Source organism: Vipera berus, assembly GCF_964194415.1.
Source record: "Vipera berus genome assembly, chromosome: Z".
In the NCBI taxonomy this organism is placed as follows: Eukaryota; Metazoa; Chordata; class Lepidosauria; order Squamata; family Viperidae; genus Vipera; species Vipera berus.
In genome coordinates, this window is record NC_138205.1 from 29,423,235 (window position 1) to 29,705,395 (window position 282,161).

A 282,161-nucleotide genomic window follows, 5' to 3' on the forward strand; every position below is an offset into this window, starting at 1 on the left:
ATGGGGTCAGCTCAGAAAACCTATCACAGATAATATGTCGCCTTTCCCATACGATTTTGTCCATTCTTTACACCCCACAGGCTACAAAGTATAATCTTATTTTATCCTATCTTTCCACATCTGATAACTTGAGTCTACAGAGACTTATGTTACAATAAATCTATTAAATAAATAAGTCTAAAGATACCGGGAGATTCTCTTCGTTAACATCACAATGTTAGAATGATTGGCTTATCATCAGTTGCTGCTCTGAATGACCACTTTGTTCAGATCATTCAAGTTTACTGAATATGGTCACAATCCTACCTCATGCCTGTAGTTTATTCATTTTTTTTCTTCTTATTCTGCCTATTTGCTTTCTAGGGTGGGAGAAGTATAGTTGTACTTCGTTCTCACATGAGTCATTTATTTATTTAAGGAGTAAAATACGGAAAAGCACAGCCTGACAGAAAAAAAAAGAAGATAGTGATTGTACAAAGAAACAAACCCAACTTTTGATATGCTATGGTAATTAAAATAAAATAAACATTTATTTAGTAAAAAAAAAGCTAATTGATGGAGGGGCGGAAGAAAAGAAAAGGCCCATGTGATAACTTTTTGTCTCGGTGTAAAATTATTTTAATCAGGCTTTTCATCAAAACTGGGTCATCTGGAAATCCACTATTTCATGTCACTTTTAAAACAGTGATTTTTCATAAAAGGTTCCGACAAATGGATTAGTTTGAAAGGTTTGACAGCCACAGCAAGATGAGAAATAGGAAAGTGGAAGAAGGTGTGTGTGTGTGGGGGGGGGGGGTTCTGCAAGGTTTTGAACATTAGTTAATATGATAGCCAGTTTAGTCTAGGAGTGTGGTTAAGGCACCAGAAGCCAAGGGACTGAGTTCTAATCCTGTCTTAGGCCAGAAAAGTAGCTGGGCAACTTTGGGCCAATCATTCTCTCTCAGCCTCACGACGTTGTTGTGGGGAAAATAGGAGAAGGAAGTAATATTGTGTGTGTTCATTGCCTTGAGTTATTTATAAAAATAATAAAGGCAGGAAGTAAATAAATACAATCATCTTTCTGCTCTCTTTGAAACCAGTATGAGATAATTAACTCTGCCAATTCCTTCTGTAATTATAAGCTTCGTTTGAACCAAAACTGAGGGTTTGTTTTCAAGTAAAACAAGGGATTACTTGGACTCATCTCAAAAATATTTTATTTTATCCCATCTAATGGCTGTCACCAGAATCACGCATACCAAATTTCCTGGTATAAGACTGAGATAACTGCAGCGCTGGCCGCAGTATTTCAAAGATTTTGGAAAGCCCAGAAATAGCATATTAATTCGAATGCTTCCCTGTCAGCACAGAGTATCCTACATCAATGTGTTTTATGCACTTCCATTACGAATATTTGGAGAAATCATGGAAAAAATAATCAAGTAGTGGATTGGCAAGCACTTAGAAAGGAACATGATAATGCTAGAAGCCAGCATGGATTTTTCAAAATAGATCATGCCAGACAAATGTTTTTATTTAGTTTTTTAAAAAAGTTGACTAGATCAGTAAACCAAAGGAATGGTATAGATATTGTACACTTAGACTTCAGCAAGGCATATAATGATGATGACCACAACTTCCTTCTTGATAAAATAGAACAATATGGGAAGGATGGTTCCACTATCAGATGAATTCATAGTTGGTTGAGCAATCATACCCAATAAACAAATCTATATCTACATGATGGAAGCTATGTAGTGGGGTATCCCACGGTCCTATCTTGCGTTCAGGGCTCTTCAATATTTTCATACATGACCTACACAAGAGTATAGAAGGGATGAGAATTGCTAACACTTCAAAAGACAGTTGCAGTTTTCAAAATCCCATGCTATGGAAGGGAAAGAGTGCAAAGAACAGCTACAGAGAGGGTTAGAGGCCTGGAGGCTCTGAAGAATGGTAAAAAGAATTGGGTATTGTTTAGCATAAAAAAAACTAAGGGGATACTTGATAGCAGTTTTTCAATACTTGACTTTTACAAGGAAGAGGATGTGGATTTATTAACCACAGTACTCAAGGATTGATCAAGAAACAATGTATGGAAGATAAACCAAGGGAAATTCAAACATAAAATAAGAAAGTGTTTTTTTAGTTGTGAAGTCTACAAAGTGGTGAGAATCATTTGCCTCCAGGAGTTACGGGTTTTCCAACACTGGAGGGTTTAAGCAAAGATTGGGTAGCTATTTGTCCAAGCCACTGCCCAAATTGCTCTAAGCCATGGCTTGCATTCCCTTCCAATCTTAGGATTCTTGTTCTGTCACAAGTAGAATGGTTCAGTAAATAAAAAAGTTGAATTTTTTTTTGGGGGGGGCTTCTATTTTAATGGATTAGTTTGATTGCTTCAGATGAAAATATTGATCTGGTTATTTTGAACACTGAACACTGCTTTGGATAGGGATTCCTCTTTTGAAATCCATGTGGCCTCAAGCCTGTTGGCTTTTAGCAAGGCAGTTGACTTTTTAATTGATTTTTCTTAACTCTTTGGTAGATAACCCAGAATTACTGGCAAGCGGGCAGGCTGAAATTAATTACATAAGCAAATAAGCAAATGTGTGCCATTGCCTCCCTCTAAAAGGGTCCTGACAGTATGGTACTGTCCTGTTATGTTGGGGTGGAAAGCTTTTGCCTTTTTTCAAATAAACATTTTTCCAGGAAGAAAATATTAATAGGGATATGGCGACATCCCTAGAAGGGGTGGAAGCAGTTTTCCCATCTGGGGGCCTTCAGTGGGTCTGCTAAGTCTGTTGGAGACATATCATACCTGTTACAGTTCTCATTTTGAAAGAAATCAGCCCATTGTCTCTTGGTGATTTCCTACTGAATTTCAGCAGCAGGAAGAAACGTGGCAGACCCTGGGGGTTGCAGAAAAAATGATGGTAAGACCATGTGTGGCCTGCTGACAGTTGATTGCTCAACTTGGTCTAAAAGATAAAGGCAAACTACAAACATTTTCAATATTTATAAAGGAAAACATTATATTCTAAATTGCTATATTCTTGCTTTTGATAGCCTGTTTCCTGGGTTCAGATACCTGGCTAACAAATTAAGACATTATCCGCAATTCACAGTTATACATTTAACACTAGTCAAGTTTTATTTATTTGTGTTGTGGCAGTAAAAGCACTAAACTTTAACTGACCTTGTTAAGTATCCAATGTGTTAACAACTTGACTTACAACCATAATGGATAGGAGGCATTACTGTCATAGATGATTACTTGTATAGTTAGCCCAGAAGAAACTGATTAACTTTATGCAAAACGGTAATTATTTGCATAAAAGGCTTGAACTAAAGCCAAATTGTTTGAGTACTATACTTTATTAAGAGAAGGAACAGAGCTTCCCTGTTTGAAATTCTGGGGTATTTCTTTCCCATTTATTTGGGCAAGGCATATACATTACATTGTGCTAATAAACTGCCTCTGCATTTCATTACAAAGCTGAAGGGGGAAACCCAGTGGCTACAGAATATAATTGGCAATATAGAATAGTTAGAGACTATGGGTTTTGTACGATCTCTAGTGGACAGTCTTAAAATTGCATAGAGGAAATCCCCATTTTCCTGACAAGGCTGGAGTTTCCCTGATTGCAAATGGGAAGTTCCAGGCCAGCAGATTTAAAGGCAGCATTGGGCAAATATAATGTTCTGGACCACTCTTACTTAACCTGGTGTCCTCCATAGGTCTTAGACTCCAACTGAGGATCTGGAAATTATTTATTTGCTTAGATTTAAAGATTACCTGACTACAATACATACTTTTAAAAAATATAAAACAATGTAAAGCAGAAGAGACTACACACGTCTGGACAAAACCTATGGGTAAGGCTCCCAACTAACCTCCACAAGACCTAGGAGAACAGTCTAGTTTCAAAGACTTCAGGAATAATATCAAGCTGACAGCCACCAAGATTTTGGGGGTGGGGTGCAGATACTATTCCAGAGCACAAGAATCATGACTGGGTCTGAATAAATGGCATTGTTTGACAGGACCCAAAGCACACTAACATAGATTCATATAATGGATACCAGTCTGGTGCCTAGCTCTAAAGACATTTCAATAAACAACCAATTTTGTAACATTAAAACCTTTTTGGGGAAACTAATTCAGAATCTCCTTTATGTACTCTGCCCTTCCTTCAGAGAACCAGAGAACTATGTAGGATTTTCCCTTCTTTTATGGTATCATCACAATGAACCTGGCTGTAAACCTGGCTAAGAGATCATATCTGACCCAAAGACACTCACTAAATATTTATTAGAATTTATGTAGCCCATAATGTCCAAGAAATGTTGTTAAACTAATCCATACTGAGGGCACATTTGGGCCACAACATAAAATACACACAGATATTCAAGAATGCTAGCTCCCAGTTTCCCTTGGTTCACAAAAACCAAAAATTCACTTTGTATGTGGCATTAAATATACAATATGGAATGACTTGTTTTGGCAAAGGTATGTTTGGTGAATTCAACCCTTTGATGTAATAAAACACTGCTAATAACAAGGATAGACAATTGTGTTTTAACTAGGGACCGCATTTTTTCCTTTAGTCCTCGCTAAGCAACTACAATTGGGATTGGTAACATGATTGCTAGGTGGGAACTCACATGATCACGAGCATAATGACCTTTAGTCATTAAGTGATATAATCACTAAGGGAAAAGTCATGTGAACGTCACTTACAATTTTATTTCCACCTTCCATACTGTACAATACGAACTGCTTGTCACAAGCAAAAATGCCCAATGGTTGCAAAGCACATGAATAGCAATCCTATGACTGCAACCGTCATTAAATGTGGGGATTGGTCACAAAAGGTTTTTTTTTTGGCATTTTCATAACTTTGAATAGCTGCTGTACGAGAGTCAATAAGATTGGAAACCTTTGATTGTTTTGGCGTTACATAGGGTTGCAAAGGGTATGGAGGACAAACTGGAGGGTTAAGGCGTGTTTCATGAGTACATATTATCTTAAATTTATTAAAAAAACCAAATTACTCACATAGTTAAAATCCTAATTTTGCTGTCACTAGAATGTTTCAGTGATTCACTCTTGCTTTAGCACACAGCGTGTGATATGGAATCAGCCATGGTGGGGCACTTGTGGGTGCCTACTCGCACGCACGCATGCACACACACCCCCTTTATGAGTGATGAGTGACCTCAATCAAGTATTCTTAAGAACTCTGCTTGCTTTCTCTTCTGACAGAATCCTGGCTTCTTCTTTTTCATCAGCCCGCCAGCATTATAACATTTAACTTACAAGGGAACACTTCTCACACAGGGGTATCAGGAGACCAGCCAGATGCTTCATTTTCATGACCAGTTTATTTCTTCTGGGTATTTGCCCCATACACCAGGTATTATATATGGCAACCCTTTCTTTTTTCACTGTAAAACTCTTCCCTCCTTAAGGAGAAAGAAACAATCCTAGGTTGTCTTGCCACAGTTTGTTAAAGGAATCACTGCAGTTGTTAAAAGTTAAATGATGCAGGGCACAGCTATTTGCTGTTCACAAACAGGAGGGAGTACGGTCTTTGGAAGAAAGTTTTTTTTACAACTTCTCCCCTCTTCCCACTCAGAAAGGTGGTGACTGACCTTCCCCCCCCCCTCCACCAAATCTGAAGCAATGGAAGAAAGATGACGACTATACGGGAAGGAGGAGAAAACGAAAGTGCTTAGAAGCTCACTTGACTCAATTCTTTTGGCAGGATCCCAGTCCAGCCATTGTAAGGCTTATGCTGAATCCAAAGACTCGCTATGGGGAAGCGTGTCTGCTGGTGCTGCTGGGAGAGGTCAACCTCTTACCCAGTCCATTCAAAATGTCTATTCATGTACGTCCCAGATCTCAGACAGAAGTGGCGGAAGCTTCTTATCTTGAAGGCGCAAAGCAAAGACCTGCTCTGAGTGCACACTGCTCAAAGTCCTCAGGCTCACCAGCTTCATCAGCATGCGGGGGAACATCAGGTGGTCCTGTGGAAGGAAAGGGAGGCAAAAAGAGGTCTTGTGAAAGGTGTGATGCCTTTGATCAAATTGTGTCATTTGAGATTCCAGGGCTATGTGGTCCAGAGCTCTTAAAAAACCTGCCTTTAAATGTCAGTGTTTGAGAGGAAAACTGGGTTAAATACACAGGGAATAATCATATAAACTACTTTTCATTTTTATACACAGGTAGTCCTTGAATTGTGATGGCAGTTGGTACTAGGACTGCTGTCACTAAGTGATGTGGTTGTAAAGCAAAAATTTACGTGACCACACTGCTCAATGATGGCAATCCAGACAGTCCCAGTTGCTGTTATAACCTGAAGACACACAGGACATTAAGCAGGAAGCAGCGGCAGTCCAAGGTGAGGAGTTTGGGGGGGCCACAGAGGGAGAGGAGATCCAGTGTGGTTGGGCATGAGTTGGGAAGTCCTGCGGAGCGGCGTAAACAGAAGAAAGATAAGGGGAAGAAGGGCATGGTGTGTGCGAGTGAAGGGAGGAAGGAGGGTGCAGTGCCTGTGAGCAAAAGGGAGGAAGACGAGGACAGAGCGCATGCAAGTGGAGGAGAATGCAGTGGGTGAGAGAGAAGAAACGCAGGGGGAAGACTCACCCAAGCCACTGTGAACCTCCCTGCTTGGTTCCCCGTTGATCTTACTTGTGGGAAACCGGCGGGGAAGATCGCAAAATGGAAATCCTATGACTTCAGGACCCCTGCAGCTGTCCTAAATGCAACTTGGTTGCCAGGCACCCAAATTTTGTTTACATGACTGCAGGGGCAGTACAACAGTAGAACTTCTAGGAACTATTTTAAATCCCTTCGATTTTAAATCCCTTCATTCAGTGCCATGGTTCAGGGCCACAGTAACTTTGAAAGGTTGCTGAGCGAATGAACTCTAGGCGAGATAGGCAACCAACAAGTCTAAGAAATAAATAAATACACATTAAATGAGGAATGACTTACAACCATTCATTTAGTGGCCAAAGTTACAACAGCATTGAAAAAAAGTGACTCATGACCATTTTCCACACTTAAAACTACTGCAGCATCCCCATGGTCACGTGATCAAAAAAATTGGGGTGCTTGGCCACTGACATAAGATGGCTGCAGTGTCCTTGGGTCACACAATCACCTTTTGCGACCTTCTGACAAGCAAAGTCAATGGGAAAGATTTGCTTAACAGTCGTGATAATAAAAACTTAACAACTGCAGTGATTCATTTAACAACTGTGCCAGGAAAAGTGGTGAAATTGGGATAAAATTCACTTAAGAACTATACTGCTTAGCAATGGAAATTCTGAGCTCGATTTTGGTTGTAAGTCAAGGAGTACCTGTACTTGTAAGTTGAAAGCGTTTCTACATGAAAATAGTTCATGTGTTTGACCATGGCCTGTGAAAGAAACATGATTTACTAAGATATAACTTAAAGGAAAAAAGGAACCGGAAGAATTGGGAAGGGGAACGGAGAAATGGGCTTACTCAGGCTCTTAACACTCAGTATCTAGTGAAAGCAGGACAGAATTGCACAATTCAAAAATGTTTCAGGAACAAGACTTGTCTCCACACCCTAACATTCCCAGTCCAGCCATTGGAAGCTCTTAGTAACGCTAGGGGCAATATTTCTGAAGGTTGCTATTTTTGTTGCAGGGTGATGACATCCCTGGATAAAGCAGGAACAAAGCCATTTTTCCATTTGATCAGAATAAGGGTTGAACAAGTTTTTAGTTTCAGATCTAAAATAAATCTATCAGAGATTTAGCACATTTTTTTATTTTATTTTAAACTGGCATGGAAGAAAACCATACCAAAAATTCTGACACTTTGCCACTGATTGTTTGCATTGCAATATTGACAAAATCTTGGCAAAAAAAAAAGAACTTCAAGGCTGAAAAAGACTTGCTTCCACCTCTAAACCCAGCATGTTCAATACATTTTGTGTTGTTGTTATGCTTTAATGTAGTAGTGGGTCTAATCTAGTATGCTATGCGGTCCCAGCCAATTTTGAAGAAATACGCTTAGAACTGTGGTGGTTACTTGCACTCTTAATGTTAAAGGCTAATTTGAAGCAAACTTCCTTGGGATTCAGAAAATGTATCCTTATGGTTTTGTGTCTTCACTTCAAGGACTGTTCCATTCTGCAGTTCCTGCCAGAACAGAAAACTAGCCCTCTCTCCCTTGCAAACAAAGAATTGTCACTTGCTCTGTCAAATTGAGGTGAAAAGGAAAATGCCTATGTCATACAACCCTCTAGACACTGAGTTAAACTCCTATCCTCCATGCTCAGCATAAAAACAGTCAGTGGAGATGAGGAGATAAGAGTCCAGAAGATGGAATAGGCTACTAATTTCCCAATCCTGTCCTAAGATTTACTAGGGAAACCCAGAATAATGTTTGCTTAAGGCAGCTATGGTCTTTCCAGTCTAATAAAATCATGAGTTTTGCCTTGGGCCTTAGACCAGGAGGAATGTATACTTTTTATCACTTTTCCTCCATCCATCCAATGATGATAATCTATCCCCTTTGCTGCTTTATGATTTTGTCCCTCAGCATTCACTGCTGCTCTTCTCCCCAACCCAGGTACCTGTGGGCGATTGAGGTGGATGTAAGAACTGAGGGCCTCAATGTAGGGCTGCTGCAATGCCTCTACCAGTCCATGGTCCTGCACATTGGGCCTGTCAGCAGAGAAGATGTTGATCGCAATGAGGAGGGCATATTCGGCATCATCCAGCTGCAACTCTCGCATGGCCCGGGAAAACTCAAATATAGGATTGATGAATTCAACTTGAAGACCTGGTTTTTGGGGTGAGGGGGATTGGTGAGGGAGAGCAACAAAACATTAGGAAAAATAGACATCATCTAACTTTCCATGCTACCTCAATTTGACTACCGGTACATTGCAGGGGTTCAAGCTTATGAGTGCTTGAAAGCATAAATGCATAAGAGAAATTAATACTTAGGATTGAAAAATCTCAGCGGGCTGTAGATAGACCTGAAGGTTGAAAAGACTCCCCAGAAGTTGGCAATGGTAAACCACCCTATAGATGCATCCATAAAATGATGAGCTAATTCAGTATAAGAGTAACTATTTTAAAAAAAAACAGAAAATAACACTGTACATTCATTAGACAGTGGTATACCCTGAACATAGTTAATGGCACAAAATAATCTGAAAATCTGGTAGGCAAAATGCCTATCAAACAACAACAACAAACAAACACCAGGCAGAAGCAAGAGAAATAGGTTGATACAGATTTCCTAAAGAAATTCAGGGATCAGCCACAGCTACAAAAAATGTTTTCTCCTTAACTAGCCCATCTTGACCAGCACTGAGGTACAATTCTTCAACTGAATTCAGGATGCTGATTGGTAGTAATAAATAATCTAGACTGGAGGAATTTAAACTATCAACATTTTCAACTAGGCTTGGAAATCAACATACAGTACAACCAAGGTAGCAAATGCAGACTGGAAAGTAACTTTGGCTATAGGCAGAAAGAAAATCTGTGAAAAACAAACACTTTTAAGTTCCTCCAATACAAGTTCCTCCAAGCTTTCTTCCAATGCAGAAAAAATCTCTGTATTATGTGACATGTAAACAACTGTTCCTTAGCAGATGAAGGAAGATAGAAACTAGAGAGCGTGAACCACTGCACAATAAAGATCCCAGAATCAAGGCCAGACGTGCAGAAGATACAAAAGACAATCCAAGCTGTTTTCAGATCATTTAAGATTCACCTCATAGGTTCACCTCTGCAAAAGCATGATGCAAATTCTCATTAAACACGAAAGCCTAGTAATCTTTATGACACCCTTTTCACTTGAGATGTGAAAGAGAAAATAGGGATAAATCACCCAAAACTATATCACTGGTCCTCCAAGATTTATCCCTTTGGAAATATATTAGTATTCCCAAACATATCTTTTGAAAAATAAAATCTTCCTCCACCTGGGTAGGAACTTTAAACAAAACACATTTTGGAAAAATGCAAATTATATATTTCTAGAGAAAATAGTAATTCTGCTTACTATTCCAAAATATATAGATTTGTGCCAGCAGGAAGCTTCTCTGGAATGGCATGGGAACCAGCATTCACAAATGCTGGATTCTCAATTCTCCATTTTCTATATAATGGGAGTCATAATGTGCTACGTTTTTCAAGAATCGAAATGCCAGAAAAGTAACTGCTAAGATTTTGCTCTCTTTGTGTATATGGAAATGGAGTCTCTAAGCCGAGATAACCATTGTGAACAATTTAATACATGAAACTAAAGCTTCTCTTTGTGAAGTTTTACCAAATGTGAGGTTTATGTATGAAGCATGTGTATTTATACTGTCAAGGGAACCTTCTCAACTCTGGTTCTCCTCGTATGTGTTTACATCACATGTCCATCACTCCCAGCCAACTGATTCTTCTTGGGTTGGCCAGGAAATTTTTGGGAGTAACCTCCACCATTCCATACACACTTTTGATTTCCCCCCCCCCCCGTCTGCAGATTTCTTCCCCGTACCACCCCATCATGATTCACTTTTCACTCACCTGCACGGTGAAAGTCATCCTTGCTGTATGTAAAATCTTTAAGAAATGTAATGCACTGAGTCTCATCATTATAGCGCCGGGCTGTCTCCAGTAACATGATCTAAGAAGACAAGCGTCAAAGAACAGCTATTGTTGTTCTTAAGAAACTACCTAACATTCATGGTATGTTTAAGTAGATAACTTTATATGCCATACACTTATTAATTCTCTGGAAAGCTAAGCTCTCTTTCCTTTTCTCTGCTTTTAAAAAAATATATACTTTTCCATTCTGAGGCTCAAAAAAGCAGAAGCAACACACAATACAGTACATATTGCAATACTAAAAATAGTGTAACAGCAAGTATAAAAAATAAATACCCACTCTATGTTCTTGGTGAACATTTTTTTTTAATCCCATTTATATCCTGCTCTTCTCCGAAGACTCAGGGTGGCTTACAATTTAAGCACAAACCAATGTGCTTAGCAATAGCCTTCATTCTATGTATATGTATCCTTTGTGGTTGAAACAACACTATTTTATTTTTATTTTATTTTAATCCCATTTATATCCCGCCCTTCTCCGAAGACTCAGGGCGGCTTACAATTTAAGCACAAACCAATGTGCTTAGCAATAGCCTTCATTCTATGTATATGCCTGCTTATTTGGGCTTTCCCCCCCCCCCAAGCGGCATTATTACAAAGTCAGCTTATTGCCCCCAACAATCTGGGTCCTCATTTTACCTACCTCGGAAGGATGGAAGGCTTAAAACACAGCCTAATTTTCACAGACAACAGTCTATGTCACCTAGACTACAGAACTTCAGAGCCTCATGTTTTAAAATTCTATTTTAAAAACTCTGAATAGAGAAATTATTGCTGTTTTGCTTTAGGTTCTGGAGCTAATGTCTGTGTAATTTGTTTTGGTGCAGCATATATTGTAATAATAGGACTGTTTATACTGTAGTAAAGGAACTCATTTGCCCAGCTGATCTAATACTGTGTCTATCAATGTTACTCAGTGTTGCCATCTTGAAGATGTGTGGACTTCAACTCCCAGGATTTTCCAGCCAGCATTCTGGGAGTTGAAGTCCACACATCTTCAAGCTACCAAGGTTGAAAACGCTGCTCTGTATCAATGGCAACAGATTGCAAAAATCCCTTTGGTGGAAAATCTTTTTCATTGTTTGTCATCTGGTCCTCTTTTACTGGAACTATTACTGATCCATCTTCTTTGTGCTATTCCAGATTTCACTACAGTGTGTAGTATCTTTGGCTACACAGAAAAAGAAACATCCCTTGGCTCACCTCAATGGTAGAAGCCTTCAGCAGTGCGATTTGGTCTTCCCGCGAGAGCTGCAGGAAGCCGGGTACTTGCTTGGCAAAGTCCACAATCTCTTGCACTGAGATGATGGCTAATTCTGTAAAATGGGCAAAGCGCTGCTGGCGGGCTTCCCGGCTGTTGGGGTCACTGCTCATTGGCCAGGGCTGGGAAGTGATGGGAAAAATAAGAGATAAGGGAGGAAATAAAAAGGGAATGAGGTTGGTCCAGAGCACTTTATAGCTTATCCAGAATAACAGAGTTGGAAAGGACCTTGGAGGTCTTCTAGTCCAACCCCTTGCTCAGGAAAACCCTATACCATTTCAGACAAATAGTTGTCCGATCTCTTCTTATAATCATGGAAGTCACAGTGCAACCATTAGGACAAGAAAGCTGCTCTAGAAAGCCATTAAGATCATTACTTGTCTTTGCCGTAGTCCCTAGCCTTGGAACTGGCCAGGTGTTGTGATTCAGGGTCAGCCTGTGGGTTCGGCAGTTGGGTCGGACAATTCAGAGGAGGAGGAGGGGGGTGTTGGAGACCTTGCTGATGATGGCCTTGGGGCTCCGCAGAGCCCTCAGCCAGGCCCCTCCCATCTGGTCACGACGCAGACCCAACTGTGTGAGCCTGACAGCGTGGATGAAGATGACCCACAGCTGGCCCTGTTCAAGGACGCCCGACGCAGGAGGCAGTCAATCAGGAGTAAACAGAGGAAGGCAATGGGGCACCTCGGAAGGAGGCAGAGAGAAGCCACGCCCTGAACTGTTTAAAAGGGGAATGTATGGGAGGGCTGGTTTGCTGAAGGCAACCGTTTGAATAGCTCCTGTTTCATGGTTCGTGTTTGCTCTCTTTGCTCTGTTTGCTCTGTTTATGTTTTTATGTTAATAAATTTGGCAGGCTTAGTTCCAGCCTCTTGCCTTCTTGTAAAAGGGGTTGTCCCTGCCTTTTCTGCAGGGCCGGTAGTAGGCTGGTACAGAACACCAGGATTTTAAACCAATTTAGGTCTCTCTCTCACACACACACACTTACCGTGACTTTGGGCTGATCGCTAAAGCTCCTCTTGTTGCACTGCTGTTGGGCCGCCACCAACTGCTGGATCATGCCTTCCTGCTGTGGGGTAAGAGGAACTGGCTCAGGCTGGGATAAAGCAGGATCACAGAGCAATGGAGGCCCTCGAAGTTCTTCATCTCCATCTCTCTCCTCAGCTGGAACCCCATCACCCTCGTGTTTAGAGATCTTCTTCTTGCGGATTTGCTCTTCTGAAAGGACACCTGAAGACGGAGAGGGAGTCTGGCATGAAATGAGAAGATCTCAAAAGTTCAACAGAGAATTTCAGATGCACTTAACATTCTGAAGAACCATCTTTCTCAACTATGGGATGCACGGCCCAGAAAGATTTATTTTCTGCCTGATTACTGTTTACCCTCAGACTACAATCCAAATCCATCTTATTGACTCAAAACTTTGCACTTTCAGCTTTTATGTTTGTAATCTGACAGTTTCTTGCTGACAAAAATAAGGATGGTTCAGTCTATCAAACGTGGGCAGTGTTTTTCACTCTTGACTGTTAGACTTACTCTTCAGCACCATCTGGCAGGCCACAGATTCATTTCTGCAGCAATGTTTCTCAACTTGAGCAAATTTAACATGCATAGATTTTAATTCCCAGAGTTTCCTAGCCAGGTTAGTTGGGGAATTCTGGGAGATGAAGTCCACACATATTAAAATTCTTCAGGTTGAGAAATATTGTCCTAAAGCATTCAATCTTTAAAAGGTCAATGAAGCATTTAGAATTCTGGGAGAAAATTTTGCATATGCAAAATATCTCCTTCTAGCCATCCCTCCAACATTTTTATTCCATTAGGATGATCCGTGCTAGTCTGCTACTTCTGTTTTTTCCCCTGACAGTTCAATCCCTTCTAAGCTGAAGCCACCCATCATTTATTTTTTTTAAGAATTGCCACTAGGACCACAGGAGCCCAGTGTCACTCTTGGAAATCATGATGGTGGAAGCAGTGGCTTTGCTCTGCATCTCAACAGGTTGTAGTGGCTAATATTCCACGACTCACATTCTTCCCGCATGCCTGCTTGTCGGCATTTTTTCAACCGGCATTCCTGGCACTTCCGGCGCATGTACATGTCCATGTGACACTGCCCGCTGCCTTTGCAGGTGTACTGAGCTCCTTTGATGAGGCTGCGCCGGAAGAAGCCCTTACAGCCCTCACAACTTAGGACATTATAGTGAAAACCTGAGGCCTTGTCCCCGCACACGCTGCAGACTTCATCCCCCAACATCTTGGGGGCAGGTCCCTTTTTGCGTTTGCGGGCTGGCTCCTCAGCTGCAGAGGAAGAGAGAGAAAACCATGTTTGGTTTGATATCTAATTAGACAAGAAGATTTAACCACTCTTCCTCTCCTTTTTCAAGTGGTAGCTAGCTACAAAATCAGACTCCTCATGTAAACCGGAGCTGTGATCCTGGATCTCCTTCCATTTATTCAATTGCTTGGTACCAAACTAGACAATCTTCAAAAACACTTGTTCAGTTCTCCTAGGCTTTTTATTATGTTGAAAGTGCTTTGATGGTTTTTAGTGGTCTGTGGCTTCCATATTCCTGTAAAAATATGTGGTTATTATCTGCTTCTTTCAGTTCCCGAAAGTCTTGAGTGCAATCTCATATGAACTATAATTTTTAATAAGGCAATAATGGGCAAACTATAATAACTGAACTAATTAACCAATTTAATTAAGTATTAATCAATTTTCATTTTTGACGAAACCAATTATTTTTGAGAGTGATGCCTCAACTTGAAAAAAATTTGTCCTTTTGGTCACCCATACCAATATAATTGGCTAGTCAATTCTACTGGATAGAAGAATAATCAGTTGGGACAGGCTGAATAAGTACTTTATCCCTACAATAATTTACAGGAGTCTGGCTTATTCTTTATACAAACTAGTCCTTTTCTTCAAATTCCCATACTGAAAAGCAACATGCAAACATTTAAAACATAATAACCCATGGACTTTTGCTCCAAATCCTTACAACACCTGTTCAGGTAGTCCTTGATTTATGATTGGTCACTTGGGAATTGTTTGAAGTTATGACGGACCTTCTCTCCACAACCCCATGACTGTACTTCAGATGCTCAGCAACATTTACAGCTTTTTACAGCATCTTGCAGTCATGCAACAACATTTTATGCTTTTGTAAAAATTCTCATTTAATTCCAGTTTTCAGCAAAACCAGGCCCATAGTAAAGCATTGCTTTGCTTAATGGCAGTCACTTAAGGGTTGCTGCAAAAAAAGTTGTCTTGTGGGTATCCTGATTTATGACTATCATAAGTTAAAACTGTGATGGGCATGCTCACTACACTAGTAACTTGGGACTACCTGTAATTTCCTTAATAATATTCCCCTTTCTAATATACTTCTTCTGCTCACCAGTGCTGTGCGTAGAACTTTCGCCATCATCTGTGCAAATTACTTCAATTTTCACTGTGTTCTGGGACTCTGTCTTTGCCACTGACCATTCTTTTTTGACCTGTGAAGTTGGCTCTGTTTCTTTGAAGAAGAAGGAGGTACAAGAAGGAGGTGGAAGAAGTAGGAGGTAGGAAGAAGAGGAAGGAAGAGGAGGAGGAGGAGAAGAAGAAGAGGAAGAAGAAGAGGAAGAAGAAGTTGATTAAACTCTGAAAAGCTTATCCTACTTGTTCAGCAGTGGGCCATCTGGTGGATTTTATTAAGCTTACCTTGTGATAACTGAGGTTCATCGGTGCCTGTTTTGGCCATCTCAGGGCATGAGCCACGGCAGCATTATATAGCTAGCTTTGGAATCAGACAACAAAACAGTCCCTTGGAGCTCAGCTTCTTAAGTCCTCTTTCATTTCCTTGGGAAGGACAAAAGGCCTACCATTCTCCGTCTTGTCCTGGGAGAAGTACTTTACCTCAAAAGTTGTGTTCCCCTGCCTGATAGAAAAAAGTGTCCGTATGCACCCAAGTGCACCCTCAAATAACCAATTCTGCAAATAACATAGGGAAACTATTGTCACATGGATTGAAAGTAGCTACTTTCTGAAACAGAATTAAAAGAAGATAAGCCAGATTTACTGAGGACAGATCAACAGCTCTTATCCATGACCTCCATGGAATATCCATATTTGGAGAAGCACATCATTGGATTCTAGTTGCTGGGGGCAATAGCAGAAATGAGTTATTTCTTCATACTCTGCTTGTGATAAGGCCATTTTAGAAATATGTTACTAGTTTGCCTTTGCCCTGTTATAGCACAAGTCTTCTTCTATAGTCTATACCAATGATGAGGCAACTGTACTTTCAACTAAATTTCAAAGACCTCAGCAAGTAAGCAAATCACAAACATGGAATGTTTGCCTTTCCCACTGGATTAGATATGATATAGAGATGGGGGAGAGGGCTGGTGAATATCAACAGAAAAAGGGAAGAGAAAAAGGAAAGAGAAATAAAGCTTTCACTTACATATAACTCTGGCTACACTTCTTATTAAGATGGATAAAGTTCACAAGATATAACTATTAATAGATTTTTCCCCCCATGAAGATACAAAAGCGAAGAAGGTCCCTATCTTCATCCTATCTTAACAGCTCCTCGCATCTTTTATTTTTGCACCTTCCTATGTCAACCCCCCCCCCCTTTCATCATTTATCCACTGGAAAAGGCTGCTTCTTTTCCTCCCCTGACCTTCTTTTCCAAAACTGTTACTGACCCTCATATAGTTATTTGCTCTACACCAAACATGCCATGAGAACTTTATGCAAGTTGTCCTTTAACTCTGTCTCACCTTTCCTGCCCCCCCCCAATATGGAAAGATATTCAGTAAATATACAACCACATAACAGGGTTTACAGAGGGGGCACAGCAGCAGTTATTAGGAAGGAGGTATAGGTGACCAAATTACTGTCTGAAGGTAAAATATAGCCTGAAACAGAAATAGAAAGAAGATATCAGCAAATTCCTTCATTGTACACCATAATATAAGATTATGTGAAGGGTATAAGGCAATTCAACTCACTAATACTTAGTTTTCAGAATGTTGGTACGGGTTTCTTCCTATATGTTCAGGAGTGTTAAAATAAAGAGTGAGTAATCTGTGGTTCAAAGCCACATACAGAGTCCAAAACAGTTTTTTTTTGCAACCTCAGATCTTCTCAATTATATTACTGATTTTTTTCTGCTCTTTCCTGAGATGTGAAACCCATAAAAAACGTTTCAATGAAGTCTAAAATAAGTTAAACAACATTTTTGAACAGCTAAAAATAACAACAATCCTCTCACTCCAAAGTCCTCCCTGCAAAAAGCCAGAAAAAGATTCCAGGGGTAGCTTAGATATTCAAAATTCTAGGTAGCTATGACAAAGAAATTTGAGGAAACAAGTTCACTCAGAAATATTGTAAAAATCTTTGTACATCTAATTAATGTATTTATTATATTCTTTTGTTACCCTAGCTTTCTAACAAACACTAATGTAATCATGCATCAACCAAATAAACCTTTAAAAACTTATTTACAATTCCTATTATAAATGCTCTTTTAAAAACTTAACTCATCAGGGATTCCTTCTTTAAATCCAAAGGCAATTTAAGCAGAGATATTCATAGCTATGATGCCCAGCATTATTTTAACATACAATAGTCTCTATATGAAGTCTGATGTTTGTGTAAAAGAGAGGTGAAATTAAAATCTGAGATCTCCGGATTTCTAATTTAGTCTATTTCGTAAGGTTTTTTCCCCCTCTCCAATAAATTCGCAAAGCAACCTTCTGGGGAGACCTGGCATTCCTCCAAACTAACGATCTGCCACTTATTGGAAACTGACGTCTCCTCCCATTTGTTAGTTGCTTTAGCAAACGGTTTAAAGCACTTGATTTTTACACCTCTTCACTAGATCCTGATCCTCTCCTAAAGCAGGGCCAGGATTTCACTTTCCCTATTGGGAAAGTTCCCTGCTCCCCGCCCCCTCAACGAGTCGGAGGAATAATCTGGGGATCCTCCCTGCTCAAAAGCCCCAATCCTTTCAACACCGCTCCAGTCTAGCTCAGAAAACCTTCCCTGGCCTCTCAGGATTTACCGCCGAGAAAACCAACACGGGATGACGGAGTTAACGGGATGCAAGCGGCTGAGATCTCTACTCGTCCGCTTAACTGGGGTATGCGGGGGAGTGCAGCTTTACTTCCCAGATTTGGCCGAAAACCTGCGACGTGGAGAACTTGGAGCCCAGCCACTATAATTCCCATCCTCGCTCGGTGGATACCGCGCGGCTTCCCTCTCCCACGTACCATACTTCGAGACCCCTCTTTACCTTCCGCTCTCACGGAGTCCCACCACTTGCCTAAACCAGTGAAAACACTTTTTTCGCATAGAGAAGCAAGGCGCTTCCGGGAACCCTGAGAGCAGGCGTCACTTCCTTTTCAACGTGGGAAACCACCCCTTCTCTGGAGGGCGCGTTGTTTTCTTCCTCTGGTCTTCTTTTTCCATCGCACTGGTTGCGCAACACTGAGGAGAGTGGGTGGACTCGGGAACCAGGGAAGCTCTTTGTGCTTCCAGAAAAAAAAGGATTTGTGCGATTCGGACTCCATTTAACCATATCACAAGGTGCTGATTTGGCAGCCTCATTTATATCCACTTTGCTGAGTGGCAAGTGCGTGGATTACACACGCGTTTCTTGAAGCAGCCTTAATGATGATTCGCTCTTCAGCCATGGATTTTTTTTTTTTGCGGTCTCGAGATTGCTTTTCTTCTTCACACAAGAATAATGCATTAATTAAACTTCTGTCTTCCTAAGAAGCAAACCTTGAACTCTCTATAGAAGCTAAAGATTCTAAAACCAAGTCAGATTAAATTTTTGGATTTTTATTCACATGGATTATATTATACAGTTATGCAATTACAGTTATTTGGGCTTAGATCAAAATTACATCAGCAGCAATCATAGACATCAACATAATTTTATATATTTTATATATATATATATATATATATATATATATATATATATATATATATATATATATATATATATATATATATATATATATATATATACACATATATATATATACATATACATATACATATATATATATATATATATATAGAGAGAGAGAGAGAGAGAGAGAGAGAGAGAGAGTCTGATCTGTCCTGGAGTGCCAATCTTGTGCACATTTATAAGTGCTATAACACAGATGTTGCGACTTTTATGGTGTCAAACTGCTGGCAGATAATTTACACATCATCTGATATTCATCAGGAAACATTTTAACAAAGGGCAGATGCTTCCTTTATCTCAAATCAGAATAAAATTCACAGTTTAAAAGAATATGTTCAAGAGATAAAATTTCACTTGTCCAGCTGGGCATAAACTTTGTAATATGGGTGTTTTATTAAATATTCATTTTTAATTGTTGGGACTAATGTAATGTATAACAGAAGTAAAAGGAACTTATGCAGCAATTGCTAATGTATACAGGTAGCCCTTGACATACAACAGTTTAGTGACCGTTAAAGTTACAACAGCACCGAAAAATGTAATTTTTTCACAGTTACAGCCTTTGCAGTATCCCCATGATCATGTGATCAAAATTCAGATGTTTGGCAACTGATTCATATTTGTGACCATTGCTGTGTCCCAGGGTCACATGATCATCTTTTTGTGACCTGACAAGTAGAGTTAATGGGGAAACAACTGGATTACTAACTTATCAACTGCAGTGATTCGCTAACAACTGTGGCAAGAAAGTTTGTAAAATGGGGCAAAATTCAACAAATGTCTCACTTAACAACATAAATTTTGGGCTCAATTGTAGTTTTAAGTTGAGTATGTGCAGTTTAAAATGTAATATACAACCCAGTAGACTTAAGTGGGACAAGATTTTCCCTGATGTCTATAAAGATTCTCAATCTTTCAAGGACAACCATGACTTACACTTAAGCTTTTCAAAAGGCAACTGAACCTTGTTTTTCCTTGAAAACATTTCGCTTGTCATCCAAAAAGTTTCTCAGTGGAATGATTTTCCTCCAAAACCTGAGGGTATTCCAGCACTGGAGATTTTTAAGAATAGATTGGACAACCATTTTTTTTTGAGTTTCCTGCTTGATCAGGGGTGGGTTAGAAGATCTCCCTTCCAACTCTCTTATTCTTTTGAAAAGTACCTTTGGGGTTTTCATTGATGTTAGATGAAATGTAGCTTTTCTTTGTGCATTTTATTGGAGGGAAGTGTTTAGAATGGGAGAATTAATGTAAAATAGTGTACACTACGGCTCTCAAAAATCAATTGTCTTTCTTTTCCTCATTCTAAAATGAGTAACTTCTGATTAGGATTGCCCAAAGCAAGAAGGTCAAGGAAAGATTTATTCATAGTCTCCTCTGTTGCTTTAGAGTTGTTCCCTTTACTGCTAAAATTGCTTTCTTATTACCATATATCCCAAAACTGTACTATAGCCACTAAAAGCTATAAAATATTATTAAACATTGGACTATCTTTAGGGCTGCCCTTAATATTTTGAGGAAGTCAAGGTCTGCCTGAAAATAAATCTGCATCTTAAATGGGAGTGGAGACAAGTCTGGGAATTATTTTATACATGTTACCTGTTCTAGATCTATTTTAGGGCCTTGACTATTGTAATGTATTGGCCATAACTGTTTTAAATCACTTGCTTAATGTCTGATCTCTTGCTTAATGTCTGACCTAGATTCCTGTGTTATGCTTTTACTGAAAGCCAGACTTGCTGTCTCCAGGCTGATAATTAGGTTTTGGGTGGGAAACTGTTACTTTAAACCTATTGGTCGCCGCCTAGAGGCTAACTGTATAAATAGCTGTGCAGCAACCATTACGCTGCTTCTGTTCTGAGTTAATAAACTTGTTTGCTGTTTCAACACTTCATCTCACTTAATGCCTAAAGAACCGAAGATATAACAACTATAGTTTTCATTTGTTTCCTATGTTAGAATGCCAGGAAACTGTCTCCAGCACTCGTCCATATTTTTTGTTTTTGATCATTTTCTTTTCTCTGGAATTGATTTTAATTTTACTGAATACTTCCTGAATTGAGGTTCACAGAACTGGATACAATACTCATAGTAGGATTCAACTTTGCATCACTAGCCAACTACAAAAATGTATGTCTACCTGTTTAGCCAAATTTGGTCTGTTCCCATTTTGCTCAGTGACAACTAACTGTACTGTCATCGGCGAGATATTTTGTCAAAAACATTCTGGTAATCCAAGAATACAAGGTCAACAGGTTAATTCCCTTACTGATTCCTTCCAAGATATGTATTTCTATAGACCTGGTTAATAGACTTTACTTCTATATCGTAGATAAAGTTTAAATTGCATGTAATTACCAATATTCCCTTCCACTTGCCCATCCTTTTCTCTAAACCTCAAGTTACATCTTATATCATCTCAGTCAAAGTTGCTGTGGTATCACACTGTTCAGATAATATCCATCACTTTCTCAGTCACCTTGAATATGAAGCTATCATTATTGAAAATGAAGGGTTCTGTAACTGGAACAAAAAGAAATTGTTTAGCCTAACTATTGCTATATTGCTTCTGTAATTAGCATTTTCATCAGGGACAAATTTCATGCAAGTGTGAGAAACATGTACATGGATGTACTGAAGGAGGGAATAAGGGAGTGTACAAAAATGACTGATGTCTTCCTTATGATGTAATGGCTCTGTTGTCTGATTTTCATTGGCTAACAAAGTTTATAAAGCAACTTTCTAAGGTGTGGCACTTCTGGATGTAACTCTGCCAGCGTTCCAGATTGTTTGCCACCCAGCTGTTTTATTGCATCAATTAAAGCATTGTTTCCTCCATTTGAGTTGCCTGATTCGACTTTTAATGGTATCTCAAATTTAAGTTAAAGGCCAGGGACCTTACAAAAATTAAATATATATATTATTTACAACACTGAAAGCTTATTTGGCATTTCATCTCAGGCTATATCTAGATAAACATAAAATGGAATGTGTTAATGGCTACAACTTTAAAAGGTATCAAAGGGCATTGGACAAATACAAACCTAAAGACCTGCAAAGCCCTGAAGACCTGGCTTTGTGCAGCCATTGGTGTGCAGAGAAGCCCTTTCCTGTTTATACTGAATGATAATTATTGCTTTTACAATTTTCTCAGCTGCTATGCATTTTATATTCTTGTATATATTATCACTATCACTTTTTAATGTTGCTAGCCATTCAGGGTCATATATTTTAGATTGGCAGTCATAAAAATCTATGAAATAAATAATTGCATAAAATAGTTCCAGGATCAGAAGAAGTTTTTTTCTATGACTAACCCTGCACTAGCAAGCATGAGCTTGTGGCACTTTGTGGAAGTGGAATCTAAAGTGTGGTTCTTACGGGGAGAATCGTATGTTGCTCAATCCTATGTGGCTAATTGACTAACATCATTCAGAAAAGTATAATTCATCTTTTTAAAAAATCAGTATTCTATACAGGAGAAATATTTCTTCTTCCCGTCTTTTGAAAACAGGCTGATGGGTGAGAGAGCTGTAAGATTATATCTTCCATGATGTAGCAGAACAGTGTTTCTCAGCCATGGCAGATTGAAGATGTGTGTACAGTAGTGGCCAAAATTGTGGAAACCTTTTGGGAAAAGTGTATATTTGAGGTTTGATGGCTAATAACACAACTTTATTTTGGAGTGGTACCATAAAATTATATATCGATTGAAAGATAATTTAATCAAGAATGTAATGCGAAAATGTTTGTTCATTTATATGTATTCTGTGAAAAGTTATAGCCAAATAACCAAAAAAAGGAAGCACAACTTGCTTAGGTTGATATCAGGTAGCCTTCCTTCATCTGATTGTAGCCAATGAGCATGAGTGTTTAGACAGCCAATCAGGTGTCATCTTGTTTTGGCAATGAGCCAATCAGATCACAATAGGATTCAGTTATTGATGTCATGTATTGAAGCTGAGAGGAGGACATCTGTCAGTGTGTTATGTGATTGCTATCAAGTTGGTTGGGGTTTTTTGTTCTTTCATTTAGTGAGCTTGTAAAACATAATAAAATTAAAGTAATGGTGCAAAGAATTGACTGGTTGCCCAGATAGCGATGTAAAATAGTATTATTAAGTGAACAAGGCTACAGTTATAAAAAAATTAGAAGAAAAATTGGTGGAGACTCAACCAAAGGTGGCATTTCTAAGTTTTTGAAGAGGTATAAGCAGACTCAGGAGGGACGCGGTGGCTCAGTGGGTTAGGACGCTGAGCTTGTTGATCCGAAGGTCGGCAGTTTGGCGGATCGAATCCCGAGTGCCGCGTAGCAGAGTGAGCGCCTGTTACTCGTCCCAGCTTCTGCCCACCTAGCAGTTTGAAAGCACGTAAAAATGCAAGTAGAAAAATAGGGACCACTACGGTGGGAAGGTAACAGCGTTCCGTGCGCCTTTGGCGTCTAGTCATGCCGGCCACATGACCACGGAGACGTCCTCGGACAAGCGCTGGCTCTTCGGCTTTGAAACAGAGATGAGCACCGGCCCCTAGAGTTGGAAACGACTAGCACACATGTGCGGGGGAACCTTTACCTTTACCTTTAAGGAGACTCAGTCACTACAAACCCACACTGGTAAAGGCAGGAAAAGGTGCACAACAGCAAGTGATAATAGAAGAATTAAGAGACTGTGCTTAAGTGGCAGAAGAAAATCATCTGGGTGTAAACAAGATGAAATGGCACAATGCAATGTGAAGTTGAGTGCAAGGACTGTTCTGCGCAGACTACAGGAATTTGGCCTAAAATCTAGAATTCCATGAAAAAAGCCACTTTTCTCTCTCAAAGGTTGAAAAGACTAAACTGGACTAAAACCCATGTTACCTGGACAGAGGAACAATGGGACAGTGTTATTTGGAGTGATGAGACCAAGATCTCCCTGTTTGTTAGTGATGGCATAAAATACGTTAAGGAGAAGAATCGGAGAAGATTTGCATCCTGATTGCATTACATGTACCATGAAACACCCAGTCAGTGTTATGATCTGGGGTTGTATGACATCAAAAGGTGTGGGCAGAATTTGTGTGATTAATGGGAATATAAATGGCCAAAACTACATTAATGAAATACTTGAGCCCAAACTGAAGCCTTCCTCACATGTTCTTTTCCAAGACAATGAAGCATTTATATTTCAACAGGATTCAGCTCCATGTCATGTTGCTGCTGTGTGCAAAAGGTGGTTTCAAGATAATCATATTCCACTGCTGGAACGGCCTGGGAATAGCCCAGACTTTAACCCAATTGAAAATCTATGGAGCCGACTAAAGGAACTTGTTAGTCAGAAGCAACCCAGTAATAAAACCCAGTTAATAGAAGCAATCATTCAATCTTGGTTTCACATTATAACAGCTGCAGAACTAAAGGACTTGGTTCAGTCCACGGAAAGACGTTGTAAGGCCATAATTCATGCTAAAGGTTACCCAACTAAGTATTAAGTGACATGGTAATAATTTTTGTATATCTCATTTTTTCTATGTGTTTCACTTTTCTTCTTTATAACTGCTATTCTAATAGCAAATTCTTCATAAAAGTTATTACATTACATTCTTGATTAAATTATCTTTCCATTGATATATAATTTTATGGTACTACTCCAAAAAAAGTGGTATTATTAGCCATCAAACCTCAAATGTACACTTTTCCCAAAAGGTTTCCACAATTTTGGCCACTACTGTACTTCAACTCCCAAAATTGATATCCTTCAGATTGCAAAAAGCCAGAAAAACCAGGGACCAGATTCAAAATAAACCTTAGCTGGGCATGAAATTCCCTGGATGGCCTTGTTAGTAAGGTTGTATGCCCTATCTCAAATGAATCTCTTAACAAAAACAACAACAAAAGATTAGGGCACAGCCAAAGATTCACTTTCTTCCTTATAGAAAAAAGGTTGAAAATTAATATAACATATTAAGATGTCTAAAATACCCTTCAATTACATATTTCATACTTCCAAACTCAATTAACAGAAGACATCTTTTCTCTTGTGCCATATCAGCCTTTTCATTTAATCAGCAAGTCCCATCTATAGACATCTTCAATACAATTTATTATTTTATCTTTAAATAAAATGATTTTTTTAAAAAATTTCCCTGATTGCTTCTAGCTGATTCTAGCTTTGACCATTGAATAGCAGCTCAGTTGCTAAGGGGCAATCGGTGGGTGATGGTGGGGGGACTAATCCCAGGGATACAGCGCAGATGGTTTGCATATATCCTTGGCTGCAGCCGTGTACGAGGGTTGCAGACTCCAGGCTCTCAGTCTAGCGACCTCTTTTCACGGAAGACCAAGGAATGAAAGTTTGTAGAAACTGCAATTTAGCGGCAGAGAACTATGGGCGCATGCGCAGACCGGTAGAGCAAACTTGAAGAGGAACTTTTCTGAAGGAGGTGGAGAGCATTTCGGGCTGAGTAGATAGACATTTTTTCTGCGCTAGTGGATGTGGGTTAAATCTATTCTCCTGGGAAGAGTGATGATTTGGGGATGGTAGTCAATCCTGAAATGGAGTTCTTTATCCCAAAGTAGGGAGGGGAGGGGCAAAGGGTGGGAGAAGAGATTCGGGCCGGGAGAGGCAATGAATGAGCCGCGGGAGAAGAAGCTAGAAATGCAGGTTTCACCCTGTCTGCTCTTCCCTAGAAATCCCGCCCGACTCATTTCGGTTTGCCTCTTAATCTAGAGGTTGCGTTTAAAGTTGAATTTCAGTTTCAGACTGAAACTGAGAAGTTAGGGATCTGAAAGTCAGAATCGAAAGATCTGATAGAAACCACCAGTTCCGGGTATTGTAAGTGTGATTTTATTGCTGCCGTTTCGAAAGAATAGGAATTACAATGACAGAGTTGAATTGTAAAGGAGGTTTTAAGAAATAGATGAAGGAGGCAAAAGAACAGATGTATTGGCTAGAGCAGTGTTTCTCAACCTTGGCAATTTTAAGATACAGGGATGTGGATGGACTTAACTCCCAGCATTCCCCAGCTAGTAGCTGGTTGGGGAATTCTGAGTGTTGAAGCCCACATATCTTAAAGTTGCCAAGATTGAGAAACACTGGATTAGATGGTTGGACTGGAGAGGCCTATGTCCAGATCTCCCATTTGCTGTAAAGATAAAATCTAACAAAATTATGTAGCCCAAAATTATGTTTCCTGCTTTGGAAAAAATACAGGAAATAAATAAAAATCCTAAAAGAAGAATATCACGTGGAGCTAGGAAGGGTTCCCCCCACTACCAACTCTTATTAAAAGTGATGTAAATGTTGTTAACAGTATGTGTGTTTGTTTTTGTTTTGCCCAGCAATTATAGCATGATTCGATTCTGGATCCCACAGGATGGAAGAATAGATATGCCTGACTTCAGGCAGGCAGCTGAATAAGATTCTTGCAAATTCAGGAGAGAAAGGGAATATGACTGGTGTGTGAAGGACTGTCCAGGGAAAGAGTGAGAAAGCAGGTGCAAGGGATGATGAAAAAAGGCAGCCGGCAAAACAAAAGGCTAAAACAAAAGTATTTTCTGTGGGTTTATTTCCTTTTTTCTTTCGGAGGTGATGGTAGTTTCGAAGAAGAAAGGAGTCTTGCCTGCTTTGAAGTGCCAGCCCAGCCTTGCATAGTTCTAAGCTCATGGCTGGCAGTCCGGTGCCCCCTAGGAGGAAAGTGGTTGAAGAGACACGGCTGGTGTTGGAAGCATTCTTGCAAGGAGCATTAAATAGCGGAGAGGATGGGGCCCCGGGTCATGTGGGCCGTGGCTACCACAACCCCCAAAGTTACATGTCCAGGTAATGGCTTTGCAGTTGAAGATTCGGCTTACTTGCAAAGGAAGGAAATAAATAGAGCGGGATCTTTCAACCTTGGCAGCTTGAAAATGTGTGGCCTTAATATTATATGGCTAAAGGTTTCTCCCTACCTCAAATATTTAATCTACCTAGCTTCATTTTTTAAAATAATTTCCCCAACCTTTTATTATATGTGTTGTTCTGCTGCTCCTCAGAAACAATTTTAGCACTTTCAGTTTCGTGGAGTCAATTAGCTTGGCTGCTCTGAGATACCTCTTACAGAATGAGTGAAGAAATAGGTGCAAATGAAAAATGACAAAAATCAGCCAAGGAGGTTGGGGAACAGAACAACAGATCATGGTTCTCATTTTCAGTGTGCTTTCTTCTGTCCACAGGTCCCCTGTGGAATATTTTCCGGAGTGTCCTGCCTGCAGCCCTGTCCATGAGGGAAGTAACTGTGCGGAAGGGAAAAAACATAACTTCCGCACTAGCATTAAGCACCTGTTGCAGAAGCGGTCCAGTTCTCGAGGACCCTCAGACAAGCTGCCCTCCCCTGGAGACTCCTTAAAGAAATCTAAGCCAGGACCTGAGGGGACCCATCGCAAGCGCCATTTCTCCTTCAAGGGCCTCTTGAAGAAGAAGACTGCGGCCGTTTCAGCAGAGATAACTGACCCCAATGCTCTCCCCAGGCGGCCTGACTCTTTGCCTCTCGTCACCTGCTATTGTAAAAAGCAGGCAGCTGAACCAGAAGAGGCTCAAACAACAGGCAGTACGAAGCTTTGCTACTTACTCTGTTTTCTCCTTGTTTCTTTATTGTGATGCTCAGTGCTTTTTTTGTAAAAGAAAAAGGTGCCGGAACTCACACGTCATACAACCCGCCTTGCCTACCCTACAAGGTTCCATCCAAAAAAGGTGCTGGAACTTCGTTCTGAGTGTTCTATGAGAAAAAAAGCCCTGGTGATGCTCAAGTCTCGCTTGGAAGGATGGATGGGAATATATCTTTACTTCTTGGAGGAAGAATTAGATAAAGTTATGTTTTATCTTTCCAATGTTCATTTTGAACAAAGATTTGAATCTGAGTGTCTCCAAGATGATTGCTATGGTCATTATACCACATTGAGCTATATGTGCTTACTTTTTAATATATTTTCAACTTTCTTGAAGCAATGGGAACTTCCTGACGCCAGGCTGGATGCAGCCCTCAGGGTCTTATTAGCCCCACTCAGGCCAAGGTAGAAGTCCCTCCCACTTTTCATAACCTATTTGAAGACCAGTTCAGATCATTCTCTGCATATACTCAGTTTTTACATTTTTTTTCACAGAATGACGGACAAAAAAAGCAGTTTTAAGCCTTTGGATTGGCTTAAGAATAGTAATTCCTCCACCAACCCTAACATTTGAAGTGTTGTCCCCATGCCCCAGTGCCCATGCCCCAGCTAGAAAAATTAAGAAATACAGGTAGTCCTTGACTTACAAGCATTTGTTTAATGATGGTTTAAAATTACAGCAGTAGTGAAAAAAGTGACCAGTTTTTACACTTATGACATCCCCACAGACGTATGCTCAAACTTTGGGTGCCTGGCAATCCGCATGTATTTACAATGGTTGCAGCATCCTAGGTCCTGGGATTGTCATTTTCAACCTTCTTAGGGAGCTTCTGACAAGCAAAGTCAAGGGGGGAAGTCAGGTTTGCTAAACGACCACATTATTCACTTAACAATTTTAGCGATTTGCTTAACAGTGGCAAAAAGATTGTAAAACGAAGCACGACTAACTTAACTGCCTTGCTTAGTAACAGAGACTGTGAAGATCAATTGTGGTTATAAGGCAAGGATTACCTCTAAATAAAGTGTATAACCTCTTAGTATTCTAAAAATCTTTAAAATCCTTGTTCTATAGCAAGATTGGATAGGTGCTAAATACAGTTATTCCATGAAATCTTGAGCTACAAGTAATTCTGTCTGTAGACTAAGAACAAAAACAAGTTTGATTTACTCCCTAAATTAGGGCACTGATGGACAACATGCAAGATTTTTGTGAAAGGATCAAATTCTTGGATTGAGGAAGTTATATCTAGGCAATCTTGTTCCTCAATTTCAAGTATATCCTTTCTACCTCTACCTCCTACTGGTTTCCTGGTGAAGCTCATACTTGGCAATACTAGTAGTAATTTATTAGGCAAATCTGAAGTCATTCAAAAATTCTGAGTATTTCCTAAATGTTGAATTTCCCCTTGACAATATTCATTTAACTTTTTTTTAACCACTAGACCCCCAAATGATAAGCTATAATGTAAAAATAACATTCCTACTCCAATATTAAGATATTCATTCTTACAATCACTTCCCATCTTAAATATATTTTTATAATATGATATCCTGCACTTAGGACAGATTGATCCTTTGTTGAAATAAACATTTATTTTAGATTTAGAACTCAGGCCCATTCAAGAGCTCAAGATAATAAATAAGCACATCTTCCTCCTATATTTCCCCCCAACAATAGTCTTATGAATTAGCTTGGGCTGAGAGAGAATGATTGGTCCAAAGTCATCCAGGCAGCTTCTGTAGTTAAGGTGAACTTTAACTGAATCTTTCTGTTGCAGTGTTTTTACCCAACACCTGTTTATATAATCAAAAAGATAGGAAGACCTTCCTTTTCCATGCTACTCTAGTTCAGGAATTTAATTCTTAAGTTATTGTAACAAGTAAATTCAAAACTGCTTGAAACACATTGCCTCTGTAGCACCCAACATGGTATCATCTTCAATATGTATTTGTTGTGACATTTGTTTAGTCACATATCTCATTGTCACTTGCATTTGCCTTTCTTCCAATTCTTTACGTTTTCCTCAAAATCTCTTGCTTTCTGCACAGAATTTTATTTTACTTTATTTTATTTTTAATCCCATTTATATCCCGCCCTTCTCCGAAGACTCAGGGCGGCTTACAATTTAAAGCACAAAATGTGCTTAGCAATATTAGCAATATCAAATTTTAGCAATATCAAAATCTCTTGATATTTAAAAGTGAAAATCACCTCTTCTAGGTTATCCCCTCTAAATGGAATTTTCTATTTTAAGTTCATTAGAAAAAAATACTATTTTCTCTTACATAATTCTAATTCTAATTGAAATGACTTTAAGTACAATTATTTCTGTATTATCAATTTTCAACGTAGGGTTACAATACTGTTACAAAACTGCCTATCTAGTCTTCTTCCTGATAGCATACAGAGTTTCCCAAGTGTTATACAGTTATTTGAAAAATAATCAAGTTACCTTAGCGGATGGCAATACTTAGCTGGTTTGGTTGATCTCAAAAAGCCAAGTAGGAGCTTAGTTCTTGATAGTAGCCTATCAGGACATTTCAAGTAAAATGGGAAGTAAAAAACATCCCAGAAGAAAGCAATGTAAAAATACTTCCATATTGCTTTATCAAAACTATACAGACTTATTCAGGTATTACTATGAATTGGACTGGATTTGATGGAATCTGTACTTTTATCATGTTAGTAGAGTACTGTATTCACCTTTTAATGTTTTACTGTTCATCTTATTTCTGTAACTTCCTTGATACAGGATTTGATTTTTTTTGCACCTTGCTTGAATAACTTTGCATTCTTTATTCCAGATGGTGAAGCTGAGGGTGCTGAGTTTTATACTTTGGTGGCTCAGAAACTAGATTACTTGGTGAAACACCAACAATGGATCAGCCCTACAGCTGCAAAAAGCTCAGTTTCTCCCAAAGATCCAAATATTACAATTCCCACAGACAGAATCTCTGGCAATTCAGGTACTGCATTTTTTTTCTTGTGTGTTTAAGCTGCCTCATCCAAAAATTCTGGGTTTATAACAGTGATAACACAGAAATCCCTTCTTGATTTCTGAATCAGGTATCTTAGCTTTTCTGTACTATATTGTAACCTTACTGTTTTGTTGAGACTTTAACTTTCCAAAATTCCAGCCAGCTTTTTTTTTACCTGGACAGAGGTAGAATGATTCTTCTTTCTTTCTTTCTTTCTTTCTTTCTTTCTTTCTTTCTTTCTTTCTTTCTTTCTTTCTTTCTTTCTTTCTTTCTTTCTTTCTTTCTTTCTTTCTTTCTTTCTTTCTTTCTTTCTTTCTTTCTTTCTTTCTTTCTTTCTTCTTTTTCCATACATACAATAGTAATTTTACAACAAACATGAGTTTACATGCTATTACATATTTAATCCTGAAGTTGAAACTCAAATACTTTGGCCACCTAATGAGAAGGAAGGACTCACTGGAGAAGAGCCTAATGCTGGGAAAGATTGAGGGCAATAGAAGAATGGGACGACAGAGAATGAGGTGGCTGGATGGAGTCCCTGAAGCAGTAGGCATGAGCCTAAATGGACTCCAGAAGATGGTAGAGGACAGGAAGGCCTGGAGGAACATTGTCCATAGGGTCGCGATGGGTCGGACACGACTTCGCAGCTTATAACAACAACACATTTAATTCCTAATCCTTTTTTCTTTCCTCCAGCCAATGGTAAAATAAATTCCAGGTTTGATAATAGTCCGTTTCTTCTTTTTCTTTCAGTCTCATAGTCAATCTGTCCATCTCTGCGCATTCTACTATTTTTTTAATTATTTCTTCATCTGATGGTATTCTTCATTTTTCCACTGTTGTGCAAATATAATTCTTACTCCTGTTGTGACATGCAAAGTCAAGTATAAGCTTTGTTTATTAATCTTTTCTGTCATTATACCTAATAGAAAAAGTTCAGGTTTAAAATCAACATGTTCTCCTAACATCTGTTCTAGCCAAGTATTTATCTTTTTCCAATAATTCTTTATCACATGTCCACCAAACATGATAATACTTGCCTGACTTATGTTTACATTTCCAACATTTTTCTGACATATTTTTAAACTTTTTTGCTAATCTTGCTGGTAGCAAGTGCCATTTATAAAACATTTTGTATAAGTTTTCTTTATAGGAAGTCGACATTGTCAATTTATAGTTTCTTTCCCATAACTTTTGCCATTTTTCTAATTCTATATTATAACCAAAATTTTACGCCCATTTTATCATTGTTTCTTTAACATGTTCACTTTCCATTTCTAAAGCTAATAAAAAATTATACATTTTCTTAATTAGTTTTTCATCTGAAGTAAACAATTTCTTATCAAACACAGATTGTTTCTTATAAAATCCATACATTTTAACATCTCTATCATATCTAGTTTGCATTTGTAAATATGTTCACCATGTTCAGTTGACACCCTGATTTTCCATTTCTTGTTTAGATTTTAAATTTAGATTTATTAAATATCTCTATATGTCCAGATTTTTTTAAAGTCCACTAAATTTGGGTGTACAAAGGCTTCAATTGTTGACAACCACCTTGGAATTTTTAAATATATTTTCCTTTTTATTTTTTCTCATGTTGTTAACAGTGCATTTCTTATATAATGATTTTGGAAATATTTATGAACTCTATTTTTCCCATACCATAAAAAAGCGTGCCACCCCAGTTGTAAATCATGCCCCTCCAGATATAACAACCTTTTGTTTATAAGAATTATCCATTATTTTACCCATGTTAATACAGATGCTTGATAGTATAGAACCCACTCTGGTAGGCCAAATCCTCCATTTTCCTTGGCATCTTGTAACAATTTCTGCTTAATTCTAGCTTTCTTTCCTTGCCAAATAAATTTCAAAATTAGTGAGTTCAAATCTTCAAAAAATCCCAGCCAGCTTTTGGCCAACATACGGAAGGCACCAGATTAGAGAAGTATGTTTTAGAGGAAGTACATGGTGGATCATATAGAAGGAAGGGTGACTCTGAATTTAAAATAATCTCTCCACCTGAAAAATGAAGCTTAGATGAAACAATTCATCTCCTTTTATAACAATCTTACAAATTTAAACAGATTCCTCCATTTTAAATTAAACTATTAATTTAATTTAATTCATCTAAATTATTTTGGGAAAAGTAGTCTTCCTTTCAAGAATAGGCAGCCACAGGAGGATAGGGATCAAATGATGACAAGTGCATCTTGGTATTATCACAAAATGATATGAATAAAATATTTCCATCAGATCTTAAGATGCATCTGACATTATAAAATCATACTGGTATTTCTGTGATGACTTTACAACACACATGCCATCATGTGGCTTAAAACTGATGACTGTTCTTTCAGGGAAATATTGTTTATATTTTGGAATCATAATAACATGTTTTACTCAGTTGCCTTGGAAAAAGTGCCAGAACAACTGGATGAGAAACAGAAAGAACAAATCCTTCAGAAATTGGTTGCCCTTCTGGAAGAGCAGGCTGCTGTCTTCAGTAAAAAGGTACATATGCAACAAAGAATTACCGCATGAAGTACTAACATTCAAACTGCAGAACCAGGCGCTGGGTGTTTCGTGGCTGCTCTGCGGAATTTACCCTATGTAAGGTTGCTTTGCCAAAGATATTCTTCCAGGTTTTTTTTTCCTGAATATGTTTTATAAATCTTGGATTTTTTTCCAAGTCTTCAAATAAGCTCTGTTGTCTATGATATTTCTGTTTTGACTGCATTTATTTTTATTATTTATTTATAAAATTTATAGCCTGCCCGTCTTATCTCAAAATAACTGGGCAGTTTTTTGGGATATAAGGTTCCGTACTAAAGTTTTGTGTTAACAAGTGTATACAAACTTGCACAGCTGAATCTCCTCACTTGCCGTTCTGTTTTGTGATCTATTGAACTTACTTTTAATTAGGTATGTGGAGTACTGCAGCTTAGGGCATTTTTTGGTAATATTTAGGCATTGGTTTCTTTTGGGGCTGTGTCTAAGGAGATTTTCAGTCACCCAGGTCATAGTTATCCCAAAGATGCTTTTTCACAAGGCAACTGGACTTTCGTGTTTTTCTTTGAAGATGTTTCGCTTCTCATCCAAGAAGCTTCTTCAGCTCTGACTGGATGGTGGGAAATGGAAAGATTTATACTCTTGCAGACAGCTGCTCATTTGCATGCTTTTAGCCAGTTGTTAAAAGCTACCTGGAAGCTTATTTCTGTCTTCAGGATCACCTGAGTAGTGCAAATGGGTGTGGAGCCTTCTTGAAACTGTTGAGAGGACTGTGTTGTAGACTGGAGATAGATGATGTTGGATCTCTCCCCTTCTCTTGAGAGAGGGCTGTTCAATTTTGACATAGATGGCATCTTTGACCCCTCTTTCAAACCAGCAGTCCTCTCTGTCCAGAATGTGGCCTTTATAAAGTTGTTGTTTTGTTTCCCCAATGTACAGAAATTTGTCCACCCCAAGGATTAAACACCCAGACACAAATTGAGCAATGTGGTATATGCAGTACAATGCAGTGAGCCATGTGCAGATCTGTACATTGGGGAAACAAAACAACAACTTCATAAACATATGGCACAACATAGGAGAACAAACGCATCAGGACAAGAGTCAGCAGTCCATCTACATTTAAAAGATAAAGACCACTCTTTCTTTTACTATATTTTATTAATTTTTTATAATAACAATCTTTAGTGCTTAGTGAACAATGTGTTTTCTGGATTCATATATTTAAAAACAATAATAATTAATTTCTATAGTTGATTAATATGTTAGTTGATAATATATTTCCTTGATCCTCTCTTCTTCCAGCAATATTCTCATTTTGTCTACATTAAAGAAATATAATTCTTACGGTAATAATTTCAATACATATAGAGTTGGGTATAAACATTTTTCTAGTATTTATACATATGATAATAACATCAACATATAACATTTTTTCTAATCAGCTTAAGTTTCAATTGTATTTATAGAAGTCATCTTATTAAATCAGGTGTGTCAAACTGCCAGCCCATGGGCCGGATGCATCATAGCAAAACCACGTCCACCCCATTGCTAGCAATAGCAAAAAAAGCTGTGATATGTCGTGACATGTTATGTGATGTCACTTTAACACCTGTATTAAATCATTATATGTCCTGTTTTCAAGATTCTTATTTAAGCTTCATTTCCCCTCAGTATTGAAACCACTCTTATCAGTCATAATTTTCTCAGAATTCATTACTTTTAAATATCCAAACTTTTCATTCAAATACACCATCTCACCCCTTCATGGATTACTGCCTTGTCGTGGCGAAGGGGCTTGCGTAATTCAATGAAGCTATGAGCTATGCCGTGCAGGGCCACCCAAGATGGAAAGGTCATAGCAGAGAGTTCTGACAAAACGTGATCCACTGGAGAAGGAAATGGCAACCCACTCCAGTATCTTTGCCATGAAAACCCTATGGACAGTACCAAAAGGCAAAACAATATGACGCTGGAAGATGAGCCCCTCAGGTCGGAAGGCGTCCAATATGCTACTGGGGAAGAGCAGAGGGCTAGTACTAGTAGCGCCAGAAAGAATGAAGTGACTGGGCCAAAGCCGAAAGGACTCTCAGCTGTGGATGTGTCTGGTGGTGAAAGGAAAGTCCAATGCTGTAAAGATTTTTTCTCCATAGGAACCTGGAATGTAAGATCTATGAATCAAGGAAAGCTGGACGTGGTCAAACGAGAAGACAAGACTGAACATCGACATCTTAGGTATCAGCGAATTAAAATGGACAGGAATGGGTGAATTTAATTCAGATGACCATCAGGTATACTACTGCGGGCAAGAATCCCTCAGAAGAAATGGAGTAGCCTTCATAGTCAATAAAAGAGTAGGAAAAGTAATACTGGGATACAATCCTCAAAATGACAGAATGATCTCAGTTCGAATCCAAGGCAAACCATTCAATTTCACAGTAGTCCAAGTTTATGCCCCAACCACCAGTGCTGAAGAGGATGAAATTGACCGGTTCTATGAAGCCCTACAGCACCTTATAGAACTAACACCCAAAAATGATGTCCTTATCATCATGGGGGATTGGAATGCTAAAGCAGGAAGCCAAAAGATAACTGGAATAACAGGCAAGTTTGGCCTTGGAGTACAAAATGAAGCAGGGCACAGGCTGATAGAATTTTGTCAAGAGAATACGATGGTCATAACAAACACTCTTTTCCAGCATCCCAAGAGACGGCTCTACACATGGACATCACCAGACGGTCAACACAGAAATCAGATTGACTATATGCTCTGCAGCCAAAGATGGAGAAGCTCTGTGGCTCAGACCATGAGCTTCTCATTGCAAAGTTTAGGCTTAAACTGAAGAAAGTAGGGAAAAGCACTAGGCCACTCAGGTATGAATTAAATCATATCCCTGTTGAATATACAGTAGAGGTGACAAATAGATTTAAGGAATTAGATCTGATAGACAGAGTGCCTGAAGAACTATGGACAGAGGTTTGCAACATTGTACAAGAGGTAGCAACTAAAACCATTCCAAAGAAAAAGAAATGCAAGAAAGCAAAATGGCTGTCTGAGGAAGCTTTGTAAATAGCTGAGGAAAGGAGGGAAGCGAAAGGCAAGGGAGAAAAAGAAAGATACGCCCAATTAAATGCAGAATTCCAGAGAATAGCTAGAAGAGATAAGAATGCCTTCTTAAATGAACAGTGCAAAGAAATAGAAGAAAACAATAGAATAGGGAGGACCAGAGATCTTTTCAAGAAAATTGGAGAGATGAAGGGAACATTTCATTTAAAAATGGGCATGATAAAGGACCAAAATGGCAGGGACCTAACAGATACAGAAGAGATTAAGAAGAGATGGCAAAATTACACAGAAGAACTATACAAGAATGAGCTTAACATCCCTGATAATCACAATGAGGTGGTCACTGACCTCGAGCCAGACATCCTAGAATGTGAAGTGAAGTTGGCCTTAGAAAAACTGAGCAACAACAAAGCTAGTGGAGGTGACAGTATTCCAGCTGAGCTATTCAAAATCTTAAAAGATGATGCAGTAAAAGTGCTACACTCAATTTGCCAGCAAATTTGGAAAACTCAACAGTGGCCACAGGATTGGAAAAGATCAGTTTACATTCCAATTCCAAAGAAAGGCAGTGCCAAAGAATGTTCAAACTATCGCACCATTGCACTCATTTCTCATGCTAGTAAAGTCATGCTTAAAATCCTACAAGCTAGACTCCAGCAGTATGTGGATCGAGAACTACCAGAAGTACAGGCAGGATTTCAAAGAGGCAGAGGAACTAGAGATCAAATTGCCAACATACGCTGGATCATGGAGAAAGCTAGAGAGTTCCAGAAAAACATCTACTTTTGCTTCATTGACTATGCTAAAGCCTTTGATTGTATGGATCATAACAAACTGTGGCAAGTTCTTCTTGAGAAACCTATATGTGGGCCAAGAAGCAACAGTGGGAACTGGACAAAGAACCACTGATTGGTTCAAAATTGGGAAAAGAGTCCAGCAAGGCTGTATACTGTCACCCTGCCTATTTAACTTATATGCAGAGCACATCATGAGAAAGGCAGGGCTAGATGAATCAAAAGTTGGAATTAAGATTGCCAGAAGAAATATCAACAACCTAAGATATGCAGATGATACCACTCTAATGGCAGAAAGTGAAGAAGAACTAAAGAGCCTCGTGTTGCGGGTGAAGAAGGAGAGTGCAAAACTTGGGTTGAAACTTAATATTAAGAAAACCAAGATCATGGCATCCGGCCCTCTTAATTCCTAGCAAGTAGATGGGGAAGAAATGGAGGGGCTCCAAGATCACTGGGCTCCAAGATCACTGCAGATGGGGACTGTAGCCAAGAAATTAAAAGACGCTCCTTGGGAGGAAAGCCATGGCAAATCTAGACAGCACACTAAAAAGCAGAGACATCACCCTGTCAACAAAAGTGTGTATAGTCAAGGCTATGGTCTTCCCAGTTGCAATGTATGGCAGTGAAAGCTGGACCATAAGAAAGGCTGAGCGCAAAAGAATTGAGGCCTTTGAACTATGGTGCTGGAGAAGACTCCTGCGAGTCCCTTGGACTGCAAGGCGATCAAACCGGTCAGTCCTAGAGGAGATCAACACTGACTGCTCTTTAGAAGGCCAGATCCTGAAGCTAAAACTCAAATACTTTGGCCACCTAATGAGAAGGAAGGACTCACTGGAGAAGAGCCTAATGCTGGGAAAGATTGAGGGCAAGAGAAGAAGGGGACGACAGAGAATGAGGTGGCTGGATGGAGTCACTGAAGCAGTAGGCGTGAGCTTAAATGGTAGAGGACAGGAAGGCCTGGAGGAACGTTGTCCATAGGGTCTCAATGGGTCGGACACGACTTCGCAGCTAACAACAACATCATCTCAATATTTTTACACTTTATATATTATAAAAATATTATATATTTATCCCTCTTACTATAGGGCCCCTTTATGTCCAAGCTTTGGCTATTCTTTTGACCGTGTTCAAATAAGTATTTAATCATACAATACACCATGTGTACAATCTTACTATAGGGCCTCCTTATATCCAAGCTTTATATTTTTAACAGTATTCAAACAGGTGTTTAGTCATATAGTATTCAATCTGGTAAATTGAATCACATCTCTTAAATCTAATTCTAATCTTTTGCCGGGTCACTTTCCACATCAGTAGGAACTGTTTAGCTTGCCAGGTTGTATTTTTGTAGATACTGTTGGGGATAAAAAAAGACAAAGTAGAATATTCCTTTTTTGTCTCACACGCTTTAATGATTCTCCTGACAGCTTTTTATTCCTTTTTATTAAATCTTCTTTTTTTGTCCTCATGTTTGTTTTGAAGTCCTGGAAAATAAAACAACTTTTTAAATTCCTTTGTTATAGCAAAATTTTGCGGATTTTCTTTCATATATTTTCTCCTGGAATATATTTGCTTTGTCATGAGTCATTCTTCCTGCAGATCTCTGATGTGCCACGCTGGGGTCTTCAGGAGGAGGTGTTAGATGTGGTTTTCTGTCACTTTTAGATAAATATACAACATCCATTTTGTCTCCCTCCTTTAAGAAGTCTCTCACCGGTGCCATAGTCTCTTTAATTAGCTTTATCAAACCAGCCAAACTTAAATTCCAAACAACCAAATCTTGTGTAGTTCTTATCTTTATATATAGTTGTTGTAATCCAATACGTTCTAATTATCAAAACACCACTGAAAACAGTGTTTTGTAACAGTTCTTTTTTTCAGGGATCCTATAGTTATCAGCTGGCCAAGTTTTCAGTCCAAAGTAGTAACTGTGAGAGGGATCTCAGAGTCTTAGTAGACAATCACTTCAATATGAGCCAGCAGTGTGCTGCAGCTGCCAAAAAAGCCAACACAGTGCTAGGCTGCATTAACAGAGGGATAGAATCAAGATCAAGTGAAGTACTAATACCACTTTACAATGCTTTGGTAAGGCCACACCTGGAATACTGCATCCAGTTTTGGTCACCACGATGTAAAAAAGATGTCGAGACTCTAGAAAGGGTACAGAGAAGAGCAACAAAGATGATTAGGGGGCTGGAGGCTAAAACATATAGGGAACGGTTGCTGGAATTGGGTATGTGTAGTTTAATGAAGAGAAGGGTGAGGGGTGACATGATAGCAGTGTTCCAATATCTCAGGGGCTACCACAAAGAAGAGGGAGTCAAGCTATTCTCCAAAGCACCTGAAAGCAGGACAAGAAGCAACGGATGGAAACTAGTCAAGGAGAGAAGCAACCTAGAACTAAGGAGAAACTTCCTGACAGTTAGAACAATTAACCAGTGGAACAACCTGCCTCCAGAGGTGGTGAATGCTCCAACACTGGAGGTTTTTTTTTTAATTTAACCATCTGAAAGCTAATCTTCTAACTTCTCCTTTAGAAGATTAGACAAAGGCCAAGGTTTTTCTTTCTCTGCAAACAGTTCTTAAACTTAAAAATGCAGTTCCGTGTGGTTATAATCCCAGAAGGTCAGCAGTTTCTAAACAAATATAGTTTCGCTCTATATTGGTTAGCCAAGGGGTAGGCAACCTTGGTTCTTTTATGACTCATGGACTTCAAACTCCCAGAATTCCTGAGCCATGCTGGCTCAAGAATTCTGGGAGTTGAAGTCCACGAATCACAAAAAAGCCAAGGTTGCGTACCTCTGGGATAGCCCAATGCTTAGTTCCCAACTGTTTTTTGCTGTTTCTGGGTGTCTTGCCAAATTCTGAGTCAATGCAACTGTAGTTTTTTCCAGTCCTCTACTAGGTGTCAGTAGCCGTTCATTTTACAACTTTCAAAGCAAAGAGTTATTTTTATTTTTATTATATAATTTCATTAATACTTTTTCAGGTATGGAATTTTAAGAGTTTTCCTAGTTTTCAAATTTGTGCAGACTGTAGTATTTTTAACCGCATTTTAATATATTTTTGTTCCCCATAAGAGTTTAATTTGCTGCTTCTGCCTATGGGAGGGTGGGGGTGTAGTTCCTCTCTTCTCACTTTGGAAGGATTTCTGCTTTTTGGGGATCTTCCAGGAAATCAGATAACAAGATAGGAGAGAGAAGATCGAATTCCTCATCCAGTTTCAATCACGGTGTTCACGGTTGGTGCCTTTGGACTTCGGCTGCTGTCGTGTTAGAGGGCTTCCCCTGGATCGAGCGGGACGACCGCTGTCGTTCCATGATCATTGGGGTGCCCCTCTTTCTTTGTTGCCTCTCTGGTGCAACTTTAGACCCATTTAATTATTAATAATAATAATTTTATTTGTATACCGCCCTTCTCCCGAAGGACTCAGGGTGGTGAACAGGGCAATACATGTTAAAAAGACAGAATACAAAAATTAAAAAAGATTAAACAAGTGCCCAGAACTCTAGGGTCCCCTGGCAGGGTGAAACTAGCAGTGGGGTGCAGACCTCCACAATCCCTCGGCCGTGCACTACAGCGCAAAATTGGAAGTCTCAAAGGCTACTCTTCCGAAGACAGCAAAGTCCACATTCTGGACAGAGGGCCGCTGGTTTGAAAGAGGGGTCAAAGTAGCCATCTATGTCAAAACTGAACAGCCCTCTCAACAGAGGGGGAGGGATCTGACATCATTTATCTCCAGTCTACAACACAATCCTTTCAACAGTTCCAAGAAGGCTCTACACCCATTTGCACTACTCAGGTGATCCTGAAGACACAGATAAGCCTCCAGGTAGCTTTAACAATTCGCTAAAAAAATGCAAATGAACACTGTCTGCAAGAGTATAAATCTTTCCATTTCCCACCATCCAGTCAGAGCTGAAGAAGCTTCCTGGATGAAAAACAAGAAAACCCAGTTGTCTTGTGAAAAAGGTTAAATAAAACCTTTGTGAAAAAGCATCTTTGGGATTTTGGGGCTGTGCAGTTATTCAGATTTGATTTGGAAGAGGTGTTTCAGAGTGAGAATCTGTTTGCAACTCACTGGAACAATTGTAGAAACAGATACAAAGACTTTATTGAGTCTCAGACTTCATGCATTTCTACGTGTTCCAAAGCATTATTTTTTCTGAATCAAATTTGTAAAATCACAAACCCCTAATAGTTATTTAGGGATGATCCATTCTGAAAAGAGTACAGTTTACCATGGTTGCACTAAACAGATCACTTTTTCCTACCACTGTCTATCTGAATGTTAATCTGCTTTTCAAGACTACTGTTTTCTCAAGATGGGAAAATAAAAAATAAAAATGCAATCAATTCAAGTCAGTTATAAAATGTATAGAAAGAAATTAAGAATAAGAGAATTAACAGAACATTACATGTAAAACTTTAAAAAGATAAATAGCATTTGTGATAATAAAAAAGTACCTATCATAAAAATCTTTCCATTAAAATAGTTTACTTCTTAGTCCAGAATGTCAGAGTACAGGACGACTTTGGTAATGTGTTGCCTTAGGGTAGGGGTGAGTTTGATTTAATCTCTTTCTCAATCACCTGGAGGATCTGGTATTTATAAATAAAGTTTTACAGTATTTAATAAAATAATGTATGAACGGATAACACGAGTATAAATGGCTTCAATTTAAAGAAACAAGATATGTTTATTTATAGATTGATTCTTTTCCATAATATTTATCAGTGCTTCTCTTCTTATATTGCAAAGTTCTCCTTTTAACTTTTTCCCCTCTTTGCTTTTGTTAAATGAGTTTTCTGCTGTCCGGCTGCCCACCCCTTACTGCTTCTCTCTTGTAGTTCATATAGCTCCCTGCCCTATTTGCTTAATAAAGAAATGCCCAGTTAATTTTACTTGCCTTACACTCAAGCAACAATATACCATATTATCACACCCCCAAAATTTAATATTCCTAATAATAACCAGCAAATAGGGCACTTAAACTGAAGTTCCACATTGTATAGGGTTTGTATTTTTGCAAGAGACTATGTTTTATTTAACCTTTTCTCATCATTTTTAATAGTTGCATTATTTTGCACAAAGGACCATAGAGGCATGATTCAATATTGGTTTTTTAGACCTTTTCTGGAGCTAATGTGAATCCAGAGTTGCAGATCCCTTAGGAATACTCCAGTGTTCAAAGCGTTTAGGTAAAAAGTTACTAGAACTGAATTACATATGTAAATATATATATATATTTGTTGTGGCATTGATCAACTAGGTAATTGTGGAATCTTATGTTTTCTTCATTTCACATACACAATAAAAGTCTATCTTCATATAAATAAAGATTTCCCAAACATAGGTTGCTTAATTTGGGGATGAGAAATTCATCCCAAAATGTGTATATGCTACTTGAATTTTGTAACATTATAAAAGCAAAATATAATTGAAAATAGTAGGATTTATTGTATGCATGCTATTCAAATTCTTTATTTTCCTTTCCACTGATATGCTGGTTTTTTATTTGTGAAACCGTATTTTCCTACTCTCCAAGAAAGAAAAGAAAAAATCAAAGGAAAAAAATGGCATTTTACTCCTGGACTAGATTGGACTTTTTAAATGATGACTCTTTGTTAAGTACATATTGTTTAACGAGTATGCTCTTGAGCAGGGCTTTTCAACGTTTTCACCCATTGTACCACTTCTAGGATATGGCAACATCCGAGTACCATCAGTCGCCTAGCAAGGTGTCAAAACCTTGATGACCCCACCCCAAAAAAGAAAAAAGTGAAGTACAGGTAGTCCTCAACTTACAACAGTTCGCTTAGTGACTGTTTGAAGTTACAATGGCACTGAAAAAAGTGCCCGCCAAGCCACAGCCAAGCAAGACACACCTGTCTGCCTGCCCAGCGGCATTCCTCCTCCTGTCCGAGGTTTTCATCGTTGTGAGCATTTCTGTTGAGGATTGGCAGTGGGGGTGGGGTGGGGGGTGTTTGGTTTTTATTCCCCCCCCCCATCTGCTGGGTGTTCGCAGCAGGTTTTGGTCACTTCATATGACCCTGGGACACTGACCATCATAAATATGAATCAGTTGCCAAGCATCTGAATGTAAATCACAAGACTCTGGAGATGCTGCAACATTCCAACTGATTGGCGCTTCCTCTGGGCTCAGCAGAAGTGCTGGGATCAGCGCCGAGCTCCAGCTGGAGACTGGTGCTGATCCTGGTGCTTCCGCTGAGCCCTGACAGCCCTGAAGAAGCGCTGATCCTGGTGCTCCCACTAAGCCCTGACACCCCTGCAGCTCCAGCCATCTCTCGTTCAGGCTTGTGCGGTGCTGCCACCAGTTCAGCTCATTCCCCTCCCCCGCTACCATTTTTCTAGGATGGTTGCGTACCACCTGCCAGGTGCCAATGTACCACAGGTGGTACCTGTACTTCTGGTTGAAAAGCCCTGCTCTTGAGTTCCAGAAAGTTTCTGAGGAATAGCTTCCAAATGAAAGAAGAATAGTAGTAGAATGTTCCTAAGAAAGTTGTCTTATCCCACCCAGGCACCTCAAACAGATAGCTGTCCAGCCTTTATTTTTTTCACCTCTACCAAAGGAAATGCAAAGTCATAAGTCTCTATTGCCAATAAGAAAATGATCCTATGTTTGTCTGTTCTTGTTCTGTACCAGCCTGCTACCGGCCCTGCAGAAAAGGCAGGGACAACCCCTTTGCAACCGGCAAGAGGCTGGAATTACGCCTGCCAAATTTATAGCTACAAAAACAAACAAGACACGAACCAAGAAACAGGAGCTTTAAGAAACATGAACCATCCGAGCGGTTGCCTTCAGCAAACCAGCCCTCCCAGACATTCCCCTTATATAGAGTTCAGGGCGTGGCTTCTCTCTGCCTCCTTCCGAGAAGCCCCATTGCCTTCCTAATTGACTGCCTCCTGCGTCCGGCGTCCTTGAACAGGGCCAGCTGTGGGTCATCTTCATCCACACTGTCAGGCTCACACAGCTGGGTCTCCGTGGTGACCAAGTGGGAGGGGCCTGGCTGAGGGCTATTATCAGCAAGATCTTCAACCCCCTCAGCAAGGTCTTCAACACCCCCCTCCTCCTCTGAGTTGTCCGACCCAACTGCCGAACCCACAGGCTGACCCTGAATCACAACAGTTCTTTTGCCATTGACACTCATTCTGTTCCTATCAGCAAAAGAAAATAAGTGTACTTCATCTTTGATGCAACAACTTTTCACATATTTGAATGCTGCTATTAGATTTTCTCTCAGCCTTCCAACTCAAAAGTTCATTATTGGGGGGCACAGTGAATCATTTCTGCTCAATTGCAGTTGTCCCTTTAAAAGGTTCTTCTAATATTTGAACTCTTGATGTTCATCTCATTTTCTTTCATTGACAGATTGAAGCTGACCCACTGCTACGTAACACTATCTTCCGCCTCTCCTACCGCAGCTTTACTCACCTGGCTGAAGCCTTCACATCACGTACCCCACCTGGGGTTTCTAGCCCTCAGCTAGCCAAGCTAGCCCTTACCATGGAACTCACAAGGAAAGTGGCTGGCATCAACAGCCATGCAGTACATACCATCATGGGCTATAGTTTGCAATATATGGATATGTTCATACCTTGGTTGCAGCAGCAAGGTGGCTGGGTATGTGGAGAAACATGTGTTTTACATGCTAGGCCAGATCACATTAAAAAGGAAGCTGAAAAATGAAACCAAAAAATACTGATATTTTGCTTGAAATATAATTAAAATGACTTGAGGTTCTAGTTAAATACTTTGGGGGAAAACAGTCATCTTTTCTGCAAATTGTCTGCTTTTGTGGGTTACAAAATTGGAATAAGACACCTATTTAGTTGAAGAGTTATACATTGTCTACAAGCTGCAACTAAGGGCTCACAGAGTACCATAAGAGCATCTTAGTTCTATGCTAGAAGAGAATCTGTATTACATGTATAATACAGGAACTTGTGTTCTCTATCCCTGTATTATCAAGTACAATTGTGTTTCTGGATAGCAGCTGACTATATTTTCCTACAAAAAAGGAGAAAAGTTTCATTATTATATTTATGTAATTATGAAGGGATGTTTTCTTGTGGCTGGGGGACTACATTTTAATATTTCTGGTCTCCCAAGGGGATAACAGTGGTGTAATTACATCACTGCAAATATACTGGGCCATTTTTTTGTCTTCTAAAACCAGAGGGTTTCCCACACTATATGTCACAATTCTGTCGTCAGAGTTGGAGCATGACACAATGGAAAAGGGAGGGAAAGAGGAAAGCAAGCAAGCAGGGCTTAATGATGAAATGGAAATGGCTATTCTTTATAATAACGGGTGTTTTTTTTCTTTATAGGAGAACATTATAGCCCAGGAGGAGATATTTGACTTGCAACTTGACTAAACAAACCCTTGTGCACCAGTGGCAATGCTGTTATGATGAATGATGTTTGCAGAAGACTGAGTGCTGGGTTGAAGTGCTAGCACTTAAAGGCCTCTGTGACTTTCCACCTAGGCTAAATCTAAAGGGATTTTTTTTAGTAGCCATGATTGGAACTAATTTTGAAATATTTAGCAGAAACCAACTTTAATCTGTGCTCGGAGCAAACTGCAAAATTTGATCACAGTATGCCAAATTGTGTTGTCAAGTGTTCCTGCACAAGTGTGTAGTAGTTACTTCCTCTAAAACCTGCCAGTTGTCAAAAATATTTCTGAAAGGGCATTCTTCAGAGATACCTGCCACCAAAGGCAAGAAAAGTCATGCCCTTGGTGAGAACCTCTGTTCAGGTAAGCCCTGAGGAAGACTTGATTTTTTCCCCCACCCAAGATGAACTTTTCTTTCCTCAGATTTTATACTTGAGATTAAATAGATAAACTGAAATCTTATTTTATTCCTGTTTTCCAATGGATAGATGAAATTTTCAGCTGCAATATTGTCAATATTTATTGTCTTTCCCTTTGCTTTGTTCTGAATTTTTTGTTCTGAATTGCTCTGAGAAATGTTGGGGGTTTTGAACAAGAATTCTTGATTTGCAGGATATTAATTTCAGTGGGAGTATGATTTGTGTAAATATGGGGAGAAAAGAAATATCAAACTCAGGGATATGGGAGTGTGTTTGTTTAACAGCAATAGCTTCCCTGAAGCACTGATTTTTTTTTAAAAAAATAAAAATTTAAAAGATTCTTGTATTTTGGTGTCAAATACTTTTCCTAGCATCTGTTACTTTTATTTGGGCAAGCCTATTCTTTTGATTTGATGACACAAAACCAATTCTCCTTTGGCTGTGCTAATGTTCAACTGAAGTTTGGAAGTCCAAGCATAGCTTTAGTGCACCATATTGCAGAAGAAAAGTTAAACTGGTATTATCTAATGATTTAAAACTCGGGAGATCTTCGAATATAAATGTATATTTATTCAAAACACCGTGATATGTTTTCCTGAAAGACGCCTGAAGGAGTCCCCCCGATGATTGCGACTTGCTCCGTTCCTCATCTGATCCAAAACGAGATACGGGGCAATTCCATTTTTTCATTTTTCCCCCCCTTCAGTACAAGCAGATCATAAGGCGCTTAGAGCAACGTCATTGCCAGGGGCCCCGAGGACAAGCAGGAGGCGGATTGAACGCAATCGTGCCTGCAAAGGACCAGTGAAAGCGTTCAGAGTGCTTCCATAGAGAGCCGAGCTAGGGCGGTCGAAAAGCCACCCGAGAAGACCAAAGTGATCATAGAAACTCGACTGCAAATTCATCAAGGCACTTCCTGTTTCCGTCTTTTGCTGCCGGGCCTCCAGTGGTTTGGAGAAGGCGGAGCGGGCTGGAGCTTAGAAACGGCGCGAGAGGAGGGTTGCAGGAATAGCAGCATGGCAACGGCCGCGGTGAGCAACAGCCTCGTTTTCATTCTAGGAAGAGACACCATTAACTCTCTTTCCCCACACGAATACACTCCGGGTCTTTGGTCATCACTGAGCTTCTGATGGGGGACCGAGGCCGGAGTAACACCCGTGGGATGCATTAATGTTCCTCCTCATTCACTCCCTTCTAGAAAACACTAGGCTTCTCCTGCCTGCTCTGCTTCACATGCACTGGATTACAGCTCCCATCATTCACTCCCAGTCCACGTGAAACAGTAGTTCAGCTCGTTGGGAAGACAGCACTTTGGGGACTGGGATATATTTCCATATCGTGTGAATTGCATTTATATATAACTTTCCTCCGAGAAGTTTACTAGTTCTGTTTCACCACTTGCTAGTTTGTCCTTTAACTTCGCAAACTAGACTGGGATTTCTGAAATAATACAGCAAGCTTTTTACCGGTTTGCTGACTTCTGTTAATCTGATTTCGTTTTGAGTTCACAAAATGTTAACCAGGTTGTTGAGACTTAGCAATAGTCTTTGCACAATATGTATAGCTTGACTAAGGTTATCCTTATGAATTTTTTCAAGAGTTTAACAATGGTTTAATGTATAGATTCTGAAGAGACATTAATTCAATTACTTGTTTAAGCATGTTGTGTGAATGTAACCTATTGCCTTTTAGGATGGACTTCAACTCCCAGAATTCTCTGGTCTACATACTGGCTGAGGAATTCTGAAAATCCACTCATTTTAAAGTCGTCAAGTTTGAGAAATACTGTTCTAGACTATATATCTACTGCACATTCTCACAACTTCTCTCTTATCCCCTTTCCTGAGTCAGTTATATCACTGCTGCTAGGAGAAAGTTGAGACAGTGTTAACTTGTCTCCCAATGATTCTGATTAGTATTTCTACTTCTCTGTTATCAGAATGAAAAAGTATCCCCCAGCAACATCCAAAACAGTTGTTAGGTGGCTATCTGAGAATTCTTTTTGCCCCAGCAATTATGGGTCCTGTTAAACAACTGATACACAGTCTGACAATTTTGGGGGAGAAATTGGAATGCTATATAGTATATTGCCAGTTTGATGTAATGGTTAAGGCACAAGGCTAGAAATTGAAGGACTATAAGTTTTAGTCTTGCCTTATGTGCAAAATCAGCTAGGTGCTCTTGGCCAGTCACACTCTTTCAGCCCTAGGAAGCAGGCAATGGCAAACCCACTTTTGTAATCTTGTCAAGAAAACTTGCAGGGACTTGTTCAGGTATTTGCCAGGAGTCAAAAAGTGACTTGGGGAAAAAATGTCATGTACCTTGCCAAATCACATTTTGAACTATTTAGGAGTATTAATCTAGATTATCTCTGATATTAAACCACCACAATATTCTAAGCACATTGTTGTTTGCTCTGGCTGTCATGTTTACAAAGTCTTCAGCTTGTGTCCTTTCATTCAGTGACCATTTAAACTTATGGTAGTGCTGGAAAAAATAATGGATGTAGATCAGTCCTCAAAGTTCTGGCCATTGAAGTACCCCTATGGTCATGTGATGACAGTCCAGGCACCTGTGTGCTCTCCTTGTGGCAGGAACATTGCAGGGATCTGGAGTCACTGATCACAGTGCCATCTTCCCTTTGGGCTTTCCGCAAGTAAAGTCAGTGGGGAAGTCAGCAGGAAAGGACAGAAATCATTTCTCGCTTTTTCTCCCTCTCAAAGCACTTTCCTTCCCTTGTACAGCCTCTCCCAGCCCTCCCTTGGCCGCCTACAACTCAAATGGAACCTGCAGTGGGCCTTCCCTGCCTTCTGTGACTTGTGTACAGCCTGCACTAGCCCTCCCCAGCCTCCCCACTCACACTCCTTACCGGGAACTCATACCTCTTTCTGCTTAGTGATTTTGTATCTTGGGGTTAGGCGGTATCACTGAGCAATGCAGTCACATGATGTCACACTTAGAACCACATTGCTTAGCAACACCAATTGCCATCATAACCCAAGGACTACCTATATGTGTGTTCACTCAAATACAACATTTATACAAATGTATGCTATCATTCATATAGCTACTGTACTGTATTTAGTTTTCCAGTCTGACCTCATTCACAGTACAATACTGCTTCAACTTGTCTATCTATCTCTTTGCCCATCTTTTCTTTTTCCTCTTTTCTTTCCATGTTCCCATTACATTTTACTTTGTTCCATCCATTTTGTTTCATTCCATATATATTGATTTTTTTAAATCAAGTGGTTGATTAAGAGTCATGTGTATATATGTATATGTGTGTGTGTGTGTATTTATATGTGTGTGTGTATGTATGTATTTATGTATGTATGTTAGACACAAACAACCACATCCAGACATGTATACTTTAAGGCAGACAGGTCAAACTCATGACGTCATGTGACGTCACGCGACGTATCGGAACTTTTTCCCATTGCCGGCAATGGGATGGGCGCGGTTTCTCTGTGACGCTCCGGCCCGTGGGCCGGCAGTTTGATACCCCTGCTTTAAGCTAATTGTATAATTGTGTTTGGAGTGATGTGATAACAAGAGAGTTCACATTTGGAATTTCAATACTGTAGCTCATTTTGCATTTTGTGGTTTGGATGCTACTCAGTTAACAGTATACATTACTTTATATGAGGTGTTTCCAAATGAGATATCTGTTTTGAAAAAAATATAGAAAGCGATCTGTTCTATGTCTACTTAGCTGAAAAATTCAGACCAAAATGTCTTACTTATTTGAGATTTAGGACAGAAAGTTTTCGATATATGAACATCATCTCTCTTTTCTCAGGCTACGAAAGTTCCTGAAATTCGTGATGTTACCAGGATTGAACGTATTGGTATGTTTTCATTGCTGCCTCTTCCTAGGATGATTTCCAATTTTACCCCTATGGGGTAGTTTATTATTAAATCAATAATTATGGGACAAATTTAATAAATCAATGTGGAAATGGCTGCCAAATCAAAAGCTACTGTAGAGTTAGATAGCTTTGTAATTTTGATTCTCATGGTATACAGCAAGACAGTTAATGCTGAGTGTCAGGACAGATTCTTTTATTTGTGACTTTCAAATAAAATGGATAAAAAAATTATCTCCTTTATTTTGAGTGAGGAAAATTAAACATTTAAAATAGATCTTTAAATAGGCTTAATCTACTATCTGCAGACATCATCTTCCTACAAATTAAAAAAAATACAGCTTTAAAAAAAACCTTCCAAAACCGTCTCCACCTACCTACTTGAGATTGCCTCAATAACTTTGCAACTGTGGAAATTGCCTTCCAAAAAAAACAAATGTTAAGTAAAGCCTCCAGTCAGAAAACTGTCTACTTCCAGTGTAAAATGTCACCAACCTCTCTTCAAATAATCTGTCATGTTCACAGGAGCCCATTCCCACATTCGAGGACTTGGCTTGGATGATACCTTGGAACCTAGACAGGTACTTGAAAAAAACAATTTTCAGAAAGTTTTGGGATTGATTGAAGTTGGGAGAAGAAGCAGTTTGTTCAAATGAGAGAGTAGAAGAATTTGTGCAATAATTGAGGAGAGAAATTTAGTGTTTAAATTTAAACTGAGAGAGAAGAAAAATTATTAGTCAAATTATTCAGTTAATTGGCTTCATCTATGCTGATGGGTTTTTCAGATAAATGAATTTCATTATAAATAAATTCTCTTTTAAAGATAAAAATATGTGAAACATATTTATTCAGTTAAGAAAAAAGTTATTTAAACTGTTGTATTATACGTATGCTATGATAGTCGCGGGTGGGGGTGAACTTGGTGTCATAACTTCGAATCTGAATTATCTTTTAGGGGGCCTGTCATAACTTCCAATGGTCACTAAGTGACTGGTCATAAGTCAAAAACAACCAATACTGTGATCTCTGTGTGAAGTTTTTTACACATACACACACAGACACATGGGAGTGAGGTTTATTTTGCTTTGTTATCAAGATAAAGACTGGTCAGCTTTGGATTATTTTTCTCTGGTCATTTTTATTTACAAGCACAATGTAAGTAACCTCACTACTATTTATTACTTGAATGTTTTCCAGGAAATTATTCATCTTAACAATCTCTTACTGTCATAGAAAATAAACAGTATAGATAAAGTTCTTGATTGTAATTTTGCAGTTTAAATACAATCAATATAGGGCTAAATCTGTAACCCATTACATGCACCATTTGAATAATGTTAAATTGTGCATTTTAGGAGAGATTAACAGGTTAAGTGTTATAGTATGGGAATGCAAATGTGAGAAATACGCTTTGTGAGGATTGTAATAAAGGAAAGATAATATTTCCAATGTGTCCATTTTTCTTTCCCCCCTCCTTTTCCTGTTAGGTATCCCAAGGCATGGTAGGACAGTTGGCCGCTCGTCGAGCTGCTGGAGTGATTTTGGAGATGATAAAGGAAGGCAAAATTGCTGGTCGAGCTGTCTTGATTGCTGGCCAGCCAGGCACAGGAAAAACAGCCATTGCCATGGGTAAGGGCAGATTCTAGAAACCAGCAGTGAGTTGCTGATATCTTGAATGGTGATGGGTCTATCAATATGGAGGTTCCTCATTCTCAATTTCTTTTCTTGAATAATTCTGTCTGCATTCTCATTATGTAGTAACTGCGCTATTGTCTCTTCTAGGCATGGCCCAGGCACTGGGTCTTGACACTCCTTTTACAGCGATTTCTGGAAGTGAAATTTTCTCTTTGGAGATGAGCAAAACTGAGGCACTAACTCAGGCCTTTCGCCGTTCCATTGGTGTTCGCATCAAGTAAGAAGTTGCCACAAATTTGTATTCTCTGAGAGCGGATTAGGGTCAAGGGTTCCAACAGAAAGGACATTTCTTAAGACCAGAGAATTAAATAACACGAGGAAATCAACAGCCAGGTTTCTTACTATGAGGGCAATTCGGAAATAAACCCCCATTTGGTTATCAATGACAGAAACTCACAGATACAGAACTTTTATTATACACATTAGAAAACTACATTACATTACTTTTCAACATAATCGCCATTCAAATTGAGGCACTTGTCATAACATCTTATAAGGTTTGAAATTCTGTAGTAGTCGCTCGGCGCCAAGTTTGGGCTATGGGAAGGGGGATCAAAAACATCCCAATGGAACTTCTTCAAAAGCTCTTGGGTACGTCTAAGCCAGGGGTCAGCAACCTGAAACAGTGAAAGAGCCACTCGGAACCGGTTCCCTCACAAAAGGAAAAACTGGGAGCCGCAAAAAATGTGTGCACATGCGCGCATGCGCAGAACAGGGTTGGACTGAAGAGTGGAGCCAAGGCGAGATATGCACCTACCCTGCATATTTGAATTGATTGGTTGAACTTTTTTAGTCCCACTTTTTTTTTTTTTGGACTGCACATGGCAGAGGACTGGGAGCCGCAGGAGACGGCTGAAAGAGCCGCATGCGGCTCCGGAGCCGCGGGTTGCAGACCTGTGGTCTAAGCAATGTGTGGGCAAGCAATGTCATGAACCAACGCCAGGCTGGAAGTGGTGCCATAGAAAATCCCGCCCAATGTGAAGATGCCAAAGGAGCAACGCTAGGGAAGTTCATGGAATGTGGTTCGACCATCAATTCTATGAAACGTTACAAAAACTCAGATGAGCCATTCATAACAAGTATCGGGGCATGCTGGCTTCCGGTGTGGTGTTGGTTCACAATAATGCTCGCTGACACACTGCTAGAGGCACCCAAGAACTTTTGAAGCAGTTTGTTGGGATGTTTTTAATCAAACCCCCCCCCCATAGCCCAGATTTAGCACTGAGCAACTACTACAAAGGAATTTCAAACCTTGTAAGATGTTATGACAAATGCCTCTATTTGAATGGTAATTATGTCAAAAAATAATGTAATGTTGTAGTTTTCTAACGTATATAATAAAAGTTCTGTATCTGCAAGTGTACAGAAATGTTTATACACTGATTTTACCTTGTTAACTGCAAATATTTTTTGTGTTGCTTTCAGTGGCATTTTGGTAATTACTGTGACACAATAAAACTAGAGTTATGGCTTTAGCTATTTAAATGGGAATTAGAAACAAATTAATAAAAAATTTCTTGATTGACTTTGAAATTATATTTCCACTTATGCAAAGGGAGTCTTTCTGTAGTGAGACGTGCTACTTTTTCTAATGACCATTTTAATGCCTTTTTACAGGGAAGAAACAGAGATAATTGAAGGTGAGGTTGTGGAGATTCAAATAGATCGTCCAGCAACTGGAACTGTAAGTTGATGCTAGAATAGAGCAATAGGGGAAAGATGGAGTTGACTTGTCCAATTGCCTAGTACTGGTTGTACTTATAGAGGTGTCTTTGTTAAGGCCACACTCACTGGAGACTGTTGATTGCTCCCTTCCTGTTGCAGGGCGCCAAAGTTGGGAAGCTGACCTTGAAAACTACAGAGATGGAGACGATCTATGATTTGGGCACTAAGATGATAGAGTCACTTACCAAGGAGAAAGTACAAGCTGGGTGAGCTCTGGGCAAATAAGAGGAAAACAGTTGCAAGAGATAGCGACAGACACATGAAAATCAAGGGCTTGTACTAGATAAGCAGTGGCAAAGAATTTTTTTATTTGTCTAGTTTCTAGAGAGTGACTTTGTCAAAATCACTCAGTGAATTCATGGTCAAGTACAGACTTGAATGTCAGTCTTTCTGATCTGATGCTTTTAACTCTTCTCTGTCTGGTTTTCCCAGTGGACATTGGGATGAGTTGTGATTGCTATCATTGTGATTAATGGAGATCATACAATGAGAAGTGTGTATGTGGTAAAGCAAAAAGGATAGCAGACAGAGAACAGAAAATAAGTTCATCCTTAAAAAATATATTCATTCTTTCACTGGTGACTAGAAAAGAGAAATTAACTGGTACTTCTGATGTCATGGGAGACATTGAGTTTCTTAATGAAATGCCTTTCATTCATTGTGGAATGGCAGGCCCAATCCAAAGTTACCTCTGTTTGTTTCTACAGGGATGTCATTACTATAGACAAAGCTACAGGAAAGATTACCAAACTAGGACGTTCTTTCACACGGGCCCGGGATTATGATGCAATGGGCTCTCAGGTATTGTCATGAGGCAGAAGGTAAATTTGGGGGAAGCTATAAAGAGACCCAAGGATCACTGTAGAGAGGGGAGGCAGGGATTGGTACAGCTTTTACAGGCACTATAGACTGGCCAAGATGTGGAGGGTTAGCTTTGACGGCAGAAGGTCTCTAGGCCCTGCTAAAGAATCCTGGGAAGCAGGAATCAGAAAATTCTTGGGAGAGTAGATAGTGGTGGGCTTAGTTAGATGCTATAACAGCTTTACATGTATCCATTTTTCAGATGCTTTCTGTCTGAACTCAGAATTAAAGGGTTGGGTTGGGAAGCAGTTAGAGAGGATTCAAGTTTAACTATATCTCTTTGATTTAGACAAAGTTTGTGCAATGCCCTGATGGAGAGCTGCAAAAACGCAAGGAAGTCGTGCATACAGTCTCACTACATGAAATTGATGTCATCAATAGCCGCACCCAAGGATTTCTGGCGCTCTTTTCTGGTAGGAAGGTGGAGTGGGAGAAAATGGAGATTCTGTATCAAAACTCTGGTGTTTGGTATTTTCAGTCAAGGAAGAAGTCATAGTTATTACACTGGATTCAAGATGCTAAGATACATAGGACAGTGATGGTGAACCTTTTAGAGACCGAGTGCCCAAACTGCAACCCAAAACCCACTTATGTATCATTGGGTGCCGGGTGGGCGTGGTCCATTGGGTGAGTGTGGCTGCGGTGGTAATGGCAGACTGGGTGGGACTAAAAAGTTCAATCAATCAATTCCAACTTTGTGAGATCTTTTTTTTCCCCCCACAAGAAGTTGAAATTGATTGATTGATTTGAACCCCCTTTTTTTTGCACATAGCGGCGGAGGCCCAAAGTGAAAAGGTTTTATAAAACCCAGCTGAAGGCCTAGGACTGGGGCGACAGCGCATGTGCCCACAGAGGGAGCTCTGCGTGCCACCTGTGGCACGCGTGCCACAGGTTCGCCACCACAGCCATAGGATATCAGATACATATGATATATGATATAATTTATGTATATACAACATACATAAATATATTTTCTCTAAGTGTCTTAATGTAGCTTTTCAGTTTATGCCAGTTAGATCACAAATCCTATTATTTTATGGTGGCTGGAGATTGTAGAAGTTGGCAAAAAATGATCAATAAGTTTAATACAGGACAGCAGTTCCTTTACAATTTTTATGTCCTATAATCTAACACAAATAATAGCATTCCAGTATAATGTAAATTTTGAATGCAACAACCAGGGGGGGAAAAGTTCCATATCTTATAATTCTTCTAACTTTAAGCCTGTGGAATTTATGGAATATTTATTGTTATTAATAAAAATGTAAAAATTATGTTTTTGGCAGTTTATGTGCAGATGATATAGGATACATAAAGATTGTGATATTTATGTAATGGTAATTAACAGTCAGGGTTCGATAAGCCAGATAGGTTGTGTATTTTAACAAGTATTGAAATTATATCTGATAGATATATGGGAAATGTAAATATGGGATAACAGTGGGTATAATCTTCATCATTTACTCTTTTTCTTTTTTTATTTACCTAAAAGTATTTTGGATAATATTTTGAGAAATTGTAATTATTGAACCCTTTAAGTGAGAAAATATCTCCCAAGCCATAAAACAGAAAATGGCTTTTAGGGTGGGGAGTGGGAGAGTAATCTTGCATTTCTAAAAAATTGCTTTTTAACATTATTATCATAATAATGTTAATAAATTTTAGTAAGGAAAGAAGTAAGAAACAAAGGGTAAATGATTCTTATATATTCTCTCCTTTCTACTCTTTGAATTAAAGTGAGGTATTTTTAGATTCCATCTACATATTGAGCTGAAAAGTATGGGTAACAGTGACTCATGTTTCCTCTCACTTCTGATCCTACATTTTCAGGTGACACAGGAGAAATAAAGTCAGAGGTGCGGGAGCAGATAAATGCAAAGGTAGCAGAGTGGCGAGAAGAAGGCAAAGCTGAGGTGATCCCTGGGGTGAGTTGTACATTTTAGAATGTGGATTAAATCTCCCTCATTTTGTAGTCCTTATCAACCATTTATTCAGCAACCAAACTTAAGCTGTTGAAAAAATAAGTTTATAACTAATTTATGACCATTTATGACCTTTGTAGTGTCCCTCAGTCACTTGATCATGATTATAATCAGTACGCATTGTGCTTGACCTGTTTTTTTTTAGGGGGATATTTCCATTAACATGTAGAGCAGAGAGATTGGAAAAAAGGGGAGTTCAAGAGAGTAAGCCATTTGTACACATTAAAAGCAGTGCAGTTGCACCAGCGGCAAGTAAGGGAAAAGGAAATATTACCTACAGAAGTCACTTGCTTCCCACCCACAGAACAGAAATATTGGAGAAGAAAGGATTTCAAGAGAATAAGCTGCTTACACAATAAGAAAGATAACTAGTTCCTTGAGCAGTCAGAAGGGCAGAGGAGTGGTTAATAGACAAACAAAAGCCAAAGGTGTGAAACTGAATACCCTTTTCTCTTTTTTAGACAGAACGCACAGTGACAGTCATGTAACTCCCCAATTAGTAACCACTTCATTTAGCAGAGGAGTTGCCAATCCTACTTAGAGTGAGGACTATTTATATTTTATTTCTGACTTGAAAGTTCTGGAAGGATAAACCTCCCATATATTTCCTCCCTATTCTATAGGTTCTCTTCATTGACGAAGTCCATATGCTGGATATTGAGTGTTTCTCCTTTCTTAATCGAGCCCTGGAGAGTGACATGGCACCTGTCCTCATCATGGCCACCAATCGTGGCATCACTCGGTTGGTATCAGGCCGAAAGATTTCACTGTGGAGAAATGCATTAAAAATCAACTTCTACAGTATCCAGATTCTGTAGCAGTCCTGTTCTTCTTTGCCCTGCATAACTGATTGCCTTTGATAGGTTCGTTAGGGCTCTGAAATGATTGTAATGCTTATATGGATCATCACTCCCTTTTAACGAGATTAAAATTGAAATGCAATGAGAGTTTGTTCTGTGCACTGAAGGAAGACAATGAGATATTGATAGACAAAGATACAGTTGAAAGAAAGATTACACATGTAATCTTTGCCAAGTGGAGAGTTGTTATAAAGTATTAAGAGACGCTGGATGTTTTTAGTAAAGTCAGCTAAGATTGCACAGAAACTATTGTTCTCAAGTATTGACTTTTAATGGGATAATATCAAACAAAGGTGAATGTGATAACAAATGCAGATTTATTTATATTCATTCAGAAAGGAAAACCTGTTGTCCAAAGATGACCCCTTAGCATTAGATCTATATGCTATTCTTTCTACTGGCTTATTAATCCTGTGGAACCCCCCTTGTTAATTTCTTTTCCTTGCAATGCAGAATTCGTGGCACCAACTATCAAAGCCCTCATGGCATTCCTATTGACCTACTGGATCGTATGCTGATTATTTCAACCTCTCCATACAGTGATAAGGAGACCAAGCAAATATTGAAAATCCGGTGAGTACATTGTAAGAGTTTCTGCCCTGAAACAATGCTCCTACATATTTCCTGTATCACAATTGCCCCCTTCCCAACTACAACCCTTACAACCGTATATATTTTTCTACTTGAGATGAGGTGTTCTGTATGCTGATTATTGTCAGACTTCTCTTTCAGCTGTGAAGAGGAAGATGTTGAGATGAACGAAGATGCCTATACAGTACTAACCCGCATTGGTTTGGAGACTTCCCTCCGCTATGCCATCCAGCTCATCACAGCAGCCAATTTGGTGTGTCGCAAAAGAAAGGTAAGCTCAGACCCTGGTATGGTGTTTCAATGTCTTCTGGAAAGAGAGCCATATCACAATGGACCATGCTATTGCTCAAGATCTTTAGATGGCCAAGGCTATCCTACTGTTCTTTTCAATCCCCTCTGCGGTAAAAAATCTATAAACGGATCAGGAACTATGGATAGAGTTATATCACTATTTATGGACAGCTTTAAAATTTTCCCAGTATGTTGATAAAATTAAAAATTTATTAATGAAAAAGAACTGAGAGACATAAAGCAATGACAATTTGAAAATTTGTAGTGTAATTATAATTTTGAGATCTTGAGAGTTATATATTGAGTCCAAAAAATTCTGGATTTCCAGCTTGTTCCTTTTACTCAGAGACACAGACATGTGGAAGGAAATTGCATATCCATTTGTATTTGTATTGTTAACTCAGTGAACTAAAATCTCCACTTTTTCCACACACTTTTTATATTCTACAAAACTGAAAATCTTATAGGCTTTGGTTTGAATGCCAAAAGAATCAGTGTTGAAAAATATTTGTGATATCGTCTTGATTGCAGTGGCTCCTAAAGTCAAGATTCCCATGAATTTCTTATTTCCCACGTTGGTTATTTCCATGTTGGTAGTTTTCTCACACCTCCCAGTATTATGGTGCATTATTGCTTCATCCACTTCACATGAAAACAGTGTTGTTTTGGCAACCCTTGTTCATAACATGTCTTCTTCATAGTCATCACTGGGGAAACTTATTTTTTGAAAGGAACCTTTCTCCTTACTCAACACAAATACTGTACATGACATAAAACTATCATCAATTATTCCGTATCTTCACAATAGTTACTGTATACTTATTCTGACAGTGGAAAGTGCGGTCATGAGCAGAAGAGTTTTCCTACTTTAATGGTGGAGTTAGTGAGGGTCCTTTTCATGGGTTGTTGCCTGTGCACCAGAAATACTCACTCTTTCCTTTTATGTCCTCAGGGCACAGAGGTTCAGGTTGATGACATCAAGCGTGTATATTCTCTGTTCCTGGATGAGTCACGCTCCACTCAATACATGAAAGAATATCAAGATGCTTTTATGTTTAATGAACTCAGTGAGTAAAAGTATGAGTGAAGAATGATGAGAGCTCTCCCGTCTTCCCTAAAACCATCTTCCCCTGTAGCAGCCATTTTCCCTAATGGCAACATTTGTACACTGCTATAACGCTTGAGTTAAAAAAAAAAGCAACATGCCAAATTATGAACTATCTAAGTACATTTTGGCAATATGTTATATGAACTCAAATCATTCTATTGAAGTTAAGACTTGATCATTAAGTATATAAATTAATTGCAAACAATTTTTTTATTGAAGTTTTAAAATACATTTTAAAAAACATCCTCCCCCCCACTTCCCCTCCCCCCCTGACTTCCCAGAGCTGAATACAGGGTAGTTACCAACCTAAGCTAAAATATGCTAACTAACAAAAAACACATTAAGTTCTAACTCCTCTTAAACATAACTAAATAACCAAATAATAATGAGTAACTAATAATACATCATATAATACTAATACTTATTCATATGCTAAATGAAACTTTTTAGTCCCATATTATTAATTGCAAACAATTGAGCTAACTTAAGCCAGGCCACCAAACGTTTGGACTCCACATCCCGTTGTTTTTTCTTTTACAGTAAAATGAATGATTTGAGCATGTACCAAGCTTTCCCATAGCAAAAGACCACATTATGGTTTGACTGCCAGGAAGTATGAAAGCTGCTAAACAGAATATGAAATGGGAATATAGAACAAGATGATCCAGGGTGCAGGCTGACAAGTATGGGCACACTTGATGCTAATGCCCTTTATTTGGTCCTTGGTCTCGACTGCTGTAGGCTTCCTAATAATTTGTAAAAAGAATTCTGTGATTATGTGGGAACATGAGGAATGTCATGGAGTTGAAATTTTAAGAACAGGTCCTCTTAAAACAACTATTTGTTGAGGATGATCTGATTATCCCCCAAATCAACTTAGTAGGGTTTCTCCATCTTGAAGATGTTTTGTTTTTATTTTTCAGGAGGGGAGACCATGGATACATCATGATAAGGCTTAAATACCCAGATCAGACGGAGTGTGAATTGATATTCCTTTTCTGGTTATTAGTTTTTTTATACAAATTAAACTGGATTTCCTGAATTTCTGCTTGTTTCGAATAGGAAAGGCAACAAAAATCACAGTTTTTATTATTTCAATAATTGTTTCCTGTGCAGTAGTGGAAATCCATTACAGCATTGCTTATTGCTCTGTAAATATGGTTCTTTTCTCAAATAGATTTGTCTGTTAAATTCTGCAAGCTTTTTTTCTGTGACCCAACATTCAGACTCTCATTAAAAGGATTATATATAATATTTTTATATATGAATGAATGAACCTTTATTGTCAAAGTACAACCATGTATACATTGAGATTAGCTGAGCCTCCCTTCGTGCTCCCACCCCCAACTCACAGTGAGAACAAACCCTCCATCTTATTACACCATGTGAACTAATTGCACCACACACCGGCCTCGCAAGTCAGTTCTGCATAAAGTTTATAAGAATTATTTCCCGTTCAAAAGCCTAACAGCCCACGGATAAAAGCTGTTTTTCAGCCTGTTGGTGCGGCTGGCTATACTCCTATATCTCCTATTAGCATTGTCTCTTCCTTTTTCCTCCCCAACCCATAAAATAGCCCATAATGTTGAGTGGAGAGGCTTATAAGAAAAGACAAAAGCATTTTGACTTTCAAAACTTTATTTCAGATACCTTCTGGGAAAAAGTCATTATAGGAATGCTTCTGCCCCTTTTAGAGTTTCAGGCCAATTACAAAGTTTGACCGCAGAGAGAGGCACTCCATACATGTGCCTTCTCTGGCAAAGGCAGGACAACAAGACAACCGTGTCCAATATTATGTTGCTGGTTTGATGTCAACCTTCTGAAAACTGCCGGTAAAGTGATTCTAATTTGGAGTCTGTAAACTGAGGCACAAAATTAATCTTGAGAATTTCAGAGAAACCCTCCTCAAGGGATGGCTCCACATACTTGCTCCTGTTTAAAAGAAAAATAATCATTAAGTAGTCCCCAGGGTTGGGAACATTTGCAGAGTTTTGTTTAGCCATGCTGTTGGATTTTTATTTTTTATTTATTTTGCAAGGATGGAAAGTGCCTAAGAAAGCAAAAAGTCAATAGTGATAACCCATGACCTATTAGGCCATTCTTCTTTCTAGATGTAATATAGGTTTGCCCTATATTACATTTCCCCTCCTTTCACGAGAGGTCCAGTGACGTCTATCCCTGCAGGTGGGAGGTGGAACAAAGGGGGGAGACACACATTCCAGTGTGTTTCAAAGGACCCCCTCCTTCCAGAGAGAAAGGTTTACCTATCAACTGCTGGTGGAAGGCAACACCCCCCGCGAAGCTATCTCTCCAACAAACACCAAAGTTGCTTCCTTGTCCTTCCTCACCAGCCCTCACCATTAGAGAGAATTTACTTTTTGGCCTCAGTGCAAAGCAGCCAAAGGCTGATTGACCATATGGACCAGAAGGAGGCAGGAAGAAGGGTGGGGGTATGTCCTTCACATCTCCTTGCACCACGCAACCTGTGTATTCATGGGAAGTATAATTGGAAGGCATGGCACTGAAGGGACTCACAACTTCCTCAAATTTCATTATCATGGGGATCATGGATTCTGGCATCCTGTATATTGGCCCATTAGAATTAGCTTAGTTGAATAATTGTTGCCCTATACTTTCCAGCTTCACCCAATTGAAGCTTACAGATGTGAGAGTTTTATTTCTTTATAGAGAAGTAAAGAAAAGGAGTTTTATTCTCAGATAACTCCTTGATTATTGTTGGCGGGGGGGGGCAATATGATGATTCTGTAAACTGCTTAGAGAGCTGTAAAGCACTGTGAAGCAGTATATAAGTGCTATAGCTATTATATTTGGCAGGGAAAGCCTGTTGGTAACTTAACATCTCGAGAACCGCTAATTAGCCTTTTGAATTCAGCTTTTGGAAATACGTGTTACAGTAGCTAATTCTTCTAAATCTCCAACAAAAGTAGCTTTAGCTACTCTGAGAATAGATGCCCAGGAAGGAATAGTTTTCCATTCCTGTTCCCCCTCTTTTCAGAAACTTACTTATAGGTATTCAATACAATGTTATTCACAGGCACATGTTCTTTTTCTGTCATCTCTCGGAACTAAAAAAGTAAAAAGTAGGGCATTTAGTCAGCAGAACATATTAGATAGTACTTACATTTTAAAAGGAATACAGTATAGGGAGTCCTTGACTTAGGACCACAAATGAGCCCAAATTTTGTGTTACTAAATGAGAATGTTATTAAGTGAATTTTGCCCCATTTTACAACCTTTCTTGCCACAGTTAAGTAAGTCACTACAGTTAAGTTAGTTGTTAAGTGAATCTGGCTTCCCCATTGACTTTTCTTGTCAGAAGGTTGCAAAACCTGAACATATGACCCCAGGATACTTGCAACGCTCATAAACCAATTGCCAAGCATCCAAATTATGTCACATGACCATGGGGATGTTGCAATAATTTGAAGTGTGAAAAACTGTCATAAGTCACATTTTTCTGTAACCCAGGGGTGTCAAACTCAATTTCATTGAGGGCCCTATCAGCATTGCGGTTGCCCTCGGGGCTGGGAGGGTGTGGCCTGGGTGGGCGTGCCCTACTGGGTGGGTGTGGCTAGAGTGCGTATGGCCTACTGGGTGGGCATGGCCAGCTCTACATCGTTGGCATCAAGGGTGCCTATGGGGGCCTGGGCAGGAGTGGGACAGATCTGAGGGTTTCTGGCAGAAGGAGGGTCTCTGGGCCAGGGCCAAGGCAGTGGGGGCCGTTCCCTCACTGTTTCCAGGATGGCTTCGCGGGCCGCATGTAACCACGTTGCGGGCCGGATCCGGCCCCCGGGCCTTGTGTTTGACATGCCTGCTGTAAACTAACAGTTACTAGGGCTACCTGTTGTCCTCAACTTCCAATTGCAATTGGTACTGGAATCTTCATTGCTAAGTGAGGCACTTGAAAAATGCCATCACATTGTTTAGTGATGCAATCCCAGTTGCCACCATTAACTAAGGCAACTTCCTGCCTGGCTTTTCATAACCAGAAGTTGTGAATGCTTTAAGAAGAGACCGGACAACCATTTGTCTGAAATGGTACAGGGTTTCCTGCTTGAGCAGGGGATTGGACTAGAAGACCTCCAAGGTCCCTTCCAACTCATCATCATCATCATAATTATTATTATCCCAAGTCATTGGGGAAACTGCAAGTCCTAGGTAGCTCATATGTAGTTAGGCAGGTAAGTGGCTGCTCTGGGTGGGGGAGGGTGCAAGAGAGATGACAAGGGTCAAGGAGGGAGCAAGGGGATGTGCAAGGGAAGTGAGGTGAGGCTGGGAGAAGGTGTAAGGGAAATGCAACAAGGGTTAGGGTGTGCAGGAAGTACAGCGAGCGTTTAAGGGCATAGCATGGATTGGGGAGGGTATGAGAAGCAGGGAGGGTGTGCAAGTGGCCAGCGTTATGGAGTGTAGAGAGGCTGGGGGGTTCCGCAGTTAGGGGAGACTATGCAATCTGCAACCTTCCCAATTGGCTTCTCCAGACTTTTTGGGGAAGTCAGCAGGGAAAGTTGCAAATGACAATCATCATGGAGCCCTGAAACTGGTCGTAAATACAAGTCAGTTGCCAAGTGCCCAAAATCTCATGATCACAAGGATGCCTAGAATTCTGAGAATCGGTTGTAACCACTATTTGTTCAGCACCATTATAACTTTGGTCACTGAATATTATAAATGAGGAGTCCTTGGTGCTCTCTGAGCTTATTTTCCTGCAGATGTTTAACTTCCTAAACTAGGTAACATAATGAATGCTAGTTTTAAATGTTATCTAGTAACCTAGTTAGTGCTAATCTAATGCTACCTACTTTGGGTAAAGAAACGTCTGCAAGAAAACATGAAAGCTCAGAGCACCAAGGACCCCTCATGTCAACCCTGAGCTACAAATGTTCTTTATTGGAATATTATAAATCAAGGACTACTTATTCATTTAGAGAGGGACAGTAGAACATCACTTATCTACAGGGAACACGTACTGATTTGGCTTACGGGATAAAGAATTTTTAGGAAGGGCTTTGTCAGGTCTCATAAGATTCCAGAATCAAATATTTCACCTTCAAAGACAGAATACCTGCACTAGAAAAAACTGCAAGCTACCAACACTACATTCATCTTTAGGCAGAAATGTGAATTATGGCAAAAAAAATTCTAGGGTTGTAAAACTGTTCAGATACAATGTAGAAAAGATGCATTGGTCTATCTCAGGGGTAGGCAACCTCGGCTCTTTTATGACTCATGGACTTCAACTCCCAGAATTCCTGAGCTGAGCCATGCTGGCTCAGGAATTCTGGGAGTTGAAGTCCATGAGTCATAAAAGAACCGAGGTAGCCTACCCCTGGTCTATCTATATCTGTCAGTGGCTCTTGAAGCACCTTCTTCAAACCTGAATAGGGGCACACTTCTAATCTACTTACAAACTGGTGTATTTTGGGAGATTCCACAATTTATACCTAGCTTGCTACTGCTCTGTGTCAAAGGTTCTAGAATGTACTGTAGATTCCTGGTTGGATTATAAGAGAAAAGGAGGGAATCCTGCAAGTCCTCAAAAGAGGAGTGGAGAAGGGGGCTGAATTCAAAGAAATTTGTTTCCCAATTGAAGAAGGTATATCATGGTATAAGGCAGCAATTTTTAAAATGGGTGGACTTTTTAAAATTCTGCCTTTACTATTTTAATAATTTAAGATTGTGAACATGCCTAATACTCCTTCCTTTCCCTAAAGGTAAAGGTAAAGGTTCCCCCGCACATGCGTGCTAGTCATTTCCAACTCTAGGGGCTGGTGCTCATCTCCGTTTCAAACCCAAAGAGCCAGCGCTTGTCCGAGGACGTCTCCGTGGTCATGTGGCCGGCATGACTAGACGCCAAAGGCGCATGGAACGCTGTTACCTTCCCACCGTAGTGGTCCCTATTATTCTACTTGCATTTTTTACGTGCTTTCGAACTGCTAGGTTGGCAGAAGCTGGGACGAGTAACAGGCGCTCACTCTGCTATGCGGCACTCGGGATTTGACCTGCCAAACTGCCGATCTACTGATCAACAAGCTCAGTGTCCTAACCCCTTTAACAGCAACTCTGGGTGGTGAGTTGAATTCAGACAGAGTAACTGGCCTAAAGGAGGACTAGAACTTAGTTTGTTAATTTCTAGCTTGGTGCCTCAACCACTAGGCTGAGCTGGTTCTCTGGGAGTTGGTCCACCCATCTTAAAATTGCTGAGTTTGAGAAACAGTGATCCAAAGTACTTACTTTGTTGTTATGCTTGGCTTGTTCCAATGAGGCAGTAAAAAGAAAGCAGCGGCAGGGAACTTTGGCCTTCTTAGCACATTCAGTGTACCTAGATAAGGGAGCAGCATTTTAATTTCTCAACTTGTCCAATTATTTTCCAGCTTTGGGCTTGCAGCTTAAAGATCTGCTAAAGGGCGGAACCTTTACCTGTGTCTTGATTCCAGGTCAGGATTGGTATTATCCACTACTGCACTCTTTCCTGCTTGCAGTGATGTTTCACACAATGTCACACATTTCTTCCATGAACCAAGTGTGTCCTGAAGGGGAGAAAGACAGGATATAAAGGAAGGAAGCAATAAAACATGGTGCGAGGAGTTTTAATCTCCCATTGCTTACCTGGTTGATGTATGCATATCCAGCTGAGACCAAATGTCTCTTCAAAAAAGTTGATTTGCCAGCTGGAGTAAAGAAAAATAAAGGGGAGAGGGAGTATAAACAGTAGAATAGAGCAGATTTCTAAAAGTCTAGAGAATTCAAGAAACATTGGCAATACATGCCTTAATATGGGCACACATTTCTTTAAAATGGCATCCATGTTCCTTGCAACATTCACAACTGGCAGTCAAAAGACATGATAAAAAATCCTTACTTTCACAATACGTGCACAAATGTAACCAGTTTCAACTGGGAAACTTATCATACCTAGACCAAGCCAAATGCTAGAGAATTCCTGGAAGCCTGGCACTCTGACAAATTGGCCATCAATAGACATAAACATCTATATGCCATTCAAAACAGACAATCAACAAGCGAAAAAGGGAATCAAGAGACCAGAATACCTCCTCACCAGCAGACAACACTCATATGAACAAAAATTAACACCAAGATTAACATCAGACCAACAATCAAGAAGCAAACATCATCCCAATCAAGAACTGCCAAACAAGTTAACAGTAAACAGCCCAACCACCAGGATCACTCCCATTCACACTTGACAGGGCAGGCCACTAGATTATAAAAGGAGAGTAAAGGCCACTCCCTATTAGCACTGATGATGTTACCTAGCCCAGATAATGTCTGCCAGAAAACAATCAAGCTCAGAGAACACCAAGGACCCCTCACTTCAACCCTGAGCTACAAATATTTTCTTATCTGGTAGGGCTGTGTAACATTCCTGATTCCCACTAGAAAAAAAAGATTCACGCTAGATGTAAGGCTCATCGTGGAATTTCCTTACAAATTTTCCAGTAACTTTAAGGACTTGCTAATAGTATGCATCTCAGATCTGTTCCAATCACTATTTCTCTTTTGAAACAGGATTACTGCATTTCTTTATTTCTAAACACCGAAAATTTATTTTTCAGAATATTCCTCTTCTACAGTACAAACCTCTTCTGTGGAGCAGATTATCTCATGTTCCTGGCTAATCATGGGGGGGGGGGAGAAGCTTAAAGAAGTTTCTTTACACAACACATTAACTCATGATTAAATGAACTATGGTTTATTGAATTCCAGGCTTCATAGTCCACTCTAACTAGCCAACTACTTGTTAAACAAATGTACACAAAGCCCATCAAATGGTTGTGACTGAAACTAGTTCTGGGCTCACCACTTGACCATATGAAAATCTAGCAGATGACAAGACCAGAAGTTCAGAGAAATTGAAGTTTTCATGTTCTGCAGGCTCCTGAGGTGCAAAGATGATCACTCACCAGCAGGGAAGCCAACAGCCACAACCAACTCCGAGGAAGATGAGATCAGGCAAGCATTGGGGGGATCATACAGTTGAGCTTTAGGATCCACCGCCCGCTAGATTAGGGTGTAAAGAGAAAAGCAGTGTTTTAATACTAAAATATTAACTTGAAACCCGGATTTGCCCTGCAAATCTTGATTGTGCCTAATTTTTTTTTTACCTGTACTCCTAGTTTTGAAGTTTGTTAGATTTTACTGGGCCCAGTATCGTTAATGTCAAAACCCACATATTTTTCAAGAAGCAGAGTATTAATATAATGCGAACGTAAAAGAACGTAGTTTAAAATAATGCCTAGTTTGTGAAACAGAACAGCATTTCTCTTGTCGTTTTCAATGACATTGTTTTAACCTGATGCAACTTCTAGATCAGGGGTTTTACTTTTTATGATAAAACAATAAATAATATAAAAAGAGAGATACAAACAAATAAATAAATGCTGGAAGAGAAGCGAGTTTAAAAGAGACAGAAAAGTGACTCACAGGGTCAAAGTCGGGAAGTGCAAATGGTGCCTGTTTCCAACCCAGGAAATATTCTTCAGGAGTGTGGAAGGGAAGCCCAGCATTCAAAGCAAACTGTGTGAATAAGCAGGATAGCTTTTAATGTGGAGAAAGCAGTTTTCTGGCTTCCTGAAGATATGTGTGCTCAAATCCAAGTACATCCAGTTTGCCTCTGATCCGGTTCATTTTGCATCACTTGTTTCTAGGTTTGCTGAAAATCTGAACCTGGGACCGGACCTGAGATAATGCATATAATCCCTCACCTTCAAAGATTTCACTACTGATAACATTATCTTCCTTTTTTACAAACTAAGAGATAGCAGCTTGTTTTAACTGGCCGCCAAATTTCTTACTAAAGCTATTCTTTTTAGTTTTAGAAGTTTGTTAATTTTTGACACAGAAAATAATTGCTGTAGCTCTTAAAGCAGTGCTGGGAGATCTTGGCATAATGCTGAATCCCAAATTGAGCAGCTCCAGAGTCATAGGATTCCTGCTCATACATGAAAGTGAGTAAATTGGAAGGAATAATGCAGATGTGAAAGACTACCAACACATAGTTGTATATTCTCTGCTGGTGCTATTCTAGCAGCTTTTCTGCACTTGTTCCCAGCAATAAACCCCTGCAAATTCCTCTTTTTCACTGCTTAGACTGCCAAACCCTTCCTAGACCTCTAATCATCTTTGTTTGCCCCTAGAAATTTAATGTTACAGCCCTGTTTAGCTTAATTATGACTTCTATGTTGTTGTTGTTGTTGTTAGTTGCGAAGTCGTGTCCGACCCATCACGACCCTATGGACAATGTTCCTCCAGGCCTTCCTGTCCTCTACCAATGACTTCTATAATTTAGCGTAAATATTTTGAACTTTAGCAATTCATACATTCAAACAAAGCAGTGATCATATATATAATTCTGGCTCAGTTTTCCTATTTATTATAGGATATATTAGATATTTAAAGAGGGGGAAATAAAATGAGAGAGGTAAAAATATCTTTTCCAATTTTACTGGAAAAGTATTAAAAACTGCCTAAGAAGCTTTAGAAAAAGGGGCTAGCATTTTTTGATTTTTTTAAAAGTTGGGTTTATTTTATCTCAGGGGAAAAAATAAATGTATAAACTCTGAATCTGACTGAAAACAGAAAGGTAAACCTACTGTCACACTGAATCCTGCACACATAGCCCTTGTGTCAAACTATCATATCATTGACAACTAAAGGCTACAGAGACCTATCAATCATCCTGAAAGCTGGATTAAAAACAAAAGAAGCAGTAGGGATACGTGTGCTGTCAAACTGATTATATTTTCATCCCAAAAGTTCAAAATGATTAATCCACAGATAAGAAAGACTGTAAGATGCACGAAGGAGTAGGTTTTCCCTCTTACCAGACGGTCACTGCAAGAAAAATCTTTCTTCTTTTGCCCAGGGGCCCAGTTTGCTGGACGTCCAGCAGCATCTATGGAAGGGAAGAACACATCCATTAGCATGAGATGGGAAACTGATCCCTTTTGTTGTTGTTAGTTGCGAAGCCGTGTCCGACCCATCGCGACCCTATGGACAATGTTCCTCCAGGCCTTCCTGTCCTCTACTGATCCCTAGGATATCAATAATAACTTTAAAAACTGGGCTTTGACTTTGAAGGCCTAGAAATATCATTGGCTAGGACAACAAAAGTAGATTCTGGGAGTGAGTCAAATCTACTCTTCTATGTTATATCAAATGGCTTTCCTGGTGGCAGAACTCACCCTGATGGCACATGGTTAGAAGGTAGTATTGCTAGCTAACTCTGCCCACAGCCATGAGTTCAATCCTGACGGGCTCAAGGTTGACTAAGTCTTCTATCCTTCTGAGGTTGGTAAAATGAGGAGCCAAGTTATTGGGGGCAATATTCTAACATTGTAAACCACCCAGAGAGTGCTGTAAAGCACTATGGGGCGTTATATGTCTATGTGCTATTCCTATTGCTTCCTTTGTGCTTGACTCACCTCCTACATAGACACTTTCTTGCAAAGACACTTCTAAGCCACCATTTGCCTTGAAAGAAAGGGGAGAGAGAGAAAAAGGGAAAATCCAGACATGGAATAGCAGACTATGCTTTTGCTCTTCCCAGCCCTCTTCATACACACACCCTCTTTTAGTACCTTTTTGCACAAATAATCCCACATGCCAAGGATAGGTTTGCGGTACATTCCTGAATTGGTTGCCACAAAGACCTGCAGAGAAAAGAAGGTAATAAAAATGAATACTCCAATTGGTCCTGGATCCCATCCTTCTCTCAGAAGCTGATTCTTACTTTTAGCAATTACTATTTAGATCCCAGTCCATGACTTGGATTGAATCTTATGATAATTATTCCTTTAATTAATAATATAATTAATTAATAATTGCTAGTCTACTCCCAACTGATCAATTCCTCACAGGTGACATAGGTGAATGAGAAGTTGGAACATTTCTGCAAGATTACCCATCTGGGATACCTGATTCATCTTTTATCACCTCAAAATGACAGTGTAGCTGTAGCAATTGTAAGAGACTACAAGCGGGCAAGCAGCAAACAGATACAGCTTTAGAAGAGAACAAGCAAAGCAGCCATTCATTTTAACTGAGGGTCAATGGCTATCATTATTTCCTTCCTCCCTCCATTGCAACCAAAATATAGGCTGTATAAGAACATAACTTGGAGAGATAAGAAACCTTCCCTGATTTTATTTTACATAAAAACCTACTTTCTACTTGAAAATATTTGTGGTATAGTTTTCCTTTAAATCCTAATGGATGCACAAGACTATAAAATAAAATAAAAACTATACTATTAAAGATTTTTAATGGAAGAAAAGCACATGACTAGTATGAATAACATGCAAAATAAAACATACAAAAGTTAGCTGAATAAGGGTTACTTATTACCTTTAAACTTTCTCTGAAATAGAATAGAGTTCCCTAACTTACACTCCCATGTCAAATATTTGGAATGATGGAGTTGCAAATTCAACCCATCTAAAAAGGACAGCAAATGAGACAATATAATGGAAATGTTATAATTTGTTGCTTGAATTCCTAAGTAGAGAGAACAAAGCAAACCTCTTTTCCTGGAAATCGCTACAATCCAGAAAAACTTACCGTATTTTCCGTCGTATAAGACAACTTTTTAACCCATGAAAATCTTCTCAAAAGTCAGGGGTCGTCTTATACGCCGGGTGCTGAAACTTTAGGGACAGAGCTGGCTGGAAAACCTGGAGCGGATCTCCCATTTAGTCTGCGCAGGGAAAGCGGGACCAATTGGAGAAGAAGCTGCAGTCTGTGATTTTTTACAGGCTGGGGTCTGGGCGTCTTTCCTTCTAAAGTTGAAGAGCAGCTGTAATTTATCCCAACTTGAAAGGCAGGTGGGGAATGCAGCCAGAGCAGCTGCTTAGCTCTAAGGACACATTTAACTCAGGAACTGGGCAGGCTGGCTGGAAAACCTGGAGCGGATCTCCCATTTGGTCTTTTTTTTTTAATCCCATTTATATCCCACCCTTCTCTGAAGACTCAGGGCGGCTTACAATTTAAAGCACAAATCATTTTCTTAGCAATAGCCTTCATTCTATGTATATGCCTGCTTATTAGGGCTTCCAACCCCCCCCCCCCACAAGCAGCATTATTACAAAGTCAGCTTATTGCCCCCAACAATCTGGGTCCTCATTTTACCTACCTCGGAAGGATGGAAGGCTGAGTCAAAGTTGAGCCTGGTGGGATGCGAACCTGCACTAATTGCAGGCAGCTGGTGTTACTTAAGGCTCTGCGCAGGGAAAGCTTTAGAGTGAATTAGGAAAAGTGAAAAAGTGAATTAGGAAAATAGGGAATGGTTGCTGGAATTGGGTATGTGTAGTTTAACGAAGAGAAGGGTGAGGGGTGACATGATAGCAGTGATCCAATATCTCAGGGGCTGCCACAAAGAAGAGGGAGCCAAGCTATTCTCCAAAGCACCTGAAAGCAGGACAAGAAGCAATGGATGGAAACTAGTCAAGGAGAGAAGCAACCTAGAACTAAGAAGAAACTTCCTGAAAGTTAGAACAATTAACCAGTGGAACAACCTGCCTCCAGAAGTGGTGAATGCTCCAACACTGGAAGTTTTTAAGAAGAGACTGGACAGCCATTTGTCTGAAATGGTATAGGGTTTCCTGCCTTAGCAGGGGGTTGGACTAGATGACCTCCAAGGTCCCTTCCAACTTCTTCTTCTTCTTCTTCTTCTTCTTCTTCTTCTTCTTCTTCTTCTTCTTCTTCTTCTTCTTCTTATTATTATTATTATTATTATTATTATTATTATTATTATTATTATTATTATTATTATTATGTTTAATCCACTTGCACTGTTTTATGTTTACATGTTTGATGACAAACAGCCTTATGTTTATGTGACAGTTTTCCTACTAAGTACCTGCATGTCATAAGCATTTGAATTAAAATTACCATATTAAAATCAAATCTGATGTTTTTTAATTTTTATTTGGTGTGTGTTGGAAGAGGGGTAGTCTTATACGGCGAGTATAGCCCAAACCCTATAATTTAACAGGAAATGTAGGGGGTCGTCTTATACGCCCAGTCGTCTTATACGCTGGAAAATACGGTAATGCTTTCCTATCGTTGTCCTTCTGGGTCCAAATCTTGAAGTTTTACCAAAACCATATTCTCTCTTCCACATTTTCTATATTCTATGTACCATGATATGCAACATAACAATTATTTAACTGCTGTTAGCTGCCCAAAGTTGTCGTGATGAGATGAGCAGCCATAAAAATGGAAAAATATTTCATAAGACTAACTGGACTTTACCACAGACATCCAAAGCCACCTCTGATCAACCTGCTTACTTTGCCGAGCAACCTGGGTGAGATACTGTCCCTCCTACCAACTCACCTGCAACAAGACACCCAATTGCTCAATCACTGCTTCTACTTTAGCTTTGAAAACTTCAGGCCTAAGGCGCCCACGGCCAATGCCCAGTTGATTGGTGAAGATCACAAGCTGCCCATGAGATGGAAAAGAAGAGATTACTTACAGTGAGAAGAGGGTAACACAGAAAATGGATTTGAGACAAGAAGGATCATACCTTGTATCCTTCACTCTGAAGTTGTTTCAACTTGTGAGGTACTTCAGGGTACAGGATCCTGCAAATCAGGGGAAAAGTTATATGCTTGTGCTATTACCATCACTAGAAATATGTAATCCTTAATGCAGAAATGGCACTCCAAATTCTACTTTTAGTCCTTTACTCTGCAAAATTGCTAAATATTTCTTACACAGTATTTGATCTTTCCTAATGCAAGCATAACTAATCCCCATTCTTCTTTTTCAATTTTGTTTTTAATATTCTATCTGACTTGAAGGAACTCCAGGTGATGTAATTCCCTTCTTCCTTCATTTACACCAATGAAAATGCTGGCATGTTAGGTCAAGGCTAGAGAATGAGATAGGCTTAAGTCTTCCAATGGCTTCAAAGCTACCTGAGGGCTTCATGCCAATTTTCCGTGGCAGGACAATAGTGACTTCAGAGGCCTGATGATATTTACATGGCTGCCTCTTTAATAAATATATTCTCTGGTGACCAGTCATCACGACAATCAAACTAAAGTATTAAAAACACAAAATAAATGCAAATTAAAACTTTCCTTCTAATAAAGACAGTTCAATTAACAACATAGATAAAGAATCCGGATTTCCTTTACAACAGCCTTCCCAATGTAAAGGACTGTAATTTCATTTTGTAGTTCAAAAAATTTGGAGGGAATCAGTTTGGAAAGAGTGACTTATACCCTTTCCCCTTCCCTTATTCGAAGGAGCTCAAGGTATAGCAACCTGCTGCCCTTCTTCGTCAGCCGTCATCTCCACAGCAGTCTTGCAATGTTAAGTCGAGAAAGATTCCACAGGTTTCAAAGAAAATAGTTTCAAATCTAGCACTCTCCACCTAAATGAATTTCCACACCAACTAACTGGCTGTCTAGAAATCTGTTCCCCCTTCTACATCCCTTAGCTCTGTACTTACCTCCAGTCATCAGGATTTATAGGAAACACTTTTCCAGATTGCGTTGTGATAAGGGTTCCATCCAGATCAAACCCTGCCACCTGGGTGAAAACCATCCATTAAGCCTCACATCAAGACTGACCAACCATCCAAAATCAGCACCACTTTGCCTGATTTTTTTATTCATATATTTCTTTATTACATTTATCCCATCTTTCATTCAGGTGCCCATGGCAGCGCATATAATGTTCATCTCTTCCATTTTCTACATGACAGCTCTTATGAGATAGGTTGTGCTGAGAGAGAGGGAGAAAGAGCAACTGGCCTAAAGTCACCCAGTGGTTCCCTAGATTTTTCAGGCATTTCTGCAGACAAAAAGGAAAATGTCCAGACCTTACAAAAACAGGACATTGCCTGCCATAATCCTGGTGACTGCCTGTAATTATGATTGTATAGTAATAATTAAAATTGGAGCTTCCTCCAACAGAAATATATATATATATATATATATATATATATATATATATATATATATATATATATATATATATATATATATATATATATATATATATATATATATATATATATATATATATATATATATATATATATATATATATATATATATATATATATATATATATGTCCAGACCTTACAAAAACAGGACATTGCCTGCCATAATCCTGGTGACTGCCTGTAATTATGATTGTATAGTAATAATTAAAATTGGAGCTTCCTCCAACAGAAATATATATATATATATATATATATATATATATATATATATATATATATATATATATATATATATATATATATATATATATATATATGGAGATCAACCCTGACTGCTCTTTAGAAGGCCAGATCCTGAAGCTAAAACTCAAATACTTTGGCCACCTAATGAGAAGGAAGGACTCACTGGAGAAGAGCCTAATGCTGGGAAAGATCGAGGGCAATAGAAGAAGGGGACGACAGAGAATGAGGTGGCTGGATGGAGTCACTGAAGCAGTAGGCATGAGCTTAAATGGACTCCAGAAGATGGTAGAGGACAGGAAGGCCTGGAGGAACGTTGTCCATAGGGTCGCGATGGGTCGGACACAACTTCGCAACTAACAACAACAACATATGTGGAACTTGCAACTAAATATTATATGGGGTCTTTGGTGCTTGCTGAGCTCAGCTGTTTTCTTCTACATATTTCATTACCCAAAAGTAGGTAACATCATCAATGCTAGCGAGAATCCCAAAGTTCAACTCGTGAGGTACAAGTATTCTTATCTATTTGTAAATACTTTGTTAACTCCTTAATCTATGTGTTGCATTTGTAAACAAAGAGCAAAAACACAATAAACTATTTTATTCTGTTTTAAAAAATAGATTTCCATTCTATTTGTATAGCTCTGGACCAGTTACATAAATCTTTACTTTATATTTCAAAGAACTAGACAGAATGCAGAAATAGTCTTGTCTTTTCTTTTCTTGAGCAACACCCAAATAAGCAGTATTCTTGAAGCTGCATTTCAAAGTAATAGGCAAGGAGACTTACTTTAGTACTTGGTACTATTCCTTTTTTGGTGAAGACCAGCAGCTTGCCATGGTTCTCCCAGGAATCACTGAGCTGGGGGGCCGGCTTTGAAAGAGGCTTTTGAGGAGAAGATTGTGCCTGTGCTGCCTGCGCTGCCGTCTCTTGCAGTTGCCTCAGTTTCTCAGTTATAAATGAGTCATCATCATCATCCTCTTCTTCAGAAGGACAGGAAACTTTGAGACGTTTGATTGTATGGGCCTTGCCATCTTCTTCTGTCTTCTTCGGAGCCTCCTTGCTGCAGAAGAATTCCAGGGGTTTTTTCTTTGCAGAGTTATCATCTTGTTCAAAGCGGATGCAATAAGGATATAGTCCGTTTACCAGGCACAGAGTCTCTCCTTCTTGGAGTGTTGTGCTGTCTCCACAATGCAGGTGTATCTCTTCCACAGATGTGGGATTTATACCTCGCTGCCAACACATAATAATATGAGAACGTCATGCACAGTCAGTTGGCTCTTATACCCAGGAGGGTGGTTAATTTTGAAACTGCCCCTTCTTCTGTACAAGAAGCTCCCTTTGCAATCAAACAGGATACTCCAAGGTTTTTTCCCAACTCACCTGTGTGACTCGAACTGACCGGTAGGCATAATTTGCCAGCAATTCCACTATGAGAACATAAAAAGAGAAGACGGTTAATTTTCAGGGTTATGCAAATATTTCAATGCTTAAGCTTTTTGATCCTGAAACTATTCAGTTCAACTTTCCCAGAAATGTTCCAACTAGTCTTACAGTCTGCTTCAAAGCTGGGGCAAGATACATTTATGAATGAAGGTGGATAGACGTGTCCCAGGATAATGTTGTAGGGTCCAATATGGGTCAGTCACCGGGACCAGCGGTTTTGTTTTCTGAGTTTCTGGACTCGTGCTGGAGCCCCCATCCTCTCAGGGAACTTCTTTTTAGCAGTGTGTGTGCTGTTTTGTGTGTGGTACTTATAGTGCCTGTTTTTTTTTATTAAAGAGTTTTACAATACATTTTATTTTTAACAAACAAAACACAACCCCACCCCACCCCCTTCCCACTCCCCAACCCTCCCCAACCCCTCCCTCCCTTCCCCCTCCCCCCTCCCCGACTTCCCAGAGCTAAATACAGGGTATAAGAATACAAACAATCATAGTCTACCTTATGCAAACAATCATAAACTATTAAAACTATCGTACTTTAACTCTTATAAATTAACTCCAAACAGTATAAATATCACATCAATAATTATTCAAATGCTGGATAACACTCTTTGTCCCATATTTACTCCACAGTATTTCTCTGTTGCAAATAGTCTTTCAAATACGCTAAAATCTTTGCCATATCCTCCAAGTTGGGAACTTTTACAATCCATTCTTCTATAATCGGCAGTTCTTCCTTCTTCCCATATTGCCCTACTAAAAGTCTTACTGCCGTAGTCAAATTCACCATCCGGATATCCATGACAGTAGTGTCAATAAAAATACCCAATAAGAACAATTACAGACAAAACAAATTTACATCAATCATTAAAAAATCAATTTATTTTTTTTAAATTCCATTTATATCCCGCCCTTCTCCGAAGACTCAGGGCGGCTTATAAGCTTAGAAGTAGCCTTCATTCTATGTATATGCCTGCTTATTAGGGCTTTCACACACACCCCAAAGTCAGCTTAATTGCCCCCAACAATCTGGGTCCTCATTTTACCTACCTCGGAAGGATGGAAGGCTGAGTCAACCTTGAGCCTGGTGGGATGCGAACCTGCACTAATTGCAGGCAGCTGGTGTTACTTAAGGAGGCATTAGCCCACTGCTTCACCAAGGCTTTTCTAATCTTCTTTCCACCTGGTCTGTAATTTTCCATACTAAAACCAAGTTTATACAATCTTTCCTTCTCTTAAGATATTATACAGCTTCAAATACCATACATTACTTTCCAAACTTAAAATTTTCTTATATGTAATCACATCATTTTTGTATTTTCTATTACGTGTTTCATTATTGCCCATGAAAGTAGCTTACAAGTTAGCTTGCATCTATACTTTTTCCCAAACTCGCAACAGAGCATGTCTTAAAATATATACCTTAAACACATTATCCACCTTCTTATCACACAATAGATATACATACCAACCAAATAACAAATCATGACCTTCAAAATTTCAGTAAGCACTACTACAATTCTTCCCAATTAAGTTTTCATAATTATTTTAAAATTAAAACAACATAAAATATTACAAAACATAATTATTTTATATAACTCTACATTTGAGGGTGAAAAATATATCCCAATATTTAACCCTTTTAACAATTTTAATTCCCGTTTACTCTTCTAAAACCGCCTTTTATGATCCTTATTACATTATTATCTCCTTCAGTTCTACAACTAAATCTTCAGGCTCTTCTCATTCGTCTAGAAGCAGCACGCCTCCTCCAATTTCTGGCCTCCTCCAATGATACTGAAACTTGATCCACTCCTGTAACTTTCTCATCTGTCTGCATTGTTCCTTCAGCACCTTGTAAATTCTCTCTGTGTCGTTGAGACTCTCCCTCACCTTTCTTCTTTGTAGATTCCAAAAGTGGTATGGGGGCTGCTTTTAAAACATTACTGTAAAAATCACGTGCCTGAATCTCCGTAGTAAGACGATGTCTCATACCTTCATAGGTCACCACCATACCCACTGGTATCTCCCATCTGTACTTGATATCACGTCGCCTTAGTTCTTGTGCCAAAAAAGCAAATTTCTTCCTTCTACTTAAAATTCTTGGAGGGATCTCTTTTAAAATCAAGACTTCTTGCTCAGCAATTGCAAATTCAGTATTGTAGGAGGCTTGAATAACCTCATTTCTAATCGCTCTCTTTGTAAAATAAACCACATCTCTGGGTAATTTCCTTTGTCTTGCAATCCACGAATTAACACGGAAAATTTTATCTATATCTTCCATTATTTCATCTGCTGATCGCCCCAGCACCCCTTCCAAAGCCTCAGAAACTTATTTTCTTCAGATTTTCTTTAGGATCTTCTTTTAAGCCTCTGATTCTCACGGCAAACTCCATCTGATGATACTGTACCAAGGTCAAATCACAATCAATTTTCTCCACCACATTTTCGGTTTCTGTCATTTTTACTTCTAATCTAGTATTATTTTGACTGAGATCTTCCACTCTTTCATCCAAACGCTCAATACATATAGCCATGCCTTGAAATGCAGATAAGATGTCTGCCCTTATTTCTGTGAACTTCTCTGTGATCTTTTCATCCATAACCTCAGCTAGTTTTTCTGTTAACTTCTCATCCAACTTTTCATCCATTATCTCAGCTAATTGTTGCAATTGCTTTTCCATAATCTCTTGCATCACAATCTGCAAATCTTTAACTGTAAGGGCTGATGCAGGTACGGGTGCAGGGGGCAATAAAGCTTGCAACGAAGACTGCTGCACCGGAGAAACCCCGGCACTTCTAGAAACTTTAAAAGATGTAGCCGACATTTTCACCCACTATTGTCTGCTACGCACTTTCACTTTCAAGCTCAGCAAAATCCATTGAGTTAAAGATCAAAAGTCCACTTTCACCTGGATCTCCTGCATCGCTCTGCCTGCGTCCAAGTTCTCCAAAATTCTTTCTTGCTAGCAGGGATGGTTGCAGACGCCCTGTTCTGCTCCAAAAAACCCGGAGCAGAAGCGCCTCGCAGTCCGGAGCATGCCCAGGCTTCGGGGGGGCTCAATCCTTCAGCCGCCAAAACTTTAAGTTCTGGCGGCCCCGGAGAGCTCTACCCCTACCTGGGCGCTCACCCCCTCCTCTTCTCCCGAGGAGGGGGCTTCCGAGCCACCGAAACAGCTGATCGGCGCTGTTTTCGGCGGCTCTATGGAGCCGTGGGGCTGACAGCCTAAGAATGGCTGCCTCCGGCGACGCCTTGCCATCCGGAAGTCAGTACTTATAGTGCCTGTTGTGTTGATGGCTGGGTTTTAAATTGTTGGGTGTTGTTTGCTTATGCTGCTCAGCCCTCGCCTTCTAAATACTGGATAGGCTGGTGGTAAATCAGCATTCCTATTACTGACGAGGGGCCTGTTTCCCAGGCTTCAATCACTTCCCTGGCTGTTTTTGTGCTTACTCATCCAACAAATCTTAGTAGCTGCAAAACTGAATGTGTGTCCTTGTTCAAGATTGGATCCTGCAAGATACTTTTCAAAATTGCCATTCAATGTATAAAGCAATTCAGGAAGAATACATATATACATAAGACAAGACCAAAAAAACTCGAGAGACAGTATTTTTTTTTAAAAAAGAAAAGAATGGCAAGCATGTTGGGAAAGAGTGGAATAGAGAAATAAACAAAAGGAAAGAGAAATGTGGAGAATAAAGGAAGGGAACAAGAGCAAAACAAAGGTTATTTACCTCATTTACTCAAACCTTTGGCATCTTTAGTATTTATTTATTTATTTATTTATTTATTTATTTATTTAATAATATTTCTATACCGCCCTTCTCCCGAAGGACTCAGGGCGGTGAACAGGGCAAGAATAAAAATACAAACTACAGAAGTTAAAAATAGATTAAATAAATGCCCACATACTAAAATACATCCATAAAACCTAGTAAAATAAAAATAGCAGACCCCCCCCCAATCCCCTCATCAGGCCAGGCCAGCTTGTTCAAAAAAGTATGTTTTTAGCTCGCGGCGAAAGGAGCGAAGGTTGGGCGCCGTCCGGAGCTCAACCGGTAGCTGGTTCCATAGCTCCGGAGCGCCCAAAGAGAAGGATCTCCCCCTGGGGGCCACCAGTCGACATTCTCTGACCGGTGGCACCCTGAGGAGGCCCTCTCTGTGGGAACGCACAGGGCGGAGGGAAGTCGATGCCGGCAGCAGGTGTTCCCTCAGGTACTCCGGACCCCTGCCATGTAGGGCTTTGAATACCATTACTAGTACCTTGAATCTCACCCGGAAGGCAACTGGTAACCAATGCAGCTCACGGAGCAGAGGTGTAACGTGGGAGTATCGGGAGACTCCCAACACAACTCTCGCGGCTGCATTCTGTACCAGTAACCCTGACCTCAGTTTTACCTCTATCATCTCCTTCTCTTTAACAAAACAAGTGGCTAACTAGTTAACCACCACGGTGTCTGCAAAATATCCAAAAGTGCACAGAGGATGTCTGTGTCCTTGAAAGCATTGTTGGGAGGGCAAATGAAAAACCGTGGCTGACTTATGAGGTTCACAAGATGCTGAAAGCACGGAATGTGGCTTTTAAATCTGGCAACAACGCTGGCACTTAGAACAGCCAGAGCAAATTTAAAAAGCGCCAGGAAAGGTGCAAAGCAAGCCCATTGCCAGAAAGTTCAGAACTTTTTTCAGGACCCAACAAACACCAGGCGAATGTGGCAAGGAATCCAGGTCATTTCAGATTATAAGGTGACCCCATCGAGATGCAAGGACGACACAGACTTCCTAAACAAGCTGAATAAATTTTTTTGGAAGATTTAAGGCATCAAGCTGTGCCCCATCCTGACGAGCAAGTGCTTAGCTTTCGTGTCACCTCTGTCCGGAAAACACTGTGGCAAGTTAATATTCGGAAAGCAGCAGGCCCAGATAACATCCCTGGACATGTCCTTAGGGAATGCGCAGATGAGCTGGCTTGTGTTCTCACAGGTATTTTCAATCTCTCACTGCAGCAGGCAGTGGTCCCATCGTGTTTTAAGATGGCCATCATTTTGCCGGTGCCAAAAAAGTCCACAATTACAGGCCTTAATGATTACCGTCCAGTTGCACCGACATCCATCGTTATGAAATGCTTTGAGAAGCTGATACAAGGACATTATAGCATTTGACCCGCTTCAGTTTGCTTACCAACCAAATTGCTCTACGGAGGACGCTATCTCTTCTGTTCTCCATCTGAGCTTGAGGCACTTAAGAGGCAAGAAATACTCGTGCGTTTGTTGACTTCAGTTTAGCATTTAACACAATCATTCCCCAGCATCTAGTAGACAAACTGGGCCTTTTAGGCTCAAACGCTCCTTTGTGCAACTGGATGCTTGATTTTCTTACTAACGGGCCCCCCGATATGTGCAAGCTGGAACAAATATTTAAAACACCGTTTTCTTGAGCACAGGTTCTCCTCAGGGCTGTGTCCTAAGTCCGCTGCTGTTCACCCATGACTGTAGTGCTAGGTTTGCCACTAACCATATTGTGAAGTTTGTAGATAATACAACAGTAGTAGGCATTCATGATGACAATGAGGGTGCTTACCGCAAGGAGGTTGAGGGTTTGGTGAACTGGTGTAAGGAAAATAGCCTAGTTTTAAATACTGGAAAAAACCAGAGAGATCATTTTTGATTTCAGAAAAGGCAGGCACAGCCACACTTCTCTATGCATTAAGAATTGACCTGTGGAGATGGTTACCAGCATCAAATTCCTGGGTGTGCAGTTTTAATAAGTAGGCTGACTTGGTTGCTGAACAGTGAGACACTGGTGAAGCGGGCACAGCAGCGCCTGCATTTTCTGCATCACGTGAGAAAAGCACATCTTCCTTCCCCTGTCCTGACCACTTCCTACAGAGGGATGATCGACAGCATCCTGTCATACAGCATCACAGTCTGGTTTAGAAGCATCACTGCTTCAGACAGGAAGGTGGTGCAGAGAGTGGTGAGGATGGCTGAAAAGATCATTGGTAGTTCCCTCCCTTCCATCCAGGACATAGCACATAAGCATTGTTTGAGCAGGGTCCACAAGATTGTCTGGGACACTACACATCCTCTTATAAACTGTTTTCTTTGTTACCTTCTGGGAGGAGGCTCCGTGGTATCCAAAGTAGAACATCCAGATTCAGTCACAGCTTTGTTTCATACAGGATTAACCTTATGAACTCTAAAGTTTCCTCCTTTCGTTATGTATTCAAGATGGACAGTGATTAATATTTATATGTTACTTATATGTAAGGGTGCAGGTCTATACATATGTTGTATATAGTATGCTTTAAATGTGTGTTATGTATGTTTACACTTGAGAGCAAGCAACTAAATTTCATTTTTAATGAGTGATGATGTGCCCACAAGAAAAAAATGACAATAAAGGTTATCTGAATCTGAAAAACTGATGAAATTTGTATTGCATACGAAAAGATAGCCAAGATAAGAGAAAATAGGACACATAAAATATTAAAGCTTTTGGATTTCTAAAAGATAAAAAACATAGGAGAAAAATGCAAGCTTCTGTAACAGCACAGAGAATTGAATCTTAGCTAATTTTTAACATGGTTTATACAGAATACCAATTGTTTTCCAATTGTAATATTACACAGAGAGAATTTAAAAAATGGTACACAACTTCAGCCACTCCAAATGTTATGACAGTCAGTGAACTAACTGGGGAAGAAGAAGAAAACTTCTATAAATACCACACAAGACAGCCCAAAGCACACACTTTGCTAGAGAGAAGTTCCTTGGAAGAGGAGCTCCAGTACAACTCAGAAAGCTCGGAAGACAAAACTGATGGTCTTGGTTACCAACCCAGACAGGATCCTGCAACATTATCTTGGGACACATATATTTGCCTTCATTTGTAAGGAAAAAAATGCTCCTGAAGGCAATTTTTTCTACTAACAATGATATCTTTTCAAAAAAAGAGAAAACCTACAGACCTTGTGTTCGAGAACATTTCTTATCAGTGACAAGGGTTTCTGGACCCCTTCCTAGAACTACAGTCACACCATCAGGCAGAAGAACTGGATCATGTCGCTTATCTCGACTGATGAGAAAGCACTGCATACTGGTGAGCATCCTGCAAGCAACAAGAGACATTTGGCTTCCAAGCAACAGTGTGATGCTTAGTTTTCCGTGATCCCCTATATAGAAAATCCCACTGAAAGCATGCAACAAATACATCCCACACTATGAACATGGTTGAGAAGTTGTTGCAAGAGAAAGAGCTAAATTTATAAAGTATTGTTCTCAGAGGCTTTAAATCAGTGTTTTTTAACCTTGGCCACTTGAAGATGTGTAAATTTCAACTCCCAGAATTCCCTAGCCAACATGGCTGCCTGAATAATTCCAGGAGTTCAAAACTCTCATCTTCAAGCTATCAAAGAATTTTTCTGCACTTATGATTCCTTCCCACTTTTATAAAAACTATGGAGGATCCCAAAACACTTTTGTTTGTATGGGGCATATTTATCCATTTTCATCCTAATAAAAATTTGCAGAATGCATTTGCAGAATATTTATTGAATCATGTAAAATATTAAATTCATAGGATGTTAACATAAAGTATTTTTTCACAAAAACGCTATTTTTAAAAAATATATAAAAAAATGATTGTTTTAAATGTTTGCAAATATTTTCAATAGCTGGCAAATCATTTTGATTTCAGACCCGTAAAGAGTCTAGGGGAAGCCCAAGAGTCCTCCAGCCACACTTAAAAAAACATAGTTCTAAATGATCTAAAATTCTGGGTAGCAGCCAAGAAAAGACTGAAGAAAAGGAAATAATTCAACCATCTGGACTGGGATTATATACGCCTAAGCGTTTAGAAAGGTCTTTTTATTAAAGGGAAGGTAAAACCGCCTTTCAGATTCTGTCGCCCACATGAAGTGGGAAGCAAAAGCTCCACCTTACCAAGGCTCTTAACTAAAAGGGACCATAACACTCTTATTCTGCATCCGCAGAAACATGAAGAGGTAGCTGAGACGTTATTCCAGAATAAGAAGTCCGAAAGGCGGAACAACACCTTCCACAAATCCGAGTAGGAAGTGAACTTCATCCGCCCTCAGACGAAACAGTTTATGTAGCTTTCGTCCGAAATACTCCTCTTTCTATAGAGGTAGGAAACTAGAGACAGACACACTGTATACACGGAGAGGAGAAAACGAAAGCCATCCAATTTTCATGTTCCAAGTATGCAGTGTCATAAAGCTGGAAGAAAAATAATCCGCTTTTAGAGGGAGATTGTCCATTAGTCTCTAAGGTTGTAGCCCGGCACACCTTTGCCCAGGAGAAATCCGCACTAAGTGTGCACAAAATCGGAATGCCACATCCCCTTTCAGAATCCAACCCTTCCGGATTCATTCTATATAGGGAGAATCAATCAATCAATCAATCAATCAATCTATCTATCTATCTATCTATCTATCTATCTATCTATCTATCTATCTATCTATCTATCTATCTATCATCTACCTACCTACCTACCTATATCCATCCATCTCCGCAGGGAATGATTCTACATCGCTAGAATCTTCTGATATTTTTCCCACCGCACGCACAAACGCAGATGTGGGAAAACAAAGAGTTTGCATGCAGTTGTTGATTGAATCACCAACACAGATTGCAGGGTAAAGATTAAAACTCCTTTATTCTCATGTGCTCTTGCTGCCATCAACACAGCAGCCCCGCCCTCCGCCGCCATCAGCATCCCTCAACCAGGTGCTCTCCAGATAAAATTACAGTTCCAATCACTGGCGGGGAAGTCTGTATTGTCCTCCAACGCATCTGGGGGGAGGGCACCAAGTGAAAAAGGAAAGCGTACCTAGCCACAATGGAGAAGGAAAAGACACTGATTATTCAATTGGGCTCACAATGATGTAGTTAGAAACCTCTTGTAGGGATAGATCACCATTGAGAAAATGATCTGTGGGATTGCTAGGATTCAAAAACGATTTGATGGTATATAATAGTTTTTAAAAGCTGCCCATCGAGTAACGACAAATCACCCTCCACAAACACACCTTAGGCTGCGGCAAAGATCGGTCTAGTCAAATGGTTTTCCTGGCGGCCCATCCAGCCCAATTTCGATGCTGACCGATCCGCAGAAGCAACAGCCTCATACTCCACGGACTGGTTGGCGGCAGACCAGCAGACTTTGCATTTTAAGTGAAGCACAGTCACAATTTGGGCCAAGTCGGAAATAGTATACGACTCTTTTCCTATCTCTACGGTAACCCGGTGCTTCGATTAGGCCCCCTTCCGGGGTACACGAGAAGAACTGGAAATGAGTTCCGGAAACTTTGGTTCCCTTTCAAGTTGTTCCCTGGGAGTGAAGGGGCTCCTATGACAAAAGAATATGTAATTTGCTAGAAATGGCCTGCGTCATTCCGAAAGGATAACCGGTAAAATAGCCTGTATTCTTTTTTAAGCTTGATGCTGTTACAAACAAAAAGATGTTCAACATGGGAATGGGGAGTGGGGACAGGAGGGCTTAAATTTGTAAAGTGAGAATTAGCATGTATGATCATGTCACTCTTAACAATCTGAAATTTTAGTGTAACTGTATAGGATACTAACGGGGAATTCTGGGAACTGAAGTCCACATTTTTTAAATTGTTGAGGGTGAGAAACACTGAGGTATGCCTTTCTTTCTGCCCTTTTTTGGTGATCTGTGATTAGATTCCATGCTAAGGTCATTCTAAATCTGAAGCAATTTACTTTATGGAGGGAATTTCATGGGGATGATGGTCAGAAATTATTGTACAAAAAGATTTGAAGGTTTCTGGATTAAAAAAATGCTTAACTTTTTATGAAATGCATTTAATTATATTATAAAATATCACATGATTAATAGCACTAATTTCCTTCTGTTTATTACAGTTCCAGACATATGCATTCTAACACTTTTATTATATACAGTGGGACAAAAAAGTATTTAGTCAGCCACCAATTGGGCAAATTCTCCCACTTAAAAAGATGAGAGAAGACTGTAATTTTCATCATAGGTATTCCTCAACTATGAGAGACAAAATGGGGGGGAAAGAATCCAGGAAATCACATTGTAGGATTTCTAATGAATTAATTCGTACATTCCTCGGTAAAATAAGTATTTGGTCACCTACAAACAAGCAAGATTTCTGGCTCTCACAGACTTGTAACTTCTTCTTTAAGAGGCTCCTCTGTCCTCCACTCGTTACCTGTATGAATGGCACCTGGTTGAACTTGTTATCAGTATAAAAGACACCAGTCCACAACCTCAGTCACACTCCAAACTCCTCTATGGCCAAGACCAAAGAGCTGTCGAAGGACACCAGAAACAAAATTGTAGACCTGCACCATGCTGGGAAGACTGAATTTGCAATAGGCAAGCAGCTTGGTGTGAAGAAATCAACTGTGGGAGCAATTATTAGAAAATGGAAGACATACAAGACCACTGATAATAATCTCCCTCGTTCTGGGGCTCCACGCAAGATCTCACCCCGTGGGGTCAAAATGATCACAAGAACGGTGATCCGTTCCCAGAACCACAAGGGGGGACCTAGTGAATGACCTGCAGAGAGCTGGGACCAAAGTAACAAAGGCTACCATCAGTAACACACTATGCCGCCAGGGACTCAAATCCTACAGTGCCAGACGTGTCCCCCTGCTTAAGCCAGTACATGTCCGGGCCCGTCTGAAGTTTGCTAGAGAGCATTTGGATGATCCAGAACAGGATTGGGAGAATGTCATATGGTCAGATGAAACCAAAGTAGAACTTTTTGGTAAAAACTCTACTTGTCGTGTTTGGAGGAGAAAGAATGCTGAGTTGCATCCAAAGAACACCATACCTACTGTGAAGCATGGGGGTGGAAACATCATGCTTTGGGGCTGTTTTTTTGCAAAGGGACCAGGACGACTGATCCGTGTAAAGGAAAGAATGAATGGGGCCATGTATCGTGAGATTTTGAGTGAAAACCTCCTTCCATCAGCAAGGGCATTGAAGATGAAACGTGGCTGGGTCTTTCAGCATGACAATGATCCCAAACACACCGCCCAGGCAACGAAGGAGTGGCTTCGTAAGAAGCATTTCAAGGTCCTGGAATGGCCTAGCCAGTCTCCAGATCTCAACCCCATAGAAAACCTTTGGAGGGAGTTGAAAGTCCGTGTTGCCCAGCGACAGCCCCAAAACATCACTGCTCTAGAGGAGATCTGCATGGAGGAATGGGCGAAAATACCAGCAACAGTGTGTACAAACCTTGTGAAGACTTACAGAAAACGTTTGACCTCTGTCATTGCCAACAAAGGGTATATAACAAAGTATTGAGATGAACTTTTGTTATTGACCAAATATTTATTTTCCACCATAATTTGCAAATAAATTCGTTAGAAATCCTACAATGTGATTTCTTGGATTCTTTCCCCCCATTTTGTCTCTCATAGTTGAGGTATACCTATGATGAAAATTACAGGCCTCTCTCATCTTTTTAAGTGGGAGAACTTGCACAATTGGTGGCTGACTAAATACTTTTTTGTCCCACTGTACTTCTAGCAATGTCAGAAGAAATATTAATTTAGCCTTTAAATTGATTTGATATAAATGGCTTGACTTGTAAATACACTTTCAGTAACCATTTGGTTCACAAACCAGTTCAGTTTAAAAATCCTAAAAAGACTGAAGATTAACATTGAAAACTCAATGCTATAATTATTCTCTTGAACAAATTTTATTTTCTAGCAATATAACATCATTCTGCGATTATCTGTAACTACTGTACTACTACTGTTACTATCTGTAACTGACCCTAACTACTGCTTTCTCCCCTTGCTAATCTCCAGAGTCCTGGGAAGACACCCATGATTAAAAACAAAGCTAAGAATCAATATTCTATTAAGAGAGCAGCAGTTTTTTTTTACCTCAGGTCAGGGCATATCAAATATGATGGAGAGCTATGATCCTCTTTGATAGGACCGATTGCTGGATTTAAGAAACAAACTTTAAAACAGCTTTGGAAATGGGCAGGAAGTAGCAGAGTTCAAAATTATTGTCTTCATAAAGCTGCTCCTAATGTAGCCAGGAGGAAATATATGACCTGATACCATAAATATTGATTTCTCAATGAAATTAAACACATTTGAAACAATTTTAACTTGAGAATAGTGCAGGAGAAAGACTAAATGCCTGAATCTCAATAACCCTTTGCTCACTTAACTTTGCATAGCCATGGCTATTTTTAGTTTTCTGTCTGAAAGACATCTAATGTATGCTGTTATATGTTTTTTTAACAAATAAAAAAGTAGAATTTGTCTTACTGACCAGACATCACCTATGTTAAAAGTACAAAGAGGGGAATTCAGATTAGATAGTGAGGATTGGTACCTTTTGTCTGTTTGCATATAAAGGATCTTTAATCATGTGCAGGTTGAAATAGATAACAATATTCTTTGTATTTCCCAGAACTGAGTAGGTTAATCAAAAATCTTGGGTGATTTTTTTTTAAACCGTAGAATCCTAATCTTCCAGTAATATATACTTTTAAATTATAAACCAACCAGGTTTTCTTCTGAAGCAAGATACAAAAGTAATTTACATGATTAAGAGTGTATCCTTTTGGCTTGCAAGTGTCAACCATGCTGTTGTCTGTGAATCCCAGCCTGTAGAACTGGTAGATTTATCATCAATTAGAAAAGTTCTAGTTTCTGTGCATTGTTATATTAGAAAATGGTATTACACATGACTTCACTCACTCACTGTTCTTGTACAGTAGCAAGTTCATGGCCCCTTGGCTAGTTGGAAGATAACTAGGAATGAGATGTCAAGCAAACATGCACTTGAAATTAATGTCAGCCTGGATTGCCCATGTGAAGACTTATGGAGCTAATTATCTTAAGGATACAGAAGCTGTTTTGTAATAAGTCATATCATTGCATTTTCTGTTTTCATTGATAATAGCTTTAGGGTTTTCAGGCAATAAGAAAACTGCTACATCAAGATTCTTTTGACAGGAATGCCATGGACTGGGCCTTCTGCATATGAGGCATGGGCTTTCGTTAATTCCCAATTATTCCTTTAAGGCATGGTATGTCCTACCATTCCCATTAATATTACACCAGGTGTATCCAGACTTCCCTCAAAAGCTCTGACCACCATACTGGAACTACAATTTCTCACTAAGTTACGTCAGGAATCATGGGAAAACCACAGTATAGCCAATAAAAAAGAACATTTTCCTAAACACCCCCCCAAAACTAGTGTCATTTGGTTTGCATCATATTATTTCTTGTTGAACTTTGACGAGCTCAATATAATTGTGGCCCAGCCATCAAAAGATTGCCCATCTCAGTGATTACACAAATATATATAGCTATATAGCACTTATATACCATTCCATATAACAGCACTCTCTGAGTGGTTTACAACGCTCTGGGTCTTCCATTTTACTGACTGCAGACAAAATTAGCAGCTGATTCAGGTATCAATATAAATATAGGATAGGATGGTTATCTATTATTTTTGCATGTCTGGCATATCAGTTTTTTTAATTGTCCACATTACTTTCATTCTCATTGAAATACTGTGAGGTAGATAATTCATATTTCCAATGAAGCGAACTAAAGTCAGACGTTAGGGTACTTGTAATTGAAATGAAACATGATCCTGCATTCTCTTAATTATTTCCTGCTGAAGCCTTATTTTAATTCTCTGAGGCATCAGGTGTTGAGACACTTTGGGGATTTTGTGAACAGCAGCAGCTGATACTTCTTCACTGTCTTTTTTCATGTGCCATGGAAAAGTTCAATCTGTAAGAAGAGAGATCAACAAGTTCAACAAGATTCTGTTACATCCAAATAATCCATTAGGGGGCAGTGTATTCTCATTAGTCTAACCAAGTTGTAGGTGAGATTACCATTAGTTATACAGGTAAAAACTGTATAAATTTATACAGTTCATTTAATGACTCTTCAAAATTACAGTGGCACTGAAAAAAGGGACTTATGGCCATTTTTCACATAATCGTTGAAGCATCCCTATGGTCACATGATCAAAGTTGGGCTACTTGGCAACTGATTCATATTACAATGGTTGAAGTATCCCAGCATAAGGTGATCATCTTTTGCGATCTTCCGACAAGCAAAGTCAATGAGGAAGCCAAATTCATACAGTTGCTTAGTTAACAACTGTAATGATTCACTTAACAACTGTAGCAAAAAAGGTCATAAAATAGGGTAAACTCAATAACTGTCTCACTTAGCAACAGGAACTTTGAGTTCAATTGTGCTCATAAGTCATTCTGTTGGGGAGTGTTTTTCCCCAAAATAGAACACTACCTTCAACAGTGAGATTTTCCTCAGCAGAGGAATTTGATTTTTCTCTTCCACACTGGGCAACTAGCCTGATAGTTAGCAACCCTTTCCACCCCTCCAAGTGATCTACTTCAGACATGTCAAACACAAGGCCTGGGGGCTGGATACGGCCCACAAAGTGGTTTCATGTGGCCCATGAAGCCATCCTGGAAACAGTGAGGGAACGGCCCCCATTGCCTTGGCCCTGGCCCAGAGACCCTCCTTCTGCCAGAGACCCTCAGATCTGTCCCACTCCTGCCCAGGCCCCCATAGGCACCCTTGATGCGAACGATGTAGAGCTGGCCACGCCCACCCAGTAGGCCATACGCACTCTAGCCATGCCCACCCAGTAGGCCACGCCCACCCAGGCCACACCCACCCAGCCCCTCGAGGGCAACCGCAATGCTGATGCGGCCCTCAATGAAATTGAGTTTGACACCCCTGATCTACTTGGTCTTTACCAAAAGAACTTGTGGAAGAAATAAAGAGGACTAAGGATCAAGAAGACGTGAGGTGCCATTGCACCTAATGATTGTTCCCTTCAGGAACTTCAGTAATCTAGCTTAATTGGTCACATTCTTCTAGTGGAACTCAGATTGTCCAGTGTTACTAGACAATCTAGTTAATCAAGAGGGCACGCCATCTACATCCACACAGCGGTTGCTGTGTTCCTTTTCACCACTACCTACATCCATCTTTGTTTTGCAAAGGCAAACAGATAAACCCCAATGCAGATGCATTCAACTAAAAAAATGAGACACTTTTCTTAAACCTGTATTTCAGGCTCTACTGAACATAAAGCCAAGAATGTGAATTTTGATAGTATAGAAATAAATAACATCAATTGAATGTACAGTTAAAGCACTGTGGTTTTTTTTTTGAAAAAAAGTATAATTGCTTTTTTAAAATGGTAACACTTTCTGGAGATGAAGAGCAGATAGAAGTAAAACTACTCTAAATCACTACTATGCACATCTAGAAATTTCAGAGCCACTCAGTTCTTCAGTGGGAATCCTATGACAGAGAAATGTTTATTCATGTTTCAAGGAATACCATGGCAGTATTAAGATAGATTCAATTGTTTTAGATTGCAATTATGTAGCACCCCAACCTTCAGATTATTTTTTCCCCATTCTTCTCTTGCAAGAGCTGTGAAAAAAGACTACTTCAGATGGGGAATTCTAACTTATCTGTGTTCACAATGAGGCAGTGGGAAGATCCATAGTGGCTCTTTACCACTATCAGAATTCATAGAATTAATTCTGGTATAAAGAGCCCTCCAAAAAGCTATGTAGGAGGTGGCCCAAAAGAAGATGTAAATCATGTAGATCTATAGCTATTGTGACACACCTTTCCTAAGAAGGCCGATAATAAGAAAAGATAAAGGATGCAAATAAATATATTGACTTCAAGTGAAGATATTGGAACAACATAGCCTAGCCCACAGGTCTGCAACCCGCGGCTCCGGAGTCACATGCGGCTCTTTCAGACGTCTCCTGTGGCTCCCAGTTCTCTGCCATGTGCAATCCAAAAAAAAAGTGGGACTAAAAAAGTTCAACCAATCAATTCAAATATGCAGGGTAGGTGCATATCTTGCCTTGGCTCCACTCTTCAGTCAAACCCTTTTCTGCACATGCGCGCATATACGCACATGCGCACACATTTTTTGCGGCTCCCAGTTTTTCCTTTTGTGAGGGAACCGGTTCCGAGTGGCTCTTTCACTGTTTTAGGTTGCTGACCCCTGGCCTAGCCAAACAAAAGAAAAAAAGTTCCTGTTATTTTTTCCTATCTGTTTTGTTGGTCTGAGTATGATAGAGCTTTGGAATAAGATGGTTCCTTCAGCTTTGGATTTCACCACCCTTACCAATAAGGAAGCTTCCAGAGGACTGTATTTATTGAACTCAACATATTTTGCATCTCTTCAGAGGGCAGTGAAAACAAACCTCTGGGCTTCTACTTCTCTTGCAAAAGATTCTGTTGCATGGTAGCCTCATCAAATCTAGAGAGGCCTTGGAGCATTCTTCATTTTTTTGCCCTCTAGATGGAAATATGAAAAGGCACTAAGTATCCCCATCCCTATGAAGATGTTCAGTAATTTGCCAATTCTTCTGTAGTTCATTCCCCACAAGTTCATTCATGGCAAAATATGCACATAGATGATATTAACTCATAACTCTACTACACAAATAGTAGTAGAGTCATAAAGTTTGCATGTAGTACATGCAAACATGTACATTGAGAGATCTACATTGATAAATGCTATCTTGTACTCAGAATAATGCTCATCTATCCATTAAGTATACATATCCTTAAGAATTTCTGAATTTTCCTGTCTACTTACCTTTTTTCAGAATAGGAGGAACTTGTTTTCCTTTTGCTATGTCACTCTGGGCCAAGATATCTACTATCCAAGACAAGGCACTGGTACAATACTCCATCTAATGGGAGTAAATACAAGAAACACGTTTGGAAAGTAGTGTTTGTGAAGGTTTATGGGAGTAGTTGTCATATTATGCCACATTGTGATTTCCTTGTTGTTGGCTTAGCATACCAGTGTGGCTTTTTTAAAAATACAGAATTGTTAAAATAAATGTGATTTTCTTAGCTGTATTAATCTATTTAATAAAAATACCATTTTAGTCTTAGAAGAGAAATCTGTGGTTGGTGAACTGCAACACCCAACAGCTCTGGTTGGTATGGGTGCTGGAAAGGAAAAGTCAACATGTTGAAGGCCAAAGGTTCCCCATCCTTGAATTTTCTAGAATAGAATAGAGTAGAGTAGAGTAGAGTAGAGTAGAGTAGAGTTGGAAGGGACCTTGGAGGTCTTCTAGTCCAACCCCCTGTTCAAGTAAGAGAACCTATACCATTTCAGACAAATGACTGTCTAGCCTCTTCTTAAAAACCTCCAGTGATGGAACGCTCACAATTTCTGAAGGCAAGCTGTATCACTGGTTAATTGTCCTTACTGTTAGGAAATTTGTCCTTAATTCCAGGTTGCTTCTCTCTTTGTTTAGTTTCCAACCCTTGTTTGTTGTTCTGCCCTCTGGTGCTTTGTGGCAGCCCCTCAAATACTGGAACACTGCTATCATATCACCCCTATTTCTTCTTTTCTTTAGACTAGCCAAACCCAAGTCCTGCAGCCATTCTTCATATGTTTTAGTCTCCAGGCCTTTGATCTTTTTAGCTGCTCTTCTCTGAACTTTTTCCAAACTCTCAACATCTTTTTTTGTGATATGGTGACCAAAATTAGTTGCAGTATTCCAGGTTTTATAAAGCGGTACTAATACTGCGCATGATCTTGATTCTATGCCTCTGTTTATACAACCCAGGATTGTATTAGCTTTTTTGGCTGTGCCTGCACACTGCTGGCTCATAGTCAAGTGATCGTCCAATAGGTCCCTGCCACAGTTGCTGTTTTTGAGCCAGGTCTCGCCTAATCTGTACTTACACCTTTGATTTTTTTTTGCTTAAATGTAAAACTTTTATCCACATTAAAATTCATTTTGTTGGATAGGGCCCATTGTTCAAGTTTGTCAAAATCTTTTTGGATCTTGAGCTTGTCTTCTGGGTGTTGGCTATTCCTGCCAGTTTAGTATCATCTGCATATTTGATGAGTTCCCCTTCTATTCTGTCATCTAAGTCATTTATGAAGATATTAAAGAGGACTGGGCCTAAGGTCTTGTGGTATCCCACTACTTACTTCTCTCCATGTGGATGTGGTACCATTGATGACTACTCACTGGTGGTGATGTTGTCTATCCCACCTTTTTCTAGCTTACTAAGCATTAACATTAAGAAAACCAAGATCATGGCATCCAGCCCTCTCAATTCCTGGCAAATAGATGGGGAAGAAATGGAGGTAGTGACAGATTTTATTTTCCTGGGCTCCAAGATCACTGCAGATGGGGACTGTAGCCAAGAAATTAAAAGACGCTTGCTCCTTGGGAGGAAAGCCATGGCAAATCTAGACAGCACACTAAAAAGCAGAGACATCACCCTGTCAACAAAAGTGTGTATAGTCAAGGCTATGGTCTTCCCAGTTGCAATGTATGGCAGTGAAAGCTGGACCATAAGAAAGGCTGAGCACCAAAGAATTGAAGCCTTTGAACTATGGTGCTGGAGAAGACTCCTGCAAGTCCCTTGGACTGCAAGGCGATCAAACCGGTCAATCCTGGAGGAGATCAACCCTGACTGCTCTTTAGAAGGCCAGATCCTGAAGCTAAAACTCAAATATTTTGGCCACCTAATGAGAAGGAAGGACTTACTGGAGAAGAGCCTAATGCTGGGAAGGGCAATAGAAGAAGGGGACGACAGAGAATGAGGTGGCTGGACAGAGTCACTGAAGCAGTAGGCGTGAGCTTAAATGGACTCCAGAAGATGGTAGAGGACAGGAAGGCCTGGAGGAACATTGTCCATAGGGTCATGATGGGTCGGACACGACTTCGCAGCTAACAACAACAAGCAGCATGTTATGGTCTACTTTGTCAAATGCCTTACTGAAACCTAAGTATACTGTGTCCACAGCATTGGTCTGTAGTTTCCTGGGTTGTTCCCCCCCCCTTTCTTGAATATGGGAACCACATCAGCCCTTTTCCAATCCTTAGGTACTTCCCCAGTGCTCCAGGATTTTTGAAAGATATGGTGCAATGGTTCTGAGATAACATCTGCTAGCTCCTTCAGAACTCTGAGATGTAATCTATCGGGTCCTGGTGATTTATATTCGTCAAGGTCAGATAGGTTTTTCTCTTACCATTTTCTTGCTTATTTTAATTTTTGTTTCTAGTTTGTCTTTTGCAGTAGTTTTTTTTTTGTATGTTGAGCTATAATTTATTTTTGTGTAAAAACTGAAGCAAAAAATTAGTTAAGCAGCTCTGCTTTTTCCCTGCTGCCTGTTACCTCCTTGCCATCTTCTCTGTTTAGTGGACCTACAGTTTCCTTGACTTTTTTCTTGTTTTTAATACATTGAAATAAAGTTTTTTTTATTGTCCCTTATTTCTATTGCAAGACTTTGTTCATTCCGAGCTTTTGTTTTCTATCTTTGCATGTTTTGGCTGTCTGCTGATAATCAGCCTTAGTTATGTGTCCTCAGTTTGTCAGAGAGATCTTTGTGCAGCCATGCTGGTTTCTTCTTGAATTTCTTGTTTTTCTTTTTCAGTAGTATTGTGCTGGTGTGGGCTTTTATGATCATATTTTTCAGAATTTCCCATGCTTCTTGAGTTGTTTTCCCCTTTAGGATTTTATTCCATGGAATCTTTCCTGGCTTCTTTCTGAGTTTGTTAAAATCAGCTCTTTTGAAGTTTAAGACACTAGTTGGATTATTTTCTATTTCTTGTGTTTGCATTATATTGAATTTCAGTATGACACGGTCACTTTCATCCAAGGTTCCAGCAACTTCAACTCCCTCTATCACTTCTTCTCTATTAGTAAGAATTAGGTCGAGTATAAGTTTACTTCTAGTTCCCTCCTCCACCTTTTGGATGACAAAGTTGTCGGCTAGGTTGGTTAAGAATCTATTTGATCTCCCACTCGGTGTAGAGTTTGTCTCACAGTTGATATCTGGATAGTTGAAGTCTCCCATTATTATGCTTCCTACATACCGTATTTTCCGGCGTATAAGACGACCCCCCCCAACTTTTGAGATGATTTTCAAGATTTTTCGTCTTATACGCCGGAAAATCAGCGAGCCCGGGAAGGCACGCCCTCCCCTCTCACTGTGGAGGAAGCAGGGCAGGCTGGCGTCTGGCGGGAGCCGGCAGGGCAGTCCTGCGCATGCGCGCGCTCCCCGCCAATGCTGCTTCAAGAGGGAAGAGCGTAAGGCGCCTGCCATGGCTCCCCGAGGACTCCTTAGGAGCCAGGGAGCACGTGCGTGCACAGGACTGCCCTGCCGGCTCCCGCCAGACGCCAGCCTGCCCTGCTTCCTCCACAGTGAGAGGGGGCGGCGTGCCTTCCCGGGCTCGCTGACTTGCAGCCAAGCCGGAGCCGAAAGGGGCTTTTCCTTCCACCCACCCTTTGGAATAGACGCAAGAGCTCCCGGGGTCTGGCGTTTGCAAGGGGGAGGGGAAGGGGCTGAGAGGCTCTTGGGGGTGGGAAGGGAGAGTCACGTTGGAGGGGGGACTGGACTAAGGAGGCTTGAAGTTGCTTTGCAAGAACGGGGGCGCTTGATTGATTTATGTACTATTTTCCGGCGTATAAGACGACTGGGCGTATAAGACGACCCCCCAACTTTTGAGATGATTTTCATGGGTTAAAAAGTCATCTTATACACAGGAAAATACGGTAGGTTTGTTAACTGGTTGGCAAAGAGTTCATCTATTTCTTCTGGCTGATTGGGTGTCCTGTAATGTACACCTATGGCTATGTCATCTTTTTTTCCTTTTATATTGACCCATTTCTGGAGGGATTTTATCTTTGATCACACACATTTCTGTAGATAAGTAGTGCTGTCTTACATATAGTGCAACTCTCCCTCCTTTTTTTGTAGATCTGTTTCTTTTGAACAATTTGTATCCACCCATGAGTACATTCCAGTCATGGGTTTCTTCCCACCAGATTTCTGTAATGCCAACTATGTCATACCTGCACTCATGTACTATTGCTTCTAGTTCACTCTGTCTGTTCCCCAAGCTTTGACCATATATAAGCGTTTAAGACTTTTATGCTTGTCCGTGGGTATGTTTCCTGCATCTCCTGATTGTTGTTTGAGTTTTTCTTTTTTCTCATCACTCCTTACCACATTGTTTGATTTGTTTTCTTGGGATTTATGATTGGTTTTGTGTTCTAGAGATTCTAAAGATTGGTCACCCTTCCCCTTCCATTTTAGTTTAAAGCCCTATTGATGAGTTGGGCCAGCCTTTTTCTGAATACATTTTTCCCTGTTTTCGTGAGGTGCAGCCCATCCCTTGCCAAGAATCTTTCACGTAGGAAATGCAGTCCATGGTCCAGGAAACCAAAGTTTTCTTGGTGACACCACCCTTTTAACCAGTGGTTTATTTCTAGAATTCTTCCCCCCCCCACCCTCAATGTGTGTTGGCTTTTCATTGGGAGTTCTTATGAGAACACCACTTGTGCTCCTAGCTCCTTAACTTTATTGCCTAGTTGCTTATAGTCTCTCAATACTGTACTCTGGTTCTTTGTTGTGTCATTTGTCTCAATGTGAAGGAAGAGGAAAGGGTACTAATCTGTGGGCCTAATTATTGGTTAGGTTCTCAGCCACATCTTTGATTTTTGCTCCAGGGAGACAACATACCTCCCTAAATTCTATGGCAGGCCTTTTTCATCTCCTGCTGCTACTTTTCACCTTAGCTGCTAATGCAAAGCGTTTGTCCTATCACAGTGATGGCGAACCTTTTAGAGACCGAGTGCCCAGGCAGCTCAGCAGTGCCATGGTTGCCATGCCCTCCATCCGTACCCCGCAGCATCATCTGTGCACGACAGGGCACGAGGGCGGAGTCTTGTGCCCACTGCCCGGCTGCCGTGCTCTGTGCGGGCTGCACCTGGGGGCAACTGTCCTCTGGGGGACTGCTGGTGAGGAGGGGACTGTGGGGGGAGGCGGGGCTGGAGCAATGGTGTGCGTGCCCACAGAGAGCGCTCTGCGTGCTGCCTCTGGCATGGGTGCCATAGGTTCGCCACCACTGTCCTATAAGTTCCCAAAAGATTCCATTTTCCTCCCATTTCCCATTTCAAAGGATTCTTTACTGTTCCCATACCTGCATCTCAAGGGTCTTCAGACGTCGCTCTGATTCTTTGATCTCAGAAAGCTGCTTTAAAACCTGATCGACTCTGCAGAGTTAGAGGTGTGAGGCAGTTAGGGAAAAAAAGAGGAAATATTCAGCCTTTTTCTTCCTCTATAGGGGAACTAAACAATCTTTTATCCTCTCTGATAGTCCCCTATATTTGATTCCAAAGCTCTCATTTTCCCCACATAAGGATGCTAGAAGTGTTTCAATAAACTTTGGAAAACCTGTTCTAATTCCATCTAGACAAAAATATTGCATTTTAGGAATTTGTAGACAGGCTTTTTTTAAAGTATTTCTTTCTCCTGGAAGGAGGGGTGAACACTTTCCAAAGCATATCTCAGTATTGAGTATAGAAATTGGTTTATGCATGCATTAATGTCAACAGTTCATACTTAGAGCCATGGAAGTGAACAGGACAAACTAGTAATAACTAATATAAATCCCATGGCTTATAGTGGGCCTTCCTAAATATGGGAATTTCCATACCGTATCAGTAACACAGACAAGGTGAAGAAAGTGTTCTTACTTAACAGGAGAAAGCACCACCCAAAAAGTCTGCAAGGCTACAGCCCCCATTCCTCTGCAGGCGCACGCACGCGCACACACACAAACACCCCGCAACTCTGCGATGACTCTGAATGCAGCTTAAGGCAGAGGTGCCCAACTTTTTTGGCACCAGGGACCGGTTTCATGAAAGACAAATTTTTTTAAAAAAAATCCCATTTATATCCCGCCCTTCTCCGAAGACTCAGGGCGGCTTACAATTTTAAGCACAAACCAATGGACCTATGGGGCGGGGAGGAGGTTTCAGGATTATTCATTATATTTATTGCAAATTTTCTAAATAAAAAATATTTAGAAAATATTTCTATTATTATTACATTGTATATTTCTATCATATACAATATATAATATTTCTATTATTATTACTTTGTATTAGATTAGACCGGTGATTTTCTGCTTCTGAGAAAGTGGGAAGGAAAGAGGCAATCCTAAACTCACGACTTCCAGGAAAACAAGCCAAAGACCCTTACACGTTGAGGATGTGCTGCAAAAAAAGGGGGGGGCAGGGAGGGAGGCCACTGCGCAAGCTGAGCAGCCTTGGAAAAGGTGCAGATGAGACAGGGATTCTCTTGAGGGCGACACAGGGCTTAAGGAGAAATGTAGCTTCTCCCCTCCCTCCTCCCCCATTGCAAGCCGGGTAGAAGCGTGCATGGCTTGCAAACTTGAGAGCTGCACAAAGAAAGGAGTGTGAAAACACACACACAAACCACAAAAAGCAGGCAGGAATTTGCCAAAACATGAGGCACCTGGAGCACCATCAAAACAAAAGCAAAAAACCACAGCGGTCTTAGGAAAGGTGCAAATGAGAGAGAGAGAGAGAGAGAGAGAGAGAGAGAGAGAGAGAGAGAGAGAGAGAGAGAGAGAGAGAGATGCCCTTCAAGACGCAGTGCTTAAAGTGAAAGGTAGCTTCTCCTTGCCCCTATTTGCATCCTGAGAAAGCACCCTCACAAACACATACCTTGGGGGTGGCGCCCCCCCCAACGAAGTTTTGGGGAAGCCCCGGTTGCAAGCTGGGCTGGTGCGCGCCTGCCTTGCAAACTTGGCGCGAAAGGAGCACGAGCTCAGCTGGGTGCCGAGAGGGAGAAAAGTGAGGAAGAGGAGGAGGAGGAAGAAAAGGTAGCAGGAGGGAGAGGAAACAGGAGGAGGAGGAGGAGGAAGGACGCTGAGCTCAGAAGTTTAAAGCCAGTTGCAAGCGGCAGCTACTGGAGAACCTTTGCACTGAGCAAGCAGGCTTCTGCCCTACCACTCTCTGGCCCCTGCCCAGACCCCTGCAGACTCGCTGCATGCCTCCAGCTGTGTGAACTGGTTCCTAACTGGCCGCAGACTGGTACCCGTCCGGAGACCGGTGGTTGGGGACCCCTGGCCTAAGGCCCCTCCCAGAAAAGTTGGGCTGCATTTTACCACTAATATTAATTTTAGGAATGGTTGATTACTAAATAGGGAAGATTTTCCAGATGTGGTACCATTAGAAACTTGTTCTCATTTCCCAAGCAATATCTTTGGAAGAAGCTACCCAAAATATCTGAAAGAAATCAGGTTTAGGAAATCTGTCTATAATGTGATTTTCTTCTGCACCAGCTAAAGATGGGTATGAAATGTGATCTCAAATTTCAGGGCAAACTGATTTGATCTGAACATTCTGGTCAACATAGTACGATTCTAAATGCACTTATTTTTTGGATTTTGCATTTTTTTGCATTGGATGAAATATTTGTGATTCAATACATTTTAAAATTCACATTTTGAAATTAAATGATTAAATTGCACTTTTAAGAAAATGTTAAAATATCTATTTTAATGCAATTTTCACGCATTTTTTGAAAAATTCAGTATGAAAAAAAACATAATTAACAGAAAACTGATTCAAATTGGACTTAAACTGATCAGTCCTTCCCTAATCTCAACTTATGTCTTCTTCTTTTCTCTTTATTGTCTTCTGTTCCCCAGTCTTACTTTTGGGAAGTTCTCCGGAGTCGCTCAGTGTCGGTGTCACGTTTCTGTCGTGCCTGGGTTACTAAGTAATTTTCTTTCTGTACCGATTCCCACGTCAGTAGTCGCCTGTTTTGGATCTCGGAGAGTTCTAGCACTATCCAAAATAGATTAATTTTTGGTTCATAAACTAATAATGATTCAGGAGTCAGTATTGTAAACAGCTACCTGCATGTCTATCCATTACTGGTGAAAAAAAGTGATTCCTCACCATTTGATGTGAAATACAAGTCACTGCCCTAATGTGTCAAGAGATCAGATAGTTATAAATTGGAAGTAGTTCTGAAATTCTTGAAACCATATCTCTCTCATTCCAGTAAACCTTATTAATGGTTCTCACAGAGGGAGAATCTTGCTTGGAAGAAGTGGAAAACTTGGGAAACAGCCAAAAGTTGGATAACACATTAGGTGCAGAATGAAGGAGATAATGATTGATAATGACATAGAGTTAGAATTAATCCTTTTTGACATTCACAAAGAGCTGATGTAGAACAGTGATTTCAGCATTATACTTGGAATGTGGAGGCCCAGTTCCCTCAACTAGAGAATTCACTACATAATGCTGAACTAGTTACTTGCTCCTCCTCTGTAAATCTACCTTGTGGAGATTTACTTAGAAAAGGGTCATTTATGCCACCTTGAGCTTTCAGGTGAATGGCAAAATATAAAGACAACGAATGAATGAATGACCTTCAACATCCCTCCCATATCTGATGTTCCCTACATTGGTTAACATTTCAAGAGTTCCAGCATTCCTAGGCAGGTTATCTCTATCTATCCCACAACTGTCTTTAGTACTCACAGAAGTCATGTCTCTTTGCCGATTGCACCTTGCAGATATGACGCTTGAAGAAAAGATGTAGGTGACTGATCAAGATGAAGGGTGGAGCTAATGCAGGCCGGCTATGATACTCCAAGATAAGGTTGTAACGCTGTGATTTCCAGTAGATATCACTGTTGCCTTGCACTTTGGAGAATGTGTAACTATTAACAGGGGAAATAATATGTTAGTCCCACCTTTCTCCAAATTGGGGGAGTCAACTTCAAACTGAATGGGTGATCCCTCAGCCAGCACACAATCATAGGCAACATAGGATGTTTTTCTGCATTTCCTGTTCTACAGGAAAATCTCTATTCCCAACTCTTTCGCTCCTCAAATAATGTGTATTTTCACTCTTGATTCTAAACTGAATGCTGACTCTTACCTTTTCCTAATGCTCAGAAAAGGAACCTTCATTTTAGCTCTGTTTTGTTTTACAATTGTTTATTTATCAGGACTGTAACTAGCCCAAACATCTTGGAACTCAAAAAAAAAAGAACTGGGGACCATGCTATTTAATCAGCACAATTAAGGGTGGGCTCCTCCTGCCCCATCAACCATGGGCTTTATATTTGCTTAGCAGCCAATATTTTTCAACTGCACAAAGCTGAAAAACAGCTTTCCCCTGAACTTGAACCATGGAAAAATTTGTAAAAACATTGTGAATGTATTTTCACAGATATATGACACTGCCAAATGTGAAGTATGAATCATATAGTTAGTTCAACTGAGCTTATTCTTCAGTTGAAAACTAAACTTGAACTGGCTAAGATAGATACAATCTAAATTTCTTTTGAAAAGTATAATGTCGCATTGAACTAGAATTTTATTCCAGATTCTTTTTAAAAAAAATTTATTGTGGAGCTTTTTTATTTTTTATATTTTTTTTTATCCTTCCTTGCTGGAATTGGACGTATTGATACCTGAACATTGCGATCAGCAAGTTGAGGAGCAGAATATTGGCTACCAACAGGAAGATCACAAGGAGAATGAGCACCAGCCAGTTAGCATAGGTGTTGGTACAAGGGTTCGCGTCCTCCATCAAGATGGCTAAAGGGTCATAGGTGCAATTCGAGGCTATGATCTGGGCAGCTAGGGAAGAATACAAAAGAAAAAATGGGATGAAATTTATAGATTGTGGAAGAAACAGTGCATGGAAGTCTTGCATAGGATTGATTTAGCCCTAGGTCAGGGGTAGGCAACCTTGGCTCTTTTATGACTCTTGGACTTCAACTCCCAGAATTCCTGAGCTAGCTGGCTCAGGAATTCTGGGAGTTGAAGTCCAAGAGTCATAAAACAGCCAAGGTTGCCTACCCCTGACCTAGGTAGTTTAGTGTTTAATTAGATTTCTCCAGATTTGCTTTCTTTCAGTTCTTTGAGTTTACAGATTATTGGGTTTACAATTCTCATCAGTCCTTGGTCCTGGCTGTATTGGTTGGGACTGATGGGAGTTATAGCCCAGAAGTTTTGGAGTAGCTCAGGTTTTGAAAGACTGTTCTGGAATAAAAAGTAAAACCCTAAAAATTATCTACTGGATCAGATTAGCCTGCTGAATGCAGAATACCATTCCTATCAGTGGCCATCCAAAACTTTACACAAGCTATATGTGTAAAGTACCTAATAAAGACCCCTTCATAAAAGTGATATTGTCTCTCCTTATTTGCCAACTAGCATTTGATATTTTGAAATATACTGCTAAGCTTGTATAAAAATATGAAGGCCTGGTGGGAAGAAAAAAAAATAAAAACTTTAAAAATATTTCCATTTATTTCCAGGTTTTTACAGCTCTAAGCTTGCAGAGACAGTAAAGTTGTCATGGCCAATAGCTCTTATCCAACATCATTTTAAGGTAATCTAAATAATTGGTCAATGTTTTATAGTTAATGGATTTCTTATATTCATATCCTTATATGAACAACTATTTCTTTATTCCCTTTCATAAGCCTATTCTTAATTTTTGGTTATTTCCATGTTTTTTTTAATCAACACTTTCAATTGTCTTGCTTTTTATATTTTCCATTCTAGATTATCTCTGTCGTATATTTAAAAATTAGTTTAACCACTATAGGTAACCAGATATTCCATATAAGTGAGGGAGCAGAAGAAAGATGAAAAACTACCTTTTTCCTGCATTCAGCACAGCTCAGAAACCATAATAATAATAATAATAATAATAATAATAATAATAATAATAATAATAATAATAATAATAATAATAATAATAATAAGTTGGAAGGGACCTTGGAGGTCATCTAGTCCAACCCCCTGCTCAGGCAGGAAACCCTATACCATTTCAGGCAAATGGCTGTCCAGTCTCTTCTTAAAAACCTCCAGTGTTGGAGCATTCACCACCTCTGGAGGCAGGTTGTTCCACTGGTTAATTGTTCTAACTGTCAGGAAGTTTCTCCTTAGTTCTAGGTTGCTTCTCTCCTAATTAAATGAGTCTTTGTAGATAAACAAAAAATAAACTAGTTGTTTAACAATCCTCAGCTGGTAATTGCCTATTTGATGCTTTATCCATAAGCCTGCACTACATTTTCTTGGGTTTCAGCAATCCAGAGTGGATGAGAATCAGAGAAGTCAGCAAGCACCCCCAAAATACACACCATCAATTTCAGTGAGTGGGATTTGTCCAAAAATTTGCAAATAAGGTCGGTAGAAAACACGTCGGAATATCCAAGGGATTCTTCGGTCGTGGGGGAGAAGGAGACCCTCAGTCGTGACCCCATAGGCTACCAACCATACCCCAAGGAAGAAGAGAAAGAGAAATACATCCTTCATCTAGGAAGAGAAGAAGAAGAGAAAAAAGGAGAGAGACAACTCTAGGTTACTTGCAACCAGATAAAAGCAACAAGATAAAACATTAAAATAGCCATTTCCAGTCTTAGATAGTATCTCCAACTTGCAGCCCCACAAGATCGTAAACCTTTAACATTATTATGTGATTTCTTTTAGTCATAGTTACCATGTTATATTATTAATATTATTAAATTTATCTGCTGCCCTATCCTATCATGGGCTGCTCTAGGCAGATTACAATAATAAAAACACAAAGAAATAAAAAGGTTTAAAGAAAGCAAAAGTAAAATAATAATAAAAAATAAAATTTATATATTTTATATGCGGCCCAAGATGATTCCTCTTCACTCAGTGCAGCTCAGGCAAGCAAAAAGTTTGGACACGCCTGTGTTAAAACATGAAAATAATAAATATTAACATTAAAATTGGCTTAAAATTAACAAAGATGGCACGGAAGAGAGCAAGACGCACGTGGGAAGGAGGTGGGGTCTTATCTGCATGTTAATCACCTCCAGTATGCCATGCTCCAGCAGTGCCAGGTTTTCAGGCCTTTTTGGAAGGCCAAGATAGTGGGGACAGATCTTATCGGGGGGGGGGGAGAACATGATGTTCCAGAGGGTGGGAAGAACAGGCTTTTCTTCTGGATCCGGCCATCCGGAATTCCTTGACCAACAGGTCCGCAGCATGCCTCTTCTGCCAACACCGGTGAGGTGGGCCAATTAATTGCCATATTGAAAGATAGTTTGTTTTACATTAGCCCAATGGCTTTTGCATTTCTATTTCATTTGCACTCTGGCTTATATTTTTTTAGACAGCTTCTATTCATTCTTAAACAATCAAAAAATTGCCCTGCATATTCAAAAATCTTTTTTCTGTATATTATTTTATGTGCATTAAAATGCACCTTCTCACCATCCTGGCTACGATAATCATCTTGGGTCCCAACTGTTTGTTGACTGCAAAGATGTGGATGAGACGAAGGGTGAAGATCATGAAATCCAGGCACAGAATGGTGCGTCCTGATTCATATGACGAAGGAAACAGCCTGTGATAAAGACAGTGGTGTAAAGACAAAAAAGAAAGCAATTCTAAAGCGTACAAACCATTCCTTTTTATCTCCAGCAGTATTAATCTCTCTTTTGAGCTCACTCAAAAACGCCAGAATAAATGAATAGTGCTGAAATCTCTACAGTACAAAAGGGCGCTTACCTGCACACTAGTCCTATCATGAAGAGTAGCAGGGCTGTGATATCAAACTGATTCCATGTGTCCAGGAAGTACCGACGTATTCTCTGCAACAGAGGACGGGAACCAACAAAACATCCTTGGCGCACCTCTTCACAGACCAGTGTGAAGACCCAGATGTACAGGACTATCTCAGTGGCAGATGGACCTTTGGGAGGTGGAGGGTCGAAATCCAGCAGCAAGACGTAGGAGAAGAGGAAGAGGAAGAGCAAGTACATCACCACATTGCCCAGGAATGCTGTCACAGGTGCCACCCAAAATTGATGCCACCGTCGTAACCAGAGTTGTTGAACAGAAAGAGGGGAGGGAGGTTCCAAACTTCTGAGTCAAGATATGAAAAAGAAAAGAAGGGAGAAATGTTTTGAGTTCCACTGATAAATTAACTCTATTACTTGGAGTAATTAATTCATTAAATAAAGGCTTATATATTTGCATATGAATAAGTGTTTGTGAGCAACTTCAAAATGTCTCTTCTGAAAAAGGGCAATCTTAAATAAAAGTTTTAAACAAAATTTAATATCCACCAATTCCTAGGCAGTGGGGAATCCTGGAAGTTGCAGTTCATCTAAATTTCAAGGGCCACAGTTTCCACTTCTTAGTTTTAATTACTTTTTTTTTACAAAATCTGGATATTCGCAGGCAGAAAAATAAACTAGAATATCCTGAAGAGATCCAGGCTGCTCATCAGTCCCACTGCATCAACAGCCTTAATTTATGATAGACCATACTTCCATCCTCCCACAGGCCCATGTTCCCAAGATGAGGACTGTTCCCCCTACTCAGACAATATGTCTCCAATGGTACTTTTCACATCTGTATCAAGACTGTCCAGTTCAAACTGTTCCAAGGAATCCAGCCGCAGATCCTCATCCATGCTCCTGTTAAAAGATCATACTATGGATCAGAATGACCACCTGGCCACATTTTAAATGTAGATGCTAAAATTTAGCCATAAAATTTAATGTTAGAAAATAAATTTGAGAGCCTTGGTGGAGCAGTGGGCTAATGCCTCCTTAAGTAACACCAGCTGCCTGCAATTAGTGCAGGTTCGCGTCCCACCAGGCTCAAGGTTGACTCAGCCTTCCATCCTTCCGAGGTAGGTAAAATGAGGACCCAGATTGTTGGGGGCAATTAAGCTGACTTTGTAATAATGCCGCTGTGGTGTGTGTGAAAGCCCTAATAAGCAGGCATATACATAGAATGAAGGCTACTGCTAAGCTTGTAAGCCGCCCTGAGTCTTCGGAGAAGGGCGGGATATAAATGGAATTAAAATAAAATAAAAAAAAATAAAATTTACTGCTAGAAATTCCAGGGACAGGGACTTAAAATTTGAATTTATTTGTTCCACTTGTTCTGGCATTGTCCTCTAGCACAGACATGTCAAACACAAGGCCCGGGGGCCAGATCCGGCCCGTGAAGTGGTTTCATGTGGCCTGCGAAGCCATCCTGTAAACAGTGAGGGAACGGCCCCCGCTGCCTTGGCCCCGGCCCAGGCCAGCCGGAAGCCAATGTACAATTTCGTTGTGGTCATCTATGCTGAAATACATTCAGTCTTAGCTCCACAAGGCCATCTGGAAACAGTGAGGGACTGGCCCATGCCGCGTCAGCACTGCCCCCTGGGCGCACGCTGGGGAGATATCACCCTTTGTGAGGAATGAAGAAATGCACCATCGCCTGGAAGTGGTCAGCAGATGACCCTGCCTACTTTGGGCAGGCTAGGGGCTGGGCAGTGTTGCGCTTCTCTTCAGATTCATGCCACCCGGCTCAGCCTCTCGGCACTCTCAGGAAAGTGCCCCACTGCCTGCCAAAACCGGGCAGGCTGGGGGCTGGGCAGCATTGTGCAGGTAACATCGGCTCTCATGCTGCTCATGGCATCCCCTCCCCCAGAGCCCACCAAGCCGGATATGTGAAGTAGGCGAGGGCCATGTGCTGGCCACTTCCAGGCGATGGTGCATTTCTTCATTCCTCACAAAGGGTGACATTTCCCCAGCTGCATTTCTTGCCTGTTTTTCTCCCTCCCTCATCTCAAATATTTTCCTACCACTCTGTTCTAGGAAGGAAGGAAGGAAGGAAGGAAGGAAGGAAGGAAGGAAGGAAGGAAGGAAGGAAGGAGAGGGAGGGTCTGAGGGAAGTCCTGCCTTAGTCCTTCCCTGCTGCCCTTTCACCATCCCCTTGCCCCCTCCTCCTGGCCTATCCCGGGGGGGGGGGTCTCTCATCCTATTGCTAAGGAAGATTTGGATACAAAGCCAGGTCTCCTCACATGGAGAGGGAGTGGGCCTCCCTCTTGACTTTGCCCTTGTACCCATGATGAGCAACCTGGCTAAGGAGAGCAAGCACAGCAGCAGCAGCCTTGAGGAGGTGAGTGCAGCTGGGCGCCACCTTGAGGAAGTGGAGCTGGGCTTAGTGCCGTGGGTTCTTGATGGCTGGGCTGGGCATTTGACCTCCACGCCACCATCCAACACCCCCCCCAAGGCCTGAGAGGAACAGTGAGGGTCCTCCAGCGGACCATGCCTTGGCATTTGCCCCAGTCCCATCTTCTTCTGCCAGAGACCCTCAGATCTGTCCCACTCCTGCCCAGGCCCCCATTGGCACCCTTGATGTAAATGATGTAGAGCTGGACACACCCACCCGGCCCGCCAAGGGCAACTGCAATGCTGATGCGGCCCTCAATGAAATTGAGTTTGACACCCCTGCTCTAGCAGGTCAATCGCAGGTTTTGAAAGGTCTGCTCAAAAGAGAATGATTGCTTCGGAGCTAAGGAAAGTATATCCATTCATGTTCTGTTATATAAAGGAACACCCACTCCTTTGATAGTCAGGAATTGCAGTTTCTAAATAACTCCAATAACAACACTGTAGGCTACCAGCAGTGCACAAGCTCCTCCCTCTCTGCCACACTATTGTGTAAATCAAACCACGCCCAGTAGCACCCACCTGAATGTAATGAGCTCAGTAAAGATGAGAGGGGGGCAAAAAAATGTGAGAAGAAGCTTCCAGACAGAGGTACTTCGGTCCATTTCTCCCCACCAGTTTTGGGTGAGCAGGGACTTTTAGAAAAACACAAGAGAAAGATGGCACTGAAAAATAGTGAGACTAGCCATACTGTCAGTACTGTATGTAATTCAATAATTACCTTAAGAAGGTGCTTATTAATATCTGTACTAGTTAGTTTCTGCTATAGCCAAAGCTTGTCAACTGAGTGACAAATGACAAGAGTGACAAGTGACACTGGGTACACCAGTGATGGGATTCAGCCGATTCGCACAACTTCGGTAGAACCGGTAATTAATATTTTGTTGCACAGGCCCAGAATGGACGTCCGGAAGTGGCATCCACACAGAGAACCAGTTGTTCACATATTTGAATCCCACCACTTGGGTACACTCATTAAGGCGTTTTGTATGCCTATTGGTATATTTTTGAATATGGTCCTTCAGAGTAACCAAAATATTATGTCCTTTTTGAAACCCTGCTTGCTTTGAAGAAAAAGTTTTATTTCTCCTTCCCAATCTTCTAGTTTTAGAAAATGTCTGACATAGAGCTTAGAAGAAATACCTAGCACATTAATTGGGTGATACCATAATTAGCAGGTTCCTGCTAGTTGCGCTTTTAAATGATTGGTATTTTATACTTCGTTTGTAGTCTGGAGATTCATGTTTTATCTATCTCTAAGAAAAATCCAGTCAGGATGGGGATCCATCAGGAATCGTTCATCTTGTCTGTCACTGGAAGAATTATCCTCTGCAGGAGCTTTTGTGAGGTTGAAACCAGGTGTTTACACTCAGACTTTGAGACACCTGGCCATCTGGAAGCAGGCTTAATTTAGTAGAGACCGTTGCTAGTTCAGTATGTATAATGGAGGGAAAATATTGGTTGAAATTTGGACTGAGATACCTACATGAAGCATGGTGTGTGTATAAATGCTATTAGCCACAATTTCCAAAATTTCCTCTCATTTTTAAGCTAAGGCCAAGTTCCCTCTATTGTTCTCTATAATATGGTTTTATAATATAACTTTATAATTTTACTTACTGCTTTATTGCTATATTCTATTTTATGCCCTTCCTATGTTATGACCTCTGGTTGTAATGATTTTATTTACTTACATTCCATTATCCTCACCCCAACGTTATTAGCATTCCATTTGGTGCTTATGCCCTCCAGTTTATAAATCTAAGCATGCAGAACCTAAGGACACCCAACTCATAGTCATCAATGGGAAGTAGGTTCATCCTAAGCCTGGAGCTTCCTCAAACAACTGGTAGAATGAATCCAGGATTCAGAGTATTGTAGAAGTGGAAAAACCTCAACAGTAATTTAGTTTATTGCTTCAGCATAGTCAAACATTATAGCATATCTAGTAAATTACCCAGCCAATTTTGATTTAAAAACCTCTAATGAAAAAAAAATTCCACTGCCTGAGGTAGCTTGCTCCACATGCTACCAGATTATTTTAATGTTCAACTGTTTCCTTCTTTCTGTATTGTGAACATGTTGGATTACAGTTTTCTTCATATCTTGCCTGAATGGCCATCATCATCTAAGTGATATTCCTACAAATATTTGAAGAGAGCAATCATGGCAGGCTTCAAACATCTATCTCTATTCTAGCCTAGTTTTGTTGAAATCTATTTCACAGGCATTGATCTGACCCTCTTTGCTGCCTTCAAATGAACAATCAAATACATACAGTATAGGTAATTCTCCCTTAATGACTGCCCTGTTTAGTGACCTTTTTGTTGCAAGGGTGCTGAGAAAGTAATTTTGTGACCGATTTTTGCGCTTACAACCATCTCTTTGTCCCTGCAGTGACTTGATCAAGATTTGGGTGCTTTGCAATCAGCATGTGTTTATGACCGTCACATTGTCCCATGGTTACATTATAGCCATTTGCGTACTTCACAGCTGGTTTCAACAAGCAGAGTCAACAGAGAAGCGGACAGTAAAATTGCTAGTCACATGATATCTCACTTAAACAACCCACGATGACTCACAAAGACCATGGTAAAACTGAGGTTGCAAGTCTGTTATGGTCACGTGATATCTCACCTAACAACCTTGTCATTTAGCATGGACATTGGCAGTCCCAGTTGTGGTTATTATATAAGGAATACTGTAGCTTCTGCTCTCCTGTAAGGGCTAGCCTGCAATTTTCAGTTGTATAATATTTTGGTTGTTTTTCTAAAGCGATTGTTTTCTCAGTCTTATATAAATGTTATTCCATGGAAGCTTGATCCTAGGCAGATAATTTCTAATAAGTACAATCCCACTATTGTATTATTTGGTATAGGAACCTATGGTCCTCTGCAAGTCTTTTGCACCATTAATTATTCATCAACTTCTGGAGGCCATAATTCTCTGCTTAACACTATGTTTAAGAGGTCCAAGGGGACATAGTCCATATCCAGATCAAATATAAGATGGAATCGAGAGACAATATTCATCCTTAAACAGCAAGCCCCTTCGGAACCCAGTTCAGTGAATCACTGTGTGGCCATACCTGCACACCATCCTGTGCAAAAAAGAGGCGGGCATCAGCCTGGTGAGCCAGATGGAGGATAGTGGCTCCACCCCAGAGGTGGGAACAGCGCACCAGTAGTTTGTAGGCCCGTGGCTCACTATTACGGTAACATTCACTGAATACTCCTAGAATTGTGGAGTTAAAAAGGAGGAGAGAGATATTTGAGTATAAAAAGTCAAGGCATTATAAACATTTGCACAATTCTTAATTTAAAGAACTCTTAATTTAAAGAACTGTTAATAATACAGCAAGATTAACATTAATACAAAGACTCAAAGATTTCCAAACAACCAAACCATTGGTTTGCTGCGACTTTGCAACTCATGACCACATTAATTTGTAATAATTCTGAGCTGTCTTTGGATCTTTCCTATAATCATACTGATAATCGTATTGTTAAAATCATCTGCAAATTTATCCTTTTGCTAGTCTAGAGCTCATAGAGAATATCAAAATCAGAGGTTTTCCCCTTTGCTCCTAAATAGGTCTGTAATCAATTGTCCTTTGAACCTGCTAAAATGTTCTGCATGCTAACAAGAACTGTTTGAATCTTCCAGTTCACAAAAATAATATAAAATCATTGTCCCATAATACTACAATACACACATTCCTGTATATTTGTCTACATTTGCTCGCAACCATCTAAGAAACTTAGAAATGAAGGCAATGGAAGATTAATTATAATAATAACAAATATTCCTGGATATGGCAGCTCCATGATAATATAGGAATTATCTTAAACTCAAAAACTATTGTCAAGTAGATAATTTGACACCAAAGCTTCATTCAAAAACGTTTCATTAAACAACTGCAAGGAACTGCAAACATGACATCAAACCTTCACATACAAGTTCTTTCAAATGGTGAAAGTAAAGAAATGAATCAGTTGTAAAAATGCTATGCTTTCCCACTTTTCAGAAAAAAATGAGCACCCAAAGCTAAATCAGCATGTGGGATGGCAAGAAGTTGCTCCTATGGAAAACATCCATTTGTTAGGGTGCCCATATGCTGCAAAAGGTTTTTTGTTTTTGTTTACAATACACATGATGATGGGCTAAGAAACACTAGATTTGAGATGGAGCTGTTTGGACATCATCTTGCCGGTCAGAAGATAGGACCTACTATTGGTGGATTTTGCAGTCTGCAAAAGGCTTTTCTCCGTTCTCACGAATTCCATAACTGGTCCATTTACATCAGTTTTGCAAATCAGTGGAGACGGTCAGTGCAAAATATAATCATCCAAAACCAGCTAGTAAATCTGTATTTGAGTAATAGATTTGAAACCTATTTCAGCTAAATGCTAAACTACAATTTTCAATTTTCAGGAAAAACTGGGAACCTATCACTGGGTTTCTCCATAAAGTGTTTCATTTCATGAGTATTACAACCTACTTTTTTCCCCTTCTCCTTATAACTCTTTCTTCTTCCTATATTCCCCTGTGTGAAGAAGTACATGTTGTATTATGCCAATAATCTCTTCCACTTTCCATTAATGTAGATTCCATCCTATTATGTCGTCTGGATGGCTTGGAAGTCAATTCTCATAATGTCGATGCTTGTTGTTATGGGGACAAGTAGGTCAGTATATCTAGACCAGTGACTTTTAGAGACCGAGTGCCCAAACTGCAACCCAAAACCCACTTAGGTATCATCGGGTGCTGGGTGGGTGTGGCCCATTGGGCGGGTGTGGCCAATTGGGTGGGCGTGGCCCATTGGGTGGGCATGGTTGCGGTAGTAACGACAGACTGGGTGGAACTAAAAAGTTCAATCAATCAGTTCCAACTTTGCAAGACCTTTTTTTTTCCCCGCGAGAACTTGAAATTGATTGATTGATCAAACCCTTTTTTTTTTTGCACACGGCCTAAAGCGAAAAGGTTTTATAAAACCCAGCTGAAGGCCTAGGACTGGGGCAACAGCGTGCGTGCCCACAGAGAGGGCTCTGCGTGCCACCTGTAGCACGCGTGCCATAGGTTCGCCACCACGGATCTAGACGGTTGGTCTAGACCTGTGTTTTTTCAGTCTTAGAAATTTTAAGGTATGTGGAATTCAACTGAATTTTGGAAGTTGAAGTCCAAATATCTTGAAGTTATTGAGTTTGAGATACACTGGTTGAGATAAATATCTTCAGTTATATAAAAAAACCCCAGCCCTCTTTCCCTTAAGCAATCATGTTTCCCCTCACCCCTTTTCTCATATCTCACCTATGGCCAAATTTTCAAAGTGCATTGCTAAATCCTTCATGGCTGCCACTTCCTCTGTTTCTGTCTCTAGATGTGAAAGTTCCCGCAGTATTTTTGCTGCTGCCAGTGCCCCAGCCACGGCATCAGGAGCCTGGGTTGAAAGAAAAAGCAAATTACTGGAGAAATTGGCAGAATTGCATGGGTTTGTAACCCATTGGTGTGATATCTGCTTTGAGGCAAACAAACGGCATATGTTCCAAAATATCTTCTTGCTGTGTATTTTTTTTCTAACTATGGTTACAGAAAATGTTTTGGGCAATTGTGACATCCCTGCATTGTGGAATACTGTTTGTTTCAAAGCTGTGGTGCATGTAAAATACTTTTTAGAAGAAATGCACAATAGCTACTTGGAAAAACAAAGAAAAACAAGCAAAAAAATTAATCAACCCTGTAAAGCTGACCAAGATTTCAAAAATTGAGTAATATTAGGTCTTATCTAATTGTGAGACAAACTAAATAACAGTCAAAGTACCAAAGAAACAGTTGGAGGAACTTGCCTCCAATCTTTTCTTTCTCAAGAACTTTATTTCTTTTCTGTAAAATAAACTGCAACAAATGCTGAGAGAGAAAAAAAGATTATTTGAGTTTTCCTATAAATGCAGACAGGAAACTGGGTAAAAATAATGAGGCAAATACACCAGCAACAGAACTCTGCCACCGCAATGCTATTAGTCACCAAAACACATTACTGTTATAGCATCTTCTATTCCTTTGACAATTACAATGTGTTTTTGTTTTATCTGCACTTGCTTGCTGAGCAGCCAGTTTGGAAAATTAACACTACTGCAAAACCTCATACATCCTGCTGTAGAAAATTTCTGTTAAGAAGCATAGACAAGATTGGCATAAAAGATAAGTCCTTGACTTTTATTCTAAGCATATTCTTCTGCTTTCTGCCATATCCCATCCAGTCCTGTCCCCAGAAGGCAACTAGATGAGAGCCGCAGAGTCATAGTTAAAGCAGACACATTTTTAAGGGTAAGGGCAGCTGAATTAATTCACTGGCATTTTTCTCTTTCCCTCTGTACCATTCCTGCATTTGACTTACTCCCCCACCCTCTGACTACTACTTGATGATGGAGTTACAGAAGCCCTTTTTTAAAGGGAGAGAGAGGGAGAGGGAGGGAGGGAATTAGAAATGTTTCCCTGAATTGGTCTCACTCATCTACACTCCACAATGCTAAAGGCTTGGATGAGTGTTGAGAAGTGATTTGCTAACAATTCTTCTGGAGTTGTAGGGTAGGGAGTTTCCCATTTCTGGAAACCTCATCCTCCTTGTTTTTTGGCTTCTGGATTAAACTCTCTCCCTTCTGTTGCCAAGATGTCTCATCTTTATCCATTCCCATCCATTCCTAGTCATTCTATTCCTATCCATTGTTATTCCACCAGCACTATGACATTTGTAGGTGGGCTTGTTTTCTTTTCTTTCTTGTTTTTTCACCGCAAAAAGCAAATGTAGCATGAGAAGAACGACTGCCATCCCTATATCCTTCTAGCCACAGCATCTACATGCCCCATTAATCATTGGGACATTTTTAAATGGATGACCCAGTGACGTTGATTTTGTCTCAACCCTAGCCTACAAGAGAAGCAGCTTAAAGTTGTTCCACTTTTATTTATTTATTTTTATTTATTTTATTAAATTTTTATACCACCCTGCTCCCGAAGGACTCAGGGCGGTGTACAGGGCAATAAATATCAAAATGTAAATACAAAAGTTAAAAAAGAGTTAAAAAGAATTAAATAATTATGCCCAATATAATACAATAATAAAAGTGTGTTAAAACTAAATCCAACCCCAAACCCATCAGGCCAGATTGTTCAAATAAATAAGTTTTTAAATCGCGCCGGAAGGAGCGAAGGTCGGGGGCCATCCGGAGCTCAACCGGCAAGTGGTTCCACAGGTCTGGCGCGCCCATAGAGAACGCCCTCCCCCTGGGGGCCACCAATCGACATTTTCTGATCGGAGGCACCCTGAGGAGGCCCAGTAGTACTTGTAGTACTTTCCCTCTTCTCCTGATATGTGATATGGCTTTTGCTATGGATGTTATCTAGGATGCTTCATCAACAATGTAGTTGATGATGTGGCCAAAGTTAGGATCTCCTCAGCTCCTATTGACTGCTAGGATGATCTCCTCCTCTAACCATTGGGTGTTATTCTCCAGGGTCATTTTTGTTTGAGCTGCTGGAGGAACCAGACACCTAGCTTCATGGCGGATCATGCCCCTAATACTTGCCTGATACTTTTCAAAATACTTGTGAAGTCTTTTGTAGGGTCTTTATATACATGGGTTTAGTGTCTATGGAGATTCTCAATCATCCAGGTCATGGTTGTTCAAAACATGTTTTTTTTCCAAACGGCAGCTGGACTTTCTTGGTTTTTTTCCTTGAAAATGTTTCACTTTTTCTTTAAGAAGCTTCAGAACTAAAAAAAAAACCTCTAGTTGCCTTTTGGAAAAGCACTTTTGGTACATGGGTTTAGTGTTTTTTGAAAGAGCACTAGACCTGTGTCTAGTAGTCTTGTAATGTACAAGAAAGTCAACTTAAACTGGGAGCTGGGTTCTGCTACCTACATGCTGTTGCCACCAATAAGTGTGTTCAATGAATTTTTACTACACCAGCAAGCCAGTAAGTGAGTTAACAGATTTTCTTCTGCTTTTGCTGGCAAAAGATTTCGTGCAATCATAGTTTTCACTATTTTTATTACTTTAGGGAAGGATAGTACTGTTGTTTTACTTATTTTTTGGCAGCTGCTAGTGTTATCACTTGGTGCTGCATTACTTTGCAATACTAATTGAGGAATGAACATGTTTGATATTGATTGGCCCTTTTACTTTACCCTTACCAAGCTCATAAGAACACACTTATGATGAGGGAGAGAAGTTTACTACATAGATTGTAAGAGCTTCCTGTTGCTTCGTTTCCTGCTCTTTCTCCATATTTGCAACCTGCCAGACAGACTTACATTTAAATGTGAGTTTAGTGCTCTTTTAAATGAATAATAAACTCATGCTCAGAAATAAACTGATTGACTGGTCACAGGCATAGTGTCTGTTAATCAGGCAACTTGACTGTTGACCAGGCATGACCTCCACAGCATCTGCCTACACTCCTAATATCATCCTGCCTTCTATTAAAGAAAGCCCACCAATTATTTTGTTTAACTTCTTTTGAATTTAAATGGGAGGGAAAGTACAGGGCTCAGCCATCAAGAGAGCTCAATTTATGCCGGCACACTTCCCCCCCCCCCCGCAAACTTGAAGCAATGTTTTCTTGCTTTTTTACTGTAAGAAAAGGGCACCTGGGCAATCAGGTTCTGGGATGGCAGAGGAATTCATTCATATCATCCTCTCTATCGATTTACAACATAATGTTTCTACTCTGTAATGAGACATTGCCAAACATTATTGCAAGATTCATATCAAAATACAGACCATTTCCCAGAAATAAATTGCCATCTCCTTTCGATTCAGCAACACTGCCCAGATAAATAGATCAGTCCAGGGGTTTGGTGACGGCTTATTTTGGTATGTGGAATCTCCATTAGGTAATAATCCTTTTTTCTAGGCAGAGAAGACATCTTGATTAACACAAGAAAGGAAACATTCAAAAGACACACATTCTTGTCTTCAGTTGGTTTCATACATTAATCAAAATTCATTATTAAAATTGAAACAAAAGCCAAAATTTACCCTTAGCAACATCAGAAATCCACAGAGATTTGGGGTTTTTTTTTGTAAATTTAATATGTTCCAAACCTGTCAAGCATTAAAGCTGTTTGTAAAACGCTGTCTGTTTCTTTTCAAAAAAAATTCCCCACAATGAAACCGGAAACTATTTTAAAAATTCACAAAATTTGATATTAAGAATTTGTTTCAGCCACAACAAGCATTGTGAATTATACATCCTTGAACTTCTACTATTACTACTAAAGATATGATTATAAAATAGATCTATTTTTCAATTTTTTAAAATCAATAATTATTTTACTAATTCCTTGGAATAATAATGCAGCATAATAAGTGATTTTGGAAACAATGCATGCAATTTGGTGGAGCCTTGGTGGAGCCTTGGTGGAGCAGTGGGCGAATGCCTCCTTAAGTAACACCAGCTGCCTGCAATTAGTGCAGGTTCGCATCCCACCAGGCTCAAGGTTGACTCAGCCTTCCATCCTTCCGAGGTAGGTAAAATGAGGACCCAGATTGTTGGGGGCAATAAGCTTTGTAATAATGCCGCTTGGGGTGTGTGTGAAAGCCCTAATAAGCAGGCATATACATAGAATGAAGGCTATTGCTAAGCACATTTGATTTGTGCTTAGATTGTAAGCCGCCCTGAGTATTCGGAGAAGGGCGGGATATAAATGGGATTTTAAAAAAAAAATTAAGTTCAAAGTGTTAAATGCAGCTAGGATAAGCCAGCCCTTTTAGGAGCATTTTCATTCTTTTGCTGATAGGAAGAATGTTGTAGGGAGGAAATTAACTGGAAAGATTTCTTGAAATTGACACTTAGGGAACCACAATGGTTCCTTTCCCATTTTTTAAGCTTATTTTATTTAAAATGCTCCCCTCTTCTAAAGAGAAATAGCCTCAAAGTAGCAACCATAAGAGAAACATATTTATTTAATTTATCTCCCACTTTCCCTCAGAGGGTCAAGCTGAGAAATGAGCAGGGTGTAAACTCCGCATGTGTTATCCTCACAACAGCAAAGCAGCTGTGAGATAAGCTGGGCTGTGAGAGACAGCTAGTGAACTGCATGGTTGAACAGGAATCTTGGTCTTTCTATTTTCAGTCCAATATCTTAACAAGTACTGTAGAGTGCCTTGCTTGCATGCTTCCCAGCTCTCAAAATATCCTACTTCTCTCCATGTACTCCCTTCCTAATCGAATGTACACAGAATATTACCACTTACCCCTATCCCTCTGTGGCCAGTAGGGTATAATCCTGCATAAAAAGGAGCACAGACATTCCCTAGTAGTTCATGCAGAATAAGAGCCACATGAGATAAATGGCAATCAGGCAAAGATCGTTCCAGCAGCCAGTCTTCAGAAGGGGTGGATGGCTCAGAGCCTGTCCCTTGGCATCGCTCCAAAAGCTGGTGGAGCAGTGAGACCTTGGGGGACCCAGCATACAGCTTTTCCAGCTTTCCCCATGTCAGGAACTGTCCTATATCCAAACCATTCTCCACAAAGAGACGCACTAAGTCAGTTCGATTACCTAGCAAGGCATCACGCATTGGGTTCTCCAGCAGGCTGGGCTGCAAGAAACGAAAGAGGAAGACAGAATAAAATATTTATGCCTCAAGAGAATAGATGTTTGCCACTACTTAGAGATCAAAGTTGGGTCCTTCATTAGATAAAGTGTGATAATAGCAACTTGCAGGGTTTTGGTTACAACAAGCTATTCTTCCATGAATCCATGATAGCTCTTCTCTATTGGAGAGCAGTCTTTTCACACGTCACTTAATAAGGCTGTTCCTTCAGCTGTGCTGGGGGACATTATTCTATTACCAGGACTGAGATAAATTTAGCCAGTTCTGTTTCTGGGTACCATTCCGTCCTTCACCTTAGGCAACAGCATTTGTTGATGCAGCCTTGATGATCATTGGCAGTGTCATTCTCAAAGTCAGTAAGACTTTTGACAGAACAATCATCACACTTTAACCATCCTGGAAAGGTTTTGGACTGAACAACGACCATTGGTTGCGCTGGTGAATGATCTCTGCCGGGCTCGGGACAGGGGTTGTTCCTCTGTTCTAGTCCTATTAGACCTCTCAGCGTCTTTTGATACCATCGCCCATGGTATCCTACTGTGGCGTCTCGGGGGGTTGGGAGTGGGGGGCACTGTTTTACAGTGGTTCTCCTACCTCCTGGGCCGCTCGCAGTCGGTGTTGACGGGAGGGCAGAGGTCCGCCCCGAGGCCTCTCGTTTGTGGAGTTCCTCAGGGGTCAGTCCTCTCTCCCCTCTTGTTCAACATCTATATAAAGCCGCTGGGTGAGCTCATTCGTGGTTTCGGGGTGGGGTATCATCAGTATGCTGATGATACCCAGCTTTTTCTTTCCACCCCAAACCAACCCAGTGATGCCCTCGACGTGATGTCCCGTTGCCTGGAGGCGGTCCGGGTTTGGATGGGGAGAAACAGGCTTCATCTCAATCCTGCCAAGACTGAGTGGCTGTGCATACCGGCATCTCAGACTAACCAATCTTTTCCATTGTTAACTATGGGGGGTGAGGTGTTACCCCCCGTTGATAGGGCCCGCAACTTGGGCATCCTCCTGGATTCACGGCTCAGTTTTGAAGATCATATAGGAGCCGTGGCCAGGGGGGCTTTTGCCCAGGTTCGCCTGGTGCGCCAGTTACAGCCCTATCTGGACCGAGATGCCCTATGCACAGTCACCCATGCGCTCATGACCCCCTGGCTAGACTACTGCAATGGGGCTGTCCCTGAGGACCACTCGGAGGCTTCAGCTGGTGCAGAATGCAGCCGCGCGGGTTGTGATTGGAGTCTCCCGATACTCCCATGTAACACCTCTTCTCTGCGAGCTGCATTGGCTTCCAGTTGCCCTCCAGGTGATATTCAAGGTGCTGGTGATGACCTATAAAGCCCTAAATGACATGGGCCCGGATTATCTGAGGGAGCACCTGCTGCCAGCGTCAATTTCCCATCGTCCTGTGCGCTCCCACAGGGAGGGCCTCCTCAGGGTACCACCGGTCAAGGATTGCTGGCGGGTGATCCCCAGGGGGAGGGCGTTCTCTGTGGGTGCACCTGCCCTATGGAATCAACTGCCAACGGAACTTCGGACTGCCCCTGACCTTCGTTCATTTCACCGGGACCTAAAAACCTGGCTCTTTGAGCTATCTGGTCTGGACTGAAGGGTTTTAATGTTTTTAAATTGTGATTTTAATTTTTTGGGGCTAGACTTAATTTAATTTTATTTTAATTTTATATTTTATTGTTTTTAAATTTTTCCTTGTAAACTGCCCTGAGTCCTTCGGGAGTAGGGTGGTATATAAACAGAATAAATAAATAAATAAATAAATAAATAAATAAATAAATAAATAAATAAATAAATAAATAAATAAATAAATAAATAAATATTCTGCCTCTCAAATAAAGGATTCACCTTGTGTAGCCTATTATCATTTCTATATTCTGCTTCTTCCCAAGTAATTTGTGGCTAGTCCTCAACTCATCTCTTTCTTCCTTGTTACATAACATAGCCTCATCACCCCAGCATAATTTTGGGGGAAAAAATCCAAGGATCCCTACATAGAATGGGCAGAGACCTCCAAGTTTTATATATCTAAAATAATTCAAGGCTATTCTTCTCTATTCCACATTCCTCACACACTTCTTTTTTATGTTCCAGCAAAGGATTAAAACCTAAAACAAATCTGCCAACCCACCTCCCAGACAATGTCTCCACGGAACAATTCTGTGCTGGCAATGTCCACCCTATTCCAGGCTACAGCCAGACGTAGCTCATCCAGATAACAGGTGGCCTTGCTTGACCGCTTACATGCTGCCAGGAGGAGAGAGAAGAAGAAGTATAACCATCATTGTTCACAGTTGTTTTAATTTAAATGTCAGTTATTTTTTCTGTCTGGCTCATTATCAGTAAAATAGCTACTGCACTTTTAAGGTAATTTTTGCAATGTTTACAGGTAGCTCTTGACTTACAAGGCTTAGTCATGGAGTCAGGGATAATTACGACCCAGTTCGGAAATTCCAACAGCCACTCCCTCACAGTCACCTGACCACATTTGGGATACTCGACAACTGACTTGCCTTTATGGTTGTTTGCAGCATCCCGCAGTCACATTACAGCATGTTGTCTTTTTCTTAAAAACTGACAGTTACTTGTTTTCTATGGTCCTTACTGAACAACTGGTTTGCTTAGTAAGCGCTGCATTCACATATCAGTTGTCGCAAAAAAGGTTGTAAAATCAGGTTGGTCAATTATGACCCCAATGAGCAGGTTTCATTAGGATCATAAGCTGAGGATTATCCATATCTTTAGTGAGAAACAGATAGAAATGGGTGCCTGCATCTGATGTAATCTATGCATGACATCACCTCCAAGTTTTCCTCTTTTTTATTGCTAGTACATTCTCTAAATCTCCCACTGTCAAAGGTGTGTCATAATAACTAGTCACTGTCTAGTCATTTAGGAATGTCTAACCACGCTGTTGAAATCATGATAGGATGTTATGCCAGGTTGATTTCCATGGGTTCATATGATGCTATCTCATCAATTAATCTCAAACAAAGTAAGGGCTTTATACCAGGGAGTTGAGAAAATTGTATTCTAAGACAGCTACAAAGATGTTTACATATTTAAGAGCCATGTGTGTTCATGGCTGTGCCACTATTTACAAATACATGTTATTGCCAAAGTGGCAATACATGGTAGATGAAATAGACTTGCCAGGGAGATTTCTTATGGAGTTCACTCTTAGGATGTTTATGATATCTCTTATGTAGTTGGGAATAGCAACTCTGGGAACTGGAATTTAGTGAATCCAGCAATGAATCCCTTTTGGGATAAGCACAGCTAAAAAGACCCTCATGTCTAAATATTCCATATAACATTAACTTCTATTATGTTAAAATAAGAAGACACAATTACTGTTTCTCATGATCCTAAAAAACCCATAACTGACTGGAACTGAATTTGTTTATTTAAAAGGATGGGTAATCGTATTTATTTTACTGAAGCGCCCAATTTACCTGATCCAGTCATATGCCAAATAGTATGTGGAGGTGGGCATGGTGCATTCCTTTATCTGAATGCCTTCTGCATATGATCAGCTTAGAATCTACAGTAACTTTATGCCAGAACAGAGTGCACAGAATGAAGCTCACAATCATTTCCTCTGATTTAAAATTAAAAGGAATAGCATCTTATCTGACTAAAAAAAAAATCTTATTAAAAATCATAGGTTTTTGTGAGCTACCCAAAAAAGCTTAGGTCTTTTAATAAAATGTGTTAGTTAGATTTTGTGTCATCTTAGAGTAATATTGAGTTATAACTTGCTTTTCTGTTTAAATATGTATTTAAATATATAAAATATTATTTACTATATTTTGTTTTTATTTATAACTGATGATGGTATCTATAAGGTGTCTTCATGGGATCTGAATTCTGAAATATGGGATACACATACTGTTTTTTTAAAGACAGAGAAGGTTTGATAAAAATGGGAAATCAAACTCGACAGCTAACTAACAAGGTCTGGCATTATGTTAAGCTAACACATTATAGAAACACACACATCAATAGAACTAAGTCTTGTGTGAATTCAGTTATTCAATGAGATCCCAGCCATAAGATTGCTTAATTTTGGGGGGTTTGGTGATGTAAGTTTTTTCCTGATTTCAATTTAATCTAAAAGTGTCCACTGTACGAGACTGCATATTTTTGTCTATTAAAAAAAGGTAAAGGTTCCCCCGCACATGCGTGCTAGTCGTTTCCGACTCTAGGGGCCGGTGCTCATCTCCGTTTCATAGCCGAAGAGCCAGCGTTTGTCCGAGGACGTCTCCGTGGTCATGTGGCCGGCATGACTAGACGCCAAAGGCGCACGGAACGCTGTTACCTTCCCACCGTAGTGGTCCCTATTTTTCTACTTGCATTTTTACGTGCTTTCGAACTGCTAGGTGGGCAGAAGCTGGGACGAGTAACAGGCGCTCACTACAGTGAGCTACAGTGCAAAAAAGCTGCCCATCTTTGATTAGTGCTGAACTAATTACCTTTCACTAGAGCTTTAAGCAGGACAGTCTCAAACTCTTCCAAACCTTCTTGGTCTGAATAGACAGTCACCAATTCCCTCAGATTCCCAATGCTTTCCACCTGACAAGAAGACATGTAGACAGGTCAATACATTTATTTTGGAATAATCATACACACAGACACACACACACACACAGAGAGAGAGAGAGAGAGAGAGAGAGAGAGAGAGACAGACAGACAGACAGACAGACAGACAGACAGACAGACAGACAGACACATTTCTCCAGAGCCAATATTTTTTGGACTTTTTGAGTTCTGAAATGTAGTCTAGAGCAGGGCTTTTCAACCTTTTCACAAATTGTACCACTTTTAGGACATGATAATATTTGAGTACCACCAGTGCTTAGCAAGGTGTCAAAAACTTAACTAAAAAAAAAGGGGGGGGGATTTTGGGTTTTACTGCTTAGATTCATTTGTTGTTATAGAAATGGCTAGTTTATACTATTATGGAAAAGCAAAAAGTTGAGGTTCAATGTTAATGCTTCCTTCTACTGCAACAGAGGAAGACTGTTCTTTTTCCCTTCTCCCCCTCATTTTTCCCCCGTTTTCCTCCCCATTGTGTCCTACTATTTGCTTTTGTATTTTTGTATTTTATTCTATAATCTAATAAAATATTACAAACTGTAGAAAAAAAGGAAAAAAAGTACCAGTTTTAGTTTTTTCAGTGGCTGTTCCTTTGCGGAATCACTTTCCCTTTGCACTGACAAATGTATGATGAATCTATCCATGTTTATTAATATGCACCACTACCAGCTAGCTCAGGGGTCTTGGCACTTTTAAGACTTGTGGATTTCAACTCCCAGAATTCCTTAGCCATCATGGCTAGTTGAGGAATTCTGGGAGGTGAAGTCCACAGGTCTTAAAGTTGCTAGGTTTGTAGAACCCTGAGCTAGCTGGTCAGTCCTTCTTTTTCCCTCCCTCTCCTCTTCTTCCTCCCTGCCTTCTGAGCTCTCCTTCCATAGTGTAATAAGAATGCACCTCCCCCCAGTCCCTTCCCTGTACCCTTAAAGACACAGGAATCAAGTGGAAAACAAGAAAGGCTCCCAAAAGCCTCCCAGAATAAAGAAACACATAAACTCCAGGGTTTTTTTTTCCTTTAAGCTAACTCAGGCACATGTCAGAATGTTGCATTCCAAGACAGAAAGGCTCTGACAATTGGGAAAAGCTTTAGCCTTAAGTTAAGCCTGTTTACTTTCAAATAAAACTTTCTAAAAGCCATAGACAGACTCAAGATAAGGGGGTAAACCTAAAACTAATTACATTTGGGATTAAACCTATGGAAGGCAACACTTTGGACTCATTGCTAGCCTTTCTGAAACAGACTAAAATATTCCAATAACCAAAGCACACAAACTGAGCCTCTGAATTACAAAACGCTGTAAAAACTGCACAAAAATCCTTATGGTAACCCAATCAAATTGCCAGCTGATCCAGAACTAAATAAACCCACCTCCTTTCCAACATACTTGTCTCCCGGCTTTTCATTTCATCAGTGCTGATTGCATTCTCCTGGCTAGAAAAAACAAACCAGAGAGCTTTTCTTCCAACAAAAGTTGCTGCTTCTTCCCTGTCTCTTTTTCCTCCTTGCCTGCTGAGCTCTCCTTTTACAGCTTCTTCTCCATCCCCTTCTCTTTCCCTGTTGTCTTTTTTCCCCTTTCCCGCCAAAACCACCTGCTTTTATAGCCTCTCTTCTCCTCCTCCTCCCCCTTTTCTTCATTTCACCTCCAGCTCCCTGCTGTTTTCAGAAGTGCCAATCAGCTGGAGCCAATCAGGTGAAGCTCTGCCAGAGCTCCTGGGGCTTCTGCCGAGCCCCAACAGTTCTGCAGCTGCAGTTGCCTCTCCCTCAGGCTTGGGTTGCTTCGGCTCATTCCCCTCCCCCACTACACTTCTCTAGGATGGTCGCGTACCACCTGCCACGTGCCAAAGTACCACAGGTGGTATGCATGCCACCGGTTGAAAAGCCCTGGTCTAGAGCAGAAGGAAATAGGAATGCAGTTCTGATTGATATAAAAAAGAAAGGAGTGATGGAAAGCATCACTAGGTTCTACCTGCTCAGCCAACTCCTCCAAGTCATTGTCTGGGAATTTTCCCTGCATTTTCTTCAATGCCAGAGTTTTCAGGGACTCCCCAGGTTGTGTCTCTTCCAACAATTCAGCCAAGCAGTCTGCTGCTCCCCCAGATCCAGCTAGGAGAAGACAGGGAATGGAGGCATGCACAGCCTCTGATACACGCTTAGGAAATGAACAAGACAGAAGCAGCTGGTATGAGTAGTGTGCACTTCAGGAAGGAACTACAAAGCCAGCCTTCCTCAATCCAGTGTTTCATCTTTTCCCATCATCCCCAACCAACTTCATCATCCCCAACCATTCCTCATTGTCATTCTCTTCATCTTTGACCTCTGCATTTTTATTTGTTCATGTCTGATTAGGTTTACTGCTGTTCTTAACTCCCATGACCTCAGATCTTTAACTCTTTCCTCTCATTGTTATCGTCCCACCTATCTTTACAAATTCAAAACCTGGATATATTTTTCCCCTCACACTTTCTTCTATAAGGATAATTATTTGCTATCTCACATTTTATGATCTTTCTCTCCATCTCTGGATTTGTTTCCAGAATGCCTTGTCCATTTTCTATTGTCAGAATATTTCCTTCCTCTTCACTTTTTTTGAACACAAATGAATTGCATCATAGGTTTTACTCATCCCCCCCCCATATTCCATATTTTATGCATAAGAAGACCAAAGTTTCCATCTTGGTTTATTCCTTACTTCAGTTCTGTGTTTGTTCTTTGTCTTCCTAAGCCCACAGCAATTTAGGTAACTGCAACTTTGGACTTAATGACCTTATTATTACTTTCTCCTGAAATTAATTTTTCCCCTCTCCCAAAAATTTTATGGAGCACTCGTTCACTGGAAAAAGGGTTACATTCCTTCACATCCAAATGTGGTGACTTAACCCTGTTATCCTTGGAGTGGAACTATGGACCACTTCCCTAAAGTCTGATTTCTATTTCTGTTCAAGAAAATTCAAGAAAATTTTCTATTTCTGTTCAAGAACTCTTCATCTTCTTCCACAATACCTCTATTCCTTTACCTTGAATATGGCTGAGTCCCCACTGATGAGCAGCAGCAACACAGGAATCTCAATGCTCCCTTCACCTATAGAGTGGAAGAATGGCAAAATGGGGAAAATTAGTTAAGGGAACAATGGCCAAACCAAGTCCAAGTAAAATGATGTTGGAAGACCAAATGTAAACCTTTTTGCTATCACTCTGGGAAGAAACTAAGGCCAAGATAATGATCTCCTCAAACTAAGTTTGAATCATAATACATGATAAAAATGCATCATATTGTATGAAAGTTATTTGTCATTGCTTTCTACTGGGGTGCTATTTTCCTACTTTTCAATCTTGCCTACAGTAATGGGATTTTCTGGAGTCCCAAAGATGCTTTTTTTCGAGGAGGCAACTGGACTTTCCTGTGTTTATTTTGAAGAAGTTTTCTTGGATGAGAAGCGAAATGTCTTCAAAAGAAACACAAGAAAGTCCAGTTGCCTCCAGGGAAAAAAAAGCACTTTTGGGACAACTATACCTGGATGACTGAGAACCTCCATAGACATTTAGCTATGCGCTTTGGGATGAACACCCTTTGAATGGTGAGAGAGTATGAATAGATTTTCAGAAAACATTGCAGACTACAGGAACCATTTGTGTTTCAGTTTGAGATTCAGACAGCACAGACTCATCCACAACAGCCTGTGCCTGTTTTCAACAGTGAAGGGACACAGAGCAGAAAACATTCTGCAGCTAGAAGGCTACACACACATTTGCACTACTCATGTGACCTTGAGGACACAGGTTAAACGCCCCAAATGGTTTCAATGACTCTAAAGGAATGCAAATGACCATCTGTCTGCAAGCAGTATAAATCCTTCCACTCCCCACCATCTAGTTAGAGCTGAAGAAGCTTCTTGCATCAGAAGCGAAACATCTTCAAAAGAAACACAAGAAAGTCCAGTTGCTTCCTGGGGGGAAAAAGCACCATATCTGGATGACTGAGAACCTCCATAGATTTTCTGGAGTCTCTTGTGTAAGTGATGGTGTGATGGATCATCTCTTGGGTAGGGTGATGGCTCAAAGGTTAAGAAGACAGTGGGTTTGTCAGCTGGAAAGCCTATAGCCCAGGTATGAGACACAAGCATCATGCAACAAAGTGAGTGCCCATGTTCACCTAGCAACTGCCCACTTAGCAGTTTGAAAGCACACAAATTCAAGTAAATAAGTAGGTACCTGGGGAGGAAACAGTTCTCCATGACATCAAGCTGGCCACATGACCACAGAAACGTCTGGCTAGCATTGGCTCAAGGGCCTTGAAACAGAGATGAGCATGGCCTCCTGTAGTCAGCAATAACTAGCAGATAAAATCTGCAGGGACTCCTTTCCTTTCCTCATGTAAGTATTATCCTGGTTCAAACCTGCCTAGCTTTTCAAGGTCAGTGCAAAAGAAAAAAAAATTCTGTGAAAAAAAAGTTAACCAGGGGCATAAAGGAACAGGAAAGTGATCCACAGAATTCTGAGTAAATATGGATTAACCAGTATAGCTCTCTGGTTATGGTCCAGCTTGGGAGTAATTATTGGAATTAATATTTAAGTGCAAAGGGTCTGTAATGAGGCTTGCCAGAACATTGTATTTCTTAAAGAATTGCAGGAAAGAGGATCATTTGATCAAAAGGAGAGATAAACTGTTGTTGTAGACACAGTGGAGTCAGCAAGCAGATTAGAGTTAGAGACTTACAAAACAGTAGAGGTTTCTTCTCATAAAATAAAGATGCAAAAATGAAGGAAACAGAACCAGAGGAGACCATAAAAGTTGTGAGTCTGGGTGAACCCTCATCTCCAGGCAGGCACCCCTGAACACAGAGCTTATTCTTCACCCTGAGAAAGCTAGCTCTTTGGCCTCATTTTTAGGGGTGTAATCTGTTGTGTAGCCGGTTCTTTGCAGGCAATAAGCGAGATGGAAGGTTCCAAACAGAAACATGCTTAATTGGAGTCAAGCAGAACAGAACTGAAACAGTGGCTGCTATGCAGCTACTTATACAGTTTGCCACTAGGTCACAGGTCTGCAGCCTGTGGCTCCAGATCCGCATGCGGCTCTTTCAGCTATCTCCTGCGGCTCCCAGTCCTCTGCCATGTGCAGTCCATAAAAAAAAAAGTGGGACTAATAAAGTTCAACCAATCAATTCAAATATGCAGGGTAGGTGCATATCTCGCCTTGGCTCCACTCTTCAGTCAAACCCTGTTCTGCACATGCACACATGTACGCGCATGCGCACACAATTTTTGCAGCTCCCAGTTTTTCCTTTTGTGAGGGAACCGGTTCCGAGTGGCTCTTTCACTGTTTCAGGTTGCTGACCCCTGCACTAGGTGGTTGCCAATAGGTTTAAAATAATGCGTTCCCGCCCCAAATCTGCCGATGATATTCCTGGAGACAACAAGTCTGGCTTGGTCCATAGCCGTTACACAGACACACCATTGAGTAACCATTAAGCAGCATTTAAACAGACACGTGAATCAGTATAAGCAAAAAAACCCAATACATTACACCCCTCCCCCCTAGAATGTGCACACATTATTTACTAACATAATCTTGAAGGTATTTCGGTGGTCTGTGAGACTGCTCAGAATGCCTGGGGGTTCTGGGAAACTCCCGGTCTACCTGCTTGCCTGCTGGGCTGGGTAGGCCAGGACTCTTGGGTTCAAGTGAGTTGAATTGACTCGAGTTCCTTTGGCCGGCCATTCCTGGTCGGCCCAAACCAAAGTCCATTGGAGTAGCTGGGTCAGCAGAGCTGCTGCACAGTTCGGGTTGTCCTTCCCCGTCTGGAGACCCAATTTGAATTTCTGGACTGTGTCCATCTACGGCCACCTCCCTGCTGTAATGTCTGAAAGAATCCTCAGAGCGTGTGAACTGCTCTGTTAGACTGCTGGCTAATGGCTCTTGTTGCAGACCCTCTGGAGAGTCCTCGGTTAGTGACTGTTCAGTAAACTGCCATCGCAGCTGATCAATATGCCGGCGAATGACTCACCCCTCTTCCAGGACTACCTCGTAGGATCTTAACAATTTTAGTGGGCACCCACAAAGTCCCATGCCCGTAGTTCCAATCCCACACCCAATCACCCACTTGCAACCCCCTTGGTGCCTTTGGGCGTGCGATGTCTGCTGCTACTCGGTCAGGATGTCTTTGCTGGGTTTGTGAATCAGTCTATAGCTGTAGTCTGACATAAAAATGTCTTAACATTCTAGGGGAAAGTATTTGAGGTGTCTGACTGACTGTGGTAAATAGTCCAAGCAATGGCTTGTGGTCAGTAAAGACAGTGAATTTGCAGCCGTATAAATAGTCGTGGAATTTTTTAACCCCGGCCACGATGGCCAAAGCCTCTTTGTCAATCTGAGCATAATTGCGCTCAGCTGAGGACAAGGTCCTTGAATAGTAAGCAATAGGGGACTGAGTCCCATCATCTGACAAATGGCTTAGTACAGCCCCAACCCCAAAAGGGGATGCATCACACACAATACAAACTGGTAAGTTTCCATTAAAGTGTGTGAGCACTGAATTTGAGGACAGTAGTGATTTTACCATCTTAAAACTGTTTTCCTGAACCTTGGTCCACTTCCATGGGGTGTTCTTGTCTAAGAGCCGGTGTAACAGCTTGTTAGAAAGGAACATGTGGTAAATTTTAGGAGACCCAGGAATGCCTGGAGCTCTCCTTTAGATCTGGGGCTTGGTGCCAGCTGAATTGCCTTCAGCTTGGACTCTGTAGGATGGATGCTTTTGGCATTGGTACAGAACCCCAGGAATTCAGTGGAAGGGACCCCAATTTTGCATTTGTCCCTCCTCAGCTTGAGTCCCGCTGTGCGGAACCGCTGAAGGAAGGCTTTGAGCTGCCTTGCCAGGACCTCAGTGGACTCTCCGACGATGAGTACATCATTAAAATAGGGGCAGACCCCCCAGAATACCCTTAAGCGTATGCTCCATGACTCCCTGGAAGATCCCTGGGGCTACACTAACCCCGAACTGGAGGCACTTGACCTTAAACCTCTATGTGCCACAATTGTTTGTGCAGCCACTGTGGCCTCATCCACTGGTAAATGCTGATAGGCCTGTGTCAAATCTAACTTAGCAAACACACCCCCTTGCAGCGATGCCAATATGTGGCTAATGAGTGGCACTGGGTATGCATGCTGCTACAGTGCCCAGTTAATGGTGCACTTGTAATCAGCACAAATCCTGATCTCCCTGTTGGCCTTAAGTGGCGTAACAATAGGAGTTTCTCACTCCCCCCCCCATCTACGGGCTGTAGTACCCCCTGACTGACTAGCTTGTCCAGCTCTGCATCGATTTTGTGCTTTAAGGCAAAAGGCACACGATGGGGCTTAACCCTAATTGGCATTATGGAGGGATCAAGCTTAAAGGCTATTGGAGGGCCCTTGTACTCTCCCAGGCTTGTGTCAAAAACATCTGCGAATTCCTTGCATACTGATGCCCAGTGCATCAAACCAATCAAGCCCAATGAGGCTGGTTCTCTGGCCCTCCACCACAACGACATCTAGGCCCCCCCAAAACCCCTTGAAATGTACAGCCAAAGTGGCCTCACCCTTGATGGCTACTCGGGAATTCTGGAAGTCTGTTAAAATAATATCAGATGGCAGAAGCTTGGCCCATCTCTTGCTGCGGCTGCACACAAACCAGAAAGTCTCAGGGAAAATAATGGATACAGCTGAACCAGTGTCCAGTTCCATCCTGCAAGAAATACCTTGCAGCTCGACTTGTAGTCAAAGTTTTTGTTTAAGGGGGCGGCGAGCTCCTGTGCGGCAGACACTCCTGCAGCTGGAGCAGAACCCTACTCTATGCTGCCTGGTGGCCCCGGTAGCTCTCCTGAACGACTCGTCCGGTTGGAGGTCCATCTGGCAACCTCTACAGATGGCTGCGATGTGACCGGATTTCCCACAAGCCTTACACATGGCTGTCCTGAATTTGCAGTTGCTCATTGGTGGTGGCCGCCACAGCCCAAACATTGAAGGAAGCGAACTGCCTTGTAAGTGGGTCTCTGTTCCTTGTCTTGGTGTCGTTGAACCTTGTCGACTTCGTGGTCAGAGTCGACGTCTTCTCAGTGCTCGGCATCCTCATGGTGGACGGCTTCTTCATATGGTGTGCTTTTGGCGGGCTGCAATGCCTTCATGGCCCCACTGGTGGCTTCATCTGCCATGACCTCTTTCAAAGCTTCTTGGAGCGAGAGAGTCTCCTTCATGAAAAGTTTTTGTTGGAGCTCTCTACTCCTGAGTCCACAGACAAGTCGATCTCAAAGTCTTTCTTCCAAGTCCGTGAATTGACAAAGATGCTTGTCTCAATGCTGCAATAAACTCCATGGCCGTCTCACCAGGTTGTTGTTCTCGCTGTTCGAAGGCATATCACTGACAGCTTCGTTTGAAAATGGTCACTGAGCCGTTTCTTCAGGTCTGGGTAAGTAACAGACTCCAGCTGGGCTGGTGCAACCAAGTTTTCAGTGATGTCGAACGTTGCAGGCCCACACACACAGAGGAGTGTTCTGTCCTTCAGACCATCTTTGGCGACTTTATTTGCCCGGAGGTAGTTCTCAACCCTTGAAATGTAGGATGACCATCTTTCCAGGTGTGAGACATCGAATTCTTAGAGCTTTCCGACCTTCGAAATGGTGAGAAGTCTTTGCAGCTTGTGTCTCGCATTGCCTCGTGCTGCTGGCTTCTTCGTAGGCCCTGGGACTGATCCTCAGGTTGGGGTGGTCTCCAGCGTGGCTTGCTAGGCAGACCAGGAGGGGGGGAACGCTGTCCCTACCAGGCGCTGTGCTGGTCTCACCCCCTAGTAACTTCAGGTTCTTACAAAGAAGCAGGATCCCACCTTCATCGCTAGTGTTGTGTAGCAGGTTCTTTGCAGGCAATAAGCAATATGGAAGTTTCCAAACAGAAACATGCTTTAATGGAGTCAAGCAGAACAGAACTGAAACAGTGGCTGTTGCACAGCTACTTATAGGGTTGGCTACTAGGCAGCAGCCAATAGGTTTAAAGTAATGTGTTCCCATCCCAAATCTACCAGTGATATTCCTGGAGACAGGTCTGGCTTGGTCCATAGCCGTTACATAGACACACCATTGAGTAACCATTAAACAGCATTTAAACAGACACGTGAATCAGTAAAAGCAAAAAACCCCAATACATTACATAATCCAAATATATTAAGTTGCAATTTAGATTTAGCTATCTAAGGATTATAGAAGCTGAAGCCAGACCCATCTGGAGTTAAGAAAATACTATTAGTCTGTTGCAGGGAGCATGATAAACAAGGTAACTTCCTGTTCCATATTTTATGTTCCTGTCTAGATGGAATAAGTTCCTCACCGCCAGCTCCCACTTTCTGTTGGGCAATATAGTGTTCCAAATGGGCTCGGAATGCGTCCTCTCCCCCTGCTCTGCCCAGTGTCCCATTGTCCACCAAGAAGAAGGCAGAATGGTTGGCATCTAGAGGGCAGAAAGGACTCTCAGGGTTTGTCCTGGGGTAACATGCTGGGAAGGAACCCTTTGGAATAAGAAAAGAAGTAAATTAATTCCAACAAGGTAAAGAAGGCATTATTGTCTTTTGTCACGTTGAGCTAAATTAAGAACTCAACTTTTGAGAGATCAAGAATTAAGTGGCAATCTGGGAGATATAGTACAGTGCAAGGGTAAAGAAATAGATAAAGCCAGCACTATAATAGTTAACTGAATTAATTTAATCAAATTATTTAAATACAGTTAAAGTAGCTCACTGTTCATGTATTAGTTTCCTATTTTTTATATTAAACTTTAGTGGGGGCTCTTATGGACCATGTCTATAGGTTCCAGAAGGTGCCTATGGTCTTAGGACCTCACCCACCTCAATATGTAAATCTGTGTTAAACTTCCCAGCCTTAATTCTTCATCTCTGTTAGCATTTCCCTTCTGCAGCCCTCCTACCTTGGGGTTGACAAGACAATGGTGCTGCTCAACGATACCCCATGGAGCAATGCCCATTGCTACAACATGAGTGCTGCGGTTGGTACTGGCCATAGAGTGGTCTCTGACCGCTTCCCCCACGTAGCGGCCCACACCAGCTTGAAGTCCGCTTGTCATAATCCAGGCACCTATGTAGGAGTAATAAATACAGTAAGAACTACATAAGTGTATTGGCCATTTACGGTCTTTCAGTGTTTGGGAAAACATATGCACATTGAATTGAAGTTAAGTATTAAGTCAACTTACTAAATTAAGTATTATTCAGGTTTTTTTTAAAAAAAGAGACACTTTAAGAAATCATGTTGAAAAACATGATCAGGCTTTGTGGAATCCTAAGCCAAGCTATCAGAATTATGCCTGAACATTTCCCTTATTACTATCACCCAGCTAGATCTATTATAGTAGCTCACATGACTGAGAAATGACCATGCATGACCATTAAACAAACTGCAACCTGAATACCTATTACAGTATAAACTCTTATCTCAAAAAGGTTCCCATTAAAGGATCAATCAGGTTAGAACCAGCCTTCTCAGTATCCACCCATCCACAGAGCCAGCGCTACCTTTTCAAACATGATTGCTGATTCACAACCAGGAACATCTCAGCATTTTTTTAAAGGCACCCTTAAGGAAGGGAGAATTTGTCCATGTAAGTGTGTTCCCTGCTGAATAATCACACCCTCTCTCCACACCTTTCTTTACTCATGCAATAGGTTGTATCAGAAAAATCTTGGTCAAATATTTTATAAAATTTGCCAAGCATGGAACAAAGGTTTCAGTATTTCCCCACACACACACACAAATATCTTGTTAGTAGATGTAGCTAGATTAAGCAGACAATTCACCACCCAGCAAACTGAAGACTTTAGTAATTGTTGCCAGCAGTATATACAGTCCTCAAATTCTATATTATGCAATGCCCTAGAACTTGATTTTTGTTCATTTTTTCTTTATCCCTACTCACAAAATTCTTCAAAATTTTAACATTTGTAAATCCAATATAAGAAAGATATCCACACCACTCCTTTAGCTTGTTATTAGCACATCCATTGAATTATTAAGACATCAGTTAATTTTATTTATATATCCAGTGTAGCACCTTTTTGCATGTATATTCTTATAGCCTATCATGTTTAAATCCACTTTCAGATCAATTTTAATCTTGTCCTTTGAAACTTTTTCCTTTTCCATAATATCTTTTAAAGATAGCCTATCTATAATGGTGACATTTTAAAAATCACTTCTGGGTCCATTGTTCAAAATATCCTTATGTCCTATGTTAAGTATTTTGTTCCATTCTGCATTAGTAAATCAAATTTAAATGTTCTTCCCCTTTAATTGTAATCTTCAGTTTCTTTGCATTTCCTGTAGTGTTCAACCTTCCCATCTTACATTTTTTTAAAAAATTTCAAAATAACAGCACTTTCCCACGGAAAAGATTCTTATAAGTAATTTCAAAATCTTATTTCAAAGCCACCTGGACCCTTAGTGCAATGGCAACTTTGCAAAGTCAACATTCTAATCACCCTTCTGCTGTGTCTAAAACAAGATTTTAAATCCTTAAATATGTATTTCAAAACTTCTTTTGCTAAAATATGAAGGGAACTCACCCAGTGCTATAAAACCTATCTTTCTGAAGGTTTCTAATAGCTGCAAAGCAGTAAACCAGCAGTTTCAATATGATTAATATGAAACTGATTTAATCATTAATATGATTAAAAAACTATGTAGCAGAACATATGAAGTCAGATTTGCACAACATTGTAAATATACTACTATAAAACATGCTAGATATTCCTATTCTTTTTATATACAAGAAATCTAAACTGAAAAGCATGTTTACTTAGTTTTACCTAGTTGCTATGTAATGTGCACACATATCTTTCAATGACTTTACATCCAAGAAAGCCTTTCTTACCCAACTGTTCTAAGAGTAAAGATACGCTAACATACCCGATCGTCATTATTCAAATTATCCCACATCAAACTAGCTTCCCAGCCCTCCGTTCAAAAGCTTCATTCCCTTGTTCTACAGTGATGTTTTAAAACAGTTACTAAAATTAAACCAAACCACAGGAAGAGATTACCTGTACTCTGAGCTGCTTTAACCAGCCCCTTTCTCAGCACATCTTTGAGCCAGGTCCTTACGGGCCCCTCACCTTCGCCTCCCACCACTGATACCACCAAGTTGGGATGTGGGATTTTCCAGTGATGCGTTACTAAAGCATAGGCATTTGCAGGATCAGATGAGTCGGAGAGGCGAATGAACTGCAAGGGAGAAAAAAAAGGATAAGACCAAAGAGACTACAAACCCTGAATAGCTTTTATCTAGAGTCATCCGTGCTTTGTAACACTTCAGGCATCTTACTCTCTGGACTCATCATCTTTCTCTTCAGGTAGCTGTTGCCCTATACGGCCCACTTTGAGAGACTTTTCCAGGTGATGCTTTATAAGAGTCTGGAGTATTTATCTGCAAAGGGAGGCAGTATGGCAATGCATTGCTACGAGCACCCATTCAAACAGCTAACTAGAAAGTTCAATAGCCAGCCAGAGGATATGGTCAATAAAAGAGTAAATTTGGCAGGAAGAAACAAGGAGGGGAATCATGGATCCTGGTTCAGACCTGTGTCCTTCTGAGCTGCTCCTGCTTTATCCTCCAATATGCTATCATTAGGTCATCCCTGACTACATATGTCCTCCTTGTCATTGCATTTAAGACTGGGAAATAGTTGCTTTTAATTTAATTTTTTAATTTAATAATATTTCTATACCGCCCTTCTCCCGAAGGACTCAGGGCGGTGAACAGGGCAAGAATAAAAATACAGGATTACAAAAGTTAAAAAATAATTAAATACATGCCCATATATTAAAAATACATCTTACAACCCCAATAAAATGACAACAACAACCCCCCCCCCAATCCCCTCATCAGGCCAGGCCAGCTTGTTCAAAAAAGTATGTTTTTAGCACGTGGCGAAAGGAGCGAAGATCAGGCGACGTCCGGAGCTCAACCGGTAGCTGATTCCATAGCTCTGGGGCGCCCACAGAGAAGGATCTCCCCCTGGGGGCCATCAGTCGACATTCTCTGACCGGTGGCACCCTGAGGAGGCCCTCTCTGGGAACGCACAGAGCCTAGGCACGCTTTGTCTTTAGGGCCACAGTCCTTTGCCATAATCCTGACTTCATCCTCTGGAATTCTTGTCCTGTCACAAGCTCACCTTGCTCGGTCTACGACCAGTGCCTAGAAATTCCACCTCTCCATACGCATCAGTTGGCCTCTCTGTCGTATGTTGCGCTGAGTCCCATTTGCTGACAATGGCTGCTCCAAAAGCATCTTCTATGGCTACTGACGTATGGTTTTTGCGAGGACTGCCACACTGACAGAAATTGGAGGCACTGTGAAAAAGAATGATGTGGAAGGGATCAAAATAAGGTTGCACCTGTAACTCCAAGGCCCAGTATAACAACCTGAGGGTGATGAGCAGTTTAGAAATATGAAGTATAAATAAATAAACTCTCCTTTATCTTTTATATAATTTAATGCTCTGTGGAGTGAGGTTTTTTTTTGAGGGGGGTATTCCTTTGGGTCAATGTTGACTCCTGATGACTGTACAGAACAGTCAATGCAATTTTATTGGCAAGATTTTGGAACTGGTTTGCCATTGCCTCCTTATTAAGGCTGAGAAAGAGTGATTGGCCCAAGCTTAGACAGCTGGCTTTGGGCCAAAAATAGGACTAAAACTCATGATCTCCTGATTTCTAATCTAATGTCTTAATTACTATATCAAACTGGTTTCCCAGTTTGCTCAGTAATTCAGTAATGTTCAGATATAGGTAACTCCTAGCAACAGTCGGGGGGGGGAATATATATAAAGCAAAAGTTCTGGAACAAATGCACTAGTTAATCAATCTGCACTGAGTCAGTTATTTTGTACTAGGCGTAGTGTGTTCAACTTTGACTGTGGCCTGAAGAAGGATATAGAACAAATCAATGGCTCTGTAGATGTTTGGCTTTAGTTCCTATCATCTCTGGCTACTGGCCAAAATGGCTGGGACTGAAGGAACTTGGAGTCAAGAATTTGTGAAGGTCAACAGATCCCTCATTCTTGATATAAGCAAACTGAAAGAGATTCAGGAAGGACAAAGAATTTGGGGCATTTGGAAATTTGAAGGAACAAGGTATACTTAACTTCAGAAAATGAAGACTCGAGGTGACCATGCTCAGAAAGTGATATTTGGCATAGGAACAGTAAAAGAAATGACAGCACACAAAATACATATTTTGGGAGCTATGCAATATAACGGTGTTTATGGGATAGGATAATTGTTGCCAAATACAAATACTTTTGAACATTACTACTATCTTTCAGAGGCGTTCATGCATTTTGAAATGTAATTCAACAACTTTAAAAAGAGAACGGATAGAGTTAAAGCAGCAGAACAAGGAGAGAAGTGATATAGAGTCGTGGATGAACCAAAAAAAAAAGATACTGGGAATTGAATTCATGGGAGAGTGGAGACTGTGTAGGAGAAAGAACAAAGAGAGAGCAAAGCAGAGGGAATTTGTGTGGAGGGCTTGTTTAGAAATAGAATTTTATTATCAAAAGAGAAGATGACAAGATGCCGGGTATAAAAATACAAGCAATCATAGTCTACCTTATGCAAACAACAATAAAATATTAAATCTATCGCACTTTAACTCTTATAAAATAACTACCCTGTATTGAGCTCTGGGAAGTCGGGGAGGGGGGAGGGGGAAGGGAGGGAGGTGTTGGGGAGGGTTGGGGAGAGGGGAGGGGGTTGGGAGGGGTTTTGTCTTTTTGAAAAAATGTATTGTAAAACTTTTCAATAAAAAAAATGACAAGATGCCATTCCACATAAAAATTGGTGGTGTTTAATTTGCATCTGGTTTCTGTATCAACAAAAATAATTCTCCACATCATCTGATTATTTGGGAAGCCAATACAAAGATGCAGGCCACACACAACTCTGCCTTCCAAAATAGAGGGATGGCCAGGAAAATAGCAGCTACCGTAACATTCTCTCCCAACCCACTAGCCAGATCCTGAGGCAATGCTTAAGTTGCAAAGATGACTAAACCGATGCTGAGAAAGAGGAAATTGCTGGAATAAAGCATGGCACAGAGGATGCCCTGCATACATTGAGCCAAAATGTTCTGCCCAGAGTTAGCGTGAGTGAAGCTTAAGTCTCACATGGGGATCATAGTGCAGATTTGAGAGATGAACTACAAACGCTAAACTGTAAATGAGCCACAGAGGAAGATAGAAGTGCCTGCTTACATATATCTCCAAGGGTAGAAAAAAAATCAAGCTTAACTCACCCTGTATCACTAGGTTGCTCAATGAAAGTTGTGCAGACTTTTTTCTTGAAATATTTGGGGATCCATGCCTGGAAATAAATCACAGTTATGAAATGTCTCAAGAAACTGTCAGCTTCCAGGGGTTTAGGTAGCCCACCACACAGCAAACATCTGATTGAAGACCCAGTACCTGATCCTTCTGGTCGGAAGTGGCCATGGAGCAGAGCAATCAGTCACGGCCACAGAGTGGTTGGAGCAGAAGTCCCAAACCACAGTGCCTACTGTCTAATCTACTGTGCGTAAGTGAGAAAACAAGCAGGAAGAACAGTCAAAATCCAGCCTCTTGGTAGCAGCACCGCACCCTTTGCAGGAACTTGTTGAACTGGATAAGCACCACCCAGTGGGTAAAATGAAGTTCCCCAAGAGCTAGATTTTCAACAGTTATCTGCCTAGAGGATTATTGGTGGGTCTGTGTGTTTGTCAGGGTGTGTGCACTGAGATGTTCACAATGCAATCCACTCTAGTGTCCTCTCAATGTTATCCAGTTCATACGTCATCTGGTAACTCAATTTTCATATTCATAACAGGAGGAGGAAAGGAGCATTAGGTATGGTCTGGAAGGGTTTACCCCCCACCCCCCACCCCCACCCTGCATTTTAAACAATCAAATCCTGTAATTTCCTTTAATTGGATATGGAGCGCTGAGCTATTAGTGGGTGGAGAACTGAGGTGAGCTGGTTCATTTTGGAGGTTTTCTCTCTTTTTTGCTGTCATTTTTAATTCCTTTGAGGGTGGAAGGTATTTGCAGCACATCACATTGTTATTGCAAATGGAAAAGGAGGACAGTAAAAGCTTTATAGCAAGGGTTGGACTTTAATTTATTTATTTAATAAATTACAATATTTCTTAACCTGTCAATTGTAAGATATGTGAACTTCCTCGGCCAACACCTTGCTTGCTTTACCTGATATTTCTATCTATCTATCTATCTATCTATCTATCTATCTATCTATCTATCTATCTATCTATCTATCTATCTATCTATCTATCTTTCTTTCTTTCTTTCTTTCTTTCTTTCTTTCTTTCTTTCTTTCTTTCTTTCCTTTTCCTTCTTTCCTTCCTTCCTTTTCTTGTCCTCTTTTTCCTTCTGTTTCATCCTTTTTCTCCTCCTCCTCTTCTTTCATCTTTCTTCTTCCTACTCAAGCACTGACCTTATGCATACATACCTATTTAAATGAATAGATGTGCAAACAAGAAATGACTGCTGTATAATTTCAGTAGAAATAAAACACAGTTCCTCATAATTTTGAAAGCTGTAAACAGGTGTCCAGTTCACTTTGATTTCTGATACATTCCCTTTGCAATGTCAGCTGGGAAGTTCTTAGTTTCCTTTCTTCAAATTCTGCAGTTTTAAACCCCAACCTTGAAGTGGGAGGTTCTTCAAATACACAACTCAAAAGTGACTGACATCCCCAAGAAGAGTATCCACCAGCTAGTATTAACATGCATCTACCCTGGTATTGAAGGGACACGGTGGCTCAGTGGGTTAGGACGCTGAGCTTGTCGATCAGAAGGTCGGAAGTTTGGCGGGTCGAATCCTGAGTGCCGCGTAAAAGAGTGAGCGCCTGTTACTCGTCCCAGCTTCTGCCAACCTAGCAGTTTGAAAGCATGTAAAAATGCAAGTAGAAAAATAGGGACCACTACAGTGGGAAGGTAACAGCGTTCTGTGCGCCTTTGGCGTCTAGTCATGCTGGCCACATGACCACGGAGACGTCCTCGGACAAGCGCTGGCTCTTCAGCTTTGAAATAGAGATGAGCACCGGCCCCTAGAGTTGGAAACAACTAGCACGCATGTGCAGAGGAACCTTTACTTTTACCTTTACCCTGCTATTATTAGCAGGTTTATCAGGGTAAGCTGATCCCCTGTTCTCCTCTCCTACATAAAAAGTTTCTTTAAAAAGTATGTAGGATGAAGGGTTAACAACAGAGCTGATGTTTTAGGAAATCTATGAACAATATAGAGAGGAAATGTTCTCAGTAAACTATCCTGTCCTACAAAAAATCTTGGTTATTTGCTCAGGGCAAATGTGTGTCAAAATCTGGAGGGAAAGGCTTCAGCTTCCCATAATACAGGATTGAGTTCTTACTCTAAAATCTTTATTCATCTCACTTCTGAATGCTTGCTCTGAAACAGGGATCAGAGTTTTTTTCCCCTGACAAGTTAGGGAAAGCATGCAGAACTTTGCATTTGGAATTCTTTCTATTCCAGCTGAAACAGGTCAGGGAAAGGAAGATCTTAAGCAAAGTAATCCCCCCCCCCCAACTTACTCATCTTTGGAGGATTCCAAGACTACAGATACATTTAAATATGAGGGGGGAAATGATATTATCTACCTATATATAGAACCAAGGTGCCTTAAATGGGCTAACTTACAGAATATGTCCAGAATCAAGGACCCTTGGCTCCCAAGAAACTGAAATGTGACAAATTTTATAAAACATGTCATGACATAAACATTATTATGAAGCAGTTTATGATGTGATATATAATGTCATAAAACATTTCTTGAGAGAAGATTAAATGGTGGCATTTTATCATGGATTGACCCCATGTTTTGGTTCTTTTAATGTTTAATGTTTTAATTGGTTGTGTTTTAAAGTCTTTAAATGATTTTATATATCTTTTAATTCCTGATTGAGAGCTATCTAGGGTTGGTTGAAAGATGGGTGGCTATATAAAAGTTATAAATAAAGTAATAAAGTAATAAATAAATAAATAAATAAATAAATAAATAAATAAATAAATAAATAAATAAATAAATAAATAAATAAATAAATAAATAAATAAATAAATAAATAAATATCCTGTGCACATATTTCACTATGTCCTACAGTTCAACATTTCAACATGGGCTATTTTCAAGGCAGATATATCTCTGAATATATCACAGATTTTCCAGGGAACATTGTACACTAGAAGTTCTGTCATTATTGAAGGCATTTAGAAATCTGGTAAGGAAATATCTCTGAAACTATAATCCAACCGGCATGATTTTTCTTGTTTACCTACTACTAAAACTCTTGTTCCTGTAATTGTTAACTAGGTGAAACAATGCACCACAGGGCAAAACATTTTGAACCAAGGTACCTGAAATGGGCTAACTTACAGAATCTGGAACCTATGATTCCTGTGGGATTAAAATTTGGCAAATTTAAAAAAAATGATCCAAATATTATCATAAAATAGTTAATGATATAATACAACATATTATGAAACATATCCTATGCTGATGTTTGACTGTGCTGTACAGGTCAACATCTGCTATTTTCAAGGCAGACACATCCCTGAATATATCCCAGTCTTTACAGTGAAGGCAATACATTAGAATCTTTGTCACTGTTGAAGGTAATAAAGAATCTGATAAGGAAATATTTCTGAAAGGATGACCTAAGGGTCACAGATGGTTGTCTAGTTGCACATATAATCATCACCCTTTACTGGTCAAGAGGGAGTAAGTATATCTGCCAAACAGAACTGTACCAGCACAGCCCTCAACTCTGGAGGCTTTAGTTGAGGCCCAATGCTCCATGCATTTGACTAGGAAGTCTATAGATTAAACATACCAGATGACCCAATATCTTCATTTCTCTTATAATCAATGTGTTAATGACATTATTATCTATCTGACCATGTAGATTCTGTGATGTCCATTCATTTGTTATGCCAGAGACTTTTTCTTAATACCCCATTTGCACTCACCCAGGAGCCTTATCCTCTCTCTGCTCTCAATTGCAGAGCACAGATTGATTACCAGTCAAGATCTAGCTAATTGTTAGGTGATAATGTCTTACATCTGTTGTACCAGGAGTGGCCTTTTTTTTGGAATGGATCATCTGGAAGGCATGGATAGTGAGAGGGATGAATACATGCTGCTCAGCATCATGTGACTGGGAGGAGGGAGGGGGCCTAGAATGGAGAAATTGCCAATATTCCAAGCAGCTATGCAACAGGAATGGTGGGGCAGATTTTTCAGTCTTTTTTATTGCCCAAATACAACTCTGTATTGTGGTTAAAGTGCTGGACCTGACAGGGCCACGAGAACTACAGCAGATTCTAGTCTGCCCTTAGCCATGGACACTCATTTGGTCTCCCTCCCATTCTCTCTCTCTCACTCACTCTCACTCTCACCCCCCCACTCTCCCCAGCTGTATGTATTTTTTACCACCCAAACAATAGGCTGCTTGTCCTACTGTAGTTTAAAAAACAAACAGCGACATAGTAAATATTTGATATATTGTGTAGTTTTGTCCTTGGATCATAACTGCTGCAACCAGCCTAAGAAATATAATACGGAGTCTATACACTCAGGCGAGAGTTTTGTACGGCAAGGGAGGAATCATATTTTTAAACAGTCTATATTGCAATTTTTAAGAGAAGTGGGGGAACTATATTTTAATAAATTATTCTTTATATGCTATTTTTCTACCTGCAGGTAGCTTTATTTCCTAGAGAAATTCAGTTAAAATGATTAACTGCAATTCTATTGGTGTACTTTAAAACTTAGCATTACAGGTTGTTGTATGAATTTGGATGTGTGCCTGGGGGAATTTGGGATGTGTGTTCAGGGGGGAAGGGATGCCATTGATTGGACAATAAAATATCGCAGACAATAGGAATGGACTGTATGTCAATTTCATTTTCTCTCCATTTGTTATTTTTGTGAACTGCAGGATATTGTAGCAGTCGTAAATGTCCTCCACTTTTGAAACACCTGAATCTCAATCACATGGTTGCAGGGGTGTTGCAATGGTCATAAATGCAAGAACCGATTTTAAAGTTATTTTTTCAGCCCAGTCATTAAGAAAGCACTACCTGTATGTGTGCATGAATTTATAATTACTATCCATATTTGGGGTGTAAGAATCTATTGGTCACTAGATGGCAGCAAAGAATTATAAGAGATTCCAATTGTTATAGCCCTCGTAGTAATTTTTCTGACTTTACAATTCACTTCTAATAGCATTTAAGTGTGCAACCATTTGCTGGACCTCTTTTGAGGGAAGTTGTTGTTGTTAGCTGCAAAGTCATTTCCAACTCATCGCAACACCATGGACAACATTCCTCCAGGCCTTCCTGTCCTCTACCATCTTCTGGAGTCCATTTAGGCTTACACTTACTGCTTCAGTGACTCCATCCAGCCACCTCATTCTCTGTCGTCCCCTTCTTCTCTTGCCCTCAATCTTTCCCAGCATTAGGCTCTTCTCCAGTGAGTCCTTCCTTCTCATTAGGTGGCCAAAGTATTTGAGTTTCAACTTCAGGATCTGACCTTCTAATGAGCAGTCAGGGTTGATCTCCTCTAAGATTGACCAGTTTGATCACCTTGCAGTCCAAGGGACTCGCAGGAGTCTTCTCCAGCACCATAGCTCAAAGGCTTCAATTCTTTGGCGCTCAGCCTTTCTTATGGTCCAACTTTCACAGCCATATATTGCAACTGGGAAGACCATAGCCTTGACTATACACACTTTTGTTGGCAGGGTGATGTCTCTGCTTTTTAGTGTGCTGTCTAGATTTGCCATGGCTTTCCTCCCCAGGAGCAAGCGTCTTTTAATTTCTTGGCTACAGTCCCCATCTGCAGTGATCTTGGAGCCCAGGAAAATAAAATCTGTCACTACCTCCATTTCTTCCCCATCTATTTGCCAGGAATTGAGAGGGCTGGATGCCATGATCTTGGTTTTCTTAATGTTTAGTTTCAACCCAACTTTTGCACTCTCCTTCTTCACTCGCAACAAGAGGCTCTTTAGTTCCTCTTCACTTTCTGCCATTAGAGTGGTATCATCTGCATATCTTAGGTTGTTGATATTTCTCCCGGCAATCTTAATTCCAACTTTTGATTCATCTAGCCCTGCCTTTCTCATGATGTGCTCTGCATATAAGTTAAACAGGCAGGGTGACAGTTTACAGCCTTGCCGGACCCCTTTCCCAACTTTGAACCAATCAGTGGTTGAGGGAAGTACAAGGTTATAATACAGAAAAGCTATAGATAAAGCCAGCAAGCATTTTTCAGATGTGTTCTTCCTTACGTTTTGTACTTGCCTATTTTATTTTATTTTTTTAAAAATGTGTTCTGTATGATAAATCTACAGTATTTACAAGTTTCCTGCCTCAGAATGTCTGGTAATATAGCTGCTGATTTTTTTACCATTACCATTACCACTTTTCACTATTTTTTAACAATTTGCTAAAGCTGGGAGAAAGCTTTTGGATTGGAAAATAGAAATGCACAGGCTGTTTGATGCTTCTAAAATAACACTTGCCACTCTAATTTGAGTAATTCTTCTCCTAAAACTGTTTTTAAAAATCAGTTGGATAAATCGTCTTCATATTTTTTCTTTTCTTCACCAAACTTTATGGATTAATGTTTTTTTAAATATGGCAGCACTGAAAGTTATGTTGCTGTATAGCTTAACACAGGGCTATACTGGTTATCAGAGAACATATTTCTCTTGTGAAGCTTCCCAAGGGGAATTATTACTGGATAATCACTCTACTCTTGAAATGTAATAATCAGAAAGGGCTAGAGCAGTGCTTCTCTATCTCAGAAGGTTTAAGATGTGTGGACTTCAACTCCCAGAATTCCCAGCCAGCCATTCTGGGAATTCCACACAACTTAAATCTGCTAGGTCTGAGAAACACAGGCTAGTGAGATAGGCATGATGATCTTTCATTTGTATCCTCCTTTATTTTCCCAATAATTATTCCATTTTATTATTGTTAACGTGGGAAAGCTAGATCAGCTCCTCAGTGTAGTTTGATTGGTAACACTGAGAAAAAAAATTCTTGAGGCATTCTTGAGGTTTTGTTTTATTTCAGCAAGCTGTGTGGGTCTACCTTTAAATCAGGGGCGTCCATAATGCTAATAAAAAAAGCATTTTGGGGCTTTCGGATGGCAAGGCGACGCTGGAGGCAGCCATTTCTTGGCTGTCAGCCTCGCGGCTCTGTAGAGCTGCCGAAAACAGCGCCAATCAGCTGTTCAGCGGCTCGGAAGCCCCCACCTCGGAAGAAGAGGAAGGGGTGAGCGTCCAGGTAGGGGTAAAGCTCTCCAGGGCCGCCAGAACTTAGAGTTTTGGCGGCGGAAGGATTGAGCCCCCCCGAAGCCTGGGCATGCTCCGGATTGCGAGGCGCCTCTGCTCCGGGTTTTTTGGAGCAGAACAGGGCGTTTGCAACCATCCCTGCTAGCAAGGAAGAGCTTTTGAGAACGAGGACGCAGGCAGAGCGATGCAGGAGATTTTGGTGAAGATGATGTATTGATCTTTAACTCAATGGACTTTGCTGAATCTGCATGTGAAAGTGCGTAGTTAGCAATAGAGGATGAAAATGGCGGCTATATCTTCTAAAGTTCCTGCCCTCAGGCAGCAGTCTTCAGTGAAAACTTCATTGTCCTCTGCATCTGAATCGGTATCAGCTTTTACAGCAAAAGATTTGCAGAATCTGTTGCAAGAGACTATGGAAAAGCAAATGCAGCAATTTGTTGAGATAATGGAGAAAAAGTTGGAGGAGAAGTTTACAGAGAAATTAAAAGAAATGAGAGCAGACATCACATCTACAATAGAAAGCGTGGTTAAAAGTATTGAGATTTTGGATGAAAAAGTGGAAGATCTTGCTCAAAATGATATTAGATTGGAAGCCAAAATGACAGAAACTGAAAATGTAATAGAGAAAATGGACTATGACTTGATTTCGACACAGTATTCTCAGATGGAGTTTGCTTTAAGAATCAGAGGCCTAATAGAAAATCCTAAGGGGGCGGAGCCAACTGTCAGAGCGGGCGGCTGTGTGAACGGAGTTCTCTCCACGCACAACCTCTCACCCAGTGCTCGCGGGGGCTTTTCGGAGCTTCAGGAGGTCCTGTAGGGACATCCGAAGTTGCAGGCAGCCCGGAGAACCTTCATGAGCGGCGGTTCGTGTTGAAGATCCGGAGAAAGTCTGATGCGAGCGAACCGGGGAGAAGGAGGCCAGTAATGGCCGACATGAAGATCTGACAGAGGGACGGAGCTAGCACGTAAGCAGCGGGACAACGGTAGAGCGGAGCTGACGGAGAGTGTATCCGAATATTAAATAGGAAGCGCTTGTGAAAGAGGTACTGGTTCGAAGTGGGAGCCTCATGGAGAGGGAATAAGCGGCGATAGAAGTCTTGAGGGAGGCGTTTGGCAAAAACAGCAAGGGAAAGAAAGCCGAAGACTATATGACTGTATTTTAGCTGGAGATAAGCTACAACAGGTCAAAGTCTGAGCTTTGGAGCTTTAGAGACTGAACTCTGGATTGTCGGGCGTGGAAAGCGATCAGCTTGGTCTAGTCTGGTCTATTCTGGTAAATCTTGAATTTGTGAACTTTTGAAACTTTTGAAATTCTACTCTACTTGTCACGGGCGGCCATTTGATATAGCAATTTAGTAACTGGAGGTTTGTTTAGTGAGACACCTACTGGTCTTTGACAGCAGAGGAAGACGGAAAAGGTGCCAATTTCTGCGCCGGAAACGGGGAAAAAAAAGAAGAAGAACGTGACTTTGAATATATTTATACTATAGAATTCTATTATACAAATTGCTTAGTTGGTAATAAGTATCTGGTGGTAACTGTTTTATATATCTTTTGTCATAGAGTTAAAAGGTTTATATAAGACTCAGGGTATTACACATTGATAAAACGCTGTTATAATTGGGGAAACATGACAAGTATTTCGGGAGCAACTAAGCCTAGCGCTGGCAAAAAGGCGGCAGCACAGGGACAGGGGATGGCCTCAAGTCCCTCCAATCAGAAATCTATAGAGGATATGCTGCAAAGGGAAAGATCTAACTCGAATTCCTTTAAAGATTTACATGCCCTTTTGCAAAACCTACACGAGGCAATGGCCAAAAACCACGAGGAGATGAAGAGAGAAATAGGCCAAATAAGAAACGACACTGGTGAATTAAAGGGGAAGATCCAAGCGATAGATGATAAATTTGAAGGGATTCAACAACAATTAGTCAAAAATGAACAAAGACTTCAAGATATGGAAGCTAGAATGGAAAAAGAGGAAAAGAGAGTAGATGATTTAAATGAAACACTCCTTCAGGCTAATAAGGAGTTAGAAACAACAGTCATTTATCTGGAAGCAGAAAAGGCTGCTCATTATCTACGCTTCCAAAACGTTCAAGAAAAAAGAGGGGAAGATCTGTTGGTCATGATGGCAGAACTGATGGCAAAGGCACTCGGTGTAGGGAAGGAGGAAATGCTGGCGGAAATTGATGAAACATACAGGGTCCAAACTAATTATGCGAGAAGGCACAACCTCCCAAAAGAAGTACATGTAAGGTTAGTTAAAAAATCAATTCGGGATGAGCTTCTGCATAGATCTAGAGAGGAACCATTAGAATTTCGGGGCCAACCAATCACCATCCTTAAACAGATACCTAAAAGGATGAGGGATCTGAGACGCGGCTATCAATTTTTAACATCTAAATTAATAAGAGAAAATGTAAACTTTAGATGGCTAACTCCAGAGGGTATTCTAGTTACGTGGCAGGATAGAAGGCACAGACTGGACACGATAGAGAAGGCAGAAGATTTTTATAAACGTCACTTCCATAGCCAAGAGGAAGCAGATTTAGAAGATCAAGATGGAAGGGAGGTAAGAGAAAGAGATACAATACGTGTGGCAATGGATGGGAAGATCTTAGCTACAGAGGATAGAAGGAACAAATCCGGTGAGTTAACAGAGAAACATGGAACCAGAGACAAGGAAGAGAGAGAGCCCCGAATCACGAGATCCACAAAAACCAGAAATAAGTAAGATGAAGGGAGGTGAGTGTAGTATTATGTCTGTGAATATTAATGGATTGAATTCGCCAGTGAAAAGGCGGAAATTTTTTAATAGGCTTATTCACCAACAATTGGATATCGTGGCAATACAAGAAGTCCATATAAAGGAACAACAAAAATATTTGTTAGTACAACCAAGAATAGGGAACCTATTCGTTTCCTTAGACCGACACAAGAAAAAGAGAGGAGTGGCACTATATGTAAACCCAAAATTGACTGCAAAACAAATTTATAACGATAAAGAGGGTAGAATACTGATAGTCGAGGTTATAATAAATCACAGGAAGGTCATGATGGTAGAGATATATGCCCCAAACCATAACCAAGAACAATTTTTCAAAACACTTCACAATAAGATATGTAGCATTGATTATGAGGAGATTTGTTTAATAGGAGATTTTAATGCTATCCTAGATACAAATTTGGATTATATGGGAAAGACGCTTAGGAAAAAGAAGAGAAGAACTCTACCGAGATCTTTTCTCAACTTGGCTGAGGAACTAAATATCCAAGATGTCTGGAGGGAAAGAAATCGTAAGGCTAGACAATATACATATTACTCCAACCGACATAGCTCATGGTCTAGAATAGACATGGTATGGATGACGAAAGAAATTAGTTCAGAAATAGACGAGGTACATATAGCGACAGGTACTTGGGCAGATCACCATCCTATTAAACTTATCTGGAAAGGCTCCAAAAAAATACCCAGATGGACGCTTCAAAGAGCAATTTTAAAAGAAGACGAATTCAAATCTAAGATGGAGAGAGAACTAAGTTTTTTCTTTAAGGAAAATAAAGCTATAGACACCTCAGTACAAAACAATTGGGATACAGCTAAGGCAATGATGAGAGGGGTAGCGAGGGCATATATGGTATATAAAAATAAGGGGAAAAGACAACAACGGGAAAGATTAGAAGAGGAATATAAGAGCTTAGAAGTTACACTCCAACAAGATCCACAAAAAGAGAATATCAAGCAATCTATGGATCTGATTAAACACAAACTTAACATTCTAGACAAAGAGAAATTAGCACAACAATTGAGAAACACGAAACAAAATTTTTTTGCAAATAATAAATGCAAATAAACCGGGCCGGTGGCTAGCATATAAATTGGGAAAACAAAAGGGGAAAAACTGGATTCACGAATTACGAGATGAGGAAGGGAGAATATTCCACCAGGAGGAAAAAAAAATAATTATAGCCCAGGAATTTTATGAACGTTTATACAAAGAAGATAGTCAGGCAAGTGTGGAGAAAATGGAGGAATATTTTCAAAGAGCCAAACTACCCAAGGTCACAGAAGATACCAGAAATATGTTAAATGAGGAAATTCGACTATCTGAGGTGATAAAAGCTATTAATGCACAAAAGAATAATAAAGCATCGGGACCCGACGGTCTTCCATCAGAAATTTATAAAGAATTACAAAATATCCTAGCTCAACCCCTAGTGGAGGTATTTAACGCAGTATTAGAAGGCGCAAGGACGCCTAAATCTTGGCTAGAGGCAAACATAACCCTTATCCCGAAAGATAACACGGACCATACATTAATCCAAAATTACAGACCCATATCACTTCTTAACTCGGACTACAAGATATTTACATCAATTATAGCGGAACGATTGAAACGATTTCTGAATGATTTCATACACACAGATCAGAATGGTTTGCTCACTAAGAGACACACTAAGCACAACATTAGAATAATATTAGATACATTGGAGTACTATGAATTACATAGCGAACAACAGATGGCATTACTTTTCTTAGACGCCCAAAAGGCATTTGACAATGTTAAATGGTCTTTTTTGTGCCAACAGCTTAGCTTTATGAATATGGGTGAAAAATTTATAAATATAATTAGGGCAATTTATGACAATCAGGAAGCAAAAATAATTATTAATGGGGAAGCATCTAGCAAGTTTCAAATTCAAAAGGGAACACGGCAAGGCTGCCCCTTATCACCATTGCTCTTTATATTGACTCTTGAAGTATTAACGAGAACAATAAGAAATGACCCAAAGATAAAAGGATTAACCATTAAAAAGGAAACCTTTAAATTGCAAGCTTTCACGGACGATCTGGTTTTTATTATGGAGGATCCATGTCAGACGGGACCAAAGCTATTGGAAGAATTATCTAAATATGGTGAGGTTGCCGGACTGCGAATAAATAGAAATAAGACCAAGATGATTGTTAAAAATATGACCAATAAACAAAAAGGTAATCTGGCCGGAATCATGGATATAGAAATAGTCAAGAAAATAAAATATCTAGGGATTAACATTACGGCTAGATGCACTTCACTCAAAAAGGATAATTATGATAATGTAGTGAACCAAATAAAAGGTGATCTGGAAAGATGGGGAAACCTAAAACTCTCATTATTGGGAAGAATCGCTGTCATTAAGATGAATATTCTGCCTAAAATCCTGTTTCTGTTTCAGAATATCCCAATTCAACTCGACTCTAAATTTTTTCGAAATTTGGATAAATTATCACTAAGTTTTATTTGGCAGGGGAAAAAACCAAGAATTAAATTGAAATATTTACAGGACACGAAGGAAAATGGGGGTTTTGGATTGCCAGACTGGGAATTATATTACCATGCCGCGGCCCTGAGCTGGATTAGAGAATGGGTAATCTTGAGAAATAGAAGACTATTAACTTTAGAGGGTCACGATTTGCAATATGGCTGGCATGCTTTCCTATGGACGGAGAAACAAGGTCTTTTCTCGCATTTTCAAAGACATCGGATCAGGCAAGCGCTACTTAATACGTGGAAAAAAATTAGATCTCACAATTACACCAAAATACCGGTCTGGCTATCCACCCTTGAAGCGATAGTTTACCCAAATCTGTTTGATTTGGGTAACATAATCTCATACAAGGATATTCTGAATGAGGAGGGGGAATTGAAACTTAGGAATGAACTAGAATTACAAGGTATAAAACTCGATTGGTGGGCCTACTTACAAATCCAATCGAGATTTAGGAAGGATAAAAATGAATGGGGGATATATACCTCTGAAACAGCATTGGACAAAATATTATTGGGACCGGACTCTAAACAAATAAGGAATTTTTATAAATTACTTTTGGGATATAAGCTGTTTGAAGAGCAAGTGAAAGACCCCATGTTGACCTGGGCTAACAATTTAGGACATAACATCGACCTAGATACTTGGCAAACAATTTGGGATAGAAATAAAAGGATAACACTGGCCTCATCGTATAAAGAAAATTTATTTAAAATGTTTTACCGATGGCATCTTCCCCCAGCCCGCTTAGCAAAAATGTACACAACAGCATCTCCCAAATGTTGGAAGTGTTCTGAAGAGATAGGCACATACTTCCACACGTGGTGGTCTTGCAGTAAAACACAAAAATTTTGGAGAATGATTTGGATTTGGCTGAAAGAAATATTGAAACAAGATCTGGAGTTTAGTCCAGAACTTTTCTTGTTGGGAATCACGAAAGAGAAATATCCTAAAGATGTGCTATACTTAATGATCCATATTATCACAGCAGCTAGAATATCATTTGCGCAAAAATGGAAAAAGAATGAGATCCCAGGACAAAAAGAGGTTATTAGGAAAATTTGGGATTGCGCTGAAATGGACAAATTAACTTTGGAATTAAAGAATAAAGATCAATCAGACTATTATAGAATTTGGAACAAATTGTATCTTTGGATGGATAAAAAGAAAGGTCTCTATTAGGTTTTACAGACTAGCTCACTGTTTTAAATATTGTGGTATTTCATCGATTTGTAATCTAAGTGTACTTAAGTGTATTTTTGATGTACATATATACATGTATATATATATATTTAAACATTGTAGACAAAAAGGTTTGTCAGCTCGCTGGTACTGTGTCCAATGTTTTTAAATAATAAAATTAATAAAAATTTTAAAAAAAAAAAAGAAAAGAAAATCCTAAGGAAAATTTGGAGAAAATGGTTTCTGAGGCTTTGGAAGGGGTGTTGAAGCGACCAGCAGATGAAATAATGCAAGATATAGATAAAATCTTCCGTGTTAATTCGTGGATCGCAAGACAAAGGAAACTACCCAGAGATGTGGTGGTTTATTTTACAAAGAGAATGATTAGAAATGAAGTTATCCAGGCCTCCTACAATATTGATTTTGTAATTGCTGAGCAAAAAGTTCTGATTTTAAAAGAGATCCCTGCAAAGATTTTAAGAAAAAGGAAGGAATTTGCTTTTTTGACACAAGAATTGAGACGACGTGATATTAAGTTTAGATGGCAAATACCAGTGGGGATGGTGGTGACCTATGAAGGTACGAGGTACTGTTTCACCACGGAGATTCAGGCACGTGATTTCTACAGTAATGTTTTAAAAGCAGTCCCCATACCATCTTTGGAATCTACCAAGAAAAAAGGTGAGAGAGAGTCTCAACGTTCCAGAGAGAACCTGCAAGTTGCTGAAGGGTTAACGCAGGGAGATGTGAAAGATACAGGAGTGGGTCAAATTTCATTATCACTGGAGAAGGCCAGAAATTGGAAGAGGCGTGCTACTTCTGGACGAATGAATCAAGCCTGAAGATTTAGTCACATAACTAAGAGACAATAATGCAATAAGGATTATGGGAATTGGAATTGCTAGAAGGGCTTATTTGGAGATATATTTTTTACCCTTATAAAATAATTATGTATTATTTTGTGTTGCTTTAGTTCTAAGATGATTATGAAAAGTTAATTGGGAAGATTTGTAGTAGTGTTTATTGATATTCTGTAGGTTATGATTTGTTATTTGGATGAAAAATTTTAAGCTTTTAGTTGGATAGAAGAATAGTTTTATAAAATTGATATAAATTGTTTTCTTTGTGATTGAAGTTAATTTGTAATATTTTTATGGGTAATATTGCAATAGGTAATAGAATATAAGAATATAAGAATGATGTGATTATATAAAAATTTCTTAAGTTTGGAAAGTAATCTATGGTATTTTTAAGTTGTATAACACATTAGGATAATGTGAATTTAAAGCTTAGTTGTAATGAGGAATAGTTTTAGACAATTGATATAAATTGGTTTATTTGAGATTGTTTTTATTGGGTATCAGATTGGAAGGTATTATTTTATATTGGAATAATCATTGATATGATATATATATGTATGTTTGGAATTTACCTATATGAGTTAAAGTTTGATAGTTTGAATAGTTCAGGATTGTTTGCGTAAGTTAGATCATGATTGCTTGTATTTTTATACCCTGTGTTTTGCTCTGGGAAGCGGGGGGGGGGGAGGGGAAAGGGAGGGAGGGGTTGGGGAGGGTTGGGGAGGGGGAAGAGGGTGGGGGGGAGGGGGCTGGGAGGGGTTTTTTTCTTTTTTTTTGGTTTGTTAAAGATAAAATGTATTGTAAAACTTTTTAATAAAAAAAAAGCATTTTGGTCTACTGCCAAGAATGCTTGGGGATCCTTAGGAAAAGCAATGCCCATCATTGTAAAATAGGACTTTCAAACAGTTCTAGTCAGAAACCAATCTAATTGGTCTTGATCGGATTTACTTTGCATTAAGCATGAATGGAAGTACACCTTTCACTTAGTCACGATCTGTCAAGGTTGTGGGAATGCTGCCTGGCTACCTGATGGTCTGCGATGACTGTAAGCCATTGCCTTTGAAAGCCATGTTCGATGGACGGCTGGAGAAACTTGCCTATTTTCTGAACCATCTACCTGGAGCGGCATGGAATAGCAGTCCCGAATGAAGGGGCCAATGTGAATGCCATTACTGTGAATCTGGAAGGGGAAGCTGATGAATGGCTAATGATGCTCCATAGTGAGGGAGCTCTGGAATTGGGAAATGTTGACACCTTTCTAGGAGGGCTCCAGATTCAGGGATTCCACACAAGTCCACTGGGTGGAATCTGGTATCTTCTCCATAAGGCCGGGGAACCAATCCATGGATGAGTACATTTGGGAGTTTCCCAGCCTGGCCAGAAAGCTGAGAGGATGGCTAGAACACCTGGTGGTCTACCAGTTTTGACATGGGCTAAACAGAGAGGGGTACCAGAATTGCTTGCCCTGGGAATCTCTGATGATCTCTGAACATGATATCAACTGACCACGACTGTGGAACTGGATCCGATGGAGTATCGGTGACGGGCTGTGCCAGAGAGCCACCCCTGTCCAAGACAAGAGAAGCACCCGCCAACACATAGAGGGGGAGGGGCCCTCCTCCAATCACTAGAGAGGGTATGAGTTGCCCTGCAGGAGCTTACTTCCAATGTGGGAAAGAAGGCCACAGAGCGGCCAATTGCCTGGCCTGCCAGTCCACGTCGATGCCAAGGTTTTCCCAGCCAGAAAAACCAGAGCTGGTTTTGCCTCTTCAGTTCTGAGGTGTGTACTCAATAAAATTGATCTTTTATGGCACTTGAAAGCCTTGAAGATTTCTTGATTTTGAGTTCGCTAGTTGGATGGTTGACATTATCATTTCCTTTATGCTTGTGTCACTGATAAACTTCAGCTTTGGTGACCTCATAGGAAATGATTTTGATTTGAATTATACAAAAGGTGTACAAAAGCAATACTTCCAAGCACACCTATTGCGTGCCATCACTATCTGATACTGCAGGTTATTTGAAGTAGCCACTATTCGCTGTTACAAATTCTCATTCGAAGAATCATCTTCCAAAGAAATAAGGCACAACTACAATCCATAAAATTCTTTGGGGTAGGATTTGCAGCCACATTGTAACCTTTTATCAAGAGACACTGCAAACTGGAGTTTCAAAAGAAGAATGCTAAACATGCTGCGTGGATGGGAGGCAGGTCATTTCAAGAGCAAGAAATCTGCCCTTGAAAGGTGGCTACAAAAGGGATTACAGAGGCTTAAAAATATTTATATGTGGTGGTGTAGAATATGAGTGTGTATGTGTCTTATATGATGTTTAATTTGGCGAATGTGTAACTTTGGTGAGGAAAATACTTTAATAACTTTTCTTGTGCTTACAGATACTTTTCTTTGGTCTGTGGATTAAGTAGGGGTAATTCATTTGTGTTTAAAGAAAGTTTGTGTAAAGGATTTTTCCTGTTTGATACTCTTACTTGATTCAATTAATTTCAGCTCAGCTGTCAATTATTTAGGCCTGATTCAGCAATGTTTTGCAACATTGGGTTTACCTTTGGGGAGTCCTTGGTGCTCCTGAGCTTGGTTGTTTTCTTGTGGACGTTTCATTACCCAAACTTGGAAACAGCATCAGTGCTTATCAGCCCTCATTTCATCTTGAGCTACAATATGAGTATTTACCTTTGCTTGCAACATTGTTTCTTTTGTTGTTGTTGTTAGTTGCGAAGTCGTGTCCGACCCATCGCGACCCTATGGACAATGTTCCTCCAGGCCTTCCTGTCCTCTACCATCTTCTGGAGTCCATCTAAGCTCACTCCTACTGCTTCAGTGACTCCATCCAGCCACCTCATTCTCTGTCGTCCCCTTCTTCTATTGCCCTCAATCTTTCCCAGCATTAGGCTCTTCTCCAGTGAGTCCTTCCTTCTCATTAGGTGGCCAAAGTATTTGAGTTTTAGCTTCAGGATCTGGCCTTCTAAAGAGCAGTCAGGGTTGATCTCCTCTAGGACTGACCGGTTTGATCGCCTTGCAGTCCAAGGAACTCGCAGGAGTCTTCTCCACATTGTTTCTAGTCTTACCAATTGTGGATTTTGTTAATGGTTAAGGGATAATGCAGGAATAGTTAGCTTGATTTTAAAATATTTTCTCTATAAAAGAATACTTTTCACACTTTAATCTGGCAAAAGGGAGAAATGATTAAATATATTGTATAATGGTATGCTGGAATGACTCTGGGAGACCAGAGCTGCAGAATAGACAACTAGTGTGTAGAAGCTTTCTCAGTCCACAGAAGGGAGGGTGTGGGAAATGTTTCAGAGTGGAGTGGAGTGGAATGGGAGTGAACTGTAGTGTAGTGTCGGGTAGGGTGGGGTGGAACAGAATGGGACAGAACAGAAGAGAAGAGAACAGAACTGAATAGAATTCTTTATTGGCCAAGTGTGATTGGACACACAAGGAATTTGCCTCTGGTCCATAAGCTCTCAGTGTACATACAAATATGCAGAGCCTTGGTGGAGCAGTGGGCTAATGCCTCCTTAAGTAACACCAGCTGCCTGCAATTAGTGCAGGTTCGCATCCCACCAGGCTCAAGGTTGACTCAGCCTTCCATCCTTCCGAGGTAGGTAAAATGAGGACCCAGATTGTTGGGGGCAATTAAGCTGACTTTGTAATAATGCCGCTTGGGGTGTGTGTGAAAGCCCTAATAAGCAGGCATATACATAGAATGAAGGCTATTGCTAAGCTTGTAAGCCGCCCTGAGTCTTCGGAGAAGGGCGGGATATAAATGGAATTTTAAAAAAAATGTACATACAAATATAAGTTCTCAGTCTGCATACAATATATAAGCTTTCAGCATACAAAGTGATAAATCATAAAGTGTAAATCATAAGATACAATCATAAATCATAAAATACAAAGTGATAAGTCATACCAGTAGGAGAAGGTAATAGGAAAGATGAGAAGAAGAATAACAATACAGCTCTACCAAGTGAGTAAATATCCTTAGGCATAAGATAATGGTGTGAGAATTAGGTGTTTAGCAGAGTGATGGCATGGGGGGGGACTGTCTTTGTATCTAGTTGTGTTTTGGCATGCAATCTCCTGCAATGGCTTCTTGAGGGGAGGAGTTGAAGCAGTTTATGTCCAGGATGTGAGGGGTCTTAAGATATTTTCTCAGAAAGTTTGATCCTTTCCTGTCTCTCATTCATATCTTGGTTTAGGAATTCTTGCAACCTTTACCCTAGAGATCCTGCTTTGCATGTGATGAGCAGAGATCCAAGAGCTAGCTAAGAACCCTGATCATTGGCAAGGGAATTGCAAATTGTAGCTAGAATTGTTCAGAATCAAAGATTCTTAGATTATTTGCAAAGTGCAGTAGTTGCACCTTCAAAGAGATATTAAATTCCAGGTCCTGACAGATCCATGGCACTCTCTGAGCTTGATGGCTTTCTTGCAGACATTTCATTACCAAACTAGGTAACATCATCAATGCTAGGAGGGAGTGGGGTTTGCTCTTATTTTTATATACTAGTGACTTGCCTTATCAGTGTTGGTGAGAGCGTTCTTAGTGATTCCTTGGTTAGACTGTTATTTATTGTTAGTTTGTTTGTCTTGCTGATAGTTCCTTGATTGGGGTATTGTTTATTTCTTGATTATTGGTCTAATGTTCATCTTTGTGTCAATCTCTGCTCATATAGGTGTTATTGCTGATGAGGAGTGTTTGGATCTTTCTGGGGGGTTTTTTTTGGGGGGAGGGAGACTTTTTGACTGGCTCTTTTGAGGATATTGAATTCTAGCCTGAGCAGCTGCTTATTAGGAGGACCTGGTTTATGTTCCCAAAGATTAAGAAATTCCTATTTTTAGTAAAATAGGCATTAAGAGAGGGTCTTACAAGGTGCCAAAGAAATGGGATTCTCTGATGAAGAAGCAAGCACAGAAAGGCAAATTCAGAAACTTGAGCAAATGGGAAAAGAGCAAAAGAAAAGGACAAGCTGACCTTTTCACAAAGGTCACAAAGATCAGCCTTCCCTAATCTGGGTATCTTTTATATGTGCTGGAATCCCATTTAGCTAAATAATGTGGGAATATCTAAGGGGATTCTCATCCGGGTCATAGTTGTCCCAAAGATGCTTTTCAAAAGACAACTGGACTTGATTTTCCCTTGAAGATGTTTCACTTCTCATCCTTCAGACAGAACAAAAGAAGCTTCTTGGACCAGAAGTGAAACATCTTCAAGGAAAAACAAAGTCCAGTTGCCTTTTGAAAAAGCACCTTTGGGATAATGTGGGACCAATGTTCCAAAGACATCTGAAGAGTAGCAAGTTGTGGAAAAGAGCAGACTATTCATCAGGTCCTGTTGCATGAATTTTTGCTTTGTGGTGATCTTTGGGGACATCTACATCTGAGTAGTTTCTCCCCATGTTTAAGCCTAAAGGAAATTAGATTTGAATCTCTCCTACAATCTGGTGGTGTTCAAGAGCCTGATTGGCTGGGTGCAACCTGTTATGGGTCCTTCTCCCACTGCCATCCAGAGAACAGAACACAAGAACAGTAGGAGTGTGGTAGAGGCACAGATATTTATAGATCTGAGCCAGCACTTTAGGTTTGGTTTCAGCTCCCAGGACCCATCAGCACATTCCTGAGACTGCTGGGAATGTGTCTCTGTTCCAGGTCACTCTCTCCCACTTTAAATCCCCAGGACCATCTCTTTAGCTTCTGACCACATAGTTCTCTCCAACCTCCCCCTCCAAATCTTTTTATGCCATACTCCAGTCTTTTCCTTATTCATGCCCTTCACCATTTTGATACTCTCACAAACTTTTCTTTCAGTCTGTCCAGCCTTGCACTTCATCCAACATCAGTAAATCAAAGGAGAAAATGTTGACAACATATTTATGTTGTTTTATTTTAGTGCAAGCTTAAATAAAATGGTCATGTTCCAACATTTAAATGAAAATAAATAAACATAAATACAATAGCACTTACAACAAGGTACCTGTTATTGCTATTCTTTTTTCATATTCTCGAGCCCAATTTCTAGACTCTTTGGTTTAGTGAAATCCAGCTATCGTCTCTAAATCCAAAAAGCCCTTTTACCCTTTCAAGGACAGATCCCTTAGTCTAATTCCAGACAATCAAAGAAACCAGAATTCTGCTAGATTACACACTTCTGGGTCTGATACCAACCTAGGAGCTGTAGCTCATATTTCTCATTGCACTAAAACTTGCTGGCTTCTACTTTGAGGAACTAAGGTGCAGTTGCTCTGAACAGCTAATAATAGCATGGTGGTATGGCAAAGAGTTTAGTTCCCTAATGTTGCTTCCCAACTCATTCCAGCCCAGTGCTGTCATATAAGGGCATGGCAGAAAGCCCATGGCTTGATTTTCACATCTATCCTGGAGGCTAGGCCAGGCAACCATTGGCTGTGAGCTGAAGGGCTAATCTAGGCCAGCTGCAAATGTCACTCACATAAGCCCTAACTGGAAACAGTATTCTGCCCCTGAGTTCTCCTTGTGTGCTGTCTGCTTTTCCTGATTGCCTGTCTTTGGGATCTCCACTGAGAATTCTGGGTGCAGGCAGCAGGGCTTCTACCATGGCTTCCTGGAAAGTCTGTATGCTTGGCCTTCTTCTGGTCCTGCTCTGTTCATTCCAGCTTCCTAGAACACAGGGTCAGCAACACAATCACCACAGCGATGTAGAATACCATGGAAATGAACATCATCATCCCAGAGAGCATCACCATGATGCACACCATTATCAACATACCAAAGGTGATGGTGCTGATGATGGCCATGCTCACCATCATGCTGCTCAGTATGCTGGACATTACCAAGGAAGTCATCATTCTGAACATGATGATGATGATGATAATGAAGAGGAATACCATCATCCTCATAGTACAGATCATCACATTGACCATCACCACCATGATGATAGCAATGATGATGATGATGATGACAGCCAGAGTAAGCACCATCATGATAAACATCGTGGAAATCAACATGATGATGATGATGATGACCATTATCATCAGGGACATCATGAAGACCACCATCACCATCACAGTGACAAAGAGAGACACCATCATGGAGACCATCAGCATCAAGAAGACGATGATGAAGATGATGCTGAACACCAGCACCACTACCATCATCAAATGCATGATGATGATGATGATGATGATGATGATGATGATAAAGATGATGGTGACAGTCAGTCACATCATGACCATCACAGCCACCACCAATACCATAAAGATGATGACAGTGATGACAATAATGATATTGAAGACCAACACCACCATTATAGACATCATGGAGATCATGGCAATGATGATGACGATGATGATGACGATGACGATGATGACAATGATGATGATGATGATGATGATGACGACGATGATGACAACAAAGATGATGTTCGTCATCATCAACGCCATCACCAAAAGCATGCTGCTGCTAATGATGATGATAAGCATCACCATCCCCACAAAAAAGAAGAAGAAGAAGAAGAAGAAGAAGAAGAAGAAGAAGAAGAAAGCAATGATAGTAATGAAGATGAGGATGATGAAGATACAGCTCACAAATCCTCTCACCAAAGTAGTCATCATCATCACCATCGGAAACATGATGATGAAGAAGAGTCTGATGAAGTACCTTCTAAGGAGAAGGATGATCATAAGCATGAACGACACAGACAAAAGCATCATAAACATGACACCCATGAAAAAGCCAAAAAGCACCATGGAAAGGAAAAAGGTGAGAAATGTGTGAATATTGTGGGGAGGTATATGATTGATGTGTGGTTTTATTTAGGGAAAAAACTAAGGGAAATCTTGTCTAACTTGGTCTCCAGCCATCAGAGAAAAAGAGATTTGATATCTACATCTGGAGGACAGCTCGCTGGGGAAAATGTGTTGGGAAAAGCAGATATGTTGAGGAAAGTCAGCAATACATGCTTCAACTGCCATCATAGCCTCCATTAATATTTCAGAGAACCTGAAAATTTTGTTCTCCCTGACCTATGTTTCTCACTGAAGCAACCCAATCTCCAAGACCCTATTCCAGCTTTCACCACTTGACAGCCTAAGTGTATAGGACTAGAGCACCCATAACAGAATAATAGAATAACAAAGTTGAAAGGGACCTTGGAGGTATTCTAGTCCAACCCCGTGCTTAAGCAGGATGCCCTATACCATTCCAGACCAGTGGCTGTCCAGTCTCTTCTTAAAAGCCTCCAGTGATGGAGCAACCCAACTTTTGAAGGCAACTCGTTTCACTGTTAATTGTTCCCACTGTTAGGAAATTTCTCCTTAGTACTGAGTTCCTTCTCTCCTTGATTAAGTTTCCATCCATTGTTTCTAGTCTTGCATTCTAGTGCTTTGGAAGATAAGTTGATTCCCTCTTCTTTATGGCAGCCCCTCAAATATGGGAGCACTGCCATCATGTCTATAATTGCTATAATTATAGCAATTATAGACATGCTATAATTGAATTAAAATTGAATTGATTTATAGCATTGAATTATAGCACAGCTATAATTCAAAGATCATGGAATCTGTAAACTAGATCTACTACACTACTCTGGTAAGGTGAGGTAAATAACCTAATGCTTTTATTCTTGGCTCTCAGCCTCTTTCCAAATCAAATGAACTTTATACTTTCTTCAGAAAACTCAAAAATCCAACCATCTCCTGTTCAGCCCCTATTCTATGGGCCTCATTTCCTACTCCGTTTATAGTCACTCTCTAGAACTATCCTACGGAAAAAACCAATAACAACAGAGATCAACCATAATGGAGTTGTCTCTGTGTCTCTTTTCATTTGAAGATGAGGATGAGGATGAGGAAGAAGAGGAAGAGGAAGAAGGTGAAGACAATGAGTATGAAGCAGGTTCTGTTTGCCACTACTGTGCCTTCTGCAAGGTAATGCAGGAAATGCATGTGCTTTTGATAGGTTATTATTCCCAGTTAGGAACTTAATATAAGTTGCTGACCTCTAGTGCCCCCATTTATATGGCCCATGGTGAGAGCTGGTAAAGCTTTTCATTGAGCAAATTCTGAAAGATCACCGGTTCTTTATTTCTATTCTAATACTAAAGTGGTATGGCTTTTCATTCCCCCTTGAAGTATAGTTTCCTTCTCATCCCTTTTGAATCAACTATTAAACTAGTTTGGGAACATTATGTAACACACCCTTCACAAGGATGCCTTTTTGCCTCTATCTTTCCACCAATGCATCGGAGACTATACTATGGCATGAACTCTCCTCCCCTTATTTCTGGTTAGATCTTTGCACAAATGAAGCAGTATATAAGTCTATTTCATTTGCTTCTTATCAACAAAGCTGGTCTGTGCCTGATCTGAGTATTCTGGTTCAGAGACAGTTATTTGGCAGGGGGATATCAAGTCACAAAGGAATGTGGTATGTGTAGCTTGTCCTTCCCTTGCTATACACAACCTGTTTCTGCTTATACGTATAGTGCACATATATGAAGTAGATGAGCTCAGAATCCTCTCTGAAAAAACAATAAAATAGTTTTATATGCCTATATATGTCTGCATACACATGCATATACACTCTTAACATTTTGTGGTAATTTCCCCTGGTCACAGATTTACTGCCCATACTTCCTAAGATTGTTAAACTGTTGGAACCCCAGCAAATTAACTTGTTTGGTTTTTTTCCCCTCTTAGCTTCAGATTTATTCTAAAAGGTTACTGAAAATCTTTCGCATATATATTGATGCTGTGTAAAAGTGTATTAAATAGCCTTGCCTGGAAAAGAACAGAAAAGAAACTTGAAAAATCCTTTAGTTTAAGATTGTTTTATTCAAATTATGTACTAATTTTCCACTTATATTATTTACTAACAGATTACATATGAGTATATGTATGTATGTGTGTATGGATATAAATATATTGATTAGGTGAAGAGATGGAGATTCTGGTAGGTGGTAGATTCAGGAGAGAGGGAGAGAGAAAAAGAGATGAACCGAAAGACAGACAGACAGAAACCTTGGGCTATATATTAGGCTGGATTTGATGAAGAAAAGATTATTCAGCATGCCTGTGGCTGAGCATGTCAGCACCTCTTTAAATCAGATATGAAACCAAGAAAAGATGCAGCTTCCTTAAGGCATTGTCAATAGATGCAACTTGATCATTGCAGACCCTTAATATATACCTGCAATTTGGATATCTGTTGAATATGGCTTTTAAAGATATTTCTACTTTTTTAGTATGCATATGCGCTAAAATACTAGCATATCTAAATTTAGATTATTTATTTGTATGTGTGTATGTACACATTTACAAATATACAATATAATAGTGAACTGCTGGCCCCAAGCCCTGCTTCTTAACAAATGCTGAAGTTCAAAGAGTGCATCAGTAAATGCCTATTCTGAAACCTAAACTTTTCTATTGTTATGTTATTGATTTTATATGCTTTGGTTATTTGTTTTTTACTTTAAACTGCTTAGAGTCTTGGCAAATGAAGCAGCATATAAGCTGAAATCATTAATATATAAATACTACTGCCCTCCTTTGGAGCAGTATATGCAGGCTGCCACAATGAAGTGGTGGTGGTGGGGTCAACCTGTTTTCCAACGCACCAAGAAGGCAAGACAAAAAGCAATGAATGGAAACTGAAAAAAAAGAGAGAAGCAGTCTAGAACTAAGGAGAACTTTCCTGACAGTAACAGCAGTCAATCAATGGAACAACTTGCCTTCAGAAATTGTGGTGCTCCAATACTGGAAGCTTTTAAGAAGAGATTGTCTAAATTGGTATAGGACAATGATGGCGAACCTTTTAGAGACCGAGTGCCCAAGCTGCAACCCAAAACCCACTTATTTATCACCGGGTGCCGGGTGCACGTGGCCCACTGGGTGGGCATGGCTGTGGTGGTCACGGCAGACTGGGTGGGCATTGCCACCTCAATGTTGCTCATGGGAAGGGATGACTGTGGGGGCAGAGCAAGGTTGGGGGAGATCCAGGGCGTCTCTGGCGGGTGGAGTGGTGGGCAGGAGGTTCATCCTGTGGGGTAAGGCAAAGGGAGGCAGGGCGGGGGTGGCAATTGCTGCAGGGCAAGGTAGGCAGGGGCTGGATCAGCTGCTGCTTGACACCATCAGCCCCCACACATAGAGGCCAGCAAGTGCATGGAGGCCGACGGTGTCTGTCAGCAGCCACAGCTTGCCGGCTGTCCTGAATCATGGTGAACTGCCAACAGAGCCCCACTGGCGCAGGTGGAGACGGCTCTGGGATGGCCGGAAGGAAGCCCTTGCCTGGCCTGGGCTCCGTCCACTCAATGGCTCTGAGGGGGCTGCTACTGCTGCTGCTCTGACTGGCCAACCATGCAGGGAAGCAGGAGGAGGTGGCGGGGCAGCTGGGGTCTGGAACTGCCTCAGCTGCTTGCTGACTGCAACCAGCCCCACCTCAGCAGCCTGAGAAGGCAGTGGAACCCGAGCACCAGTCCCCTACTGACGGACACCATCGGCCCCCATGCGCTCACTGGCCTCTGTGTGCGGGGGCTGATAGTGTCAGACAGCATATCCGGAAGCAAAGCTGTGCCACCCATCCTTGTGCTGGTGAGGGTGGCAGCAGTGGGGGAAAGCGGGATCTGGCATGCAACCACCCTTCACTGCTGCCGCCGCACATTATCCCCCATACGCCTCTGGGATGTGCGTGTGGGACAATGTGGGGTGGCAGCAGCAAGGGGTGGGCATGTACCACAGCTCACCTTCACCTGCTGCTGCCCCCACCAGCGCGAGGATGGGCGACATAGCTTCAGTTCCAGATCTACTGCCGGCCGGGCCTGGCGATGCAGGGATCACCAGCACCACCTCTTGCCCAGCTCCCATGTTGCCCAGGTGCTGCTGCCCCATGAAGCTGGGCAGCCGGTGTGCAAGATCCGCTGCCTCATCAGACTACTGAGACATGGCCAGCTGCAGCTGGCGAGCAGCCGAGGTGGCTCCAAACACCCGGACACCCCTCCACTTCCTGCTGCTTCCCTGCATGGTTGGCTGGTTGAGAGACCTGGAGCAGCAGGAGCAGCAGCTGCCGCCCTCCCATCAGAGCTGCTGTGTGGACAGGGCCAGTTCCCGGTGAGGGCTCCCTTCCAGCCATCCCGGGGCCATCTCCACCCACGCCAATGGGGCTGCACTGCAGAAGGGAAATGTTGGTGGCTCTGATTCCCCCCTGACGGCTGCCCCCACAGCCCCCTGCTCAGTCCCCCTTCTATGCAATCCTATGTGACCGCAGTGTGGATGAGAGGCTCAGCTGGTGGGGGGGTGGCTTTCCTTCACGGACGCGTCCTGGCCCTAGCCAGACCCCCTCACCCTAGCCAGACCCCCTCACCTTCCCCCAGCTGGGACCTGATGACCCCCCCACCCTCTTGCACCCACCCCAGTCCAAGACTCCTGCAGCCCTCCACCACCCAACCGTACCCTCTTTTTTATTATTTTTCCTCCCATTTCTTCCACAAACAAGTCAACACATATACCGCAATACATAAATACATACTCGTAAGTTTGGGTGCTGCTCGCCCATTTCCCCTTTCACTGTATCCACCCTCCTTCTCTCTCTCTCCTCTTCTCTACTTCCTTTTTCCCTTTCTCCTTTCTTTCCTACTTCCCTCTTCTTCCTCTCCTCTCCTCTCCTCTTTCCTTCACCACTCCCCTCCCGTTTCTCCCCACTTCTCCTCCTCTTTCCCTCCAACCTTCCTGCTTCCTTCCCCCTCCTCTACTCTCTTCCCTCTCTCCTCTCCTTTCTTCCCTCCCATTTCTATAAATCTGGCCTTCTCAGTATATACTTCTATAAATTTTTATACTACCTCTGGTTATGCAATACAGTGTCACCTGGTTCTCCCTCTTTATCTCCTCCTTTTTCTTCCATCTAAATTAGTATTAGCCATCTTTTAGGCGTATTCTCTTTTTCACCCACTCATAAATTTTTCCCCAGATTTCATAATACTCTGACTCTGGCTTAACTTTAATTATCATTGTTAATCTGTTCATTTCTGCACATTCCATTATTTTCCCAATCACCTCTTCTTCTGGAGGAGCTTTCAGTGCCTTCCAGTTTTGTGCAAACACAATCCTAGCTGCAGTGGTTATATGAATAATCAAATATGTGTTCTCTTTGCTATATTTCTCTGGTAAAATACCCAACAGGAATATTTCTGGTCTTAGTTCTATACGTTGTTTCATCATCTTTTCTATCCATGTTCTAATTATATTCCAATAGGTTTTAGCTTCTACACACGTCCACCACATATGATAGAAAGAGCCTGGTATTTGATGACATTTCCAACATTTCATAGATCTGTCCTTAAACATTTTAGGTAGTCTTTCTGAGGACATATGCCATCTGTAGAACATCTTGTACATATTTTCTTTATACGCTGTTGCCATTGTCAATTTGCACTAGGTGCGTGCAAATCAAGTCAGCGAAGATGGTCTGAAGGCCGCGACCCTCCTCTGCATGTGCGGCCCAGCCACCTTCAATATCGCAGAAAACTTGGTCACCCCAGCACTGTTGGAAACCATCACCTATGCAGACCTAAAGAAGAAGCTGTGTGACCATTTAGAACCAAAGCTTTCAGTGATAGCGTGGAGGCACACCTTTGAATAACACGAACAACAACCTGGCAAGTCAGCGACAGAATTCATCACAGCGCTTCATCAAGCTTTGCGACTCTGCAGTTTCTTTGACCTAGAGGAGCAACTAAGAGACTGCTTAGTCTGTGGACTCAGGAACAGAGAACTCCAACAAAAACTCTTTGCAAAGGAAACTCTCTCACTTCAAGAGGCCTTAAAGGAGGTTATGGCAGATGAAGCCACTGGAGGGGCTGTGAAGGCATTGCAGCCCTCCAAGACCGCGCCATCTTCAGAAACCATCCACCACGAGGATGCCGAACAATTGGAAGACACCGACTCTGACCACGAGGTCGACAAAATTCAGCAGCACCATGAAAGAGAAACGAGGCCAGCTGACAAGGCAATTCTGTTCCTGAGGTGTTTGGGTTGCAGAGGCCGCCATCAATGCGTGGATTGCTGTTTCAGAACAGCCACATGCTGGGTGTGTGGAAAACCAGGCCACATCACCGCTGTCTGTTGAGGTCACCAGAGGGACCACCTGTTGGACGAGACTTTCAGGAGAGGTACTGGGGCCCTGGGGCAACACCGAGTAGGGTTCTGCTCCAGCCACCAGAGCATTTTTCGCACGGGTGCCCATCGACCTCTTAAACAGAAGTTGCGACTGCAGGTTGAACTTCAGGGCATTCCATGTAAAATGGAACTGGACATAGGCTCCGCTGTGTCCATGATCTCTATCGGAACTTTTTGGCACATTTGCAGCCGTAGTAATAGATGGGTCAAGCTACGACCATTTAATATCCGACTTACTGACTTTCAGAATTCCAGAGTGGTGGTCAAGGGCAAGACCACGCTTGTGGTGAAGTTCAAGGGGTTTTCAGGCCCGCTAGATATTATTGTGGTAGATGGCCAATGAACGAGCCTCATAGGGCTAGATTGGTTCGATGCATTGGGCATCCAGGTCACCGGCATTCACCGGACTCAAACAACAGATTTGTCTTCTGTCTGCAAGGAATTCGCAGATGTTTTCGGCTCAAGTTTGGGAGAGTACAAGGGCCCTCCGATAGCTTTTAAACTTAATCCCAGGTCACGTCAATTCGGGTTAAGCCCCGCCGTGTGCTGTTTGTGTTAAAGCATAAAATTGATGCAGAGCTGGACAAGCTTGTTAGTCAGGGGGTTTTACAGCCCATAGACAGTGGGGAATGGGAGACCCCCATTGTAACGCCACTCAAGGCCAATGTAGAGGTACAAATATGTGCTGACTACAAGTGTGCCATTAACCAGGCACTACAGCAGCACGTGTACCCGTCCCAGTCGTCAGCCATATTCTGGCATCGTTGCAAGGATGCCGCATGTTTGCTAAATTAGATTTAGTGCAGGCCTACAAACAGCTGCCAGTGGATGAGGCCACGGCAGCCGCCCAAATGATTGTTACGCACAGGGGGGACTTCAAGGTAAAGCACCTTTAATTTGGGGTAAGTGTAGCCCCAGGGATTTTTCAGGGGATCATGGAGCACACGCTCAAGGGCATTCTGCGGGTTTGCCTCTACTTCGATGATGTACTCATCACCAGGGAGTCCACAGAAGTTCTGGCTGAGTGGCTTAGAGCCGTCCTTCAGCAGTTCCACGCCACAGGACTTAGATTAAGGAGAGACAAATGTAAGATTGGGGTTCTGTCCACAGAATTCCTTGGCTTTAGAATCGATGCTGAGGGCATCCATCCTGCAGAGTCAACGCTGAAAGCTGGCACCAAGCCTTAGGTCCAAGGGAGAACTTCAAGCCTTCTTGGGTGTCCTGAATTTTTATCATTCATTCCTCCCCAACAAGGCTGCAGTGGCAGAGCCACTACACTGGCTCTTAGACAAAAACTCCCCATGGCAGTGGACCAAGTTCCACGAAAGGAGTTTTCAGGCACTCAAGGCATTGTTGTCCTTGAACTCGTGCTCATGCACTTTAACAAAAAGCTGCCAGTTTGGAGCTGTGCTGTCACTTGTCGGCAGATGGGAGACAGTCACCCATCATCTATTACTCAAGGACCTTGTCCTCAATGGAGAGCAACTACGTGCAAATTGACAAAGAGGCCTTGGCCATTGTGGCCAGGGTGAAGAAGTTCTATGACTATTTATATGGGAGGCAGTTCATGGTCTTTACTGATCACAAACCCTTGCTAGGCTTGTTTACAATGGACAAGCAGACACCTCAAATTCTGTTGCCACAAATGTTGAGGTGGTCTATCTTCCTTTCAGCCTATGACTACAGGCTGTTTCACAAACCCGGCATGCATTTTAGCAATTTAAGACTTGCCAGAGTTTCCCCTACATGTGGGAGATGTTGCTGCAGAAACGGCAGCAGACAAAATCTTAAGTCGCATGTTGGCTTGGATTCACACAGGATGGCTGAAAAATAGTGGGCTCCCCGAGTTTCAGAGTTTTTTCAGTCAGAAAAATGAGCTTTCAGCTCACAAGCGGTGCGTCCTTTGGGGTAGCAGGATCGTAGTCCACACTTCACTCAGGCCCAGAGCTCTCCAGGCTCTGCACGAAGGCCATCCAGACATCGTCCGGATGAAGGCACTGGCAAGGAGCTACCTCTGGTGGCCAGGGCTAGATAAAGCTATTGAGGCCCAAGTACATGGCCGTTACACGTGTCAACAGTCCAGACCAGAGATGCTACAGGCTCCTGTCCACTGATGGGAGGAAATGCACACACCATGGTCAAGTATCCACGTAGATTTTGACAGGCCCTTTCAGGGACAGTTGTTTTTAATAGTGGCCAATAGCCACTCTAAATGGTTGGAGGTGGTTCCAGTTCCCAATATGACTACTGCAAGGACCATCCAGGTGTTGCAGTCACTGTTTGCAATGCATGGGCTTCCGGACATCTTAGTCTCTAACAACAGAGCCCAGTTCACCGCATCAGAATTCCAGGCCTTCCTCAGGGCCAATCTCATTAGGCACACCACATTGGCTCCCTTTCACCCATTGTCAAACGGGCAAGCAGAACGGATGGTTCGCACAACCAAAGAGTTCCTTAAATGCATTACTACAGGGGACTGGAACCACAGGCTGGCCAACTTCTTGTTATGCTAGCATGCAATGCCTTGTACGGCTACTGGCAAGAGCCCCACAGAGCTGCGCTGGGGCAAGAGACTAATAACAAAACTGGACAGACTGCACCCAGATAGAGTAGCCTCCGACATGGCACGCCCAAAGGCACCTAGGCATTACAAGTGGGGGACTGGGTTTGGACTCGGAACAATGCGCAAGGGTAGTTGTGAGTGCCAGCGAAAATTATTAAAGTGTCAGGACCACTCTCCTACGAGGTGGTCCTGGAAGATGGGCGAGTCATTCACACTTCAGCAGAGCAGTTCAGACGCTCTGTGACATTTTGCATGACAGAGAATGGGAACGGTGCCATAAAAACGCTTCCCCCAACCAGACCGCAGGGGCTGGGCAGTCACCTGACACCCAGCAGCAGCCATGCCGATTTAGTGGCACCATTAGACTTTGGGCTAGGCCGACCGGGACAGGCCTGCCTAAGGGACTCGAGTTGTTTTGACTCCACTGAACCACAGAGCCTGCGTCTACCAAGCATGGCAGATGAACCGGTAGACCAGGAGATTCTGGCAACCCCTCGACGCTCTGAACGAGCCTGAAGACCCCCCAAATATCTTCAAGATTTTGTAACCAAATAATTGTGTGTTCCATCCAGGGGGAAGGGGTGTAATGTATTGGTCTTTTGTATATGTTGTAAGTATTTGCTCTTGTTGCACTGCGTGCTAATTGCTTGCATTTAATTGCTAAGTGCTAGTTCACGTGTATGTTGTAACAGTTGCTAGCTGGCCCAGACTGGTTGTTTCCAGCAGTCTAAGTAGGTCTTTGGGTGGGAAACCAATGCTTCAAACTTATTGGTGTACCACCTTTCGGCCAACCATATAAGTAGCTGCACAGCAGCTCCCTTGCTGCTTCTGTTCTGTTTGACCTTCAATAATGTATGTTGCTGTTTTGAACCTTCTGTCTTGCTCAATGCCTGCAAGAACCGGCTACACAACAAAACCCACCACAGGTTGCTTCCAAAAGCCACTCACTCACTCTCCTGACAAAACCTGCTCCTTTTATAGGTTCCCCTCTCCGTGCCCGGCTCTCACAGCTGTTCCTGGACTCCACATGCGTGGAGAGGTGGAGGGGAGCAGCCTGGCCCTGCATCCCTCTGTCTTGGGCAATGTCTTGCGTGCCCACAGAGAGGGCTCTGAATGCCACCTCTGGCATGTGCCATAGGTTCGCCACCACTGGTATAGGATCACCTGTTTGAGCAGAGGGTTGGATTAGAAGACCTCCAAAGTCCCTTCCAACTCTGTAATTCAGTTATTTTGAGCATTGCCCCACCCATTTTCCTTCCAATTCATTTTCCAGGAGGAAGGGATGAGGGTTCTCTATTATCCTTGCTGGGTCTGGGGTGATCTTTGCAAACGTTTCAACATCTCATTTTCCCCCAGCTAAGCATCCTACCTCTTTTCCTCCTCCCCCTTTCTGTCTTTTTTCAGCATTGTGGGGAGTGTGACAAGTGCCCTTGTAAAGATGGGGACAGCAGTGACTACTGTATGAGCTGCCAGGTTGGTATTTCAGTTTCTTTGCCTCCATCATCTCTTCTCTTTCTTCTCCTGCAAGGCTTAGTAGTCTGGCTTCATGAATGTTCAGTAATCTTATCATATCTGTTTTCCTCACACAGTATTGTCATTTCTGCTACATTTGTCCTGTGTGCGAGACAGCCTGTGCACCAGGTGAGCAGTAGGTTATTTTTTATTTGTTTGTTTAATGGATGTCAAATCCAGCCAGGGAGTAAGGTAAACCTGAGTCCAAGTCTTGACTGGTTCAATTGAGTTGCCATCTCTCAAGTCATTGAGAAGAAACAGGAGGGAAGCATCCCTACCCCAGACATCTCCGTAACTGAATTCACACATCACATTAAGCCATATATTTTATTTTGCTTAGCATCTTGCTTGATGGCAGCCATTGCAGTTTCTAAATGATGGCTAATAGTTGTCTGTTATGCAAACTCATTCAATTATGGTTTATTCAATGAACTACAGTAAATAAAACACAGTTTGGTGTGATGTATGAACCCAGCCTATGTATGCTTTCTGGAGGCAAGATGATGCAAATTAACAATCTCCTTATCTTCCTTGTTCTAGAAACATGAACCTCTCATTTGTTCTATTTTATGCAGGAAGTATCGTAGATGAATTGTCTGGAGCCTTATTTCAGTAAGTGAGAACCTTCCTTCCTTCCTCAGTAGCATAAAGTCCTTTTCTCTCATCAGATGTGATTTTGCAGTTTCTGTTTTGTTGATTTTTAACAAGCTTTCTATTTAGAACTTGAGTATGATAACTAATGTTCCTTTACCTAGGTGTTGCTTTGATGATTTCCAGGAGGAGGAACAGGAGGCAAATCATTGCTATATTATAATAAAATCAAGTGAAATTATAGTAGTAATGCAGTTGCCAAATTAAGAACAAAATAACCTTTTTTTCCCTTTTGCAGGACAATCGCTACCATATTTGAGCAACAGGAACACTGAAGCGCCCTCTGCTGGATAAGCCAAAATTAGGAGAGATAATGACACTGATTTTTAGAGCCAATCTGTAAGCAAGGGCAAATATATGGCTGTTCTTTTCAGCAATGTTTTCCTCTTCCTCATCTTTGCAAAAGGTTTCCTAAGATTGCTTTTGTCCTTTGAAGGAAAAAAGCAAAAAAAAAAAAAGATTTTTCTATCTTTCCTCAGATGGTAGCAAAGCAACTTAAGAGTTAATACCAAGTGGGCAAGAAAAGAGAGAAATGTAACAAACCATCTACATCACTCATTTGTTTGCTCCCAAAGTCTACCTTTTGAAATTGCTTTTGATTAAAATAATAATAATAATAATAAACCGCCCTACTGTGATGAAGATTCATAGAACTGTTGTCTTGTTGAGCACTTGGGCTTTTATTTGGGCAGGGAAATTGTCCTATGCAAGCCAGGGCATGTTAAGTGAGATGAAATTTTAAACAAGACATTTCACCTTGAGTTAAGGAATACTTATTGTCTATTGTATTTCCTTAGCCATTAAATGTTTGAGAACCTCATCACACTTGCAGCTTACTCCTGAGGAATAGGTCAACTACTTGTGCTGTAGGCGTTTCCCCTCACTCATGACCTCCAGATTTGTTGTAGCAACTCCAATGTCAGCTACAAAGAAGAATCAAACCTGCCATCTCAGGAAAGATAGAGGAAGTCAGTCTTAGTAAATGAGCCAGAATAGGAGATGATTCATGCTAGTGTGAATTTGCATCAATGTTTGTTCCTGAATTGTGACTCAGTTCAGTGAAAAATATCTTGTCTGACACTCTAATGAAAATTGTATCTATTTGAACTGAATCTAAATGTGTTCATTTTTACGATACTTACTTAGCATGTCATTCTGCCCATCGGGTCCTCAGTGTCTCATCTGTGGTAATTCTTTTGGCACAGGAACAGTTTCGCTTGAAGCAGCCTTCATCAAAAATTATAGAACTGCCTAAGCCAGCTTTCTACTCTGCACAACCATTTAAATATTTTATTTATTATTTATTATTTTACAACAGTTTGTTTGCTACCTATTAGCAATGATGCTTACCTAAAACCAGACCCTACTAACCTCTCCTTTCCCAACTCTTTCTGGTCTATCAGAATCTGACACATTTCCTCATACAGCAGCTTTCATAACCTGGGATCTTCCCAATATACTGGCACTACGACATCATGTAGAGAAGGTTGCTATATACTAAGTCTTAGCACAAATCTTTTCTGGGATGCCATCACAGCTAAACTGGCTATAATACTTTCAGGAACTAGGTTTCTAGTGCCACCACTTTCAAGATACCAGGTCCGTTTCTTCTTGCATAACTGTACAAAGAAAAAGCTGGAGTTGGAAAAGATGTTGCTATTTAAGCCACCATTAGTATTCTGTACTTCAGGCAGTCATACACAATAAAAATGCTGATTCAGAAGTAACCTTTTTTTTGTAGGCATAGCCACAGGCTATATACCCTATTCTACAAATTTATTTTTTTAATTAAAGTATTTTATGCACTCTTCTTAACTAAGTGCTAATAAATGAGTTATTTTACAACCATTATATAACCATTTTTGCTTATACTGTATATTACTTAGCATCCCTCACTTGACTAATACAAAAGATGTTGTATCATCTTTTCTCTTGCTGCATCATACCATTTTTCTGCACCTGATGCCTTTCTTTATTCAAAGGTAAAAGACCCACCTCTTTTATGTCTGCCTATTGTACTGAATCTCAGGAAGCCAAAATTGGATACATTAAACCAAATAAAGAACTCTAGATGAAGACTGGATCCCTTAGACTCAGAGTGAGGATAAATTGCAACTTGGCTGACAGTAATTAATGATTTGTCTCACTTGTTCAGATGTGGATTAAGTTTTTGAACAAGAAACACAAGAAAGAAAGAATTTGATCAGGGGGTGTTGATAGAATCTACTTCTTCAAGAAGTATACGGTGTGAACAGTATTTGAAAACAAATGTGCTAGATAGACTCCAAGCTAAAATCTGAGCTTCCTTCTGAACTCAGATTTTGAGACTCACCTGCTTTGGTTCAAAATAAAAGTAATCTTCTCTCTCCACTCAAATGATGGATGCACTTTTCCAGACTTTTTAAACAATTTATAGCCTTCACTTTGTCTAGTTTTCATGAAGAATAAACTTTAAAACTTGCTTCTAAACTTGCTGTATGTTTTCTCTGAAGCCTTCACTTTGATGAAGTGGCCTTAAGGGATTTGATCATCCTAGAAACTCAACATTTTAGAGAACTGGGCAAGTAAGGGGTATATTTCCCCCCCCCCTCATTAAATGGAGGAAGCCTTTGGGATGCCATGAAGAATAGGGCAATGTCATGTTTCTGTGCCTTTCTTTATTGATTAGCTCTTCTTTTGACCCTCTGTATTGCATAAGGAAAAGAAAAGCCACCCCTTATCCTTTAAAAATCTATTGGCACTTTTAAAAGTGCAGAAAGAGCCTTGGTGGAGCAGAGAGAGCCTTGGTGGAGCAGTGGGCTAATGCCTCCTTAAGTAACACCAGCTGCCTGCAATTAGTGCAGGTTCGCATCCCACCAGGCTCAAGGTTGACTCAGCCTTCCATCCTTCCGAGGTAGGTAAAATGAGGACCCAGATTGTTGGGGGCAATTAAGCTGACTTTGTAATAATGCCGCTTGGGGGGGGGCGAAAGCCCTAATAAGCAGGCATATACATAGAATGAAGGCTACTGCTAAGCTCGGAAGCCGCCCTGAGTCTTCGGAGAAGGGCGGGATATAAATGGAATTAAAATAAAAATAAAATAAAAATAAAATGAGTATTGACCACTAAATGCGTTCTTGGCTAAAATAAATCTGCTTCCAATGCAGGTTTCTACAGTTGGTACAGGAAGCTGACACTGAATGAGGACTTCTCTATCTAGGCAGAGCCTGATAACCATTGGATGGCAGCAAACAGATACCTCAGGCTTCTTTTTGTAGCCTATGTCTAATATACCTACAACAGATTATTCTGTGGATGCTACCAAGCTACTAGAATACACAATCTGGGCACTAATGCAGATCTATGATCTGATGGAGGCAGATGCAGAGATAATAAGAAAGCTAACACAATGCCCATCCTTATTATGAAAGGAGAAATGTATTTATAGAAAGAGAATTATAGAGTTGTAGAGACCAAAGGGGGAACTGATTGCGGGGAGGAAGGGACTTAAGCATATCAGCGTCCAATGATAATAGAACCCAACTCTGTGTTTTCTTGGACATCTCTTTCCCCCCTCTAATATAAGAGGAACGTAGCTGTCCCTGAAGAGGTGAAGAAAATAATGGGTTCAGTCTTGGATATCAAAGAGAGGCTGGGTAAAACCCAAAGCCTTTGGACAAAAGGCTTTTGACCTCTATGTATCCCATTTTCAAAGAATTCAATGGACACACACAAAGTATTAATCAGTTGCCAGGAGGAAAAAAATAAAAACCCAAACCCGGTCTTCTTATTGTTCTAATTATGTTAGTTTGGAGAGATAATTATTAATTAGGGCACTTCTAGATAGATGGCTCCTCCACAAGAAATCAAATGGCCTTGTGAAACTATGCATTCTGATAAAAAGGAAAAAATAAAACCGGGAGGTTTAGAAGTATAATCATCTGATCAAGATATGGAGTTCATTAGCATTAGGTGATTGCTTAAGAAAGTCACAGATAATTCCTTAAGAAAAGCTTAGTCTGGAAAGACTCTGTATTCCACATTCTGGGTGTTACTGTGCTTACTTACCCGCTGTTTAATGATTTCAGTTTAATATGGATTTAATGGACAAGGCCTGCTGAATGGGATATGTGATGCTGAAGCACCAGCTGAGCAGGAAAGGAAAGGTTCTGGGAAAATCAGGTGAGCAGACAGAATGCATTGAGACATTAGTGTTGATAGGTAGGAGAAAAGATGGAAAAATGAAATTAAAAAAAGGGATGGGAATATTAAAAGTGGAAGGATCAAATGGGGGTGGGAGCTTTTGAAATATGCCATGCTGAATGCTGTTGACAGGAAAGAGGTGGTCCACACAGACTTTTTTTTATTGCTACAATATTCCTGTAGGTTTGGTTGGGTTGAGATGACAAGTAGCCCAAAGTCACCCAGTGAACTCCATTGCCAAGTAGGAACCTGATCCTTGGTGCTCCCATCCTTTGTACCATTCTTGAGATTACACCAGAGAAAGCACCATATTATCTGTAGAGTAGTGGCATGCCAGGTAGAAAGGCTAAAGCTAGCAAGATAAAACAAGATTCTAAAGACCAGAGCAGGTTGTGGGTTCTGGTGCCCTTCCCTTCAAAGACCAAGAAATAACGGGCAAGAAGTCTGTTACCAAATAAAAGTGGAAGAAAAAGACTTAAGATTTAAATTCTAGCACTATTATGTACAGCACCCTGGATTGCTGGATCTGTGATAGTTGTTCCACATTATTAGGGTATTCTATAATCTACAATAAAAGCAACATATGTACCTATAAGCCTTATCCTTTCCACTGCTATATTAGCTCTTAAATGCTGGTTGTATTGAAAGTAGTTTACAGTATTGCAGTGTCATAGGCAAGGCTCTGGGTGCAGGATCTGAAAACAAGCAGTGCTGGGCTGTTTAAGGGTGCATTGCAATATCCCTCCAACCTCTGGTTCTGTTAGAAGAACGGTGGGCTCTTAAAGGCAAAGAAGCAAAGAATGTCAGGAATTGCCTCACAGTAGACAGAAAGAGATCCTTTTGTGAATTCTGTACCTTACTCATAAAGAAAAATCTGCAGATCCTAGAAAACGTTTTCAATTTTTTTTTCTTTTTTCTTTAAAAGACATTTCTTAGCTCACTTCCCTTGTGACCCTCCCCCTCTGCCTTCCCTGGAAGCAAACGGGAATGAAGGGGACCAGAAGAAGATACTTCCTCCAGTACCTCAGCTTCCTGCTTACCCCTCACAATCTCCCTGACAGATTTGATTTCCAAGATTGTATTTTTTCCCTCCCTCCCCTACCCATTTTTTTTTCATGCAAAACTACCCCTTTGCTTTGCCCCTCACGCCCACACATTCTCCCTGGAAGAATCAACTGAAATAAAAAATATTTTTAAAAGGTGAAAATATATAGACATCAAATAAAAATTATTGGCGTGCAGGGCAGAGGGGGGTAGCAGGACACATTATTAAATTAACAGAGAACCTGTAATGGCGGTCGAAAAAGAAATTCAATTTACACAAGATTCCACAGCACAGATATACACAGAAAATACAACTCTTATATTACAATAGTCTTGGAGGAAGGGAGATCTGTGTGCCATATCAATAAAGTCCAGAGTCCTATCTCCAGTGACCGTCACAGGCTGAGGTCTACTCTTTTAAGTCAGAGCATCTTGGACATGAATTCCCCACTTTCTGCTCTCATTAAAAAAAAAGAAAAGGAAAAAAATGTGATGCTCCATCCCACCAGATAGACCCCCTATCTACTAGGACTGCTTCATGCCAGCACCAAGAGAGTTTGGATAAGCACTTCTAGTCCTCTTTCCTTCCTCCTCCTCCTCCTCCTCAGGTGTTCTCTGATCCAGAGGAACAGGGAGCTACAAAGGCAAGGCAAGAGAAGAGAAGAGAAAGAGGGAACTCTTGTTATTTGTTTACTTGTGCTGAGAAGCAGTTACGTCCAGATAGAATCTTTATATTCAGGCATCCAAATTTGAAGCTCTGTGAATCAGACCTAGGGGCAACTTACTCTTTGGGGTGGGTGTGAGTGGAGGGAGGTACACTGGCTTTGTTCCTCCTGGTTTCAATGCTCTCCCCTTGTTGAGAAGAGGGATGGGACAGGGCAGAAAAAAAAGAGAGAAAGAACTGGCCTTTGAGCAACCATCTTTTTGTCATCAGGAGGTGAAACGAGACCCCTTCATAGCAGCAACTCAAAGAAAAGGATAGGGAAAGTGCTGGCGGAACATTTAGCACCTATGGCAGGGCAGGGAAGGGGAGCTGGCCAAGATGGGTTGCTTGGTCCAATATGTGGCATATGGCAACAGGAAATAGAGGCACCCCCTCACTTCTCCTCCCCCGGCTCCCGCCAGATAGATCTGGTGGCAGAATATGGGACAGGATGCATGGGCAACCACATTTTCTCAATTCACATTCTTAGGTCCCTGCCTGGAACAAACAACAACAATAAATAGAGGCCGAGATGGAAGGCCATTTCCCTCTGCTGCTCTGGGGAAGGAGCCCCTCCTTGGCTTGAGTCCCTTGAGTTCATCATTGGCCACTGCTGCTACTAGGAAGAAGGTAGTGTGGAGGAACATGGTTGGTTGGTTAGTCGGTTGGTTAGTCGGTCTGTTCAGCATCTCCCACAAGCTTCGATATTCCTTCTTGGCAACAGTGGCAGCAGCGGCGATGGTGCTAGCGGCAGCAGCAGCAGCAGCAGCAGCAGCAGCAGCAGCAGCAGCAGCAGCAGCTCTTCATACCCTCACGTGAGCACATGATGGAGAAGGAGAGGCAGCGGCGGCGGCAGCAGCAGCAGAGGGTCTTCCTGCCCAAGGCAGGGAGGTCAGACTACTTGGGACAGCAGCTTGGAAGAAAAAGAAAAAGATTAGGGGGGGAAAGCATCTCAGGACACTTTTAACAGTTCTGAAAAGATGTTTCTTTCATTTTTGATCCTAACTTTCCCCCATAGCACACATGTAGCTCTATACTAGTGTTTCTCAACCTCAACAGTTTTAAGGTAGGTGATCCTCAGTGCCTGGAATTCCCTAGCCAGAATCCTGCACTAGGGAAGGAAACTAAGGCTAAGCCAAGGATAAACCTGATGTCCTAAGTTACGGTTGCATCGGCATTACTCAGTGCCAAACCTATGCTAGTCCTCTAAATTAGATTTTAAGTTGGGAAAACAAAACAATAAATAAAAATAAATCCTAACCCATCCTCTGATTCATTTTGCAGAAAACTTTCTTTTCCCTTTCTTTTCCGATTTATACTAGGTCATAACATAGCTGGCTGAATTATATGGTTACATTAATACATATAGGATGCTCAACCTGCCTACTAAATTAATTCATTTTCTGTGTTTTCACCCAGAACAATCAACTAGCCAACTATATTGGGTTCATACAATGGTGTAAGTTACGGAGAAATACGAGACAATGCTAATCAATGTTAGCCTGCTGTGCAATTGTGGCTGCAGGTATTTAAGTGACTTGGTTGAGTTACTGTGTGAACACAGATGGTGAGTTACATGCTCATATCCTGTGTATGAATGTTGATTTCAAAAAAAGAAAACCACATTTGGACAATACCATTATGGGGACCAACCAAAATGCTGTGAAAGAGATTGTAAGTTTTCAGTTTCTTAAGCAAAAAGTTACAAAAAATATAGAAGGGGGAAAAAGCAAAAAGTTAAGACAGGTTTTTTTTCAGCTGCAGTTGACAGCCATGTCAAGACAGAGGCTGTCAACTATATGCAACTGTTAGTGAGAGTATTACTGATGTTAAAGTACCCCTATCCTTCAGGGATAAAGTAAAATGGTTGCTACCCACAACTGTGAAAACACAAGAGTCAGTAAGTACAGATTCTGCCTGTTTCCATAGGTGAAATTCACAGGCTCCTGGCCTGGCAGAAAACAAAAATAGAAACATTTATAATTTTTGTCAAGAAAGCCAAAAAATATTTTGGGATTGTTTGCTCTATGATAAAAAAAAGTATTCCGTTTTGATCTGCAGCTTTTACTGCCTAGAATTGTATGCTTGTTTGTCACAATCATTATGATGTTGAGAAACAGTTAAATTGATTTGTTTGTTTAGAGAAAAAAATCTACATTTATTGATGATTGGAGGCCATTTTCCCCCATAAAATGAAAAAAATAATAATCTGTGATTTATGATTTTGATGATTAGATAGGATATATTATAGAAAGAAGAGTAATATGATGTAACGTAGACAGGTTAAAATATATTTGCACATATAACTGCTGTGAAGAATATCAGAAGACACTTTGTTATATCATTTTTCTTTCTTTCCTATTTTTCAATTTTTTTCCTTGCACTTTTTGCTTCTTTAATTTCTTTCCTTTTTCCTTACTGCACATTAATTTGTGTTTTATTATTTTGTTTAAAAGTTTTAATAAAAATTATATACAAAAAATGGAGTTGTGAGACAATGCAAACTGCTCTTTCCAATCAGTAACAATGACTCTTAGTGCTAAGATCCAAAATCAAGAATCCCAAGCTGCTACCCAGCAGATGGATTGAATCATTGAATTATCACAATCCATAACTACAAGACTGTGTATGCTACCATTCTCTTACTCATGACTGGCTGAGACTGGAAGGTGGCAATGAGAACCTGAAGAGTGGGAAGCAAATAATTTACAAAATTATTAGAAAAGTAAATGAAAGAATTAGCAGATTCCCATTTGTTGATTCTTCACTGAAAAGGCCGCTGATAACCAACAGCAATAGTATTAGCAGACAGCAGCACCTAATTAACTTTGGTAGAGCTTTAAAAAGCTAAGAAGAGTCAGACCTGATTAATAATTGGATGGGAGGAAATCAGAAAATCCCAGAGATATAGATTAGATCACGGACTTTAAAAATCTCAGAATACAGCAACAACAAACATGACCAGATTGATGTCAAGAAAGCAACAAATATATGTTCATATAGTCATCAAAAGTGGGCTAGATCCAATGGATTATTCTCTAATTTAAATGTGGATTCCCCTCAGTAGAAAAGAGCAATTTTTTTCATTTTGAGGCTGTATCCTTTATCTGAAAAACTGACTCACTATATTGAGATATAATAGAATCCCAATAATAATGATACATGCCAGTTATTGGGTTCCAGTTATTGCATTTTCTCACTGACAAACATTTTGCAGAAATCTTTTTTGGGATATAATAGAATCCCAATAATAATGATACATGTCAGTTATTAGGTTTCAGTTATTGCATTTTCTCACTGACAAACATTTTGCAGAAATCTTTTTGACCAGATTCCTTCTAGGTGTTTTATCTGTAAGTTGTTCAACTGGGTGTTTTTTTTAATAAAAAAGAAATATCAGAATTCAAACTATGTTAATCCATCCTTTGGCCATAGTCACACCATATGGCTGTATTTTATATTTGTAGGGTATAGCCTACCTGCTCCATCTTGGCATTAACAGGAATACGTTCTCACTGACATACTGTCTGTCCGTTGGCTACCTAATGAGTTCCCTGAGGAGAAAAGAAAGAGACAAAGGCATTCATAAATATATCCACCAGAGTTTTGAAAAATACTTCTTGATTGGCCAAAGATGCCCTGAACTGTTAATGTCTTGGCCCATGTATTAGCCAAAGGAACAGCCTCTATAGATAACATGCACCCTTGCACCTTGTGGTCTTTAGCCTGGCCATTATTGTTGACAAGTGTCATCCTTTCTTATTGTTCTGTATTAGGAAATACATGAATATGAAATATAAAAGCTAACACTGCTTTTTTAAACATTGGCTCCTCTGTGTAAACTTAAGGGGAAAAAGTAGCTCCACTCATTTGGTGTCATTGTTCAAGCAATTGGGATTGGTAGGGTCTCCAGGAACTGCTTCTTTCAACAATTAAAAGGTTGTTCATCTTATCCTAAACTGTTTTGTGCTACAAGAGTCCCACAATGGTTCTTGCCAAAGAAAGTGATGTCAACAGTATAATGCAGTCCAGATAACGAATGCCTTTTTCACAAGTACATACAACAAAATTTAAGAACCTGCAGTCTTTCAGATTGTTACTGAATCAGAATTCCCAGCAATGGCTGTGCTAGTGAAGGCTGCTGTGTGTAGTAGTACAGAGAACCACAAATTTCCCATCCCAAGATTAATTTGCTAATGAGGAAGAAATATATGTAACTGAGCAGTCTTTTCCTAACCGTAGCAAGAATTCTTTATGAATAGAAATTGAAACCGAGAGATACATCAACTCCCACAAGACAGGAATGAATGGAAAAAGCGATGAAGCTAGCAGAGATGACAAAATTGAATATTTTAATTAGAGAAAAGAATATATCCAGTCTTGTTTCTACCAGGAAACTGCTTCTGGACTTTGTGGTTGAGATAAAACAAAATAAAATCTTCACTTTGAGTTTTGCTGATTAAACTGTTGTTGTAGAAAAGTTTAGTTCTTGTTAAATTATTAAATTAAAAAGTTGAGGCTTTTCCTTTTCCTATCTTCTCACTCTCCATTTTCCTATTACTTTTGTTTTCATTTGTATTTTATAATCGCAATAAAAAAGGAGTAAGTTCCAGAAAAAGAGAACACTCTATTCCTTATTAGCTTGGGGATGGAGAGTGGGGAAAAATTAGCATACTTTCCTGACAGCAGGAAGCTTCTAGTTTTATGTTTTATTCTTTATTTTTTGTTTTTGTTTAAGCATCTTCACCAGATGGTAGCACTTAACTGTCATTGTCTGGACTTGAAAGCTAAGCAAGTCCAGGCCAGTTCAATATTTGGAGGGATGACTTCCAGAGAATCCCAGAGCTGTAAGCTAGATTGAAAAGTTGAAAATAAATTCCTGGGAGAAAAAGAAAAGAAACTATTTCTATATGATTATTAGGTAAAAACATATAGACGTGTCCACCAGGAACCAAATTTGACTTTAAGAAGACTTTATGTTTGTATTGGGTAAGCTGCCTAAAGAATATTTTGATTAATAACTGGAAATTAAAGAAACATGATTCCCCCCCCACTGTGTGCTCCAGTTCAGAACGCAGGCATAGATAGCCTAAGAGTTGTGCCTTTTATACCCTCTGGCTGCATCTTACGAAGTTGCACCCCGGGTGAGGTAATGGAGGCCACGGAGGCTGTGCGGAAATTGGCTGGCAACATCTCAGCTGAGTCAGGGCTGACACCACGGAGGTCTTTCTCCCGGAACATCTTCCGCCAAGATGGGGAACGACTGAAGGTCTTGGCACTGTCCTAGAGACAAAAGTGCAACACATATGGACAAACAGCAAAGCGTGAGGATGTCTCTCAAGCTTAGAGACTCTGGTGAAAGGAGAACTCACCTCATCCAGTCGCCGGTCTGTTCCCATGGTGATGAGGTTCCCAAATTCTTTTTCTAAGATTTGCCGAGCCTAGGTTTTTTTTAAAAAAGTAGATTGTTTTAGTCTTCCTTTCCATTCCTTTTTTGTTTTGTAAAGCACAGTGTTCCCTCTGGCCCTCCACTTTTTTCCTTTCTCCAAAAATATTAAGGAATGGAGAAAAAGGGCCTTGGAGTCCAATTGCTTGGACAATGTAATGCGACTTAGGAATATGCATTGGCAACATGGTGCCCGTGTTTCCCAGGCACTTCCAATGAAATAAAAATCAAGACAATTGAATAATGAGCAAAAGTTGCAAACATGTACGTGCTCCCCCCAACTGACCAATCACATACATCTCATAAGATGTCAGTCAAGAATTCAGAAAGAAAAAATTGGGGGATTTTGAGTTTATGACTGAGGTCAAAGAGGCTTACTTCTCATAGTAAAAGCATTAAAACCTAGAGGGTTATGGCTACACTGATAAAGGCTCTAGATTCCCTTCTTCTTCTCCTCATGGAAGCACATAGCTCATGACTGCTTGATTCTCTTCCTACCGCTATCCAACTTCCCTATGCTTACTCCTGACCTGTGTGTTTTGCGTTGGGATCTGCAGCAGCAGGGCCAAATCATTGCAATCAAAGGTGTCGTCCAGGGCCAGGAGTGCTCCGTGCACCCCGCTTTCAACTAGGTTGTTGGCAAACTCTTTCAGCCCAATCATTTGCACCCAGCACATCACACGCTCGTTGGACCACACCATCACATCTAGAAAAGGATGGGGAGGTGAAGGGAAGAGACAAGCTTAGCTACCAAATTCAGTTCTATGATCACCCACTCTAGCTATTTAATTGCCATCCCTTATTTACTTTCCCCAATTCAGATTTGTAGATTCTGCTCAATGGCAACCTTTGGTCTTATCTTTTCTCATCTATATCTACCTTTGTTTTGGCTCTGACTTTCCTCTCGTCTTCTTTCCAGTTCCTTTCGGTCATAGTTAAGACGTTTCAGGCACATGATTCCATAATGAAGGCTCACCCTTGGAAGATATATCAGAAATTACACCAGAGAAATGGCAAATGGCTCACTCTGGATCATCTATTAAATTCGTAAGTACTGGTGGAGGTGGTAAGTGCAACAGCAGTACTAATTAATGCTGGGTAGCTTGGTCATGGAGCTGGAGTTCCCATTAAATTTCCTAAAAAGAGGCATCGACTTGTTGGGGGAAGGGAGTCAAATGATGAAACGTGTGTTGCAACATTGCGACGCAAACTCTACCCCTTCTGTACATGCACCGTGATATTGCACACATGTATATAAGAGGTGGAGCTTGCATTGCAATGCCACTCTGCACATTTTGACGAAAACTCCACATTCAGCAGACACTTCTGTGAGCACTGGGTAGAAATCGAAATGCTTTCCCTCAAGTTCCAGCATTGATTGGAAGTGCAGCAGGGCAAGACTTTGGGACAAAATCCAGGCCTTCACTGAACAGAAAGATCACAAAATAGAGCAAGTTGACATACCATATTCTGAACCCAGCAATTTTATGTATATATAAGAATATATATATATATATAAGAATATATATATATATATATAAGAATATATATATATATATAAGAATATATATATATATAATATATATATATGTATATATAAGAATATATATATATATATAAGAATATATATATATATATAAGAATATATATATATATATAAGAATATATATATATATATATAAGAATATATATATATATAAGAATATATATATATATATAAGAATATATATATATATAAGAATATATATATATATATAAGAATATATATATATAAGAATATATATATATATAAGAATATATATATATATAATATATATATATATATATATAAGAATATATATATATATATATAAGAATATATATATATATATATATAAGAATATATATATATATAAGAATATATATATAAGAATATATATATATAAAAATATATATATTTAAGAATATATATGAATATATATATATATATGAATATGCGCATATATTTCTATCTAAAGAAAGTTCCCGGCAAGATCATTATATACACTGTCTACGGTACATTTCTTTACTGCACCATTGAGAATGATGTTGCTAAAAAAAACAAAACAGGATTGCAGCAGATGCCCAAGAGGATGATAAGGCTGGATCCATGTTAAGTAACTGAAGGTGTCCTGGTAAATTTTCAGTTCACATGTTGTTCATACCAAGCTTTTCCTTGAGAATTTCAGCTCTAAGTTTCTGTTTTATGGCTAAGAAGAGCAGATGATATTCAAGGCAACTTCTTCCAGCCTTAAGCTTAATATCCACATGAAACTGCAATTCCAGAATTTTTTGTAAGTGGATGAACATTAATAAATAATGTTATATTTGGTTGAAACTACATACTTCGCACACATATATGTATGCCTCACAAACATAGTGCTGTAAGTTATGTCAGTAACATGACTCTATTCCTCCACATGAAAAGCTCAAGCCATTTGCTCTTCTCACCTATGGAAACTGTCCACCATCTTGAGCTGGCCCCGTAGTTCCTTCTTGTTGAGGTGGTCCAACATCCGGGCATCAACTAGAGACTCCATGAAGTAACTGCGGTATTGAGGCAAGCCCAGGCTGGGCAGCCAATCATTTCCCACCCACTCATGGTTCATATCTCCATATGCCAGGATCTGAAAAAGCAGAAAAGGGAGACTCTGAAGGACTATATTTGTATAATGAATTTAATCCAGTCACTGAATTAGCCTATTTGGGGGATTCACAATATATAAACCATCAAGGACAGGCCAAAGTGTACATAACCAAGCTTAGTGTGCTGTTTAAATGCATCTGACCTGGTTAAGCATCTTTGCTTAACAAAACATCTGAGTGAGAAAATATGTGCTCCCTCTCCTTCCATATACTAAAGATCTGCACTGTATTGTTTCCATTTTCTTCTTCCTGCAATATTTGAGCATCTGTTATAAATCCACATATATTAATTTGCAATCTTTGCTTCAGATAATTTCAGTAACTAACCTGGCTTCCCTACTTAGCCTAAATATCTTTCTGAAACTTGGGGAAAGTCAAGGTCTCATAGGACTGCTATGAGAATAAAATGAAAAAAGACTTTAGAGTTGGTGTGTGTTTATGGCTCTCTTCCTTTACTGTGTGAACTTGCCTATGTTTTCTGTCTTGCTGTAGACACTTTCACATTAAGGCAGCCTTTTCATGGCATAACACACAGCAATTCTTTCTCCCATCTATGCTTCCTGGAAACAAGGAAGTGTAATCTAATGTATTTGGAGGGCACCAAACTGGAAAGATTTTTCCAAGGTTTCTCTTATTAGAAGTTGTCCATCATAGAATCTTTCCTTGATGGCATTCCAAGTGCAATATATCTTCCAAAAACAATTTTTCATGTTGATTCTTTTTGTATACTAGATACTGAATTAAAACTATTCCATTTCATTAATATAACATTTAGCTGTTAGCTGTTGCCTGATAAATGCTTCTTTTAAAATATTTTTGGAGAACTGCAAGATTTTTGAATTCCGTACCCTTTACTGTGGATATAAGAAATCCTAAAATGTTGCTGCTGTCTGCAATCCAGATGGTATTGACGCAAATGGACTCAGCAGCAGGCTTCAGATATTGTGCTCTATCAAATGTTGCTTGATTTTGTGCCATGTGAATCCAGTCGTCGGGGCTTGGAAACTACACTAGTTTAATACATTGAGAAAATTCCGGAATTGTTGTTTATCCAACAAATCATGTTTAAAATATGTTTTACTACTATGTAAAATCCCAACAGTGAGTCACAGTGTAAAAATGTTATGGGGTTTGTTGAACAAAGCAGAAATCTTAAATAAAAGCAGAAAAAAGCAGCCTAGTTGAGAAATTAATTTTCCAGCCAGAATCCAGTACTGAATAATTTTCTAATCTGGGATCTGATATGAAATCCCTTTTTCATGAAACTCATTTATTTTTAGTCTGAAATTTTACTATGGGAAGCAATTACTTCTAGATGGGTCACAAGCTGTGAAGGCTGTAATAACAGAAGCATAGAGGTAAGAGACCAGTGAATTCGGCCTTTGCTCAGAACAGGAATACAAGCTAAAAGCATCACAAAATAGTGTCTTGCCCAGCCTGTGCATATATCTATCCAGGGAAGGGTAATCATCAGATCCCTAAATAATTGGCTCCATTGTTGAACTGCTTTTCTTACTTGGACCTTTTCCCTTCATTCAAACAGATCCCCATCCTTCTAATTTAGAACCACTATTCCGTATCTTCACACAACAGAGAATAGAAACTTAGTCATCTTCTATGCAACAGTCCTTTAGCTACTTGAAGGATGTTATTATATTTCTTTAATCTCTCTTAGCAAGATTTAATTTCCAGGTTTTTGATCGCTTATCTTCACTTCAGTTCTCTTAATCAGTTCCAGTTTGTCCAAAACCTTCTTAAATTATAGGTATTCAAAACTTGAGGTGTAGTCAGCGAAGAATATTTTTTTCCCAATTGCCACTGAGAGGTTTCAAGACATTCTTTTCTTTATTTCCAAAACAAGAGAACTTCTTCTAGTTAATGTATGCAGCTATCCTCAGACAAGATTCTTCCTCACCTAATTATAGCTGGCCATCAAGAAACTTAGAATATATAGCAGTTGATAGATTACCATAATATGTGAAAGCAGGACAAAAAAACCGGAAGGAATCAGAAAGAATCTTATAATTGTTTTTTCTTTTCCAAGCATTGCTACAATCACTGATAACCGTAATGAAATATCAGATGTGCTTGAGTGAATAATTCTATTTAAATAAATATTTATATAGAACTTCCTGAAACAACAATACAAAAAAATATATCTGTTTAGAGCTAAAAGGAGAATTCTACAGAAGTTAGGTTATGCACTTCAGCACTTATTTAGGATCAATTTGTAAAAAGCGTGTTTATGACACATCTATTTTCTCTTCATTTTTATTCGTTTAGCTACATATAACATCCTGATTATACTATCCATTCACTTTATTAAGTGCAAGTGCTTTTAGCATCAGCCCTGCTTTTTACCATAAAAGGAAATAAATACATACAGACACATGCAAATTAAGAGAGTCAGCATGTGAATCCCGCCCATACCTGCTCCCAGCTGATTTCCTTTGTTTCCTGTATAGTGATTAAATGGAAAGCAGGAAGGAAAGTAGAAAGGAATCATTAAGAAAATCTTTAGAGGCAGTTTATTCACAAACACACATTATAGTAACTCAAAGTTAATGGAAATGTCTCGATTGTGATAAGCAATTTCCAGTCGGTCTTAAATAAATCTACACATGCAATAAAAATAGATGGGTGTAGGGTATGAATCCTATTAACATTAACCAATGGATCCAACTGCGGTCGTGTAAAAAAAGAGAGAGAGTGTGTTAAGAAACTTAGCATCACAGGGAGAGAATTGGGCTACAGTGTTTCTTCCTACTCTCTTCCAATAAAAAAGGCTCCTTCAATGTGAACCAGAATAATATTCTCCATTGATTCATTTTGCCACATCTGGAGCTCTGGTCTCCAAACAGGAGCATTTGCAGTATCCCCAAGGAAATCAGGATTAAAGGAACCAATCACAAGAGTTCAAGAAATAGTGACTACTCTACTCTACTCTACTCTATAAATTACTTATGTTACCATTCTTATTTTCAGGTAATACACGAAGCATATCATTTCAAATAGTTTCACTCAATGATAGTTTTTTTTTAATTTGGCAACCATGCAGATCCCACTGCTGTTTTTAAGGAATTCCCATGGGGACACAGAATGATAGATTAGGTCAATGTTTCTCAACCTCAGCAACTTTTAGATCTGTGAACTTCAATTCCCAGAATTCCCCAGCCAGCATGAATTTGAAATTCACAGATCTTCAAGTTGCTGAAGTTGAGAAACACTGCATTAATTCAAGATGGGGTACTAGTCAGAAAAGTCTGGCCTACATTGGATTAATGTTTATTACTAATCCTTCCAAATATAAAAGTAAACTAGAATGCTTTCACCAAGTGTTATCCCTAAGTATGGATTTCCTGCAAAACACTAACAGGAAGAAAACTGTCAACTTGGGTAGGAAAGCTACTGATGATTCCAAAGATAGTGCCATCTTATCTTCTAATCATGCATACATACAGAATCACACACAAAAAACTGCAATACAAGATCCTGGAAACAGCCACAACATGGAGCCCAACAGGAAAGGCAGCTGATTTGAGGGACAGCATCCATAACAGTCACTTACTGGCTTTGTTGTGGCTGTAAGAGATTCCATCTCTTCATGTGTCATCCACACATTTCCAGTAGACTAGCAAGAATAGCAGAGGGGGGAAAAAGAGGAAAGGAAAGAGGCAGTTATGAATCTTAACAAGTAGAGAAAGCAGAAAGCTGTCAGCTCCCCTGCTAGTCAAGACAAGGCCCAGCAAAGGGCAGTGTATAAAGAACTCATCACTTACTGTACGCGAAGTAGCAGGGGCTGAGGGACTTGTCAAGGAAACCATCTCCTGAATGGCAAGGCGCAACTTAAGCCGGTGCAAAGGATTACTGATGCCAATTTCTCGTTGGATTTCTGTATCAGACAAGTTGGCCATAATGGCACCACTTTTGACGTTGGCACGGCAGGCAGCCACATACCAGGCTGGCATGCCCACCCACAGCTGCCAGAGTAAATGGGAAGAAAAGTTAAGTAGATGCTTATGCAGCTCCAAAAGAAATCAATCCCTACCCCATGGATCTCATTTGGCCCTGGTGGAATTTCCCATGAAATTATTGTTGGTTCTTGGATGAGCAAATGTTACCCTTTAATCCACTGTCAACAGGTGGGATTTAATGTTCACTGCTTGTGCTGGGGTGGGGTTCACAGCTCCATGTTCCATGCAATCTTTAATCATGGTGAGATATTACGTGTAATAAAAAAACAAACTCTTTCTGTGAAACTTGTGGCTGCTTCAAAAAGTATTTGAAAACTGCAGCAACAAAAAGTCTCTGTTCCATTAAAGAAATCATTAACTTTTTTAGGCTCAAGCGGAAGCATGAAAAAAATAGAGACTGCTTTAATGAATAGAGAGGAAGGCAGAATTCCAAATACCCATTCACTGAATTTCAATCCAATCCAGCTCTGTGCAAGCCTTTATCCTTTGTTATTTTACGAACAGTGAAAGATGCTATGTTGACATAAGGTGCAGTTTTACATTTTTTTACAATAAAAATGCTGATTCATCATGATGTTAAAACAAATTCTTAAATAATTTTTTATGGAAAGCACAACTGGTCTTAGATGGCTTCTGCCAGGGGAAACAGCTAAACAGTTCACAGATGCATCTACCATTATTCACCTAACATCTCATATAAACTGAAGCGGGGAGTCTAATGGCTTCCTCTCCTACTAAACCAAAACTAAAAGTCAAGGTTTGATCTTGGTTTTGAATCCTTGGCTTATTTAGAATAGTGAGATTAGGGAACCTCATTTGCATATCGCAAACCATAAAAGGAATTTCTGTAATTTGCTTATGATACAGACTTCCCAGAGCCTGACTTTTCATCCACATTGATTACCTCCAGCCATGAGACAACAGTAGGTCCATCCCAGGCAGCAAAAGGCAACCCTTGTCGACAAGCTTCTTCCAACAGCTCATGCCTGGGCACAGAAAATACATAAACAGAGAGAATTAGGAGAAAAGAAATAACTTCTGAAAATCCCAAGATTGTTTTTCCTTCTGATCCTCAGTTTTCCTTTGCCTGCCCTTGCAATCCTCGACCATTAAGAAGAGAGTACATCTCGGGATGGAATGAAGAGACCAAAGGACTCTATCAGACTTTCCTACAGAGCAGTAATCTGGAGATCACCATCATCTCTATCACAGCTTGAATGCAACTCAATGTAAGATGTGGGAACAATACACAAAAACACTAAATTTCAGCAAATCCAGCAAGAAAGCTGGGAGCCTGTTAAGGAAACTGGGTGAAGCTAGACAACCTGCACAACAAACATCCAACTTAACGTCTGATCTAATAGCCTCTCAAGTCGAGCTCAAAGGATGAAGGGACACCCTGCTTTCAGCCAGAAAGCGCTTTCAGCTTTTCAGCGGTTGGGCCAAATGCATTCTAAGTACTATTGTCCCTTCTCTATAAAGGAAATTGACCCTGCCATTAATAGCTGAAACATGGTAAAGCACCAGGCTTCGATGGCATTCATCCAGAATTCCTAATAAAACACCAGGAGGCACAGAGGGAATTGGATTGGTAAATTCCTCTCAGATGTAGTTTTCAATGGCTGCCTCCCAGCAGAATTTTAAAAAACTAAAACAGTATCACTTCTAAAACATGATAAACCACAAGACTGAGTTGAAAGTTCCTGCCCGATTGTCCTTTTCATCTCCTGCTACAAACTCCTGGAAAGATGAATTATAAACAGGATAGTACTATAACAGATGAACATCTGCCTGTGGAACAAGCTGGCTTCCTACAAAAGCAGAGTTGTGTGAATCAGGTGCTAAGCCTAATATGCTATACTGAAGCAGGACTCCAACGAGATCTGAAAACCACGGGCATCTCCATAGACCTAACTGCGGTGTGCAATCCACATTGGAAGGACAGGTTGTTATACAAACTGTGCCGTATTATGCTCTGCAAAAGTCTCTGTCGACTAATAACATGCTTACTGATAGGTCCTTTCATATAATAATGGGGGACAATATAAGTAAGGTAAAATTAAACCATGGTCTCCCACAAGGCTCTGTAGTGGCACCTATTCAACTTCTCTATATATCAGATATGCCAGAGACAAGGGGATGCAAATTTGGATATGCTGATTACTTGGCCATAGCAGTACAAGAAAAAGACAGCCTCTGTCCAAAGAGCGTAAATTTTTTGGAAAGTTATTCTGATTGGAGGCTCACTCCTAGCACTAGCAAAACAGTAACAACATCCTTCCACCTTAACAAACTAGCATATGAAGCCCCAAAGTCTATTTAAATAGCTTACTCCCCTATAGTCCCTATCCAAAGGCTCTTGGAATAACATTGGACTGGACTCTCTCCTATAAGGTACATCTAGAGAATATGGTAGAAAAAAAATCAATACTAGGAACAGTATACTTCAGAAATTATGTGGAACTAAATGGGGAGCTTCAGCTGCCACCCCCCCTCAGCACTAGAACTGGTCTGCTCCACAGAAGAATATTGTGCTCCTGTACAGCTTAACAGCTGCCATACCAGTAAGTTAGACGCCAGACTCAATGACACCATGAGGATTATAAACAGATGTATTAAAGCCACTCTGACTTGCTGGCTTCCTCTTTTGAGCCATATTTCACTGCCAGCTGTACGAAGCCAAGGTGAACTAGTGAGAGAATACAGAAAAATTATGAACAAGTCACTCCTACCGGTGCATGCTGACCTTCCTCATTTATCAGCAGGAAGACTCAAGCCCCCACTGGCACTTGCACAATATCTACTCAATAAATTTAACACCGATTACCAATGGAAAGCCAAATGGGTTCCTGAGCATCCAAACATAGGAAGACATTTAAATGACTCTACAAAAAAGGTACCAGGGTTTGAACTACCACATCAGCAATGGACAACCCTGAGTAGGATTCATACCTCACATGGCATCTGCCAGGACTTGCTGTATAAATGGGGGCATAGCATCCTCCCCTTGGTGTGATTGCAGGGTCCCACATCAAACTGTAGATCACACTCTGAACAGCTATAATGCTGAGGGCATATACTGCTCCAGTATATGATTTTTTTTTTCATATAAGCAATGCTGCACTTCAATAGTTAGATTACCTAAACATTGGTATTTGGATATAATCTTTTTAACATTTATATTTTATTGTGATTTATTAATCTAGGTGAAATGTTATATACATTGCAAGACTATGCATGATATACCATGTGCTAGATATGTGCTAGATATACCATGTGCTAGATGCCTGCATAACAACCAACTTAATATTCAATATTATAATTCTACAGATTGCTATTCCCATTTTGCTAATGTGGGGCTGGTCAAAGAGCAGTACTACTTCCTCCAGCTACCACCCAGTGACTTCACAAGCGAAGCTGGATTTGGAGTCTTGCAGGTGCAAATCTATGTAATTTGTATCAGTCCTCCTTTTCATCCCTGTTCTTACTTCTTTTTGTTCCTACGGTCCTTGTCCACAGGTCCTGAGAGTTTGGAAAGGCCCAGGGGGTCTGCAGGTGACATCTCATCAGATGGTGTCCCAGCTGTCAAGAAAGATGGGCAATTAAACAGGGAGAAAAGAAACACATCATGGCCCCCATTAACTGTCTTTAGTTTCAAGAGGGAATTCCTATACAGATACTTCTCTCCATGTGTTGAAAATCACAGACTGGAAATAGCAGAGAAGAATCTTTTTGGGCAGCATCCATGTTGCTCATCCCAGTAAGATCAGCACAACCAAAAGTTAAAGGGAGCTGAGGGCAGGGTTCTCAAGAAAGACAAGAGGGTTTCTCTCCCCCCCACCCCCCCCCCCCAATTGTTACAGAGTGTGTTTGGCAAGAGACAGAAAAGCCAAATTGTGAACAGTCTTTCTGAACTTGATGTGCTCCAGATGTGCTGGATTACAATTCCAAACAGAGGCCTTGGTCACAGGGACATAGATATAGAATTACATTTACAGGAAAGGACTGGGGCTTGTTCTGGGAGAAAAAAAAGATCAATCTGAGTCTGTGGGTGGGGAAAGCATACCAAGTGAGGGGGACTCACGGCCCAACTGCCCCAGCCTCCCTTTCTCTTTCTTGCCGAAGAGACGCCCGATGGAAGATTTGATGCTTTTTTTCTTGGTGGACTTGTGTAGGGAATCCTGACTGCTATTCGTGCCATCTGTCCCCAGACTGTGACAAAGGAAAGAATCAGAGTTAGAAGTACTATTTGGATGGCGTAAGAAAAAGGACAGCAATAAGTTGTCCGAATATTAAAATTGCCTCCTGGATTGGGTTGGTATTACATACTAATCTAAGACAAAATAGTTAGGTTAGTGTGCTTGGAGACCCAACTAAGATCTAAACATATAGCATGACATCATAACCATATTTATTTATTTGGGAATAGTATGGTATATAAACTAAAATCTGCACATTAAGTGTCTTGAGTGAACTCAGACCTTAAAGTTCTGCTTTGTCTTTGTACCACACAATCTTTTACTCAAACCTGCACTTTTTAGTCTCTTTTTCTCTAGCAACTCTTTCTCTAGCAACTCTTTCTCTAGCAACTCTTTTTCTCTAGCAACCTAGTATTAGAACTTAGGGAGGCCTGTAGTAGGTCACTCAAGGATTTTCAATACCAAACCTTTAAAAAAATAAAAACTAAAACAATTTGTTTTAAAAGCCCCAAATAAGGTAGCTGAAACCATGAAAAATAGACACATAGTAATTCATGTATGAATGTATATTCCTTCCTTCCTTCCTTCAATGTATAGTTTTTATAGGTTCAATTCAAAGGTCCTGTGCAGAATTCAGTGGAATTTAAGTAGGCAGTGGAAAAACCAGAAATAGATTTTCATGTGGAATGTTGCCTGCCTACCTACCTACTTTGTGAGGAGCCTGCTTGTTCGTTTTGCCTGCTTTGTGAGGAGAGCTTTTCCCTGAGTCTAGGATCTGTCGCAGAACACTGCTGATCAAGATGCCTGGAAGAACTAAGAATCAAACTGGTGGTAAACTGTGATTTACCAAGCCAACAAGCCCTATCCCTAAGATGTCAGGAGGAACAGAGCTGCTTAAAAACAGCTGAGAAGCAGCGGCAGCAACAACGATCGACTCGGTGCCAGTGGAATAGGGGAACAACTGTCTGCCTATCCTGGGGTTTGAGACCCCTGACGAGACACCAGGAAATGCCAAGAAACATCGGAGCCACCGGAAATAGTCGAGTGGTGGTGGGGGCAATCAGTTGGGTGGCAGCATAGCAGGGAAATAACTTGACAGTCTGAAGCCCAAGATCAGCCTGGGGAACAAACTGAATTACTGACCAACCAGAGAAAGATCTAGATAGCTGTCTGACCCCTGGAAGAATTAATCAGACAGATGAGCAGCAGCTAGGGAGTTGAGTGACTTGACATAGCTAAGCAAGGAGCAAAGCTGATGGTGGATGGCCTGCAGATCAGTTGAGTAGCCTGCTGAAGAAGAGGTGAGGGTCAGCTTAAAGAGCAGTAAAGCGGCCAGCCTGAAAAACAGCTAAGAGGCTGGTTCCAAGGGCAACTGGGGCCCAAGGGACAGTGAGGCCAAGGGGCCCAAGGAACAATCAAGCAGCCAGACACATGGTAGGGAACTCACCTTCATTTTGGTTGAGCATTGCGATTCTAATAAAGCAACCGTTTTGAGCCTAGAAGTTGGAATTTAACACTTCGTCCTAATATAATTAAGCCCAGCTAGGTACATTTATAATAAATCCATCTGTCCAGGTTGTACAACTCAGCTGTGCGTCTTTTTGAGGCAGGATACCTGACTATCTGGCCTGTTCATTCCTTTCTGGCACATCCTTAAAACATAAAATGTCAGCCCCTGCACTTCATGATCTTCCTCATTTCTCACATTCCTCCCCGCAAGACCCACTAGGGTTTTGCAATTACCTGGTTCTCAGGTCCCTGCCATCTTCCAGTGCTCCAGCCTGTAGAGCTAATGCTTGAGTCATACGCTCAAGACGCATTGTACGGGGGGTTGCGGGTGTTGGGGGCTCACATAACGCTAAGGCCTTCTCCTCACAGCTTCGCATCTCTTCCTTGGCAACATGGTTCTGCCGGGAGGAGAAAATGGTACAAAAAACAATCCATTTGTCACTGTTGTCAGGTGGGGAGGAAGATGCTGCTCTCTGAGAGCTTCTCAAGTTGCACAGGAATGAAAGTCACAAACTTATCAGGGATCTAATTGTGCAATATAGTATCTCATTTTTAAATCTCCTTGTAAATTGTGGCAACACTACAGATGATTTTGATTCCTTGTTTAACAATCTCAACAAGAATTTGACAGCATTGCTCTAAAATTGGCTACTGCTGAAGTATATGAGAAAATCAGGATTTGCAGCCAGAAGACCTAAAAATTAATTCTGCAAATTAGATCATTTTATAGACTGAGCATGTATTGAGGGTACATCTTGTAAAAAAAACCTTACTAATTTAAGAAGCATAAATTTAGCCAACCCTGGACTACATTTGATCTAAAAGTAATTTAGATCAACTAACTATTTGTAAATTAGATTCCTTTATACACCTTTCTTTGATGTCCTTCAGATTATTGCAACATGATAACAAGCTCTAAGCACACATGCACAACAAGTAATTAAACAATTAAAGAAAGATTTTGTTTTCAACAAGTGACATATGCCCACAAAAAGAGAAAGCTGAGCAAAGCAAGCCAAGGGCCTATCTAACCTCTACTGTTTCTAATAATGGCCACTTTAGAGGTCAGGTAAACTTTTTTTATTGCCTTCAAATCCAATACCCTTGAAAACTGGGATTTATTCCCTAACACTTATAGCTAAATTATAAGATGGGGAAAGATCTCTGTACTCGAAGAACTGAGACTGCACTGCACAATCCCAAGTGGACAACCTGTGACATGGAGACATGGAGCCCTTGAAAAACAAAATATGTGCATCCTGGAAGTAGATAGAGTCCTGGCCAGTTTTCTACTGGATAGTTGGTGAACAAGGTCAAGGAGCCACCAGAAGTAATCTGGTATTTATTTATAATTGATAAATATATTGGCTCCATCAGAAGATAATCGGCCAACTGCTGGGGAATAGATCTACCTTCTTGTTCCTACATATCTGCAGTAGGTTGGGAAGAGGAAGAGGGATGTGAAGTGGGTAAAATATTTGATATGTGAGCAAAAGAAAGGATGTCCATATCCATGTCCATGCATTATGACCCCCTTCTCCCTTGTTCTCCGCAACAAGAATCCTGTGAGATTGAGAAACAATGACTTGGGACTCCATATCTGAAAATGGAACCTGAGTTTTTACAGGCCTAGTTGAACATCTTAACCAATACAGTACACCCTTTGGTGATTAACATCCATGTTTCTGCAATGAAACGACTGTTTAGAATGCAGGTACATGCAGTCTCCTTCCCAGACGGATTTACAATGTACCATTTTTTCTCCATCACGAGCTGGGCTGTGGGGTGCCAAGCGAGGTGTAGAATGGCCACTGCTGGGGGGAGAAGGGCTGGCAAGAGTTGAACTGGTGACAGAGGGAGGAATGGAAGTGCCTGAACGGTAGCGCCCCAAGGATCCATCCAAACTGGCACTGGTTACTCGGCTCTCAATCTCCTCTGCTCGCTGTTCGGTCGATTCTTTCTCCTCCTGGATCAGTCTTATGTAGCCAGCAAAGAAAAAATATGATAAGTCGTAGGTGATTTGGGTATTGTGTTTACACTTGCAATATAATCTACAAGCAATGCATGAAATTAAATGGAAATACTGTGCTTCATTTAGACACTGAATGTATTTCATAATCCACTTGCTATTTGCCTTTGTGATGTAGAGCAATATATAAAATAATTATAAATAATAATTGTAATATTTGTAATAACATAAGACATGTTAAAATTGCTCAAGTTGAGAAACAATTCCATATCCTATATATGTAAGGGATGTTGCTTTTGATAATCCTCTAGCACAGGGCTCAGCAACCTGAAACAGTGAAAGAGCCACTCGGAACCGGTTCCCTCACAAAAGGAAAAACTGGGAGCCGCAAAAAATGTGTGCGCATGCATGTACATGCGTGCATGTGCAGAACAGGGTTTGACTGAAGAGTGGAGCCAAGGCGAGATATGCACCTACCCTGCATATTTGAATTGATTGGTTGAACTTTTTTAGTCCCACTTTTTTTTTGACTGCACATGGCAGAGGACTGGGAGCCGCAGGAGACGGCTGAAAGAGCCGCATGCAGCTCCGGAGCTGCGGGTTGCAGACCTGTGCTCTAGCACCATCAATAAAGACACCCTTTCTTTGGATGCAATGTAAGGTGCTATCATATTACCTAAGGAAAACAGATCATTTAAAAGGAAAAAATTAGTCTGATCAGGCACTAATCAGAACTCTCGACATGGTTCTCATATAAAGATTTTCTATGCTTGGGGCATGTGCTGAAAGCACAGGGTATTGTACTTAGGGAAAGTCTTAAAATTATTAAATAGTTTCAAGAGAAAACACAAGGCACAAAAACACCTGGGTCAAGCAAGGAGTAGAGAGAGAGCTGTAATTCAGGAATAGGCATCTGCTCTATGTCTGGCTAGCTGTTAGGACAACTCACTTGATCTCTTTGTTAATGGCTTCCAGCTGCTCTTGTAGCATGATGGCCAAGGTCTGTACATCAGCCTGTCCGCTGGGAGACAGCAGATCAGCTGAGCTGAAGAGAGGATCACGTTCATCCTCATCCGAACCATCAAGCCCACCCTCAAAGGAGCCTCCAGCTGCTTGCTGAACCCTCTCCCACTCCTGAATTGGGAAAAAAAACACCTGTCAAGAAAGAAAAAAAAAGATAGTAAGGGAAAGTCTAATGCAGTGGTGGCAAACCTATGGCATGTGCCAGAGGTGGCATTCAGAGCCCTCTCTGTGGACATGCGCAACATTGCCCCAGACAAAGGGACACAGGGCCAGGCTGCTCCCCTTCCCCTCTCCGTGCATGCGGAGTCCGGGAACAGCTGCGAGAGCCGGGCTGGGAGAGGGGAACCTATAAAAGGAGCAGGTTTTGTTGGGAGAGTGAGTGAGTGGCCTTTGGAAGTGACCTGTGGTGGGTTTCAAATCATTTAACAACCGGTTCTCTGCCTCGCCTTCCCTCTGCCTTGCTTGGGGTGGGCTGCTCAGGGGAGGTCAGCTGGGGTGAGGGCAGAAGCTCCCGGTTGTGGAATTGCTGGAGGTCCCAGCTAGAGGGTACAATTGGGGGGGGGTGGGCTGCAGGAGTCTTGGACTGGGGTGGGTGCAGGAGGGTAGGGAGTCATCAGGTCCCGGCTGGGGGAATGTTAGGGAGTCTGGCTATGGGGGCAGGAGGATCGAGATGCCTTCCTGGAGGAAAGCCACCCACCCCTACCAGCTGAGCCTCTCATCCACACTGCAGTCACATAGGATTGCATAGAAGGGGGACTGAGCATGGGGCTGTGGGGGCAGCCGTCAGGGGGGAATCAGAGCCACCAACATTTCCCTTCTGCAGTGCAGCCCCATTGGCGTGGGTGCAGATGGCCCCAGGATGGCCAGAAGGGAGCCCTCACCTGGAACTGGCCCTGTCCACACAGCAGCTCTGATGGGACGGCAGCAGCTGCTGCTCCTGAGCTCCCCGAGCAGCTAACCATGCAGGGAAGCAGCAGGAAGAGGAGGGGTGTCCAGGTGTCTGGAGCTGCCTCAGCTGCTCTCTGGCTACAACCAGCCCTGCCTCAGCAGCCCGATGAGGCAGCAGATCTCGTACACTGGCTGCTCAGCCTTTGGGGCATTGGTGCCTGGGCAACATGGGGGCTGGGCAGGAGGTGGCAGTGGTGATCCTTGCATTGGCAGGCCCAGCCAGCAGCAGATCTGGAAGCAAAGCTGTGTCACCCATCCTTGCCCTGGCGGAGGCAGCGGCAGGGGAAGGCGAGCTGTGGCACACAACCACCCCTCGCCGCAGCCACCCCACATCGTCCCGCATGCACATCCCGAAGGCACATGCGGGAAGATGTGGGGCAGTAGCAGTGAAGGGTGGGCACATGCCAGATCCTGCCTTCCCCTGCCACCGCCCCCACCAGCACAAGGATGGGTGGCACAGCTTTCCTTCCAGATCAGCTGCCTGATCCCATCGGCCCCCGCACACAGAGGCCAGCGAGTGCATGGGGGCCGACGGTGTCTGTCAGTAGCCACAGCCTGCCGGCTGTCCTGCATCATGATGAACTGGCCACGGAGCCGCATCAGTGCGGGCAGAGACAGCCCCGGGATGGCCAGAAGGAAGCCCTTGTCCAGTCTGGGCCCCATCCACTTGATGGCTCTGAAGGGGCAGTTGCTGTTGCTCTGACCAGCCAACCATGCAGGGAAGCAGGAGGTGGTGGAGGGGGACCGGTGCGCGAGATCCACTACCTCATTGGGCTGCTGAGGCAGGCCGTCTGCAGCCAGCGAGCATTTGAGGCAGCTCCAGACCCCCAGCTGCCCCTCCACCTCCTCCTGCTTCCCTGCATGGTTGGCCGGTCAGAGCAGCAGCAGCAGATGCTCCCGTCACAGCCATCAAGCAGACAGGGCCTAGGCCAGGCAAGGGCTTCCTTCCGGCCATTGCCTTGTCCTGTGACAATTGGCACCCCCGCCCTACCTCACCTTGCCTCACCCCATAGGACTAGCCTCCTGCCCACCAGAGACGCCCTGGATCTCCCCCAACTCTGCCCTGACCCTGCAGGTGTCCCTCCCCATGAGCAACATCGAGGTGGCCACACCCACCCCGGCCACACCCACCCACCCTGCCGTGACCACTGCAGCCACATCAACCCAGTGGGCCACGCCCGCCCAGCACCGAGTGATAAATAACTGGGTTTTGGGTTGCAGTTTGGGCACTCGGGCTGTACAAGGTTCACCATCACTGGTCTACTCTCACCTTTCTTGGTTAGTTAATAGAAAGCAGGAATCACAAAAGGACGCTCACAAGAGCCAGAAAGCTCAGTGAATCTTAAAATGGTATTGAAGTCTCCCATCCCAAAACTGAAAACCACACTTCATGAGATGACAATTGTACAATTCCACTCTAAACTGCTTTTAGAGCATGATCGTGAACCATGACTTGCTTCATGTTATTCCATCTTGTGTACTGCAGCAATACAGAGGAATGATTTTGACCTTACTTATGACACTTTTTCACAGACTTGAAAAATCCTATCACAGTCCTGCGTGCCATCTTCTCTCATTCCCTTATTTCTCTATAAGGTTTCTCTGAATCTTTCTTAAAATTTGGTGACCAGAACTGCATGCAGTATTTGAGATTGGATTTGACTGATGCAGATTGTGATAGGAGGGCCTCTGATTTAAAATGTAAACTGTATTAATGCACCTGAAATTGCAATTATCTTTTTTTTGGCAGTTGTGTCACACTGCTGACTCACATTCAACTTGTGATCACTTATAACTCTAAGAAAGTCTTCACTTGTACATTTCATTTCTATTTCTATCTCTTGTGCATTTAGTTGTTTTTTCCCAAAGGGTAGAACTTTGTATTTGTCTGTCTTCTCCTTCCCTCTCTCCCAATGGTGGGATTCAGATATGTGAACAACCGGTTCTGTGTGTGGATGCTGCTTCCAGAAGTCCATTCTGGGCCTGGGCAACAAAAAAATAGCTACAGGTTCTGTCGAAGTGGTGCGAGCGGGCTGAATCCCACCACTGCTCTCTCCTCTCCCCCCACCTCTATTTTTTATTTCATTTTTCAGCCCACCTTTCTCACATACAAATAAAATTTTGAATGCAGCTTCTGTTTTCTAATCTATACCCTATTTTACCCCCTTTTGTATCATGTGCTAATTACGATGCATGATTCCAGTATAAGAGCTTATGAAATTTAGCAATATCGCACGAGCTTGGACATTTTGGGGAAAAAAAATCTCAGAAGGACAGGTATGTGATGCTTGAAAAGATTGACAATTCCTACTATACAGATATGAAAAATACCAATAAGGGCCACCAAGCTTCAGTAGCTAGCAACATGCCCATAAGAGACATGATTACCCTCTTCCCAATTGCCAGTATTCTTTTGCTACCCATTCCTCTGAAGTGACATCAGAAGATACTTACCAGGCATTTGTCCAGTGGCAGATGGAGTACAAGGAAAAAAGAAAGAGAATCAAAACAACAATGAGTACAGCATGGAAAATAGAAAGCAAAAGATTACAATTATTGCTATGCTCTGTGCACACTGTCCTGTAGAAGCAACAGCTACATAATTAGACTTGGTACTATCTTCTCTAGCCGTGCTACCCTTTCAATGAAGTCACTATCATTTCCTCTGGAATCTATGTCTATTTATAAATAATGCCTATCGCTGAACCATGGAAAGCTCAGTAATTCCATAGCATTCTTTCTTAATTTCCCTGTTTTAACAGCTTTAATGATTCCTTTTTCAGTTTAGTATACTTCCCTAACATCATCAGTGCCCTAACATAAATCAGCTGTTATTGGCAATGGTATTCTCTACTTAGACTAGCAACATGAAACCCCAAATCAATATCCTATACATATATGAAGGGTTTGACATTCTACAGGAAAATATAAAATGTTTGTATAATTATGGGCTATGAGAAATTGGATACCCATATATATTTCAATTTAATTTCACACCATATGGAAAAATAATAATTCCAGAGTATGATATGCAACACAACAATACAGCTAATATCCCCAAGTTGTGCAGTGGACTGTCTGATTGATTCCTAGCTGGAAAGAGCATCTGGGAAACCCCAAATACATTTTTTTACCTCCATGATGGAACAAAAGCTATATCCAATGTTCCAAAAGTACAAAGAATCCTTATGGGTCTAAAATGCAGAAGAGACATGCAGATTCCTGAGATGCCTGCAATAAGAGACCTTTCATATTCTTCATTCAGCATCTTCCCATATTCTATTGCAGTGAGTGTTGATCTAGACATTAGCTGTACACATCTCAATGAAATCAATGACAAATTAATTATCTCTCAACTTCTATTGATTTCACTGGGTATTAAATGCAACTGACAAAATAAAGATGAGAAAGGTTGAGGCAGATTTAATTCCCAGCCTTGCTGACCCATTGCTTTCATCATTCCAATGCTTTCTGCTTGAGGGTTATAGAGGTTTTATTGCAAAATATCTAAAGCACACTTGTTCAGGATATCTGTTTTAGAGTTATGAACTGGCAGAAGGCAATGGGGAGTATTTGCTAAAAAAAAGTTGGATTGCTAAGAATTCAGAATGACTGTGGCCAAGAATTCTAGGGAAGAGAGTTGTTGAAATATTCTAGAAGGAACTGCAATAAAAGATGTTCTCTGACATATGGGTTCTGCTGCAGTATGAACCACAACTGTCAACTGTGGTTTTCCAGATCAACAGCAAGGTGATGATCTGGTGAATCTTCTAGAACCTTAAATGTTTCATTTGCAGCTTATGTATTTTCAGGGATGGCACAGAAATATTCCTGGCAAAGCACCTTTAGGTTACAGGCCAAATAATACGCCTCTTCTCAGGTCCCACTCTGAATGGATAATGAATATACCATGGTCAAGTCTTACATAAGACAATTACTTCATTAATTAGAAGCTTTGATATGAGGTATAATGAGCCTAATTTCTACTTGCTTCAGTGTACAGAATAGCTAACATTCATACTCAGACAAATCATGGGACAAAGCTTATTTGAGAGTAGAAATAAGCTTTAGTGAAAACTTTAATAACAAAGATCCAGGAATGTAAAGCAACAGAATAATAAATATTATGTATTATTAGCAAATCTCTATAGATACTCTTCGACTTAGTTCATTTAGTAACCATTCAAAGTTGCAATAGCACTGAAAAAAGTGACTCATGACCACTTTTCACATGTGATCAAAATTCAGATGCTTGGCAACTGACTCATATTTATGATGGTTGCAGTGTCCTGGATCATGTGATCACCTTTTGTGATCTTCTAACAAGCAAAGTCAATGGGGAAACTAGATTTACTTAACAACCATGTTACTAACTTAACAAATGCAGAGAGAGATTCACTTAACAACTGTGGAGAAAAAGTCATAAAATGGGGCAAAATTCACTTAGCTGTCTTACTTAGCAACAAAAATTTTGGGCTCAATTGTGGTCATAAGTTGAGGACTACCATATTAACTTAACCAGACAAGTTGGAACAAGTAGTCTCAAATTTTCTGGAAAACGCAGTGGCTAGAAATTTACATAAAACAATATCTTCAAATTTGGAGGAATTCAGATTAGGGAAAGTTGCTCTGACCAAACATCTAACATCTCACTAATACCATTTCAAAAAACCCCATTGACCCCTTTCATTTTGGGTTGTTCTTTTCATAAACTTATCCATTTGTCAATATACAATCCATACCTTGGTAGCCTCATCCTTGACAGTCCAGCGCCCCTTCTTTGAACGTCTTGCCACACCACCACTGCTGTAATGGTCCACGTGGGCCCCTACCGGCAGCATGGGTGCTTGGAAGTAACGCAATTCCAGCACGCTACCTGGCAGAGACCTCCGTGGAACAGGGAAAGAGAACTGTGAGCAAGAATAATCAGGTAGAAAGAAGAAAGAATTTATTCCATTCAAGTTTAAGAACTCCCCTTTTAACCAAAACGTCAGCCCTTTTCCTATGCATGGTCCCATCAAGAAAGATTCTTCCCATCCTTCAAGAAGTCTTGTAATCATGGCATAAAAGATCACCAGAATATGGGCATGAGAGGAAGTTTAAAGTATGCCCACAAAAGGCATGTTCTAGATATAGAACACCATTCCTCCATTTAACTAAAAATAATAATAAAATAATTGGCTAAATTTCAAACACTGAAGATTAGTTTAGAATAGAGTGGGAATTAGTGGTTCCCACTAACAGGGTTGGAGAACTTTGATATTGAGAATGAGCACTACTTGGTTTCTGAAAGCATGAAGTCTCCCTACCGAGAATAGGTAGAAACTGGGCGTCCACGTAATTGGTCTATCTCCATTTGCATCCTCTCAATCTCAGCCAATAGCTGCTCCTGCAGGACGTGGTCAAAGGAGGGGATCAGTTCTGGAAAGCAACCTAGCTGACCTTCCATCATACCCTTTAAATGATTTCATAAACTTTCCTGACTCTTATCCTTAACCCAACCCCATACTTTCTCAAATTCAACATGTTTCTCTCCAGTTCTGGACTTAAGAGATTCCCCACACACATACACAAAGAGCTCAATTCTCAGTTGCCATTTGCCTCACCTTGTTTGCTAGTAGCTCATCCTGTACTTTCTTCATGTTGGCAATTTCCTCACTTAGAGTATTCTTAAGGGGGATAAAAGGAGAGAAGCAGAAAAATGTAACCAGAGTAAACACATAATAAATTATCTGACATGGAACGTAACATACCTTTCTCTCTACAGATGCTGTATCTTTCCTTTATTCATCAACAGAGGATCAACTTGTATTAGAGCAGACCATGAAATGAAGGATAATTTCAGATTTTTTTTCCTATTTGAGCATTTGCTTTATGACCATATCTGCTGCTTCCTCTGTCACAAACAACCACCCACCAATCAAATCCCACCTATGATTGGGATTCTCAACTGACAGTTAGAAGTCTAAGGATTCTCATTTGCTGGCTTTCAAAAGATTAGACTTCTGGGGCTCCTTCTATTCGATAACTTGTACGGTCAGTTTATTTAACAACTAGAATAGTGGCTATCATCTTTATGATTAAACAAAACAAAAACCATCCACAATGGCCACTATGAGATTTTGTTTTGTTTTTTTGCAGCAGTTACTATGCTTTTACCCATAATGTCTAAGATCCAAGACATCCAGTACATTTTATTTTAGAAAAATAAAGATTATGGTTACAATTTTATTTTTCAAGATATGATATTCCTGAATTGAAAATGAACGTCCTGCCTAAATTTCTATTTTTATTTCAAATGATACCGATTCTTAAGAAAGATTCTAATTTGGAGGAATGGCAGCGAGGTATCAATAAATTTGTTTGGGCAGGGAAAAGGCCACGAGTTAAACTTAAGATTATGCAGGATACTCGTGAGAGAGGTGGTCTTAAAATGCCCAATCTTAAACTATATTATGAAGCTGCTGCATTAGTAGGAATAAGTGATTGGATTAATTTGACACAAGAGAGATTATTAAATCTTGAGGGCCACGATTTGTTGTTTGGCTGGCATGCATATTTGTTGTATGACAAGAAGGTAGACAATGTGTTTAGAGTGCATATTCTAAGACAGGCATTGTTGAGAGTTTGGAAGAAGTATAGACATAAGCTAGATTGTAAAATACCACTGTGGGCAATTCCAAAACACGCAATAGAAAATATACATGCTGGTTTCAAACATGATGTGACTACGTACAAGGAGATTCTGAGCTTGGAAAGAAATGTCTGGAGTTTGAAATCATATAGCCTCTTGCGAGAAGAGAAGGTTGTTCAAAATTGGTTTCAATATACTCAGCTACGGGCCAGGTGGAAAGAAGACCAGAAAATTGGTTTTACAATGACTGATGAAAATTTGATAAAACAAATTAGAAATCAGGGTCCCGCACATATCAAACGGATATATCTTGCATTGATAGAAATTGACTCAGAAACAGAGCTTGTTAAAGATTGTATGATTAAATGGGCCCAAAATATTCAAGAAGTAGTTACAATGGATACATGGGAAAGGATTTGGGTGAGGAACGTAAAATTTACACAAGCTCAAAATCTAAGAGAGAATTTTTACAAAATGTTTTATAGATGGCATCTAGATCCTAAAAAGCTTGCAAGTATGTATCCGAATTATCAGCCTAAATGTTGGAGGTGCGGTGACAAAGACGCAACATATTTTCACATATGGTGGACTTGTAAAAAGGTTAAGGCTTTTTGGATAAAAGTCTGGTGGAGCATGCAGAAGATTTTTAAACAGAGGATAAAGTTTTGTCCGCAACTTTTTTTGTTGGGAATAATTACAGATGCTACAGTTGTGGACACTAAGTTGATGTTGAATTTAATTACGGCAGCAAGACTCATAATAGGTCAGTATTGGAAGAAGGAGGAACTGCCGACTATAGGAGAATGGACTTTAAAGGTTTCTGACCTGGCAGAGATGGCAAAGATATCGGCCTATTTGAAAGATCATTCGCAAGAACGTTATATTATGGAGTGGAGAAAATGGATTGAGTATATCCAGAACAAATACTGTATGGGACTAAAAAGTTTCATGTAGCATTTGAATAAGTCTGCCCTTCTTTTCTCTTTTTTTTTCTTTTTTTTTATATAATTTATATTAATAGTGTTTCTAGTTATCCTATATGAGCTAGAGAGTGATAGATTTTAGAGTTTACGGTTGTTAGCATATGGTTGTTTATGATTCTTTTTTTTTGTTTTTTATACCTTGTACTTAGCTCTGGGAAGTCGGGGGGGGGGAGGGGGGGAGGGGTAAGGAGGGAGGGATAGGGGAGGGGTAGGGGGGTTTGTTAAAGATAAAATGTATGATAAAACTTTTCAATTAAAAAAAAAAAGATATTCCTGAATTGTATCAGTTCCTTCAGTGGGATTCTCACTCAGCTGATTTACAGATACATGACAGCTGATTCCCACACCACAAACCTAATTCATGCCTACAGAAACACGTACCTTCTCCTCCAGTGCCCCCATTCTTTCTTTCAGATGCAACTGGAGACGTTCATTGGATTCAGATAGCAGCTTATCTACTGTTTCTGAGAGGCGCTTGTTATGTTCATCATTCATTTTCTCCCTTTGGCGTGCCTATTTTGCCAAGAGAGAGAACAAAAGTAAAAGGATTATCTGCAGGTCATTCCTCCATTCTACTATCTTACCTTCTTCTCTGTAATCAATGACTCCAGTTTCATCACACCCAGGATTTCTCTTTTCCATATACATTTCAGTTAGTGTACTTTTAATACTTTCCAAGCATGTGAAATAGGAGATCAGAAGCTGTCTTGTGCAAGATAGACCACTGGTCCATCTAGCATATTACCGTCAATACTGACTGGGAACAATTCTCTAAGATTTGTAGTAATCTCCATTGTTTTCTGGCAGGCATAAGATCAAACTGGAACATTTTTCATGCATGGCATTTGCATGTGCATAAAATTATAGCTTATTAGCAACTTCCAATACCCATAAAATTCTGCACTAGTTTTTCACTCATGCCCTCACCCTCTGGAGCTCCTGATTCTTCTCTTCCAGTTGGGCTTCAAGTTGACGCAAACGCTCTTCAAAATTGCCATGCCTCTCCTCTGCCTAGATAAAGAAGTGAACGAGAGAATTAAGCCATATTTTGTTTCTCTTAGAACTCAAAATCCTCCTATTTCTCCAATTTCCTCTTGTCCTCCACCAGCAATCAGTATTCCATTGCCCATTCCCTCCCTCCATTCCATTTCCTCCTTGTTCTGCACAGTACCTTGTTAAGGGCAGCTACTCGCTGAGCCAACTGGGCCTCGATCTCAGGTAAAGTCTCAGCCTTCTGAAGAGTCTGCTGAAGTTTCTGCTTGGCATCTTCCAGCCAGTCTTGTAGCTGCCTGTTTTTTTCTTCACTCTATACAGATACATAACTACTTTTAAGGGATTGTCAAGAAACAAAACACTGCAAGATGAGCCACCATATAAATGAGTATTATCCACTATCAGTATGCTTGTAAAAGCAGGGTGGGGTGTGTGTGGAATATGGGAAACTACCAAATTATCTGCAGGTTATGCAGAATGTGAACATTAAGGTCAACCAGACATTAGCAGGGAGATACTGGAGCCAATAGAGCAGGGGTGTCAAACTCAATTTCATTGAGGGCCACATCAGCATTGCGGTTGCCCTCAAGGGGCCAGGTGGGTATGGCCAGGGTGGGCGTGGCTAGAGTGCGTATGGCCTACTGGGTGGGCATGGCCAGCTCTACATCGTTCGCATCAAGGGTGCCTATGGGGGCCTGGCCAGGACTGGGACAGATCTGAGGATCTCTGGCAGAAGGAGGGTATCTGGGCCAGGGCCAAGGCAGTGGGGGCCATTCCCTCACTGTTTCCAGGATGGCTTCGCGGGCCGCATGAAACCACTTCACGGGCCGGATCTGGCCCCCGGGCCTTGTGTTTGACATGTCTGCAATAGTGACGAAAAGGCAAAAGTAGGAACTCACTTGTCTGTAGAGAGATTCCTTACTGGCCAACTCATTCTCCAGTTTGTCATTGACATCATGAAGGGATGTTGCCTCTCGCTGAGCACTTAAGTATCGTTTTTCTAATGTGGTAATTCGTTCCTCCATGTCTTCTCGCTGAGCTAATGCCTATTACCCATACCACATAAGAGAAGGAAAGGATTATAAATGGTTGAGGGTAAATAGAGCCATACTCTCTCCAATTCTCTGAAAACATAAGAATCTGCCCAGATTCTCCACTTCCAAGTTATGATTGAAATTAACATTTTTGAGGTCTTACAAATTCTTTTAAGTTAATTTGCCTATTACATGCAAAAGCTGTACATTTCATGACATGAAGCCATTTAGTAGAGGTAGTCCTCAATTTATGACCACAAATGTGATAAGAATTTTCATTGCTAAGCAAGGTTGTGGTTAAGTGAATTGTGCTCAATTTTATGACCTTTTTGCCAGAGTTGTTAAGTCAGTCACTGCAGTTCTTAAGTGACTCATGCAATCATTAATTAAATCTGTCCATCTCTTGATCATTTTTACTATGTTTTCTCTGCTTTTTCTAAAACTCTACAAGATTCCATCGATATACTACTAAAACTCATGTGTCTGCAACTATTAACTAGATCAGGGGTCCACAACCCCCGGTCTGTGGACCAGTACTGGGCCGCAGCATGCCAGCAACCGGTCCACCCAAACAAGCAAAGCCCCATCCACAGGATTCAGGCAGCACACAAAACCAAACACCCCCCGATCCACGGAAAAACCTCTTTCCACAGAACTGGTCCCTGGTTGGCGACCTCTGAACTAGATGAAAAGATCCATCATGTGGCAAAATGTTTTCAATCAAAGTACTTAAAATGGGCTAATTTATGAAATGCATCTAAGATCCAGAACCTATGACTTCATGCTATTAAAATTTGGCAAATTTTATAAAATGTTTTAGGACATAAAATTATTATAAAGTATTTTGTGACATAATCCAAAATGTCATAAAACATTTCGTGTAATCCACTGCTAATGTTTGACTGTGCTATACAGTTCAATATGGGCTATTTCAAGGTGACTATATTTCTAAATTTTAAAGAATTTTTCCAATGCATTAGAGCTCTGCTATTGTTGAAGGCATTGAAGAATCTCTGAAATGATGGCCCAATGGGTCATGGGTTGTCTATGAGCATCAAGACTTGAATTGGAGTTCATTTTCAGGGAACATCTGTCCAGTATATGTCCAAAAGCTCGGAAGACAAAATCTCTGATCCTGGTGACCAACCCAGATTGGATCCTGCAACATTATCCTGGAACACATATATTCGCCTTCATTCATGGGTTGTCTAGTATTTTATGTATGGATGCCATTTAGCTTCATAAATAGCTTTACATTATTGGCTATTACAACACCAATCTAAAAAACTTTGTATTACTATATTGGCCTCCCCCATTTTCACAAGCCATTACTGCTACGGGAATCCACTGGTTGAATAAGATGTTTTTCTGAAAAACTCTCTCCAAATGATTCCCACCTTCTGAATTTCATAAGCTGAGACATTTGAGTATTGATTTATTGCAGGCGTATCTATCCTAGTGCCCTCTTGATAGGTTTAGATTGCAATTCCCAAAGGTCTTTGGTCATGTTAACTGAGAAGATGCACTTTCAGTATACCCAGAAGAGGTCAGATTAAAGACTTACTTGATCTAGATAAGAGGTAAACTGCCATAAAATAAGAATACCATTTATTGTCTTTTACCTCCTTGAGATCTCTTTGTAGCTTGGCATTTATCTCTTCAGATTTAATAAGATCTCGTTGGGCTGTGGCTAACTCTTCCTCCAGCTCTGCCATCTGCCGACAGAGCATAGTAAGTCTTTCTTTCAACTGGGATAGTTCTCCTCTCTGGCGCTCCAAAACCTCTTCCAGCTCAGATTCTCGACTTCCACGCCCCAAATCAAGAGTCCCAGATCCATTGGCCTAAAGAATGAAGAAAGTAAAAAGGGATTCATGTAAGTTAATCCTGCTTGATATGAATACTAGGTCTTCATCCTCCCTACACTTTAACAGAATAACAGAGTTGGAAGGGACCTTAGAGGTCTTCTAGCCCAACTCCCTGCTCAGGCAGGGAACCCTATACTATTTCAACAGGAAGCATTATACCATTTCACCACCCTGTCTACCACCCTTTTCTGCTTCCCTTCAAATTTGCTTTCCAGAGCCACTTACACATAATTGAGCATCTCCTTCTTTGCTGGAATCATCTAGGCCAGATCGGCGTCGGGCAAGCTGCTCTCGAAGGGAAAGAGACTGCAGAGTGGAAAGAGTTAATGACATTTTTAAAAGTGAGATATGTAGAATTCCATACAATTAATTTTAATGAGTAAGAAATAGGACAGCTCTTTCAGCAGCACTGAAGAATCTTTTAGTATGGAGAATATATTGCCAAAATTACATAAAATATTATGTTCGCACTGTTTCACTATCATGAATTTTCATCTAGATTCTCTGATTGCATTCATCCATAGGACTATGTCAAGATTTTATGTAACTGTGATTTGTTCAACAAGTCAATATGGTCAATTCCCACAAAGTAATAAACTAGTGCCTTCTGGCACCCATTACAACTATCAGATTTTTAGTGGTACCATAACCCAATACCCTGAAATCTTCCTGAAAGTTGCAGTATAACCACTTTCAAACAATTCACAGAGATGGCATACAAGAATATCAAGTTCAATATGGGGTAGAAATCAAAAGCCTCTAAGAGGTCAAGCAGGATCAATGAACTTTCCTTCTGTCTTTATTTTGTAAAGGATTATCTACCTATCTATCTCAAAACTGAAGAACTGAACTGAAAAAGGCCAAGACAATTGGAGTCCTCCAAAAATATCTGCACCTGCAAAAATTCCAATCTCTCAAGCATCTTACTCAAAAAGGCTATTTGTGACTGAACAGTTGTTACTTAAAATATGAGTATCCAAAGGAGGTTTCTTCTAGAATGGGCAAAGGATTGCCTCCAACAGTCCCACTCTATCACACAAAGATGCATTCATTTGTCCCTTCAGTCCTTCCAAATAAGCCAAGATAAGCAATGATCAAGAGCTCATGTAGTAGGCTGAACATCTCATTCCCAAGTCTCAGATTCAGTGTGAATGTTATATTTTCAAGGAAAGACCATGCAGCAAAAGCATGACAAAATGTGACCATATTCACCAGATGATGAAGAATAACTCCATGACAAAAGATATCTATAAGAAGAGATAAAACCTAAGTCACAGAAGTATCTTATTTTATGTCTTAAGTCTAGTAATAGTTTGAGACAGACTCAGATAGTAATTGTCACTGAGATCATGAAACTTCTGAGCTAGCCTTGTGCAAAGTACCTTAGAATGATTGCTAAAATCCCTCAAGATACTGCCCTAGAGTTTTCTAACTTCATATTTGAGACTGCTTCTGTGGCTTCAAATCAAACTGCGGCATAGCAGGATGGTGGCTTATCAATAGTACTCTTAGCCTATCTCCCTAGCCAAGTGTTGGTAAAAGGTCTTATAATCTTTCCCAGGTTGGGGAGTTTTTCTGGGAAGCAAGATAGCAACCCCCGGGCCCATAGCACCTTCCCTGCTCATAGGCCTCACAATCTGGATAGATGCTGCACTGAGAAATCAAAGAACAATAGTTGAATCAGCTCTTCAACTGCTACTCTGCCACCCAGATTTCAACAAACTATATCAGGTTAGCTTCTGAGTGGGTTTCAATAAGATTCTAAGTTAAACCCAAACCACATTATTGCTTAGTGCAAGAAATGACCTGTCCTCTAAGGCCCATAGATTGTATTTCACACTAACTACTTGTATTGTGGCTTTAGGGATGAGATAGGCCACTGACCTGAATTTCTGAGATAATGCAGATCTGGAACTGAAGGTATAAAAGCAATGATCCTGCTATCAGATGCTGTTTAGAGGTTGACTGGAATAAATAAACATCTTTCACAGCCTTTGATATTTTTCGAAGTATTTTAGACCCACAAGCAAACACAGAAAAGCAAGTTCAAAGAGTGGACACCTGGACCTGAGTATTTAATAATTTGTTTTCAACAGTCTAACTTATACTTATATGCTATCTTGCCTTCTACTATATTCACAACACACAATAAAATCTCCAAAGATGAAATTCTCTTGTCAGTCTCAACCACCACTCATGTGAGATCACTGATATTCAAAGACTCCTCAGATCACATTTGTATGGCAAAGTATTTATGAAGTACTCTTGAGGTGCCCATAATATCCCTGAAGATAGAAACAAGACCTCTTCCTTACCTCTTGATTAGACATTTCTAGCTCCTCCTCTAATACTGCAACACGCTCTAATGCGACTCGCAGCCGTTCTCGAACCTGCCATATATCAGAAATAGTTACAATTAGTGATGTATAAAGGAATAGTTGGACTTCCAGGTGAACATGGTGAATTAGATGTCTCTGAAAGACCAGAGATGCCACTTATGGACTGGCTCAATCAAATAGAACCTCTTCGGACAAGAAAAGGACAAGAAATCACCCTCTTGAGTTCCACATAGCTGCTTCTCACAAGATCACAGACAGCATTCATTCCGCAGGTCTGAGCACTGAGACAAAAGGAAAACCATCAAACTCTGCAGCCTTTTTAAGAATATATATATATAAAAGGTTTCTAAAGCCTTGAAGAGGAAGAAAAGTTTGAGTGGAGATTTAATCCCACAATAGCAACTTGATGAATTAAAGATCAAGATTGTTAGAAACAAAAGAACAGAATATAAAGTTGACTTGATCAGGGATAAAATGATAATTATTTGTATAAAACTTTGTAAAGCCTTAATGGACTTTTGTCAACATTTCGCTAGAAACTATAATGATTTTTGGATTTGTGAATGGATAAGGTGGGGTATGGGAAGAAGTGAATATATATATATAACACCTCATAGGAGGTGGAGAAATGTTAATTTGCTTCTACTTCTTGCAAGGAAGACTGGGAGTCACTTCTTTCCATATTTTTTTTCTATCTGTTTTCTTTTCTCTCCTGTTTTTTTCTCATTTTTCTTTCACATTTTGAATTTACATTTCTTTCTACTCCTTTCTTTCTGATTTCAGTTGATACTATCTTTTAATACCGCAAAACTTTTTAATAAGCATTTTTTAAGAAAAGAAAGGAAGGAAGGAATAATTATGCCTTGTGTTCTAATACAGGTGCCTCTGCTTGCATCTTGAAAACACTCAAAATAATCCACCCCCTATGTGATGCTTCACATCGTGAGGGCTTCTACATTAATTTTAGCCAGCAAAACACTGTCTGATGGTGATGGAAATATTTAGGACAGTACAGGTAAATCTCCCCATCTCCAAAAGCCAGGCACTCCCAGTTCCCCCAGTCAATATTTTTTTCACCTTCTCATCCAGAGCTTTGTGATGTTCAAAGAGTGACTTGAGAGCCTTCAGCACCTCCACCTCACTGGAGACTCCAGCTGGGGACTGAGCTTGACGCTTCACTACTGTCATGCGAAGGGAACGCTCATGTCGTGATACTAGGCATTCCAGATGTTCCAGCAGCAGCTAAAGAGAAGCAGACAAATGAAGATGAAAGATTGAGGAAGATACGATTCTGACTCTGTAACTGTCACAGTGGGTTCAAACAGCCATTTCCATAAATAGATGAATGAATGAAACTTTATTATCAAAGTACAACATGTGTACAATGAGATTGGCTGAGCCTCCCTTCGTGCCCCCCCACCACAACTCACAGTGACAACAAATCCACTATCTTGTTACACCATGTGAGCTAATTGCACAACACACCGGCCTCGCAAGTCAATCATACATAGAGTTATTTCCCGTTCAGGAGCCTGACAACCCATGGATAGAAGCTGTTCTTCAGCCTGTTGGTACAGCTGGCTATACTTCTGTATCTCCTACCTGATGGTAGGAGAGTAGTGGTACCGACCAGGGTGTGAGTCATCCCTGAGAATTTTCCTCACTCTTCCAAGGCAGCAGGCCCTGGCGATGTCATGCAGTAGTGTCAGGGGACAGCCCACAATGTTTTGTGCTGTGCTCACCACCCTCTGTAATATCTTCCTATCCGCAGCTGTCAGGCCAGCATACCAAACCACAATACAGTGCGAGAGGATGCTCTCTATAGTAGACCGGTAAAAGAAGGTTTGTTCTACCCTGTTCTTTCGCAAGACCCTGAGGAAGTGGAGTCTCTGTTGGGCCTTCCTGGCCACCTGGGTTGTATTGACTTTCCAGGTAAGATCTTCACAGAGGTAGACTCCCAGGAATTTAAAGGAGGAGACTCTCTCCACACAGCCCCCGCCCCGATGTTAAGTGGGGCAGGTTCCTCTCTTTTCCTCCTGAAGTCTAGCACCATCTCCTTTGTCTTGCCAATGTTCAGGTGCAAGTTGTTCTCTAAACACCATAAGGATAGCTTTTGTATCTCCCCCCTGTATGCTGTTTCATCTCCACCTGTAATAAGACCCACTACGGTGGTATCATCTGCGAACTTAATGATCGCGGTGGATGGGTCGGATAATACACAATCGTATGTGTACAATGAGTACACGTAACGGATAAGCACGCAGCCCTGTGGCAAGCCCATGCAAAGCTTCAGGGGAGTGGATGAAACAGACCCAACCCTGTTTGTAGCCGGTCCCTCAGAAAGTCTTTAATCCAATCATAGATGAAGGGGGAAAACTCAAGTCAGTCAGCTTTTCAATAAGGATGCTCAGCAGAATAGTGTTGAAAGCCAAGCTATAGACAATGAAAAGCATCCTGACATAACTTCCAGGTTTCTTCAGATGGCTTGCTACAGAATGTAAGGCAGTAGCTATGGCATCATCTGTTGACCTATTCCCCCTGTAGGAAAACTGATGTTTGTCAAAATCTGATGGGAGGCATGTCCTAAGATGTTGGAGAACTAGTCTTTCTGTCAGGATGATAGCATTTTCAAACAGCAATGACAGAAAGGCAGTTTTGCTTTCAGATGCTGAGGCAAGTTCCACTGAGAAAAAAAAACAGCTTTTGGAAGCAGAAGGAGCTAAATTCTACTCTGATGGGAGAATAGGAGTGGGGAGCCAAACAATTTCTTAATAAAAATTAAAGAAACAAAGTAATGAACAACTAATAAGTAAAATTAATAACAGACATAATAATTACAAAATCTCCTTTTGCCTGTACACACATCTGCATCAAAATTATTTTTTATACTGTTTTACCAGTGCACGTACAGTCATATATAATGAAAGAACATGATGAGAAAGGATAATTGACTTTGTACAAGGCTTTAGTTCAGTTAATTAGTGTGGTATTTAGGATAATATACTCTATGTACCAATAACACAGCACACAAAAGTAATCTTATAAAATATATGGAATATGTCAACAATCGATTTTAAGGTAAAATAGCAAATATATTAGTTATATGAAGGTAGTAGACTGAATTTGGGGAAAGATATCATTTAATATTACCAATTAGTATAGTAGAATCTGGAAAATTCTAGAGTTCAAAATAAAACTGAAAAAACAATGTTTTGTATTCCTTGTAGGTCTTACCCGAGTGTTGTTCCGTTCTGCCTTCAGTTCTGAGATCTCCTCCTCACGCTCTGACAGTTGTTCCCTACATAAATTCAACTCCTTAGTAAGTGCTGCAAATTCCTAGTAGAAAACAGATAGTTATGGTAAAGAGAAGCATTGAAGGGGAGACAGAGACACTTATCTCATGCATGGATTGTACATGTTATGGTATAATGATCACCTTGAATAAATCCCCGGAACACTGAGAAAATATCCTATTTTTCTATAATACAATTTGCTGGCAGTTTTTGGAACTCTCTTGAGAGTCATACTCTGGGATGCACACAGCTCTGGAAGCTCAGGCTGAGCAACTGGGCCTTGATTATAAACCTGCAGTTTGACTAGGACATGCAAATAGGACCAGTAAGTAAGTCAAAGATTTGGAGTACAAAGAATAAAAAAGCAAAAAATATTCTAAAATGCAAAACTACATAACGATGGAGAAGTCTAAACAAAGATGTGTAGGAATCTAATGATCACATTCACAGGTCATGCTCAATTTGCAACCATAATTGGGACCAGAATTTCAATTGCTAAGCAAGGCATAGTTAAATGAATTGTGCCTGATTTTTTTTTGCCTTGGTTGTTCAATGAATCACTGCAATTATTAAGTGAATCATGTGGATATTAAAGGAATCTGGCTTCCTCCATTGACTTTGCTTGTCAGAAGTCATCTGAGGTCAGAAATTATGATCATGTGACCCTGGGAGGCTGCAAGAGTTATTAATTCATGTTGGTTGCCAACCGCTTGAATTTTGATCACCTGACTATGAGGATGCTTCAACAAATTGTGAGTGTGAAGATCAAATGTAAGTCACTTTTTCCAGTGATGTTGTAACTTCGAATAGTTACTAATTGAATGATTGCAATTCAAGGACTATACAGCAGTTCAAGGAACATAGGCTGTACATCAAAGATTAGATGCTTGAACAGAATAAACAAAGGTGTTTGTTTTGTTTTGAAACCCTGGGCTCTATAATAACAGGGGTAGGAAATACAAGTTATGCTTAATAATATCCAGCATACCAACAGTTGGGTTTTCTAATTGAATTTTCATTTGGGTCAGTACTTACTTCAGTCACTAGATGGAAACAGACAAGCATATGGACCAAGTTTGCTAATTTAGGGAAAGGTTCATGCTTTGATTAGAGAAGGTAGTCTATTACTTCTAAAACAGAGGGGTCTTCATCTTTTAAAGATCCACCCCAGTCTAGTAAAGTACATATAAAAAGTGAGATGGACAACATTCTAAAATCCATCTATTAAAGCAACCCAGGGGAAAAATGAGAGAAAAGTCAGACTGGAATATCGGCATGTATGTTTTTTCATCAAGTATCATAGTAACAAACCAAAATTTTTCCTTCTTTGCTTTCATATAAAGTAAAGCTACTATGCTCACAGCATAACGACTAGTACCTGTATTATACCTATTTTTCCAAACAAAGTCAAAACGTAAGTAATGTTTAGTTCTGGAAGGACACATTCAAGACAGCAATGATGAGAGAAAATATTAAGTAGAGTTACCCATAAGTCACTACTTAGCCTCTTTAAAAATCAGATCTAATCATGGTTTTCTGGGCCTATTATGGGATGAAGGTTCTGTAAAATAGAATGCTGTCTATTTTAGTTTAGTTGTTTCTTTCTCTTCTTAGCTAAGGATAATAACTATAGTTCTGTGTACTTGGAAAGCATCAGGTTGCAGAAGCTAGTAATTTCAAAAAAATGTATTATAGCCCTTTAGAAGTTTCAGTAGAATAGAACTATCAGACCAAATGCTAGTCTATTTCCCAGAGACAAACATGCTGGCATTGTAGTCCGGTTGTTAAATATAACAGGATCATCTTTACACATTGCTGAAGAAGTGTTTGTTCTAATAGAGAAAACACAATGCATACTCTTTGGACATGTTTAACTTCAATGTCCCCAGAATGTTTCTATTAACATTTTGGTAGCTACTTCCTTGCAGTGCTAAGATCTGGTTGTTCGTACTGGTGTACTTTAAAACAGAATTCAGTCTCCTTCAGAAAGAGTCCATTTCTCTCCTGCCCCTTGTACCTTTGGATACATTTGACAATTGTCATTTATGGAGTATTAATATAAACTGATGTACTCATTTGCACATCCTTTCTTCAGAGAGATTGCCTGCTCTTTTACAAGGCATCCCTTGCAACTCTTTCAGTGACTGAGGGAACTAATAAATGCATATTATTATGCTTTAGGCTGGATTTGACATTTTTTTTCCACCTATCAAATCCTTCCCAAAGTCTTGGGATAGGCAGATGTTGTTTGATAATGTTATTGATATCATTGCAGGATGTAAGCTGTTCTAAGTAAAGCTACCTTTTGTAATTGACTGAAGGGGATTTTGTCAATGCCAGTGGGGTTCAAGGTGCTCCAGTTGGGGGACTGCACTCAAGATGCCTATTACAACTGATGCTATCTTTGCTTTCTGTTGCTATAGTTGCTCTATTTCTATTTGCAAGTCTTTGTATTTTGTCATCTTGTCCAGCTCTTTCTCTTCTATTTTACTGTCTCCAGGTACTGCTACGTCCACCAGACATTGTCTTTCTTATCAACAATTGTTAAGTCTGGGGTGTTGTGTGGTAAATACTTGTTTGCTTGAATTTTACAGTCCTAGAGCACTTCAGTATCTTCATTTGTTTATTTTGGGGTCCCACTATTATTATTTCATTTATTTTGCTCATTAACTTTAAAAATAAAAAAGTGTCTGAGTGAGGACGCTCTGCAGCATACTAGGTTGCAAATGATCTATGTCAAATTAAACAGATTTCTGATACAAATATAAAGATGATGTTTCTCCAAACTTTTCTCTCTTTTTATTTTGGCAACTGCAGCACACTTATATTTAAGTGATTGTCCACTAAGACTCCAAAATCCCTCTCACAGTTACTACCGTACTATTAAGCTGAGGTTCTCTCTCTCTCTCTCTCTCTCTCTCTCTCTCTCTCTCTCTCTCTCCCTCCCTCCCTCCTTTCTTTCCTTTCTTTCTTTCTTTCCCTTTCTTTCTTTCTTTCTTTCTTTCTTTCTTTCTTTCTTTCTTTCTTTCTTTCTTTCTTCTTTCTTTCTTTCTTTCTTTCTTTCTTTCTTTCTTTCTTTCTTTCTTTCTTTCTTTCTTTCTTTTTCTTTCCCTCCTGCCTGCCTGCAGGTAATACTTAAATCATTCATTTACGGACCAAAGTTACAGCTACTTTGAAAAAAAGTGATTTACTCACACTTACAATCATCAAGGCATGATCAAAATTTGGGTGTTGGGTGATCAGCGTGTTTTTACAACAGTTGCATCCCAGGGTCATGTGATCACCATTTGCGGATTTCCCCTGACAACTTCCAAAAAGCAAAGTCATGGGGGAACTTGGATTAGGTTAATGACAACATGATTCACTTAGCAACCACAATGATTTATTTAAAAGCTGTGACAAGGAAGTCTATAAAATCAGGTGCAACTAATTTAGCAGCCACCTTGCTTAGCAAGAGAAATTCTGGTCTCAGTTTTGGTCATAAAGATGATTACCACCCAGTAATCATCAAAGGCTTCTCTTCATGTTTTCTACACTGGGTGTATGTTTGTAGACTTTCTAGCAGTAGCTTCAATATTTGCACTAATGTGCAGTGTTGTTCTTCAGAAACTTCTCTTTTAAAATAAAATATTACTAAGTTCCTCAGAGTTGATAAAAAAAATCAAGATGGCAGCTGCAATTGTGTGATTTGAAGCCCAGCTCTTTTGATCATGGAGCTGCTATCTTGACTTTTTTTAATCCTTCCTTGCAGATACCCCTATTAGACTGTCACATCTTTAATACACTGCTGTTAATATCACAAAGTAATTCAACAACATTGATTCTCTATACCAGCTAAACCTACTGAGTCTAAATCACTGACTGTTCCTTTTTTGTTCAGCTATGAATTTATATTAATCTGTTTCATCTGAAGATAACTAGAATTCATTTGTTATTGCACTTCAAATATTCTGATTTTCTTCATTTCAAAAACCATTTTTTTAAATTATGGAAGGAATAAAAGCAAGCAAGTTCAAACAAGATGATTTGTAATTTGTTTCATACTGATTTATATACAGTTCATATATCTAACAATTCTAGCTTTGTATCCCTTATCATGGCTTGTCTGTTTACCCCTTACATGTTAATTGATTCTGCACTGTCTGTGACATTTTAATATTTTAATGGTGAGCTTCACTCATGTTGCTACCAATCCATTTCTCCACTGCAAGGAATTATTTTGCATTATTTTTCTATTTCCTTTCTCTATTTAGTTTGACATGCATGATTTAGCATCACACAGAACCTTTCATGTGGAAGGATGCGAAGAGAGTGGTAAGAAACAAAGTGCAGTTAACCTGATATTATTAACATTAAATTATTTCTTTGTTTAAATGATTGACATTATCAGGTTTACTGTTTTTATTGTTTTAGTCTACAGGGATATTTATGTCACTTTATATAGAGGTATGTGGATTGTATATAGGACTACTTTAAGCCAATTTAATATTATTTAAATGCAATACAACATAAATTTAAAATAAAATGCATGAAGTTTTCTCCAAGTTTTTTATTATAAACTTACTGCAGACCTGACAATCCTTTCAATCATTTTGATACCTTTTGAAAATATATTGATTCAAAAGCTGATTAAAATTTTAAAACTATTTTATTTTTACTACATAAAAAAATGAAACTGCATTTGTACTGAAGGCAACAGCCAAAGACAGTTATAACAAAATGCTATGCTTTATTTTATGTGTAAAAAAACTGCTATCCAAACAAGTCAAATCCAGCAAATCTGAGGACCATAATATACTGTGCTTTAAATTATGCTCTTGATAATTATTCCAATGTTTTAAAAGCTCAGAAATGGGAATTTTAAATCCTACAGCCAGATTTTCTTCTTTACATTTTTTTTAGCAAAACCTTCCAAAGTCTTTTCCATATCCGGAATGTTTGGATTTAATTTAGAGCAAGGCATGTGGTGGTGAGGAAAAATTGAGGGAGGGCACAGTCTGACATTCTCAAAATTCCAGTCAAGCCCTGGTTTCCATCTTGGATGTTGGGGACCACAGCTTTGTAGATTTTCAGAACCCTTATGGCTAATAGTCAAATACATCCCTATAGCTATGTTATTACAATGTATGTGATAACAGTAGGCAGTCAGGTGTCATCCAAATGTTTTAGATGCTAATTCTCACAATGCCTTTAACTGGTTGAAGACAGCTAAAATACCATACTAGACAGCCTATTCTTATGCTCCAGCAAAAAAATGTATACATATTCTAAACTAATAATGATCTCATAACTTCCCATATCACCTTTTTCTTCTCAATTGCATACAAAACAAAAAAGGAACATAAAACAGCAAAATATTGTTCCTTACAGAAAAAGATACATATGGGAATGTATATTCACTCATACAGGATCTTAACAATTCTTGTTTTTTAACAAGTGTTGTTTTTTAATGACTTCATCTTTAGCGTTTGTGAATGACTTCATCTTTAGCATTATTAAAAAAAATGGCAGCAGTCCTACAGCAGAGAATAGTTACTGGACAATTACAAAATCCTTTACAGCCCCAGAAACTTCTCTGAGTCTCTTGTCCCACCACTATCCAGTTGCAGGCTGTGTGGTCTCTTACCTGACCTTTTCCTTTTTAAGTCTTTCTTGCTCCAGTATCCCACATATCATCAAAATTTACAGGTAGTGCTTCACTTACAACCACAATTGGGACCAGAATTTCATTGCTAACAATGTGGCCGTAAACTGTAAAATAGTCACATGACAGCATTGCTTGCTTATGGCAAATCAGGCATTTCCTGTTGCTGACGTAATCTCAAGACCCACAGGACATTAAGCAACAAAAGGCAGGAGTCCCAAGTAAAGAAAATGGGAGGACATGGAGGGGTGAGGGAAGTCTTGGCTGGCTGACACAGGGGTGGGTGCCATGGTATAGTGCAAGCCCAGGAAAGCTGGAGAAAGTATATGCTGGGGCTCAGGGGATTCCTGGCATGCTATGGCTTTAGGGTTACAAGCTTTTTGCAACTCCAGAGTCACAGTGCACCACAAAGCCCCTTTGCACCATGAGGAAAGCCTAGAGTTGCAGCACACCAGGAAGGCGTTTTGCACCATATGGAGCCCAGTCCCAGCCTGGCCCAGCAGTGTGGCACAAAATCACTGAGCCCTGAGAAGCCCCAGCCCAGTCACAGTCACAGTAGCCCTTATTTCCATGCAGTCTAAGGCCCCTGCTGTCCTGCAATCTGCTGTTCTAGCCAATTTTCATCATTTTTGTGCTCCTGCTGTTGAGGAACGCATGCCATACTCCTTCATGAGGCAACTGGCTGTTACGTGAGGCCATCTTCCCCTGATCTCACAAGGAAATTGCCATGTGTGTCCTTGGGAAAAGAGCTTGTGTGGCCAGTAGCTGCCTCATGTAGGAGCAGGCCTGGCATCTTTAGTCAGCAGCAAAAGCAAGAAGTTGAATGTCAGGGTGCATAGATGTGGGGAGGGGGACATAGGCAGGTGAGGAGACTGAAGCACCTCTGCGGTTGTAACTGCAGGCAGGCTGCCAAGTGTCTGAGTTTTGATCACATAACTTTAGGGACCAGTCCTAAGTCCCTTTATTCAGTGCCATTTTAACTTCAGTCACTGAATAAGTGGTTGTTAAGTTGAGAATTACCTGTATGTCAAGAGATGGGAAGTCTACAGATTTCCATAACTGTTAATTTCAAGTTCTATCATTCTTCATTTCCATTTGTATGTGGAAAAATGTTGGTATTTTATATTCAGAGGACCTCAGTTTCATCCATCATGAATTACAGTAATCAGAGATACAATGATTTCACTATAAGCTAATTAAAACTAGCCATTATATAATGTAGTGGGCCATACATGGGGAACTACTTCCTGACAGAAATGTGCTGGTTTTCTTTGCTGTTGGTTTCAGGTAGACTAAACAGACATTCAACAAAAGGACATATCCTACTTTTTGTCCTTAGGTCCTTTGTCCCAAAGCCATAGCATTAAAATCAATTGTCCAGCTTTCTGAGTTTTTTTGTGCGTAGTTTTTTTCTGAAAAGGGTGCTGTTTCCATAGTAGTCATTCGAATTTTTTGTACTATGACTCTCTAAATTGTCTGTTTCCATCAGACATTGACAGACTTCACAGCCTAGATTTACATTATTTATTTCCTGATTCCAGCAATTGGCTTCAATCCAGCCCTTTCAAATCTATGATCACTATAATCTGTAGATTGCATGACTTGCTATACATTTCTATGGTGAACTTTGAAAAGTGTATCATTGTTGATTCTATATTAATATAGAATCAGTAATATAGAGTGATCTTGAAAATAAAGATTTGTTGGAAAATTGTGACTGGAAAACTAATTTTTTTGATGCTTGAAAAAGTAATATCCTATACATGTAGACCTGTACTGTAAGTACACTTTTTTGGAGTGTTTCACGGTAATTTTTGGTTCTGAAGAAAAAGTTAGTGTCTCCTCCTCCTACCCCCACCCCCACCCTCTTGTCCAATTATCTGTCTTTTCCTTTCAACGTTCAGGTATGTGACACCCTAGTTTCAAAGAATAACATCACAGTATTCTTATTTTGTGAAGCATTTTCTGAATTTTACTGCTTTGAAACTGCTGGCTGCTACATTTCCTTTGTTTCCTTCTAAAATCATTTTATGTATTGGAGTTCTGTCTAGTTGCTTAGAATTGCATTGCAGGTCCTTAATAGAAAAAGAAGGTATGAAAAAGAAGGTATCAATACATGCATTCTTGTAAAAGAAAAATCCTGTTACATAGTTGTTGGCACAATCCAATATGTGCCCATATGTGGAGTCAGACATGATACTCAAAGGGATATTTTCAAAAATGGAATATTTTTAAATTTACTCTAAACAGAAGTACAGTATGAATATAGAGCAGGGCTTTTCAACCTTTTCACCCATTGTACCACTTTTAGGATATGGCAACATCCGAGTACCATCAGTCGCCTAGCAAGGTGTCAAAAATTTGATGAAAAAAAAAATAGGAAAAAAGTGATGAAGTACAGGTAGTCCTCGACTTACAACACTTCGCTTAGTGACTGTTCGAAGTTACAATGGCACTGAAAAAAGTGCTCCCCAAGCCACAGCCAAGCAAGACACCTGCCTGCCCACCCGGCAGCACTCATCTTCCTGTCTGAGGTTTTCATTGTTGTGAGCATTTCTGTTGAGGATTGGCAGCGGGGATGGGGGGGGTGTTTGGTTTTTATTCCCCCCGTCTTCTGGGTGGTTGCAGCAGGTTTTGGTCACTTCACATGACCCTGGGACACTGTAACTGTCATGAATCAGTTGCCAAGCATCTGAATGTAACTCATAAGACCCTGGAGATGCTGCAACATTCCAGCTGATTGGCGCTTCTTCTGGGCTCAACAGAAGCGCCAGGATCAGCGCTGAGCTCCAGCTGGAGCCTGGCGCTGATCCTGGCATTTCCGCTGAGCCCTGACAGTCTTGCAGCTCCAGCTGTCTCTCACTCAGGCTTGTGCGGTGCTGCCACCGGTTCAGCTCATTCCCCTCCCCCGCTACCACTTTTCTAGGATGGTCGCGTACCACCTGCCAGGTGCCAATGTACCACAGGTGGTACCCGTACCACTGCTTGAAAAGCCCTGATATAGAGTACATTGAAGCTAAGGAGAACAAATTTGCACTTTTGTAGTTTTGAAATATATCGTCTGGTAGAAGCAAGGAAATCACTGTAATTCAAGCACTGATTTTTATCTTTCTTACCACTTATAATTGGAGCCTCCAAATAAACAAAAAATGCACTTTTCCCTTACAGTATTCTTTTTAATCTGTTTTACTCAGGAAATTGCCATTAGCTATTCTTACAAGAATCAGTTTGGTATAGTGGTTAAGGCATCAGGCTAGAAACTGGGAGACTATGAGTTCAACTCATTTTGGGCACAAAATGTGCTAGAAGAACTTGGGCCAGTCACTCACTCTCAGCCTAGGAAGGAGGCAATGGAAAAACAGTTCTGAAAAACCTTGCCAAGAAAACTACAGGAACTTGTTCAGTCAGTTTCTGAGAATAGGACACAACTTAACAAAAGGGGGGAAAATCCTTATAGTGGCTTTCCAAAACTAAATCACCCAAATGTCTCAGATCTGCTGGTCCTCTTGTGTCAGGAAGAATACTCACAACTGCTTTCCTCTTTTGCTATTCAACAAGACCATTCTCTGCCCTTCACAGAAATCAGTAGAGCCACTGGAGAAAAAAGCCAGCACAAAATCTTTACAAGGTAGTAAAGAGAAAATGTGCATGAAACATTGCTCCACTTCATCTAACCATATCTTATATCCAAGAAATATTTTTTCTTCATTGTCTTTCTGCATTGAAATCAATGACAAAATAAGCTGTAAGTGTGGGGAATTCCAATGTCAGAAATAATTCTTGGAATTTACATTTCAACTGATTTCATTTCTTTTCATTTCTCTGCCTCAAATGAAAAGTTCTGGCTTCTAATTTCACCTCTGATCAGTCTGATTTTTCCAAATATTGAACCATATATTGGATGGAGTTGCTTCTGAGTATCTGGTCTAGCGGAATTCTATCTTTCTCCAAAGACTTCTGAGCCAATGGAGTAAATTGCCATCATTGCCTTCTCCTAGGAATGGGCAAAATACAGAGATCTAGGAAAGAAATGTTCCAGAACATTCCCCAATGTTCTATTTCTCCTCTCCCCTCTATCATCAAGCAATTTTGTTTCCCCTCTGGAAAGCCATTATGACCAACTATCCAATGAGAAAGACAGGAAGGACAAGCAAACATAATTGTCATTGTTTTATGTCTATACTAATGGCACATTATTATTATACAGAATTTTCTATCGATCATTCTAGGAGTCTTATCCAATAAAAAGCAGGATAAAATATTTCAAATTAATAATTGAATGAATTACTTAATGCAAATTACACTTTACCAAAGCTATAAAAGAACCTCAGAAACCCTGCACATTCAGCCCACCCACTGGATGCCAGTTTTTCCAGCCAGCAAAGATTTTGAGACCCCTACCACTCAATTCTCCCAAGAATTGAGCCTTCCAGCTTTTTTTCTCACATCCCCCATTCCTCACCTGTGGGAGGGCAATGTTGAGCTGACGCTGAAGTGACTCCTTCTCATGACCCAACTCACGCAGGCGGAGTTGGGAGGTAGCCAAACTTTCCTGGGTGTCACGCAAAGTCTCCAGTAGCCGTTCTCGTTCATTCAACATGTTGACCATGAGTTGCTCGAAATTGGCATCATCGGCTCCATAGGCCGAACCACGGCGGTTGTCCTCATTAATGGTTGGCATCACTTCGCACATCATCATGCCAAGTAAAGTGGGGAGGGATGCCCTGAGGGCTCCTCTAGAAGGAACAGAAGAGTACCTCTAGATTCTGAAAAAAGAAAATAAAAACTTTCAAATATCACTTGGGAAATTGAGAGTCTATAGGAAAAGAATCAAACCAGAATGTTGATTTTAGATAGCCATTGATAGGAAATTAGTTTAAGAAAGAACACTTACTTTGCACAATGAGAGTCCCAGGTTTAACTGCAGGTTATTTGATTAAAAGAATTGACTGAATAGAAACTAATGGAAGAAGCCATTCCTTAAGACAATGGGTTATTATTGCCATTTGGGACAATTACATTGACCAAGTTGAGCTATGTAAGTGGACTTCTCCAAATGGTGAAAGCTACAATTTCCTCACTATTGGTCGAGCTGATAAGAACTTCTGGAAGTTGAAACTGAACAAAAATCAAACAGGCCATATGATTTCCTCCCTGGTTTACACCAAGAACTTCTCAGTGCCTCTTGAATGGAAGACTCAATGATTTCCCCAAATAATTCACTGTTAACATGAGAATTGTCTTGGATTTGCTGACAATATGATAATAAAGGCAGATGAACCTTTTCTGTCCAATCTGTATTTAGAGGAAATGGCTTAAGTTCAGATCACTTTCCTGGCGGTGTTAGGATAGTCTGAGTTGATGCAGGAAGCAGAGTGCCAAAATAGTAAACAGACACTCAGAGGATATAATTAGGGAATAGGAAGAAGGGTTATGGACCCTAAAAAGCAAGGCTTGAAGCCTGTTGCCAAACCCCACCGTAGTTTCAAACATTTGACGTGACAAAATAAATTGAACTCAGCTATAAATTCTAGTCTAGAAGTATAGCTCAGTGGTGGTGGAAAAGCTTACAGCCACAGGGTCTGGAATCAGCAGACGAGACAACACACGTTTCTACTAATTTATTGCAAATGGGAATAATGGGATCAGGGATGTTACCACAGTCAGTGTTGCACTTTTGTCACCACCTCCCAAGTGAAACTATCATTCCTCTTCAACATTGAGCTACTAATGGAGAAGAAGAATGGAAGGATAAGAGAGCTTGAAATAATTAACTTTGTGGGCAGATGGAGAGAGACACAAAATCATGTGGCAGGCATGAAGTTCAGCCGGTTGGGGAACTAGAGATGCCAGAAACCAGTCCAGCCTCACCCCAGCCTTGATTTCCAACCCCATTTCAGGGCAAGTCAATCTGTAGATCGATCTTTCCATCCTGTGCAGATGCTTTGAACAGCAACTCTTATCACTACTAACTATTGGTTACAGTACCTAAGAAAAGGTTGGTTTTGTAATCTAAAATAGATGGAGGCAATTAATTGGGGAAGTGTCGTAGATCCAATTCAGTCTCAATTCTGCGTGCCACAAATTAGCTAATTTCCAGGAGTTGTATAGCCACTCCTTCACTTCTAGAAGTATAGCCCAGTAGTCATATATCTCTAAATGCATAACGTAGTTAAGCAAAGTAAGGTTAAAAGAAACAACAAGCCAAACACTTCTTCCCTGTGTATTAAAACTGGTGGGTTGCTTAGGAATCATATAGGTCTTTTTAATATTCACAACATAATGTATATTTTATAATAGTAATAATTGGGCCTTTCCATAGGATAACAGTTTAGAAAGGCAAATAAGATGGTCAAAGAACTTTTTTTTTTTGTTTAGCATACTACAGTTGTAAATTTTGTACTGAGTAATGAATATTGTGCAAGATGCTTACTAGATGTCCATCAAACCTGTTTTATTCTGTACTTAGTCTTAAATTTATTCTAATACACTAGATTCCGCAAAACATTGTAACAAACATTCCACATTATTTGGTTTAGAGATCTGATACCTTTTAGTTAATAGGAAAGAACCAGAAATATGTCTTTTTTTATAAAATTCAGCTGGGTCTTTAAGAGGATTGGTATTATTTGCTGATTTATGTGCTACATAATTTAATCTCACTTATTTTTTTCTATTTTTTTACCATTTTACATGTTACTATTTATTTATTTAAATATTTACTCCCCATCAGATTTCTAGGCTTTGTATATTTAAAATGAAAAATTAAAATACAACACATTACAAATGGAACAGCAATCAGAAATAATTAAATTATGCTGTCATAAGCTCTCAAATGCTAAGATAAACAAAAATGTTAACCTAACAATGAAATTATAAAATTGTATCAGCTATTGTAGGGTTAGGACGCTGAGCTTGTCGATCAGAAGGTCGGCAGTTTGGCGGGTCAAATCCCGAGTGCCGCGTAACAGAGTGAGCGCCTGTTACTTGTCCCAGCTTCTGCCAACCTAGCAGTTCGAAAGCACGTAAAAATGCAAGTAGAAAAATAGGGACCACTACGGTGGGAAGGTAACAGCGTTCCGTGCGCCTTTGGCGTCTAGTCATGCCGGCCACATGACCACGGAGACGTCCTCGGACAAGCGCTGGCTCTTTGGCTTTGAAACGGAGATGAGCACCGGCCCCTAGAGTCGGAAACGACTAGCACACAGGTGCGGGGGAACCTTTACCTTTACCTTATCAGCTATTGTAGAAATTAAAAGTATAAATGGCTGTGTTCATACAAGTCACAGAACCATAAACTCACTGATCATACTTTAATCAACCATGTGCAGCAGATTCAACCCATCTAGTTAATTTATGACTCTATGTACCATGTAAACTCACACTTAGGAAAGTCTGATAAATCATGGACAATTATGGGTAGTGCCTATTGTGTGAACCCACCTATAAGTAAATAGTAGAGACAAGGACTGTAGGAAAAGGCATGGCTGAAAATTACAAGGGTCTCCATGTGGTCTCTATTGCAATATTTTCATTACAGACAAACTAGACTCCTATGAGGAAGTTGCCAGGAACAGTATAGCATATTGTTGATCCAAACTTCTGTACAATTTAATCCTGTGCCAATTATTTGGGTAGAGAGCTGTCATTCCTGTTTTGTGTGCTAGTACCATGCACGTAGATCAAATATGCACAGAAGGTAGAAAAGGATTTACTAGTAGGTCTTTGAATGATATGCAGTAGATCAGCAAAGTTTTTGACTTAGCAACAGTTTAACAAAAGTAAATAAAATGGAAAATTAAATTACAGTAAAATCTGCAAGGTGTAGTTTTATGCTAATCCTGTATTACTAAAGATACTAAAAGTACTACTTAGTTGTGTTTGGAACTCTAAGTAAATAGGGTTAAAATAGGGAAGTCTTGTGTTCAAATCTCCTGATCTATATAATTTAGATGTAGTTTCTATTCACACAAAAAAGTAGTAAAATAGAATACAAGTAGTCTTTGACTTACAACTGTAATTGAGCATGGAATTGTGGCAATCATGAAGCAGGTCACAATATGACTCTGCCTGATTTTAACAGCCATTTTTATGGTGGTTATTAAGCAAATAGTTTATCCAATAGATTTGGAAACAATGGAAAACAGCAAAAAAAAACCAACAAAAAACATAATTGTATGATGGCCTATATGTGAGCCAACTGCCAAGCAGTCAAAATACAATCATGTGGCTATGGGGGGGGGGGCAGTACACCACTATCAGAATTTTAGAACTACCTTTTTGGAATACATTATAACTTTGAATTGTTCCTACGTGACTAGTGGTTAAGTAAGAACTACCTGTAAACCTCACTATGCTATTTTCCTCCTGCAATCCAGTTTTTAATCAGTCTTTAATCAGTGGATTTTCACAGTAAAATGTACAAGCCAAAAAGAAGTTATTAAAGCATAAAATATGTCTACTTCTGATCATAATTAATTATACCAACAAATAATCCAATTCTCTCTCTCTCTCTCTCTTCTCTCTCTCACCCACACCCACACCCACCCGATGCCCTTCAAAAGTTGATTGGCCATTTTGGGGACTGAAATCTAACTCTTCTGGAAGAAACTAGATTGGGGAAGAATGTCAGGGCAATTGTCTTATTCACCACAAATTTTAATATTCTTACCTTCCTTTACCCCACTCTCTTACAATATAGGAAGTGGGTTCAGAATCAGCTTGCACATAACAAATAAACGAAGAAACTTTAATTACTGGTTGGGTCAGAGATATTATTGACAAGTAATAGCTATGTTTTCCAAAGCTAATGCTTGCATTCATACAACATGCTTAGTACCATATGTGAACTCAGTCAAGATAAGGGGAGGAAAGAAAGGATTAACTCTCATCTGTCACATCTTCCTAAATCATTTCCTCTGACCCACAATAAATTCCTTTATCCCTGACCTTTACCTTCTCTTCAAGAAGAATGATGCTTATATCCTGCAAAAGGAAAGGAAGGAAATAGTATAAACTATTCAATTACTAACATCTAAATGCAATCCAAAAAGAATTGGTATAATTTAAATACACAAGGCATCTTGCCACAATGGGAAAGAGAAAGTCAGTTGAGTAGACTATCCAAAGTGCTAGTAATGGCAGCTTCAATACTTTTATTTTTTTTTTACAAATCTTTCCATGTGAAACCAGGTTGGGATCAACAATCCTTGAAAAAGACAACTGTCTTTTGTGAATTATGAGACATGGCCTCTTGTTATCAGTATCCTCCTTTAATTTTTACTTATGCAATCATTTGGCACTCTGGATAGTGAACCTAATTGTGAACATGGCACTTCTTCTAAAAAATAGCTATCTTTCTTCATGCTGAATTGAATCTTTGTCTTAAAATACCTCCAATTTTGTCAGTTCACACATTTTCTCCACCACCATTACTACAATATTCCTGCTTCACCTTCTGCCAAGCTGCGCACTAGGTCTGAAACAGCCTCCCTATTCTGGCCCTTTTCAAAACCTGTCTCTTCCACAAAATGTAACTAATGCAGAAACTACATCTTCTTATATTTTCCTTTTGTTTGCTTTCGTGAAATGCTTTTGATTCAAATATTATTTCAACTGGACCTGCCAGGTAATTTCAGGCCAAGCCCCACAGCCTTAGACAGAAAGACATGAGTGTGCTGCATAACGGGATATATTTTTGTGATCTCTTTTGAAAAGGCATGAGAGTATACATGCACATAAATGCTGACCCCAAGCAGAATATTTTACTAGTGTAATGGAGATAAAAATATTAAGCAGCTGTTTCCAGAGGAAATAAAGTAGATCCTGGCCGAAAAAGTTAAACCCGTATCATTGTAGGGAGGACATGATAAAGCAGAATGGGGAGTCAGATAGCTAATGGGGACAGGGGCTCTGGGAAATAAGAGAAGGACACAGTTGTAAATACAAAGCTTTATATACACAGAGCTGTAGACATAAACTATGGTGCAATAAACAGAGGAAGGATGACTCTGAGGAATAGCAGGTTCATTTATTCCTCCCGCCTTCAGTCACAGAATGGATGGGCTTACACAGCACACTAAAACCAGGTTAACAAAACACCTGTTAGGTGTTTTACAAGCTTTCAGGCTCCAAATACTATGGCTGAATGGATGGCCTGGTTCCCACAGCATGCTGAATCATAAACTATGCTACTCAATGTTAGCTTAAACTAGTGTATTGTGCAAAGCCAGCTTTAGGGTTTAGCTCCCTATAAAATTAAAAAAATAATATAGTGCAATACAGTAAATAGTATGGAACTTACCCTGCTGTCCCTCCATCAGCTTGTTTTGAACAAATCTTTGTTCAACACACAATAAGTTAAATTTAATACTCGCATGCACCATATTTTGCAAGCAATGTATTTACAATCAACCTTCTTTGATCTAAAGATCCCTTCTATAAATCACTGTTGCTCAGAAATCTACTTCAGGTGAGAGAAAAGTGCTCTGCCTCTCCAAAGCCACACCTTTTCTCCAGCTGGCCAAAAGAGTTACAATGTAAGATTTAGCTCCTGGTACTATTCCTGGCCAGTCAAACAAATTTCAGCACTGTTACTTAGGGATCTAAGTACCTTCTTTTGGTGTGATGCATGTTGCAACAGCTGGAGATATTTGGTTTCCCTGAAATAACAAGATTCTATTTTATGATCTTCCAGACCTGCCTGAAAAAAAAATACAGGCAGAACTCAGGAGAAGGGAATGTATTTTTTTTTTAGTAAAGGATACTTCAGCTATTCAAGGCCAGGCCCTACTATAAATCACAATTACAGAAGCTAAGCTCAGAGGAAACCTAGAACAAACCCTAGCAAAAGAGAAGCAGAAAGCAGTACAAATCAAAAGTGAGCCTCAATGGCTGTCCTTCACCATAAGGCAATGAAAGCTGGGAATACTGAAGCTTTACTGTATCTTGTTGCATACCAAGGTTCATTGCATACAGCTCCCCTTCTTCTCCAACATTAAGAATCCATGAAGCAGCTATAGCAATCTACAGGTGAGACACATGAGGTGTCTACTTCAAACTATCAGGCTGGTGAAACCACATTGTCAATGATGGCACTTTTGTTATGTGCACATGACAGGGATATTCTACATTTATTTGGCATACAAGAATGAAGATGATAGGTAGGTAGGTAGGTAGGTAGGTAGGTAGATAGATAGATAGATAGATAGATAGATAGATAGATAGATAGATAATGGCCCACAGAACCAAGATAGATATGTGGGTGTGTAATAAGAGAGTAGGCTTTGTCTAGTGCAGGGGTGTCAAACTCACTGCATCATGTGACGTGTCGTGACATATCGTGACTTTTTACCCTTGCCGGAGCCGGGGTGGACATGGCTTCGGCGTGACGCATCTGGCCCACGGGCCACCAGTTTGACACCCCTGGTCTAGCGGTTAAAGCACCAGGTTAGGACTCTGAGATCTAGTCCTGCATGAAAGCCAACTAGGCGAGAAAGTCAGTTCAACTCAACTCGCAGGAGGGTTGTTGTGGGGAAAATAGAAGAAAGAGATATTAGGAATGCTCACTGCTTTGAGTTATTTATAAAAATAATAAAGGTGGGGTTTTTAAAAAAATCTAAAAATAGGAACTTTCAATAGAAGAGAGTATTTGTGGCTCAGGGTTGAACTGTGAATTCTTGGTGCTCTTTGAGTTCAGTTGACAAGCTCGGAGAGGACCAAGAACTCCACAACAGGAATGTATGCACAAAACTGTGGCAATTCCAACTAATGGGGAAGACCTGGCAAGATGATTCACATAGTCTCCCTTCTTTAGACTTGCAGACAAGAATTAGCAAAAGAGGATTATAAAAACCTTGAAAGCAAAATCATGATCAATAATATTTGTATACTAGTATGTCGATACATTGAAAAACCTAGAATTATAGTTATTATTATTATTATTTTATTATTTATTGAATTTTTATACCGCCCTTCTCCCGAAGGACTCAGGGCGGTGAACAGGGCATATAAATAGAAATACAAAAGTTAAAAGAAGATTAAATTATTGCCTGAATTAAAACGATCAAAATATAAAAAACATTAAAACCCTAAAATTCCCCCATCAGGCCAGGCCAGCTTGTTCAAATAGATGGGTCTTTAACCCGCGCCGGAAGGAGCGAAGATCTGGTGCCATCCGGAGCTCAACCGGCAGTTAGTTGAAATATAAAAGGAGACATTCAAGTAATCTCACTTTTTTATTCCAAAACCAACAAATTTTTAATCTTCATGACTACATAAGAAAGTGGAGATTCAAGAAATAGAGAGGACAAACTATCTAATAGAATTATTATTGCACAGCTTTCATTCACTCAGTAACTGCATCTTCTTATTTGTCATCCTGCCCTGGCAAAATCTATAGACTTTTTCCTGTGGAATAATATGGGGGGAAAGCAGCAAAATCAGCCAAAAACAATATAATCTAATCTAAAAGCAAAATAACATGAGTTTATTGTGAATGAAAAAAATCAATATATTTGAAACTTAATATACAATTAATCATAGTCTCACTTAGCCTATAAAGGCACTGCTACAATTGGGCAGTGATGGAGGTGCTCCAATTTTGCTTGTGCAATAGTGCCAACTTCCATTTGCCTCCACCAGAACATCTTTGCTGTTACAGTATAGGTTGGATTCATAGCCATATGGCAGAACAAAGATAGGCACTTCTCAAACCCAAGAACAGTTTTCATGTTTATTTGTGAGATTTAGGAAATGTGTCTTGAAGTATATTAATGAAGTCAGGATCACTGCAGAGGTATAAAAACAGAAGAATCCAGGTGGATCAGGCCAAGAGCACATTTTAGTTCAATATTCTGTACCACACAAGGGCCAAGCCAGAGCACTGAAGAAGCTAAGAAGTAGGACCACAAAGCAATCTTCTTTCATGGTTGGTCTCCAACAGCTATTCTTAAAAGTATGCCTCTTGTGCTTTAAGAAGTGGTATAACAGTCTTGAAGGTTACTAATTGTGTTAATATCCTCCATGAAATTGTCAAGTCTCCTTTAAAAGCCATAACCATAGATGATGGCAATGAACTTCATAGTTTAACTACACTTCTGGTAAAGAGTAAGGCATGAAAACTATTTTATGTAGTTAATAATATATTTATTATGGGAGAATCTATCATTGCTGTGATTCTAGACAAATTCAAGAAACAGTGTTTTGATTTCATTACCAATTGTTCAGAACCAAATATCATCCAATTACATGCACCTTGACCAGTGGTGGGATTCAAATATGTGAACAACTGGTTCTCTGTGTGGATGCTGCTTCCAGAAATCCATTCTGGGCCTGGGCAATAAAAAATTAGCTACCGGTTCTGCCAAAGTGGTGTGAACTGGCTGAATCCCACCACTGACCTTGACATATTGATAAAATGTATGTTCACTTAATGTGGACATACATCTGTAAACATGTATATTTCAGAACAAATATGCACAGAAAAGAGCCTTGAACTCCTAATACTGATTGTATTTTTAAAATATTTTCCAATACCTCGGCTCATACATGTTATAACATAGGTCTATCCCTACCATATTATCTCCAATATTTTGGAAATGGGTATGTATATTTCACTGTTTGCAAGTATGTAAAAGAATAATTCTTTTGTTCAAAGATGCACATTCAAACATTTATGCAATATTATTGTGTTACTATACAACACTGGTCATTGTTGCACGTAAGTTTGAATCTGTGTCAGTATGTGTGTATTCTGTCCACAAAATTGAAAAATGTCCTCCCTGCAAATATAATCCACATAAACATTTGTATGGGAAGAGCTGAAAAACTCCCCTAGAAATGTTTCTTATCAACAACTTGTATGAGCACAGCTGTCGAAAAGAGGTGGTGCATGAAGTATGCTTATGAGTCTGTCTGCAGTGTCTAACCTGCACGGTATCTTCATTTGGGCCTTGTGGGTTTATCAAAAATTAACTATGGAAGTCTGTCAAATCTTTGCCTGCAGAAATAGGAAACAGACAGCAAATCAATCAACCCTTCCAATAGGCATGCAATGAGGATAGAAAATGTAACTTTCCGAGACCATAAGAGAAGACACTCCAACTCTTAACATGAATATATAAAGAATTTTAGGCTTTGGACAAGAGATTGTAATCTATTGACTGGTACTAGATATTTTGAGTTTTAATGCAGACCCCCATAATGTTTTGTGCTATCAAAGCATCGTACACAATTCTTTTTTTCTATATATTATGGTACAATAGCCTGATACATAGCAAGTGGGAGTCTTAGCAGAAGCAGCTGATCCAAAAAACACATTGTCTGGATTGTGGATGCAAGAAAGTGTTTTCCAGGCAGACATCTGGGAAATGGGAATTACATCTGAAGAGAATTCAGTGCAGATATTTGAGAGATGAAAACATGCATAGGCAAAATGGAAGAATGAATGAATGAATGAATGAATGAATGAATGAATGAATGAATGACCAAAATGTTGATCTGATACTGTACATATGGAGAGCCAAAAGAGGAAGAGAAAAATGAACTAGTGGGGGGGATGCTGAGCTGGAAGCAGATGCTTTTTAAAGAAGAAATTAGATGCAAGTAAGGATGTAGAATAAAAAGTTGAATTATGTTCACACATCATACTACACTATAATTAACCATAGTTTATTATATTACTATTGAATTATATAACACACATCAAGCAACCCACCAAGCCAAAAAACATGGCTTACAAACTACAATGATTGGATTCATCCAACAGACTAAGCCCAACCAAGCAAATCACATAATTGCTTAATGTGGTGTACATATCCTGCCATGAGGTAGAAGACAGGAGCATCAAGGGATACAGGTCTTGAATGGGTGTAATCTTGGGGAACAAATAGCAGGACTACTGGAAAAAAGTTGAAAAAATGGACAGGAATAATGGAATAGGACCATCATAAAAACCTAAGATGTGCTATGAGTGCAATATCACTTGGAGATTATATGACATGTATGTTTAAGAGAGTGTAAGCTGAAATATATTGCAGACCCTTTGGCAAAGGACCCAGAGACTGCTTAGGCATAAATATGGGTGTTGCAGCCAAAAGGAAAGAGGTAAGAGAGTAAGGAGATTTTAGCTAAATTGGGAGACAAAGTATAAGTAGTGGATAAGTATGAGGCTGGAACTTGGATATACCTTTCAGTCTGGGAGGCTTTGGAGGCCCAGATAAGATGACATCAGAAAAGCAGAGCTTTATTGGGGGATGCAGTTGCGAGGTAGAAACCAAAAGTTCTCTATGGAGGTAGGTAAGAGCTTATGGGTTGACAGCTGAGCAGAACACAGGCAAGGCTGGTGACAAGAGAGGGAACTGCTACTTAAAAAGCCTTCTTTTCTCATGGATTGGAGATCTACCTTACAGATAGATCTAAGGAGATGTTAAAAGTGAGAGGCCCTGTGAAAGACAGAGGACTTTTGCTGATCTAATGACATGAGGCAAATGGGTAAGATGCATGGCACTTGGGATGGTGATTCAAAGGGCTGCCAGCAGCAGAAGCCCCCTCCCATAGAGGGTCTCATGGAACTGACCAGGGTTGGGCCCCTGAGTCCAAGCTGGCCAGCATCTGTTTTAGGAACTAGGGGCCCTGGGTGGACAGAGAGGTAAAAAGGAAAACGAGGCTGGTTTAAAACGGTGCTAGGGTTTTAGAAGGTTCGAGGAGGAAAGATGTTGGGAGCTGTTTTTTGGGGGGGGCACCCAGGAAATGATAGGAGGGGTAACGGACAACATGGCCAGGGAGAGCAGGTTAAGCAAAAGAGAATAAACAAGAGGCAATCTCATGGGAACGGGCTCAGAAGCCTTGGTAGTTGGTTGGACAGAAAAATGGAGATGCCTAGAGCATGTCGGAGGATCTGAGTGGCTGACGGGGGAAAGACAGACTATGGATGCTATGGCTCATGGGATCTCATATGTATATTGGGGGTCTTTCTGAGGCTCAGAACAGAATGCGTGGGAAAGATGCAGGTGCTCTAGGTGCAAAGCAAGACGGGTGAGAGTGAAGCGGCGCGGGTGGAGAGCAATGGAAGCCGTCGGGAGCCCGAGGATGCGGAAACCAGTGAGACATTGAGGCAAACGAGCAAAGGGAGGGGGAGGGAAGCAGAGATGCGGAGCCGGACGGTGTTGGACAGCGCTGCTGTGAGAGGGAGAAAGAGCAGAGGTTTCAGCGGCAGCCAGGGAACGAACAGCCGGTACTAGAGGAGATGAGGCATACTAAGAGAGGACGGAAGCCGAGCAGGTTTCCAGGGAGGAGATGGGCGCTCCCGAGCCTGGTTCTTACCTGTCTGCAGCAGGCGCGGGAGGCGGCGCTGCTTCTGCTGGTGCTGATTCAAGAAGTATGCAGAAGACAGCCGGGGAGGGGGCTGATGCCTAGCCCCCTCTCCCGGCTTTCAGGGATGGATCCCGTCCCCCCGGGAGAATCCACTCCCCAGCTCCAGCATCCCTCCCTCCCTCCCGGCCGGCCGGTCGGCCACCGCCTGGCGCCCCCTCTAGCCCGCCCAAGCAGATCCAGAGAGCGAAAGGAGGAGACAATCCCGCCCCTTTGCCCAATGCAAAGCTACGGTGCTCCTGCCCCTTTAAGAAATTCCTGACTGACGTGTATTCTGACCAACGAGCTACCCGCATACTTTGGGGGAGCCCCTGAGTTACGGCCCACTAGTGGAGGTGGGAGGGGAAGCCATACTCCGAGTGGCAAGGAGGCCAAGCCAATGGATGGAGGAACTGGTGGGCGGGAGGGGAACACGAGAAACCAATTGGGGAAGCCTGAGGGCGGGGCTGATTTTTAGGATGATGTCATTCAGTGGTTTTTCAGGAAAAAAGAGGGTGGGGGGAGGAAGAGGAGGAGAAAAAAAAATCAGATGCATCGCAGGTAAAACCGGTGGGGGAAGTAACAAAAAAAGCAAGCAATCTTTGGGTCGTGGCCCAAACAAATGTCCCAGCGTTGGTTAACTAATCGAAGGGAACCCGGCCGTCAGATAAAAAGAAAGAGACGTCGCCAACTGTACAAAATGCACCAAATACTCCCACTGGCATTAAAAATACAATTCAAGAAGGGTTTAGCTACTTGTATTACCTGGAAGAACATCTGAACCTGCGGAAAATGCAGCAGCCTGGACAAAGCATCAAGCACATTACTTTATCCTGAAGATGCACAACTCCACCCTTAAAAAAGGATCGTTTCATGCATGTATTATGAAGAGGGAAGCAGCAATTGAGGAAATGCACCAGTCCATGTGACATCAGGAGAAATTAATCAAGCCGCCCTCTATGAAAGAGAATGATGCATCAGTCTGTTTAACCGAGTGGAAGTCCTATACCTCAGAGAAGAAGAGGGTACTCTGAGAAAAACATGGATGGTGGGTGGGTGGAGAGAAGGAACTAGCTCAGGGAACATGTTTCTTCATTTTCTGAAAGAAAATTCATGCAGGAAAATATAAAAATCTTCTCAAGAACAAAACATGAACCTACTGCCCTGGAAGGGAAGGTGTTCTTTGCTGGCACCGTGGATGAAATCTGCTAGCTTAGGGAAACCAGCCCAGAAATGGAAATATATCAAGAGATGCTTTAGGGGAAAGTGCAAAAATCAATCCATGAAGCCAAAGAACTGCAAATCAATGCAACACAGAAGACAATCCAGGGATGGAGAGGCAGCACATGCATCATTAAAGTCCTTTCCAGATGGTGAGGTGGAGGGGAATAACACATTTTATTTTTGGTGCTATATAAATGCTAGCGCTGAATCAACAGCAGTAGAGCACACTACGTTCTCCCCACATAAATGCTCTGGAGGATCAGAGAGGTTAATTTTCCTGACATTTTCTTTAAAAATGGGACAAATATGCACTTCCTTCATTAAACATTTTTAAAGAGACAATGAATACAAAACATGTGACAAACGACAGGATGATACTGCAAAAGGACAGGTGTATTGTGTTTAATTTTATCTTTAAAAGTCTTGGCATGTACTCAGCTTTTAAAATGTAATTGTTTTGTTAAGATTCATCGGCGCATGGCTACTAGCCAATGGGTACAGTTCTTATGCAGCCACAGACCTTGGTGGCATTAGAAGACAGCATGAGGATGCTGTAGTAGGTTTAAGGGTTGGTGCTACATGGTTCCCCCTTAAAGGAAATACTATTTACAGTAGAGATGATTAAATACTGACTTACACTTTTAACATAGTCTGCAAAAATCCCAAGATAATAATCAACAAGGTTGTAACCATCCAAGCTATGTCAACACATGTAAGCAAAAACAATACACTAAATAAAGCATTGCTAGCAAACCTCAGTAAGCATTAATTTACAAGCAAATATATTAAACAGCAGAGTTCAAAAAGATAATTCCATATATGAAGTTAAACCTGGGAAAGAACAGAAAACTTCATTTACAGTTTGTGGCCACATACAGTGACATAGTAACAAAATAAAATACATTTTTCCCTACAATTACAGATGCAGAAAAACTGAGAAAATACATACATTAATATAAAAGGTAAAGGTTCCCCCGCACATGCGTGCTAGTCATTTCCAACTCTAGGGGCCGGTGCTCATCTCCATTTCAAAGCTGAAGAGCCAGCACTTGTCCGAGGACGTCTTCGTGGTCATGTAGCCGGCATGACTAGACGCCAAAGGCACACAGAACGCTGTTACCTTCCCACCGTAGTGGTCCCTATTTTTCTACTTGCATTTTTACATGCTTTCGAACTGCTAGGTTGGCAGAAGCTGGGACAAGTAACAGGTACTTACTCTGCTACGCGGCACTCGGGATTCGACCCGCCAAACTGCCGACCTTCTGATCGACAAGGTCAGCGTCCTAACGCACTGAGCCACCGTGTCCCTATACATTAATATAAGTGGTCATTAAAAAATATCTGTTGGCCCCCACTTACACAGTCAATGACAAAAAAATTCTAGTGACTATACATACTGTGGATTCATGCATTTATAAAATTCCTGGAGGGCTAAGGAGATGGGAAGTGCATAAATGTTGAAAACTTTTCTTTAGAATTGATCTACTGAAATTTAGCTCCAGTCTCCTATTATTACAAGAAGATAGAAAAATCTTCTAAGCAATTGGTAACAATGTATACATTTCAAAAATATATATTGCTGTTTTCATAATAAAGGAGCATTCCAGAGGAAGTTGATTTCCTCTGTGATGGGAATGTGTCCACCATAAAGTGTTCATCAATCAAACTAGAATTCCCTCCAGTGGCCTCTTGACCTCTCTTGCAGCTTCTTGGCTTCCCTTTTCACTACTGTTCCCCAAGTTTGTCCTGCCTTTTCAACTGTCTATAAAAAGGATGAAGGAAAATTTTGGATGCAAATGCAGTTTTTCTTCTACTGCACACTTGACAGGGAAAGCCTTATCACCTTCTAGTCTTGTGGTGCCAAACCTATGGCACACGTGCCACAGGTGGCACACAGAGCCCTCTCTGTGGGCATGCACACCATCGCCCCAGTCCTAGGCCTTCAGCTAGTTTTTATAAAACCTTTCCACTTTAGGCCTCCGCCACCGTGTGCAAAAAAAAAAGTTCAATTAATCAATTTCAACTTCTCTGGGGGAAAAAAAGATCTCGCAAAGTTGGAATTGATTGATTGAACTTTTTAATTCCCACCCAGTCTGCTGTTACCACTGCAGCCACCCAATTGACCACACCCACCCAATTGGCTATGCCCACCCAGCACCCAACAATACATAAGTGGGTTTTGGGTTGCAGTTTGGGCACTTGGTCTCTAAAAGGTTCACCATCACTGTTCTAGTCCATCATTATGGCTGAAAACAGACAAGTGTGGGATACGGCTAAAGCATATTTCAGAGGGTTGGCTATAACCTATACCGCTAAAAAGAATAAAGAAAAGAAACAACAGTTAAAGTTGAAAGAAGAATTCAGAAAGTTAGAATCAGAATTACAAATAGACCCACAAAAGAAAATACTTAAGAAATAAATGGAGATAATGAAACACAAATTAAATCTAGCTGAAACGGAAATGGCTCAATAGATTAAAAGGGCTAAACAGAACTTTTTTGAAAATGCCAGCAAACTGGGGAGATGGTTAGCACATGGAATGAAAAAAGAAAAAGAGAAAAAACTAATAAGCTGCAAGATTCAAAAGGCGAATTACAGTTTCAAAGTGATAAAATTAAAAAAAAATATCAAAACTATTATGAGATACTTTACAATGCAGAGGAAATTCCAAAAGAAAAAGTACAGCAGTATTTAAAAAAAGCAGAATTAACAAAAATTTCAAACAATATTCAAAATATATTAAATGGGAAAAATGTCATTGATGGAGATTATAGAGGCTATAAAAAGGCAAAAAAATGATAAGACACCAGGTCCAGATGGATTACCTGCAGAGCTTTATAAATCATTACAAGATATACTAAGCCCTATTTTGAAAGAACTGTGTAATGAAATACTTTTGGAGGCTAAAATACCAAATTCATGGATTGAAGCTAATATTACCTTAATACCCAAAGAATACTGATCTAACATAAATAAAAAACTATAGATCAATATTGCTATTAAATGTAGATTATAAAATTTTTGCCTCAATAATAGCAGAAAGACTAAAGAAATTTTTGACCAAATTTATACATACAAACCAAAATGGTTTTCTACCTAAAAGGCAGATAAAAACAATTTAAGAATGATTCTTGATGTGTTAGAGTACTATGAAATTCATCCAGGGAAACAGATGGCTTTAATATTTCTTGATGCACAGAAAGCATTTGACAATGTAAACTGGCAATTTATCTTTCACCAACTAGCGGACATGGATTTTAGAGAAAACTTTATAAATGTTATTAAAACAATTTATTGTAAACAAACAGCCAAAATAATTGTAAATGGAGATTTTACAGAAAACTTTAACATTAAAAAGGCACAAAACAGGGATGCCCACTATCTACATTATTATTTATACTAACACAGGAAGTATTGAATAGAAACATCAGACAAGATATAGAAATTAAAGGACTGGAGATAAAAGATGAAAAATATAAGTTACAAGCATTTGCAGATGACTTGGTTTTTATACTGGAAGATCCACTTGAAACAAGCACTAAACTTATGGAGAAAATAGAAAAATTTGGAGAAGTGGACTCCCAGTCCTGCGCAGCAGTGCAGCAGAGGGATTCAGGACTCCGTGCCCTTTGGCTGAGTTTCTTCCTGTTAGGGGACCCTAAGTGGGCCAGAAGCTGCCCCAAACAGGCAGTAAAGAAAGAAGGAAGTCCCTCGAGGAGATGACAGTCGACCCAATCGGTCCAGGAGAAGCCTTCCAGAAACCAACAGGAGAAAGGCTAGCCTAACTCAGAGTCTAGCCCATGCTGCAAGCAACCGAAGCCAAAAGCACTATTTTAAGCTGATTATAATCAGCACATTTGAATCTGGATAGGAACATCGATTTTCTGTCTTACTTATCAACTTTCCTGAAGAAAAAAAAATCTCAAGAAGCAAAAACCCTCCAAAAGTGAAGGAGAGGGATTTTTGCCCTATCCTTTTACTAACGGAAGTGGCAAATTAAACCTTTTATGGAGGACCAAAACATATTGAAATGAAATGAAATGAAATGACTATAAAACCTAAATTTGGATAAGTTTGAAATTACTGAATGGTTAAAATTCTCATTTTAAAGGCAATCTGTTCATTTTGAAAATCTCCAATTTAACTTTATAACAAAAAAATCCCAGTAAACAACAACAGAGAAGGAACAGATAAAGCAGACAACTGAATACAAATTTGAGGATAGAGACTTAAAGATGGAACCTAACAAAACAAAGAAGTGTGATTTAACCCAAGTGGGAAAAAATTACAAGAAATACTGGATTTGGAAAAGACAACTTATACTTTAACATCACAAAACAAATTTCAGGATAAGAAAAAAGACTGGACAAAATGGACTGCAGAGATGCCAGGAAAAACACTAGAACTGGAGAGACAAAAAATGATAAGAAAAGCAAAGAGAAAAAGAAAGAAAAAGATTTTCAACAAAAATGAATGGACAAATGCCTCTCACAAAGATATTGTACTTGACTTACCTTTTATATCTACAGTAACACCTACAAGAATATAGAAAGATTCTTTGATTCAGCAGAACATATTGATTAAGAAAGATACTGGGCAAAAGAAAAAGGCTAAAGTGAAAATTAAGAAAATAGATGATGGAGCCTATCAGAGAGAATATTTTTTAAAAAAACACCTGTTCGAATATGGTTAAAGAAATAGAAAAAGTTTGGATGTGAATTTGACTTTAAGAGGGAAGAGCCCCTCAAGTAACATAGTACTTTCTTTTCTTCCTTTTTTTATTTTATTTCTTGATATGAGTAATATAAAAGAGTTAGAATGGCTTATATAAAGGAAATGTTCTAGATATCTAAAAGTGATTGACTTTAAGAAAATTACAATGGATTAAAAATGTTTTGAATAAGAGTTAAAAGACTAGAGGACTAGATTTATTAAATGGAATATTTAAAGAATAAATATATTTTTAATTATGGTAAAAAAGAACAAAAATCTTTTGGAAATAAATATGTATTAGCTTATAGGAAATAGGGATTTTAAGTAGCATACTATTTTTTTTATTCTTATTCTTATTTCTTTTTTTGGGTCTTATTTATTCCTTAAGAAAGGTAAAGTATTGGGTTGGCTTACATGAGAAAAAATACTTAAATATTTAAATGTAATTAACTTTGAGAAAATCTTAACCAGTAAGAATGTTTTGAACATTGTGGGAAAAACAAATGTAAGCAAGAACTGTAAATAGGATCTATGATGAGACAACCAGAATGACTGGATAGAAAAGGAATATTATACTGATGTGATTATCTGTAGAAATATTAGAAAACTTTTATACTCAATTGTCATTCATTAAAACAAGAATTGTATTAATTTAAGGTTGGAAAAAGAGAACACTATGGGAGAAAGAGGAAATCACGTAAAATTATTAGGTGGATTATAGATTATAGAAATCAACTGTTAGTGAATGTTTCTTAAATGTAAATCCAGACAACACACTGTTTATCGAATATTAAGGTGATTATGTTAAAAAATTAATAAAACTTTTTTTTAAAAAAGAAAAATTTGGAGAAGTGGCAGGGTTGAAAATGAACAGAGAAAAGACTAAAGTGCTAACAAAAAATCTAACAGAAAAACAAAAAAACCAACTAGCAAAAAAAAAATCTTCAAATAGTTAAAAAAAATACTTGGGAATTTATCTAACACCAAGATGTGTAACAATAAAAGAAAATAATTACATAAGATTGCTAAAACAAATAAAACAGGATCTGGAAAAGTAGAAAAACTTACAACTTTCAATGCTGAGGAGAAGAGCAAAGTGAAAATGAATATCTTACCAAAAATACTCTTTCTATTTCAAACGATTCCTGTAAGACTGGGAAAAGCCTTTTTTGATGAACTGAATACAACAATACTGAAATTTATCTGGCAAGGAAAAAAAGCTAGAATTAGACTGAAAATGCTACAAGAAGCGAAAGAAAGCGGAGGACTTGGACTGCCGGACTGGATACCAAGCAAGTATTTTAACATAGATTAAAGAATGTATAATGCTTAGAGACAAAAGACTATTATACCTAGAGGGGCATGACCTACAAATTGGTTGGCATGCCTTTCTGTGGTATGGGAAGAATAAAATACATAGATACTTTCAAAACCACTTTATAAGAAATGCACTTCTTTTAGAATGGGAAAAAAATAAAAGTGAAAATTTATATCAAGATACCTGGATGGCTTTCAACAATGGAAGATTTTGCTTACCCAAATTTAATTAATTACAACAAAGTTGTGAGCTATAAAGATATCTTGGTCAATGAAGGAAAATTGAAAAACAGACAAGATTTACAAGGTATTGATCTCTCATGGTGGCCATATTTGCAAATCTAAACAAGATATGAAAAAGATGTTAAAACAATGGGATTTTATAAAGAACAGACAGAATTTGATCAGATACTGTTAAAAACAGATGAAAAGTTGATTAAGAAACTCTATAAATATCTGTTAAACTTACAGATGGGGAAGAACAAGTAAAAGAAACAATGATAACCCTATGAACCAAGCCAAGGAAGAGGGCCCTTTGGATATGCAGATAGAGTTAATTCTGGAAAATTGTATATCCTGTATGTTGTGTGTCAGAACAACTTGACTACCTCATTGTTGGTGGGAAGTAAGCAACAACACATTGGCTTGCAAGAAGATGGTACTGCTTGAAATAAATCAAGTTTTGGTTTGTTTGTGGCATAATGGCCAGTATGGGCTTAAAGTGCATATGGTAGCTGTATACCTGAGGATTCATCCCATGTCCCACCAATTAAAGCACAAGGATGCCACTGAAGCTATTTTAAAAGTAGGTGCTTACATGATACCACCTTTGTCTTATCCCAGCCCTCTGCCGAAGTAGCCTTTAGTATTTGAATACTCTTTATTACTTTCTTCCAACACAAGTCTTGTTGAACAAATGTTCATTGTAAAGGATGCTGATGATGTGACTCTAGGTATATGATCTGCTCAGCTTTATTGACCATCTTAGCCTGCTTCAGGTATGCCTGTTTTCACTTTTTGTTAAAAAAAATTGATTAAACTTCAAAAACATTGCAATTGATTTTCTTTTAGAAAAACACAACTAAATATAACAGCTGCTGTTATATGTCATTATTTTTTTTATTTAAAAAGTTTTACAATACATTTTGACTTTAATCCCCCCCCTCCTCCACCCCCACCCAACCCTCCCTATCCCTTCCCCCCATTCCCTCCTCCCCCCCCCCCCGACTTCCCAGAGCTAAATACAGGGTATAAAATCAAAAAACAAACATAAGCACCCCTATGTTATCAGCAATAAACTATTAATTCTATCTCCCTCTAGCTCATGTAAAATGAATACAAACAATATTAATATTACAAATAAAGTAAAAAAGAAAAACAGAAAAACAGAAAAAGAGCTTTACTCAGAATAGATTTTCTTAATCCCAGTCCTTATTCATATTAATTTAAAAAAAAAAGAAAGAAAAAAAACCTTTCACCTACTATTTACATTCTCCAACCTTTCTCTGATTTCTAAACAAATTCTCAGTTACGCGCCAAAAGCGCCTATCTATTAACCTTAATAATCTCCAACCAAACTAAACCATAATCAAAAATAATTCTTGCATGTATCACGCCAAATGTCTCGCAGTTCCAAGTCATCCTTGAGTTCAAATAAAAAGAGTAAAAAAATAAGGTTTAAGCAGTCTGTAAGACAACTTGTTGTTAATTAGGAGCTTGCATACCCATTCTTAGTTCAACACATACTTTTAGTCCATAACCCTAATATACTTTTCTAACAAGCAAATAACATCCATCTTAAATTGTGTTAAATATTAAAAAAAAACTTTCTTTCTCCTCTATGATAAATTTAATCCATTAAGATTCTAATATAAAAATTTAATCAGCAATCTTAACGCCCCAAAGCTTTTGGAGCACGTCTGTCATGACCCCCAAAACTTCTTTGGACCGCGCCCCTCCCACATCTTCACTGTAAGTACACTTTGGAGATTCCATAACTATCTGCTGGTCTTGCTCTTGCTCTCGTCTCGCTCTTCTTAGGGCGGCACGCGTCATCCTCTGGCCTCCTGCAACATCCGATGAAACTGTATCTTGATCCCCTCCAACACCATTGTCCTCTATCTGTCTGTCTGCAACATCTTGAAGCTTTCCCTCGCCGTATCCCTTTACAGCTTCCAAAAATGATAGGGGGGTTGCTTTTAACACATTGCTATAAAAATCACGTGCCTGGGCCACAGTAACCAGACGATGTCTTTTACCTTCATGCGTCACCACCAGTCCAACTGGAATCTCCCATCTAAACTTAATATCACATTTCTTAAGTTCCTGTACTAAAAATGCAAAATCTTTCCTTCTCCTTAAAATCTTCGGAGGAATCTCTTTTAAAACCAAGACTTCTTGCTCAGCCACTACCAGTTTAGTATCATAAGCAGCTTGAATAACTTCATCTCTAATTACTCTCTTTGTAAAATAGACCACCACATCTCTGGGTAACTTCCTTTGTCTTGCAATCCATGAATTTACACGAAAAATTTTGTCCATATTTCCCTCAATTTCAGATGCTGGCTGGCCCAATACCCCTTCCAGAGCCTCAGAAATCAGATGCTTTAAATCTTCTTTACAGTTCTCCTTTAAACCCCTGATTCTAATAGCATACTGCATCTGATGATACTGAGCAAGGCTCAATTCTCCGTCCATTTTATCCCTTATATTTTCATTTTCTAATACCTTTGCTTCTAATATAGAGTTCTTTTGACTGAGATCCTTCACTTTTACATCCAGCTGTTGCACACATTCAGCTACAGATTCAATCATAGACAACATGTCCACCCTCATTACTCTAAACTTCTCTTCCATCTTCTTCTCCAATTTCTCCATTTTCTCCTCCATTTTCTCCTCCAACTTTTTCAACTTTTCATCCATCATGTCAGACATCAATTGTGAATGCTTTCCAAGAGCATCTTGTAAATCCTTAAGCGTCAATGCCGGAGGAGGTGCAGGAGGAAGCAAAGCTTGCAATGAGGTCTGTTGCACCAGGGAAGACCCCACACTCCGAAGAGCTTTAGAAGTTTTAGCCGCCATCTTCCCCCACTTTCACTTATTGCGCACTTTCACTTTAAAGCTATAAAATCCCTTGAGCTAGAGAGTAAAGATAAGAGTCCACATCACCTTGACCTCCTGTACCGCTCTGCCTGCATCTTGATAATCAAAAGTATTTCCTTTTGGCAGGGGTGGTTGCTAACGCCTGGCTCTGCTCCATAAATCCCGGAGCAGGGGCGCTGCGCAGCTCGGAGCAACCCAGGCTTCGGGGGGGCTCAATCCTTCAGCCGCCCAAACTCTCAGCTCAGGCGGCCCCGGAGAGCTCAACCCCTACCTGGGGCCTCACCCCCTCCTCTTCTCCCGAGGAGGGGGCTTCAAATCCATCTAAACAGCTGATCGATGCTGTTTACGATGGAAAAACACAGCTGCGGAGCGGACAGCCCGAAGGCGGCTGTCTTCGACGCCGCGTCGCCACTGGAAGAGTGTTATATGTCATTATTGTACGAGAGAACTATATAAGTTTTTTTAAAAAAATCTACCCTATCACTAAAAAGCTATATAATAAAATGGGGAAAATTAAATATCTTAAACTAAGAAACAAAGTAAAACAAGCACTACACACACACACACACACACATTTCTAAGTTGTGTTGTTCATGGACAGCAGTACTATATCCTTAATAGTATTTATCAAACATTTTCTTCTACACTATTCTGGGTGCAAATGATGGCCTATCAACTATGCTGCTTTATTTTTTAAGAATATATCTCTATAACACTTTTCCAGACAAGCACCAGATTCATGTTTAGCAATAGTGCAAATGATGGAGCACTCATGGAACATTTCCATAGCAATGACCTGTCACTTAGGGCAACCTGAAAGGTGATAAAATCCTTCAGCTGAGGATCATCCCCTTAACCACTTTGCGTTAAAGTTGCAAGGACATCACAAGTGGCAAACCTTATTGAGGCACCATATTTTATGAGACATTTTTCTTCTGTGTCAAGTCTTGAAGAACACTCAAAGAAAAATTAAACCTGGTCTGCTTTGTCGGTGAAAGATGATTGGAATGTTATTATAGAAATAATGTAGACTGTTGTTAATTTTACAGTAAGAGTTGGATGTCTTTATATCTGTACTGAAGTTGGAAGTCATTCTTTTTTTAAGTTAAATTTTTATTTTCTTTCTCTTATTACATCTTGCTTTCTGTTTGACTTTGCTTTCTTTTTAAGTCTCTTTTTTGCTTGTTTACATTTTACTCTGCATGTTTTTGAAATTATATTTTTAAAAAATATATTGGCAGTGAAGGAGGCTGTGGATTGGATGAAAAACATAAAAGATAAAGATCTTGTGTAAGAAAAAACATGAGAAAGAGATAAAAGTATCTATTCAGAGAGAAGAAACAATTGCAATATAATCAAAGAGGTCAAGAAGCAAAATTAAGAGGGACAAAAAAATGCAGAGCAATATTTATGGAAATAATATTTGTTTTGGATGTAGACTAAACAAAGAACCTCCAGCAGAGTGAATAGGATTAAAAATGAAAGGAATGATATGGTTTGGAATGAAACTACGGTGAGGGTATATGTTGAATCGTGGAAATATACCACATAATAAACCTATGCTATGCTATGCTATGCTATGCTATGCTATGCTATGCTATGCTATGCTATGCTATGCTATGCTATGCTATGCTATGCTATGCTATGCTATGCTATGCTATGCTATGCTATGCTATGCTATGATATGATATGATATGATATGATATGATACACATATTGGTGTTGAAGCAAGATTTATGAAAAGGTAATGTGCTGTGAGGAAGTTGAAAAATGAAAAGGCTGCCTATGTAGCTGCTATGACTGGAAGAATACCATAAAACTGATAGCATTGCCTATGGAGTGGACAGTTATTTAATATGTATAAATACTACACCTGTGCCCAGTATGGGAAGAACATTGCTGTGTATAAGGAAAAATATAGCAAGAATGAATGCAAGAACTAGTAGAAGAGGAAAACAGTTTAGTAAACATACCTGGAAAAGTCTTTAGCAAAATGCTGTCTGAAAGAGTACTGGAGATGACTATGAGCAAAGTTTGAGAAGTCCAAGAAGTGCAGTACAACATTTTTTTCTCTTTAGCAAATATATTAATATGACAAATAAAAGTTTGTGTGTGTGTGTGTATGCGCATGTGTGTGTATGTGTATGTACAGAGAGAAAATATGTTTTCTCTCTGTAAGGTAAAGGTCCCCCTGCACATGCGTGCTAGTCGTTTCCAACTCTAGGGGCCGGTGCTCATCTCCGTTTCAAAGCTGAAGAGCCAGTGCTTGTCCGAGGACGTCTCCGTGGTCATGTGGCTGGCATGTACACACATGTAAAACCTGCAAAACATATTTTGCATGGAGTTGAATAGCTGACAATGAACAATCTGGTATATGATGGAAATAAAATATGGTTCCATGCTGAATATTTAGGGATGTGTAAAGTCCCCTTTGTTCTTTAATTTTATAAGAAATACTTACCATGACATTAGACTATGTAATTTAGAATGTGGTGAGATGTGTGTGTGAGAGAGAGAGAGAGGGAGAGAGAGGGAGAGGGAGAGAAAGATTTCTAAGCATTTGTGGCTGAAGCAAACACAAATTATTTGCAGTGAATCTTAGATAGATTGTATGATGCAATAGCATGTGGATCTTAGAATTAATTTATCAAAAAGCAGATGGGTTTGATGGGAAAAATGGAGCAAACCATTACAAATTATGCATATATGGCAAAAAGAAATCCTGGAATAATTATATTAATTTGTATATCTTGATTTCCTAAAGATAGATGAATTGATGGGACATTTTAAGATACACAAATGCTTGCAGAAAGGTAATGAGTAGTATGTAGTCGGTTGTTTGTCAGAAAAGGGTCATAAAAGAGTGTGCTTCTGCTCACTCACATTTTGCATACTCGTCATACTTAACTGTCGTCTTTGGGTAAGAAAGACGACAGTTAAGTATGACGAGTATGCAAAATGATCAGCACACACAAATGAAAAGTGAATGGGTCAAGAGAGTCGTTGGGTAGAGTTGATAACATCCTCAAGAAAACAAGGATGAGAAATTTAAGGAAGAAAGGCAATGTATGAAGCCATGCATGAATGTGAAAGAAGCAAAAGTGGTTTGCAAGGACAGAAAGTAAAAAAGAGATATAGTGATTTTTTAAAAATATTATATCTTTAATTTCTTTGATTTACTATTTCTTTTCTATGCTCTTCATATAAAAAGTGAATAGCATCACAAGTATGTACATATGTATAAATAATTACTATATACTCTCAATATGAGCTTCATTCTTCATACAGACTCTGAGCTGATGGAAATGTATTAATTAAAGAAGGAACCTTATAATAGTTATCTGCAACTTGAGCTATAGAGTTGAGCTGTAAAATCCTGACATCTTGAGATAAATTGCTTGAATCTGTGGAAAGTGAAGCCTTTAAAGTATTATAATCATAGATAAAGGGAAGCTGCAAGAGATAGCCCATTCCTCTTGCACTTAGTCTGTTTCTAGGCAGTAAAGGAAATGCCGTAAGCTACTGTCTTTAAGACCCATAGACTTCAGCTCCCCAAATTCCTCAGCCAGCATGGGGGATTTAACGCCCCAACAGCACAGATGAATGTCAGATTCCTTGTTTTGCTTTCTTGAAAGAATGAATGTTCCATTTTAAGTCCTTTATGCTTTATTGCGGAGAATATAATGAAAAGAGGAGCTTCCTGATACTGTGGGACGTGGTGGCTCAGTGGGTTAGGACGCTGAGCTTGTTGATCAGAAGATCGGCAGTTTGGTGGGTCAAATCCCAAGTGCCGCGTAGCAGAGTGAGCGCCTGTTACTCGTCCCAGCTTCTGCCAACCTAGCAGTTTGAAAGCACGTAAAAATGCAACTAGAAAAATAGAGACCACTACGGTGGGAAGGTAACAGCATTCTGTGTGCCTTTGGCATCTAGTCATGCTGGCCACATGACCACGGAGACATCCTCGGACAAGTGCTGGCTCTTCGGCTTTGAAATGGAGATGAGCACCGGCCCCTAGAGTTGGAAACGACTAGCACAAATGTGCGGGGGAACCTTTACCTTTATGCTTTATTGCGGAGAATATAATGAAAAGAGGAGCTTCCTGATACTTTATAGCAATAGCACTTAGACTTATATACCTCTTCACAGTGCTTTACAGCCCTCTCTAAGCAGTTTACAGAGTCAGCATATTGCCCCCAACAATCTGGGCTATCATTTTACTGACCTCGGAAGGATGAGTCAACCATGAGCAGGTAAGACTCAAACTGCTGGCAGCCGGAAGTAGCTTGCAGTACTGCATTCTAACCACTGCACCACCATGGCTTTATGTCTACATTTATGCATTGGACTATGGTAAAATAGGCCTTGGTGGATAGTGTTTGATTCACTGGTTACAGGAACTCAACTGTTGTCTTAGTATCATCTAAACAATCAGCTTAGACTTCTGGCAAGCAGATAGCCTTCCATGTGGGAAATAAAGAGAAGGGAAAGAAGTCATCGGGAGAAAAAAAGAGAAAGGTGTGTGTGTGTGTGTGTGTGTGTAAGAGAGAAAAGTTGGCCACACCTCTGGGTTCTGACTTAGGCTGCTTGCTTCAGACCTACTTTTTATGGCCTGCAGTTTAATCTACCAAAAATGACTTCAATAAGAATTTCACCATCAGTAAAATGAAACCCCTCACCCCATACAATCTACCCTTAGAATAAACCAATTTTTATTCATTGGCAAACAGAATGCTGCTGGAAAGCAGGCAGCTTTTCCCAGTACTATCTAGCCTGTTTTTCCCCCCCACTGAGATAATTTTTGAAGAAAACCTCTGCTGCACATGGTTGATACTCATATAATTTTCTGGGGAAATCACAGGTGAAATATAAGAAATGTCTCTTCAAATTCATATCCTGTTTGCAATTCAATGCATATTCAAATATTCTCCCTTAGGGAGGAGCTGCATTATCACACTATAATGTACTCTTTGGATGTTGAAGCTATATACTCTATTTGATCTCCAGTCTCTCCAGTCTGAGTGTGTCAGAACAGGAAGGGCTGGTCCAAAAGGATAGGCTGACTTGCTAGGCTGCTTCTGCTAATTGAGAACATGGCTGCTTGTCCTGCCTTCACTTGTCTCTCTGTCTCAAACCCCAGTATGAAAGAATGTTCTGTGTTGTTAGGTTTGTTCATATGTACCAAGTAGAAAACATTAAAATGGTCTTATAGTGGAAAAGCCATTGGTCCGTTTTGTAGTGTCATTACAGATTGGCAGTAAAGGATTATTCTAGCCTTGCCTGAAGACATCAGAAATGACATCTAAATCCTTCTGCATGGAATGAAACAACTTCTTTATCTGATCATTGCTGCATCGCACTCAGGAGGATCAGAAGACTGGAAATTCAGTCCATTAAAATGAAACCGAAGGGACTGAGAAGAAAAATTGGGGAGGAGGCATAGATCTGAAAGGATGTTATAAGATTCTCTGTCTCTCTTCTTTCAGAGTGAAGGACATATAATAATGGGTTTAAGGTAGAAGAAGGCAGATTCCAATTTAATTTGGGGTGGGTGGGTGGGTGGGTGGGAGGAATTCTAGTAGAAAAGGCAGCTCTATAATGGAGCCAATTATCCAGAGGTTCAAGCAGAGGCTGGCAGCCAATTGCATGGGATACTTTAGTTGGAGCAGGAGGCACCATTGGACAGCCTTATTAGCTCCTTCCAATTTCAAGCTTCTGTTATTTTTCCAGAGACTTTGTGCTGGATTCTATTTCTGTACGTATCTGAATATTTTTTTAATGTCCTTTTTATTCCACACCCAGTCTCCATAGTAGCGGTAAGTTAATTTTAGATAGTGCACACAACAATCATTCTATAATGTCAAAATCTCTTTCCTGGATTATTGTTTCTTGTGATCATGAGGTAAAACTTTTAAAAAAGGAGAAAAGCATATCAGTCTGAAAGCCAATGCATAAATTTGGTCCAGTGCAGGTACTTAATTAATTGTTAATTAATTGTTAGAACAATTAATCAGTGGAACAATCTACCTCCAGAAGTTGTGAATGATCCAACATTGGAAGTTTTTAAGAAGAGACCGGATAGCCATTTGTCTGAAATGATATAGGGTTTCCTGCCTGAGCAGGGGGTTGGACTAGAAGGCATCCAAGGTCCCTTCCAACTTCATTATTATTATTGTTATTGTTATTAGTTAGAGAATGATGTTCCCTTCTTCATCTAAGCTAACTATTTGTGATGGGGATAGTTTTGTTAGTGGACATGACTTGTTTTTAGCTTGCAAAGGCTCTTGCCAATCTGCAGAGGAGCAAGAAAAGAGTAGCAACATAGGGAGAACAATTTAGAAATTAACCCTTCTCTCTTCTACAACATAATTGGATTACACTATTACTTCGTTTTTCTTTAAGGATGTTTCTGACTTGTTCAATAAAGATGGTAAAAACAAATAAGGGATTGTGGCTAGATGTTGGCTACCAAGGAGAGTAAGAGACTGATGGAATAGAACTTTGTGTTTTTTACATTAGCTTGTGCATTTTTAATAATTCACAGTACTGATTTATCAAAGGAGAGAAAAGATATAGGCTAACAATTTTTTATTTGTTCTAATATTCTGCAGTATTTATTTTGATTATTTGATTGAGTTAAGAATGTAGGATGTCATAACAATTGAGCTTAAATTATATTAAAAAAGAAAGATTTGTGCAAGATTAAGGAAACAAGAATTATACAAACTTCAGTAAGATATCTTTAATATTAATCTTAGGATAAATACAGAATATTAGAAACTGGAGGAGAAATTTTCTAGTCTCCTTTTGAAACATTTTGGAATATTTCTTCCCAGGTTTCATAATACCTGGACTCAGTTTTTTTTAAAAGCTAAACTACCAATAGGGTCTTATTTTGTCTCTTCACTGTTTATGTATAACATTCCTTCCATTATTCTCACAGCTTCTCCACAATCTCTCTATCACAGAAATAGGAGTATGAACTGACCTATAAGTGAGTAGTGATTAAGCAAAAATGATGCCAAGTCAGCTCAAATCCTCTCGTTGCCATCAAAATGCTTAAAGGTAGAGTTGACAGCAACTATTTTGAGGAGGAGCATGACAGAACCTCACTGCCAGCTAAGCAGGGTGTGTCTTAGTACCAAAAGGCTAGCTTAGGAAGTGCCAGGAAGTTGTGGGTGCCAACACAGGGAATGCTAGAAGAAAGGGAGAACAATCAAAGAGAAAAGAGTGTATAAGATCTAGTTGATCAAAAATGATGTGGGCTACATAAACCAAGAGTCTCTGAGGAAGTGGGTTGGCTGGGGGGGTGAGCCATTTCCACTCTTTCATCTTGAAATTGCCTGGGAAGTTTGATGTGGGCAACATCAGATAGTGAGATAAAGGAAATGCATCATTGTGTTTGGAAGCAGTGTCAATGTGCAAAGAACTGGAGTAACTTTAATTTCTCATTTATGAGATATAATTTTAATTGATTTTTAAGAATGTTGATCCCAAAGTATTAAAGCTTGCAAAGGTTAAGAACAAACCAACCCATCGACTCACATTGGAACAGACCTTACAAAACAAACTATATTCCAAGCAAATTTTGTTGACAAAGCATAAGATAATAGAATTATAATATTTAAAACAAATAGCCATTTTGTTGCATTGGAAAAAATAATATGATGTGCCAATTTCATATACTTTGTTTAGCTATGAACTAAATCTGCCTCTGGTGAATTCAGTTCCTTTAAGAAAGTTTTCTACTATCAATGGTACCCCATTTATGCTGTCACATCAATACCTAACATAGAGATCGAAGAAGTTCTCAACAAAACAAAAAACAAAAAACCATCAGATGGGACTCAAAATGCCTTAAGGGTTTCACATACTTTTAGAAGAATTTCAGAACTGAACTCTCAATTTCAGATCTTGGGAAAACCTCATTCTGAAAGGTAATGGAAACCCTTTAAGATTACAACTGTGTCACTTAACATATAGACCAGTGATGGCGAACCTTTTAGAGACCATGTGCCCAAACTGTAACCCAAAACCCACTTATTTATCGCAAAGTGCCAGGGCTGCATCAGCATTGTGGTGACCTCAGGGGGGGTGGGGGGGGCGTGGCCCACTGGATGGGCGTGGCTGCAGTGGTCACAGCAGACTGGGTGAGCATGGCTGGGGCCAGGGCGACAGGGACCCATCCCTCGCCATCTCTGGGGCATCCCCGAGGGGCCAACACTGCTTGCTCCTTCACTTCCTGCCCTGTCGCTTCCAAATGCCACGTGCTCGCTACTCTGGCGAACTCTGCTGGGCAACAGCACGCCACCACTATGCCATCACCTCAATAGGTTTTACCATAGTCTTTCAACTTTATATTTAATTTAGTCTCAGATGAAGAGTACATAAATTGGCTATTCCTTGTTCTCATATCTTCTGATTTTGTATTTCTTAAATATTTATTTGGAAGGCTTATTTCTAGATTTTTGCCCTGGTCAGACACAAGAACCGAAAAATGAAAGTACAAAGCTTACATATATTTTTTTCTGTCTGACCAGATTTTTTTCACATTGGTTTATTCTATTTGTTCTATTCATCCCATTTTTCTATTCATCCCACTTATGACTGAAGAATGTATTGATCTTGGGGATATTATTTGTACTCTTTATATCATTGATTATCTCCTTGATTAGTTTCCATCCATTGCTCCTTATCTTGCTTCTGGTGCTTTGGAAAATACATTGATCCCCTTTTCTTTGTGGCAGACCCTCAGATATTGAAACACTGCTATCATGCTATCATGTTATCACTGCTATCATGAAACACTGCTAGTCTTTCTTTTCACTAACCTAGACATAACCCAGTTCCTTCAACTGGTTTTTGTATTTTTTAGCTTCCAGCCTCCTAATCATCTTCATTGCTCTTCTCTGCACTCTTTCTAAAGTCTCAACATATTTTTTATATGGTGGTGACCAAAATTGGCTGCACATTCCCTTGTGTGGCCTTACCAAGGCATTATAAAGTGGTATTAACACTTCATGTGATCTTGACTCTGTCCCTCTGTTGATGCAGCCTAGCACTGTGTTGGCTTTTTTGGCAGCTGCTGTACACTGCTGGCACATATTTAAGTGACAGTCCACTAGGACTCCAAGATCCCTCTCAAACGTAGTGCTATTGAGCTATTAAGTTTCACCTAATCTGTACCTGTACATTTGATTTTTCTTTATTTTTCTCTATACTGAATTTCATTTTATTAGATAGAGCCCAGTGTTCATGCCTGCAGAGATCCATCTGGATCTTGAACCTATCTTGTGGGGTGTTGGCTAATCCTGCCAGCTTGGTGTTGTCTGCAGATTTGATGAGTTCCCCTTCTATTCTCAACCCATCTGTTCTATTCTCTATATAGACATTTTATTTTTTATTCCATATTCCATATTCCATATTCCATATTCCATTCTATTCTATTCTATTCTATTCTATTCTATTCTATTCTATTCTATTCTATTCTATTCTATTCTATTCTATTCTATTCTATTCTATTCTATTCTATTCATAGAGATATATATTGTATTTTTGAGGTAATTAAAGATTAAGGCCTTGGCTGACTGAAGCAGGACTGGCCTGCCTTTATATTTGGAAGAAAGACCACCAGATAATTCCAGGGTTTAGGCCAATCAAAAAACAACAACATAGATTGGGGACAAATCATGCCCATACTCCTGTTGAGAAAACTACATGTCTCTGTTCACGAAGTCACCAGCATTTGGGCTGTACTCAAAGAAGATTTTAATGTATTTTTCTTCATTCATTTTAAAAAAAATATCCCAAAGAGGAATAATTGGTGTTCTTTTTATGGCTTTATCACAGTTTCTTGCAAGTATAGGTACTCCTCAACTTACAACTATTCATTTAGTGACTGTTCAAAGTTGCAAAGGCACTGAAAAAGTTATCTATAATTGTCATAGCATCCTCATAGTCACATCATCAAAATTGGGCACAACTCATTTAACAACCGCCTTGCTTAGCTACAATAATTCTGGTCCAATTGTGGTTGTAAGTCAAGGATTATCTGGATCTAATCCTCAAAAAGTCAGAATTCAATTTATCATAGAACTTTTACATAGTTTTAATATTTTCCCTATTAATGAATTAATCCTTGGGATTGATATGGACCGTTTTATCAATTTAATAATCAGATAAATCTGCATCCCCACTATCCCCGCCAAGCTCAACACTGGATTTGAATATCAAGACCTATTGTAAGACATCCGTGGGATTCCTGTATTCTGATTCATACAAAACCTAATTTTTTTAAAATGCTACTATGGTACAAATAAATAAATAGGCAGCGTACTGTGATACAGACGAGCAGAAACTCAACTGAACCTGGCAAAAATGGCTACTTTGGTTGTAGCAACAGTTCAAAAGCCTTTCAGTAAGATTCCCGTGAATGAGGAATGGCTCCTCCCTTCTTGCCCTCCCTACTAATGGAGAAGTCTATAAAGGGCAACCGAACTGGTTCAACCAACTTGGGAAGGGCAGAAGAGATGACTCATGCAGCTTCTAGGCAGGGAACAGTCTTCATTCTGGTTTGGGTTTTTTCCCTCTGATGCAAGATGAGATTTCAATATCAGGGCAGAGCAGAATTTGACTTCTCCTGCTGTCTTCTTTGGTTTAGGAAGTAAGTGAGGTTTAGAATATGAATGAAAGCAAGGGGTGTGGTGCTGGACATCCAAATGCCTAAGTTGTCATTTTCAAGTGTTGAAGCTTCCACTGAACCAGCTCAGACTTGTTGAATTGCCACAATCTTTCTTGGGTGGGAGTGGTGCAGATGAGAGCAGGAAGATTTACAGAAAGGAGGGGGGGATTCAGTTAAACAGCCTATTTAGAACCTGAGGTCTATCAAATCAAATAGTCAATGGCCTCTTTTATTCTTCTTGCCATACTGCACTACAGCCTAAGCTGCTGGTGGTCTCCTATGCTGCATCCAGCTGTTTCTTAAGCCAATTTGAGAAATTCCCATGCAGATTACAATGAGTTGACAGTTGTTCAATCTGTCTAAAGCCACCACAAGACTTGGTCAATCCTCTGCTTCTTGCCCATTCCATCTCTGCAGGGAAGGCAATCTTACCTTGTTTGGTCCTGTATGGAGAGGCTGCTGTTTCCTTTTTAGGGATTATTTTCTCCTCACAATCTCCATGTCTTTCTTTTGCTTTCTGAAATCTTCACAAACACTTCTTTACACCTCTTTCCCACATATTTTGTTGGATTCTATAAAAAACCTCTTTTTTCTTTTTCCCCTTATGGTACCGTGGTACTATTGCTGCAACAATAACTAAAGCTGTAGGAACAGGTTGTTCTTTCACTTTGATAGATCCGTGGAAAATCTGTAATAAGGAAGCACTAATAGCTCAGCTTAATAAAAATAGAGTAGAAATGTTCCCAGGTTAAAACTTAAGAGACTTAAAGGCAAGGGGAAAGCAAGGAAAGCAGGCTTGACTAAACCTGAGCAGAAATGGAAACAGTGCTTACAGGGAGAAATAAGGACTGAGTGAAGCCTGAGCTTCTAGGGTTCATGATAGGACTCAATGGGTCATCACTGGATCAGTGACAAGATATTATTCCAAACAGAACAAAACAAAAAACTTTTGGCCAGAACAGAACATATAGCCAGATTGTCCAAGCCACAAGAAAGAAGGAAGCAGGGCAGATCATGCAGACAATCAGAATTGCTGTTGTTATTCTAGAATGGAACAAAGCTTCTGACACCAGGTACACTGAAGGACTTAAGATAGCTCACTTTGGAAAACAGTTGTTTCTCTATTTCTGGAAAATACAGTAGCAGGGTGAGTAGTAATAGTGTATACCTTTTTAATGAAAATTATCAGCACTTTTGATCAGTGACATCATCAAAGTAAACAAACCCACATGGTGTTGATTATGTCAGCAGATCATGGCCCTATGCGGAAGTAACCACCCTATTTTCAGATAAGGCGAGCTGAAGTGACGTGTTGACCTAAGCCCATCAAGATAAGCAAGAGTAACCCTAGCAGCCCTATTTTCAGATAAGGTGTGTTGAACCTAACCCCCATCAATAAGGCAGTCACGCCTCTGGGTACATGATTAGCTTAACCCTAGACTAATTCTATGGAGACTCAAAACAAACAGAATAAGCTAAATAAAGTAAATAATTAACAGAGGCCTGTGTTTTTTGGGGAACAAGCCCTACTTTGGGGAACTGTGAAATAAAAAAATGCTTTTTATTTCTAATTATTCTAGCCTAATGATGCTTTTAATTTTTGTGGAGTTTTAAAAACCAGCGCCTCAAAAGCTGGGGGGAAAGGAGCCACTAGAAGACAGCCAGGGCTTGCACTTAACCCCCTTTTTTTCTAAAAGGTATTTATTTCTAGGAGGTTTTAAAATCATTTTCTCGAATGCAGGGGGGAAAAAACGTTTAAAACCCGCAGCTGGTTTTTACCTTTGTAAAAATCTAAAGACACATTTTTGTCAATTGAGCCCTCAAATCCGCATGTACATGTAACCGTACAAAACACGGCCTTAATAAAATTTATTCTGCCCCCCTACAGCAAAAAGACAAGGAATATTAACAGGAATTAAAATGCTCACAAGGGGCAACCAGCCAGGTGGGAAGTAGACTTGTTCAGGCATGTTAGGGCTGCGAATCCGAGCATGCGTGTTTGTGTCTGATAGTAAAAAAAGGGGGGTTAGGCCTTGTTCGGGACATGCCTGGGCATGTCATATCCTGTGATTCTGGACAAGCGTTAGGCTCAAGGATGTGTCATAGCATGCGCGGGAGAGATTGTACAGGCAGGTCTGAACAGCTAGTGATTTAATTCCAGCAGTCTTTTGAAAATGGCAACCTCTGGTTCCAAAGCTGTTTTTCCAAAGCTGCAAAACTAGCGTCACATGATCTGACACAAGGCCCCAGCCAGCAGAATGCAACAAAATCTGTTGCAGGGGCTATGATAAAGAAATTTTTTTATTCAGGCCCATTTTGCCCTGCTGTAGCATGGTGTGTTGTAACTTTAACGATGAGGTGCAGAGTACTTACCGGACAGCCTGTGAAATGATGAATGATGCTACATTATTTCCCTGCAGTGGTAAGTAAAATATGTTTTATTTATGTTAATGTAAATACTGCTGGTGCTGATATCACACTAGCAGGATGTGCTTTATATTTTGCAGACTCCGAATTAATAACGCCTAGACAGCAAACACTTCAAGACACCCCGATTTTATATTCCTGTGGTAATCGCCGCGGTCACAAAACTTCTGCAGATTTTTCTGATCTAGACTATAACTGGGGTTCTGAGCTATCCCAGAGACCACGCTATCAACCCTGTGAGTTAAAGAGCTGCAATTTGTGTAAAGACTGGCTTGCTTGCAACTGCGGACATGGATTGGGGGGTACAGGAGGGTCAACGTATTGTAAAATAGTGTGTTATGGGGGTTTATTTTCTGATTCTGATAGTGGTGATGAGGGATATTTTTCTGATGGTGGAGCCAAGACACCCCTCTGAATTCTGTATAACCAATAAAAGACTGTGTTAATGTCAGCGCTTGACCATTTGTCAGTTTTCTTTCAGTATAATGATGCATGAAAAGTTTCTAAGCCATATTTATTATACATCGGGATGTGTAGGTAGTTATGCAGGTGTGAATAGCCTTTTTCAGGAAGCTAGAAAACATAATAAAAACCTGACCATGAAGCAAGTCAAGACATGGCTGTTAGGGCAAGATGCTTATACACTTCATAAACCTGCAAGAATTAATTTTCCTAGAAATAAAACAGTAGTGTCTGGCTTAGATCATCAATGGCAGGCTGACCTCATAGATGTCTCCAAGTTTTCTAAGGAGAACCATGGAAAAAAGTACATCTTAACAGTTATCGATGTGTTATCTAAATATGCCTGGGCCTCCCCTTTATCTGATAAAGCAAGGAAGGAAGTTACAGCTGCCTTCCAGAATATCTTTGAAACAGGACACACACCCCGAAAAATACAGATGCAGGTAAAGAGTTCTTGAATACCCCGCTGAAGAAACTTTTAACACATTATGGCATTCATCATTTTGTCACTCATAGTGAAACTAAAGCAGCCGTTATAGAGAGGTTTAATAGAACCCTAAAAAACAAACTTTTGGAGATATTTCACAGCTAGAAATACACATCGCTATGTAGACATTTTGGCAGATACTCTTCAGGGGTACAATAGCACTTACCATCATAGCATCGGGACTGCTCCTAACACCGTAAATTTGTCTAACAAAAGGGATGTGTGGAAGAAGCTTTATGGGGTAGCTTTAAAAAGTAAAAGAAAGAAAAAAGGTCTTAAGGTGAGAGATCATGTCAGAGTATCCAGACTGAGGGGTAAGTTTGAAAAGGGCTATCAGCAAACCTATACAGATGAGATATTCATCATCAAGGAACTGGAGACAAGGGGGGAAAGAATTGTGTATAGATTAAATGATTACATGGATGACCCTGTAAAGGGGGCTTTTTACTTTGAGGAGCTCCAAAAGGTTCCTGCTGACCAACAGCGCATATACAGAATAGAGAAAATTATTCAAAAAAGAGGGCGGAGGAGACACAGAGAGTTTCTAGTCAAATGGACTGGCTGGCCAGAGAAGTTCAGCAGTTGGGTTAAGCAGACTGAAGTACAACATCTTTGATATGGAGGAGTTTTACATCACCCTACCCAGCAATGCATCAGCAGCAATTTTCCCCCAAAATAAAAATTCTAATTTTACTATTCAATTAGCGAGATCATTGGATCTTCCAGGATCATGGGAAGTAGGGCTAGCAGAGATACAGTATCCACATAGTTGGCACACATTAACTTCACCTGGATATTTTGAAATTGCTAACGAGAGAAAAAGATGGAATTTTTCTTTGAGAAGTGGGTACTATAACAGCATCCGACATCTGTTAGAAAATATGAACAAGCTTATATCAAATGTCAAGGATGGACCTAAGACAACCCTACATTATGATTCAGTGGGTCGAAAAATTAATCTTAAAGGAAATGAACTGCAGACCATTCTAGTTAGCGGAGAACTTGGACATCTGTTAGGTATGTTCCCTGCATTCAGCACCTTATATGTTTACACAGACATTGTAGAGCTCCAGATAGTGGGCGACTTCTATGTGCCACTACTGCGCTGTGTGCCTGTGCGAGGGCAAGACAATGATTTCATCACAATGACCTATGACCATCCACATTATGTACCAGTCAGCAAACATCACATTGATACCATTACTATAGAAATCAAAACCGACCAGGACAAAAACGTGCATTTTTATCACGGGAAGGTGATTGTCAAGCTTTATTTTAGGCCTCGGAAAAGTGAAGGATGGTTGTGATCAAGGAGCACGGGAACCCTCAAGACTACATGGCTTACTACAGGGCACAAGGTGGTGGCGGCCTTCCAGGCTTCCGAGGAGCCCCCATTATGTATGGGACAGGTTTAGGGGGTCTGTTCCATGGGCTTTTTCGAAAAGCAATGCCTTTTTTGAGGCGAGGATTAGAAATCATTAAGCCGCATGTGAAATCTGCTGCCAAAAACATTGCCAGAGGTGTTGTGGGGCATCTTGTATCCCGTGTTGTTGAGAGGGGGCAGGATGGATCAGGGATGTTCATAGCCAGGAAGAATTATGCATTGGGCCCACCTATTCTGTTTAAAAAGAGAAGACTTGTGAAAAAGCCCCGCCATACCAAGAGGAGACGTGTGCAGAAGAGGAAGCCCTGTGACAAGGAAGACATATTCTAATACAATATGTCATTTATTCATTCTGCATCAGAGGAATGTGTTAAATCAGAACTGGATCTTTTTCAACTGACACCTACACAGACCAGTATTGAAAACAGTACCTATGTCGAGATCCCTCCTTTATCAGCACTGACACCGAATGCTCCCCTGGAATTTTTTATCATGGGGCATGGTGAGCATTACATGGATTTAAGCAACACCCTGCTGTATGTGAGTTGCAAGATTGTAAAGGCTGATGGGTCGGATATTGATGATGGGGCTAGCGTGGCCCTGACAAATTACCCCATAGCATCACTGTTTAATCAGCTGGATGTTACCTTGGGAGATCAGTTCATTACACAGAGCCATCATTGCTATTCTTATCAGGTCGTGATTGAACTGATTCTGAACTTTGGTGGTGATGCGCTGGGTACCCAATTTACAGCTGGTGGTTTTTACAAAGATGACTTGGACCTCATGGAGAGTCCTCTACTGACAGCCGCTGGGAACTCCGGTTTCAAAGCGAGAGCAAGACATACGGCCGGTAGTCGTAAATGGGACCTGCTAGGGCCTCCGCATAGCAATCTGTTTTTTCAAGACAGACTGCTAATTAATGGTGTTGATGTGAAAGTCAAACTCACAAGAAGCAGAAATGAATTTTGCGTGATGAAGGATGGCAATGAGAATTACAAAGTGCAGGACTTCCGGTTCCTGTTTTTCAGCGAAGCAGCTGGAGAATTTGAAATGCCGAATACTTCGGCTGAAATTTCTTTTTGTTAGGTACCCTAAGGGGCCAGAACCCACCCTGAAGGGGTGGAATGAAGGAAGGAAATCCCAGGGACTTAGGAGAGATGGTGGTCTCTCCGAACAGTCCAGGAGAAGCCTCCAAGAAACCAACAGAAGAAAAGGCTGGCTAACTTCATGTCCAGTCATAGCTGAAACAACGGAAGTCATAAGCTATTAAACTAAGTGGATCTTAAACAGCATGCTTGAATCTGGGTAAGAATAATGATTTTCTCTATCCTACCTATTTTCCTGAAGAAGTAAGTGCCCAAAATAAGAGATCTCCAAAGAAGGAAAGGGGGAGGGGGACTCTGCTCCCTCCCTTTTGTTAGCGGTGAAACTTACCCTTTAGAGAAAGAAAAAAGACTAGAAAGACCTGAAAAATGAGCAAATGCTGACACCTGCCAGTGGATGAGGATTTTTTTTCTTTGAACTTCAGTTTTTAGAAAATGCAGCTGTGTAAACAAAGTGAGAATAACAAAGCTGAAGCAATGAATACTTTACAAAAGGAAACATATGATAAGCGACAACAATTTCAAAGGACAATGATTCTAAACTACATAGAAATCCAGAATAATTTTGAGAGCATGAATCAACTTATTTCCAATTTAATTTCACTTCAAGAAATTTCCCAGGAAAATACAGTAGAGATGACTGAACAAAATTCTGAGGATAGAGACTTAAAGATGTAACCGTATAAAATGATTACTTTACAAAAGGAAACAGATGATAAGCAGCAAAAATTTCAAAGGACAATGACTTTAAACTACAAGGAAATGCAGAACAACCTTGAGAGCATGAATCAACTTATTTTTAACCTAATTTCACTTCAAGAAATTTCTCAGGAAAATACAGTAGAGATGACTAAGTATAATTCTGAGGATAGAGATTTGAAGATGTAACCATATAAAATAAAAAATTATGATTTAATTCAAATGGGAAATATTTCAACATGTGTAAGCAACTTTGAAGATAAGGAAAAGAATGAGAAAAAATTCCTCATACAAATGAAAAAATACAAATGATGCAGCAAAAGATATTGATTAAAAAAGGCAATGGCCAGAGAAAAAAGACTAAAATGAAAATTCAGAAAAAAGATGGAGGTTTCCAGGGAGAATACTTGTCTCCCTTTTCTTTCTTTTTTTTCTTTTTTCTTCTTTTTTGTCTCTCTCTTTTCTTGTTTCTTTTTACTTTTTTACTTGTTGATTAAGAAATATAAAAGCATGAGAGGGTTTATATGGAAAAAACAGAATGAAATCCACCAATGTAAATATAGTTAAGTGTTAAAAAGATTGTCACTTGTAAGAATATTTAGAATTTGGGGGGGGAGAAATAAGCTGAAATAAACACAGTAACAGGATTTATGATAAGGCAACTAAAATGATAAACAGGATTATTGAAACTACATATTTAACTGTTGTTAAGTAAAATAATGAAAATTGTCTTAATCTAATGTTTTGCAAAGAAAGATACTTTGGGGAAAGGGGAAATGAAATTAACATATGGAATATAGATCATAGAAATTAATTGTTAAGGACTGTCTTATAATAATAATAATTTTATTTGTATACCGCCCTTCTCCCGAAGGACTCCGGGCGGTGAACAGGGCAAACATATAAAAGTACAGGAATACAAAAACTAAAAAAGAATTAAACAAGATGCCCAAGTTACAACAGTAGATTAAAATACAATAAAACCTAAACCCATCCCCCATCAGGCCAGGCCGGCTTGTTCGAACAAATAAGTCTTCAGATCGTGTCGGAAGGAGCGAAGGTCAGGCGCCATAAATGTTACCCAGACAACATTCTGTTTTATAAATTACTGAATGATTTATGGTATGTTAAAAAATTCTAATAAAACATTTATACAAAAAAAAAGAGAATTACAAAGTGCAACTCTTGGCAGCTTCTCTCTTTGTAAAATGTGTAAAAGTAGCCCCGGGAGTGCGTCTTTGTCATGCAGAAGCTTTGCTCACCTCCAATGCCAAATACCCCATTGATTGAGTGGGGATGAAGGTTTACAGCATTCCTGCAGGTAGCCTTGTGTGTAATCAGGAAAATCTATTTCTGGGGCAGCTACCTAAACAATTAGTGATTGGGTTTGTGGACAATGCATCTTTTAGTGGGGATTATGAAAGAAACCCATTCAATTTTCAACACTGCAATGTCAATTTTTGCACCTTGCATTGTGATGGCAAGCAGATTCCTGCAAAGCTTCTTCAACTTGATTATGAGCATGGCCTTTTTGTGAGAGAGTACATGCAGATGGTGCAGGCCACAGGCAAAGGCATGAAAGACAGGCCACTGTTAATCAGCCAGAAAGAGTTTAACCGAGGGTATACTTTGTATTGTTTTGACTTGAGTCCTGATCAGGGGTGCTCTGAGCACTATTCTTTGATCAGGAACGGTAACCTCAGTGCCGAAATTAGATTTGCACAACCCCTCCCCAACACCATCAACATGATTCTCTATGCAATCTTTGAAAACCTTATTGAAATAAGTCACACAAGGAATGTGTTTTTTGATTATATGTGAGTATGGACATACTGCAACTCCGCCACTTGTTCTCTGGAAATACAGCCTTTCTAGGGGTCTACCCTTGTGACCTGCTACCCCAGAGACAAATCTCCAAAAGACCTTTTGAATTAATTGTAAATACCCACCCTCACACTCTGCCTGGTGAACACTGGCTGGCCCTTTACTTCCCATCTCCCAGATATGGTGATTTTTTTTATTCTTATGGAAGACCACCGGATAGCCCTGACTTTCCTGGTTCCATAGTGATGTTTTTAGAGCAGCAAGCTGAGAAGTACACATTTCACCAATGTCAACTGCAACACCGCAGGGCTGTGACCTGCGGGCAACACTGTGCATTTTTTCTACTGAACCGGACTAAAGGAGTAGACTATTTTAAAGATGTACTTCAATGTTGATATTAAAAATGATCAAATGGTAAAGCTGTTTGTAAAAACTATAAAGGTGGGAAGGGGACTTGGAACCTAACCGTCACCAGTGCATGCAGACATGCCTGCCTTACTGTAAAATAAAGAAAAAGACTTCAACGTTTTTACTTGTTTCACTGTGTTTTTATTCATTTTACAAATTGAGTCAGTCACCAAACTTGAACCTACTTCTAGGGTTTAATGTCCAAGGGCTAGAAGGAGTACCAGTAAACAGAGGCTTCTGAGTCCCAAAAGGGGTTGTTGTAACAGAGTCGGGGCTAGCAGCAGTTTCATCCTTAACAACCAGAGAATCTTTCAACTTTTCTTTTCTCCCCCCCCCAATATTTTATTAGAATTTTTTAACATAACATAAGTCATTCAATAATTTGTAAACAGTATGTTGTCTGGGTAACATTTATAAAACAGTCCTTAACAATTAGTTTCTATAATCTATATTCCATATGTTAATTTCATTTGATTTCCCTTTTCCCCAAAGTATCTTTCTTTGCAAAACATTAGATTAAAATGATTCTCATTATTTTAATTAACAACAGTTAAGTATATAGTTTCAATAAGTCATTTTAGTTGCCTTATCATAAATCCTGTTACCGTGTTTATTTCAGTTTATTTCTCCCCCCAAATTCTAAATATTCTTACAAGTGGCAATCTTTTCAACATGTAGCTATATTTACATTGGTGGATTTAATTCTGTTTTTTCCATATAAACCCTCTCATGCTTTATATATTTCTTAATCAATAAGTGAAAAAGTAAAAAGAGAAAAGAGAGAGACAAAAAAGAAGAAAAAAAGACAAAGAAAAAAAAGAAAAAGAAGAAAATGAAACAAAAAAAGACAAGAGCACTGAAATACAAAAAATAACATATAACTTAAAATATGTTTCCCTCCTAATTTAATATATATTTATTCCCTCAATTTCATTATTCTTTTTGACCATAGCTAAGAATGTATTTAATCTATTTAAGCATTCCATTCAATAGTTCTAATCATCTAAACCTTTAACTCTCATTCAAAACACATTTTTATGCTTTTATCGTCACATTTAAATAACTAAAACATTTGCTTTTGTTTAAATCATTTCAACTTTTTTCAAAAAAAGAAAAAAACATTATATTAGTTAAGGGGGAAAAATTCATCCCTCTAAGAGTAATACATTTCAAAGTTTTTCCATTTCTTTAACCATATTCAAACAAATGTTTCTTTTTAAGTATTCTCTCTGAAAAGCTGCATCTTTTTCCCCCGTGAATTTCCATTTTAGTCTTTTTTCTCTGGCCATTGCCTTTCTTAATCAATATGTTTTGCTGCATCATTTGTTTCCCTGTAACGATTTTTTTTTCATTCTTTTCCTTATCTTCAAAGTTGCTTAGACATGTTAAAATATTTCTCATTTGGATTAAATCATAATTTTTTATTTTATATGGTTCCATCTTCAAGTCTCTATTCTCAGAATTATGTTTAGTCATCTCTACTGTATTTTCCTGAAAAATTTCTTGAAGTGAAATTAAGTTGAAAATAAGTTGATTCATGCTCTCAAGGTTGTTCTGCATTTCCTTGTAGTTTAAAGTCATTGTCCTTTGAAATTTTTTGCTGCTTATCATCTGTTTCCTTTTGTGAAGTAATCATTTTATACAGTTCCATCTTTAAGTCTCTATCCTCAGAATTTTGTTCAGTCATCTCTACTGTATTTTCCTGGGAAATTTCTTGAAGTGAAATTAAATTGGAAATAAGTTGATTCATGCTCTCAAAATTATTCTGGATTTCTATGTAGTTTAGAATCATTGTCCTTTGAAATTGTTGTCGCTTATCATATGTTTCCTTTTGTAAAGTATTCATTGCTTCAGCTTTGTTATTCTCACTTTGTTTACACAGCTGCATTTTCTAAAACCTTTGAGGGTCAGAAAAAAAATCCTCATCCACTGGAAGGTGTCAGCATTTGCACATTTTTTTGGTCTTTCTAGTCTTTTTTCTTTCTCTAAAGGGTAAGTTTTGCCGCTAACCAAAAGGGAGAGAGCAGGGTCCCCCTCCCCCTTTCCTTCTTTGGAGATCTCTTATTTTGGGCACTTTCTTCTTCAGGAAAATAGGTAGGATAGAGAAAATCAATATTCTTACCCAGATTCAAGCATGCTGTTTAAGATCCGCTTAGTTTAAAAGCTTATGACTTCTGTTTGTTTTCATCTATGACTGGACATGAAGTTAGCCAGCCTTTTCTTCTGTTGGTTTCTTGGAGGCTTCTCCTGGACTGTTCGGAGAGACAGCCATCTCTCCTAGGTCCCTGGGATTTCCTTCCTTCATTCCACCCCTTCAGGGTGGGTTCTGGCCCCTTAGGATCCCCAACAAAAAGAAATTTCAGCCGAAGGATTTGGCATTCTGAATCTTTCAACTGCTCTGCTGAAAAACAAGAACCGGAAGTCAAGAATCTTTCAACTTTTCTATTTGCTCTTTAACAGCTGTAGACCCCAACACAGAGGTCAGAACATTCACCTCAGCCATAGCATTCATAAAGTCATCCCAGCCTTTGGTTTCTGCTTCTCAGTAGGGGCTCCATGTTGCGAGGCTTCTTTCACCAAGTCTAAAATATTAGTACCAGGAATAGGGACCCCTTTGTATAAAAAGGTACTGCGATCATCCCAGGTTGAGACGTCCTGATGCTGTTTCATTTTGTTCAGCAAAAGTTCCACATTTTTCCTGTAACGGGTGCTCACACCGCTTAGGATCTCAGCCATCGCTGTGTCCTGCGGAGATGGCTGTGGTGGCTGTTCTGGCAATGTTGGAAGTGGCCGATGTTCTTCGGGTGGATAAATGAGATTCAGTCTGTCCTTTTCAGACTCATTTTATCTGGTCAGTCTTAGATACCTCTGCAATGCAGAACTGTAGAGCTTAATCTTGTCACCCTCACACAAATCAGTTATCTGAAGAATGGTATGCATCTCAGCATCCAACCGGTTAGTGGCTGTAGCCCCAATAGTAGGGGGCCTGCCCTGTAGTTGCTCCATCTGATGACATGACACCAGATACATTTTCTTGGCATGGTCCATGGTTTATCCAGCTAACAGGCTAGTCAACAGCAGAATAGCTGTCCCTAGTAAGGGACCGATAAAACCACCTGACTGAAGTATGATCTGCTTCTTCTTTTTGAGTGAGACCTTTCTATCACTCAACTTTTTAATGACACCTTTCTTTCTCTTTAGAGACCGGAATTGTGAAGGTTTCAGAGTAAGGTTTCCTTTTAGAGTGTTCAGAGCTATTTCTGCTATTGCCCCCACCAGGTCATTATTAGCATTGCATAAGAAGGCTTTTCTCTGTCTTGGTCCGGCCTTTACTAAGATTTTTAAAAGCCCCCAATTTCTACATACCCTCTTTGACATCTTAAATGAATTAGTGCTAAGGTAACTGAGCTACTGATTTTTACACTTCTTTTTCATTGTGTAAACAGTAGGCCAATCATGTGGGAAGAGGCCTGTTCTAAGCCTGTAGGATTCTGGAGTGGTGGCTGCCAAATCTACCAAAAGGTACCCGTGTGGTTTGCGAGTGACATCTTGGAATACTTCTAAAAAATACTTTGTGTTAGTGGGGTACATCTGTCTGGCCAGTGTGACAATTTGCATCTGATCACGGGGGTTGCTGAATAAAACCAAATATTTGGAATTCAGAGCTATTGTTCTCAATTTCTTATCTTGAAAAAACAGGTTTTGTAGTATGAGAATAATGCTCAGGTTTCTGTGATGAACGTACTGTGTAAAAGCCTTCTCTATTTGATCGCTCTCACTAGCCGACACCATGAGATCATCTATCATGGCTAGAGTAATTTGATTTGGTGGGAAAAAATCATCATCTTCAAAAGAAGATGGAAGCCCCTCCATAAACTTAATATAAGGGAATTTATTAAGCAGTTATTTGTACAGAGGTTGCCAGCAGCTATAAAACCATACAATATTTTGAGACATTTGAGACAATGCAACATCGCCATGTTCTAACATTTGTTTGGTAAAAAAAGATTTGCCAGAATTGGACAGCCTGCTTATAATACAGGAGAAAGGTTGTACAAATTGTGCAATATTTCCCACCATCCTTAATAGCCGTAAGGCACCATACAGTAATCTTCACTCTTTAATAATCTTTTATTATACACTACTTTTAGAGATTTACAGAGGACTCTCGTTTCTAGGGTCCACTGTTTCTTAACCCTAACAATCCCCAACTGTTCTACCCTGATCTTTTTTTCTCTCTGCACCAGACAGACAATAATCATCTACCAAATCTTTCAAGCTGTCAAAATTAACCTTATTGCTATTACCACAGTTTAGTGTGATTCCCTTCACCTTTAGCACTGCTTTGCCGTTGGACAAAGCATAAGCATACGTTTTGGGACTGGCTGCAACAAACTCTGTTATCGTAGTGTTTGGTGGAATCTCACTTGTCAGTTGACCTAAATAATCACTCAAAGGTGTCCACGCCCCCTCTTTACTTATAAAAATGACTGAATTGGTGTCATGGTACAGGCACCTATCGCCCAGCCCATCCAGTAGCCTGTATAATTCCAGCCATGCATAAGCTGTTGTAAAGCTGGCAATGAATACATTAGTGCATGTGGTTTTGGTGGGGTGGTTCTTGGCTGTTTTCCACGTCACAACGGCTGTCTCCATATCCACAAACTCACATGAGGAAACATCGTAATACAGTACAAAAAGATATTTGAAAACCTCCTCAGGGTTTGTTACCATGGATGTGGACAGGTGATTGGTGCTCTGACCAAACTTGCCCCACAGCGAGTTTAAGAAGAGTTTGGCAATCTGCCTTTTAGCAGGATTTACTTCAATGTGGTCACGTCGTAAGCGGACACCTTCCATCTTTTCATAATCCTGAATATATTGCTCTTTATCCTGTTCTGTTTTGCACCAGTCATGGTAACCACTGGCTTCCTGTTTCTGTCTGAGATGCATGTTCATATAACCTGAAAATAGCCCATTTGATGTTCTTTCAAAATGCCAGATCACATAGATTTCAACAATTCTGTAACCTTTTTCTAAAGCTACATTCAATTCAACAGTACACCATGTCCCAGTCAGAGCTCTTTCCTCATCACTGTGTTTACAGGGGGTGGTTTGCAGTTTTTCTGTGCAGGTTGCGCACAAACTAAACATTAATTTTCCCCCTGATTTCTGGGGTAGGACAGGGAAATAGAGATTCCTTGGTGGGTACACTTTGACTTTGGCTAACTCAAAATATTGCTTTATGTCCCCAAAGTTTTGGTAGATGATTTGTGGATGGCCGATTGGGTACTCCTTGGTCTTATTCACAAAAGGGTACAAACTGGTGAAATTGTAGTATAAGATTTGTTCACTAGGTTTTGGTTTGTAGTACAGGCATGTGGCATTTGTTCTGCCAACAAAAAAAGCATCTCGAGGATTCAAAGGAGTTGGGAATTTATTCTCAACTAGGAATTGCTTCAAAGAGGTGTCAGCCTCCACCAAGGCCCTCCATTCGTGTTCCTGAGGTACTCTTCTTTAATTCTAGTATGGTTGTGCAGGCTACCATATGTTGAATCAAGTAATTTGTTGAAGTCTTTTTCAGAGTAGCAGACAGGGCACCCATGAAAAAAACAACCGTGAAATTCAAAAGCTGTGGGAGTTCCATTTATGACAGCAAAACCATCCAAAAAATATTTGCCTACTTGCTTTTCACCCCCCTTCAGAGCATGCTGAATACTGAGATTCTCAGTACACTCTATATGCATCAACCACTGAATCGCTGGAGATGAATACCTTTTCTGTGTCTTGTGATAACTGTCCAAAGGTGCTAATGCAACGGTATCGCTCTTCAAATACATGAACTGGTACTGTGCCATGCAGACAGATGCCAATGTGATATATTGGAAGGGGTCAATGCATCGAATCTCTATCTCCTCAACAATATCCCCTCCACCCCTCCTGAGAAACTCAAGCTCAGTCATTTCCATCACCTGTTCCCTAAATCGAATACAGGCCTCTCTTAATATATCTTTATCTTGTCTGCAATAGTAAGCCAGAGCCTTCTTTAGTTTAAACACAGTACCGTATTAGCAGCGTGCCATTTCATGAATTCTTCTCTCTCCCCGGGCATCATGGTTTCAGGGCTATAATACTTGGCTTCAGGAAGTGTTCCCACGTAGTCTTGATTGGCCATTGTATTGAACAAGTGGGGGAAATATCCTTTGCTGCCTTGAAACCCCATAGCTTTGGGTAATTTGCTTAATTTAAGGGGTAAAAATGAAAGACTATCAATAAACCAAATCTTATAATCCGGAAGGGTAATACACAGCAGTTTTCCCCCGACTTATAAGTTGAACCCTAACTTTTTCATGGATCAGCTGCCTCAGTACTAGGTACCCATCATAACCTTTGGAGCTGTGAGTGATAAAAGTACATCCTTTAAACTTAAGATTTATAAATTCCTTTACAAACTGTTCCAGGCATCTAACACCATAACAATCCCACCTCACATCTTTATCATACCAATCCTTCAACATATCCCTGGCGTAGACATAATTAGGTATATGGGTTCCTGTCTCTTAACAGCATTCAAAATCATAAATGATGTATCTTTCGCCAATTCACGGACCAACAATTTTAGAAAGCATAAATGACCATCCAAGCTTTCAATCTTCTCAGAGCACTGTCCGCACTTGATTTCCTTGCACTTTTTGTGGGGGGTAAAGATGTAAGCCCCACGTTTCACAATATTCTTTATTCTTACAGTCAACTTTCCCTTCCCTAGTGAGTTGTGTGTGTCTTTCAAGACACACCTTAGACTGGCAAAGCACTTTGTATCTACAGCAGCGCATCTTCTCTGCCTCCACCTCCTGACATTCTTGCTTGAGGCATGCTCTGCAGATATATTGACAGCCATGACTAAATTTATGGTGGTAGGGTGTGTGGCAGAATTTACAGAAATAGCGTTCACCCAGGAAGCCCTTGATATTTTTGATGCTGTAGTAATGCTTGTCGTGTAACAATATAAACACTATTTTTTCTTTCCGTGGGCTACCTGTGACAAAAAACCTCCACCCACCCTGCATATAAAACAAAATCTTTATGTTGTTGTTGTTGTTAGTTGCGAAGTCATGTCCGACCCATCGCGACCCTATGGACAATGTTCCTCCAGGCCTTCCTGTCCTCTACCATCTTCTGGAGTCCATCTAGGCTCACGCCTACTGCTTCAGTGACTCCATCCAGCCACCTCATTCTCTGTCGTCCCCTTCTTCTATTGCCCTCAATCTTTCCCAGCATGAGGCTCTTCTCCAGTGAGTCCTTCCTTCTCATTAGGTGGCCAAAGTATTTGAGTTTTAGCTTCAGGATCTGGCCTTCTAAACAGCAGTCAGGGTTGATCTCCTCTAGGACTGACCCTTAAATCTTCTTCAAAGAGGTATATCTGAGAAAAGTCAATCCTGTTTTCTGCGGAAACACCCAGCTTGCTGTGAAGTTCCCTGGCCCTGGTAATAATTGCTTGATTTCTATCATCCACACCAATCAGATACAGCAAACAGCTAGCAAAACACAGAAATTCACCTTCCACATTGAAATTTACTAGGTGTTGTCTTTTTTTCTTCAGCACTCTGGTGAGCAGTACAGTGTTTAACTTCCTAAGCCCTCCCCCCTCCCTGTTCTTCACAATGGTAACCACTAATAGTAAATTCCCCCCCCCCCCCCAAAATATCTCTGCCTTGCTTTGAAGCAGATTTTCAACACTGGTCAGAAAATCATCAGCATTTAAATCATTCACACACCTCCTAAGAGAAAACAGAGGATGATTTAGCCCACAGGTCTTCAACCCGCGGCTCCAGTGCCGCATGCGGCTCTTTCAGCTGTCTTCTGCGGCTCCCAGTCCTCTGCCATGTGCAGTCCAAAAAAAAAAAGGGTGGGACTAAAAAAGTTCAACCAATCAATTGAAATATGCAGGGTAGGTGCATATCTCGCCTCGGCTCCACTCTTCAGTCAAACCCTGTTCTGCGCATGCGCGCATGTACGCACATGCGCACACATTTTTTGTGGCTCCCAGTTTTTCCTTTTGTGAGGGAACCGGTTCCGAGTGGCTCTTTCACTGTTTCAGGTTGCTGACCCCTGATTTAGCCCCTCTGCATCCAACCGAAGTTGAACAAAATCATTTGGCCCTATGTCCCTAGCAACATTATTCAAAAGAGTCTGTACCGCATTATGAATAGCCTCTATAGCATCTACAAAAGACTGGATTCGGTCAAGATTAGCAAATCTATATCGATGACAGTGTTCCAGAGCCCTGAAATTTCGGATAGGCTTCTCCCATGCCTGCAACATATCCAGATAAACATCGTTCATATTCTGAGAATTTGCAGAGTTAGGGGCATGTAGCGGGGGCATAGAATGACATATCTCCTCTTCTGGTTGGGATACAGGCATAGATTCACAACTATTGCTGCCTGCTGGGAATGCGGGAAGTCCACCTCCATGCATTTTTGCTTTTTTGCAGGCCGGCTCTGGTTAAACAAACAAACAAACAAACAAAAGGCTATCACCAACATTCCTAATAATGTAATACCACCCCTCCCCCCTTTAGTTTCTAAAAAATAATACTAATGGTTTTGTAGTTGGATAAAATGCTAGATATTATACCTCCTAACAGCATTTGTGCTGCGTAGCTTGTGGGAGGCTTTTGGCTGTCACCCCAGATCCCTTGACACTCTGTTGGAATTGTGAAATCCACAAATGGCTGGTCATCCTCCCATTCTGAAGGAAAAGAAAAAACCCCTACATTCAGAATTGTTGCAGAAATGTTTATAAGAATCTAAATGTATGGAAGTATGAAAGACAAATACCTTCATATACCCTCAAACTTTCTGAGTCTGTCAATTCATTCTAGTGAAAGAAAACAAGCAAGCAGACAAACAAGCAAGCATACAAGAATGTTAAAAACTCCATTTTGCATCTAAGTGCTTCAAAAATCAGGCATAAACTACTTACATTAGTAGCATTCATTCTGAAAAGGTTCAACAACGTTCGTTCTGTGTAGCTGGTGGAAGGTTTTTGGCTCATATCATCCTTGGCTCCTTAGCACACTGTGGGAATTGTAAAATCCACAAATGGCTGGTCGTCCTCCCATTCTGAAAGAAAAGAAAACCCCCAACATTCAGAATTGCTGCAGAAATGTTTATAAGAATCTAAATGTATGAAAGTATGAAAGACAAATACCTTCATATATCCTCAAACATTCTGAGTCTGTCAATTCATTCTAGTGAAAGAAAACAAATAATCAGACAAACAAGCAAGCAGACAAGAATGCTACAAACTCCATTTTGCATCTAAGTGTTTCAAAAATTAGGCATAAAACTACTTACATTAGTAACTTCCATTCTGAAAAGGTTCTTCTTAGCAGATCAAATGGCTCTGAAGGTAAGGGTATGACAGAAGACAGCAGACGTGACTGTCCCAGTAAGGGACATGCTTTTATACAGGCTGTTGATGTCACAAATTAATCCCATCAGAGTTAGTGAGTTCTTCTCACCTTTTGCAAAACTGCCAGCCCCCCCGCCTCATCAGGAAAACCTGATTGGATAATATCACATGAGCTTTGCTTAAATTGTATCTCTCTGTTTAACACCTAACAAGATTAAACAGAGGGCCAGCAAAAGAAAAAACATAATACATCTTTCATGTGATTTGTAAAGTACATTTTATTATAAATGTCATAGCTTTAACAGCTTCTTGTACTCAATTTCTTTTACATTCTGACATATGAACCTCTTCAGAGACAATGGCAATTCGGCTTCAATCTTTGACATTAATGACAGTGGTTTATGGTTCTTCTTGATATGATGTATGAATCTCTTGAGCTCACCAAGGGAATCCCTGGTGAAATATAAGTTATTCACTTTGTCATAAATACTGATGATGACCCAGAGAACATGAGGCATAGAAAGTCTAAAGCATAAGCTGTTAATAAGCTCTGTTTCACTGGTACCATCCACATGGTCTTCATCTGATTGTAGACACCCCATCAAACAATGGTGTAATATTTTAATGATACACGCTTTCAGAATCTTAGGCATGCTTACATTTTGAGATTCCACCATTTCTAAAACAGGAAATAAGGTAGAATTAGTCTAGCTGTTTCAACTAATCAAAATACTGTTTTCTTAATTTTTATATTTACTTACCATTTGATGTTTTGCAGAATCTGCAACAACAAGGCTTTATAAGTTTGTTGTCTTCAATGAAGCCATATAGCTCAGGTACTTTTCTTATTCTACGCCCATGCTTGGGAGGTTTGGGGGTCAAATTTACATCAAACAAATCTCCATCAGTATTTGCCATCTTCAAAAGACTGCTGGAATTAAATCACTAGTTGTTCAGACCTGCCTGTACAATCTCTCCCGCGCATGCTATGACACATCCTTGAGCCTAGTGCCTGACCAGAATCATCGGGTATGACATGCCCAGGCATGTCCCGAACAAGGCCTAACCCCGCTTTTTTTACTATCAGACACAAACACGCATGCTCGGATTCGCAGCCCTAACATGCCTGAACAAGTCTACTTCCCACCTGGCTGGTTGCCCCTTGTGAGCATTTTAATTCCTGTTAATATTCCTTGTCTTTTTGCTGTAGGGGGGCAGAATAAATTTTATTAAGGCCATGTTTTGTACGGTTACATGTACATGCGGATTTGAGGGCTCAATTGACAAAATATGTGTCTTTAGATTTTTACAAAGGTAAAAACCAGCTGCGGGTTTTAAATGTTTTTCCCCCCCTGCATTCGAGAAAATGATTTTAAAACCTCCTAGAAATAAATACCTTTTAGGAAAAAAGGGGGTTAAATGCAAGCCCTGGCTGTCTTCTAGTGGCTCCTTTTCCCCCAGCTTTTGAGGCGCTGGTTTTTAAAACTCCACAAAAATTAAAAGCATCATTAGGCTAGAATAATTAGAAATAAAAAGCATTTTTTTATTTCACAGTTCCCCAAAGTAGGGCTTGTTCCCCAAAAAACACAGGCCTCTGTTAATTATTTACTTTATTTAGCTTATTCTGTTTGTTTTGAGTCTCCATAGAATTAGTCTAGGGTTAAGCTAATCATGTACCCAGAGGCGTGACTGCCTTATTGATGGGGGTTAGGTTCAACACACCTTATCTGAAAATAGGGCTGCTAGGGTTACTCTTGCTTATCTTGATGGGCTTAGGTCAACACGTCACTTCAGCTCGCCTTATCTGAAAATAGGGTGGTTACTTCCGCATAGGGCCATGATCTGCTGACATAATCAACACCACGTGGGTTTGTTTACTTTGATGACGTCACTGATCAAAAGTGCTGATAATTTTCATTAAAAAAAGATATACACTATTACTACTAGGGTGCATTTGCAATGAGCTGGGAGTGGGAGACAGTATCTGTTTCTGCACTTAAGAACTAATGAATTACCCATACTGGCAATGGGCCAAGCAAAAAATGTCTATTGGCCTTTAAAGACCAGTAGATAAATTGTGAGTGGAGAGCAATTAAAGCCAAATATCTCTGTTTTTCTGAGAGTTTGAGCTGGGCTGTCTCCAGAAAAGAAAACCTTATATAAAATTAAAGTCCCATTGTACAATCAAAGACACAGTTGGCTGTGTTGGTTGGGGGCGATACTAGTGGTCATTCAACAGTTCTGTAGAGCATGGAGCTGGGAGTTCTGGGTGTTATTCAACACACATATGGAGGCACCTGTTTGGAGAAGATGCTCATTTAGATGCTCATTATTATACTAACCAGATCCAGGTAACCCACAAAAGTAGGCTGAACAGAGATTCTGAGGACACAGCCATTCTCTTAATATGTAGGTGAATCAGATTAAGCCATAGTACTATTCATGTGTTTGGGCATACCATGGTATGCGAACAATTGTGTTTAATTCATTTAAATTTAAATTTAGCTTTAGCATATATTGTGAATGGGTCGCGGTGGCTCAGTGGGTTAGGACACTGAGCTTGTCGATCAGAAGATCAGCAGTTTGGCGGGTCAAATCCTGAGTGCCATGTAACAGAGTGAGCGCCTGTTACTCGTCCCAGCTTCTGCCAACCTAGCAGTTCGAAAGCACGTAAAAATGCAAGTAGAAAAATAGGGACCACTACGGTGGGAAGGTAACAGCGTTCCGTGCGCCTTTGGCGTCTAGTCATGCTGGCCACATGACCACGGAGACATCCTCGGACAAACACTGGCTCTTCGGCTTTGCAATGGAGATGAGCACCGGCCGCTAGAGTTGGAAATGACTAGCACGCATGTGTGGGGGAACCTTTACCTTATATATTGTGAGCCAATCTGTGTGAAATATACAACTGGCAGTTCTTTTAGAGGCACAGAGATAGGATTTCTGATCTGTGTGCAGTTTAGGAGAGGTCATTGCCAAATTATTTTCCATAGATATTTTGCCTTTTAGGAGTACCTGCTAACCTCTGCTTCTGCTGTTTGTGCCATGATCATAAATCAACTAGACAGGTGTAAGCCTCAGGTCTTCTCTCTCTCATCCAAAAGAAAATCAGCCCATTAATGTTGCTTCTGAAATTTCTTATTGCTCAAGAAAATGAGAAGCACACAACATGAGCATCACTTGGAGGATTAATGGCCTATAAAAAGGGGCCTTTACGAATGTGGCACTTTCTCTGTGGTAGCTACTTGAGCCTTTACTCTTTTCAGACTTGGATGAAAATGAATTGTTTCTTCTCCTGGTTTGGAGGATTGCTTGTTTTCTTAGATGTTTTTATCTTAATTGGTTAAAATAGCCTCAATTGCTTGTTTAACTGATTTTATCATCTGGGTATGTTTACAGGATTTTCTTTCGTCTTCATTATTGTTTGATGTTTAATGTTCGCTTGCCTTTATCTTTTGAAGGGATAATTTTTTTAAAAAAACACCTATATTCTCTAACAGATATCATATATATAAAATAGATGTTACATAGTAAAAATATACACACTATTATTTTTCTCTTATGTTAAAATTCATTAAGATCCTACCTTCAGCACTTTGAGTTATGACCATGATGAAATGGCGTATTTGAATTGTTCAAAGTGGATTGATTTCTGGCAGAAGTGATGGAGCAAAATGTTATAAAGACTTCTTGTTGCTGGGCATACACTAACATTAGATCACCCTGACAGGCACATATACCAATGAAAATCTCCATTGCATACTTAAGACATTATTTATTTATTGCACTTCTATCTTGCCTTTCTCTGAGAATTCAACATGGTATACCTGGAGGACTTCCTCTCATTTTATTTTCTCAAGAATCCTGTGAAGCAGGTTGGATTGAGATGGCTCAAGTGGATTAGACCAGGTGAGTTCAGAGAATAAGTCAGAACTTGAACTGGGAGTCTCAGTTTAACGTCTTAGCCATTATGTTACACTATATAGGCATGTATGCACACACACAATCACATGTCAGTGTGAGGCAGACATTTATATTGATGTAAATATATCAGTATCCAGTGCTTTTTTTGTAAAAGAAAAAGGTGCCGGAACTCAAACGTCATACAACCTGCCTTGCCTACGCTACAAGGTTCCACCCAAAAAAGGTGCCGGAACTCCGTTCTGAGCGTTCTATGACAAAAAAAGCCCTGTCAGTATCTAACAGAAAGCTCATTCAAAGGCTTTAAAATGTTTGGGACAATGTTTCCCAAACAGCAACCCAGGCTGTAATTGGAAAACAATTACTGATCTCTAGGAAAAAATATATAAAAAAACATTGACTACACTGCTGCAGCCATGATCTTGCCAGATGACGGGTGTCAAACTTGCAATGTCATGTGTCATGATGTATTGTCTTTTTTTGCATTGCCGAAGCTGGGGTGGGTGCGGCCTCCGTATGATGCAACCGGCGTGTGGGCCGGCAGTTTGACACTCCTGCTCTAAAGGGATGGGAAAAAAGGGTACATTTCCTCTGAAACTTGCAACCAAAGCATGTATAATCAGGCAAGCTAAGTCTTAAAACCTTACTTTAACATTGACAAAAGGTTATCTGACATTTTCCACTTGATCATGTTTGTAGTTCTTGGTGGGGGAAAAAGGTGTTGAAAAAAGTGTCTCCAGTTATGTAGTCTATCCAGATTTGGAAGCAATTCTATGAATATAGAATGCATTTATTCAATGCTAATTTCATTTCATTTTTATCAGTTAGCTCAAGGGCTTGCATTCATACAACATCCTAACATGAACTAATCACATGGGTCAGATTGGCACAACAGACTAGGCTAAATTCTCACTGCCTAGTTTGTGGCTCAGTGTGCTGTGTGATTATAACGCTAAAGTGGCAACAAGCTGAATTTTTATGGCCCTAGTTTCAATTTTGTTGAGAACAAGAGTACAATAAGTCTTTCAAACTTATAGTGAATACACAGAAAT

The 282,161-nt window shown here is 40.1% G+C and overlaps 7 protein-coding genes and 1 long non-coding RNA gene across 18 annotated transcripts; 4 read left to right on the top strand and 4 right to left on the bottom strand.

The window, feature by feature from the left end:
- Positions 1-4,692: 4,692 nt before the first annotated feature.
- On the bottom strand, positions 4,693-18,258 carry NR1H2 (nuclear receptor subfamily 1 group H member 2). 7 transcript variants are annotated; one of them, XM_081346382.1, is made up of 10 exons: positions 18,181-18,243; positions 16,895-16,932; positions 15,597-16,801; positions 15,292-15,411; positions 13,919-14,188; positions 12,879-13,120; positions 11,839-12,018; positions 10,555-10,654; positions 8,598-8,806; positions 4,693-6,009 (listed from the first exon to the last, which is right to left on the bottom strand). In XM_081346382.1, exons 3-10 carry the CDS (start codon positions 15,634-15,636, stop codon positions 5,863-5,865), a joined length of 1,308 nt encoding a protein of 435 aa, XP_081202508.1. In that variant the 5' UTR covers positions 15,637-16,801; positions 16,895-16,932; positions 18,181-18,243; the 3' UTR covers positions 4,693-5,862. The 7 variants fall into 7 exon arrangements, with proteins under 7 accessions (XP_081202508.1, XP_081202510.1, XP_081202513.1 ...); XM_081346384.1 differs by lacking the exon at positions 16,895-16,932 and having other exon boundaries at positions 15,597-15,866; positions 18,181-18,258; XM_081346387.1 differs by lacking the exon at positions 16,895-16,932 and having other exon boundaries at positions 15,292-15,405; positions 18,181-18,248.
- A 7,808-nt stretch (positions 18,259-26,066) lies between these two features.
- Positions 26,067-45,948, top strand: BCL2L12 (BCL2 like 12). Its single transcript, XM_081345698.1, has 6 exons — positions 26,067-26,662; positions 27,055-27,428; positions 30,292-30,453; positions 32,879-32,985; positions 44,238-44,489; positions 45,200-45,948. Exons 1-6 carry the CDS (start codon positions 26,508-26,510, stop codon positions 45,245-45,247), a joined length of 1,098 nt encoding a protein of 365 aa, XP_081201824.1. The 5' UTR covers positions 26,067-26,507; the 3' UTR covers positions 45,248-45,948.
- Positions 45,949-46,627: 679 nt separating this feature from the next.
- Positions 46,628-59,919, top strand: RUVBL2 (RuvB like AAA ATPase 2). Of its 2 annotated transcripts, none has more exons than XM_081343328.1 (15): positions 46,628-46,717; positions 49,489-49,537; positions 50,081-50,136; positions 51,043-51,184; positions 51,338-51,467; positions 52,868-52,934; positions 53,075-53,181; positions 53,683-53,776; positions 54,126-54,249; positions 55,667-55,761; positions 56,442-56,560; positions 57,132-57,251; positions 57,411-57,540; positions 58,513-58,627; positions 59,592-59,919. In XM_081343328.1, the coding sequence occupies exons 1-15, from the start codon at positions 46,703-46,705 to the stop codon at positions 59,615-59,617; spliced, it is 1,389 nt and encodes a 462-aa protein (XP_081199454.1). In that variant the 5' UTR covers positions 46,628-46,702; the 3' UTR covers positions 59,618-59,919. The 2 variants fall into 2 exon arrangements, with proteins under 2 accessions (XP_081199454.1, XP_081199455.1); XM_081343329.1 differs by lacking the exon at positions 59,592-59,919 and adding an exon at positions 59,209-59,581.
- A 391-nt stretch (positions 59,920-60,310) lies between these two features.
- PNKP (polynucleotide kinase 3'-phosphatase) lies at positions 60,311-84,509 on the bottom strand. Of its 2 annotated transcripts, none has more exons than XM_081344588.1 (17): positions 84,410-84,509; positions 82,328-82,467; positions 75,295-75,341; positions 74,701-75,144; positions 73,169-73,248; positions 72,236-72,293; positions 72,043-72,150; positions 69,288-69,359; positions 69,132-69,180; positions 68,532-68,602; positions 67,132-67,224; positions 66,612-66,708; positions 65,296-65,357; positions 65,107-65,216; positions 64,921-65,008; positions 61,693-61,754; positions 60,311-60,600 (listed from the first exon to the last, which is right to left on the bottom strand). In XM_081344588.1, the coding sequence occupies exons 2-17, from the start codon at positions 82,464-82,466 to the stop codon at positions 60,480-60,482; spliced, it is 1,701 nt and encodes a 566-aa protein (XP_081200714.1). In that variant the 5' UTR covers position 82,467; positions 84,410-84,509; the 3' UTR covers positions 60,311-60,479. The 2 variants fall into 2 exon arrangements, with proteins under 2 accessions (XP_081200714.1, XP_081200715.1); XM_081344589.1 differs by lacking the exon at positions 84,410-84,509 and adding an exon at positions 83,301-83,462.
- A 165-nt stretch (positions 84,510-84,674) lies between these two features.
- On the top strand, positions 84,675-103,482 carry LOC308679140. Its single transcript, XR_014028706.1, has 3 exons — positions 84,675-84,790; positions 102,593-102,666; positions 103,369-103,482. It is a non-coding gene; the product is annotated as an uncharacterized lncRNA (long non-coding RNA).
- On the bottom strand, positions 86,805-132,601 carry TRPM4 (transient receptor potential cation channel subfamily M member 4). The gene is made up of 21 exons (XM_081344604.1): positions 132,435-132,601; positions 131,841-132,018; positions 125,506-125,570; positions 124,458-124,640; positions 122,370-122,469; positions 120,026-120,141; positions 117,532-117,876; positions 116,056-116,184; positions 112,583-112,712; positions 110,361-110,506; positions 107,795-107,907; positions 105,641-105,739; positions 104,826-105,182; positions 104,529-104,661; positions 103,424-103,598; positions 101,741-101,909; positions 100,800-100,981; positions 99,962-100,094; positions 97,415-97,487; positions 92,050-92,146; positions 86,805-89,165 (listed from the first exon to the last, which is right to left on the bottom strand). Exons 1-21 carry the CDS (start codon positions 132,588-132,590, stop codon positions 89,161-89,163), a joined length of 3,084 nt encoding a protein of 1,027 aa, XP_081200730.1. The 5' UTR covers positions 132,591-132,601; the 3' UTR covers positions 86,805-89,160.
- Positions 132,602-158,756: 26,155 nt separating this feature from the next.
- On the top strand, positions 158,757-174,392 carry HRC (histidine rich calcium binding protein). Of its 2 annotated transcripts, none has more exons than XM_081346429.1 (6): positions 158,757-160,019; positions 161,085-161,174; positions 170,386-170,454; positions 170,571-170,622; positions 171,069-171,105; positions 171,383-174,392. In XM_081346429.1, exons 1-6 carry the CDS (start codon positions 158,844-158,846, stop codon positions 171,417-171,419), a joined length of 1,461 nt encoding a protein of 486 aa, XP_081202555.1. In that variant the 5' UTR covers positions 158,757-158,843; the 3' UTR covers positions 171,420-174,392. The 2 variants fall into 2 exon arrangements, with proteins under 2 accessions (XP_081202555.1, XP_081202556.1); XM_081346430.1 differs by having other exon boundaries at positions 158,757-160,008; positions 161,080-161,174.
- A 2,226-nt stretch (positions 174,393-176,618) lies between these two features.
- PPFIA3 (PTPRF interacting protein alpha 3) lies at positions 176,619-238,065 on the bottom strand. 2 transcript variants are annotated; one of them, XM_081344128.1, is made up of 30 exons: positions 237,914-238,065; positions 226,053-226,356; positions 215,888-215,989; positions 213,731-213,895; positions 212,630-212,704; positions 210,540-210,620; positions 210,072-210,290; positions 208,315-208,461; positions 207,594-207,728; positions 207,350-207,433; positions 206,804-206,935; positions 204,412-204,474; positions 204,115-204,194; positions 203,548-203,692; positions 197,784-197,968; positions 196,619-196,841; positions 195,100-195,263; positions 193,224-193,369; positions 192,646-192,739; positions 190,062-190,143; positions 188,963-189,163; positions 188,752-188,814; positions 187,614-187,640; positions 184,989-185,164; positions 183,399-183,496; positions 183,050-183,225; positions 182,446-182,514; positions 182,185-182,356; positions 180,553-180,627; positions 176,619-177,986 (listed from the first exon to the last, which is right to left on the bottom strand). In XM_081344128.1, the coding sequence occupies exons 2-29, from the start codon at positions 226,287-226,289 to the stop codon at positions 180,569-180,571; spliced, it is 3,600 nt and encodes a 1,199-aa protein (XP_081200254.1). In that variant the 5' UTR covers positions 226,290-226,356; positions 237,914-238,065; the 3' UTR covers positions 176,619-177,986; positions 180,553-180,568. The 2 variants fall into 2 exon arrangements, with proteins under 2 accessions (XP_081200254.1, XP_081200255.1); XM_081344129.1 differs by lacking the exons at positions 187,614-187,640; positions 188,752-188,814.
- Positions 238,066-282,161: the final 44,096 nt, after the last annotated feature.

Coding starts and splice junctions, on each gene's coding strand:
- PPFIA3 (XM_081344128.1), bottom strand. CDS start 226,289: ATGATGATGTGCGAAGTGATGCCAACCATTAATGAGGACAACCGCCGT. Junction 204,475..206,803: donor TGGGGGCACTGGAGGAGAAG/GTACGTGTTTCT, acceptor ATCCCCCTTAAG/AATACTCTAAGTGAGGAAAT. Junction 188,815..188,962: donor CCCCTGCTACTTCGCGTACA/GTAAGTGATGAG, acceptor TATTCTTGCTAG/TCTACTGGAAATGTGTGGAT.
- HRC (XM_081346429.1), top strand. CDS start 158,844: ATGGCTTCCTGGAAAGTCTGTATGCTTGGCCTTCTTCTGGTCCTGCTC. Junction 160,020..161,084: donor AGGAAAAAGGTGAGAAATGT/GTGAATATTGTG, acceptor TTTGAAGATGAG/GATGAGGATGAGGAAGAAGA. Junction 171,106..171,382: donor TTGTCTGGAGCCTTATTTCA/GTAAGTGAGAAC, acceptor TCCCTTTTGCAG/GACAATCGCTACCATATTTG.
- PNKP (XM_081344588.1), bottom strand. CDS start 82,466: ATGCTCACCAGTATGCAGTGCTTTCTCATCAGTCGAGATAAGCGACAT. Junction 69,181..69,287: donor GGGATTATTTGTGCAAAAAG/GTACTAAAAGAG, acceptor CTTTCTTTCAAG/GCAAATGGTGGCTTAGAAGT. Junction 65,009..65,106: donor GACCTGGAATCAAGACACAG/GTAAAGGTTCCG, acceptor TCCCTTATCTAG/GTACACTGAATGTGCTAAGA.
- TRPM4 (XM_081344604.1), bottom strand. CDS start 132,590: ATGACAAGCGGACTTCAAGCTGGTGTGGGCCGCTACGTGGGGGAAGCG. Junction 103,599..104,528: donor TGATTATCGTAGCCAGGATG/GTGAGAAGGTGC, acceptor TTCTCTTCCTAG/ATGAAGGATGTATTTCTCTT. Junction 101,910..103,423: donor CCCACTCACTGAAATTGATG/GTGTGTATTTTG, acceptor ATTCTTCCCTAG/CTGCCCAGATCATAGCCTCG.
- RUVBL2 (XM_081343328.1), top strand. Junction 49,538..50,080: donor TACCAGGATTGAACGTATTG/GTATGTTTTCAT, acceptor TCATGTTCACAG/GAGCCCATTCCCACATTCGA. Junction 54,250..55,666: donor ATTTCTGGCGCTCTTTTCTG/GTAGGAAGGTGG, acceptor CTACATTTTCAG/GTGACACAGGAGAAATAAAG.
- BCL2L12 (XM_081345698.1), top strand. CDS start 26,508: ATGGCTGGCAGTCCGGTGCCCCCTAGGAGGAAAGTGGTTGAAGAGACA. Junction 26,663..27,054: donor CCCCAAAGTTACATGTCCAG/GTAATGGCTTTG, acceptor TTCTGTCCACAG/GTCCCCTGTGGAATATTTTC. Junction 32,986..44,237: donor CTGCTGTCTTCAGTAAAAAG/GTACATATGCAA, acceptor TTTCATTGACAG/ATTGAAGCTGACCCACTGCT.
- NR1H2 (XM_081346384.1), bottom strand. CDS start 15,636: ATGGCCAAAACAGGCACCGATGAACCTCAGTTATCACAAG. Junction 13,121..13,918: donor AGCAGGCATGCGGGAAGAAT/GTGAGTCGTGGA, acceptor CTCCGTCTTCAG/GTGTCCTTTCAGAAGAGCAA. Junction 10,655..11,838: donor TGAAGGCTTCTACCATTGAG/GTGAGCCAAGGG, acceptor TTGTCTTCTTAG/ATCATGTTACTGGAGACAGC.